Below are 276,086 nucleotides of genomic sequence, written 5' to 3'. Positions count from 1 at the left end.
GGAACAACTCGAGATTGATCAGTCAATCGAGCTAATTAATGGGAGCTAAGTGATAGACCGGTCACTGGGGACTGGAATTCTTCCACCCAAATCCAGATAACCTTACAAGCCAATTCTGAAATAGTCCTGGCTGGACAAGCTGCCGAAGCTTACCAGTATTCTGTGCTGGTGACTGTGTAGCTTTAGCTGCTTCAACCTCAGCTCAGAGATAGCACACTGACTCAGGTGGTCATCGATTCAAGCCCCACTCCAGACGCGCACATAATCTAGTCTGTCACTCTCGTGCAATACTGAGGAATTGTTGCACTGTTGGAGATGCCGTCTTTCAGATGCTAAACTAAAGCCCCGTCTGCCCTCTCAGGTGGACTCAAATCTCAGATTCTGTGGCACTTGCTTTGATGTTGCGAAATGTGCTACTTTAATGCAATTTCTTTCTTTTAAACTCCACCAGAATATATACATACAGTTGAAGGTTCTTTCACCTTGGCTCCTGCCAATCTGCGGCTACGCTCTGAATTTAGATAAATTAGGCTGTCCTTATGGGGAGAAAGAGCACTCCATATCAGCAAAAAAACACTACCAGTTCACATTTCTCCATGGCTTGGTTTGGAGACACTTAATATATTATAATATAATATAATATATAATATATTATAATATATATATATATAATGATTTCAGACACCCAGCTTTCAAATAAAGAATTTATAATAAAAGGGCTTCAGTCTGAATGTCAATATGTTCATGGTGAGGCCTCATCTGGAATATTGTGTACAGTTTTGGTCTCCTAATCTGAGGAAGGACGTTCTTGCTATTGAGGGAGTGCAGCGAAGGTTCACCAGACTGATTCCCAGGATGGCAGGACTGACATATGAGGAGAGACTGGATCGACTGGGCCTGTATTCACTGGAGTTTAGAACAATGAGAGGGGATCTCATAGAAACATATAAAATTCTGACAGGACTGGACAGGTTAGATGCAGGAAGAATGTTCCCGATGTTGGGGAAGTCCAGAACCAGGGGTCACAATCTAAGGATAAGGGGTAAGCCATTTAGGACCGAGATGAGGAGAAGCTTCTTCACTCAGAGAGTTGTTAACCTGTGGAATTCTCTATCGCTGAGAGTTGTTGATGCCAGTTCGTTAGATATATTCAAGAGGGAGTTAGATATGGTCCTTACGGCTAAAGGGATCGAGGGGTATGGAGAGAAAGCAGGAAAGGGGTACTGAGGTGAATGATCAGCCATGATCTTATTGAATGGTGGTACAGGCTGGAATGGCCTACTCCTGCACCTATTTTCTATGTTTCTTTTTCATGAGCTATTTCCAGCATTTTATTTTGAAAATTCTGCAAATAGATAGCCTCAGAAAACCATTCAGGGGTACTTTATTTCTGGGCCATTGCAAAATCACCCCATGCTATAGCTAAAATTGTTCTGGGCTTGAGAAGAGTGAGGTTTTCCTAGTTAGGCCAGGCTTACTCCTCAGGCCCAACTCGCTGACTCACTATTCCTGTGTTTCCACATGGTCTTTTGTTCTCTAGGTTTGCAGCTGTTCCTCAAACTTCTTTCTCATTCATTCTCCAGTCGGCCTGCCACTCAATCATTTCCACCCAGGTTGCTTCAGAAAGACCATGAAAATGTGATCGATAGTATTGAGGTCCTCAGAAGAGCAAATATGGCAGGCATAGAGGCAATGATGATAAAGACACAGCTAAGATAGGCTGGTCACTTAGTCTGAACACCAGATACTGGACTGCCAAAGAAGGTAGTCTACGGTGTACTGAAGCTTGGTAAATGCTTTTGTGGCGGCTAGCTTAAATGATTCAAAAATTGCCTAAAGACCAAATATTTTTAAATGTATCATTTCAATTGATATGGGAACAAGATGCTTGTGACATGAAAAAATGGCAAAAGATGGTTCACTGGCACAACAAAGCAAGTTGTATCCAGCTAGCCAAAGAAAACAGAGCCCAAAGCAAACCAAGGAACAATCAGTTCTGTGGTCAATGTGACATCCGAAGTCCTATATGTGGGTAAACATTCCTTGCAAAAATCAGATTGTGGATGCTGGGTCAACTGAAATTCTAAAGACAGTGATAGATAGTTCGGGAAGGATATCAAGGGATGTGGATCACAGGAGGGTAAAGAGAGTTGAGGTACTGATCTGATTGAATAGCAGAACAAGCTCGCGGGGTGAATGACCTTTTCTGTAACACTAACACTTAGTGCATGAAATTAGTTTATACCTGTAGTCCTCACTGTCATGTATCTCACACTACTGTATATAACTGTATCTTATCATGCTATATATGACTGTAACTAGATATGACCTGTAACCACAAGCATACTTTACCACCAGGGGTGCACTTACAGGAGACACTGCATACCTGTTCCACACAGGTATGTAAAGGCAGGTCTCAGGCACTCGAGAGCTGTGAAATAAAGGTGCAAGTCCAGAGTGACCTTGACTTCAGCATTTGCCTCATGTAAGTCTGTACTGCAGGGTCAGGACTTTACAGTGGCGACGAGTTACGGGATCACAGAATCCACAGAATGGCGACCAACGGCTCAGATGAGAAATACAATGCTGGAGACAATTGGGAGGACTTTATAGAAAGGCTCCAGCAAAGCTTTGTAACCAAAGACTGGTTGGGCGACAATAAGGCAGACAAGAGAAGAGCCCATGTCTTGACCAACTGTGGCTCGAAAACATATGCCTTAATGAAGGACCTGCTGGCACCCGAGAAACCAGCAAGCAAGTCGTTTGAGGAGTTGAGCACACTGGTGAGAGACCACCCGAAACCAGCAAGCAGCCTACACGTGGCCAGACACAGGTTCTACAACTACAGACGCTGTGTGGACCAGAGCATACCCGACTTTGTGGCGGAACTTCGGAGGCTGGCTGGTTTATGTGAGTTCTCCGATGAACTAAGGAGAGAAGTACTGAGAGACTTTTATATTGAAGGAATAGGCCACGCAGGCATATTCCGAAAGCTTATATAGACCAAGAACTTGACCCTAGAGGCAGCAGCACTGATCGCACAGACATTCTTGGCAGGAGAAGAAACGAGGTTGATCTATACTACGGGTACGACAACTAACGAAACATCGGAACAAGGGGTTCACAGTGTGAAACACGCCGCTACCCCCACACACAGACAAAGGCAGGAGAGCAGGCCTTCAACAGCAGGCAGTGGCGCCAGAAGCTATCAAGGGCCACATGAACGGCCGTTCACACCTCATCAACCCACAATGCGAGCAATCAACTACAGACTGAGAGAAGCTCAAGAGAGATCAGCCAGACGCAGCTCACCCTTCGGAAACAATGGAAGCGGTCTGTGCTGGAGATGTGGGGAAGGCACTCAACAAGGGGGTGTCGATTTCAGCATACTGTTTGCAGAAACTGCAACTATACAGGGCATCTGGCTCGCGAGTGCAGAAAAATAACAGCTCGGCTGGTATACGAATCGGAAGGGTTGGAAAGCGGACCAGAAGACGGTGGGGACAGTGCCCGGGACACCGAGGTACAGCGGGTCAACACGATCAATGTCCACTGTTCTTACAACAAGACGCCTTCAATAATGATGAGGGTCCTACTCAACGGGATAACCATCAACATGGAACTAGACACGGGAGCTAGTCAATCTCTCATTTTGAGCAGCTGTGGCCGCACAAAAGTAATAGACCAAAACTAACAAGGATCGACACCAAACTAAGGACCTATACCAAAGAAATCGTCCCAGTCCTTGGCAGCGCAATGCTCTCAGTCACACACAAAGGAACGGTGAACCGACTTCCGCTGTGGATTACCCCGGAGATCTCCCAGCACTGTTGGGGAGAAGCTGGCTGGCAAAACTAAATTGGAAATGGGATGATGTTCACACCATGTCGTCAGAGGAACGGACCTCTGGCTCAACAGTTCTAAGTCGTTTTGAACATCTTTTTTAGCCAGGTGTGGGCACCTTCAAATGGGCTAAAGTTAAAATCTACATCACACAGGATGCCAGACCGGTCCATCACAAGACTAGAGCTGTGCCTTATGTGAGGAGGGAAAAGATTGAACATGAACTGGACCAGCTTCTGCGGGAAGGCATTATCTCACCCGTGGAATTTAGCGACTGGGCAAGTCCCATCGTCCCCGTCATGAAGCCTGATGGATCCATACGAATCTGTGCGGATTACAAGTCTACCATAAACAGAGTCTCCCTACAGGACCAATACCCGCTGCCCAGAGCAGAGGACCTATTTGCCACGTTGGCTGGAGGAAAACTTTTCTCGAAACTAGATCTCGCATCTGTGTATATGATGCAAGAACTGATCGAAGAGTCTAAGTGTCATGTATCTTACATTATTATATATAACTGTATCCTAACATGCTATACATGACTGTAATAAGATATGACCTGTAACCACCAGCATACCTTACCACCAGGGGTGCACTTGCAAGGGACAGGTATATAAGGAGAGGTCTCAGGCAAGTGCAGCATTCCAGAGCTGTGAACAAAAGATGCAGGTCCAGAGTGACCTTGACTTCACTACATGCCTCGTGTGAATCTGTACTGAGGGGACAGGACTTTACAGTGGCGACGAGTTATGGGATTACAGAATCCACAGAATGGCGAACAACGGATCAGATGAAAAGTACAATGCGGGAGACAATTGGGAGGACTTTATAGAAAGGCTCCAGCAAAGCTTTGTAACCAAAGACTGGTTAGGCGACGATAAGGCAGACAAGAGAAGAGCCCATCTCTTGACCAGCTGTGGCTCAAAAACATACGCTTTAATGAAGGATCTGTTGGCACCCGAGAAAACAGCAAGCAAGTCGTTTGAAGAATTGAGCACACTGGTAAGAGACCACCTGAAGCCAGCGAGCAGCCTACACATGGCCAGACACAGGTTCTACATCTACAGATGCTTTGTGGGCCAGAGCATACCCGACTTCGTGGCAGAACTTCGGAGGTTGGCTAGTTTGTGAGTTCTCCGATGAACTGAGGAGAGAAATGCTGAGAGACTTTTTCATTGAAGGAATAGGCCACGCAGGCATATTCCAAAATCTCATAGAGACCAAGAACCTGACCTTGGAGGCAGCAGCACTGGTTGCACAGACATTCTTGGCAGGGGAAGAAGAAACGAGGTTGATTTACAATGCAGGATCGACAACTAACGAAATATCGGAACAAGAAGTTCACAGCACTAAACAAGCTGCTACCCCCACACACAGACAAAATCGGGAGAACAGGCTCTCGACAGCAGGCAGAAGCCATCAAGGGCCACAGGAACGGCCGTTCACACCTCATCAACCCACAATGCGAGCAATCAACTACAAACTGAGAGAAGCTCAAGAGAGATCAGCCAGACGCAGCTCATTCTTTGGGAACACTTTGAACAATGGAACAGGTCTGTGCTGGAGGTGTGGAGGTGGGCACTCGTCAAGGGGATGTCGATTTCAGCAGGCTGTTTGCAGAAATTGTGAAAATACAGGGCATTTGGCCCACGTGCAAAAAAACGGCAGCTCGGCTGCTATACGAATCGGATGGGTCGGAAAGCGGACCAGAAGATGGTGGGGACAGTACCCGGGACATCGATGTACAGCGGGTCAACACGATCAATGGTCGCTGCTCCTACAACAGCACGCCTCCTATAATGATGAGGGTCCTACTCAACGGGATATCTATCAACATGGAGCTGGATACGGGAGCGAGTCAATCTCTCATGGGTGCTCAACAATTTGAACAACTGTGGCCACATAAAAGACAGACCAAAACTCACAAGGGTCGACACCAAACTAAGGACCTATACTAAAGAAATCGTACCAGTCCTCGGCAGCGCCATGCTCTCTGTCACACACAAAGTGACAGTGAACCGACTTCCCCTGTGGATTGTCCCCAGAGACCCCCCAGCACTACTGGGGAGAAGCTGGCTGGCAAAACTAAACTGGAAATGGGATGATGTCCATGCCATGTCATTAGAGGAATGGACCTCCTGCTCAACAGTTATAAAGCGATTTGAATATCTCTTTCAGCCAGGTGTGGGCACTTTCAAAGGGGCTAAAGTCAAAATCTACATCACACAGGATGCTCGACCGGTCCATCACAAGGCCAGAGCTGTACCTTATGTGATGAGGGAAAAGATTGAACATGAACTCGACAGGCTTCTGCAGGAAGGCATTATATCACCTGTGGAATTTAGCGACTGGGCAAGTCTCATCGTCCCAGTCATGAAGCCTGATGGATCCGTACGAATCTGTGGGGACTACAAATCTACCATAAACAGAGTCTCCCTACAGGACCAGTACCCGCTGCCCACAGTGGAGGACTTATTTACCACATTGGCTGGAGGTAAACTTTTCTCAAAATTAGACCTCACACCTGCGTATATGACACAAGAATTGACCGAGGAATTAAAACCCTTTCCATGCATGAGCTATCACTACAAGCAGACTGCCTGATGTGGGGCAGCCGAGTAGTCATGCCTCTGTGAGGCAGAGAGGCATTTTTCCGGGAGCTCCACCGCGAGCACCCGAGGATCGTTCTCATGAAGACCATAGCCAGATCCCACGTCTGGTGGTCTGGTATTGATGCGGACTTGGAGCTCTGCATCTGAAGGTGCACCATTTGTGCCCAACTCAGCAATGCCCCCAGGGAGGCTCCACTGAGCCCCTGGCCCTGGCCTACCAAACCATGGTCGAGGGTGCACGTAGACTATGCGTGCCCATTCATGGGCAAAATGTTCCTCGTAGTTGTAGATGCATTTTCAAAGTGGATCGAATGCACCATTTGAAACTCGAGCACAACCTCCACCACTGTGGAGAGCCTCGCAACCATGTTTGCAATGCACGGAATCCCTGACATATTGGTCAGTGACAATGGTCCGCGCTTCACCAGCGCAGAATTCCAAGACTTTATAATTGACCACGGCATAAATCACGTCAAGATGGCACCGTTCAAGCCGGCCTCCAACGGCCAGGCGGAGAGAGCAGTGCAAATCATTAAACAAGACATGCTTAAAATCCAAGGTCCTACACTGCAGGGTCACCTGTCGCGAATGCTGCTGGCATACAGATCTCGTCCGCACTCACTGACTGGGATCCCCCCCCGCGCAACTGTTGATGAAAAGGACTTTAAAAACAAGGCTCTCATTAATCCTCCCAGACATGCACGAAATCGTTGAGGCAAAGCGCCGTAAGCTGACTGAGTACCATGATAGAAATTCGAGGGGGAGATGGAATGAGATAGGGGACAAAGTGTTTGTACTAAACTATGGCAGGAGTCCCAAATGGCTTGCAGGGACAGTAACGGGCAAGGAAGGAAACAGGCTACTGGTAGTATAAATGGACAATGGCAAAACCTGTCGGAGGCATGTTGACCAAGTCAAAAGCAGATTTACCAACAACACTGCGGAACCAGAGGCAGACTACAATGTGGAACTTGCACCACACCTGGACGACAGACAGAGGGAACAACCTGAGGAAAGGGCAATCCCAACAGACAGCTCAGGCGAGTCAACAACAATCACACCAATCGAAACAGACAGCCGAGGCGAGATACCAGCAACCACACCCAAAGAAAAACAGACACCAAGGCAAACAACTGAACCACAACTCAGACGCTCCACGCAAGAGTGTAGACCACCTGAGAGACTGAACCTATAAAGACAATTAGACCTTGTGGGAGGGTGATGTCATGTATCTTACATTATTATATATAACTGTACCCTAACATGCTATACATGACTGTAATAAGATATGACCTGTAACCACAGCATACCTTACCACCAGGGGTGCACTTGCAAGAGACAGGTATATAAGGACAGGTCTCAGGCAAATGCAGCATTCCAGAGCTGTGAAATAAAGGTGCAGGTCCAGAGTGACCTTGACTTCACTACATGCCTCGTGTGAATCTGGACTGAGGGGACAGGACTTTACACTAAGCTACTCACCACCATCAACACACTTCGAGGCCTTTTTATGTACAATCGATGCCCATTCAGGCATCAGGTCAGCAGCTGCTATATTCCAGTGCAACATGGAGAGTCTGCTCAAGTCCATCCCGGGGACGGTTGTGTTTCAAGATGACATACTCATCACGGGCAGGGACACCGACTCTCATCTCCGCAATCTTGAGGAAGTACCAAGTCGATTGGATCAGGTAGGCCTAAGAGTTAAGAAATCCAAATGTCTGTTTCTCGCGCCTGAGGTTGAACTTTTGGGCAGCAGGATTGCTGCTGATGGAATCCGCCCAACAGAATTCAAAACCGAAGCAATTCGTCTGGCACCCAGGCCCCGGAATGTCTCGGAACTGCACGCCTTTCTCGGACTACTCAATTACTTTGGGAACTTTATGCAGAACTTGAGCACGCTGCTGGAGCCTCTCCACGTGCTACTCAGAAAGGGGTGTGATTGGTTTTGGGGGGATGCCCAAAAACGCGCCTTCAATAAGGCACGCAACCTTCTATGTTCCAACAGTGTTTTAGCCTTTTTTGACCCAGGTAAAAAGCTAGTTCTTACATGTGCTGCATCAGCGTACAGGGTTGGGTGCGTTTTACAGCATGTCAATGATGCGGGTAAATTACAACCCATTGCTTATGCCTCCAGGTCACTTTCACGGGCGGAGCGCGGGTACGGTATGGTGGAGAAGGAGGCGCTCGCGTGCGAGTACGGTGTCAAAAAGATGCACCAATACCTTTTCGGGGCCGAGTTTGCATTAGAAACCAACCACAAACCCCTCACATCCCTGCTATCCAAGTGCAAGGCAATAAACGTCAATGCCTTGGCGCGCATTCAGCGGTGGGCACTCATGCTGGCGTCTTACAACTACACAATAAGGCACAGACCAGGCACAGATAACTGTGCCGACGCGCTTAGCAGGCTACCCCTGGCGACCATGGAAGGGTCCGACGAACAGGACTGTGAGATCGTCATGGCAATCAATGCCTTTGAATCCACAGGTTCGCCCATGACGGCTCGCCAAATCAGAGCCTGGACGACCAGCGACACCACGTTATCCTTTGTCAAAAGATATGTTTTAACTGGTGACTGGGCAGAGGCTCGCGATGCCTGCCCCGAGGAGATCAAACCTTTCCATCGGCGCATGCATCAACTATCACTACAGGCAGACTGCCTGATGTGGGGCAGCCGAGTAGTTATGCCCTTGCGAGGCAGAGAGGCGTTCACCCGGGGATTGTCCTTATGAAGGCCATAGCCAGATCCCACATCTGGTGGCCTGGCATTGACATGGACTTGGAGCTTTGCGTCCGGCGGTGCACCATTTGTGCCCAACTCAGTAATGCCCCCAGGGAGGCCCCCCAAGCCCCTGGCCCACCAAACCATGGTCGCGGGTGCATGTAGACTATGCGGGCCCATTCATGGGCAAAATGTTCCTCGTAGTCGTCGATGCATTTTCAAAGTGAATCGAGTGCACCATTTTAAACTCGAGCACCACCTCCACCGCTGTGGAGAGCCTTAGAACCATGTTTGCAACGCACGGAATTACTGACATATTGGTCAGTGATAATGGTCCGTGCTTCACCAGCACAGAATTTCAAGATTTTATAGTTGACCACGGCATAAATCACATTAAGATGGCACCTTTCAAGCCGGCCTCTAATAGCCAGGTGCAGCGAGCAGTGCAAATCGTTAAACAAGGTATGCAAAAAATCCAAGGTCCCACGCTGCAACTGGCATACAGATCTCGTCCGCATTCGTTGACTGGGGATCCCCCCGCGCAACTATTGATGAAACGGACCTTAAAGACTAGGCTCTCGTTAATCCTCCCAGACATGTATGAAATTGTTGAGGCAAAGCGCCAGAAGCTAACTGAGTACCATGACCTAAATTCGAGGGGGAGGTGGAATGAGATAGGGGACAAAGTGTTTGTGCTAAACTATGGCAGGGGTCCCAAATGGCTTGCAGGGACAGTAACAGGCAAGGAAGGGAACAGGCTACTGGTTGTACAAATGGACAATGGCCAAACTTGCCAGAGGCATGTAGACCAAGTAAAAAGTAGATTCACCAACAACACTGCAGAACCAGAGGCAGTCTACAATGTGGAACTCACACCACAGACACAGGGAACAACCTGAGGAAAGGGCAGTCTCAACAGACAGCCCAGGCGAGATACCAGCAATCATACTGAATGAAACAGACAGCCCAGACGAGATACCAGCAATCACACCGAAAGAAAAACAGGCACCAAGGCAAACAACTGAACCACAACTAAGACACTCCACGCGAGAGCGTAGACCACCTGAGAGACTGAATCTATAAAGATAATAAGACCTTGGGGGAGGGTGATGTCATGTATCTCACACTACTGTATGTAACTGTATCTTACCATGCTATACATGACTGTAACTAGATATGACCTGTAACCACAAGCATACTTTACCCCCAGGGGTGCACTTGCAGGAGACACTGCATACCTGTTCCACACAGGATATAAAGGCAGGTCTCAGGCAAGTGTGGCACTCGAGAGCTGTGAAATAAAGGTGCAGGTCCAGAGTGACCTTGATTTCAGCATGTGCCTCATGTAGGTCTGTACTGCAGGGTCAGGACTTTATACTCACGCTCCAACATCACTCACCTGCGTGGAGATGCCTGGCAAATGCAGAAATTATTGGAGCCAACAAACACAAACCTAAACATCTGTTGGTTTTGCAGGTGAATAATGCCGACATTGTTCTGTCAATCAGGCTGGTAGCAGCTGCTGCACTTGCTTAACAGTCAGATAAATACCGAAAGTGGACAATGACAAGAAGATTGTGCCTCCAACATCTGGAAACCCACCAGTAAGTCAAAGGGAACAAAATCATAGTATAAATCCATCACGGGTCTCAACAGATTGTTGTTATAGATTATTAGATAGCCCAATAGCGAGATAGACAGAGCGGCTTTACATGTTTTAGAGCACAGGAAATATATGGCTTGGCATTGGCAAGACAGCCGACATTGGCTCCTCAGTAACTGGAGAATACGGGTACAAGTTTATTTCATGCTGCCATGGACTCATACTTCAGTGGGTTGCACAATCACACCACCTGTGGATTCTCTTCTATTTTATCTGTTTCCAAAGCAAACAAAGAATATTGTTTAAAAACTGGACCCTAATTTGATTTAATTGGGTACTCTTACTGTATAGGTTATGCCTTAGTACATAATGTTAAGACTCTGATGCATGCACCCACGAGCTCATATCTGGTAAAGTTTTATTTATGGAATGGTTGAAAACGAGCCTGTCTCTCGGAGACATGTACTGGAATCTAAATAAACAGGCATGCACTAACCATTCAGATCAAATAATAGAATTCAAATGTTCCAGTCTTATTAATTAGTCTCATTAAAGTAGCACTAATGATCCATATATAAACTATTTACTGTTTATTAGCTCATTTTAAAAAATATGCTACTATGATCAGACACGTGCACCATACCAGTTCTGGTTGAAACCCAGCATTTTCAGTCATCAGTCATTTATCATTCACCCCATCAAAAAATCCCAGTCATACATGCAAGACTTTTTTTTTTAATAGAATTATCAAAATGTTAACTATTACAATAGTTGCATCCTTTATTATTGTGGAAATAGAAACATAGAAATTTACAGCGCAGAAGGAGGCCATTTCGGCCCATCATGTCCGCGCCGGCCGACAAAGAGCCGCACGGCCCTCAGTTAGCAGCCCTGAAAGTTACATATAAACCTATGAACAATGCACAATGGTGGAAAGATAAAGAGCACCCAGCCCAACCAATCCGCCCCACACAACTGCGACACCCCTTACATTGAAACATTCTACACTCCACCCCAACCGGAGCCATGTGATCGCCTGGGAGAGGCAAAAACCAGATAAAAACCCAGGCCAATTGAGAAAAGAAAATCTGGGAAAATTCCTCTCCGATCCATCCAGGCGATCGAAACTAGTCCAGGAGATCACCCTGACCGTATTCGATTCCCCGCAGTACTTGCCATCGTATTTGCGCCAACCAACAAGAGGTTATCCAGTCTAATTCCAATTACCAGCTCTAGGTCCATAACCCTGCAGGCTACGGCACTTTAAGTGCCCATCCAAGCACCTTTTAAATATGGTGAGGGTTTCTGCTTCCACCACCCTTCCAGGTAGTGAGTTCCAGACCCCCACAACTCTCTGCGTGAAGACAACCTCCCTCAAATCCCCTCTGAACCTTCCAGCAACCACCTTAAAACTATGCCCCCTCATAATAAACCCCTCCACCAATGGAAATAGGCCCTTGCTATCCACTCTATACAGGCCCCTCAAAATTTTGTACACCTCAATGAGGTCTCCTCGCAACCTCCTCTGTTCCAATGAGAACAAACCCAGCCTATCCAATCTGTCCTCATAGCTAAGATTCTCCATTCCAAGCAGCATCATAGTAAATCTCTTCTGCACCCTCAAGTGCAATCACGTCCTTCCTATAATACGGCGATCAGAACTGCACGCAGTACTCCAACTATGGCCTAACCAGAGTATTATACAATTTAAGCATAATCTCCCTGCTCCCTGCTATTAGCCAAGGCATACGGAATGCCTTAGCCAATAAAGGCAAGCATTCGTATGCCTTCTTAACCACCTTATCCACCTGGCCTGCTATTTTCAGGGATCTGTGACAAGCACTCCAAGGTCCCTTTGTTTATCTACACTATTAAATGGCCTACCGTTTAATGTGTATACCCTTTCCTTATTAGCCCTCCCAAAATGCATTACCTCACACTTCTCCAAATTAAATTCTATTTGCCACTGTTCTGCCCACCTGATCAGTAGATTGATATCCTCCTGCAGCCCATGACTTTCCTCTTCATTATCAACCATGCAGCCAATTTTAGTGTCATCTGCAAACTTCTTAATCATACTCCCCATATTCAAATCTAAATCGTTGATCTATACCATAAAAAGCAAGGGAGCCAGTACTGAGTCCTGCGGAACCCCACTGGAAACACCCTTCCAGTCACAAAAACACCCATTAACCATTACCCTTTGCTTTCTACCTCCAAGCCAATTTTGGATCCAACTAGCCATTTGCCCTGGATCCCATGGGCTTTAATCTTCATGATCAGTCTACCATATGGAACCTTCTCAAAAGCTTTGCTAAAGTCTATATACACTACATCGTATGCACTACCCTCATCGACCCTCTTGGTTACCTCCTCAAAAAATTCAATCAGGTTAGTCAAACATGATCTTCCCTTAACAAATCTGTGCTGACTGTCCCTAATTAATCCTTGCCTTTCCAAATGTAGATTTATCCTGTCTTTCAGGACTTTTTCTCATAATTTTCTCACCACTGAGGTTAGACTGACAGGCCTGTAATTACGCGGCCTATCCCTTTCTCCTTTCTTAAACAAGGGTACCACATTAGCAGTCCTCCAGTCCTCCGGCACCATGCCCAAATCCAATAAGGACTGGAAAATGATGGTCAAAGCCTCTACTATTTCCTCTTTTACTTCGCTCAACAGCCTGGGATGCATTTCATCCGGGCCTGGGGACTTATCTACTTTCAAAGCTGCTAAATCCCTTAATACCTCCTCTCTCACTGTTTATTTCATCCAGAATTTCACACTCCTCCTCGATAGCAGTATCTGCATTGCCCCTTTCCTTTGTGAAAACAGACGCAAAGTATTCATTAAGAACCATACCAACATCTTCGGCCTCCACACAAAGATTACGCTCATGGTCTCTAATAGGCCCAACTCTTTCTTTAGTTAACCTCTTGCTCTTAATATATTTATAGAACATCTTTGGGTTTTTGTTAATTTTACTAGGCAAGAATTTTTCATGCTCTCTCTTAGCATTCCTAATATCCTTTTTAATTTTACCTCTTAACTTTCTATATTCCTCCAAAGATTCTATAGTATTTAGCTGTCGGTATATGACATAAGCTTGCGCTTTTTTCTTTATCCTCCCCTGTAAATTCCTGGACATCCAGGGGGCTCTAGATTTTGTTTTACAGTTGGCTTAAAATGCAATGATTTTTTTTGTATAGGTTTTTTGAACATATATTCTTTCCTTCAGATAATGTTCACCAGATAAAATATATAAAAGGAATCCACAGGTAGTGTGATTGTGCAACTCACTGAAGCATGAGCACATGGTGCCATGAATTGGCAAGAAATAAGCTTGCACCTGTAATCCTCCAGTTACTGAGTTACCAATGGCAGCTGTCTTGCTAATGCCAAGCCATATATTTCCTATGTGGAAATCATTTAGTAGCAAATCAAAATCTATGGTAGTGAGAATGAGAAAACTATTAATTTTTTTTTAAACTTAAATGTTTAATGTAACACTTTTTTAACATTCTTTTTCAAACCTGCTTCTCCATTTAATGATAAGCAGGATGCAGACACATTTCATAAGAACATAAGAATTAGGAGCAGGAGTAGGCCATCCCAGAGTACTTAAGGAGGTGGCCTTGGAAATAGCGGATGCATTGAGTCATTTTCCAACATTCCATTGACTCTGGATCAGTTCCTATCGAGTGGAGGGTAGCCAATGTAACCCCACTTTTTAAAAAAAGGAGAGAGAGAGAAAGCAGGGAATTATAGACCGGTCAGCCTGACCTCAGTAGTGGGTAAAATGATGGAATCAATTATTAAGGATGTCATAGCAGCGCATTTGGAAAATGGTGACATGATAGGTCCAAGTCAGCATGGATTTGTGAAAGGGAGATCATGCTTGACAAATCTTCTGGAATTTTTTGAGGATGTTTCCAATAAAGTGGACAAAGGAGTGCCAGTTGATGTGGTATATTTGGACTTTCAGAAGGCTTTCGACAAGGTCCCACACAGGAGATTAATGTGCAAAGTTAAAGCACATGGGATTGGGGGTAGTGTGCTGACGTGGATTGAGAACTGGTTGTCAGACAGGAAGCAAAGAGTAGGAGTAAATGGGTACTTTTCGGAATGGCAGGCAGTGACTAGTGGGGTACCGCAGGGTTCTGTGCTGGGGCCCCAGCTGTTTACATTGTACATTAATGATTTAGATGAGGGGATTAAATGTAGTATCTCCAAATTTGCGGATGACACTAAGTTGGGTGGCAGTGTGAGCTGCGAGGAGGATGCTATGAGGCTGCAGAGTGACTTGGATAGGTTGGGTGAGTGGGCAAATGCGTGGCAGATGAAGTATAATGTGGATAAATGTGAGGTTATCCACTTTGGTGGTAAAAACAGAGAGACAGACTATTATCTGAATGGTGACAGATTAGGAAAAGGGAAGGTGCAACGAGACCTGGGTGTCATGGTACATCAGTCATTGAAGGTTGGCATGCAGGTGCAGCAGGCGGTTAAGAAAGCAAATGGCATGTTGGCCTTCATAGCGAGGGGATTTGAGTACAGGGGCAGGGAGGTGTTGCTACAGTTGTACAGGGCCTTGGTGAGGCCACACCTGGAGTATTGTGTACAGTTTTGGTCTCCTAACTTGAGGAAGGACATTCTTGCTATTGAGGGAGTGCAGCGAAGATTCACCAGACTGATTCCCGGGATGGTGGGACTGACCTATCAAGAAAGACTGGATCAACTGGGCTTGTATTCACTGGAGTTCAGAAGAGTGAGAGGGGACCTCATAAAAACGTTTAAAATTCTGACGGGTTTGGACAGGTTGGATGCAGGAAGAATGTTCCCAATGTTGGGGAAGTCCAGAACCAGGGGTCACAGTCTAAGGATAAGGGGTAAGCCATTTAGGACCGAGATAAGGAGAAACTTCTTCACCCAGAGAGTGGTGAACCTGTGGAATTCTCTACCACAGAAAGTAGTTGAGGCCAATTCACTAAATATATTCAAAAGGGAGTTAGATGAAGTCCTTATTACTCGGGGGATCAAGGGGTATGGCGTGAAAGCAGGAAGCAGGTACTGAAGTTTCATGTTCAGCCATGAACTCATTGAATGGCGGTGCAGGCTAGAAGGGCTGAATGGCCTGCTCCTGCACCTATTTTCTATGTTTCTATGTGGCCCCTCGAGCCTGCTCTGCCATTCAATAAGATCATGGCTGATCTGATCATGGACTCAGCTCCACTTCCCTGCTCGCTTCCCATAACCCTTTACTCCCTTATTGCTCAAAAATCTGTCTAACTCTGCCTTAAATATATTCAATGACCCAGCCTCCACAGCTCTCTGGGGCCGAGAATTCCACAAATTTACAACCCTCAGAAGAAATTTCTCCTCATCTCAGTTTTAAATGGGCGGCTCCTTATTCTAAGACTATGTCCCCTAGTTTTAGTTTCCCCTATGAATGGAAATATCCTCTCTGTATCCACCTTTTCGAGCCCCCTCATTATCTTATAAGTTTCAATAAGATCACCTCTCATTCTTCTGAATGCCAATGTGTATAGGCCCAACCTACTTAACCTATCCTCATAAGTCAACCCCCCTCATCTCTGGAATCAACCTAGTGAACCTTTTCTGAACAGCCTCCAATGCAAGTATATCCTTCCTTAAATACAGAAACCAAAACTGTACGCAGTGCTCCAGGTGTGGCCTCACTAAGACCCTGTACAGTTGTAGCAGGACTTGTCTGCTTTTATACTCTATCCCTCTTGCAATAAAGGCCAACATTCCATTTGCCTTCCTGATTACTTGCTGTACCTGCATACTAACATTTTGTGTTTCATGCACAAGGACCCCCAGGTCTCTCTGTACTGGAGGACTTTGCAAGTTTTCTCCATTTAAATTATAATTTGCTTTTCTATTATTTCTGCCAAAGTGGATATCCTCACATTTTCCCACGTTATAGTCTATGTGCCAAATTTTTGTCCACTCACTTAGCCTGTCTATATCCCTTTGCAGATTTTTTGTGTCCTCCTCACAATTTGCTTTCCTCCCATCTTTGTATTATCAGCAAATTTGGCTACATTATACTCGGTCCCTTCATCCAAGTCATTAATATAGATTGTAAATAGGTGAGGACCCAGCATCGATCCCTGCAGTACCCCATTAGTCACTGCTTGCCAACCGGAAAATTACCCATTTATCCCGACTCTCTGTTTTCTGTTAGTCAGCCAATCCTCTATCCATGCTAACATATTACCCCCAATCCCGTGAGCTTTTATTTTCTGCAGTTCAAGACATCCTCTTTGTAATTCCAGTTTATAGATATTCATAAACAACTTATTTAAACAAATTGTCATATCAAGAATGTATAGTAAAGGATATTGGGTCATACTATCATTTCTCTGGAAAGTTCATTTATTGTACTTTATCGGCAGTAAATTATATAATTCCTTATTCTTTTCAAAGAAAGCAAATCTTAAAAGTATGGTTAATTTATTAAACACTAGTATGTTGCATTTCACACTACAGTTCACATGAAGCTAAAATGAATCTCCCCACTCACTTAACATTTTAACTGTATCATTGCATTTCATTTTAAATGCATATTGGAGTCCATCACTTAATTCAAAGAGACTAAAAACAAGTAAATACATGTTTTTAAATATTTTCACCAGAAGAATTTTGACCATTTTAACAATTGGCTATGTTATTTTCCCACTGAGAATAAAAGAGTGGGCTCTATCGTGTAATCTGTGGAAGAGCACTAAGGATATAGGCAAAAATAAAAAAGTACCAAGATTTAAGAATACCAATATTTATTGGAGATAAATTAAAAATAATAAAATCATTTATTTTCAAAAATTTAAGAAACATGATAAGTATGTCCACAGGATGTCAGTAACCTCTCAGTAAGGATTAATGCGCTCTCTCTCTCACGCTCTATCCTCATTCATCTCCACTTCATCATTCAGAGACATTATTAATGCTCCTACTGGCCCCAGTGTGATGCTCCAAATAACGACTTGCTGCAGAAATAGTCTCATTCAATTTATTTATTAAATTTGATCTCAACATTTCAAATATTATATATACTGCATTTTTGATACTTAATCAATTGTCTGTAAAATAACAATTGTCTGTTTACTTGTGCTTGGCTGTGTCAGAAGGTTGTTGCAGAGTCATGAACATTCCATCACAAGCTGCTTGCATATTTGCAACAACTCACCATTCGGAGAGGGTCAAATATCCAATGGCTCCACTCCAGAATCCAACTGGTTCAGAGGAGATTAGTTGGAATGGGAAGTGATCCTGGGGCTGGGCCATGGAAGGAATAATGCTCCTCCTGGCCCCACAAATATAGTTTACAAACCTTTAAATAAAAAATTCCGAGCACGCTTTAAGGACCATGCAAGAACAATGGGATTAATACTTAAGAATATTCATCAAGTGCTCTGGGAAAATCCTTAAACCTAACTCCTCGTCAAGAACTATCTGAGGTTTATTACTTAGTTTATGTGCACAGATTAATGATGCCTAAATTTGGCTCAATGATCTGACTTACATAAACATATCCCGGCATGGACTAGTTGGGCCAAATGACCCGTTTCTGTGCCGTATATCAGCACTTATACTACTAACCTCCCATCAGAATCCGTACAAGCTACTGAGCAAATGAAGTAGACCTTTCTTCAATAAAATCTTGTATTTATATAGCCCCTTTAACGTAGTAAAACATCCCAAGGCACTTCACAGGAGCGTTCTAAAACAAAATTTAATACCAAGCCACACATGGAGATATTAGGGCAGAAGACCAAAAGTTTGATCGAAGAGGTAGGTTTTAAGGAGCATCTTAAAGAGAGAAAGAGAGGTAGAGAGGGAATTCCAGAGCTTAGGGCCTTGACAGCTGAAGGCACGACCACCAATGCTTGAGCGATTAAAATCAGGGATGCTCAAGAGACCAGAATTAGAGGAGCGCAGATACCTTGCAGGGTTGTGGGGCTGAAGGAGATTACAGAGATAGGGAGGTCCGAAGCGAGGCCATGGAGGATTTCAAAACAAGGATAAAATTTTTTTAATTGAGGCATTGCTTAACGGGGAGCCAATGTGTGGCAGAAAGCAGAGGGGTGATGGGTGAATGGGACTTGGTGCAAGTTAGGACACGGGCAGCAGAGTTTTGGATAACCTCAAGTTTAGAGAGGATAGAACGTGGGAGGTCCAACAGGAGTGTGTTGAAATAGACAAGTCTAGACTTAACAAAGGCATGGACTAGGGATTCAGCAGCAGATAAGCTGAGGCAAGGGCAGAGTCGGGTGATGTTACAGTGGAAACTGGCAGTCTTCTTGACGGCGTGGATATGCGGTCAGAAGCTCATTTCAGGGTCAAATAGGCCACCAAGGTTGCGAACAGTCTGGCTCAGCCTCAGATAGATGCTAGGGAGACGGATGAAGTCTGTGTCCCTTGCCAATTATTAAAGAAGAAATCAGACAACAAAGTCATGAACTAATAATTGTTTATTAACCTTAGAATCATAGTTAACACACTTAAACATTGAGTATTTGAATATTTAGAGCATAGGATTAATTACTTAACTAAACAAAAGGCTATAACGGCAATTCAGTTATGTCACAATAATTCAGCATTAACTGCTTGTTGTTTATAAATTTACAGTTGAGATTAGTGTCGGAGATTGATATATATTGATGAGATTAATTTAGGATTATATTTCTTAACAGCTTTTTATAGCCAATCTATTGCATAGATTAAAGGTTATATGCTTGTACAGGTTGAACCTCCCTTATCCAGAACCCTTGGGACCTGGCCTGTTGTGGATAAGGAATTTTTACGGATGAGGGGTGGTCATGTTAAATTGGATGGTACAGGTACTGAGCAAGGGGATATCAAGGCTGGCTGGCTTGGGGCTGGGAGTGCGGCAGAGAGATCATGGCGGGGGGGTGGGGTGGCGGTGGATCACGGGGTCAGGCCAGCGATTGCGGGAGTCGGCAGTGAGGAAGGACTTCAATTTGTTCATGTCGGAGTTCTGTGCATGCGCCATCCGGTGGCCGGGAATGGTTCCAAACTTGGGAGGTTCAACCCGTAGTTAGCAATGTTTCCAGAACTTACACACAACCTTGAATATATAGAATCATAGAATGGTTGCTGCACAGTAGGCGGCCATTCGGCCCATTGAACTTGTGCCGGCTCTCTGCTAGAGCATTTCAGCTAGTCCCACTCTCTCACCCTTTCCTCATAGTCCTGCAATTGTTTTTCCTTCATGTACTTATCCAATTCCCTTTCGAAAGCCAGAATTGAATCTGTCTTTGCTATGAGCAGACATAAATTATTTGGTTGTCTTGCTTTCCTCTGGGAAGATGATGTTAGCCTTCTGAGAGGTTAGAGTTCTGAAACTCGCTCTGTAGAAGCACTATGCATTCCTCCGGGACCCACTGCTTCAGAAAATTCACCTTTCACATTGATAACTGTATCTGGACTCAGTTGGCCTCAGGGAAACCTGTATGAAGTGACACACTGGTACGTGCTTGTACCTGGTTGGTATAGCCATACAATCTTAACTTCTGTAACCTTTCTCTCTCTGTCGGAGATGCACTTTCTGATTTTACAAAGACTTTATCCATCTAAATATACTAGACACACAACGTCTCCACTTTTTAACACAAAGACTACTAAAAGTACTACAACTAAACTAAGGACTGAAGACTGAGAACTGAAGATTGAATGTTTGTGAAAAACACTATCTTATATATCCTTCAGTTCTGAAGAAACTTCAATTCTTTCGACCAATCAAAATTACAAGTCATCTTTGTGAAGGAATGCCTGGTAGAGTAAATATTGCTGTCTAAGAGTGCGCTAATATGGCTGCCTGAGTTTTTTGCCATCGCATTGGAGTCAAACAAGAGCTTGTGCTTCCACTTGGTCTGTTTAGACACTAATTCAAATCAATGGCCCAGATTTTGTATCTCATGGTGTGACTAGTTAGACTTGTTTGTGCACGTTTAGTATATGTTCAACCACATAGTTGCTGGAAGTGCAAACTAATAAAATGCAATTCACGGGGTATCTCTTCCTCGCCACAAATTTCTGGCCACTTTGCACATTAATAGTGCCATGCGTCCTTCACAGCTGATATTTTATTCAGCAAAGTCTGGGCCAATGCTTAGTAATGCAACAGGAGGCCTAAACACATTTAAAAATTAAATTTAACAATTCATTTTTGTTAAAAACCCTGTCCATTAAGGTAAGAACATAAGTTTATTTTTAACCCTATTAAAACACATAAAAAAAAAATTCCCCAAAATTTTGTTTTTCCGAAAACATTACATCCAGTTTCAATTAATTTTAAATATGTTAGGTATTTTTTAAATTTATGATGTTTTAGGGGATTATAATGGAGTTCCCATTATTATCAATGAGAATATTGCATAGTGATTGGTGGTCCAGGCCCACGTGACTCCAACATTTCCGCACGTACAGGAATGTCATCTCCCCGTACGCTGCGCATCAAATGAAGGCCTCCAACCAGAATCGAAGATGGCTCCGTGACCACCAGGTATTTTCGTAAATTGTTTTCGGTCAGAGGCATTTGTCCGAAGGAAGCCTCCAACCGCAATTATCCCCCCCATCATGTTAAATACCCCAGTAAATGTTAAGCCATGTTGGATTAGATGTAATTGGGGTTTTAACAGTATATTGACTCATAAACATTATGGCCCTGAAAAACTAATTTTCATTTTGCGGAATTTCAAATTTCTCTATTATGATAAAAAATTACAATTTAAGAAACTTTAAAAAGTATACATTTGAAATTTTGTTCATATTTCAGTTTCTACCTTATCCCCTGTGAGAGTCCCAATCTTTGTTTTGCTCTCTAACATTTTAAAAAGTTGGGATAAAAGCAGGTTTTCCTTTCCTGGTTCCCAGTCTGTGAGAATTCTGCAATGTGATTGGTTGCTTAGATAGCTTGTTGGCGTCACAGCAGATCGCACTAGGGAATTCCCACTCGAGCGCTGAAATCAATGGCATGTTGAAAAAAGCAAACTTCTCGCCAGGGGTCGCGAGATCAGAAGTGAGAAGTTTGCATTTTTTGCAAGATCTCGGTGGGCAGCTTTCTTCGGGGTTGCAGTGAACGCCTTTGTTTGGCACCGACCACAAAGTCTGGGCCAATAAGCTTAGTAATTAAAAACATGTCCTAAATCAACTCAGTACAATGTTTTTATGACTAGTTGATTGTCTCCAGACAATTTTCTCGAGGGAGGAACCAAGCCACACAACTCGAATTTAAACATATAATGCACATATTTGATTTCCCAGACACGTGGGGGTCAATTTTCCTGGAAGGCGGCATTCATGCGGGAGGAAGTCCAAGATGGGCGGCGGACCCAAACGCCTTCATCATTGAGAGGCCTGGCTGTTTTGTCGTGCCAGACCTCATTATCATATGCTTGGCAGACTGTCCAGCCAATTGTGTTAAGCAGCAGGCCAGCTCACCTGGCTTGCGTAATTTCTGGTAGAAGCCCTGGACCATTATATTTGACGGATGAACGAACTTATTAAAGGGAGGTTGCATTCACTTACTTTCAAGTTTTTTTTAACGACTTTGATGGTGATGGAGCTTTCAGATGGCCCCAAAACGGTAAAAGGTAGCCCCCAGATTTTCAGATGCCTCCCTGGAAGTGTTATTGTTCAAGGCGAGGGCCAGGTACGATGTTCCAACAGTTTGTGGAAGATTGCATGGCTAGAGGTGGCAGATCAGGCCAGAAGCAGTAGCATCACCCCAAGGACCTGGATACAGTGCTGCAAAAGATTCAATGACCTCACAAGGACAGCAAAGGTGAGTACAACCACTCTGCTTCCCAGCTCTTGCATTGTTCCTGTTCAGTCCCTCTCCTCCATCATTCAAAGCAATCAACTCCCCTCACCACTAATCACAATGGCACACTGCACAACCTCTCAATTATCACTCCGAACATGCATTATCCTGCTGCTTCCTGCCTTCACTGCTGCCTTTAATGGCATGTTCTTCTCGCCTGCTGTCAATTGCAGAATCTGAACCTCCTCCTCTCTTTCGGATGAGACATTAAACCGAAGACCTGTCTGCTCTCTCAAGTGGATGTAAAAGATTGGCACTATTTCAAAGAAGAGCAGGGGAGTTATCCCCGATGTCCTGGCCAATTTATCCTCCAATTAACATAACAGATTATCTGGTCATTATCACGTTGCTGTTTGTGGGAGCTTGCCTGTGTGCAAATTGGCTGCTGCATTTCCTACATTACAACAGTGACTACATTCCAAGAGTACTATAAAGTGTTTTGAGATGTCTGGTGGTCGTGAAAGGCGCTATATAAATCCAAGTCTTTCTTTTACTTTCTTTTCTTACTCAATTCACACTTAAGCTAGTTACTTCACATTCAAAACATAGGAACAGGAATAGGCCATTCAGCACCTTGAGCCTGTTCTGCCATTCAATTATATCATGGTTGATCTGTACCTCAATTCCATTTACCCACCTTTGATCCATATCCCTTAATACCCTTGCCTCACAAAAAAACATTGTCATCAGTCTTGAAAATTTCAGTTGACCCAGAGCTTTTGGGGGGAGCATGTTCCACATTTCCACTACCTTGTGTGTGAAAAAGTGCTTCCTGATTTCAGTGCCTAATGGTCTAGCTCTAATCTTAAGATTGTGCCCCCTTGTTACACAAATTAGGGTTGTATTCCCTAGAATTTAGAAGGTTAAGGGGTGATCTGATCGAAGTTTTCAAGATATTAAGGGGAACAGATAGGATAGATAAAGAGAAATTATTTCTACTAGTTCGGGATTCTAGGACTAGGGGGCATAGTCTAAAAATTAGAGCCCGGCCTTTCAGGAGTGAAATTAGGAAGCACTTCTACACACAAAGGGTGGTAGAAATTTGGAACTATCTTCCGCAAACAGCAATTGATGCTAGATCAATTGTTAATTTAAAATCTGAGATTGATAGATTTTTGTTAACCAAAGGTATTAAGGGATATGGGCCAAAGACGGGTAAATGGAGTTAGGTCACAGATCAGCCATGATCTCATTGAATGGCGAAACAGACTCGAGGGGCTTAATGGCCTACTCCTGTTCCTATATTCTGGATTTCCCCACAAGAGGAAATAGCTTCTCTGTATCTATCCTATGGAATTCTTCTACAAAATTCAATCAGATCACCCCTGAACCTTCTAAACTCAAGGGAATACAAACCAAGTTTATGCAACATGTCCTCATAGTTTAACCATTTAAGCGCTGGTATTATTTTGGTAAATCTGTACCCACTTCAAGACCAATCCTTCCCGAGATAAAAACAGAAAGTGCTGAAAATACTCAGGTCAGGTAGCATCTGGGGAGAGAGAAACAAATTTAACGTTTCAGGTCGATGATCCTTCGTCAGAACTGGGTCAGTTCAGTCCAGTTCTGATGAAGGGTCATTTGCTTTTAGATCAATCCTTCCTGAGGTTTGGCGCCTAAAACTGAATGCAGTACTCCAGATAGGGTCTGATCAAAGCTCAGTACAACTGAAGCACTAATTCCTCCCCTTTGCGATAACATACAAACTAGGTGTGGGAGTAGGCCATTTGGCCCTTCGAGCCTGCACCGCCAATCAATATCATGGCTGATCATTCCCTCAGTAAACCTTTCCTGCTTTCTCTCCATATCCCTTGATCTCTTTAGCCGTAAGGGCCATATCTAACTCCCTCTTGAATATATCCAATGAACTGGCAACAACAACTCTGCAGCAGGGAATTCCACAGGTTAACAACTCTGAGTGAAGAAGTTTCTCCTCATCTCAGTCCTAAATGGCCTACTCCTTATCCTAAGACTATGTCCCCTGGTTTTGGACTTCCCCAACATCGGGAACAGTCTTCCCGCATCTAACCCATCCAGTCCCGTCAGAATCTTATACGTTTCTGAGAGATCCCCTCTTATCCCTCTAAACTCCAGTAAATACAGGCCCAGTTGATCCAGTCTCTCCTCATGTCAGTCCAGCCATCCCTGTAATCAGTCTGGTGAACCTTCGCTGCACTCCCTCAATAGCAAGAACGTCCTTCCTCAGATTAGGAGACCAAAACTGAACACAATATTCCAGGTGAGGCCTCACCAAGGCTCTGTACAACTGCAGTAAGACCTCACTGCTCCTATACTCAAATACCCTAGCTATGAAGGCCAACATGCCATTTGCCTTCTTCACCGCCTGTTGTACCTGCATGCCAACTTTCAATGACTGATGAACCTTGACACCCAGGTCTCGTTGCACCTCCCCTTTTCCTAATCTGCCACCATTCAGATAATATTCTGCCTTCATGTTTTTGCCCCCAAAATGGATAACCTCACATTTATCTACATTATACTGCATCTGCCATGCATTTGCCCACTCACCTAACCAGTCCAAGTCACCCTGCAGTCTCTTAGCATCCTCCTCACAGCTCACACTGCCACCCAGTTTAGTGTCATATGCAAACTTGGAGATATTACATTCAATTACTTCATCCAAATCGTTGATGTATATTGTAAAGAGCTGGGGGTCCCAGCACTGAGCCCTGTGGCACTCCACTAATCACTGCCTGCCATTCTGAAAAGGACCCGTTTATCCCGACTCTCTGTTTCCTGTCTGCCAACCAGTTCTCGATCCACATCAGTATATTACCCCCAATACCATGTGCTTTGATTTTGCACACCAATCTCTTGTGTGGGACCTTGTCAAAAGCCTTTTGAAAGTCCAAATATACCACATCCACTGGTTCTCCCTTGTCCACTCTACTAGTTACATCCTCAAAAAATTCCAGAAGATTTGTCAAGCATGATTTCCCCTTCATAAATCCTTGCTGACTTGGAACGACCTGTCACTGCTTTCCAAATGCGCTGCTATTTCATCCTTAATGATTGATTCCAACATTTTCCCCACTACTGATGTCAGGCTAACCGGTCTATAATTACCCACTTTCTCTCTCCCTCCCTTTTTAAAAAGTGGTGTTACATTAGCTACCCTCCAGTCCATAGGAACTGATCCAGGTCGATAGACTGTTGGAAAATTATCACCAATGCATCCACTATTTCTAGGGCCACTTCCTTAAGTACTCTGGGATGCAGATTATCAAGCCCCGGGGATTTATCAGCCTTCAATCCCGTCAATTTCCCTAACACAATTTCCCTCTTTATAAGGATATCCTTCAGTTCCTCCTTCTCACTAGACCCACTGTCCCCTAGTACATTCGAAAAGTTACTTGTATCTTCCTTTGTGAAGACAGAACCAAAGTATTTGTTCAATTGGTCTGCCATTTCCTTGTTCCCCATTATAAATTCACCTGAATCCGACTGCAAGAGACCTACATTTGTCTTCACTAATCTTTTTCTCTTCACATATTTATAGAAGCTTTTGTAGTCAGTTTTTATGTTCCCGGCAAGCTTCCTCTCCAATTCTATTTTCCCCCTTCTAATTAAACCTTAGTCCTCCTCTGCTGAATTCTAAATTTCTCCCAGTCCTCAGGTTTGTTGCTTTTTCTAGCCGATTTATATGCCTCTTCCTTGGTTTTAACACTATCCTTAGCCTTTTTGATGATTTTTTTTTGTACCCATGCACTGAATTTAATTACTTGTGGCCTGGACAGCCAAATCCTTTTGCTCCTCCACAATTCCTAGTTTCTTACCATCAAGAAAATATTCTTGGATCCAAACTGGATGACCTCATACTTCCCTGTCTGATCACCATCTGCCACAGTTTTGCCCACTCACTTAATCGGTTTATGTCCTTTTGTAGCTTCCTATTCCCACATACACAACTTATTGTGCTTCCTAACTTAGTGTCATCAGTAAACTTGGATATACAACACTCTATTTCTTCATCCAAGTCGTTAATATATATGGTGAAAAACTGAGGCCCTGTACAGATTTCTGAGGAACACCACTTGTCACATCTCTCAAATCAGATTACATTCCCTTTATCCCCACTCTCCTACCTCCCAAGCAATTACAACTTATGTCACAGGACTCCTCTAATTCTGTGCATTCTCATTTTTGTTAATCTCTTTGCGGAATCTTTATCAAATACCTTTTGCAAGTCCATGTAGACAACATGCAGAAACATTTCCCTGTCCAACATGTTAGTGAACTCCCCCCAAAATTCAACTAGTCTGGCATGACGTACCCTTCACGAATTCATGCTAGCTTTCTTTGTTCAGCTCATACTTGTTCAGTTACTCAGTGCCCAGTAGATTCTAGTAATTTCTCCACAACTGACAGGTCTGTCATTTCCTGGTTTCTCACTACCTCTGTTCTTAAATAATGGAATGGCATTTGTAATTTTCCAATCCAAAGACATAATTCCTGAATCTAGAGACCTTTGAAATATTCTGATTCACGCATCTTTCAACACCGGTTTCATTTTAATGCCTTAGGGTGGAAACCAGCAGGACCTAGAGATTTGTCTATCTTAAGTCCCCTTATTTTCTCCATTACCATTTTTCTTTCCTTGTATTAAATCCAGTAAGTTGCCCTCTTTGATTTACTTTTAGGTTCCCTTATACCACTGATATTTTGACCTCTTCCTTTATTTGAAAATAGATACCGTGTACTCATTTAACAAGTCTGTCATTTATTTATTGTCCATTATAGCATCACCTGCATCTGTGTTTAATGGCCTCACATTCCCCCTTACTCTTTCTCTTAATATATTTACAAACATTTTTATTGCGAGATCACTTGCAAGTTTATTTTATACTTCCACTTTCCCAGTCTCCTGGATTTCTGCATTTTCTCTTAGCTTGATACTGTCTCTTACCTTGCTTGTTGACCATGGTTGCTTAACTGCACAAGTGGAACTTTAGCCTTTTAGAGGCATGCATTGATTTTGTATTGTACCAGAATCTTCTTTGAACACCTTTCACTGTTTGTCTGTAGTTTTATCCATTAGCAGCTCAGCCTAGTTTACTGTAGTCAATTTATGTCTCATCGCTTTGAAGTTAAAGACATTATATAAATGCAAGTTGTTTGCTTTATGTAAATTTAAAACTTTAGTTTGTAACTCTCACTTTTCCCTCTCAAACCCATCAAATTCAATCATATTAGTCATAATTCGCAAGACCCTTCCTTGCAGTCCGATTGTTAACAAATTCTGGTTTGTTGCTCATCATTAAAAGTAGTATGGCCTTATCTCATTAGTTTTAAAACATATTGGCTCAACTTTCCACTAGGTGGCCATCACCCAAAAAAATGGGCCATGATCCAACGATGTGGAACGTCTCAGCCTTGGTGATCGCTGGAACATGGCCTATTTCTTTTTTGGTGATTTTCCACTCGGCCGTAGGCCGATGATGTGGAATGGGCGATCTTAAAGTTCGGCGATGTCATGTTCGCCCACCGAACGTGGAAGGCAAAAGCTTCCCTAGCAACGGGCTTCTGCGCATGAGAGAGATTTTTTTTCCGGCTGACTGGCTTTCCCGTGTTTTGGGAAGTCAGGGGCAGGGAGAGAGGGAGAGAGAGAAGAGAGGAGAGAGGAGAGGAGGAGGAGAGAGGAGAGGAGGAAGCCAGAGAGTAAGAGGAGAGGGAATTTGATTGTTTGCAACATAAATACAAATATAAATATCAATACAAATACAAATATAAGTACTATAAAAATATCTGCTGACTTCAATTCAGCGAGGAAAAGGGCTAAAACCCTTCAGTGAAGAAGCGAACGAGGCACATGCCAGGTGGGCCGAATTGACACAGGGTGTGCATGGGAAACCTCCACCTCATGTCTACAGAAACATTTGGGGGGAGATTGCAGCCGTGGTATCGTCTGCATCCCATGAGGCGAGGGGGGCTGACCAGTGCAGAAAATGCTGGAATAGCTTGGTCGCGGCAGCAGGAGTAAGTTGCATTTAATAAATATTTTACTGATGCATGCAAATTTTTATTAGAGTAATGAATGTCCTGCCTTGAATTTAAGTTTGCCATTCTTTATTGTATTAATTAAACCATGTTAACAGTAAGTTGCATTTTCTATTTCAAACTTTATATTTAATATTTTACTGATGCATGCAAATTTTTACTATAACAATGAATCTCCTGCATTGAATTTAAGTTAGTCATTCTTAAATGTATTATGTAAACCATGTTAACATCCGGACGGTGATCTGAACCAGCAGCATGTAACATTTTAAACTGTTGTGACCTCAAGATACTACCTAGTCCATTAGCTTATGCTCTTTTCTCGTTTGCAGAAGATATCTATCAACCGTTCCGAGCAAAGGCGGACGGGGGGAGGGTGGGGGGGGGAAGGGTTACTCCGCTCAACTGCAGCCACTTAGAGATTGAGGACCGTATGGCGGCACTGGTTGGCCATGACAGCCGTTCAGCTACCACCCATGGTCTGGCCGAACCCAGCCATGCGTCTCGTGAGTAATGTGTAATGTGTCAAACAGTATTAAAAACTTAAATATGTAACTGATCTAATGTCCTGTAATTATAATGCAATATACTTATGATGTACTTATGATATACTAATGTCATGTCATGCATGTATGTATGCAGCCCTTGTGCATAAGAAGCAGGGGATGCAGCCGCTAAAGCTTTCTGATAGTGAAAAGTATTGACATGTAATGTCTCTTGGTAATGTTCACCATTATGTTGTAATAAGCTCTGTAAAAATGTCATGTGTTTTTAAGGTCAACCTGATACGCTCGTTCAGCTCCAGCTGGCACCAGCAACCTCGGAGGAGGAAACAGAAATGGAGGAACAGGAGCACTTTCCTCATCTTGAGGAGGAGGAGGAGGAGGACGACGATGATCTTGAGCTATTGCAGGATCCATCCATTGTTGTGGGGGGATAAAAAGGTACCCGAACCAAGCGGTGTGCAACCGGCGACGCCAAGGCGCGTCCATATTGCACACGCCGACTCCACGGAGGCCGAGTCAGCGAGGTGAGCAATCACCTACCTTGAAAGGGCAGACGGAGTGCTTGATCTCCATGTGGAGGGAGATGGTCGCGATAGGTTGCGAGCTTATCCAGGGGTTCCATGTTCTCCAAGAACTGGAGCCAGTTCTCCATGAACTTCTCCAACTGGTCTGTCATGCAAACTGAGTTAGCACGGCAGACCTTGGAGGGGATCAGAGAGCAGATCGCCGCAACCAATGCTCTTTGGCATTTGTTGCTGACTGGACACGGCGCTGCACCCAGTGTTGATTCAAAGGGTAACCTCTAGCACTCAAGCGAGTATGGAGGATACCGTTCCTCCTGATTCGGAAGACGAACATCAGGCTTCGCCTTCCACTCCAACACCTCCACCATGGCAGGAAGTCTTGCCGTTGCCTGCTGCATGCCGCTTCATCTTGGTCTGCGGGGACCAAAATGGGCGGGTGGTGTTAAAACATGGGGTGGTAAAGGACCTGGAGGGAAACGTGACCGCAGGTAGGGAGGGGTGTTGTTTTTTCAATATAAATGTAAATGTTAAATGTTAAATTTTTAAAAGTTTGTGCATTCATTGTTGTTTGGGGTGGGTGGGTGGGGGGGTTTGAGGGTGTTGATAAAATATTTTAAAAATTCAGTGCGTTAAATAAAATTTTTTATTGAGTTTACCAATTGTCGTGCATTCTCTTATAGTTACATTAAGCATAACATTTTTACAATTGTTCTGCATTAGTTGTGCATTCTATTATAACAAAAGTTTACTTAAGTTAAGCATCAAGGCAAATGCCAGGCCAGTGCCGGCAAGGCAAAAACATAACTCAACGCAAATGCAACTTTTGATTAACCGTAACTGTAAATGTAAATGTGACAATCCACAATGTAAGTTCAGGAAAAGCATTCATAAATGAGCTGCTGATGCAATAGCTTAGCAGCCGCGTAACTGCCACTGGGTACTGGTCTTCGGGGGTGGGTAACCATGGCTAATTGGTTTCCCCTAAGTCCTCACCAGCCTCCTCTTGCTCCTCGCCGGCTGGCTCTTCCATCTCCCCTCCTTCTGGAGGTGGACATGCAGCCCCATCTGGCATTAGTTGTCCTCGCCTTATAGCTAGATTATGCAGCATGCAACACACAATAAACTCAGCGACCTGGTCAGGATGGTACTGTCGGCTGCCACCAGAATGGTCCAGGCATTAGAAGCGCTGCTTTAGGACTCCAATTGTCTTTTCGACGATGTTGCGTGTCACTATGTGGCTTTCATTGCAACATTTCTCTGCTTCAGTGACAGGATTACGCAGTGGGGTCATCAACCAGATGGTAAGGCCATATCCTTTATCCCCCAGCATCCAACCGTGACCTTCTGGCTGATTGACAAACAAGTCAGGGATAGCACTCTCACGTAGGATGTGTGCATCATGGATACTGCCAGGAAATGTAGCATTTACTGTCATGATTATTTGCTTGTGGTCGACAACAAGCTGCACATTCAGGGAGTGGAATCCCTTTCTGATACAAAACACTTCGGCGTTCTGTAAAGGGACTTTATAAGCCTCCCTGATCATAGGGAAGCTTATAAAGTCCATCCTGCGAGCGTAACGGGCTTCAGTCACCTGCAGAATGCTGCAGTGTGTGGTGTGCTGAGAGATACGACAAATGTCGCCAGCTGAAGCCTGAAAGGATCCCGATGCATAGAAGGCTAGGGCTGCAGTAACCTTCACCTCAACAGACAGTGCAGTTTTGATGGTGCTGAAAGGCTGCAGATCCCCCTTGATGAGCTGGCAAATCTCATCGATAACCTCCTTCCGGAAGTGCAGCCTCCTAAGACACACGTTTTCAGACAAGTTGAGGTAAGATTGCTTTTCCAAGTACCTTCATTGGCTGTATGCTCGCCTCCTCTGTCTCTGTCTATGCATTACTCTGTCTCCTCTTCGATTGATCCTTTCAGAAACCAGCTTGTGAGCAGTTACGAGTAATGGCGCAGAAAGCATAGGCCCCACCACTATCAATAATTATTTTCACTTGCTATAAATGCACTTTTCACTAAAAAATTTAATCTATTAAACTACTCTCTCTATACCAGCCCCAGTCTAACACTCTATACCAGCCCCAGTCTAACACTCTATACCAATCTCAGTCTAACACTCTTTCTATTCCAGCCCCAATCTAACACTAGGCCCCATCACTTTCAATAATTATTTTCACTTGGTATAAATGCACTTTTCACTAAAAAAATGCCTAATCCACTAGGCTACTATTAGTAAAATTAAGTTGTAAAAATCTGAGTAGATCTATCTATACAGGACCCTTAAATAACTATCTAAGCACGATTTATTTAGCTGTCGCCACCCTTCCTCCGATCTTCAAAATGGCATCCATAGTGCCCATTTCCTTCAGTAAAGCCCGGGAAAAGCAACTATTACCCAGCGAAGTTCTTGGCGAGCGATCAGCCCGGCCATGTGATGGCGATGTGCTGAAACTTCAAATCGGCCACATGTGGGCGATCAGTTCGGAAAAGTGAACCAAAACTTGGGGCTTATTTTTCCGGCGATCTTTCTAGCCTAGTTTCCATTTTTGCTCAAAATGGGCGATAGGGGTCAGTTTTGGGCAATATATGGGCCATAGATGGGCGATGTGAAGTGGAAAGTCTAGCCCATTATTCCAGAGAATTTTCATGAATATATTCTAGAAATAGGAGGTATAGAATACAAGTGCAGAAAATATGAAGAAACTGTATAAAGCTCTGGTTTGGCCTCAACTGGAGTATTGTGTCCAATTCTGGGCACCGCATTTTAAGAAGGATTTGAAGGCCTCAGAGAGGGAGTAGAAAAGATTTATGAGAATGATTCCAGGGATGAGGGATTACAGTGACACGGATAGACTGACGAAGCTGAGGTTGTTCTCCTTTGAGCAGAGAAGATCGAGAACAGATTTGATAGGTGTTCAAAATCATGAGGGGTCTGGACATAGTAGAGAGAAACTGCTCCCATTTGGAGAAGGGTCGAGAACCAGAGGACTCAGATTTAAGGTGATTGGTTCTTTTGCCAAAGGCGACATAATAAAAAACCTTTTTACACAGTGAGTGGTTAGGATCTGGAATGCACTGCCTGAAAGGCTGGTGGCGGCAGATTTAATAACTGCTTTCAAAAGGGAGTTAGATAAGTACCTAAAAGAAAAAAAATTGCAGGCTACTTGGAATGGGCAGGGGAGTGGGACTGAGGTGCTTCTAGAGAGCCGGCATGGGCCCGGCAGGCCTTCGTCTGTGTTGTAACCATTCTATAGGGATAGTCTGGCTGGTGCTGAAGTACTTTTGTTCATTTAAATGCTTGTGCTGAGACAAGTTGCTTCCAGACATGGGTGACCTGGTCATTGAGAATGACTTGGAGAATTAAGAGAAGCCACGGAGAGCAGGACAAGCTACTAGAAGAGGGAGGAGGAGGATAGGCAGCAGGAGGCAATATCTGCCGAGGTACTTTAGGGAGCAATTCTCTTACGTCAGCTTCAGTGAGGACCAATCCACAAGATGTCTTCGCTTCACAAAATAAGTCGTGACCACAACTGCAACCTCAAAGCATAGCAAGGACAGCATTGCCTGTGACAGTCAAGGTGACCATGGATCTTAACTTTTATGCATCTAGCTCCTTCCAGGCTGCCACTGGAGATGTAAACATCTCACTGTTTGCAGTGCATTGCTGTATAAGGAATGTCATTGAGGTTCTCCATATATAGGGAAACAGTTTAATCTCATTCCCTCTTGCCATAGACAAACAGGCACAGCGAGCACAAGGGTTTTCAGACTACAGGCTTCCCCTATGGTGCAGGGTGCCATTGACAGCACGCACATTGCCTTGCGTGTGCCTCATGAGAACGCGGCCATTTTCATGAACTGAATGTGCAGCTGGTGTGCAACCACAGGCAGCGCATCATGCAGCCGAATGTACATTATCCTAGCAGCAGTGACGATACCTTAATCTGCAGCAGTCCTCTGTGGCACCTGTATTTGACCCACCACGGCTACTGGATGACCAGAGTTCTCCACTCATGACACGGCTCTCGTCTGGAACCCACACACATGTGCACAGCAGGCCTGCAATGAGAGCTATGCTGTCAAAAGGAACATTATAGAACACACCATTGGTGTCCTCCAGCAATGCTTCCGCTGCCTGGACCACTTTGGAGGATTCCTGCAGTATTCAACTAAGCGGGCATCAAGATTTGTGGTAATATGCTGTATGCTGCACAACCTCGCCATTATGAGGGACCTGTCCTTACCGCCACCTATCAGGCAAGAAGCTGAGGAGCAGGAGCATGAGGAAGAGGAGGAGGGTGCAACAGGAAGTGGAGGAACATGAAGAGGAAGGGAGGCTACAGCACTGACAGACCTTTTCTGCCCAGGCTCTACGTGATCAAATAATTCATGAGCAATACCAATAACCTCAACCATACCTTCCCATTCATCAACAGTCCCATACGCCATACCTTTCCTCTATCACTAACCATCACTTCACCCTCTTTCCAACACAAAAATAAAACCCACCAGAAAATGCACATTCTAATCCAATTTTATAAATTCAATCATTGGATAATGCATACCAAAATAATCTAATCAGCCTTGTAGATTTTCCATTAGTGCCCGCCTTCCGTGTGTCTTTGCCTATCCTAATGCTCCGAGAGGTGCTTCTTACGAAAGGTCATCGATCTGAAACGTTAACACTGTTTCTCTCGCCATAAAAGCTTCCTGATCTGCTGAGTATTTCCAGCATTTTCCATTTATATTTCAGATTTCCAGCATCCATAGTATTTTACTTTTGTAACATTTGCAATCCTCCAGTCACCACCCCTGTATCTAAGGAGGATAAGACTGTGGCCAGCATCTCAGCAATTTCTACCCTTACTTCCCGCAGTAACCTAGGATGCAACCCATCCAGACAGAGTGACTTATTCACTTTAAGTACTGCTAGCCTTTCTTGTACCTCTATCTATTTTTCTCTCATCCAGTGTCCCCACAATCTCCTCGTTTAATGTAGCTTTGGCAAAGTCCTCTTCCTTGATAAACACCGATGCAAAATATTCATTCAGTACCTCAGCCATGCCCTCTGCCTCCACCAACATTCTCCCTTTTGGTTCCTATGTAGGTGATTCACGGGCTAAGACTGGATAGGTAAGAATGGAACCAGTTGAGTGCAGTCCCACCCAGCTGGATGAAGGAGGAGAGACACTGGAGGATGGTATTGTCAACTATGTCAAAGGCTGCAGACAGGTCGAGGTCGGACAGGTTACCGCAGTCGAAGTCACATAGGGTGTAATTTGTGACTTTGATAAGGCCGTTTCAGTACTGTGGCAGGGGTGGAAACTTGATTGGAGGGATTCAAACATGGAGTTCCAGGCAAGCTGGGCACGGATTTAGGAGGCAACATGTTCAAGGACTTGAGGAAAGAGAGGTTGGAAATGGAGTGGTAGTTTGCAAGGACAGAGGAGCCAAGGGTGGGTTTTTTGAGGATGGGAGTGATGACAGCAGATTTGAAAGGGGACAGTACCTGAGGAGAACCATGCAAGTTGTGTCATTGGCCAACAGATCCTGCATCATGGTGGGTTCCACATCTGTGCTGATAGAGGTGACCACTTGTTTCATATTGGAAAGGATGGGCTCCATTCTCTGCACAAAGCCCTGTACCAAGTTGGTGATGGACTCCTCCAAGCTCCTTGACATTGTGCACAGGCTTTCTGGCAGGCTTTCCATTACATCAAGCAGTTGATTATATACACCCATTAGCCTTCTTCTGTAGCCTGGCCCATTAAAGTCCTCGTCCGACTCCTCTGTAGTAAAACTGATGTGCAATCTCGCCTATCGGTGAGCTGACACCTGCGCTATGCATTCCCCACCCTGGCTCCTGTGCCCAATGTTTTACCACGTGATCCCTCCTCTATCCTAGCCTCTAAAATACATGGAGTGTCAGTCTCTGTCTCTGAGTTGGTGGCTAAGAGTGAAAGATCGAGTGACTGTCTCTCTTCATCTTAACTGTCTTTTTACTCTTCTTCCTCTGACTGGGAAGGTTCCAGTTCTCGAGTATCTGAAATGAAAAAGGGACAAGGATTGGGTTGGGTAGAGGAGAAAGTAATGAGTCCGTACTTACACCATCTGAAGCTTGTGCATCAGAAGAGATTGCGGGATGAGTGAAGGAGGATAAGATATGCAGATACCCTCAACATCAATCCCTCCAGCCCCACCAGTGGCCACGGCCTCAGTGATGTCTCTTCCCATGATGACCAGCACTGTCTCCTCCATTGGGATTAAAACACGCAGACATGCTCGTCCTCCTTCAGTTCTTTCCTACTGCCTCCTGTTATGCGTCACATTCTTCTGGAAGAAAGAGGGAAGTGTGTCAGCGAGTGTCCTGCAATACACTGATGTGGCTGCTATGGTTGAAAAGCTGCCAGTATGTGTGAGCTGAGAGCTGTGGGTGCAAGGCTCACAACAGTGCTAAGCGTGTGAGGTAAAGCATATGAATTGAAGGCTTGAGTACTGATTGAGAGAGATTGTTGGTCGGTGGGTGATGGGGGTATAGTGGATTGAGCAGTGGATGAGGCTAGTGGTGCAATTGTAGGGTATGTCATTTGAAGATTAACTCACTTTGGCATCTCGTATCAGATTGTTAAACTTTTTCTTGCATTGTATCCATGTTCTTGGAGCAACACTCCTGGCATTGATCGCCACCGTTACTTCTCACTGCCTCTTGCCCCTCTGCAGACACAGGATGTTTCTCCTTCTCTCCACATCTTGCACCAAGTCCACCAGAGCTCTCTCGCATGTTCAGCCATTCCTCTAAGTATCACAGCACAGATTCACTTTTCAAAAAACTCCCACCACTTCTTGCAGCTAAAATATACCTCCCCTTTTAAGAAGTGCAGGCTGCCTTCAGTAGCATTAACCACTTGTGATGTCGGGCCCCCTACTATGCGCACAACCAATGAACAGCTCAGGTGGCATTTAAAGAAGCAAGCAGTATGAATTTAATGTGCTGCCTGCAATGCATGAATGGGCCCAGGTTAATTGTGCACAGTGATCCTCTCACCCATTTTCAAGGGTGAGCCAGAGTTTATGCCGAAAATGGCTTCAGTCTTCCCAATGTTTCGTTAGACAAAATTACAGCTCACCGGGGACTGGATGTCTGACAAGAAGTCCGACAATGGAGGGGTCGAGACAGGTCCAAATAAGATACAGTGGGTGCCCATCTCCTGATCCCATGTTTGCAGATATGTAGCCAAAGGCAGCATGTAATTTAGGAAGTAGTGGGGATCCAGGATTGATCCTTTGATGATCCAGAGATAAGGGTGCAGTTGTGGAAAGAAAAGCCATTGCCGGCACTACTCTGTCCAAAATTGGATAGGCAAGGGGAAAGCAAACAGGGCAGTCCCATTGAGCCGGAAATGGAGGAGAGGTGTGTGAGAGGGTGCAGGGAAGTCGAAGAGCAGGGCTAGTCACAATCAGAGACTATCGTTTGTGACTTTGGTTAGGACCATTTCAGTGTGGTGGTAGAGACAGAAATCTTAATGGAGAGATTCAAACATGGAGTTGCATGAAAGATGGGCACGGATTTGGGAGGCAACATGTTCAAGGACTTGAGAGGAAAGGGGATTGGTGAAGGGCTGGTAGTTTGCGAGGGCAGAGGGGTCAAAGTTTTTTGTTAGGAAATAGGTTATGACATCTGTTTAGAAAGGCAGGGTGATAGTATTTCTCGAGGGAATCATTTACAATGTCAGCTAGCATGGGGGCCAGGAAGCGAAGCTGGGTGGTGACCAGGTTAGTGGGAATGTGGTCGATGGAGCAGGAGGTGGGTCTCAGATGAGATGAGCTTGGAAAAGGCATGAGGAAAAATGGGAGAGACAGTAGCGAGACATGGGTTCAGGACAAGGACAGGGCGATCCTTGGCCTGCTGAAGGGAAAGGGGAGAAGCAGCATAAGTAGCTTAATAGAAGGTCTCAACTTTGGTGACCAATACATTTGAGCTCCTTGCATTTGTTGGAAATGCAGATGGAGGGAGTTGGGAGGGAGGTTTAAGGAGACGGTTGGTAGAAGAGAATGGAAGCTGCACATCTTTTCTCTCCAGAATGATCCTGGAGTAGTGGGCAGTACTTTAGAGGAGAGAGAGGCCCAATAGCACTACATCTGCCACAGCTTATCCATTGCTGAAGCCCTCATCGATGCCTTTGTTACCTCTAGACTTGACTATTCCAATGCAGTCCTGGCTGGCTTCCGACCTTCTACCCTACCCTAAGGTGATCCAAAACTCAGCTACCCGTGTCCTAACTTGCACCAAGTCCCACTCACCCATCACCCCTGTGCTCACTGACCTACATTGGCTTCCGGTTAAGCAACACCTCGATTTCAAAATACTCATCCTTATTTTCAAATCCCTCCATGGCCTCGCCCCTCCCCATCTCTAATCTTCTCCAGCCCCACAACCCCCCCCCCCCCAACACCTCGAGATATCTGTGCTCCTCTAATTCTACCCTCTTGAGCATCCCTGATTATAATCGTTCAGCCATTGATGGCCGTGCCTTCTGCTGACTAGGCCTAAGCTCTGGAACTCCCTGCCTAAACCTCTCTATCCTCCTTCAAGATGTTCCTTAAAACCTAGCTCTTTGGCCAAGCTTTTGGTCACCTGCGCTAATTTCTACTTATGTGGCTTGGTGTCAAATTTTCTCATAATACACCTGTGAAACACCATGGGAAGTTTTACTACGTTAAAGGCGCTATATAAATACAAGTAGTTGTTGTTGTGGACTGACCTTTCTGGATAGTGGTTGCTTGGTGCAAACGATCTCAGCTGCAGGCAATTCCAACTCTGTACATTCCTTTGGACCACTGATAAGAAAAATTTCCACAAGAATGGCCATCTGTTCAAAATCCATGATGACTGCACCAATTGTACAGCAGTTACACTCAAATTGCACCCTTTGGGCTTGAGTGAGCAAAGGTGGGGTTAATTTCAGGATGAATGATCAAGATGAAAGAGAATATAGTTTTTTCTTTAAGGGCAATGGTGGAAGGAAGAAAGTGATTGAGCAAATCAAAGACTGCAGATTATTGTGGTGAATGGAAGGCAAAAGGCTTGAGAGTTGGGAGTACAGTTGTAAGTGATTTTGGATAAAGTTTTTTCCCAGGGAGGATGCAGAAAGAAGTGGGGTTGGAAGATGGGGGGGGGGGTTGTGCTGATGAGGGATATATGGAGGGAAAGGTTTATTGAGGACAGTCAGACAATGAATTCAGGAGGAGAGGGTAAGGGGCCAACGATAGTGGGGCATGGCAGATGGTGGACAATGATTTGAAAGGAGCACAGAGAGGGGTAGAACACAGTAAGCTGTTCAAGGGAAGAGTTGGTATCAGAGGAGTAGCGGGAAAGAGTTCAAGGTCTTCTGTAGATATTCCCTGAAAAATGGTGGAATAGGCTAAGTGCATAGTGGCTGATTCTATGGTACTTGGCATCTACGTGAATAAAATGATACTGATGAGCATACACAACCGTAACCCATTATATGAATATTCATAACCACAGCATTGGTGCCCGTATGGACCCATGGGTTACCTGCACTCTTTCATCCTGAGAAATGCAAATCCATTTCTGCTGCTGGCTGTTTCCCATTGGAAAAGTGATCAAGTCATTTGTGGGAAGTGCTGTTCCCATACTGGATGAAATTTTCAGGTTGGACTGTAGGAGACAGCAAAGCTCAAACAGTTTGTCTAGTTAAATGTAGGCATTTAAGACAGATATCCTCAGACAAGTCTGGCACAATCTACTGACCAACCTTTCTGGATAGTGGTCGCTTGGTGCAAACAACTTTAACTGCAGTCATGCCTCTGCACATTCCGTCAGACCTTCGCAAAGAAAGATTCCCACAGGAATGCCCATCAATCTGTTCAAGATGCTTAAAATAAGGGGGAGACATAAGGCTCCTTTGTGTCTCCAGTTAGCAACGGGGAGAGCGATAACGAGGAGCAAATGGGTTTGTGACCTGGCACGGCGAGTTCAGCGACTCCTGCTACATTTGGCGTGAGTTTTGCGGCGGCCGTACGGCGTTGCACCCCGATCCCCTTCGCCCGGAGACCGTGACGTCATCGCTGTGTGCATCGCCCCAGACCCGAACTTGTGTTTCGTCCCCTGCAGCACCACCGGGCGGAAACACCAACAGCTGCAGGAGGCATCCATCGGGAGGCCGGGCGCTTTGGGGGTGATGCTTAAAGGTGAGGTGATCAAGGTAAGTTTAAAAAAAATGTATTTCTCTTTCAAATTTTTTACCTTGTTTGCTGCCCGTGATCGATCAGTCTGCCACTCACAAATCAGCAGACCGGGGCCATTATAGGGAGCAACGTGCGGCGGCATGCCACTGCAAGGAGCAGCGCGTTCTGCTGCAGGAGGGCGACTGGATTTGACGTCACCCAAATCCAGATCGCTGATTGTAGCGTGAGCAGGTACAGCAGGAGCGGTGAGGTCGGGACGAAGGAGCAGCCAAAGTTCATAGAGGGATGTGATCGGGGCCCAGGAGAGGCACGAGTTCGGGGCCCAGAAGAGGCGAGGGCCCAGGGGCAACACGGGCCAGCCCACACTGAGATATGTGTGCACACTAGGTCCATGCAGCAGAGCTGGTCTCAAGTCGTCTTGGTTAATCCTTGCCACTGTCAAGCACGTCTGGTGGCTGGTGTACAACAGCCATCACGTTAAAAAAAATCCACGCATCTTCCACCCTTCAACATGCAGATCGGGATCTGGAATATTAGGGCCTTCATTGAAACACCTGTGAACTCATCCCTTTTTGGCGTGGAAGCAAGTCATCCTTGTTTCGAGGGACTGCCTATATGACGACTCTCAAATCTCTCTTTCCAATTTTTTAGTTGGCTGCCCGTGATCGATCAGCCTTGCAGTGCATTGGATTGATCGGTCCAGATCCGAGACTGCTGTCGAGGAGAAGGTAAGTCTTTTGCAGAGCCTGCAGCGATGGCCCTTCCTTTTAAGGGAGGGAAGGAGCCTTCGATCACGGCAGTGCTGCATGGCCCATTGTGCAGCGTTGCACACTTACCACCCCACCTGCTGCCTCTGCTTGATTTAGCGCTCCACTTCCTTCCTGGAGCACAAACACCAAATTTTTTAAAAGTTTGAAAACATTAGAGCCTGGTGCTAATTTTTCAAACTTTGAAAAGTTAGTGCCCCAAACGGGGAGCGCCCCAATTTCTCCCCCTAAGCGTCTAAATGGGGTAGAGGACCAGATACACAAATCACAAAGTCGTGACACAGGTTAATAAGGCCATTAAAAAAATCAAAGTATGGGGTTCATTTCTAGAGGGATAGAATTGGAAAGCAGAGTAGTTATGTTAAACTTATATATCATCATGGTTAGACCATACAGAGTACTGTGAACAGTTTTGGCTCTCCATATTATAAAAAAGATTTAGGGGCACTGAAGGTGCAAAGAAGATTTACTAAAATGATATCAGATCTGAGAGGCTACACCTCAGAAAAGATTGAATAGGCTGGCGCTCTTTTCTTTAAATGAGAGGATTATGGGGTGATCTGCTAAAGATCTTCAAGATTATGAAAGGGTTTGATATGGTAGATGTAGAGATGTTTCCATTTGTGGGGGAGACCTGAACTAGGGGGCCATAAATCTAAGATAACTCCAATGGAGAATTCAGGAGAAACTTCTTTACCTAGAGTCATCATATCATCATAGGCAGTCCCTCGGAATCGAGGAAGACTTGCTTCCATTCTTAGAATGAGTCCTTAGGTGGCTGAACAATCCAATATGAGAGCCACTGTCCTTGCCACAGGTGGGACAGACAGTCGTTGAGGGTAAGGGAGGGTGGGACTGGTTTGCCTCTGTCCACCCTTGGCTCGTTTGCTATGAAGGAGTTCAGAGTAGAGCGCTTGCTTTGGGAGTCTCGTGTCTGGCATGCGGACACGTGACCTGCCAGTGGAGCTGATCAAGTGTGGTCAGTGCTTCAATGCTGGGGATGTTGGCCTGGTCGAGGATGCCAACGTTGGTGCGTCTGTCCTCCCAGGGGACCTGTAGGATCTTGCAGAGGCATCGTTGATGGTATTTCTCCAGCAACTTTGTGTCTACTGTACATGGTCCATGCCTCTGAGCCATACAGGAGGGCAGGTATTACTACAGCCCTGTAGACCATGAGCTTGGTGGTAGATTTGAGGGCCTGGTCTTTGAACACTCTTCCTCAGGCGGCCAAAGGCTGCATTGGAGCACTGGAGGAGCTGTTGAATCTCCTCATCAATATCTGTTTTTGTTGATAAGAGGCTCCAGAGGTATGGGAAATGGTCCACGTTGTCCAGGGCCACGCCATGGATCTTGAAGACTGGGGGGCAGTGCTGTGCGGCGAGGAGGGACTGGTGGAGACCTTTGTCTTATGGATGTTTAGTGTAAGGCCTATGCTTTTGTATGCCTCAGTAAATACGTCGACTATATCCTGGAGTTCAGCCTCTGAATGTGAATAGTGAGAATGTGGAACCACAAGGAGTTGTTGAGGTGACTAGCACAGATGCATTTAAGGGGAAGTTAGATAAACACACGAGGGAGAAAGGAGTAGAAGGATATGTTGATAGGGTTAGGAGGAGGATTGGGAGGAGGCTCGTGTGGAGCATAAACACTGACATCGACCTCTTGAGCCGAATAGCCCGTTTCTGTGCTGTAAATACTATATATAGAGATAAATTCACTTCATTGCGAGATAGTGAAAAGAAAATTAAAATAAACCCCAAAATTGCATAAATGCAAAATAAAGCAATACTCCAAATTAAATGCAGCCCCCCGGCAAAAAAAAACTCTACTGTCACTCTCATCACACACTCACTAACAATTGATCTAAACACATTTTTAAGAAACTCATTCATGAAGGCCAAATTAAATTGCAATTCTGTCTGATTTATTCGTGACCTTCGCAACTAAGCCACATTTCTGTAAAATTCCAGGTAGATAAATGCAAACTTAATTTGTGAAGGCTTAAAAGCAGCAAGAGCCTCCAATTATCTCAACAGTTTGGCTGCACAACTCTGGTGCAGGTAAGGAGGTCTACTTGGGGGATTTTATGACCGTCTCCTCCTGTACCACCAGTGCATGCACACAGAAAATCTACTTAAATTACACAGAAGCAAAAGAATAAAGCCATTGACCAGCATTATAATATGACTTTGACGAGTCTAGATTTTTAAAAAAATTGAGTATTTGATGAATATAATGCAGGTGTTCATCTCCACAGAGCCCCTCCATCTGTCACAATATGGAAATATGGAGGCAAACAGGGAGCCTGCATCTTCTGCTATTCTTCGGAGTCCAATTACAACACAAGAAAAAGGAATCACTTCCCACTAGGCAGGCAAACATTAAGAGTCAATTCTACCATTCAATTAGAGTATGAACAGTCTTCCATTCTGGTGTTTTTGTTTGCTTTTGACATCTGTCTTGCATCTTAAACAGCCAACCTCTTAAATCGATAATTTAGCTCCATGCACAATCGCAGTGTCCAATAGATGTCTGCAAGTTTGCATGTATGAGGTAATTTCCAATGGAATTGACTTATGAATACAAACATTGACATTGAGATTATACCTGGATAGATTTTGAGTCATTTCTTTCTCTGACAAGGACAAAAGAACTCTGTCAGTTTAGCTCAATTAGTAGCACTCTCACCTCTAAGTCAGTAGTTTGGAGATTCAAGCACCATCCAGTTCTTCACACATAGTCTAGGCTACAATTCAATATAGTCCTAAGGAAGTGCCACATTGTTGGAGTTGCCATCACTCAGATCAGACATTAAACCGAGGCTCTGACAGCCTGTTCAGGTGGATTTAAAAGATTCCACAGAAGTATTTGAAGAGCAGTGTGCTATTCAGATGCTCTGGCCAATATTTCCCCCTCAAGCAATATCAAAAACAGACTAACTATTTGCTCAGCCCATTTGGTGTTGTGGGATCCTGCTGTGTACAAATTAGCTACAATGTTTACCACATAATGAAGTTGACTAATTCATTGTATGTGAAGTACTTTGGAACATCAAAGGACATAATAAGGTGCTATTTAGATTAAGATTTTTTTTCCTTAATCTCAGTCAACTTTAATACATATTTTTATCTTAGTCATATAAAATGATCTAAAACACAAATGTTAAGATTTGAAGTACAATAGGTTAGGGTATAGTAGTGCAATGGTTATGGTACTGATCTTGCAACCCAGTGGTCGAGAGTTCAAATCCCACCATGGCGAGTTGTGTAACTGAATTCACTAAATCTGGTCATTTCTGGGATAGTACCAGAAAATGACCATGAAAACTGCTGGATTATTGTAAAGTGTCCAATTGATTCACTCGCAGTATCGGAAAGGGAACCCTTGCTCAGTCTGGCCTACATGTGACTCCAGTCCCACAGTGCGTGGTTGACTCATCACCTTCAGGGCAACTCGAGATGGGAAATAAAAACTGCTTTGCCACCATCGGCCACATCCCAAAAACAATTAAAATAAAGCAAATACAAAATAATAGGGCTCTGCTTCCATTACCTTCATGTTGAAAATGATTAAATTGAATATACAGTAACATCCAAAAAAGTTACAATTGAATATACAAAGTCAAGCACAAAATATGTTTTATTTATATCTTTAAACAGTTACAATCTGTGATTTGAGTGCCACTGACCATGTCAGTAAAACAAAAAAGTCAACTATTTAACAGGCAAAGCAATCCAATTGTTTGTAGTGCAAGCATTAGATGTCTGATTTTAGGTTAGATTTTTCATTTTTGCTCATGAAGCATACAGACATAAATATAAACAAATAAATGCAAGATACAAATAACAGAGAACAGAAATCTCTTACTACGGGAAGTATTTTGCCAAGGCAGAAGACTCTGCACAACGTTCTATAAAATTCCAATTCTAACTGAATTGATGAAATATTAAAGGGTATAAACAAAACAAAAATAATTTAGACAGTAACAATCAGAAGTACAGTAGCAATACAATTCTTCACAGCTTGGCAGCACAAGACATCTCTGCCTTTCAGCGTGTAGTATAAAATATTGCAGGAAAGAAATCAGAGCAGTATACCTTCAAAACTGACTTTGTAAAGCATCGCATTTACCTTGCTTACCTCTCATCTGCCTTTCTTCCCCCAAAGTGCTCCACTTGGTGTTTTATCTATTCAAGTTCTGCATTAGGCTTAACAATACAACAGTAAGATTTGCTCCCCCATGCCAACAACACAGATTATGCTAAAAAATGCAACCTATATGCTGGATAAGTTACAGTTTAACTAAACGGACAAAAGTCATCCAGTGATACCCCAGCTACAAACAGACCTTCTGATAAATATGCATTTCAGCCAAATCTGTTCATGGTTAAGTATACATAAATAAAAAGTGTTCATATCTTTGAAAAGCAAAAAAATATGAAAGACATGACAGATTGCTGTGTAGTGTTAATACTGCCTGTTGGTATATCAGCAATTCAAACAAAGTTCAATGCTTCTCTAAAACAATATCACAACTTGGGTGAACTTATGTGCAGATATTTAAACATAGCAGATAAAGGTCACATTTTTATTTTTCTCCTAAACAAATTTAGAATCAGAATCACTCTCGAGTTATCCCTACAGAAGCAAGTGGATTGAGCAGCAGCTAAATCATTTTGTATGCGTGTGATATTAAGCCCCTGGGTAAAGGGAGACAATTCTAGCAGCATTAATTTAGTTACTTTCATGTGACAGACAGTAAAGCAACAGATATAAATATTTATTGTTCATGTGCATGTAACTAAATTACCAGTAACAGACATCTTGTAAACCTTCAGGCCTTTCATAACTAAATTAAAATATGTCCAACAGACCACAGCAGAAACTTAAATAAAAACCGTCTAAATTTTTCTTTCCAGCGGAGACTGAAAAGCATAATTCAAGGCACTGTACTCCTGCAGGGTTATTACATTTATCTCAATATCCATTCAAGTAAGTTAAACTTAGTTTAAGGTTACTAGTGTTAAATGTACAAAGCAAAATATAAAGTGTCGGAATTGCAAGACAAATGCAACTATCACCCAAGAACTATCTAGCTTTCAGCAACGCTGTGTGAAAATATTTCACAGTGATTGCTCATTGCAATGTATGGCTATGTGCACTAGCAAGCCCACTCTGGCTGCCAATAGTATTCAGCTACAATCAAGTATATTTAATTTTGTCTTTATAAAGAAAGCAGTTAACCGAAATTGTTCTCAAAAATGTTTTCCCCTATGCCTTTATTATCTCAGATTCTTCACAATAAAGCTAGGTAGTCCTCATGTTGGACCCAGATGGGTTAATAATAGGTTTTTGGAGTGGTACTGGAAACATCTGTAAGCCTCCTTTGTTAAGAGATGGAAATGAGGATATTCCTTGAGTATTTAATACCCCAGGCTGTGAAGTTGGACCTGAGACACCTGGCCATTGTACACCATATAGCGGTGCTGGGATCACGCCACCATACTGACACAGAGGCAGCATGTAAGCAGGTACTGTACCAGGGATAGGAGTAGCTGACATTCCTGCTGGTACTGTTGATTTTCCTGGTGATAAAGCAGCTGACATAGGGCATGTCGCTGGAGCGGAGAACTTTCTCGTCATCCCTGCTGCAGCTATTCCCTAAAATGAAGAGAACAACATTTTATAAATCTGGTTGATAAACTGGCACTGATGGTACAATGCAGATAATGTATGGAACAGTTTTCTGAAATGATGTCTGAAATAAATACACTTATGCAACCATAATTTTAGAAATCCGTCCTGAATAAAAAAGTCAAACACAAGGGGAAAGTAAAATTAATAGACTTTTGTTATGTCCCAGTGGCTAGCCACAATATAGCTTCAAGGGAAATCTTATTTGACAAATTTATTAGAATGTCAGCTGTGGCTCAGTGGGTAGCACTCTCACCTCCGAGTCAGATGTTTGTGGGTTCAAGTCCAGGGACTTGAGCACAAAAAAAAATAAATTTAGGCTGACACTCCAGTGCAGTGCTGAGAGAGCACTGCACTGTTGGAGGTGCCGAGAGAGCACTGCACTGTTGGAAGTGCCATCTATCAGATGCGACGTTAAACCGAGACCCCTTCTGCTCTCTCGTGGATGTAAAAGATCCCATGGCACTATTTCGAAGAGTAGGGGAGTTATCCCCGGTGTCCTGGCCAATATTTATCGCTCAATCAACATAACAAAAACACAGATTATCTGGTCATTATCGCATTGCTGTTTGTGGGAGCTTGCTTGTGCGCAAATTGGCTGCGGCCTTTCCTACATTACAACAGAGACTACACTCCAAAGGTACTTCATTGGCTGTAAAGCGCTTTGAGACGACCGGTGGTCGTGAAAGGCGCTATATAAATCCAAGTCTTTCTTTTCTTTGAGGATGTAATGAACAGGATGAATAAAGAAGTAGAGGTAATATATTTAGATTTCCAAAAGGCATTCGATAAGGTGCCACATAAAAGCACAAGATAAGAGCTCACAGGATTGGGGGTAATATATTAGCATGAATAGAGGATTGGCTAACTAACAGTAAATAGAGTTGGGATAAATGAGTCATTTTCAGGTTGGCAAATTGTAACTCGTGGGATGCCATAGGGATTAGTGCTGGGGCCACAACTATTTACAATCTATATTAAATATTTGAATGAAGGGACCGAGCATACTGTAGCCAAATTTGCTGACAATACAAAGATAGGTGTGAAAGCAAATTGTGAGGATACAAAAAATCTTAAAAGGGATATATAGATAGGTTAAGTGAGTGGCAAAAATTTGTCAGATGGGAGTATAACATGGGAAAATGTGAGGTTATCCACTTTGGTAGGAAGAATAGAAAAGCAAAATATTATTTAAATGGAGGTACTACGGAATGCTGTAGTACAGAGGGATCTGGGTGTCCTCGTACATGAAACTCAAAATGATAGCATGCAGGCACAGCAAGTAATTAAAAAGGCAAATGGAATATTGGCCTTTATTGCAAGGGGATGGAGTATAAAAGTAGGGAAGTCTTGCTGCAACTGTACAGGGCATTGTGGTGAGACCACACCTAGAGTATGCGGCACCCCCCGCACCCACCCCGACCTGCAAGAGAACACCATCGACAGGTCGGGGCTATAAATAGAGCTGGAGCGGCCCTGGACAGCACGGCACCCCCAGAACTATGAGAGAACACCAGCGGCAGGTTGGGGCTATAAATAGAGCTGGAGATAGCCTCTTCAGGGTGCAGCGTGAGCTGTTCCAGGAGGGCGATGGTTTCAAGGAGGGCAACTGGATTGACGTCGCCAAAATCCAGGTCACTGATTGGAGCGTGGGTGGGACCATCGGCGGGGTCGGGATCCAGGTGCAGGAGAGGCGGTAAGCAACAGAGGAGCAGTGAGAGATCGTGGCAGTGGAGCGCCGAAAGATCTGGGCCCAGGAGCGGCGAGAGTTTGGGGCCCAGTAGCGGCAAGGTTGGAGCAGAGAAGTGGCAAGGTTGGAAGCGAGGTCGGAGTCGAGGAATGGTGGGGACTTGGCCCAGGAGCAGCAGGGTCGGAGTCGAGGAGCGTCGAGGTCGTGGCCCAGGACCAGCGGTTTCTGAGTAGAGGAATGGCGGAGTCGTGGCCCAGGAGCGGCGGGGTAGGAGGCGTGGTTGTAGCGGCGAGGTCGTGGCCCAGGAGCGGTGAGGTCGGAGTCGAGGAGCGGCGAGGTTGGAGGTGTGGCCATGGCCTAGATGCGGTAGGATCGTGGTTCAGGAGCGGCGAGGTGCGCTGGGGTCGTGACCCAGAAGCGGCGGTTTTGGAGTCTAAGAGCGGCGGGGTCGTGGCCCAGGAGCAGCGGTGTCTGAGTCGAGGAGCCCAGCAGCGAGGCAGAGGCCCAGGAGCGGTGCAGCGTACAACAGCGAGGTCAGGGCCCAGGGAAGGTGCAGCACGGGCCAGCCCACACTGTGATCTATAGACAGTAGGAGTATGTGTGCGTACTTGGTCCGGTCATCTTGATTAACTCTTGCCACTGGACCAAGACCTTGCTCCGTCAAGCCCATGTGGTGGCTGGTGTGCAATGGCCACTCCACGTTAAAAGAATTCATGTACAGGCATCTTCCATCCTTCAGGATATAGTTTGGGACCTGGAATGTCAGGTCCCTCATTGAAACACCTGTGAACTCAACCCTTTTTGGTGTGGAAGTGGGTCATCCTCGACATGAGGGACTGCCTAATACTATACTAGAGTCTGTGTAGTTTTGGTCTCCTTATTTAAAGGAGAGATATACTTGCATTGGAGGCAGTTCAGAGAAGGCTCACTACATTGATTCTTGAGTTGAAGGGGTTGTCTTATGAGAAACGGTTGAGCCTATACTCATTGGAGTTTTGCTAAATGAGAGGTGATATTATAACATACAAGATTTGGAGTGGCCTCGACAGAATAGATGCTTAGAGGATGTTTCTCCTCGTGGGTGAAATCTAGAATTATGGGGCATAGTTTCAGAATAAGGGGTTGCCCATTTAAGTCGGAGATGAGGAGGAATTTTTTCCTCAGAGGGTTGTGAATCTTTGGAATTCTCTACCTTAGAGAGCTGTGGAGGCTGAGTCATTGAATATATTCAATGCGGAGATTGACAGATTTTTGAATTGCAGGGGAGTCAAGGATTATGGGGAACAGGCAGGAAAGTGGATTTGGGGCCAAGAACAGATCAACCATAGAAACATAGAAAATAGGTGCAGGAGTAGGCCATTCGGCCGTTCTAGCCTGCACCGTCATTCAATGAGTTCATGGCTGAAAATGCAACTTCAGTACCCCAATTCCTGCTTTCTCGCCATATCCTTTGATTCCCCGAGTAGTAAGGACTTCATCTAACTCCTTTTTGAATATATTTAGTGAATTGGCCTCAACAACTTTGTGTGGTAGAGAATTCCACAGGTTCACCACTCTCTGGGTGAAGAAGTTTCTCCTCATCTCGGTCCTAAATGGCTTCCCCCTTATCCTTAGACTGTGACCCCTGGTTCTGGACTTCCCCAACATTGGGAACATTCTTCCTGCATCTAACCTGTCTAAACCCATCAGAATTTTAAACGTTTCTATGAGGTCCCCTCTCATTCTTCTGAACTCCAGTGAATACAAGCCCAGTTGATCCAGTCTTTCTTGATAGGTCAGTCCCGCCATCCCGGGAATCAGTCTGGTGAACCTTCGCCGCACTCCCTCAATAGCAAGAATGTCCTTCCTCAGGTTAGGAGACCAAAACTGTACACAATACTCCAGGTGTGGCCTCACCAAGGCCCTGTACAACTGTAGCAACACCTCCCTGCCCCTGTACTCAAATCCCCTCGCTATGAAGGCCAACATGCCATTTGCTTTCTTAACCGCCTGCTGTACCTGCATGCCAACCTTCAATGACTGATGTACCATGACACCCAGGTCTCGTTGCACCTCCCCTTTTCCTAATCTGTCACCATTCAGATAATAGTCTGTCTCTCTGTTTTTACCCCCAAAGTGGATAACCTCACATTTATCCACATTATACTTCATCTGCCATGCATTTGCCCACTCACCTAATCTATCCAAGTCGCTCTGCAGCCTCATAGCATCCTCCTCGCAGCTCACACTGCCACCCAACTTAGTGTCATCTGCAAATTTGGAGATACTACATTTAATCCCCTCGTCTAAATCATTAATGTACAGTGTAAACAGCTGGGGCCCCAGCACAGAACCTTGCGGTACCCCACTAGTCACTGCCTGCCATTCTGAAAAGTCCCCATTTACTCCTACTCTTTGCTTCCTGTCTGACAACCAGTTCTCAATCCATGTCAGCACACTACCCCCAATCCCATGTGCTTTAACTTTGCACATTAATCTCTTGTGTGGGACCTTGTCGAAAGCCTTCTGAAAGTCCAAATATACCACATCAACTGGTTCTCCCTTGTCCACTTTATTGGAAACATCCTCAAAAAATTCCAGAAGATTTGTCAAGCATGATTTCCCTTTCACAAATCCATGCTGACTTGGACCTATCATGTCATCTCTTTCCAAATGCGCTGCTATGACATCCTTAATAATTGATTCCATCATTTTACCCACTACCGATGTCAGGCTGATTCCGTGTTTTCTCTCTGCCTCCTTTTTTAAAAAGTGGGGTTACATTGGCTACCCTCCACTCCATAGGAACTGATCCAGAGTCAATGGAATGTTGGAAAATGACTGTACATGCATCCGCTATTTCCAAGGCCACCTCATGATCTTATTGAATGGCGGAGCAGGCTCAAGGGGCCGAATGGCCTACTCCTGTTCCTATTTATGTTCTTATGTTGAAGTCCACTGTTAAAAAGCATTGGATACAAATTACTCTGGCAACTGCTCCTATGTTTTGCTATTACAACCGTTTTGCTAATTGTGCAAATAAGGAAAGAACCTATAAAAACTAGGCAGTGCATAATCTGGAGGTTGTCTACCCATAATCTGAGCAATTGAATTACATGTGGTGTTGGGAATCTAAAGGAGGAATGTAAATAAGGGAGTAAGTAACCTGTAGCATACAAACGGAGTCAACAAACTTGTTCAATGTTTTCTCAGAATTAACGCCTGAAAATTGTGTTGTACAGTATTAGTAACAAGCGTATTACGTTTAGGTAAAATTCTTGTCTATTTTTGTGTCTTATGTCTGAAATTTCAGACAAATGTGTTAAAATATTCAATGTCATCGCACAGCACGAGTTCAAGGCACAAGTCCCTTCTCACTCACATCAGGTTGGGACGGTTTTTGCCTGGTTTCCATTTCAAATCTATGTTGGTTCTGCTTTAATTGGTTTAAAGAAGGCTTGAATTGTGCAGCTCCAACTGTTTCCTTAGTCCAATCATCTACAAGCTTGTGCAGGTCATCTGTAAAAGTTCCCTTCTTGTTGTTACTGTTGTTGGTTTGAGTTTGCTGTTGAGGAGGCTGATGATGTTGGGGCTGGGGCTGGTGCTGTTGTAGGATCTGCTGCACAGAGTGATTTGTACTACTGCTACTTGAAGACCCTGAAAAAAGTCGAAAGTATTGATTGTTGCAAGGCTGCATTTTCTCCTGTTCATTTTTTTTTAATTTAAAAGTGCAACTGCAAATAAATGTTCAGCCATTAAAACAAGAAATCAAAATGTAAGAATACAATGCTGATACTAATTAAATCCAACAAACCCACATGACAAACATAAGCAGAGGCACATGCATTTGTATTGCTCGTACTGCAAAACTGTTCACCAGTGATGTGTCGCTAACATAAAAAGTATACCAGCTCCATGAGTTAACTTACAGAAGCAGTTCATTTCTGTCCAAAAATTATACAGCTCATGCTATGTACAGTATAATGCAGAGAAAGAAAATTGGATAGTTACTACTGCGATCTTTGCCTAGACATAGCCGTTTCAGGGTAGACCCTACAATGTAAAATGATACAAGACAAAAACTGTTAGGCCATAAAATATTTCAAACAGCTCTGATGGAAAAGCTCTGCTGATGCAGTACAAAGCCATTAATTTGAGCAATTTTTAAGAAATCAGTGGTTCAACTGTTAAGAAATTAACAGGCTAATCCTGCTGCCTATTTAAAAAAAAGACAAAATCTAATAAAAATCATTGTGCAGCCACACCAGTATAGTTCGCATCAGTGACCTCTGGAAGAAAAGAGACGCGTGATGATCAGGTTTTCTTTTTCTTTTGATAGTAGGATGTATTAAAAATTTGTACATGTTAGATAATGAGATGTTCCCTCCTCTTTTCTCCCCCATTAACAAAAGTTATTAAACGTGGCATTTTATTATTGTTGGGAAAAGAGAGGTTTTAACGTTTTCTTTCCAAGTGGATGTTTGAAGTCTAAAGTTACGTGTTGTAACTTAGAGAAATGCAATTTTTTCTAAAACTGAAATTCTGTAATCTTTAAAGAACACAGCCTTGAAATTAATTTAGAGATGTATTATGCAGGAAATCAACGTTATTCATTTCAAAAATATATTACATTAAAACAACATTTCCTGAATTAAAACAAAATGTTTGTTATTTCCCAGCAGAGTGGAAAAATAATTGACGACAAATTAGATAGGGAATGGAGTAGATAAAATGCCACAAACAATAATTCGCTAATTTATGCTGTCAGAATCAAGAATAATCCAATTGGTCTGGCTGCACGTAAACTGTAACACTCGTTATTTTTATAAAGATACATTGTTCTGCAGGTCTGTGGCCATTATAGATCAATGGATGAAAAGCACAACACTTTGCTTGCAACCTTCAAAACTTCAACTAAATTTTTAAGACACACAAATGCTGAGGATTTAAGTTATAACCACTACTCTGAAATATAGTCACCAAGCTGCCTTCATTCAAATTAATACAAATGTAAATAGCTAAATTATGGGGAATTGCTTTTTCTATAATAGATTTCCCCCCTCCTCACTCTGAAAATGTTCATTTTCTTCTCAGATGGGTTCTATATAACAAAACATGTTATGATGGCAAAGAAATACTGATTTAAATAAAGATAAAATATCAAAACAATTTTCAGAATATATGTACCCAGGAATCAATAACTAGATATTACACAGCCAACGAGTGCCGTACACTGTGGCTGAAAAGGTAAAGGAGGGGTACCTGAAGAACTGAATTACTTCTTTCACCATTTCACTTCAGGCCCTGGGCTCAGCTGGGTGGGAAAATGCACTGGCATGATGTTGTAGCACATTGTTGGAGTTGGTCCAAAGAGCTTTGCTCTCTATCTGGCTGTGCAGTCTTCTAGTCTAGTAATGCTCAATGCTGACACCAAGTGCCGAGACACAAAGGGATCATATTTCTCAGTGCTGATATCACACACCGCGATGTACACAAATGAAGAACAAGTGGAAAGTTAAAACTGCAGGACACCCTTGCATAAATAATATAAACTTGGAGGAAATTTGTGTGTCACATTATAGCTTGCTCCACAATGTGAAATCTGTTACAGGTATCTGAACTAAGGAACACCGATTTCCATACAGCAGCAAAACACTTTCCAGTTCGCCATATAGACAAATCAGTGAAAAACTATCTCTGCACTGTGAAATCCAAGACCCAGTCAACTCTTAACTGAAGCTACACTCAAAAAGAATGAGAAAAATTTGACATGGCAAATTATCCAAACTTTTGACTGCCAAAGTGCACAAGTAACAGGTACATTGTTCATTACAAAGCAGTGTTTACAGGACAGAAACAGGCCATTCGGCCTAACAGGTCTATGCCGGTGATTATGGTCCACACGAGCCTCCTCCCATCCTTTTTCTAACCCCATTAACATATCCTTTTATTCTTTTCTTCCTCGTGTGTTTATCTCGCTACCCCTTAAAAGCATCTATTCTGTCACAACTACTCCTTGGGGTAGCGAGTTCCCCATTCTAACCACTCTGTGTAAAGAAGTTTCTTCTGAATTCCATATTGGATTCACTAGTGACTTCCTTATATTTAAGGCTCCTAATTCTGGTCTCCCCTGCAGTGAAAATATCTTCTCTACGTCTATTCCATCAAACCCTTCCATAATCAGGTTACCGTTCAGTCTTCTCTTTTCTAGAGAAAGTTTGAATAGGTGACACCATACATTTCAAAATGATTCCAATGCTACTTCAGCCCTGCGTCCGAGTTCCAAACTAAGACGAAATGAGCAGCAATGGTGCCTGCTGGGCACATCACTCCAGAATCTCATTTTAATTTTCCTTTGGTTGCACGTTCATATCGTGTCCTCCATTGCCTCTTTACGCTACCTTCACTGAACTTACTTGTTGGTGTTCTTAACACAAATTGGGTTTAAATCTGACTAATAGCTGGTAAATGTGTTGGCAGCATTTTGCAGGATGGATCAATGTTCATCTGAAGAACAGAAATGTTATAACAAGCAGTCAGCATAATTACAAGATTAATAGGCAATGGCCAATAAATTTTACTGGAATTCTGTGGGGTGGTAACCAAATCAATGGATAAAGCCACCAAGGCAATTTAATTTTCATGGATTTTCATAAGGGATCTGGTGAAGTTCAGCATACCAGATATTTTAAACAAGATAAGGAGCTCATATTTCCTGGAAAATTAGCTAATGAAAACTAAGTTGAAATAAAAAGGTGGGTAACTGCATCACAGCCTCATCCTGCTTTGCATTTTAAAATATCTGCTTTGTTTCTATCCTTAGCCCTCTCCTATTTCTCATCTACATGCTGCTCCTCGGCGACCTCATCCAAAAACAGTCAGTTTTCACACAGGACTCCTGGAGTTACATCGATCACAATTTTCAAGTTAAAAGATGAAAAGGGCTTAAATGTTTTTTTTTAAAACACTTATTTCTGAGGCCATTTAAAGTATTGTGCTGTTTAGCATTATATTGTCAATTATCTGCTTTATTTCTTTTGCTTCTGTGGAATTGTAACACTTGTACATAAAATTGATTACTAGTTTTAGCCTGAATTATATGGTTTGATGACATGGTGCAGTTGGAGCAGACAGGACTTGGTGAGCAATCCTTGCAAGCTCCCAGTATGCATTATCTCAGTAAAAGGGCAATTCTTAATACATTGGTGCACTATTCCCATTCACAATATTCTTAAAGGTGCAAATTTCAGATCATAGGAGATGTGGGTCCCCATGTATGAGAAGCTAATTTCACTGAACATAGTTTGGGAAAAAATCCTTATTGTGACCATAGTGATGAACACAAGGGGGAAAAAAACTCCACCTAGGGGAGGGGTAATGGGGAAAAGGAACAGTAGTCTATGGATATCTACAGGAGTTGCTTTGGATGTTATTGGCACTGTTAATAAACAAGAAGAGACCACTTTTTGTAATATTACAGAATTTGCTAACAAACTTTGGAATCACATGTCAAGGATAAGAGATTGATATCATCCAGCGAGATCTGGACTGTTTGAATGGATAGACTAAGGAAATATGAATAGATTTTGTGTGGGTAAATTTAGCATACACTGGTACAGGAAATATGAAAAGGTTTGTGCAATGAATCAGTGCCTATTGACAAAGATGGACAAAAATATTGGGGTATTCATGCACTAAATATCAAGTCAGTGTGATGCTTTAATAAATATAGCTTATAAAGTACTGGGTGAACCACAAAAACATCTGATAAGAAGAAATACATTATTACAATCTTTAATTGTCTGTTGGAAGGAATGGGCAGAAGGGATAAATTACTTTTTCTCAATACATATTTTATGTTCTTAACTAAAAGCCATTTATGATGGGGCTAATTAACATATTTGAATGAAAATCTTGCATAGAAGGTATATTTGATATTTCTTGTAAAAAGAGCTTCATGTCTCATGCCAAGCACACATTGGTTACAGCTCCAAACTTTGCATCATGTCACACATGCAAAGTATGCCATGTGATTGGCTCAAATAGAATATAAAACAACAAATGACAATAGAACAGGTAATGAACCACCAAATGAACAAAAAGCAGTTATGAAAACTACCAATCAGCAAACTTAATAAAACAATTAAGACCTAGCAATGAGAAAATATTTTTGAAAATTTTCAGCTGACATCTGGTTTTGTCAGTAACTGGACGATATTGTAATAAAAGTAATAATTTGCATTTAACATAAAAGGTGCTTTATGCGTTGGGGGGAGGGAGAGGAAGAGGGGAATAATAAAGGAACACACAATTAATCATAATAGGAAAGTAAGAGGTAACCAAAAGTTTGGTTAAAGGAATGGGTTCTAAGGAGGTTTTTAAAGATGGAGAGAGAATTGGAGAGGCAGTAATGCCTTTTGCTCCGGCAAAAAGCTAGCTTAAACATGGTTGGCCACCTGGCCTCTTTTTATGCTATAAACTTCGATGGTGCTAAGCAGGATATGCAGAGGAGAGGGTAAACACAGCTGAAGGCTTCGTCACCAATGGTGTGGCAAGGAGAAGGGATTCACAGAAGGCCAGAGTTGATGGACCAAGGAGTGTGGAATGGGATACAAGATGGCGGAGGTTGCAGAGGTAGGGTAGGGAAAAGCCATGGAGGGATTTGAAGATGAGATAAGGACTTTTACTTCAGTGTGTTAAGGTGGCGAGCTTAGGTCAGGGACGATGTGATGCTCAAGCGGGAGTTAAATGGGGTGGGGAGAACAGGATATGCAAAGTTAAATTTTAGACAAGCTAGATATTATGGAGGTTGAATGATGAAAGGGCAGCAACAAGCACATGGGGAAGTCAAGTTTAGAGGTACAAAAACATGGATAAGGGTTCTTCCATAAAAATTTCTTCCATCTTATTTTGAAGATTCAATTTGCCAAGCCTATTGCTATTTTCTTTAGAAGGAAATACTTGCCCCATAAGCTATAGCCTAGTCATCTTAGTGCTAAGTATCATTTACAAGCACTTTAGAATTAATATTTATGTAAGCAGTGGATAAAGCAAGAAAATATATTCCTGTGTGGAAGCTTTTTTCTCCTGGAAGAATAGAACTTACTGATAAGAAACTTTCCTTCTTTTGCAAGTCAGTTGGGCTCCAAGTGCTTTGTGTCTCACAATCCCCCCAAAAACCTCAAGAGGTATGCAATTTCTACTTAGAGAGTCACCATGTGACTTAGCCCTATTAAATATTTGCCCAAATGTAGCAGTACCTCAGGATTTGGTCACAGGTAAATGTGGCATGGTTTTGCAGGAAAGTTGCAAGTAGTCACATGCAGATATTAATTCAAACTGTGGCTGCAAAAAGTTCTGCAAGTTGAAATTCAGGGATTGTTGAGGAATCAAATGGATATTCAAGTTATCTGAATAATCCAATGTCACGGATTCAACCCAAATGAAAGTCGGCCACTTTCTCATACGCACTGCAACTGAAGTTGACTGAAGGCTAATTTAGACAGTGATCTAAAATTGCACACAACAGAACAAAGTAAATAGATTGCAGATAAGTTATTCCAGAAACAGATGTGCCTCTCTTGCTACCATTTCTAGAGCAGGTAGAGTCCCTGCTTGAAGCCACAAAAAAAAAAATGAAATCTAGCTTGAGGAGATGCATCTCTGCAATGGACTATGCTATGCTTTTAGTCCCAGTTCTTGCTCTCCAGTTGGACAAGCAATCCTTCCATTGAGATAAAGGTGGGAGGAGGCTTTTGTGGAGCATAAACACTGGCATAGATCTGTTTCTGTGCTGTAAATTCTATGAAATCTACAAGCTTCTTCCAAAGGTTAATAGCTCAGAGCCAGTCCTGATTTGGCCTGTACAGTAATAATCAAGTAAGTACTGCTTGGTCTTTCTTTAGTTTTTCTAGAGTATTATTGTATTGGTACAAAAGGAAGGACTGAAAAATGATCAACTGCACAAGTGGTCTTTGACCCCAAAGTATCTTTTAATGTCAATATCTTGTGCAGGATAAAGCGACCTTTTTAATTAGATTTGACTCTGCTATCCTGAGTATTTGGAAAATCTATGAGGGTATTTGCTGGTTATAAGTCTAAAATAGAGTAATTAATCTGTCACGTTCATCCTCCAACCTGTTATGCTGATTTGAAAAGTACAAAGACTTCATGTGAATGTTTTATCTGCAAAATATTCAAATTTCCATTCTGAACCACAATAATGTTGTAATTTGTTGCAAGCCACATTTAAAAAAAACATGCAATGATTTGACCTAATAATCCGATGGTTTGATTTCACCAGAGATGCTTGAAGTACCAGGGAACCAAGCTCTGGCATCATTTCTAAAACAACCAGGCAACAACTCTAACCAGTTGCCCATCCAAAGTGACCATCCATCATCTTCAATTATTTTTCAGCAGTATTAAATGAGTTAATATTTTCTCAAGATTTGCTACTGCATTCATCAGATTACATAGGTTTACTCATGATCCATGTTTGGATCTCAGATGTGTTAGAATGACTGTACAACTGATCTGCCAATCAGGGAAAAAAACTGCAGTTGAAATGGTGCTGAAGTATTTGTTAACCTGTTTAGTTGGTAGCACTCTTGTCTTTCAGTGAAAATGTTGTGTTGCAGTGCTGAGAGTGTGCTGCATTGTCAGATGACATGTAAAACTGAGACCCAGTCTGCCTGCTTCGGTGGATGTAAAATATCCAATGGCACTATTAGACGAGCAGGGAGTTCTTCCACTGTCCTGGCTGTTATTCCTCCCGAAAACACCAAAAACAGGTTATCTGATCATTCATTCATTTCCTGTTTGTGGGATCTTGCTGTGTGCATTTTAGCTGCCACATTTGTTTGCAGAGCAATGACAGCACCTCAGAAGCAGTCCACTGGCTGTAAATTGCTTTGGGAGGTCCAAAGGATGTGAATAATATACAATATAAAAAAGTGACTTCTTAATGCACTGGCACGTGCTACAAATAATGCAACATTCCAGCTGTGAAGTGCACAACTGTGACCACAAATGAATGGAATAAGGCTCACTTTAGTGACAAGGCCATGCAGATTATAGTGAGCGGCGTGAAGGACCAGGAAAATGCCCTCTAAGCTTCAGAAACATGATGAAGCAGAGCCCAGCCAGCATGGTAGGCAATCGTAGGAGGTCCCAACAACTCATCACACTCAAAGGACATACAAAATGCGATGTCAATTGCTACATACAGGTATGACCTTTGGTATTCCTATATATGGGTGTGGTTCTCAATTATTCTACCTTGGGGAAGCATCTATCCAAGGAGGCTACAGGTATCAGCCATGGTTGCTGGATAGTTTCACACAATATTGTGAACCCAAATTTAGCTGGAAGTGAAGCATAAAGCAAGTGTAATAGGGATATTTCCGAACGATTACAACAGTGTGGAAAAGGCAGACATGCTTCCTAACAATTGAGGAAGACTGTTCTAGATATCCTATGCTTTGGTAGGACTGATGTAAAATAATTATTTGCTTTCCTTTTTCCATCTTCAACTAGCAAGGCATTTTATATTTACCTAGAATAGCTATATACCTTAAAGCACATATAGCTGTTCTAGGTATCCTTCTGCACAGACAGAACTGACTGAACGTTGCCATTCCATTTTCACTGAGTAAGGCAGTTTACTACATTTCCGTCCACTACACTGGAAGTACATACATTATTGTAAATGTTGTTTCTATCTGGAGAATAACATCTCATGGAATGAATATGGTTTCCTTTGGAGGACAGCTTTGAGCAGAAACCACTCTGGGTAGTCCACATTGGTAGAAATGCCCATCTTATGTTTACTGTGGCGATGATTTTTATTTCACCAGATTCAATATTGTGTTCCACCATAACACATAGCATGTACTGTTACTGCAGCAATGTCCATATGCTCACCCAGCAACTTTTTTCTTTTACAGAAAGCTTGCAAAGGAGGAAGCCATTATGGTGGGACCATTATACTTACCTCGACATTCCACATTATCCACTTGAAGTTGCCATCTACTCAGACACATTTTGGAAGGAATCAGTAAGTTTGAGAAAGGAATACAAGACGAGTCAATGATCACAGGTGAGAAGGCAGATGTGACAGATGAAGGGCTTGCTGTTATGTAGAAGCACAATATGGCTATGAACCCCAAGTTACTCATGGGGCCATCGAATAAATGCAAGATCCTTCAAAAGTATGAACAGGCTAGTGAGTAACTTGCCTCACTGCACAAGACAATGCAAGCAGGTCTGGATAGTTGTAGATTCTGCCAACCAGTTGGACAGCGTTGTGCAGCAACGGTTGTCTATTCTGCAGACCATCATTGAGCAGCATAAAGAATCAGTAGCTTCTGCAGTGGAGACATCCGACACATCGATGACTAGCACATTTGAAGCATCTTTCAGAAATGCTCTTGCCAATAATGCCAAAAGCATTGAATTCCACAGTCCAAGACATGATGATGGCAAGATCAGATGTGCCTAGAAACACTCTGGGGACAGTCATCAAGAGACATTCTGAGACCTCATAGTAGTGACAATAGTTTCTGCATAAGAGATTCAATTCTACAGTCAACAACTGAATGAGAACATAAGAACAGCAAAGTGGCTCTCAAATCAGGGCCTGTCCTTTCCCTCTGGGCAAGCAACAACCCAAAGAATGCAGGTTTCCAAACCCAGCATAGGATTGGCTTTCTAGGTAGATAGCCAGTACAACCACAAGCAGCTCCTCAGAAAACCTGTCCAATAATCTCCACACTTAATCTTTTCAATAGGGCATCATTTACGAGCAGCATGAAAAATATGGGGTAATCATTCACCAAGGACAAGGGGACAGCAGTGAGACAGAATTTTAATCATATTGCACATTTACATTAATAGCAAATATGGACTCAGTATTTAAATGTAAAAAATATTTACATGTAACAATGAGGAACACTCAGTATTATATCCCTCTTCCTCCATAAAAATCAAACAATTTTATTTAAAATGTGAATGCTAAGCATCATGTCCTGTTTGCAGAAAGAGCAATGTGCAGATCTCCAAGGGACAAAATAACTTATCAGTGCTAATCACACCTGTGTTGCTTAGGGTACTCGCTGGAGTGCTGCAGGGGTTCATGGTGTCCTCATCCTTTTCCTGCAGCTTGCTTTGCTGCAACTCTTCCTATGTAATCAAATGTATACCTCTTACAATGGCAATATTGTGCAACTTGCAACACACTACAATCATTCTGTCAATTCACTCCAGCTCATACTACAAGGCAGTAAAGTAGTCCCAACACTAAATGATTTCTCTATTATATTCCTGCCTTGCGTTGTCGGCCCTTCTTGGATGTGGGGGTGGGGTGGGAGAGAAAAAAAAAAAGAGAAGAGATTAGGTCTGAGGGTTTAACAGAAGGGGTCAGTCATATTTAGAGTCTCTTGGAAACTAACTTTGCATTCAGTCTTCCTTTTCATATGTTTGTAGAATCCATGATTTCGGAGTGATGCCATTAACACTCCCAGGAAAATGAGCAGCAATTTAAATGTTTTGTTAGTTGTCATACAATATGAATATTAAAAGGAACAATAACCATTTGTTGAAAAAAAGAGACACTGCCTGTACATACCCAAATAGCAATGTGGGTATAATCAATGGTGTCTTTTACTCAAGGAATGCCACGATTCATAAAATTGGGTTTCTCTCACCAGCTGGTGTTACATACCGTTACTGAATTTGAAGCATTCTGCTTTGTATCAGAAAAGGGAATCTGCCATTTTAGTGACGTAACAGTGGACTGCAAACTTGCTGATCCATGTGATGCCTCTTATTGGCACCTGCAGCAGAGAAGCTGAGTGAGATCACTTTCACTCAAGAGTGCTGATAGATTGCTGAAGATCTTGTTCCATCAGCTGACATCAAAATCGCTGTCAGGGCATTTCATCCCAACATACTGCTCTTCACTCTGGTCCAGATAGGTGACCTGCGACGACACTCACTCTATACTGGCTAGTAGCAAGTCCTGCATCTGGCTCTGACAAATGAAGTTCCATAGCCAGGATTTACTGCAGCTCTTCAATACCCTATGTATTTAGCAATACCAGATAAATTCAGTGAACTATTAGAGGGGGGTAAAATCCCGAGGATAAAATCACCCATTCTACCTTCCATTGTAACTATCAGATAAATCTGATGCTTTGTCAGCTTTAAATGGGAGAAATTAACTATGTGGGAATAAAGTAAATCCAGAGTAATTTGCCAATACCTGATTAACGCAAATACACAAATTTACTGCTCTTTAATACATATTTATCGCATGTGCTCATTCTAATGCACAGATCAAATGAAACTCCAAAGTGATCATCTCAGCCTATACTCTATCCGAATAGAGTGATTAACATCAGAATCAAAGATAATTTTCATTCCCTAGAGTTCTTCTGAGTTTTGCAGGAAACCAAAATGACTGGATATCAGGAAAAATTGTACCAGGAGATTCAGCTGAACATCATGCACTTCACGTCCTGGTCCAACATTACCATGGGGAGTTGGGAGTATTTCAATTTCAATATCTTGCAGACAACAATCAGTCTATGATGAAAATCCCTGTTGGTCTCAAGATGGTGATAATATAGGTGTATTTAGAGAGATACCTAGCCTGCTCTAATCTGGCTACTATGAATACTCCTGAAGGAATATCAAATATGATTTTGAGCGTTTCACTCGTATACCCATGACCATTTTAAGGCAATGCCTGTTCAATTATGTTGAACAGTGTGTAAAGCTAGCTAAATACCAACATAGACATAAGATAGCTGAAATACAGCACCATCGTAAAACAGTGTGTGGCCAGTAGAAATCCTGAAGGGAAACACTCTTACTTTTAACTGGTAGTATCAGAATACTGCAAATTAATGATATACATCTTCCTGGGAAGTGTACGTCTTTCATATCTATTGTGCACACAGCCAAACTACTGGTTGAATTAATGTGTTAGAGGATTGTTTTAAATTATTCAACCTTAAGGGAATATTTCAATAAAGGCTCATGCGAATAGGAACATTCCTCTTTAACTGCAATTACCTGACACTGAAAATTAATTTAAAAAGCTTACCTGTGTCAGTTAATTATTTTCCAATAGCTGTCCCAAGTAGGAAGATGGGTGGGGCTATCACAGGCTCTTGCACTCAGGCTCGGAGTGCTTTGGTGCCTAAAAATGATATATGACAATGCAGATGTGCTGGATTCAATATCCAACACCTCTGGACTTCATTGATGAGCCAGACTGTGCAAATAATGTGTTTTTAATAACAGTATACCACCCTCCCAGCAGTTAGTATATTTACATTTATCTTCACATGAAACAGAAACAAATGCAAAACAATGCAAAGATTACAGATAGAATACTTAGGTGAAATAAAGCAATCAAGATAAACCAAAATAAAAAAAAAATGCAGGAAACATTTGTAGGTCAGGCAGTATCAGTGGAGAGGGGAAGGTAGGGTTAACATTTCAGATGTTATGACCCTTTGTCAGAATGAAAGTAGTATCTTGAAGGTTCTAATAATAGGCTATAAAACCTAAAACGTTAACCTTACATTCCTCTCTCCAGCTATGCTGCCTGACCAGAATGTTTCCTGCATTTCAAGTTTTATTTCAGATTTCCTGCATCTGCAATATTTTACTTTTAGTGTATTACATTGTCTCTTTACATCTATCTATCACCTCATAAGATAGTAGAGATATTAATCAGGTTGCAGCATCCAGGCATATTGCCTTCACTAGCTCAGTTTTGATGGTGACAATCGTGCTACACTGATGGGTTGAACATGTACTGTGTAGAATTAGTATAAGTATTGTTAAAATAAATGAATTAACATTTTCTAAAATAATAAAGGAATTTCATATGAATGCATTAGTGCATTCGTTACCAATATCACAGCAGAATTTCAAATAGTAAGTTGTAACTACTCTGAAGTGGATGTTTTATTACAGGATTGCTTTAGAAAAAATATTCCTCATGCATTCTTGATCCAAATAAAAGTACAGGTACTTACACTGGCAAAGAAAATCCAAAATGAAAACCATAATTCATAAACACACACCATTCAAAGTCTTCTTTACTAAAATCTAAAATAGATTAGTTTAATAAGAAAGTCAACTTCTGGTCTAACTTAGCAATTCCAAAATGTTACCTGGACATTTCTTCATTGAAAATAATAACCTCAATGGCCTTCAGTACCTGATCAGGACAATATATCTTTATATATTTCAAAACCAGCACACAGATAGACTTTGCATTTTTTTTAAGAAATTCATGAAAGAAAGATACTTTTTTATTCTAATAAGTAAAAAAAAAAACTGTATAAATTGTGGTGCACAAAATGGGGTATAAAACTATGTGCTCAGAGTGCAGCTTATGGATTGCCATTTATATCTTGTACAAAATTCTGGATAAATTTAGGCAATTGTCAAAATCAGTAAATATGGAAAAATAATTACCTACAGAACAATTTGAATGCTGGAAAGAATTCGAGCAGGGATATAGCTAGACACATATTATAACAAACATTGGAGCAGGAGTAGGTCATTCGACTCCTCGAGCCTGTTCCGCCATTCAATACGATCATGGCTGATGATCTATCTCAATTCCACTTTCCTGCACGATACCCATATCCCTTTATTCCTTTAATATCCAAAAATCTATTGTTTTCAGTCTTGAATATGCTCAATAACAGCCTCCACAGCCCTCTGGGAAAGAGAATTCCTAAGATTCACCACCGTGAAGAAATTTCTCCTCATCTCGGTCCTAAAATGGCCGACCTCTTATTCTGAGATTGTGACCCCTGGTTCTAGACGCCACAGCCAGAGAAACATCCTCCCTGCATCTATCCTGTAAGAATTTTCAATTCCTCTCATTCTTCTAAACTCGAGAATATATTGTTACCGTTTCCTTGAGGAATTACAGGCTTACTATTCTGTACGAACTTTGTGTAAGAATATTTTGCAACTGCTCAATAAATTAAAGAAAGAGATATTCCCCATTCTAAATAATTTGCCAATCTGAGAAGAAAGGTATTCTACTTGTGCAGATTGTTAAACTGCAGCTCTTTAATTACTTGTAATGGCTTCCTATGTGACAAAGACCAATCAGCCCTTTGTATAAATTCTAGTCAATTTCATAGATGGGACTTCCAACAAATAGTTTGATATGCAGCCAGCAGGGTTGCAGAGATGTCAGATGGGTGCCTAAGCGTGAGAGCGCTTGCAAAAAACTGCCAACTGTTCAACTGCTGTAGTGCCAGCTCATCTGCCTGTGTGATTTCAGGTGGTGATTACATGCAGGCTTTGCTCTTTACCCCTGTAATTGTTGGCCCATGGTTGGTGTTAGGAGCCACAGGGTAGATACCCTTGACTGTAGCTTCTGCAGAATAAAACAATAACCCTTGCCATACATCTGCCCAAGTTATTACATACTAGTGATGTTTCAGAATAGAATAGAAAATGTTTTCCAAAGTCTTGGCTTTCAAGCATCACCGAGAGCACAAAGTTTTATTCCAAATAAAGTCACCGTATGAATTAAAAGTGGATTTTATGTAGGAAGATACTAGGATTTTTTAAGGCAGTGTTAAACAAAACTACATCACAAATACTGTGGCAATTTACACAACAGCATAACAGAATTGATCAATTCTAGTGCTCCAGCCAGGATTTTCATAGTAAAGTATATTTGGCACAAAAATTATTATAACCCAGAACACACCAATTAGAACATCCTAAATATTTGTTACTTCACAGTTAATAAACTAGTAGGAAAATGGAGGAGTGGTTACAAATGTGATAAATGAGAGTAGAAAATATTCAAATGAATGTAGCTGCACAAAGCTTATTGAAAACCATGTTAGACAATTCTACTGAACACTAACTGGAGCACTGATCTATCAGCATTATTCACATGCAGACATCTCAAAGATACAATGGTATAAAATATTAAAATATTCAACAGTCCTTAAATAGGAGTTGTAGCCTCCAGTGACCTTCCTAGTATTGCATCAAGAGAATAAACTGCTAAGTATCCAGCTTGTTACATGCAAGTCTTCATTGTCGAAACATGTGTGAAAGAGACCAGTCTTCTACAGGAGCTCTGAGTTTCCCATTTTTGGTGAAATGAGACGCTAGGGGAGTAGACTTGTATATGTGTCATATTTTGAGAAAATTAAAAAATTACTTAAAAACAAATTACACTAAAATACAAAAGCTTTGGTACACTCGGTAAATTTTCTGTGTAAACTTTCATGATAGCATTTTTTTTTTATACAGAAGATGAGCTCTTCCACATATGCCTTTAGTATTTAGTGATGAGCCAAAAGCAGTGCACTAAAGCATTTGTATGTGAAATGAAAATGTGCAATTATGATAACCAATAAATTAAAAAAACGGGCTAAAAAGCAGGCTTCCTGCAGAAATATAAAATGGACTGAGATAGCAAGAGAAGAAGATGGGATGATTAGTTTAAATACAAAAGAACAAATACAAACAGATGGACAAAGACACAGGTCCACTGAGGAATCTGGTACGAGGTTTGCTACTAGATTTATAGGTCACTCTCTCAGACGTTTGGTGGAAAACCGTCCAGCCTGCGAATGAATATAAAGGGGAAAAAAACAAGACACTAGTAAAGTACATACAGCAGTGACTCAAAATTGTAAATAATTTAGCTGGGTGGATATAGGATCCACAGCTTTTTACTACTAATACATCTATGAAAGAATTTTAGTTAAAAAGAAAATTGATCTCATGTGCAAATAGATGTAATGGAGAGAAGAAAAAAAAATCAGAAATAAATTAAATTTTCATAAGTTTCACAAAGGAAAATGGTTACCTAAAATTTACTGAACACATAACTTCCCTTAAAGATCTGCTATAAATCAGTGCTTTATGCTTAATATAATGTTTAATAAATCTGTAATCCGCTCCCTCATATACAACTAAACATAGAGCCATTTCCAAATATAAGCAATGCTTATAACATTAGTTAAAATGAAAAGCTTTTATACCACTGTCTGATTACTAAGATTTTAGTGAACTTGTAAATACAGAACTAGTCTGTAAATGTTTAATTTTATCAATGTTACAAAACAGGATTTGAAACATTTAGAAACACATTTGTACTGTATTAGTTTCCTTCATCTAATGTCCATTATTTCCTTGAACAGAATAATCCTCATGTTATTCTGAAAAAGAACACATTTGTTGCTTTCCTTTTGCAATGGTTTGAAGACACACTGTCGTCCAATGCACACTTAATTAACATACGGACTGTGAAATTGTCAGTGTGGTTCAGTGGTATCATGCCGAGTCTGACTCAGAAGGTTCTGGGTTTAAGCCCTACTCTAGATAGGAGAGAGTGCTGCATTGTCAGAGGTGCCAGCTTTCAGATGAGGCATTAAACCAAGATCCTGTGTGCCTGTTCAAATATACGTAAAAGTTCAGGCAGGGGAGTTCTCCTGGTGTCCTGGCCAACATTTATCCTCAATCAAAACCACTAATAGAGATTACCCAGTCACCTGCCTCAGTGCAGTTTGTGGGACCTTGCTGGCTGCCACATTTGCCGACAAAACAAGAGTGACTGCAGTTCCAAAATAATTCATTGGCTGTGAATTGCTTTGGGATGTCATGAAAGACACTATATAAATGCAAGTTTTTATTTCTTTGGAAATAGGTACATTTTTAGTAACTTGCCCATCATGTGATGACACATTTTAATGCAACATCCCCTTTCTGTCATATGACGCAAAACTACATTGCCCAAACCCTGCACCCAAAAAGGTGAATTATTCAACTAATTTGTAAACACTTTTTAATCAATAGTTATTACACTACATGATCCCAAACATTTATCATCTAGCAATATTTATAGCTTTACTAAAATATTAGTCACGTTATTCCTAATAGTTACCACGGTTCTGGAATATGTTTTAGAAGTTGTTCCTCGCCTCTCCCAATGCTATGCACCATTTCCTGCCTCAAGACACAAGCAAACATTTTTGGTTGATGAGACTCCAAATGGTCAAAAGTGACCAAGAGTAGCCAAAATTGATGATTATTTTGTGCACAGTATCTCACTTCTGCCTGGAAAAATCTGGTAACCCCAAACTTGCCATGTGGGAAATATCAGCTGGAAATCTATATCTTGCAGTTCTGTGATGCCCCTTGTGTTCATACACCAATACATGGTGTTGCTGAACTACTGCAATGTTAAGTGCTATAAGCAATATTTGTTCGGAGACTACAGCTTTATTCAACATTAGGCACTAGATCATAGCAGACATTTATGATTGTAACCAAGTACTGAATGGTTCTACTATACACAATATTCAGTGATATAAACAGGTAAATCAGTATTTTATTTAAATTATTTCAGTAAATTGGAAATGCACACTAAATGTCACTTCAAAACTAGCTCAACATTGCTTTGCCCGCATATTCATAATATCCTCTAGAACATCAGAACTAATAATCATTGTAAAGATTATAAAATGATACCACATTAGTGTTGGGAGTCATGACGATATTTTAATTAGCACAAACTTCAATTACAAACCATTAAACTGTATTTGTCAAAACAGCAACCTTGTGTGCCCATTAAAAACTATGTATAACCAACGGGATAACCAGGGCTGGAAACATTAAAACCTATAGCATAATGCTTCAAAGCCTGGATTGCTATGGTACCTAGACTTTGTTTGGCTTTTTCAAAACAAGCTTTAGAGAACATTTTTGTCCTGAAAAACTAGCAACGAAGCTTTTATGTAATTAAACTTAAAATTGGTGAAAATGTTAGCATGATGGTCTAATAACTGACTTTCCATGGATCTGAATGCAAGAAGAACTTCAGCTAAAGTGGCTATTTTTACCACAACTACCACAGTGCAATTTGCATCCAATGCAGAGAGAAGAAAATATCCCGTAAGGCTCGAGATAAATTTGTTGGTTTATCATTGATATAAAAGTTAGCATATTTATTGCAGGATAAGATTAAAACTATTTACTCAAAGGTCAGGCATAATGTCATATGTCACATTTTGCTGAAAAAAACATTGCCAGTTTAATTTGCATCTGAAATAACAGAACAGTTGGAGATAAACATGGTTGCCATCATAATTTACTATCAAGGGTTGGTTCTTCTATAATACTAAAATAAGCAGGTTCATTTTTGCAATTTAAGTGTTTTGCTAATTATAAATCACTTCAAATTGTAAAAGCTGCATTCAAATCCATTTTGTAATACATTCACAACTTTACAAACAGTAGAAAATATCAAGAATATTTTAAGATGCTTATATATTTTCAAACTTTAAAATGTATATTGCAAGCATCTGCAGTCTTTGAAAAAGGCACATTTTAATTTGGAGCCCAGGGAAGAGAAGGGTTAGGAAACAATTTTCAATTTTAACTGTGCCAGAATGCACTAACCCTTAGCGAGTCAGGCAAATTTGGTCGTCCAGTTTGGGCAAATAGTGAATTTATTTACAAGTAAAGACAGCCTCCATCCCATCTTCAAAATGGAGAATGGGATTCAGACAACGAAAGAAGAGAGGTAAGCAGAAAGTTTAAAAGTTTTGTAGAACACAAGTAAAAAAGGATAGTTAGATTAAATAGGAGAAAGGTAAATATTGAACGGAGAATGGAAAGTAAAGGACAGAAGGGCAAGCAGAATTAATTAGTGTAGTAAATTTTTCAGTTAAAAAAGTTTTATCTTGTAGTTTAGGACGACAGGGTATTACACTCGAGAGGGTTTATTGTGCAACATCAAGGTAGAAACTTAAAAATGTGTTTGGCCAATGAAAATCTGGCAGCAGTGTACAGATTAATAATGAAATTAGATTGTCACATTTTAAATCCATTCCCCCAATTTTGTGTATCTCAATGCTTACTTGTTTTCTCAGTTAAATATATTACATTACACTCTACATTATAGATCGTCTCAGAAGCCTACATTGAGGGTCGTTTATAGAGTTACACAGTTCTACTTGTTGTGTGGGAATACTTAGTGACAAGGCCGAGGATATTCCTAGGCTAGGGATACATGACGTGGGAGGGGGCTTCAGCAGACACTGGGCTAAGACAGTAGCCCAGTTGATTACAAATGTTGAGTGGAACCTGTCTCTTTAGCCGCCAGCCCACGTCTAACTCCAGCTGTGAATGCATCATCTATCCGCAGTAAAGGTACCCATATTTTCTGATGTTTCCTAGCCTCATATGCAGTCCATGCTCTGGTTGGCAGATATCTCACTGGTATTTTGTCCACATTGTGATTTGAGGTGTTGGGATATTGCACAACAGGGAAATTCACTCACTCTCAGGGGAAGAAGGTTCAGAGATTAACCTTTACACAGTGCAGAAGAATCATCCACTGCACGTACTTCATCCTGGACAATCTCATAGAGCACCTTTCACGGCTCAGAACTTTCCAAAGGGCTTTACAGCTAATGAAGTTAAGTGCTGGAGAATTTTTGGCACAAGGGTATTCGATGGTGAGGGGAATAGATAGGCGTTTCTGCGGACGCAACCGAGACTCCAGGATGGTATGTTGCCTCCCTGGTGCAAGGGTCAAGGATGTCTCGGAGCGGGTGCAGGACATTCTGAAATGGGAGGGAGAACAGCCAGTTGTCGTGGTGCACATTGGTACCAACGACATAGGTAAAAAAAGGGATGAGGTCCTACGAAAAGAATTTAAGGAGCTAGGAGCTAAATTAAAAAGTAGGACCTCAAAAGTAGTAATCTCGGGATTGCTACCAGTGCCACGTGCTACTCAGAGTAGGAATCGCAGGATAGCGCAGATGAATACATGGCTTGAGCAGTGGTGCAGCAGGGAGGGATTCAAATTCTTGGGGCATTGGAACCGGTTCTGGGGGAGGTGGGACCAGTACAAACCGGACGGTCTGCACCTGGGCAGGTCCGGAACCAATGTCCTAGGGGGAGTGTTTGCTAGTGCTGTTGGGGAGGAGTTAAACTAATATTGCAGGGGGATGGGAACCTATACAGGGAGACAGAGGGAGACAAAAAGGAGGCAAAAACAAAAGACAGAAAGGAGATGAGGAAAAGTGGAGGGCAGAGAAACACAAGGCAAAGAACAAAAAGGGCCACTGTACAGCAAAATTCTAAAAGGACAAAGGGTGTTAAAAAAGCAAGCCTGAAGGCTTTGTGTCTTAATGCAAGGAGTATCCGCAATAAGGTGGATGAATTAATTGTGCAAATAGATGTTAACAAATATGATGTGATTGGGATTACGGAGACGTGGCTCCAGGATGATCAAGGCTGGGAACTCAACATCCAGGGGTATTCAACATTCAGGAAGGATAGAATAAAAGGAAAAGGAGGTGGGGTAGCATTGCTGGTTAAAGAGGAGATTAATGCAATAGTTAGGAAAGACATTAGCTTGGATGATGTGGAATCTATATGGGTAGAGCTGCAGAACACTAAAGGGCAAAAATCGTTAGTGGGAGTTGTGTACAGACCTCCAAACAGTAGTAGTGATGTTGGGGAGGGCATCAAACAGGAAATTAGGAGTGCATGCAATAAAGGTGCAGCAGTTATAATGGGTGACTTTAATATGCACATAGATTGGGCTAGCCAAACTGGAAGCAATACGGTGGAGGAGGATTTCCTGGAATGCATAAGGGATGGTTTTCTAGACCAATATGTCGAGGAACCAACTAGGGGGGAGGCCATCTTAGACTGGGTGTTGTGTAATGAGAGAGGATTAATTAGCAATCTCATTGTGCGAGGCCCCTTGGGGAAGAGTGACCATAATATGGTGGAATTCTGCATTAGGATGGAGAATGAAACAGTTAATTCAGAGACCATGGTCCAGAACTTAAAGAAGGGTAACTTTGAAGGTATGAGGCATGAATTGGCTAAGATAGATTGGCTAATGATACTTAAGGGGTTGACTGTGGATGGGCAATGGCAGACATTTAGAGAACGCATGGATGAATTACAACAATTGTACATTCCTGTCTGGCGTAAAAATAAAAAAGGGAAGGTGGCTCAACCGTGGCTATCTAGGGAAATCAGGGATAGTATTAAAGCCAAGGAAGTGGCATACAAATTGGCCAGAAATAGCAGCGAACCTGGGGACTGGGAGAAATTTAGAACTCAGCAGAGGAGGACAAAGGGTTTGATTAGGGTAGGGAAAATGGAGTACGAGAAGAAGCTTGCAGGGAACATTAAGGCGGATTGCAAAAGTTTCTATAGGTATGTAAAGAGAAAGAGGTTAGTAAAGACAAACGTAGGTCCCCTGCAGTCAGAATCAGGGGAAGTCATAACGGGGAACAAAGAAATGGCAGACCAATTGAACAAGTACTTTGGTTCGGTATTCACTAAGGAGGACACAAACAACCTTCCGGATATAAAAGTGGTCAGAGGGTCTATTAAGGAGGAGGAACTGAGGGAAATCTTTATTAGTCGGGAAATTGTGTTGGGGAAATTGATGGGATTGAGGGCCGATAAATCCCCAGGGCCTGATGGACTGCATCCCAGAGTACTTAAGGAGGTGGCCTTGGAAATAGCGGACGCATTGACAGTCATTTTCCAACATTCCATTGACTCTGGATCAGTTCCTATCGAGTGGAGGGTAGCCAATGTAACCCCACTTTTTAAAAAAGGAGGGAGAGAGAAAGCAGGGAATTATAGACCGGTCAGCCTGACCTCAGTAGTGGGTAAAATGATGGAATCAATTATTAAGGATGTCATAGCAGCGCATTTGGAAAATGGTGACATGATAGGTCCAAGTCAGCATGGATTTGTAAAAGGGAGATCATGCTTGACAAATCTTCTGGAATTTTTTGAGGATGTTTCCAATAAAGTGGACAAAGGAGTACCAGTTGATGTGGTATATTTGGACTTTCAGAAGGCTTTCGACAAGGTCCCACACAGGAGATTAATGTGCAAAGTTAAAGCACATGGGATTGGGGGTAGTGTGCTGACGTGGATTGAGAACTGGTTGTCAGACAGGAAGCAAAGAGTAGGAGTAAATGGGTACTTTTCGGAATGGCAGGCAGTGACTAGTGGGGTACCGCAGGGTTCTGTGCTGGGGCCCCAGCTGTTTACATTGTACATTAATGATTTAGACGAGGGGATTAAATGTAGTATCTCCAAATTTGCGGATGACACTAAGTTGGGTGGCAGTGTGAGCTGCGAGGAGGATGCTATGAGGCTACAGAGTGACTTGGATAGGTTAGGTGAGTGGGCAAATGCGTGGCAGATGAAGTATAATGTGGATAAATGTGAGGTTATCCACTTTGGTGGTAAAAACAGAGAGACAGACTATTATCTGAATGGTGACAGATTAGGAAAAGGGAAGGTGCAACGAGACCTGGGTGTCATGGTACATCAGTCATTGAAGGTTGGCATGCAGGTACAGCAGGCGGTTAAGAAAGCAAATGGCATGTTGGCCTTCATAGCGAGGGCATTTGAGTACAGGGGCAGGGAGGTGTTGCTACAGTTGTACAGGGCCTTGGTGAGGCCACACCTGGAGTATTGTGTACAGTTTTGGTCTCCTAACTTGAGGAAGGACATACTTGCTGTTGAGGGAGTGCAGCGAAGATTCACCAGACTGATTCCCGGGATGGTGGGACTGACCTATCAAGAAAGACTGAATCAGCTGGGCTTGTATTCACTGGAGTTCAGAAGAGTGAGAGGGGACCTCATAGAAACGTTTAAAATTCTGACGGGTTTGGACAGGTTGGATGCAGGAAGAATGTTCCCAATGTTGGGGAAGTCCAGAACCAGGGGTCACAGTCTAAGGATAAGGGGTAAGCCATTTAGGACCGAGATAAGGAGAAACTTCTTCACCCAGAGAGTGGTGAACCTGTGGAATTCTCTACCACAGGAAGTAGTTGAGGCCAATTCACTAAATATATTCAAAAGGGAGTTAGATGAAGTCCTTACTACTCGGGGGATCAAGGGGTATGGCGTGAAAGCAGGAAGTGGGTACTGAAGTTTCATGTTCAGCCATGAACTCGTTGAATGGCGGTGCAGGCTAGAAGGGCTGAATGGCCTGCTCCTGCACCTATTTTCTATGTTTTTCTATGTTTTACACTCCTGCACACATTCTGACCAAATACCAGCTGCCAGCCCTTCTGGATAGAAGTCCTGGAGACTAGAAGAGCAACCATTGGACTTGCCATGTTCTCTCACCCAAACCCATGCACATTTGCCCTGCTGCTGCCCAGCAGTCACAGACTTAGAGATTTTGTTCATCGCAGCAGGAAAATCTAGAATTTTTTTTTAAAGAAATAAAAGGTAATGCAATTTCAAGCAAAAAAATGTCTCAATGCTCACAGTAAACACATTGATGTAATGCCTACAAAACAAAGCAGATTTTTTTTTGAACAGCTACGTACATGCACAGATATGCAAAATTTAATAGCAGACCCTCATATAAGGCACTAATGACAATTGGTCCAATAGTGCATTATAGTTCGGTACAAACTGTAGCAAATTAATCATTTGTATTGCTTCTATAATTAAGTAAAAGGTACCATACTTCTTAGTCACCATTTAGAGTTAGAGACCTCTTCTACCACTGTCACTTTGCTGTGTAGTTTGTTTTTAAAGGGTGCACATGACCCAGTCAGAATTTTCCTACAACCTCCTTGAACAGAATTGTATATCTGCGTTTACCCCCGATATCACAGCCAAAGTTCTAAATTCAGTATGGGAAAACTGCAGTTGGGAACCCACACCCCATTATTTTCACATAACATTCTAAATAGACTGTCATTTAATACAATGTGCTTTAATGTATTTACAGTTAACTTCCACAAGCAGAGCTGAGCACTAATTTCTCCAGAAGTTATGCTTCTGTCTATACTTAGCACATTCTTTATATTTGTATTTATGTCAGCAGAAAACAAAAATCAATGAGCCAGAGTTTTCCCCAAGGTCAAGCTGAATTCAAGCTAGTGCTGTTGTTGTACTGCCAATTTTGCATTGATGCAAAGTGGTTTTGTATCTACATGGAAGTGATTGTTAACTCAGGGGTATAGTTCTAATCTGATACCTCAGCACATTAAAACCAAGAAGGTGATCTCATAACACTGAGTTTGCACTGAATGCAGTATAACTCCAGCCAGTGTGAGTAAGTATTTGAAAAGTGCTCATGGAGTCCACTATGGTATACCTGCAGCTTGAGAAACTGGTTGTGAGCCTTGGCCATGTGACTTTTTCTTGGGAAAAGGGGGGATGATGGGGGCGGGGGGGGGGGGGGGGGGGGGAAGAATTGAAAGACTACATGCAGCAGTTTAGTAGAATGGTTAGGTTGCTGAATTACTAGGAATGCATTCCAGTGATCATTAAAGGTTAATTGCAGCTTTGTTTTAAGTGTTTTCCTTTTAAAATGGTGAAGTCATGCATTCAATTTCATAAATGAGTTTTCCACATTTTTAAATGTAGTTTGGAACCAGAACTTAATGTATTTTTTCAGTCCAAAAACTTGAGTCTTTCTAAAAATAAAAAAAGTGCTTTAATTACTCAAATTAGGGTTGTATTCCCTAGAATTGAGACGGTTAAGGGGTGATCTGATCAAAGTTTTCAAGACATTAAGGGGAACAGATAGGGTAGATAGAGAGAAACTATTTCCATTGGTTGGATATTCTAGGACGAGGGGGGCACAGTCTTAAACTTAGAGCCAGACCTTTCAAGAGTGAAATTAGGAAGCACTTCTACACACAAAGGGTGGTAGATGTTTGAAACTCTTCCACAAACAGCAATTGATGCTAGATCAATTGTTCTATTAAATTTGAGATTGTTAGCTTTCTGTTAACCAAAGGTATTAAGGGATATGGGCCGAACGCAGGAAATGGAGTTAGGTCACAAATCAGGCATGATCTCATTGAATGGCAGAGCAGGTTCGAGGGGCTGAATGGCCTACTCCTGTTCCTATGTACTTCAGTTCCTGAACTGAAATGAGGATGGTAATTGTAATATTTTCTGTATTAAGCATCAATAGAAATAGTTTTCTTATACTATTTCTGAAAACAATATTTTGCTGTTAATTTGCTACACCTAGCAAGGCTGAGACAGCAGCATCATATCATCATAGGCAGTCCCTCGGAATCGAGGAAGACTTGCTTCCACTCTTAACATGAGTTCTTAGGTGGCTGAACAGCCCAATACGAGAACCACAGTCCCTGTCACAGGTGGGACAGATAGGCGTTGAAGGTAAGGAATGGTGGGACAGGTTTGCCGCACGCTCTTTCCGCTACCTGCGCTTGATTTCTACATGCTCTCGGCGATGAGACTTGAGGTGCTCAGCTCCCTTCTGGATGCACTTCCTCCACCTAGGGTGGTCTTTGGCCAGGGACTCCCAGGTGTCAGTGGGGATGTTGCACTTTTATCAGGGAGGCTTTGAGGATGTCCTTGTAACATTTCCTCAGCCCACATTTGGCTCGTTTGCCGTGAAGGAGTTCAGAGTAGAGCGTTTGCTTTGGGAGTCTCGTGTCTGGCATGCGGACAATATGGCCTGCCCAGCAGAACTGATCAAGTGTGGTCAGTGCTTCAATATTGGGGATGTTGGCCTGGTCGAGGACGCTAACGTTCGTACATCTGTCCTCCCAGGGGATTTGTAGGATCATGGGGAGACATCGTTGGTGGTATTTCTCTAGCGTCTTGAGGTGTCTACTGTACATGGTCCATGTCTCTGAGCCATACTGGAGGGCGGGTATCACTACAGCCCTGTAGACCATGAGCTTGGTGGCAAATTTGAAGGCCTGGTCGTCGAACACTCGTTTCCTCAGATGGCTGAAGGCTGCACTGGCGCACTGGAGGCGGTGTTGAATCTCGTCGGCAATGTTTACTCTTGTTGATGAGAGGCTCACGAGGTATAGGAAATGGTCCACGTTGTCCAGGGCCACGCTGTGGACCTTGATTACTGGGGGGCAGTGCTGTGCGGCGAGGACAGGGTGGTGGAGGACCTTTGTCTTACGGATGTTTAGCATAAGGCCCATGCTTTCGTACGCCTCAGTAAATACGTCGACTATGTCCTGGAGTTCAGCCTCTATGTGCGCAGGCGTCGTCTGCGTACTGTAGCTCGACGAACGAGGTTGGGATGGTCTTGGACCTGGCCTGGAGACGACGATGGTCGAACAGGTTCTCACTGGTTCTGTAGTTTAGTTGACTCCAGCGGGGAGCTTGTTGGTTGTGAGGTGGAGCATGGCAGTGAGGAAGATTGAGAAGAGAGTTGGGGCGATGACATGGCCCTGTTTGACCCCGGTCTGGACGTGGATTGGGTCTGTAATGGATCCGTTGGTATGGATTACGGCCTGCATGTCGTCATGGAGCAGGCGGAGGATGTTGCCGAACTTTTGGAAGCATCAGAAACATAGGAGGACGCTCCATAGACCCTCGTGGTTGACAGTGTCAAAGGCCTTTGTAAAGTCGAAGGAGGCCATGTATAAGGGCTGGCACTGTTCCCTGCATTTTTCCTGCAGTTGTCGCGCTGCAAAAATCATGTCCATTGTGCCCCGTAGGGGCCAAAATCTGCACTGTGACTTGGGAAGGAGCTCGTGAGACAGCACGATTATACAGAATGAATTGCTAGGGTGAATTACACATGTCTGAGGTGACATTTTTTTTTTTGGACAGCAGTAAAGCAAAGTCTAGTCAGTCGTATTCTGTTTTTGTCTTGATTTATGAAAAATGGCTCTGATGTGAGGTGATTTAATAGCTTGTAATGAAGAAAAATATCATGTTATATGTGCAATAGTACAATGGGTATCAGACACAAGGAGTACACAAGTTGATCTGCATGTTCTGGTATAATAACGAATAGATTGCAGTTACAGAATTAGAAGAGAGTAAAACATACATTTTAATACTAGAGTACCGTAATATATTAATCACCAGTTTCAAATTGAAGTCAAATGAAGTATCAAGCACCTCTATAACTGCATTCATGGACAGCTCAATTCCAAAGAAAATTCACAATTCCATTCTCGGCAAACTCATAATAAAGCTTTCCAGAGAGCAGAGATTGCTAATTTTCTACACATATGATGGATGGAAAGGAAACGGCAAGGACTGTTTGCAAGTCAGTCAAGTAGGCCAACTGCTAGAATGACCAAGAAACAGGATAGCATTTATGGGACTAACCATGAGCTGAACTGTTTCAATTTTCTCCACGTAAAATCACCATGTTAGCTAGGAAGAGAAAATGTAGCATAAAAGAAACTGTAAGCTGGAATAGACACTAAAATCTCCCTGTATTTAAAACACAAAGAGTTCCTAACTTTAAAAATCAGACACAACACAAACATATTGGACGAGATTTTAATGCCCTCCACCCACTGGAAATGGGATGGTAGCGGAGTTAATATGGAGGTGATGGACTTACCGTTTCCTCTCCACCGCCATCTTTCTGTTGGGTAGTCTAGATGCCTGCCTGGATCAGGCAGTAGCCACGCTAATCTATGCAAATGGGATCCCTTAATGCCATTTTAACGGAACATTGGACAGAACGTCTATTCTGGATGTGCCAGTCAGTAAAACTTGGAAGTAAAGCAGAAGAGGCCTTAAAAATGCTAAAATTCTTTTTTTGGGTCCAAGAAGAGCAAAAGTGCTCCTTCGTGCTTCACAAGAATAATGTTGGCTGCTGCCACCCCGGACTCTCCTCCCTCTACACTCGCAAGTCACTCCATCAAGGACCTGCCATTTTCATGGCTGGGTTGATCTATATATTGCGTCAGGCTGGAGCTGGCACCAGTTTGTGGCGTGCAGCTCACCACATATAAATTAATGCGGCTCAGTCCTCGAAAAGGACCGGGCCTCCCGCCGGCACTATTGCGTGGTTAGCTTGGCTGCACTATTGTTAAAATCTATAGGCTATAGGCAGAAAACAAGTGCAGGCAGTGGAAGGAACGTGTGGCAAACCAGACTCCCCATCCACCCTTTCCTCCAATAACTGTCTGTCCCACCTGTGACAGAGACTGTAGTTCCCATATTGGACTGTTCAGTCACTGAGAACTCACTTTTTGAGTGGAAGCAAGTCTTCCTCGATTCCGAGGGACTGCCTATGAAAAATGAGGTAAAATCTACCCCGCTTTCTGCAAGACAGTGCTTTTAAGAAAGTTCTCAAGATACAGATGAGGAAGACCGTATGAACTATTTTAACTGTTCTATCCAGAAAGATCTCTCAATTCCTCTCCAATCACAGCATCCAATTGTTTATTAAATTATTCTAGGGTTTTCACCTGGAAGCCCATTCCATGTGTTGATCATTTTGTGTTGAGAACGTCCTGACACGAGCTAAATTTTCCTTATACCAATTACAAACCATGTCCCCTTGTTGTACAGTAATTTTCTTTTAGTTTGTTCTGGATAGACCTTTCCATATCCTTTACTATCTTGTTTACCCCTCAGTCACCACCTCCTTTCAAGGCAGAAAAGCCTATCTCTCAAGCAATTCCTCATAATTCAATTCTCTAATGTTATGGATCAATCTTCTGGCTCTTGTCTGAATTTCCTTCATGGTTTCAATGCGATTTTTGGTTATGTTGTTCAGTATTCAATTTGCTGTATTGATTGCTGCTCCTTAACAACTGAACATATTAAGCAGTAAGGCTACTAAAACAGCCAGTTCTCTTTCAAATTCAACATCATTCATGAAGTTTGCCTATTTTCTTACATGCGGTACTTGGCCATATTAAATTTCATCTGCCATTGACCTGGCCACTGATATTTGCAGCAAGGATCAATTGTATTTGTATTTCTCAAGAAACGTTTCCTGACATCTTTTGAAAAGAAATTTGGCAAAAACTGGTATTTAATTTTGCATACCATGTTAAAATCTAATAGATTTTCAGTAACCAAAACCTGCTCATTATGGTACCATATATTTAATAAAGTGTTTATACAATTACCTTGGCCAATGCCTCCTTGTGCAGCATCTGCCGTATCACCAACAAAGCCTGAATAAACATCATCAGAGGATAAGGAGGACTTGATAGAGCAGGGCTGTTGTGTCTGCACAGCCTGAGATTGAGCAGGTTCTGGAGTATCACAACTACATGCGGCATCTTGAGTTGTTGAAACTGTGCAATTATCTGTTTGAAGACCTGCAACAGGAAAGACAACACATTCTAAGAACTTGAACAATTCCTCATTGTTAAGAAAATTGCAAGGTGAAGATGACAGCTAGCCTTATCAAAAGATATATGAAGCTGAACTTCTGCACCAGAAAGGCCTTTATTCCACTTGGTGATCCACTATAGGTAGCTCTTGATGAAACAATTGGGTTTACTCCAAGAGACAAGTTTTGATATCTTGCTATGTTCATCAGGGCCTAAGGTGTACCATTCTTTGCATAAGTTAATAGAATTTTAAAGATTTTGCATAATGAATCATTCTGAGTTTTGACTGATGAACTGTTTAATCAAACAAGTGCACTCACTTGTATTGGAAGCTGCATTCTTCAGTGACTGCACCAACGGATTAAGTAGCCTGCAAGCTTTTAGTTTGTTCTTGCTGGCTCTCCGACGTCGGCCTGTAGGTGGCACAGCTTGCAAGAATCCTAAAGCTGTTGGTAAAGGTTTCCCTAAACGTCTGTACAATTCCTCTATCTCATATCTTTGATGAACTTGAAGTTCTGAAATCTCTTTCATGTGTCTAGGAAAGAGGCATAAAAATATATCATGTTTTAAAGTTAATAACACAAGTTACATGAATTACTGCTAAAAGCAAAATATTGCAGATGCTGGAATCTTGAATAAAAACAGAAAATGCTGGAAATCTCAGCAGGTCAGGCAGCATCTGTGGAGGGGAAGCAGAGTTAACGTTTCAGGCCGATGACCCTTCGTCAGAATTACTGCTACATTGCTTAACTATAAAGAAAAATTTGCTAATTCAACTTGAACATCAGAATTTGAGTGCATAAATCCACACAAAGACTTGAGAAATTAACTGTACATCTGTGCAAATTAACTTGCATAAGCTATTGGGTGCATTTGTTGCTAACTAAACAATAGCAAGTTAATCTACTCTATACTCATCACAAACCAAGATATATTTTTTCCATTTGTTGTACTGATTGACTAAAAAGGTTTTTATTGCAACTTCCAAAATATACAGACTAATAATTTATCAAAGCAAAGACAAGGTATACTTGAACCCAAGTATGAACAAACACACTTTTCTCGTAGTGTCTGTAGTTCTATTTTCATGTCAGTATCTTCAAATTCAGAATCATTGTCACTGCTCATGTAAGATGACTGGGAAGGAGATGCAGAATGAATAGTTATGGTTGGAGGAGCTGCTGCTTGGCCATTTGCAGGTTTGAGTCTCTGCCTGTCATCAGTCTTCAACAAAGCAGCTGATTTTCTGGGTAAAGGGAACTCTGCAGCTGTGCTTGTCTGATTGCAACTAACTGACTTTTGAATAACCTTCGGTTTTGTACTGGATGGTTCATCAGAATCTGAAGACAGATGACTGCGAAACATAACGTCCACAGGAACAGAGGTTTGAGCTCGAGTAACCAAAGGCTTTAAATCAGGGCTAGTAGGAGATTCTTTTGTATAAAGCTCAGGCGGTGCAGAATATCTATTGCGACGAGGATATTTTAAAGTCACTTCATCTTTTGTATTAATAACTGAAAATCTGCCAATTGTGTTGATTCTTGTAATTGTCAGCAGCTTATTTTCCGTTTTTTCCTTCTTTGGGTCACTTTCTCCATTCGCTAATAGTGGACAGAATAATTTTCCTCCTGGTGCTTCATTTGGCTTCGTTTCACTTTTTGCATCATGCTCAATTTTATTAACAATGTCCTGAGATGTTGGAACAACCTGAAATAAATTAGTGAAGAATGTTACTCACAAGATCAGCATCATTCTTTGAAGAGTGGGTTTCTGACACCAACAGGTTTTACTATAACTATGCTAGCTTCATGCAGTTTTCTGAGAAACAGCATGCAACTCTTGCTAACCCATTTCAGATACAACAGTTTCCCCATTTCCTCTACAAGCTACTGGTTATCAGACATTCTGTTCCTGCCATATTTGACTTCACTTAGGCCTCATTGCATTAAACAAGCTGGTCAATAGTCAACTTTATTTGGAAGATGAGGAAACCTTTCTGTGGTTCTGAAATAAATCCGTCTCAGAATGGATTAAGTTTAGTTTACAGGAGAAATAGATCTGACAAGTGGAGCTTACAATTAAAAAATAAAAAATCCATTTTCTAAATATTTTCATTGTGATCTTTGAAAATAAGGGAAACTAGTAAATTATTTGTTTTTTTTTTAAAAACTGTTGAAGGTTAGTCCATTCTCTCTCCAGTAATTCTTTTCCAAGCAGCTGAGCATCTGCAATCTTTTATTTGCTTTTGATGTGAACTATATATTCAATTGACAGGCTAGTACAATAGCCTGAAATTTCCTGTCCAAATGACTGAACTGGCAGCATTTGCCATCATTGCGACTTTGAAAATGATTGGAATTTTGGGAATTCCTAAAGTTGCAGTCAGTCATTCACTGCTCTTCCACAGGCTGCGCTGTGCACACCGCTCCCGCGCCACCATATTAGTAGTGTCGGCAATTAGTGATATCACTCAAATTTGAAGGGTGGGCGGAAGGGGGAGGGGGTGGGGCGGAAGGGGGAGAGGGGGTGGGAGGTGGAGCCGGGGGGGGGGCAGGAGGCGGAGCCTGGGTGGGGGGGGGGCGGGAGAGGCCGAGCCGGGGGGGGAGGGGGGGGGGAAAGAGCGGTGCGGGAGGGAGGGAGGGGGAAGAGAAAGAGGCAGCGAGTATTTTTTTATTTTGATTTTAAGTGCTATATCACATCGCCCCATAGTATTCCTTTCTCCTAAAAAAGTGTTTTCAATTACCATAGATTATTCTTATTCTGAATCCTCGCTAAAGCACCTATATTTTTCTTGAAATCGGGTTCCAAAATTGCTTGCCATACTCACCACTGATCTGCAGTGTCAGCAAAACTTGTAATTCAATGCTCGAGTCGTCCCAACACCTGATTTGTCTAACTGATAGCTGCTTCACACTGACCCACTACAATCACTTCCAAATCCTTTCAAGCCTCTGACAGTGGGTGCATACTTTGTGAACAGTGACTGTTAGCTCTTCCTACAGCATTTTCCTACATTTAAGCACACTAAAATCCATGCACCATATTTCAGCCCAATTAGTCAAGTCTCTGAAGATAGTCACCTTTCCACTCATCACCCGCTCACACAGCTTGAGGTCATCAGCAAATACATGACTTTTATAGACATCCTGTTACATATCATTCATAAATTAAATTATGTTAATGATTGAATTTTCTGTTGGGACCTCTGCATAAATTCTATAAAACACAAACGACCTGGGGTAATTTGATAAGACATCTGTCCTCGTTAAATTTGACTCCTGTAGAAGCACAAAATACTATACATCATGTGCTCGTCACTGTTCACAAAGTCAAAAATGTTATCCAAGCCCATTCAATTACGATCATCCATTTTTGGCAGCAAATTAATAGGTTTTATTAAATGGCTCAAGAGGATTCAGGAAAAACAGCAATGCACCAGCAGCAGCTACAAATGAAAGAACACTGCAAATGCAAGCAAATGGAATAGAAACATAGAAAATAGGTGCAGGAGTAGGTCATTCGGCCCTTCGAGCCTACACCACCATTCAATAAGATCATGGCTGATCATTCACCTCAGTACCCCTTTCCTGCTTTCTCTCCATACCCTTTGATCCCTTTAGCTGTAAGGGCCATATTTAACTCCCACTTGAATATATCCAATGAACTGGCATCAACAACTCTCTGCGGTAGGGAATTCCACAGGTTAACAACTCTGAGTGAAGAAGTTTCTCCTCATCTCAGTCCTAAATGGCTTACCCCTTATCCTTAAGACTGTGTCCCCTGGTTCCGGACTTCCCCAACATCAGGAACATTCTTCCTGCATCTAACCTGTCCAATCCAGTCAGAATTTTATATGTTTCCATGAAATCCCCTCTCATCCTTCTCAACTCCAGTGAATAAAGGCCCAGTCGATCCAGTCTCTCCTCATATGTCAGTCCAGCCATCCCAGGAATCAGTCTGGTGAACCTTCGTTGCACTTGCTATTGAGGGAGAACATCCTTCCTCAGATTAGGAGACCAAAACTGAACACAATATTCCAGGTGAGGCCTCACCAAGGCCCTGTACAACTGCAGTAAGACCTCCCTGCTCTTATACTCAAAACTCCTAGCTATGAAGGCTAACATACCATTTGCCTTCTTCACCGCCTGCTGTACCTGCATGCCAACTTTCAATGACTGATGTACCATGACACCAAGGTCTTGTTGCACCTCCCCTTTTCCTAATCTGCCACCATTCAGATAATATTCTGCCTTCGTGTTTTTGCCCCCAAAGTGGATAATCTCACATTTATCCACATTATACTGCATCTGCCATGCATTTGCCCACTCACCTAACCTGTCCAAGTCACCCTGCAGCCTCTTAGCGTCCTCCTCACAGCTCACACCGCCACCCAGTTTAGTGTCATCTGCAAACTTGGGAGATATTACACTCAATTCCTTCATCCAAATCATTAATGTATATTGTAAATAGCTGGGGTCCCAGCACTGAGCCCTGCGGCACCCCACTAGTCACTGCTTGCCATTCTGAAGAGGACTGCACCAACAAAACAAAAACATTACTTGAATCTGAAATTACAAGCATTTGCTGCAGTGAATTGTCAGTATAAGCACACTCTTGTCTCTAAAAACTACAGGTGCAACAAAGAGAAAACAAAAATCACAGAAAACATGAAGCAGAAACATAAATATAAAAACTGATACATACACAGAACATTCCTTTGAGACACACCTGAAACCTGTTTATTGCTAGAGGAAGATCATCTACTGTAGACGACATAAACATTGTATCGGATGATCCCGCCCCACTGATGTCAGCAATAGTAACTGAAATATAACAGAAAAATTATTAGATTTCTGCCATTTTCAGCATTTCAAAATTATGAAGAACCAAAAATGCTCAACTCATTGCATTTGAGGACTTTGACTGAAGGAGAATTTGAAGAACACACTTGCACATTTAGCTAGCACAAAAGGAAAAGTGGATCACTGCAGCCAATCTCAAAGATGCATTTTCCCATTTAAATGTATGCAGCTTCAATGCCAATTGCAGTGATCAAGTCTGTAAGTCATGTTGAGAATATATGATTAGACTTCCAAGCTTCCGCTTCAAATGGACTGCATATTTCTTATGCTTTGTATGGACAGCCAATGATATTGTGGGATCCCTCTTGAGCAACAGATATTTAGAAACATAGAAACATAGAAAATAGGTGCAGGAGTAGGCCATTCGGCCCTTCTAGCCTGCACCGCCATTCAATGAGTTCATGGCTGAACATTCAACTTCAGTACCCCATTCCTGCTTTCTCGCCATACCCCTTGATCCCCCTAGCAGTAAGGACCTCATCTAACTCCTTTTTGAATATATTTAGTGAATTGGCCTCAACAACTTTCTGTGGTAGAGAATTCCACAGGTTCACCACTCTCTGGGTGAAGAAGTTCCTCCGCATCTCGGTCCTAAATGGCTTACCCCTTATCCTTAGACTGTGACCCCTGGTTCTGGACTTCCCCAACATTGGGAACATTCTTCCTGCATCTAACCTGTCTAACCCCGTCAGAATTTTATATGTTTCTATGAGGTCCCCTCTCATTCTTCTGAACTCCAGTGAATACAAGCCCAGTTGATCCAGTCTTTCTTGATAGGTCAGTCCCGCCATCCCGGGAATCAGTCTGGTGAACCTTCGCTGCACTCCCTCAATAGCAAGAATGTCCTTCCTCAGGTTAGGAGACCAAAACTGTACACAATACTCCAGGTGTGGCCTCACCAATGCCCTGTACAACTGTAGCAACACCTCCCTGCCCCTGTACTCAAATCCCCTTGCTATGAAGGCCAACATGCCATTTGCTTTCTTAACCGCCTGCTGCACCTGCATGCCAACCTTCAATGACTGATGTACCAGGACACCCAGGTCTCTTTGCACCTCCCCTTTTCCTAATCTGTCACCATTCAGATAATAGTCTGTCTCTCTGTTTTTACCACCAAAGTGGATAACCTCACATTTATCCACATTATACTTCATCTGCCATGCATTTGCCCACTCACCTAACCTATCCAAGTCGCTCTGCAGCCTCACAGCATCCTCCTCGCAGCTCACACTGCCACCCAAATTTGGAGATACTACATTTAATCCCCTCATCTAAATCATTAATGTACAGTGTAAACAGCTGGGGCCCCAGCACAGAACCTTGCGGTACCCCACTAGTCACTGCCTGCCATTCTGAAAAGTACCCATTTACTCCTACTCTTTGCTTCCTGTCTGACAACCAGTTCTCAATCCATGTCAGTACACTACCCCCAATCCCATGTGCTCTAACTTTGCACATCAATCTCTTGTGTGGGACCTTGTCGAACACCTTCTGAAAGTCCAAATATACCACATCAACTGGTTCTCCCTTATCCACTCTACTGGAAACATCCTCAAAAAATTCCAGAAGATTTGTCAAGCATGATTTCCCTTTCACAAATCCATGCTGACTTGGACCTATCATGTCACCTCTTTCCAAATGCACTGCTATGACATCCTTAATAATTGATTCCATCATTTTACCCACTACCGATGTCAGGCTGACCGGTCTATAATTCCCTGTTTTCTCTCTCCCTCCTTTTTTAAAAAGTGGGGTTACATTGGCTACCCTCCACTCCATAGGAACTGATCCAGAGTCAATGGAATGTTGGAAAATGACTGTCAACGCATCCACTATTTCCAAGGCCACCTCCTTAAGTACTCTGGGATGCAGTCCATCAGGCCCTGGGGATTTATCGGCCTTCAATCCCATCAATTTCCCCAACACAATTTCCCGGCTAATAAGGATTTCCCTCAGTTCCTCCTCCTTACTAGACCCCCCGACCCCTTTTATAACCGGAAGGTTGTTCGTGTCCTCCTTCGTGAATACCAAACCAAAGTACTTGTTCAATTGGTCCGCCATTTCTTTGTTCCCCGTTATGACTTCCCCTGATTCTGACTGCAGGGGACCTACATTTGTCTTTACTAACCTTTTTCTCTTTACATATCTATAGAAACTTTTGCAATCCGTCTTAATGTTCCCTGCAAGCTTCTTCTCATACTCCATTTTCCCTGCCCTAATCAAACCCTTTGTCCTCCTCTGCTGAGTTCTAAATTTCTCCCAGTCCCCAGGTTCGCTGCTATTTCTGGCCAATTTGTATGCCACTTCCTTGGCTTTAATACTATCCCTGATTTCCCTTGATAGCCACGGTTGAGCCACCTTCCCTTTTTTATTTCTATGCCAGACAGGAATGTACAATTGTTGTAGTTCATCCATGCGGTCTCTAAATGTCTGCCATTGCCCATCCACAGTCAACTCCTTAAGTATCATTCGCCAATCCATCTCAGCCAATTCACGCCTCATACCTTCAAAGTTAGCCTTCTTTAAGTTCTGGACCATGGTCTCTGAATTAACTGTTTCATTCTCCATCCTAATGCAGAATTCCACCATATTATGGTCACTCTTCCCCAAGGGGCCTCGCACAACGAGATTGCTAATTAATCCTTTCTCATTACATAACACCCAGTCTAAGATGGCCTCCCCCCTAGTTGGTTCCTCGACATATTGGTCTAAAAAACCATCCCTTATGCACTCCAGAAAATCCTCCTCCACCGTATTGCTTCCAATCTATGTGCATATTAAAGTCACCCATTATAACTGCTGCACCTTTATTGCACGCACCCCTAATTTCCTGTTTGATGCCCTCCCCAACATCACTACTACTGTTTGGAGGTCTGTACACAACTCCCACTAACGTTTTTTGCCCTTTGGTGTTCTGCAGCTCTACCCATATAGATTCCACATCATCCAAGCTAATGTCCTTCCTAACTATTGCCTTAATCTCCTCCTTAACCAGCAATGCTACCCCACCTCCTTTTCCTTTTATTCTATCCTTCCTGAATGTTGAATACCCCTGGATGTTGATAATGATTCTTATTTAACAGACATTTAGAAAAGTAAATAAGGATAGAGGCATTTAAACCACATTATATTCTAACTATAGTACATTAATCCAAGTTGAATCAATCATGATCTTGCATGTGACATTAAAGTTTTGAAGGATAAACCTACAGGTTAAAGAACATGAGTACAAGAATAGGAGCAGGAGTGGGCCAAACGGTCCCTCCAGCCAGTTGAATAAGATCTTCTACATCAACTCTACTTTCTCACCCTATCCTCATATCCCTTGATTTCCTAAGTGTCCTAAAATCTATCGATCTGTCTTGAATATACTAAATGACTGAGCATCCATAGCCCTCTGGAGTAGAGAATTCCAAAGATTCACAATCCTCAGTGAAGAAATTTCTCACCTCAGTCCTAAATGGCCGGCCCCTTATCCTGAGAATACGACCCCTAGTTCTAGACTCTCTAGCCAGGGAAAAGAGTCTCTCAGCATCTGCCCTCAAAGAATTTTATACGGTTCAATGAAATCAACTCTTATTCTTCTAAACTCGAGAATATAGGCCCATTTTACTCAATCTCTCCTCAGAGGACAAGCCTCTCATCCCAGGAATCAATCTAGTGAGCCTTCGTTGCACCCACTCTCCAAGGCAAGTATATCTTTCCTTGGGTAAAGAGACCAAAACTGCACTCAGTACGCCAGATGTGGTCTTACCAAAGCCCTCCTTCCTCTTGTACTTCAATCCCCTTGTAATAAAGCGAACTGCCATTTGCTTTCCAAATTGTTTGCTATACCTGCATGTTAACATTCTGTGATTCATGTACAAGGACACCCAAATCCTTATGAATACAAACATTTACTCATCTCTCACCTTTTAAAAAATATTCTTCTTTTCTATTCTTCCTACCAAAGTGGATAATTCCATATTTCTCTAAACTTGTCAGCAAACTTGGATACAAACTTTAGATCCACGAGGGCATGTCTTTTCAAAGACCACCTGGTTCCACCGCCATAATATCAGATACATCCAAGCCTACCTCAGCCCATTTGCTGCTGAGATTCTTAATAACATCATTCAACTTGATTATTCCAATACTTTCCTGGCAAGCCCCCTTATCCTTCACCCGCTGTAAACCTCAGCTCATCCAAAACCCTGCTGCCCTCATCCTATCCTGCACCAAGTCTTCTGTCCTGCCTGACTTTTTTGAGTCCCGGTCCCACAATGCCCCAAATTAAAATTCTTATCTTTGTATTTGAATCCCTTTATGGTCTTGCCACTCCATCTCTAAAGCCTCCTCCAGCTCCACTAAACTACCCCAGCAACCCCCCCCCCCCCCCCGCCGCCACCAAACTCTAATTCCGGTATCTTGTGAATCCCTCCTTCCCTCATCATCATCATAATCATAGGCAGTCCCTCAAAATTGAGACACTTGCTTCCACTCCAAAAGTGAGTTCTCAGGTGACTGAACAGTCCAATACGGGAATTACAGTGTCTGTCGCAGCTGGGACAGTCGTTGGAGGAAAGGGTGGGTGGGGAGTCTGGTTTGCCGCACGCTCCTTCCGCTGCCTGCACTTGTTTTCTGCATACTCTCGGCGACAAGACTCGAGCTGCTTAGCGCCCTCCCGGATGCTTTTCCTCCACTTAGGGCAGTCTTTGGCCAGGGACTCCCAGGTGTCAGTGGGGATATTGCACTTTATCAAGGAGGCTTCGAGGGCGTCGTTGAAACAGTTCCTCTGCCAATCTGGGACGCGCTTGCCGTGTAGGAGTTCCGAGTAGAGCGCTTGCTTTGGGAGTCTCGTGTCAGGCATGCGAACAATGTGGCTTGCCCAACGGAGCTGGTCGAGTGTGGTCAGTGCTTTGATGCTGGGGATTTTGGTGGCCTCCTTCCCTCACCCCACCAATAACGGCTGTGCTTTTGGTCTCACACTCTGGAATCCCCTTCACTTCTCCATCTTTCTTTCCTTCTTTAGGATCCGCCTTAAAACCCACCTTTTGATCAGCCCTCCCAATCGCTCCTCCTTTGGCTTAGTGTCACTTTCTTTCTCATACCTCACTTTTTTTTAAAAACATAAAAGATACTATTAAAATGCAAGTTTTTATTGCTGCCTACATCTCTAATTCTATTTGATAGATTTTAAAACACTGTACTGAAATAGATTCAGTATTAACCGATGGGCATTACAGCACAGCATTTTAGACTATACATGCAACACAAGATACACCAAAGTGTTGCTTGAAGACTTAATTTGTTTTGTGATCCATTTGATTATTTTGTACACGGTCTATTTTTATTGAAAGAATACAAGGAACAGTTTAGTTAACACACCTTGACTGTTTATTATCGATGTTCCTGTGGACACTGCTGTTGTCTGTGATTGTACATAGCTTTGAATACACTCTTTAATCTCTAGCTTTTGATTCTGCTGAGCAGGAAACAAAATTGTATAAGTATCATGAATTGATAGAAAAGCATATAGTTAATGAACACTTTTTAAAAAAAATTCCACTGAAATGTCTCGACTTCAAACAAAAGATGCATAAATCTACTCAAGTCATTCACAGGCTTATTTGCCTTTTCTGCATTTTATGACATCACTGATTCTGAGATACATTACTATACGTCTTCCCCAATTTTCGCCTCCACCCAAAGTGTTGTTTTTCCGGCCACTACTTTGGGGCATACACCAGACCTTTATCAATAGCATTTGCAATCAGGTACCAGAAGATTTGCAGAATCACTATTAATTAACTTAACTTTGTAATTTTTCCCAGTCACTTCAGAGAATCCATTGCCTCTCCCTGACACTATTCAAGGGAGAAGGGATTTTTTTTGGTGCCCTAGCCGACATTTATCCCTCAAACACTACCAAGAGAGATTAACTGATGATTTCTCTCATTGCTTGATGTAGGACTTTATGTGCGCAAATTGGCAGTCATGTTTGCCTACAAAGTAACAGACTGCACTTCAAAAGCACTTTGGGATGTCTTGAGGCAACGCAAGGTGCTTTGTACACGAAAGCCTTTTTCTTTCTATCCACTGCATTCCCCCTCAATGAGCATTTGAAATCTGGAATTTATGGATGTGAACTTACTTTCCACCACTGTCATCAGGTTTGTACATTAGCAGTTAACTAAAAAATTAACAATTAGCAGAACTACAAATTACAAAAAAACCCACTAGGAAACCTCTCTGTGTTGTTTGTGATCTTGCCATCAGGAGAGTATGAACTTACGCAGCTGCAGATGCGTGCTCAGAGAGAGGACAGGCACATCACCTAAACTGTAGAGCACGATCATCCATAGCTTTGGGAACACCATTACAGAAAGGATGGAAAATGAAATGGAAAATGTGTTAACAGCTGTGGAGAGGCTTGAGAAGATGGGTCGTCTTCACTAGAGTTGAGAAGGTTAAGGGATGACCTGGAGCAGGGAATTCATAACAAGGGGGCACAATCTTAAAATTAGAGCTAGAGCATTCAGAAATGAAATCAGGAAGTGCTTTTTTCACACAAAGGGTAGTGGATAAATGAAATTCTTTCCCTAAAAGGATGTGGATTCTGGGTCAAATGAAATTTTCAAGACTGAGATCGACAGATTTTGATTAGGCAAGACTTGCATTTATATAGCACCTTTCACGACCTCAGGACATCCGAAAGTGCTTTACAGCCAATGAAATACTTGTAAAGTGTAGTCATGGTTGTCACGTAGTTAAGGGTATTCAAGGGATATGGATCAATAGGGGGTAAATGAAATTGAGGTACAAATCACCATGGTCTAATTGAATGACACAACATGCTCAAGGGGCTAAATGACCTACTCCTATTCCAATGTTCCTATAATGGAGCTCTTTTGAAGTGTTTGATATGATAAATGGTGATAGATTGTTTTCACTGGTTAGCGAGATGGTAGCAGCAGTACACAAATGTAAGGTTAACAGAGAATTAGCAGGGAGGTTAGAAAAAATTCTTGAGGGTGGTTAGAATGTTGAATTCCCTGCCACAAATTATAGTTGAAGGACAGTCAATAAATTATTTTATAAAATTAGATAGTTGCTTGTAAAATAGGATTAAAGAGTATGGCGAGTGAGAAGAGTTGGACTAGGTCAGTTGACTCGTGGAAAAAAAAACAGCACAAACTTGATGGGCCAAATAGCCCGGACTATGACATTGTATGGGGTCAGATTTTGCTGTAAAAATAATGGTAAGGTTCATGACACTCGCCATTATTTATGTTTATATGGCCCAGCAACTTGGTGAGGAACAGATGCACAGTTAAAGGTCTATATTAAAAAGTTGCTGCCGAATTACGTCGCTCTGCATTAGTTTTGAAAAGTTGCAAATTTGCTGTCCGCCTCACCATTGAAATGCATTGAATGTCGGAAAGTTACTGTATTTGAGCAGTAATTATGAACTAAGCTCGTCACAGAAAGTTAAGTCATCTCATTAAAAGTTCAAATATCCTTTTAACAAAGTGTTAATTGTTAATTACTGCCTCTCTGGCACTGAAAAGTAACTATTACAAGTCTCATTCCTTCAGGTATTAATTGTTATTGGAAATTTAAAAAAATGTTGCATGTAATTTTTAAAAAATTAACTTTTCCTTTGACTTTATTTTCTCTGTTAGTCCAATTTTTTTTTCCCTCTCTATTTCACTTTCTGTACCTGATTTGACATTGAATTCACCCACTCTAATTTATACTTCCTTCTCAGTCCTTCCGCTGTTTATTTCTCAATCCTTCAATATGATTGGTTAAGGAAACACAGTTGGTTGTCCTATTCGCTCGCGTATCAGATGCCTGGTTTCCTTTGCTGAGCCATTATCAGCTCACACTTCCAGCAACTTCGAAGGCAAAAATGTTTTCAGCTGAAGAGTGCAGAGGCAAGCCTAACTAATGGCAGATGCTGTTAGATGCCCTACTGCAGCAAAATCTGGCCCATGATCTTACTACTTTTAAGTATCACTTTTTAACATATAGCAGTAGCAAGATTAACTTGAAAATGATCTGATTTCCACAATCAGCCTATTCAGGCACTTATAACTTTCATTTCCACTCAAGGTGGCAAGATGCATTGGGGAACATTTCAGTCTCCAAAATAGAAATAGGGTGGCTCTGTTAGCAGGTGCCTTGTACCCACGTGCACGAGCTGCGTGCGCAGTCACCTCTGGGCCTCAGGCTCGGAAGTTCGGACAGTCGCAGCAGCAGGTAAGTGCGGATCTTTTTGCTTTTTTTAGGTCGTTTCCCCGCGGGAAGAAGTCGAACGGAATTTCATGGCCAATGTTTTTTAGTGTAGGAATAATCCTATTAACTGTGTGAATTTAAGATCAAGTGTATATCTAAAATTCTCTTGCGGTTGCAAGAATGTTGTGATCATCTTTGCCTGAAATTTATTTTAACTGCAAATGTATCAAGTGTAAATTAATAAGTGCAAAATTATCAATATAAATCATGGCCAGATTGCTTTAATAAAAATACAAACACAAAGGACATAGGACTATTAAACTATTCCAATATAGAAAATCAATGGTTAAAAGGCAAAACTATTGACTTTAGTCATCATGTGGCCAATATACAAACTTATAAAACCTGAATTACACAGATCATTGATTAGCAGTTCTGAATTCAAACAGTAAGTAAGCTATCCAAGGTCACAAGAGCCCAAGAGCCCCCAGTGATCACTTGTGCAGTGGATTTCTGAAATAACTGTTGGGTTACAAAAGAGACTGAGCACTCAGTTTTGATGGAGTATCAAATAGCTAAATTAAAATTAAGTGAGAAATTGACATACTGTAATGCAGAAATTGTGATTCGATAAGCACTCATCAGGTTAAATGTTGTAGAGACATTTAAGCAAATGGTACAAGCTATTTTTTTCTTATAAGAGAGCAGTTAGTATTAATTGTCAGTTTGTCTCATTTGGTAGCACTCCTGCTTCTCAGTAAGGCGGCTGTAGGTTTAAACCCACTATGTATGGAGTGAATGCTGCATTTTTTGGAAGGTGCTGTCTTTCACATGGAATGTTTTACCGGGGCATCTGCATTTCTCAGATGGGCGTAAAAGATTCTATGGCATCATTCCGAGAACAGCAGGGAGTTACATAAGAACATAAGAAATAGGAACAGGAGTAGGCCATACATAGAAACATAGAAAATAGGTGCAGGAGTAGGCCATTCGGCCCTTCTAGCCTGCACCGCCATTCAATGAGTTCATGGCTGAACATTCAACTTCAGTACCCCATTCCTGCTTTCTCGCCATACCCCTTGATCCCCCTAGGAGTAAGGACCTCATCTAACTCCTTTTTGAATATATTTAGTGAATTGGCCTCAACAACTTTCTGTGGTAGAGAATTCCACAGGTTCACCACTCTCTGGGTGAAGAAGTTCCTCCGCATCTCGTTCCTAAATGGCTTACCCCTTATCCTTAGACTGTGACCTCTGGTTCTGGACTTCCCCAACATTGGGAACATTCTTCCTGCATCTAACCTGTCTAACCCCGTCAGAATTTTAAATGTTTCTATGAGGTCCCCTCTCATTCTTCTGAACTCCAGTGAATACAAGCCCAGTTGATCCAGTCTTTCTTGATAGGTCAGTCCTGCCATCCCGGGAATCAGTCTGGTGAACCTTCGCTGCACTCCCTCAATAGCAAGAATGTCCTTCCTCAGGTTAGGAGACCAAAACTGTACACAATACTCCAGGTGTGGCCTCACCAACGCCCTGTACAACTGTAGCAACACCTCCCTGCCCCTGTACTCAAATCCCCTTGCTATGAAGGCCAACATGCCATTTGCTTTCTTAACCGCCTGCTGCACCTGCATGCCAACCTTCAATGACTGATGTACCAGGACACCCAGGTCTCTTTGCACCTCCCCTTTTCCTAATCTGTCACCATTCAGATAATAGTCTGTCTCTCTGTTTTTACCACCAAAGTGGATAACCTCACATTTATCCACATTATACTTCATCTGCCATGCATTTGCCCACTCACCTAACCTATCCAAGTCGCTCTGCAGCCTCACAGCATCCTCCTCGCAGCTCACACTGCCACCCAACTTAGTGTCATCCGCAATTTTGGAGATACTACATTTAATCGCCTCATCTAAATCATTAATGTACAGTGTAAACAGCTGGGGCCCCAGCACAGAACCTTGCGGTACCCCACTAGTCACTGCCTGCCATTCTGAAAAGTACCCATTTACTCCTACTCTTTGCTTCCTGTCTGACAACCAGTTCTCAATCCATGTCAGTACACTACCCCCAATCCCATGTGCTCTAACTTTGCACATCAATCTCTTGTGTGGGACCTTGTCGAACGCCTTCTGAAAGTCCAAATATACCACATCAACTGGTTCTCCCTTATCCACTCTACTGGAAACATCCTCAAAAAATTCCAGAAGATTTGTCAAGCATGATTTCCCTTTCACAAATCCATGCTGACTTGGACCTATCATGTCACCTCTTTCCAAATGCACTGCTATGACATCCTTAATAATTGATTCCATCATTTTACCCACTACCGATGTCAGGCTGACCGGTCTATAATTCCCTGTTTTCTCTCTCCCTCCTTTTTTAAAAAGTGGGGTTACATTGGCTACCCTCCACTCCATAGGAACTGATCCAGAGTCAATGGAATGTTGGAAAATGACTGTCAACGCATCCACTATTTCCAAGGCCACCTCCTTAAGTACTCTGGGATGCAGTCCATCAGGCCCTGGGGATTTATCGGCCTTCAATCCCATCAATTTCCCCAACACAATTTCCCGGCTAATAAGGATTTCCCTCAGTTCCTCCTCCTTACTAGACCCCCCGACCCCTTTTATAACCGGAAGGTTGTTCGTGTCCTCCTTCGTGAATACCGAACCAAAGTACTTGTTCAATTGGTCCGCCATTTCTTTGTTCCCCGTTATGACTTCCCCTGATTCTGACTGCAGAGGACCTACGTTTGTCTTTACTAACCTTTTTCTCTTTACATATCTATAGAAACTTTTGCAATCCGTCTTAATGTTCCCTGCAAGCTTCTTCTCATACTCCATTTTCCCTGCCCTAATCAAACCCTTTGTCCTCCTCTGCTGAGTTCTAAATTTCTCCCAGTCCCCAGGTTCGCTGCTATTTCTGGCCAATTTGTATGCCACTTCCTTGGCTTTAATACTATCCCTGATTTCCCTTGATAGCCACGGTTGAGCCACCTTCCCTTTTTTATTTTTATGCCAGACAGGAATGTACAATTGTTGTAGTTCATCCATGCGGTCTCTAAATGTCTGCCATTGCCCATCCACAGTCAACCCCTTAAGTATCATTCGCCAATCCATCCCAGCCAATTCACGCCTCATACCTTCAAAGTTAGCCTTCTTTAAGTTCTGGACCATGGTCTCTGAATTAACTTTCATTCTCCATCCCAATGCAGAATTCCACCATATTATGGTCACTCTTCCCCAAGGGGCCTCGCACAACGAGATTGCTAATTAATCCTCTCTCATTACATAACACCCAGTCGAAGATGGCCTCCCCCCTAGTTGGTTCCTCGACATATTGGTCTAAAAAACCATCCCTTATGCACTCCAGAAAATCCTCCTCCACCGTATTGCTTCCAGTTTGGTTAGCCCAATCTATGTGCATATTAAAGTCACCCATTATAACTGCTGCACCTTTATTGCACGCACCCCTAATTTCCTGTTTGATGCCCTCCCCAACATCACTACTACTGTTTGGAGGTCTGTACACAACTCCCACTAACGTTTTTTGTCCTTTGGTGTTCTGCAGCTCTACCCATATAGATTCCACATCATCCAAGCTAATGTCCTTCCTAACTATTGCCTTAATCTCCTCCTTAACCAGCAATGCTACCCCACCTCCTTTTCCTTTTATTCTATCCTTCCTGAATGTTGAATACCCCTGGATGTTGAGTTCCCAGCCCTGATCATCCTGGAGCCACGTCTCCGTAATCCCAATCACATCATATTTGTTAACATCTATTTGCACAGTTAATTCACCCACCTTATTGTGGATACTCCTTGCATTAAGACACAAAGCCTTTAGGCTTGTTTTTTTAACACCCTCTGTCCTTTTAGAATTTTGCTATACAATGGCCCTTTTTGTTCTTTGCCTTGGGTTTCTCTGCCCTCCACTTTTCCTCATCTCCTTTGTCTTTTGTTTTTTCCTCCTTTTTGTTTCCCTCTATCTCCCTGCATTGGTTCCCATCCCCCTGCCATATTAGTTTAACTCCTCCCCAACAGCACTAGCAAACACTCCCCCGAGGACATTGGTTCCGATTCTGCCCAGGTGCAGACCGTCCGGATTGTACTGGTCCCACCTCCCCCAGAACCGGTTCCAATGCCCCAGGAATTTGAATCCCTCCCTGCTGCACCATTGCTCAAGCCACGTATTCATCTGAGCTATCCTGCGATTCCTACTCTGACTAGCACGTGGCACTGGTAGCAATCCCGAGATTACTACTTTTGAGGTCCTACTTTTTAATTTAGCTCCTAAAATTCATTTCGTAGGAACTCATCCCTTTTTTTACCTATGTCATTGGTACCAACGTGCACCACGACAACTGGCTGTTCCCTCCCTTTTTAGAATGTCCTGCACCCGCTCCGAGACATCCTTGACCCTTGCACCAGGGAGGCAACATACCATCCTGGAGTCTCGGTTGCGGCCGCAGAAACGCCTATCTATTCCCCTTACAATTGAATCCCCTATCACTATCGCTCGCCCACTCTTTTTCCTGCCCTCCTGTGCAACAGAGCCAGCCACGGTGCCATGAACTTGGCTGCTGCTGCCCGCTCCTGATGAGTCATCCCCCTCAACAGCACTCAAAGCAGTGTATCTGTTTTGCAGTGGGATGACCACAGGGGACCCCTGCACTACCTTCCTTGCACTACTCTTCCTGCTGGTCTTCCATTCCCTCGCTGGCTGTGGACCCTTCTCCTGCGGTAAGACCAACTCGCTACACGTGATACTCACGTCATTCTCAGCATCATGGATGCTCCAGAGTGAATCCACCTTCAGCTCCAACTCTGCAACGCGGACCATCAGTAGCCGGAGGTGGACACACTTCCCGCACATGTAGTCGTCAGGGACACTGGTGTTGTCCCCGTGTTCCCACATGGTACAGGAGGAGCATATCACGTGACCGAGCTGTCCTGCCATGACTTAACCCTTAGATACACTTAAATTGCCGACAACAATGTTAAAAGTTACTGACTAATAAAGAAAAAGAAAAACTACTCACCAATCAGCAGCCAATCACTTACCACGTTGGCTGTGACGTCACCTTTTGATTTCTTTCTACTTCTTTTTTGACTTCTCTCAGCTGGAGCTGCACAAGTCACGCCTCTCTCGACGCTCCCCGGACTGCTGAGCCTTTTATAGGCCGCTGCCTCTCGACTCCCGCCTCTCTCGACGCTCCCTGGACTGCTGAGCCTTTTATAGGCCGCTGCCTCTCTCGACGCTCCCCGGACAACTGAGCCTTTTATAGGCCGCTGCCTCTCTCGACTCCCCGGACTGCTGAGCCTTTTATAGGCCGCTGCCTCTCTCGACTCCCGCGTCTCTCGACGCTCCCCGGACTGCTGAGCCTTTTATAGGCCGCTGCCTCTCGACTCCCGCCTCTCTCGACGCTCCCTGGACTGCTGAGCCTTTTATAGGCCGCTGCCTCTCTCGACGCTCCCCGGACTGCTGAGCCTTTTATAGGCCGCTGCCTCTCTCGACTCCCCGGACTGCTGAGCCTTTTATAGGCCGCTGCCTCTCTCGACTCCCGCGTCTCTCGACGCTCCCCGGACTGCTGAGCCTTTTATAGGCCGCTGCCTCTCTCGACTCCCGCCTCTCTCGACGCTGCCCGGACTGCTGAGCCTTTTATAGGCCGCTGCCTCTCTCGACTCCCACCTCTCTCGACGCTCCCCGGACTGCTGAGCCTTTTATAGGCCGCTGTCTCTCTCGACTCCCGCGTCTCTCGACGCTCCCCGGACTGCTGAGCCTTTTATAGGCCGCTGCCTCTCTCGACTCCCGCCTCTCTCGACGCTCCCCGGACTGCTGAGCCTTTTATAGGCCGCTGCCTCTCTCGACTCCCGCCCCTCGAGCCTGCTCCGCCATTCAATAAGATCATGGCTGATCTGATCATGGACTCAGCTCCATTTTCCCGCCCGCTCCCCATAATCCCTTATCGTTTAAGAAACTGTCTATTTCTGTCTTAAATTTATTCAATGTCCCAGTTCTCTGAGGCAGCGAATTCCACAGATTTACAACCCTCAGAAGAAATTTCTCCTCATCTCTGTTTTAAATGGACGCCCCTTATTCTAAGATGCCCTCTAGTTCTAGTCTTCCCCATCAGTGGAAACATCCTCTCTGCATTCACCTTGTCAAGCCCCCTCATAATCTTATACGTTTCGATAAGATCACCTCTCATTCTTCTGAATTCCAATGAGTAGAGGCCCAACCTATTCAACCTTTCCTCATAAGTCAACCTTCTCTGAACTGCCTCCAAAGCAAGTATATCCTTTCGTAAATATGGAAACTAAAACTGCACGCAGTATTCCAGGTGTGGCCTCACCAATACCTTGTATAGCTGTAACAAGACTTCCCTGCTTTTATACTCCATCCCCTTTGCAATAAAAGCCAAGATACCATTGGCCTTCCTGACCACTTGCTGTACCTGCATACTATCCTTTTGTATTTCACACACAAGTACCCCCAGGTCCTTGTACTGCAGTACTTTGCAATCTTTCTCCATTTAAATAATAACTTCCTCTATGATTTTTTTCTGCCAAAGTGCATGACCTCACACTTTCCAACATTATACCCCATCTGCCAAATTTTTGCCCACTCCCTTGTCTGTCTATGTCCTTTTGCAGATTTTGTGTGTCCTCCTCACTCTTTGCTTTTCCTCCCATCTTTGTATCGTCAGCAAACTTGACTACATTACACTCAGTCCCATCTTCCAAGTCGTTAATATAGATTGTAAATAGTTGGGGTCCCAGCACTGACCATGTGGCACCCCACTAGTTACTAGTTGCCAATCAGAGAATGAACCATTTATCCCGACTCTCTGTTTTCTGTTTGTTAGCCAATCCTCTATCCATGCTAATATATTACCCCCAACCCCGTGAACGTTTATCTTGTGCAGTAACCTTTTATGTTGCACCTTGTCAAATGCCTTCTGGAAGTCCAAATACACCACATCCATTGGTTCCCTTTTATCAACCCTGTTCGTTACATCCTCAAAGAGCTCCAGAGTTTCCCTGGCGTACTGAACAACATTCCTCCCTACCAAAAACAATGGCTCGGATTGCGCGATCAGTGGCGAATAAACCGTGTTTGCCGTTCTTACAGCTGTCCACAGACTTTTCATGGGCTTTTGAGCAGCAACATATGGTCATTCGGTGTCTGATACAGTGCAGCGCCCTCTACAGGGCATCTGGAACCTGTTTGAGCAGGTTAGGCAACACCATGTCTCTGTAACCAATCAGATTGAAAAATCCTCACTGAACCATGCAGAGTCTAAACAAGGATGTGCAAGTTAGAATATTTAATTCAACATAAATGATGTACAGAAAGTGAAATAGAGGGCAAGAAAGATGGGATTGAGAGAGATGAGAGAGACAGAAAGAGTTAAAAAAAGTTGTATTCATTTTTATAAAATCTACAATAATTAAAATATGAAATAATGAGACTCCACACTTGTAAAAGTTCATTTTCAGTGCCACAAAGGTTGTTTGGTAGTAATCAAGACTGATCACTCCATTAAAAATTCACTTACACTTGAATGGACAAGCCCCAACTTTTTCTAGAATATTTAGTGGGTAACCAATGAGTATGTACAGCAACTTCATGAATTTACGTGTATTTCAATGCAGAGTCTCAGTAAAGTACCGGTGTAGTGAAGTTGTGGAGCACCAGGGTAAATCGGACAGCAACTTCCAGATTCCCATGTTTTACTGTGCATGTGCAGTTACCAGAAGTTCCTGTTCGATTTACGTCGTAATAACTGAGTGCTAATAGCCTCACCATTAATGCAAGATCCGGGCCAATATCTGGCCAACTGTTCATTTGCTGTTTGTTTGACTATTCTATGCACAAATTAGCTGCTGTGTTTGCCCATGCCAGGAAGTGTAAGTTAGAATATTTAATTCAATATAAATTATGTACAGAAAGTGAAATAAAGAAATAATTTAGAATTATTGTATATATTATTTAATTTTGTTTAATTATAATTAATCTTTATTATACTGATTTTACTATTGTATACTCCCTTATTGTATTATTTACAAGGTAATTTGAATTTCTTTTTTTTTATAAATAGTTTTTTCGCTCGTGTCCATATGCATGTGCATTTTGGCTGTCGCTTCAGAACCGAGCCCTTTACCTCTTTTACACTTCCTTCTCCCACTTTTTCTCTCTTTCCCTCCTTTGTTAATATCTCACATGTTGTAAGCAGTTGTGAAGTGCCTTGGGACGTTTTACTACGTTAAAGGCGTTATATAAATAAAAGTTATTATACAACAAGTGACTGCACTTCAAAAATTAAGCTTATGGTTGCAAAATTCTTTGGAATATCCTGAGGATGTGATTCGGCATATTTTTTCACTAAGCTTAATTCTGCTTGAAATAAAATAAGTATTGTTGGTTTTAATTAAGTGCAATCCACTTTCTACCACAGGAAAAAAAGTTAGCTTCCTTACCTTAGTCAGGTGGTCTTCATTCTTTGAAGATTATTTGCCACATACATTAAGATAGGTTAATCAACAAATAGGTTTAAAAACAGATCATGGTGATAGACCTTTAACAACTTTGATTTTTGTAATTTTTGGATGTCATGTAATCCTCCCTTGCTTCTACATTGATTAAATACTGTAAGCATGGATCAATCATCAGTACATTTCAATTGAGGCTTTATCAGGTGCTTTTTTTGGCCCAGAGGTAGGCAACATGACAAAAATTTATTCCAGAAACCCTTTTAAAATGGGTTCACTTAAAGCTTTATTACTATAATGCAAAAAGAGCAAGCAGATCCTAAAATACGCATATTTTAAATACCTAAAACAGTGCAATGTGGTTCATCTTCAAGGGAATGGTAGCAGATACACTTTCTACATCACAATTTCTTGGGCGAGGTAAAGTGCAGGAAATGTAAGTAAATTAGATGAAGGCGATAGATAACCAGAGATGACAGCAGTATGAAATTTCAGAGAGTTTGGAAAGAGCTCTGTGCCCATCAACATCAAACTACAGCAAGGTTGCTGGTACATTGCACTTCAATGGATGATGTGGTGGTTGTAGCTAGAGTGGACAAACTATTTAGCTATAAACATTCAAGGTTGAGGCTCTCCTCAAAGCTAGTGACATTGCTGCAAGTGACTGTTGGAAACCCATTTCCTCTTGTTCGGCTCTTAGGAATCATGAATTTGAAAGAAGTTGGTGACGGGGATGTGTGATCACTTGAGGATATCGAACTAGTTTTCCAACCAGTATGAGCCTTTCTCAGTCAGTAGGTATTACTGTGCTTCCTCTAGTCAAATCTTCTGGATTAGCCATACTATGAAGGTGAACTGGTGATTAGGCAGACAGAAGGGATAAACAAACTACCAAGGGCTACTGCTCTGTTGTCCAAAGACTTGAGCAGAGTTCCAGAACACAGCTATCAGTATATCTCCAGATAACAGGCTCTATTGGCATATCTATGCAGCTTTGCTACAGGGCACCAGGGAATGATTTTGAGAAAAATATAAGACTGTTCATCTTGCCTGGCTTGGTGATGTAATAGAACAGTCATGTCAGTCCACATTTTCATTGTCCTTTTCCAGACAGTACCCAAACTGACTTAAGGTCAGCTCCATGTCCAGAATTTCAGTATTGAAATGTCAGCCTGTGTCTAATCCTGGAGGGCACTGTAGGGAATCTTTTTGCAGTGCATCTATAAGAAAGCAACCAAACAAACATTTCCTCTTCATACTTGAATCCCTGTAGAACCTGGGGTCGAACAAGCATCGTTTTCAAAATTCAAATCCAAAAGTCTATACTTCAGGACAATTTAAGTTTGAATATTCTGGCAGCCAGGACAGGTAGATGAATCACTGATGCTGTGCTTTGAGTTCAAAACAGACTTCACATTCACACTTGGGGAAATCGTGCAACAGTCAAAGACAAAGACGACTGGTATTTTAGAAGACAGTTACAGGAAAGGATCTGAGGTCTTCCACACAAATTTTAAAGCTATGACCTGGCACAGACCAATGGCTATGGTGGAGATCAACCAAGGTCAACTATACTGACTCGGAATAGCTTTGCTGAACAGGATGCCCCATAAAGTAGAATGTACTTCCAACTAGACAATGTCAATGCCTGGCAAATGTTCTTATGTATAGTCATCTTTACATGATTCACTGCCAAGTGTGTGGCTTCTTTCAGGAGAGGACAGTGCTAGTTATTTTTCCTGTATATCGGTGACTTCCCATTCTTCATCCATACACAGGAAACTACAGAAAGAGATCCTTATGCAATTTGTGAATTGGGGGGCGTGGATGGGAGGACGACAGGGAGATCATAAACCAAAGACCCACAAGTAGCAAAGTCTAAATAGGGATTATTCATTTAATTCAAACCAGGGATTGGAATTCTCAAATGGCCCAGCTATTCAAAGCAACTAAAATATTCATCAGTATAATCAACTTTAAGCCCATGTTTTCATATGATTATCCATACCAAGACAACAAATGTCATTTTTAATTTTGTCATGTATTGGTTTTCACAGGAATGGAATTTCAAAATTTACGACTCAAGATAATCTCTTAAAATTTGACACCGGTTAAAACAAAAAAGATTACTTGTATTTGATTGTGCGGTCAGAAAAAGAACCTGAATGATTACCTACTTTCCATATGATCTGCCTGATTCTTTCAATGTTGCCCTTCCTCCACATACAAATGAATAGGCTATTATACAAATGGAAGGAAAGCAACAGGGAGAATATTCCTTTACAAAGTTGGCATCACAGGTTAGCCAGATAGGTAGTGTTCCTCCTTCAGCCCCAAATGCACATAAAGCCTAGTTGAAAATGTGATTCTATACTAACTTTAACTACTGGGATTTATTATACAAAATAAAAATAGATTTATGTATAAAGCTATAAAGTATCGATCATTTTAGAAATAATCATTTTTAAAATTCAACAGCAAATCAACTTTCAAAGACACAATTTCTGGTGTAGTAGAAAGTAAACAGGACTTACATTAATAGCAGTGGATCCAGTCTCTGCAGTTTTAGAAGCCAAAATAGAGTCTCTCACCACAGGTAATACTGGTGTTGTCACATGCTGATACAGAACCTCTCTAAGAACAATAGCTTGATCAGAAATTTCTTCTGGCAAATCTGCAGGTAGAGTGGGCAAGCTTGGTGGTGACCCCATAACAGGAACTTGGGTAATTGGTAAAACAGAAGGAACAGGTGCATCTATATTCTTTATATCATGTACAGAAACAGCCACAGAAAGTGTGGCATTAAGGACTTCACCAAGGGGCTCAGAATAAAGCTCTTCTGGGCAACCCACCTCTCCTGTAGGAACAGTTTCAGAAGACTCTGCAGCAGGATAAACTGGGAGAATCCCTCCAGGTTCCTGATATAATAAAGTACGTAATTTTTCATCCAGCGTCTTTATTGTGTTATCTACAAACTCAATTTTACGTGGACCTTCACCATCTGATTCAGCCACAAATGAAAGCTGTTGCTGACTGCCAATAATACCAGTCATAGTAATGGACTGAGACTGTGCTTGTGCTGGATACTGTTGGTTAACACCTGGAACTACTTGTGCAGGACTTTGGGGCTGAGAACCTATTGCTGTATTACTTATTGTTCCAGAAATGCCCATGGTTGATTGCATCTGGTTTGCAAAAGGTTGCTGCATTACAACAGATTGTGGGATAACATCAGGCACATAGGCTTGCGGAACAGGCTGGTGCTCCAAGACGAGGCTGTGAATAGGATTAGGTTCAGCAGATTGAGTAGGAAGTGAAAGTTCGGTTTGGATAGATATTGACTGGATGGGATGTTGAACAACTGGACAACATGGCATGTCGACAACTGCAGGGGGGCTAAAAACCATATCTGATTGTTCTTCTACTGACTGCAGCGGACAGACAGTCTTAGATTGAAGTTCTAAATGGTCATAAACTGCAAGTTGACTTTGAAGTGAAATATTTGATCCATTAGAAACAGTAGCATAAATCTGCTGACTGTTCTGTTGTGCTTCATTTCCAGTCTTATCCTCTGTCTGGGTTGGTAGTGTAGGAATAATATGGGGCAACATTACTTGAACAGGCAAATTTGTTGGATGAGTAATATTAGACAGTGGTGGTACCAAAGGTGGAGATGCAATGTGATGTCTCGAGGTGGTATCATTAGCAGCGTGAGAAGTCATTGCAGCGGATGTCTGTGCTGCTACAGAATCCACATGTTCGTCATCAATTCCAATTTCTGCTTCTGAAAAAAAAAGAAAAAAAGGTGTTACTGATGAAGAATGTTTTTGCAAATTTAGATGAACTGTTAAATTAGAACACCTCTTCCTAAAACCTAATTTATTGACTCATTCCACATCTATTCAGTCGAACTAAGTTTAACTTACAATGCATTTGAGAGAAAAAAATACGCACCTACCTTAAGCTGATGCCCATGTTGGACCTTCCGATGCTGTGGCCTGCCCTGACTGCGAGACACAGTGCTTGCACGTTGACATGTGCGCAGGCCTCAAGCTGGACTCACATGGCTCTGGGCAGCCAATCAGGTAAGGTATCATAGTAATAGGAGTTCCGCAGGGTCCTAAACTCCTATTACTATGATTGTGATAGAGCTCGAAACACCCAAAACACAGCTTCAAACACCCAAAACACTAAGAAAATAATTACACTACATGCATTTAAATTAAAGTTATTAATGTCTTAAAAAATAATTTCCCGATTTTTAAAAATGTTTAAAAAAATAAACTTACCGTTGCGGGGTTTTTAAAAAAAATTATATGTTTTAATAACTTTATTTTTTTAGATGTGTGTGTTTTTTAAACACTTGCTCCTGTAAAAGTAGATTATGCGCCTGCTTTTTCAGGCGCAAGATTTTTGAGGACATTTGTAAGTGTAAATATCGGAAATTTACACTTACAAACGTCCTCGCTCCTGATTTGGCTACGATCCGTCAAGCTAGAAACTTGCGTGCTGGAAACCGGCATTTCCGATGCCTTCCCGAGACCATAGGAACTCCGTACGGACCCGAGGAGGCCGGAATTTCAGGGCCATTATAAAATGTAGTGAATACGAAAATACCATCAATGTTTATATTAAAGACCACAATAATCTAAATGAGGTGTGTGGGAGCACAGTCCCGCATTTCTGATCTCTTTGCTTCAGCACGCGGTCTGAAGTTTGGATTAAGAAAACAGGTAGATTGAAGTTTGGATCGAAAGAGACGGTTAGACAATATGGTGCCTTTCAGCCATTGAAATGAGTAACTGGTCTGGATGTTAAATATTTGAGTACCTTGGAACTAAACGATGTTAAGTATTTGAGTACCTTGCTACAGTGGGAATAATAGCAATTCATGATTAAACGATGTTAAGATTTGATGACACCTGTACGTTAAACGATTCAGAAAGCAGTTTGTCGTGATTGTATAAAGGCAAAGAATAAGAGTTCAAAGGCTTTTTAGATATAAAAGATGCAACTGGCTTTCGTCAGACACTTATGGACTGTAGAGACACTGGAATTTCGAAAGGTGTGACACTTCTGGAAGGGCTGCCTTTACAAGCAGAGAGTTTGGTTTGTGAATGTCTGAATGTCTGAATAAAAGAACCGATCCTGCCTTTACTACAACTGAGTGTGTGTGTGTAATTCGACGTTTGAAGCAACGAAGCGAAGAGAGCAAGACAGCCATTTACAACAAGGTGTAAAATGTTGAATTATTTAAGGGATATGTATGTAAATAATTTCCTCACATTTTATGAGGAACAATTCCTTATCTTGATAAAATAGCCAAAATTAGTTTCTCTACTTCCATTTCAAACTATAGAACCTCAAATTACAAAAATGTAAATCATACCCAGAGCAGAAGTTGACTGTGGTCGAGTTGAAGGAAAGTCCATTGCAGATTCTGACAGTTTTGTTGCAAGATTCTCCACAACTGGACATATTATAAACCATCTTCGGCCAGTATGCAATACTAAAACAATTAAACAGTACATTAGAATTTAGCTGTTCATCACTTTAAACTTCACTAAATGAACTGTAATATCAAAATAATTAGTTTTGACTAAGTAGTTCAGCTCTATTTTATTTTGAGGAGTTCCTCTACCACCTTAGAGAGGCTGTTAGCCACATTAATCACAGTCATCTGATAGAGCACAGATATCCTGTGGAGGAATGCTGTTTCGTAACAAAGGAATGCTATGCCATACAACACACAATGCATTATTAAGGCCTCTGATTTTTCGTCACTCGCCTTGTTTTTCATTTGTATGGTCCCAACTTCTTGAATTCCAATTTGCTTCCGTTTCATTTTCACCCAAATGTGATGGCTGAAGTATGACAGGGTCCACTTACAGGAAGCACATAATACTCAAGATTTTTAATATATTACAAACAGATCTTCTTCAGCGTTGTTCATGCTATGTTCGTCTGGTGAGCTGGGAGGCAGTTTTACATCTTATGCCATGCAGGGGATATCAGGACCACTGATTTACATTGAATGAATTAGTAAAATTCAGTGTGTATTAAATAGTGTTGAATTGAGTGTGTATTAGACTGGGTGTTGTGTAATGAGAGAGGATTAATTAGCAATTTCATTGTGCGAGGCCCCTTGGGGAAGAGTGACCATAATATGGTGGAATTCTGCATTAGGATGGAGAATGAAACAGTTAATTCAGAGACCATGGTCCAGAACTTAAAGAAGGGTAACTTTGAAGGTATGAGGCGTGAATTGGCTAGGATAGATTGGCGAATGATACTTAAGGGGTTGACTGTGGATGGGCAATGGCAGACATTTAAAGACCGCATGGATGAATTACAACAATTGTACATTCCTGTCTGGCGTAAAAATAAAAAAGGGAAGGTGGCTCAACCGTGGCTATCTAGGGAAATCAGGGATAGTATTAAAGCCAAGGAAGTGGCATACAAATTGGCCAGAAAAAGCAGCGAACCCGGGGACTGGGAGAAATTTAGAACTCAGCAGAGGAGGACAAAGGGTTTGATTAGGGCAGGGAAAATGGAGTACGAGAAGAAGCTTGCAGGGAACATTAAGGCGGATTGCAAAAGTTTCCATAGGTATGTAAAGAGAAAAAGGTTAGTAAAGACAAACGTAGGTCCCCTGCAGTCAGAATCAGGGGAAGTCATAACGGGGAACAAAGAAATGGCAGACCAATTGAACAAATACTTTGGTTCGGTATTCACTAAGGAGGACACAAACAACCTTCCGGATATAAAAGGGGTCAGAGGGTCTAGTAAGGAGGAGGAACTGAGGGAAATCTTTATTAGTCGGGAAATTGTGTTGGGGAAATTGATGGGATTGAAGGCCGATAAATCCCCAGGGCCTGATGGACTGCATCCCAGAGTACTTAAGGAGGTGGCTTTGGAAATAGCGGATGCATTGACAGTCATTTTCCAACATTCCATTGACTCTGGATCAGTTCCTATCGAGTGGAGGGTAGCCAATGTAACCCCACTTTTTAAAAAAAGGAGGGAGAGAGAAAACAGGGAATTTTTGACCTCAGCCTGATCTCAGTAGTGGGTAAAATGATGGAATTAATTATTAAGGATGTCATAGCAGCGCATTTGGAAAATGGTGACATGATAGGTCCAAGTCAGCATGGATTTGTGAAAGGGAAATCATGCTTGACAAATCTTCTGGAATTTTTTGAGGATGTTTCCAGTAAAGTGGACAAAGGAGAACCAGTTGATGTGGTATATTTGGACTTTCAGAAGGCTTTCGACAAGGTCCCACACAAGAGATTAATGTGCAAAGTTAAAGCACATGGGATTGGGGGTAGTGTGCTGACATGGATTGAGAACTGGTTGTCAGACAGGAAGCAAAGAGGAGGAGTAAATGGGTACTTTTCAGAATGGCAGGCAGTGACTAGTGGGGTACCGCAAGGTTCTGTGCTGGGGCCCCAGCTGTTTACATTGTACATTAATGATTTAGACGAGAGGATTAAATGTAGTATCTCCAAATTTGCGGATGACACTAAGTTGGGTGGCAGTGTGAGCTGCGAGGAGGATGCTATGAGGCTGCAGAGTGACTTGGATAGGTTAGGTGAGTGGGCAAATGAATGGCAGATGAAGTATAATGTGGATAAATGTGAGGTTATCCACATTGGTGGTAAAAACAGAGAGACAGACTATTATCTGAATGGTGACAGATTAGGAAAAGGGAAGGTGCAACGAGACCTGGGTGTCATGGTACATCAGTCATTGAAGGTTGGCATGCAGGTACAGCAAGCGGTTAAGAAAGCAAATGGCATGTTGGCCTTCATAGCGAGGGGATTTGAGTACAGGGGCAGGGAGGTGTTGCTACAGTTGTACAGGGCCTTGGTGAGGCCACACCTGGAGTATTGTGTACAGTTTTGGTCTCCTAACCTGAGGAAGGACATTCTTGCTATTGAGGGAGTGCAGCGAAGATGCACCAGACTGATTCCCGGGATGGTGGGACTGACCTATCAAGAAAGACTGGATCAACTGGGCTTGTATTCACTGGAGTTCAGAAGAATGAGAGGGGACCTCATAGAAACGTTTAAAATTATGACGGGTTTAGACAGGTTAGATGCAGGAAGAATGTTCCCAATGTTGGGGAAGTCCAGAATCAGGGGTCACAGTCTAAGGATAAGGGGGAAGCCATTTAGGACCGAGATGAGGAGAAACTTCTTCACCCAGAGAGTGGTGAACCTGTGGAATTCTCTACCACAGAAAGTAGTTGAGGCCAATTCACTAAATATATTCAAAAGGGAGTTAGATGAAGTCCTTACTACTCGGGGGATCAAGGGGTATGGCGAGAAAGCAGGAAGGGGGTACTGAAGTTTCACGTTCAGCCATGAACTTATTGAATGGCAGTGCAGGCTAGAAGGGCTGAATGGCCTACTCCTGCACCTATTTTCTATGTTTCTATTAAATAGTGTTGAATTGAGTGTGTAGAGATTTTTATTGGTGCTTTGGAAATCAAGTTATGGGGTGAGTGTGAGTGTGAGTGTGAGAGTGTGAGTGTGAGTGTGAGAGTGTGAGTGTGAGTGTGAGTGTGAGTGTGAGTGTGAGTGTGAGTGTGAGTGTGAGTGTGTGTGTGTGAGAGAGTGAGTGAGTGAGTGAGGCAGGCGGAGTGAACAAAAGAAAAAGTCAGACTCTACTACATTGTTGAAATATTTTTATTATTGAGCCCCCCCCCCAAATTCTTTTTATCTCCTCACACGAACTGTCACTCCACTGATGTTAGTTAGAAACACACCAGGAAGCTGTTGCAAAGCAAATCCGAAAGATCGTCATGCAGGACTAACAATAATTCCAACCAGAAACATCAGAGGAGGGACAGAAAATCCAATGTTGGCACAGTCCTACTCTGTAGTTGGTCAATGTGAATTTTGAGCATAGCCACCGCATTATCCAAAAACATCACTGCAGGAGTTCGGCAGGACAGTGTCTTCGGCCCAACCGCTGCTTCATCAATGAACTTCCTTCCATCATAAGGTCAGAAGTGGGGAGGTTCGCTGATGATTGCAGTGTTCATTTCTATTCGCAACTCCTCAGATAATGAATTATATATAAATAATTATAATTACTGGCCTTTATTTGGATGCCTCTTTCATTTATACTGGTGATCATATAATTTGAGATTTTCAGCACTGTGCTCAGTTATTTATCAATTAACAAATTCACAAAACAGTATCAATGACAAGGAAGTTAGAGCGAAATCAAATTCCTGACATTGTGATTAGAAATCAACCACCATCACTTAAGTTACTTGATTGTCCAGACGTGCAGCATTTCTGAAACATACTGCTCCCACTCAAAATAAATAACATTTATAATAAACGACGTGTTTAGTTTTTCAATAGGAGAAAATATGCATGTTGCTCACCATTGTGTTGGCACTGTTGAGAAGCTGGCATCTGCAAAGTGATGGAAAATGGTACAAGCATTAGACTAGAACCTAAAAGGAACAAAGTAATATGTGCTCAAGTTATTCATATTTCTAATTCGAACATAATAGGAACAGGAGTCGGCCATACGGCCCCTCGAGCCTGCTCCGCCATTCAATAAGATCATGGCTGATCTGATCACGGACTCAGCTCCACTTCCCCGCCCGCTCCCCATAACCCCGTATCCCCTTATCGTTTAAGAAACTGTCTATTTCTGTCTTAAATTTATTCAATGTCCCAGCTTCCACAGCTCTCTGAGGCAGCGAATTCCACAGATTTACAACCCTCAGAAGACATTTCTCCTCAAATAAAATAAATGGGTGGCCCCTTATTCTAAGATTGTGCCCTCTAGTTCTAGTCTCCCCCATCAGTGGAAACTTCCTTTCTGCATCCACCTTGTCAAGCCCCCTCAATCTTTTACGTTTCGATAATGCAGGACCCATCTTCACACAAACACATTTCCTGGAGAAATCGTGAAGTGTACAACACCAAAATCTTGTTTACAAAAAGATCAGTGTCAACAGATTAACATTTTCTGAATGCCTCCCAAAACCCAAGAGATGGAAAATTACTCTAGAATTATTATTTCATTTCAAACTCCAGACAGGAGAACACAAACCAAAAGATACCTAAAATGTTCACTGTAATGATCACTTAAAACTAAATTTACATAGATGAAATCAATTATTTCTTTGTACCACACTGTCTTACCAAATAATTTACTATGTGTTTTTTGTTGCTTTGAATTAAAACAATTCTAATTCATTCCAAATTTGCAATGCTGAATTGAATCGCAATATTCCTGGTTTGCTATCATAATTAAAATGCTTAAGTGGATTTTTAAATCGAATGTCACATAGCTCTGAGAACACATGAACATACCAACATTCCTGCTACGTTGCATGGCCAGGTAGCCATGCAGTTTTTACATGGGAGAATGCGTGCATGAGCGCAAATTTGAGTGGGCCACACAGCCAGTTAAAAAGGGGAAAAAAAATTAGAGGGACCATTGGAACATACTCAGTCCAAATGTACCGAGGTGATACTTCGGTAATATTATTCTTGAAATTTTAAGACAAATTAGGAATACAGCAGCATATACTAATACTGACATTTTCTTTCAGCAAAGAGCATGCTAGAGATCAAAAATGGCTTAAAATGTTTTACTTGATATTAATTTATCAATCAAGTTATCAATTTACTATCAGATGAATCTTTAGAAGTCAAATGGTATTTAGAATATAGTGAAACATCAAGAGTGTAACAAAATAAGTTATATACCTGACTCTGTGTCACAGACTTGCCAGCAACTTGTTGAGTAGAGCCTCTTTCTCCCTCTGTTTCTTCAGTGAGCATATCCTCTGCTTTATCCATTATATCTTTCATCTGTTCTATGAAAATCTCCTTCTCAATTTCCAGTATAAAATCATTATCTACCTATTAAAGAATTACAAAATATCTTGTTAAAATTGCTAGTTCCATTTTTCATTTTCATACTTCAGTAAAACAGATCTAATTGTTACATTTTCACATATTTCTTTAAATTATAAAACTTACCATGTAATTTGCTATTTCATCTGGAGCATCACCATCCAAATCAAATTTAAAGGTTACCATTTTGTGATTATGAGTTTCCAGTTGGCATTCTACCATTTTATCTCCTACATTCGAAACCTTTAAGAAAGTGAATGATCAGTTGTGCACTCAAGATAATTCAATCTACTAATTGTCAGGTCATGCTTTTTACACAAGAAAGTTTTCAAATACTCACATTAAGAATTGTCAGCTTTGACTTATTAGCCTTTTCTTGACGTGAACGTGTGCGTGTAGATCTCCTATGATGCTTCCTTGCACTTTTGCTCTCCTGCTTCCCACTGGTTTGAATTCCTTCGTATCCATCACTCATCTCTTTTCCTGAAGCAGCATCAGAATATACACTGGAGGAAAATTATCAAAAAAATGTAATGTGTTAAGGTCATGTGTACTGCAGAAACAAGAATCTAATCCTAGTGTCCGCCATTCTTATTTTATTTGTATTTTGCTTAACCCAAAGCCACTTTGCTAGGATTCCTTAAAATGGAAGTTCGGTTCCCATGTACTACCCTATTTTATGGTTAAAAACTATACAGATAACAATATTATTTTCCTTATCTGTAGGGCAATGTGAGATGCTTACTCTGTCTTTGTTAGGCTGCTCTCTGATATCAACAGGGATAACCCCCATTGAGCACAATGCTAACCAGGACTTCAAACCCCAACTAAGAGCTGATCTGCACATGTGTAAAAAAAAAAAATTTGCCAGTTGGGAGTTGCATAGTACTTGGCAGAGTTCATGGTCATGGAACTGAACCAAGTCTCAGGCAATCTGTAGTTCATAGAATGGTTACAGCACAGGAGGCCATTCGTCCCGTCGAGCTCATGCCAGCTTTATCTGCAAGAGCACTTCAGTGAGTTCCACTTCCCTGTCCTTTCCCCGTAGCCCTACAATTATTTTTCCTTCAGGTACTGATCCAATTCCCTTTTGAAAGCTATGATTGAATCTGCCTCCACCACCCTTTCAGGCAGTGCTTTCCAGATCCTAACCACTTGCTGCATAAAAGTGTTTCCTCATGTCGCCTTTGGTTCTTTTGCCAATCACCTGTATCCTCTGGTTCTCGACCCTTTCCGAGGAGTATACTAAATCCTAACATTCACTGTTCAATGTAGAGGAGTATATGAAAGTCTTTAATGAACTGAATGGTATACGACAGCCTAGCATGCAATGTTTTCTGTACTGAGGAATATACTGAAGCCAATAATTCACTTTTTGATGCGCTGACGACTATCCTGAAGCCCATCATTCACGGTTATATGTACCAGAGGGTATACTAAAGGCTATCAGTCGCTATTTGCTGTACTGCGGGGTATGCTTAAGGTCATCATTCACTGTTTTATGTACCGCGGGGTATATGTAGCACGTAATATATTAAAGCACATCAAATTTTAGATTTTAGCAAGGCTTTTGGACAAGGTTCCACATGGTAGGCTGATCAAAAAAGCCTATGGGATGCAAGGGAGAGTAGCAAATCGGATCTAAAATTGGCTCAGTGGGAGGATGCAAAAAGCTAATGGTTGAGGGGAGTTTTTGTGAAGAAGTTTTGTTTCCAGTGCGGTTCCACAGTACTCGGTCCCTTACTTTTTGTAGTATATATTATTGATTTGGGGCTAGTTTCGCCTTTTTAATTTGGGCGATAGCCTTAGCGATGTGAAATGGGCCTTAGCGATGTATTCAGTCATGCAAGGCTGGCATCCATAGCAACAGCCGTTCTGTGCATGCGCGTTTTTTTTCCAGGCAAAGAACTTTTCCCATAAGAATTGACAGTGAGAACAGGGGACCTGATCCCCATCAAAAACATTACAGAATCTTTTATTCTAGCCCCTGTTGCTTTATAAAATAAAATCGATCAGCCAACTGAGGTGAACTCCATTTCTTCCTCATGGGATGATATACCCTAGTTTGGCTTCTACTTGTACTGTGGACCAGAGGGGGCAAAAATTCATGATTAATATTACATAAGAACATAAGAATTAGGAACAGGAGTAGGCCATCTAGCCCCTCGAGCCTGCTCCGCCATTCAAGAAGATCGTGGCTGATCTGGCCGTGGACTCAGCTCCCCTTACCCGCCCGCTCCCCATAACCCTTAATTCCCTTATTGGTTAAAAATCTATCGATCTGTGATTTGAATACATTCAATGAGCTAGCCTCAACTGCTTCCCTGGGCAGAGAATTCCACAGATTCACAACCCTCTGGGAGAAGAAATTCCTTCTCAACTCGGTTTTAAATTGGCTCCCACGTATTTTGAGGCTGTGCCCCCTAGTTCTAGTCTCCCCGACCAGTGGAAACAACCTCGCTGCCTCTATCTTGTCTATCCCGTTCATTATTTTAAATGTTTCAAAAAGATCACCCCTCATCCTTCTGAACTCCAACGAATAAAGACCCAGTCTACTCAATCTATCATCATAAGGTAACCCCCTCATCTCCGGAATCAGCCTCGTGAATCGTCTCTGTACCCCCTCCAAAGCTAGTATATCCTTCCTTAAGTAAGGTGACCAAAACTGCATGCAGTACTCCAGGTGCGGCCTCACCAATACCCTGTACAGTTGCAGCAGGACCTCCCTGCTTTTGTACTCCATCCCCCTCGCAATGAAGACCAACATTCCATTCGCCTTCCTGATTACCTGCTGCACCTGCAAACTAACTTTTTGGGATTCATGCACAAGGACCCCCAGGTCCCTCTGCACTGCAGCATGTTGTAATTTCTCCTCATTCAAATAATATTCCCTTGTACTGTTTTTTTTTCCCAAGGTGGATGACCTCACATTTTCCGACATTGTATTCCATCTGCCAAACCTTAGCCCATTCGCTTAACCTATCTAAATCTCTTTGCAGCCTCTCTGTGTCCTCTACACAACCCGCTTTCCCACTAATCTTTGTATCATCTGCAAATTTTGTTGCACTACACTGTGTCCCCTCTTCCAGGTCATCTATGTATATTGTAAACAGTTGTGGTCCCAGCACCGATCCCTGTGGCACACCACTAACCACCGATTTCCGACCCGAAAAGGACCCATTTATCCCGACTCTCTGCTTTCTGTTCGCCAGCCAATTCTGGATCCATGCTAATACATTTCCTCTGACTCCACGTACCTTTATCTTCTGCAGTAACCTTTTGTGTGGCAACTTATCGAATGACTTTTGGAAATCTAAATACACCACTTCCATCGGTACACCTCTATCCACCATGCTCCTTATATCCTCAAAGAATTCCAGTAAATTAGTTAAACATGATTTCCCTTTCATGTATCCATGTTGCGTCTGCTTGATTGCACTATTCCTATCTAGATGTCCCGCTATTTCTTCCTTAATGATAGTTTCAAGCATTTTCCCCACTACCGATGTTAAACTAACCGGCCTATAGTTACCTGCCTTTTGTCTGCCCCCCTTTTTTTTTTTAAAAACAGAGGCGTTACATTAGCTGCTTTCCAATCTGTTGGTACCTCCCCAGAGTCCAGAGAATTTTGGTAGATTATAACGAATGCATCTGCTATAACTTCCGCCATCTCTCTTAATACCCTGGGATGCATTTCATCAGGACCAGGGGACTTGTCTACCTTGAGTCCCATTAGTCTGTCCAGCACTACCCCGCTAGTGATAGTGATTGTCTCAAGGTCCTCCCTTCCCACATTCCCGTGACCAGCAATTTTTGGCATGGTTTTTGTGTCTTCCACTGTGAAGACCGAAGCAAAATAATTGTTTACGGTCTCAGCCATTTCCACATTTCCCATTATTAAATCCCCCTTCGCATCTTCTAAGGGACCAACATTTACTTTAGTCACTCTCTTCCGTTTTATATATCGGTAAAAGCTTTTACTATCTGTTTTTATGTTTTGCGCAAGTTTACTTTCGTAATCTATCTTTCCTTTCTTTATTGCTTTCTTAGTCATTCTTTGCTGTCGTTTAAAATTGTCCCAATCTTCTAGTTTCCCACTAACCTTGGCCACCTTATACGCATTGGTTTTTAATTTGATACTCTACTTTATTTCCTTGGTTATCCACGGCTGGTTATCCCTTCTCTTACCGCCCTTCTTTTTCACTGGAATATATTTTTGTTGAGCACTATGAAAGAGCTCCTTAAAAGTCCTCCACTGTTCCTCAATTGTGCCACCGTTTAGTCTGTGTTCCCAGTCTACTTTAGCCAACTCTGCCCTCATCCCACTGTAGTCCCCTTTGTTTAAGCATAGAACGCTTGTTTGCGACATTACTTCATCAACCTCAATCTGTATTACAAATTCAACCATACTGTGATCACTCATTGAGAGGATCTTTTACGAGGAGATCGTTTATTATTCCTGTCTCATTACACAGGACCAGATCTAAGATAGCTTGCTCCCTTGTAGGTTCTGTAACATACTGTTCTAAGAAACAATCCCATATGCATTCTATGAATTTCTCCTCCAGGCTACCCCGTGCGATTTGATTTGACCAATTGATATGTAGGTTAAAATCCCCCATGATTACTGCCGTTCCTTTTTCACATGCCTCCATTATTCCCTTGATTATTGTCCGCCCCACCGTGAAGTTATTATTTGGGGGCCTATAAACTACGCCCACCAGTGATTTTTTTTCCCCCTTACTATCTCTAATCTCCACCCACAATGATTCAACATTTTGTTCATTAATCCTGACATTACAGCAATATACTAGTATGTAACTTCTCATTTTATTCTCCCATTTCTATTCTGCAACATGTGATTAGTGATCAATACTGCTTGAGAAATTACAGCCCCCCCATCACTATAAATCGCGATAAATGCCCTTAATTTGTCCTCTACAAATACAAAGCGATTAGATGATTGATAAGAGTGAAAAAGGCCCTTAAAATCACTCACAAATTAATTCTCCTGACAGCCTTTTGCTATAGATCCTCCCCGTAGTGCCGCATTTGGGCCAGTGATCATTTGGGTGAAATGCCGAAAGTAGCACTCAGTGATAATCTGGGCCATAATCGGGCGGAAGTTTCCATTATGAGCATTAGTCTCGGCCTTGCACGAGGATGACGTCATTTTTATTTTATAAAGTAGGCCGGGCGGTGCAGCTCATTCAGCCGTTCCGACAATAAATGGACTATAATCGGGCACTAGTTTCCACTTTTCAGCAAACATGGGCAATAGCCTGCATCTCAGCTCTTATATGGGCGCTAAATGGGCAATGATGTGCCGAAAGTCCAGCTTTTAGACTTAAATGTAGGGGGCATGATAAAGAAATTTGCAGTTGATACAAAAATTGGCCATGTGGTTGAGAGAGAGGAGGAAAGCTCCTGACTGTAGGAGGATATCGATGAACTGGTTAGTTGGGCAGAAAAGTGGAAATTGGAATTCAATCCAGAAAAGTGTGAGGTAATGCATTTGAGGAGGAGCAACAAGGCAAGGGAATACACAATAAATGGGAGGATACTGAAAGGTGTGGAAGAAGAAAGGGACCTTGGAGTACATGTCCACAGATCCTTAAAGGTAGCAGGACAGATCAATTAGATAAAAAGGCATACAGAATGCTTTCCTTTATTAACCATGGCATAGATTACAAGAGCAAGGAAGTTATTCTAGAACTGTATACATTAGTTAGGCCACAGCTTGAGTACTGCTTGCAGTTCTGATCACCACATTAAAGGAAGGATGCAGGAGATTTACGAGGATGTTGCCAGGACTGGAAAACTTTAGCTGATTTAATTGAGGTGCATAAAATTATAAGGGGCCTAGAAAGGAAGGACCTATTTCCCTTAGCAGAGGGGTCAATAACCAGGGGGCATAGATTTAAAGTAATTGGTAGAAGGATTAGAGGGGAGAAGAAGAAATATTTCTTCACCCAGACGGTGTTGGGGGTCTGGAACTCTGCCTGAAAGGATGGTAGAGGCAGAAATCCTCATCACATTTAAAAGGTACTTGGAAGAGCACTTAAAAGAGCCGTAACCTAGTGCTGGAAGGTGGTGTTAGACTGGGTAACTTTTTTGCAACTGGCACAGACACGATGGGCTGAATGGCCTCCTTCCACGTCGTAATTTTCAATGATTCTATGAAAGTGCTTCCTTGTCGCCTCTGGTTCTTTTGCCAATTACCTTAGGTCTGTGTCCTCTGGTTACCGACCCTCCTGCCACTGAAAACAGTTTTTCTTTATTTAATCGAAACGCTTCATGATTTTGAACACCTCTATCAAATCTCCTCTTAAGCTTCTCTCCTCCAAGGAGAACAATCCCTGCTTCTCCACATAACTGAAGTCCCTGAATCCTGGAACCATTCTAGTAAATTTCCTCTGCACACTCTCCAAGGCCTTGACATCCATCCTGGAGTGTGGCCCTAAGAATTGAACACAATTTTCCAGTTGAGGCCTTTCCGGTGTTTTGTAAAGTTTGAGCATAACTTCCCTGCTTTTGTACTCTATTCCAACTCCCTTTTGAAAGCCACGATTGAATTTGCCTCCACCACCCTTTCAGGCAGTACATTCCAGATCCTAACCACTTGCTGCGTAAAAAAGTTTTTCATGTTGCCTTTGGTTCTTTTGCCAATCATCATAAATCTGTGTCCTCTGGTTCTTGACCCTTCTGCCAATGGGAACAGTTTCTCTCTATCTACTCTGTCTAGACCCCTTATGGTTTTGAATACCTCTACCAAATCTCCTCTCAACCATCTCTACTCCAAGGAGAATAACCCCAGCTTCTCTAGTCTATCCATGTAGCTGAATTTTCTCATCCTTGGAACCATTCTTGCAAATCTTTCCTGCACCCTATCCAAGGCCTTCACATCCTTCCTAAAGTGTGGTGCCCAGAAATGGACACAATACTCCATTTGAGGCCAAACTAGTGTTTTATAAAGGTTCATCATAACTTCCTTGCTTTTGTATTCTTATGCCTCTATTTATGAATCTCAGGATCTCATATGCTTTTGTAACCGCTTTCTCAACCTGCCCTGCCAATTTCAACGATTTGTGCACATATCCCCCAGGTCTCTCTGTTCATGCATCTCCTTTAGAATTGTACCCTTTTGGTTATATCGCCTCTCCTCATTCTTCCGACCAAAATGTATCACTTCGCACTTTTCTGTGTTAAATTTCATCTGCCACATGTCTGCCCATTTCAGCAGCCTGTGTCTTCTTGAAGTTTATCACTGTCCTTCCAAGTTTTTTGTCATCTGCAGATTTTGAAATTGTGCATTGTACACCCAAGTCATTAATTATATATATGTATATATTATATAAAGAAAAGCACTGGTCCTAGTACCGGCCCTTGTGGACCACTGTATACCTCCCTCCAGTCCGAAAAACAACTGTTCACCACGACTCTTTGTTTCCCGTCACTTGGTCAATTTCATATCCATGCTGCCACAGTCCTTTTTATTCCACGGGGCTTCAACTTTGCTGGCAAGCCTATTATGTGGCATTTTATCAAATGCCTTTTGGAAGCTCATGTACACCACGTTAATCGCATTACCCTCATCAACCCTCTCTGATACCTCATCAAAAAATTCGATCAAGTTAGTTAAACATGATTTGCATTTAGCAAATCCATGCTGGCTTTCCTTAATTAATCCAGACTTGTCTAAGTGATTGTTAATTTTGTCTCTGATTATCATTTCTAAAAGCTTTCCCACTACCAAAGGTTAAACTGACCGACCTATAGTTGCTGGATTTATCCTTACACCCTTTTTAAACAAGGGTGTAACATTTGCAATTCTTCAGTCCTTTGGCACCACTAGCTCCACGATTTTCACCTTAACTTTGTTCAGTATCATAGGATGCATGCCATCCGGTCCTGGTGACTTATCTACTTTTAGTACAACCAGCCTTTCTAGTCCTCCTCTATCAATTTTTATCCCATCCAGTATCTCCACTACCTCCTCTTTCACTATGAGTTTGCAGCTCTATAGTTTCTCATGGAAGCAAAGGACATTACCCAGTGACAATTAAAGATATGACATTCTTGAAAAAAAACATTTTTTTTTTTTTAAAGTCAACATAATTTTTACCTTGTTTATCTTTTTTGCATTTACGAAAGAGCAGTTTGAATGAAATAACTCCCCTAGACTACCTCCTCCTTAAAAGAGTTAATATTACACCTAATGTCACATTACTTACTTATCACAATAGCCACTACATGTTGTTGTCTGCTGTTTATCTTGCTGAGGATGAATCTCCTGTTTATAGAAACAAGAAATGTTTAATGCAATAATTCAAGGTCTTTCAAGATTTCAAACATTTTAAAAAGCTTTATTTAGAGCCTCAGTAATTTCACAAACTCTAGTACAATTAAAAAAAATGCAGAGAAAGGATCATTCAAGGATACAGTTTTTGCTAACTTTAGTACTTTGTGACTGGCTATGTTTCCACAACAATGCAGTTGAAGTCCAAACAAAGAAAACAAATAGTAGACTAACTCAGTGCACCACCCAGTTCCTCCCTTAGACCATCATCCATTGGATTCTACATATACTTGCGTCCATAAAAATTAGTGTACATAATTTTTTTTTTAAATAAAATAGGTGTTCAGTTTAAAGAACAATTGGAAAAGCAAACTGATTTAGCATGCTGACTCAAGTGGTAGGATGCAGAATTCCTCCAGTAATTCCTAACAAAAATTCCGAATTTCCATCACGTAATAACTTTCATCAGGAAGTCCACAAGAATTAACAAGATGCTTCGCCATGGGAGGAGAGGATCTGAAAAATGGGAAACTTCAGCACTCAAATATGCCTCCAAGAAACAGATGTTACTTCCTTTCTTGGTCAAGTAATGATGCAAGCCATGAGAGGCAAGCATGGAGAAATGCATTGCTCCTAGTAGAATCTTTGGTACTACATGGAACAGAATAAAGCATCTTGGCTTATTTGGGTCACTGCATCACCCACAAACAAGCAATTGTAAACTACAGGCTTCAAATTGGTATCGCCAATAACAAAATTTAGACGTACACTTTGACAAATATCAGTAGAGATCTGCATAGCGGACGAGGAAGTATCTTTGTTCTGTTGGCTTAACGACTGAGGAATATTGTCTTGCATTGGCATTGTCTGTTGCACTGAATGTGGGAGACCACTGGATTGCACTTGTATTCGTCGTTCAGTGTAGAAAGTACCAGTTGCTGGAGAAGTTTCAGCCTGGATTTGCAGAGGTGGTGGCAAAACTAAAGGCTGCACTGGCATAAGTGGTATCTGCTGTGTTTGAGGCGGAACTCCTATTTCAACCGAATAGTGAACTGAAACTTGTGGAATGACCATCTGCAAATAATTGTCATTTTTAATTAGTCAGTGTTATTCAAAAACAGTATATTTGATCTGAAGTACATATATTTCATTGAGGAAGTTTGTTCTTTAGTGGAATTGTTACAGAACCCAAAAAACAGAATTTAGAATCTAAATTCATTCCTGTACATTAATAACCTCAATGAATTTAACTCAAGCCTCAGCAAACAATCATATTTATGCTACTGCAATTCTTTTATTTTACTATGTTGTAACCTTTAAACTTTACACATTTCGACAAAGTAGCCTTGCATAAATTTTTTGATAAGTCTCATCATGCGGCAGAGAGGGAACAGCATCGCGAGAGGTGGACAGCGGCAGAGCGGGACTACAAAGGGCGGCGGCTGATAGCGAGCAGCAGCAGAGAGGGAGCAGCAACGAGAGGTGGTCGGCAGCAGAGCGGGACTATAAAGGGCGGCAGCTGACAGCAAGCAGCGGCAGAGAGGGAGCAGCAAGCTGCAGCGGCAGAGAGGGAGCAGCAAGCTGCAGCGGCAGAGAGGGAGCAGCAAGCTGCAGCGGCAGAGAGGGAGCAGCAAGCTGCAGCAGAGGCAGGAAGTAACCCAAAGAAGTAAAAAGTAATCGAAGTGTGACATCACAGCCAAGAGGGTAAGTGATTGGCTGGCTGATTGGTGAGTAGTTTTTCTTTTTTCTTTATCTTTTTTCTTTTTATCAGTAGGAAACCTTTGTCATTGTTGTCAAATTAAGTAATTTAAGGGTTAAGTCATGCCAGTTGAGCACAGTGCCGTGCCATGCTCCTCCTGCGCTATGTGGAAAATCAGGGACACTTCAAGTGTCCCTGACTACTATGTGTGCGGGAAGTGTGTCTAGCTGCAGCTCCTGACAAACCGCATTGCGGAACTGGAGCTGCAGGTGGATTCACTCTGGAGCATCCGCGATACTGAGGATGTTGTGGATAGCACTTTTAAGAGTTGGTCACACCGCAAGCAAAGGGTACAGAGGCAGATAGGGAATGGGTGACCATCAGACAGAGCAGTGGAAGGAAGGTAGTGCAGGGGTCTCCTGCGGTCATCTCCCTCCAAAACAGATACACCGTTTTGGATACTGTTGGGGGAGATGGCTCATGAGGGGAAGGCAGCAGCAGTCGCCAAGTTCATGGCACCGTAGGTGGCTCTGCTGCGCAGGAGGGCAGGAAAGAGAGTAGGAGAGCTATAGTGGTCGGGGACTCTATTGTAAGGGGAATAGATAGGCGTTTCTGCAGCCACAAACGAGACGCCAAGATGGTATGTTGCCTCCCTGGTGCAAGGGTCAAGGATGACTCGGAGCAGAGCAGGACATTCTGGAGGGGGGAGGGCGAACAGCCAGTTGTCATGGTGCATATAGGTACCAACGGATATAGGTAAAAAGCAGGATGAGGTGCTACAAGCTGAATTAAGGGAGCTAGGAGTTAAATTAAAAAGTAGCACCTCAAAAGGTAGTAATCTCAGGATTGCTACCAGTGCCACGTGCTAGGCAGAGTAGAAATAGGACAGTTAAGATGAATATGTGGCTTGAGGAATAGTGCAAGAGGGAGGGATCCAAATTCCTGGAACATTAGAACCGATTCTGGGGGAAGTGGGACCAGTACAAACCAGGAGGTCTGCACCTGGGCAGGACTGGAACTGATGTCCTAGGGGGAGTGTTGGCTTGTGCTGTTGGGGAGAATTTAAACGAATAGGACAGGGGATGGGAACCTATGCAGGGGGACAGAGGGAAATAAAATGAGGTCAGAAGCAAAAGGTAGAAAAGAGAAAAGTAAAAATGGAGGGCAGAAAAATCAAAAACAAAGATCAAAAAGGGCCAGATTACAGCATAATTCTAAAAGGACAAAGACTGTTTAAAAAAAACAAGCCTGAAGGCGATGTCTCAATGCGAGGAACATTCGTAATAAGGTGGACGAATTAACTGCGCAGATAGCAGTAAACGGATATGATGTAATTGGGATTAGAGACATGGCTCCAGGGTAACCAAGGCTGGGAACTCAACATTTAAGGGTATTCAATATTCAGGAAAGGTAGAAAAGGCATTGCTGGTTAAAGAGGAGAGTAACGCAATATTAAGGAAGGACATTAGCTTGGATGAGGTGGAATCTGTATGGGCAGAGCTGCGGAACACCAAAGGGCAGAAAACGCTAGTGGGAGTTGTGTACAGACCACCAAACAGTCAGTGAGGTTGGGGATGGCATCAAACAGGAAATTAGGGATGCACGCAATAAAGGTACAGCAGTTATCATGGGTGACTTTAATCTACATATAGATTGGGCTAACCAAACTGGTAGCAATGCGGTGGAGGATTTCCTGAAATGGATAAGGAATGGTTTTCTAGACCAATGTGTCGAGGAAACAACTAGAGAGCTGGCCATCCTAAACTGGATGTTGTGTAATGAGAGGGGATTAATTAGCAATCTTGTTGTGCGAGGCCCCTTGGGGAAGAGTGACCATAATATGGTAGAATTCTTCATTAAGATTGAGTGTGACACAGTTAATACAGAGACTAGAGTCCTGAACTTAAAGGTAACTTCAACAGTATGAGACATGAATTGGCTAGGATAGACTGGCGAATGCTATTTAAAGGGTTGATGGTGGATAGGCAATGGCAAACGTTTATAGATCACATGGATGAATTTCAACAATTGTACATCCCTGTCTGGCGTAAAAATAAAATGGGGAAGGTGGCTCAACCGTGGCTTACAAGGGAAATTAGGGATAGTGTAAAATCCAAGAGGCATATAAATTGGCCAAAAAAAGCAGCAAATCTGAGGACTGGAAGAAATTTAGAATTCAGCAGAGGATGACAAAGGGTTTAATTAGGAGGGGGAAAATAAAATGTGAGAGTAAGCTTGCAGGGAACGTAAAAACAGACTGCAAAAGCTTCTACAGATATATGAAAGAGAAAAAGATTAGTGAAGACAAATGTAGGTCCCTTACAGTCAGAATCAGGTGAAGTCATAATGGGGAACAAGGAAATGGCAGACCAATTGAACAAATACTTTGGTTCTGTCTTCACTAAGGAAGACACAAATAACCTTCCGGAAATACTAGGGGAACGAGGGTCGAGCGAGAAGGAGGAATGAGGGGAAATTCTTATTAGGCGAGAAATTGTGTTAGGAAAATTGATGGGATTGAAGGCCGATAAATCCCCAGGGCCTGATAGTCTGCATCCCAGAGTACTTAAAGTGGCCGTAGAAATAGTGGATGCATTGGTGGTCATTTTCCAACATTCTATAGACGCTTTTCAGAATGACAGTGGTGACTAGTGGGGTACCGCAAGGTTCAGTGCTGGGACCCCAGCTATTTACAATATACATTAATGATTTAGACGAAGGAATTGAAAGTAATATCTCCAAGTATGCAGAGGACACTCTGGGTGGCAGTGTGAGCTGTGAGGAGGATGCTAAGAGGCTGCAGGGTGACTTGGACAGGTTAGCTGAGTGGCCAAATACATGGCAGATGCAGTATAATGTTGATAGATGTGAGGTTATCCACTTTGGTGGTAAAAACAGGAGGGCTGATTATTATCTGAATGGTGACAGATTGGTAAAGGGGAGGTGCAACGAGACCTGGGTGTCATGGTACATCAGTCATTGAAGGCATACAGGTGCAGCAGGTGGTGAAGGTGGCGAATGGCATGTGAGCCTTCATAGCAAAAGGATTCGAGTATAGGAGCAGAGAGATCTTACTGCAGTTGTACAGGGCCTTGGTAAGGCCACACCTTGAGTATTGTGTACAGTTTTGGTCTCCTAATCTGAGGAAGGACATATCTGCTATTGAGGGAGTGCAGCAAAGGTTCACCAGACTGATTCCCAGGATGGCAGGACTGACATATGAAGAAAGACTGGATTGACTAGGCTTGTATTCAATGGAATTTAGAAGAATGAGAGGGGATCTCATAGAAACATATAAAATTCTGATGGGACTGGACAGGTTAGATGCAGGAAGAATGTTTCTGATGTTGGGGAAGTCCAGAACCAGGGGTCACAGTCTAAGGATAAGGGGTAAGCCATTTAAGACAGAGATGAGGAGAAACTTCTTCACTCAGAGTTGTGGGCAAGTGGAATTCTCTACCACAGAAAGTTTTGGGGCGTTCGTTCGATATATTCAAAAGGGAGTAAGATGTGGCCCTCACGGCTAAAGGGATCAAGGGGTATGGAGAGAAAGCAGGAATGGGGTACTGAAATGCATGATCATATTGAATGGTGGTGCAGGCTCGAAGGGCCAAATGGCCTACTCCTGCACCTATTTTCTATGTTTCTATGTTTGAACATTTTCAGCAGTACCTTACAGGGTACCAGAATAGTTACCAGAAGTTCCCTGTGTAAAGTCCTGTCCCCTCAGTACAGATTCACACGAGGCATGTAGTGAAGTCAAGGTCACTCTGGACCTGCACCTTTATTTCACAGCTCTGGAATGCTGCACTTGCCTGAGACCTGTCCTTATATACCTGTCTCTTGCAAGTGCACCCCTGGTGGTAAGGTATGCTGGTGGTTACAAGTCATATCTTATTACAGTCATGTATAGCATGTTAGGATACAGTTACATATAATAATGTAAGATACATGACATCACCCTCCCCCAAGGTCTTATTGTCTTTATAGGTTCAGTCTCTCAGGTGGTTTACACTCTTGCGTGGAGCGTCTGAGTTGTGGTTCAGTTGTTTGCCTTGGTGTCTGTTTTTCTTTGGGTGTGGTTGCTGATATCTCGCCTGGGCTGTCTGTTGGGATTTCCCTTTCCTCAGGTTGTTCCCTCTGTCTGTCCACCAGGTGTGGTGCGAGTTCCACATTGTAGTCTGCCTCTGGTTCCGCAGTGTTGTTGGTAAATCTGCTTTTGACTTGGTCTACCTGCCTCTGGCAGGTTTTTCCATTGTCCATTTGTACTACCAGTAGCCTGTTTCCTTCCTTGCCCGTTATTGTCCCTGCAAGCCATTTGGGACCCCCGCCATAGTTTAGTACAAATACTTTGTCCCCTATCTCATTCCATCTCCCCCTCGAATTTCTGTCATGGTACTCAGTCAGCTTACGGCGCTTTGCCTCAACGATTTCGTGCATGTCTGGGAGGATTAATGAGAGCCTCGTTTTTAAAGTCCTTTTCATCAACAGTTGCGCGGGGGGGGATCCCAGTCAGTGAGTGCGGACGAGATCTGTATGCCAGCAGTAGTCGCGACAGGCGACCCTGCAGCGTGGGACCTTGGATTTTAAGCATGCCTTGTTTAATGATTTGCACTGCTCTCTCTGCCTGGCCGTTGGAGGCCGGCTTGAACGGTGCCGTCTTGACGTGATTTCTGCCGTGGTCAATTATAAAGTCTTGGAATTCTGCACTGGTGAAGCACGGACCATCGTCACGGACCAATATGTCAGGGAATCCGTGCGTTGCAAACATGGTTGTGAGGCTCTCCACAGTGGTGCGGGTTGTGCTCGAGTTTAAAACGGTGCATTCGATCCACTTTGAAAATGCATCGACAACTACGAGGAACATTTTGCCCATGAATGAGCCCGCATAGTCTACGTGCACCCGCGACCACGGTTTGGTAGGCCAGGGGCTCAGTGGAGCCTCCCTGGGGGCATTGCTGAGTTGGGCACAAATGGTGCACCTTCGGACGCAGAGCTCCAAGTCCGTGTCAATACCAGGCCACCAGACGTGGGATCTGGTTATGGCCTTCATGAGAACGATCCCTGGGTACTCGCGGTGGAGCTCCGGGTCAAATGCCTCTCTGCCTCAGAGGCATGACTACTCGGCTGCCCCACATCAGGCAGTATGCTTGTAGTGATAGCTCATGCATGCGCCTGTGAAAGGGGTTTAATTCCTTGGGGCAGGCATCGGTTAGGACACATCTTTTTACTAGGATAACGTGGGGTCGCTGGCCATCCAGGCTCTGATTTGACAAGCCGTCATGGGAGAACCTGTGGACTCAAAGGCATTGATTGCCATGACTATCTCACAGTCCTGTTCGCCAGACCCTTCCGTGGTCGCCAGGGGTAGCCTGCTGAGCGCGTCGGCACAGTTGTCTGTGCCTGATAGTATAGTCGTAGGACGCCAGCATGAGTGTCCACCGTTGAATTCGTGCCGAGGCGTTGGCGTTTATTGCCTTGCTCTCGGATAGGAGGGACGTGAGGGGCTTGTGGTCGGTTTCGAACGCGAACTTGGCCCCGAAAAGGTATTGGTGCATCTTTTTGACACCGTACATGCACGCGAGCGCCTCCTTCTCTACCATTCCGTACCCGTGCTCTGCCCGCGAAAGTGACCTGGAGGCATAAGCTATGGGTTGTAATTTGCCCGCACTATTGACATGTTGCAAAACGTACCCGACCCCATACGGTGACGCATCTCATGCGAGAACTAGCTTTTTACCTGGGGCAAAGAAAGTCAAAGCACTGTTGGAACACAGAGGTTGCGTGCCTTATTGAAGGCGCGTTCCTGGGCATCCCCCCAAATCCAATCGCACCCCTTCCTAAGTAGCACGTGGAGAGGCTCCAGCAGCGTGCTTAAGTTCTGCATAAAGTTCCCAAAGTAATTGAGTAGCCCGAGAAAGGCGCGCAGTTCTGAGACATTCTGGGGCCTGGGTGCCAGGCGAATTGCTTCTGTTTTGGACTCTGTTGGGCGGATTCCATCAGCGGCAATCCTTCTGCCCAAAAATTCAACCTCGGGTGCGAGAAACAGGCACTTGGATTTCTTGACTCGTAGGCCTACCCGATCCAACCGCTTTAGTACTTCCTCCAAATTACGGAGATGGGAGTCGGTGTCCCTGCCCGTGATAAGTATGTCGTCTTGAAATACAACCGTCCCTGGGATGGACTTGAGCAGACTCTCCATGTTACGCTGGAATATGGCAGCTGCCAACCTGATGCCGAATGGGCATCGATTGTACATGAAAAGGCCTCAATGTGTGTTGACGGTGGTGAGTAGCTTGGATTCCTCGGTCAATTCTTGCGTCATATACGCAGATGTGAGGTCTAGTTTTGAGAAAAGTTTACCTCCAGCCAATGTGGCAAATAAGTCCTCCGCTCTGGGCAGCGGGTACTGGTCCTGTAGGGAGCCTCTGTTTATGGTAGATTTGTAGTCCCCACAGATTCGTACGGATCCATCAGGCTTCATGACTGGGACGATGGGACTTGCCCAGTCGCTAAATTCAACAGGAGATATAATGTCTTCCCGCAGAAGCCTGTCTAGATCGTGTTCAATCTTTTCCCTCATCACATAGGGTACAGCTCTGGCCTTGTGATGGACCGATCTAGCATCCTGTGTGATGTAGATTTTGACTTTGGCCACTTTGAAAGTGCCCACACCTGGCTGAGAGAGATGTTCAAATCGCTTTATAACTGTTGAGCAGGAGGTCCGTTCCTCTAATGACATGGCATGGACATCATCCCATTTCCAGTTTAGTTTTGCCAGCCAGCTTCTCCCCAGCAGTGCTGGGGGGTCTCCGGGGACAATCCACAGGGGAAGTCGGGTCACTGTCCCTTTGTGTGTGACCCGAGAGCATGGCGCTGCCGAGGACTGGTACGATTTCTTTGGTATAGGTCCTTAGTTTGGTGTCGACCCTTGTGAGTTTTGGTCTGTCTCTTTTATGCGGCCACAGTTGTTCAAATTGTTGAGCGCCCATGAGAGATTGACTCGCTCCCGTATCCAGCTCCATGTTGACAGATATCCCGTTGAGTAGGACCCTTATCATTATAGGAGGCGTCCTGTTGTAAGAGCAGCGGCCACTGATCGTGTTGACCCGCTGTACATCAGTGTCCCGGGTACTGTCCCCACCATCTTCTGGTCCGCTTTCCGACCCATCCGATTCGTATACCAGCCAAGCTGCTGTTTTTTTGCACATGCGGGCCAAATGCCCTGTATATTCACAATTTCTGCAAACAGCCTGCTGAAATTGACATCCCCTTGATGAGTGCCCACCTCCACACCTCCAGCACAAACCTGTTCCATTGTTCAAAGTGTTCCCAAAGAATGAGCTGTGCCTGGCTGATCTCTCTTGAGCTTCTCTCAGTTTGTAGTTGATTGCTCGCATTGTGGGTTGATGAGGTGTGAACGGCCGTTCCTGTGGCCCTTGATGGCTTCTGCCTGCTGTCGAGAGCCTGTTCTCCCGCTTTTGTCTGTGTGTCGGGGTATCAGCTTGTTTAGTGCTGTGAACTTCTTGTTCCGATATTTCGTTAGTTGTCGTACCTGCATTGTAAATCAACCTCGTTTCTTCTTCCCCGACCAAGAATGTCTGTGCAACCAGTGCTGCTGCCTCTAAGGTCAGGTTCTTGGTCTCTATGAGCTTTCGGAATATGCCAGCGTGGCCTATTCCTTCAATGAAAAAGTCTCTCAGCATTTCTCTCCTCAGTTCATCGGAGAACTCACATAAACTAGCCAACCTCCGAAGTTCCGCCACGAAGTCGGGTATGCTCTGGCCCACACAGCGTCTGTAGATGTAGAACCTGTGTCTGGCCATGTGTAGGATGCTCGCTGGCTTCAGGTGGTCTCTTACCAGTGTGCTCAATTCTTCAAACAACTTGCTTGCTGGTTTCTCGGGTGCCAACAGATCCTTCATTAAAGCGTATGTTTTCGAGCCACAGCTGGTCAAGAGATGGGCTCTTCTCTTGTCTGCCTTATCGTCGCCTAACCAGTCTTTGGTTACAAAGCTTTGCTGCAGCCTTTCTATAAAGTCCTCCCAATTGTACTTTTCATCTGATCCGTTGTTCGCCATTCTGTGGATTCTGTAATCCCGTAACACGTCGCCACTGTAAAGTCCTGTCCCCTCAGTACAGATTCACACGAGGCATGTAGTGAAGTCAAGGTCACTCTGGACCTGCACCTTTATTTCACAGCTCTGGAATGCTGCACTTGCCTGAGACCTGTCCTTATATACCTGTCTCTTGCAAGTGCACCCCTGGTGGTAAGGTATGCTGGTGGTTGCAGGTCATATCTTATTACAGTCATGTATAGCATGTTAGGATACAGTTATATATAATAATGTAAGATACATGACACCCTGCCAATTTGAGCAAGAACTGAAAGAAAAATATCTGTGCAAGGACGATTGGTGTAGAATTTGCAGGTGTTTACACCTAAATTCCAACTGGATTTTCTATAATAAGTAGACAATGGTTTTCTTCATAGAACTTGCATTAAATTGTTGTATGTCTGTCTGTTCAGTCCAGAGATCAGAGTTCCTTGCAACATATTTTATTTGTACAATTTATTAAGTAGCTCAAATGTAATGAAATGCAAATGTCACTGCAAAGGAAAAAACCTATAGAGACCAATTTACCATCTAGTTAGGGGGAGAATGTTTTCTTAGGCTAGTAATGATCTCCAACTTCAGGTCTTTAGATCTTCTGCAGGTGGGGGTTGGTTGTGGGGAGGGGAAGAGGAAAGCATCTCATGTTGATAATACTCACTTCCCCATACATTTATATTTTCCTTCATTATCTTCTCAAATTCTAAAGCTCGTTAAGGTATGGATTCCACTGATGCTTGCAACTCTCCCCTATCTTAGCCCAATTGCTATTCTTTGTGAGGCTCAAGAGAGCGTGTTGGCAGGGATGTCACTTATCAAGTTGGTGAAAAGTTCTTGAAATTATGGCTACTTTTTTTTTTTAAAGTTAGACACGAAACCTTTAAATTATCATAACTACTTGCAAAAGAAACAGAATAAATTTGTTTATTTAGAATCTATAAACGTGTTAAAAGAAATGATGTCACTTCCTCCACTTTAACTTCACTCTCCTTTTGGTTTTTTCTGCTGTGAGCAGTCAAGACAATAGATGGGTGGCCTCTACAATGCCACTATACAACAGAGTGCCAAGAAGTCCAGATTACTTCTGGAGTCACACACTCACTAATCTTTCCCTGGGACAGATAAGATGGTCCCAATGAGGAACTCACCAATAGGGGAAGAAGAAGAAGAAAATCCACATCTACCACATCTTGGTGTCAAAAGAACGAGAGTGTTTATTTTGAAAGCAGATAACTCCACACAAGTGTAAATGACCTGCACCATAACAGTAAACCTTGAAAGTCAGGATGGCATGTGGGGATGAGAGGTGGGGGCGGAGAAGCTTGAACAAAAACAAGTCTTTTATTTTCTGTGCCCCACTTTTTAAGTGGTTATCCATGAATTTGGTACACAAAGGACTTCTGATTCAAAAGTAGCGTTACTCACATATTAGCATAGCAATCTGGTCACACAGTGCTTGTTTTCCCAGGAGTGCTTCTCCCAATTCCATATTCAACCTTTGCAATGCATGCCGGCCACCACACCCTCAACCCTGGATCATGAGCACGATACCCCACCCTCACCCAATTGCTGCTGCTATCCTCCTGATCTCAATCGACCACTACCCACCCATCATGATCGCTGCCAACCTCCACCCACTTCCCAAGCATCCCCTCCATTTAAGGACTTACCGACTGGCTGCTGCTGGCTTTGCAACAGCCCGATCTTCGAGTCCTCTTCTCCGACGAGCTGCCTGGAGATGCCCATTAGGTATCCGCAACTCGCCAACTCACTGACAATCAGGCCCAATATTCCATGCCTATCCATTCAGACAGAGGAACCATTCTCTGTGCCCGTTTTTGGACATGTTCAAATTTCTAGGCTATCCATTTATTCCATAGATGGTTTACCAAAACAGTATATAAGAAAAGAAACCACCTTTGCAGAGGAATGCCTCCATCTCCCACACATTTTTCTGCCAATTTTCTCTCTAACTGTCCTAAAGACAATGACCCATTTCCTGAGGTTCAGTACCGCAGGTGCTTCTTGATGTCCAATACCTAGCTCAAGTGACCATTATTCACATGAGCCTAACCAGTGGGAGGGTTCCTCAACCATAGTAAACATCATAAGCTCAGCCTGATCTCATGATGATCACATACATGGGCTGGAATTTTAATCTGGAGGCAGGTTGGGACAGGGGAGGAGGGGGTTAAAAGCGCTTGAGGAACTTGGGAGAACAGGTTTCCTGCAGGCCCAGACAGATGGAGAGTCCAGCTGGTTGTGGGAGTGTAGGTCTGCAAAACTAGGTCGCAGAGCGGGAGGAATCTGGTGAAAGGCAGGGGGGTGGTGTCAGGAGAAGCCGAAGAAGCATCGGGGGAGTAGTTAGAGGCCGGGTGATTGGGGCTTGAGGGGGTAGGCCGGGAAGGCGATCGGGGACCTCGGAGGTGGGGTGGGGTGGGGGGGGCACTCCAGCCACATTATATTTAAATGGGCAATCCGTCTCCTGGGAGCAGGTTAGCTGTGGGTTTGACGCAGGTCCCAACTCCATTAAAAACTGAAGTGGGTATATTGGGGTTGGGATTCAGTTTTTTTTAAACTCTTTAACCTCCCACTCGATCTCAACTCACCTGTTTTTTGGGGTTAAAATTTCCCCCATGGATTTCAATCAGGGTTGTTGGGTAATTATCAGGAACGGGAAGCCTGGCTTACTTTCCCTTCTCTAACCTAGGCACTGAGGTTAACTGTGGCACCCTGAACACAAAACTGGTTGAGATCAGCTAAATAAGCACAGACCAGGATCAACCTTCTTGGTCTGTATATCATCATCATAGGCAGTCCCTTGGAATCGAGAAAGACTTGCTTCCACTCCCAAAGTGAGTTCTTTGATGGCTGAACAGTCCGATACAAGAGCCACAAACCCTGTTACAGATGGGACAGACATTCGTCGAGGGAAGGGGTGGGTGGGGCTGGTTTGCCGTGCACTCCTTCCGCTGCCTGTGCTTGACCTCTTCACGCTCTTTGCGTTGAGACTCGAAGAGCTCAACGCCCTCCCGGATGCACTTTCTCCACCTCGGGCAGTCTTCGGCCAGGGTCTCCCAGGTGTCAGTGGTGATGTTGCACTTTACCAGGGAGGCTTTGAGGGTGTCCTTGTAATGTTTCCACTGCCCACGTTTGGCTCGTTTACCATGAAGGAGCTCCGCATAAAGTATTTGCTTAGGGAGTCTCGTATATGGCATGCGAACTATGTGGCATGCCCTGCAAAGCTGATTGAGTGTGGTCAGTGCTTCAATACTGCGGATGTTAGCCTCGACGAGGACATTAATGTTGGTGCGCCTGTCCTCCCAGGGGATTTGTAGGATCTTGGAGACATTGTTGGTAATGTATCTCCAGCAACTTGAGGTGCCTTCTATACATTGTCCATGCCTCAGATCCACACAGGAGGGCGGGTATTACTATAGCCCTGTAGACCAAGAGCTTGGTGGTAGATTTGAAGGCCTGGTCTTCAAACACTCTTTTCCTCAGATGGCCGAAGGCTGCACTGGCGCACTGGAGGCAATGTGAATCTCCGCATCAATGTCTGGCTTTGTTGATAAGAGGCTCCCGAGGTATGGGAAATGGTCCATGTTGTCGAGGGCCACACCGTGAATCTTGATGATTGGGGGGGCAGTGCTGTGCGACGGGGACAGGCTGGTGGAGGACTTTACAGCGCGACAGCTGCAGGAAAAATGCAGGGAGCAGTGCAGCCCCTTATACATAGCCTTTTTCGATCTTACAAAGGCCTCTGACACTGTTAACCATGAGGGTCTATGGAGCGTCCTCCTCCATTTCGGACGCCCCCAAAAGTTTGTCAACATCCTTCGCCTGCTTGACGACGACATGCAGGCCGTGATCCTTACCAACGGATCCATTACAGACCCAATTCACATCCGGACCGGAGTCAAACATGTCTGCGTCATTGCTCTAACCTTCTTCTCAATCTTCCTCGTTGCCCAACTCCACCTCACAATCAACAAGCTCCCCGCTGGAGTGGAACTAAACTACAGAAGAAGTGGGAAACTGTTTAACCTCCGCCGCCTCCAAGCCACGTCCAAGATCACCCCAACCTCTGTCAGTGAGCTGCAGTACACCGACGACGCCTGCGTCTGCACACATTCTGAGGCTGAACTCCAGGATTTAGTCAATGTATTCACTGAGGCATATAAAGGCATGTGCCTTAACGTTTAACATCCGTAAGACAAAGGTCCTCCACCAGCCTGGTCTGTATAGCTCAGCTACTTACTACTTTAATCATGAGCGCCATTAGAAGAGCTACTTTATATTAAAAAAATTAGCGTATAACTATGGAAGCCGTTGTATGCAGTTGTGTTGCCTTTTTTGGTATTATAATGCATGCTTGGAACATCGTTATTGCGGTCAGCCAGGCAACGGAAATTCTAACCAATTATGTCTCAATGTAGTTAACCAGAAAACATCAGCCTAAGGTTATTTTGTATAATATAGCAAAGCACAGCTTACATCATAATAGTTAGAGCTTGTTAACATTTAAATATGCTTAACACAAATACAAAAAAAAATGTACATACTAAAAAATATACTTCACATTAAACCTATCCAAGTAATAGCAATTAACAGTTACAAATATTCCTGTGAAGGTGCCATTATCCTTTTAAAGGATTACAATTTCACAGGGCTAAAAAGGACCAAGTGTTTAGTAATTTATTTTCTGTAAATATGAAGCAACTAATTGAAAATGCAGCTGCAACTTCTATGAGGTTCATTTATTTTCTAATTAAATTACCATTTCAGTTGCATCAGATAATTTCAATAATATAAATGCCCATGGCTACCAGGTTTTGAATGTTGATTAAACAATAAATCCTGATGACATCAAAGGAGATACTGGATCGGAAAATTCGCTGCATTTGACACCAGGATGGAACTAAATTCAAAAGCACACTTTGTGCTATAGGAAATTTGGATTAATCCAAGCTGACACTTCAGTGCAGGACTGAGTGCATGCTGCACGTCAGACAGATATTAAACCAAGGCCCCCTTTGCGCCTTCAAGTAAACATAAAAGACCACATGGCACTATTTAAAGAGTAGGGCAGTTATTCTGTGTTTTGGTCAATATTTATCCCTCAACCAACATCACTAAAAAAACATTATGCGGTAAGTTATTTCATTGTTGTTTGTGGAGTATTGCTGTGCACAAATAGGCTGCCATGTTTCCCTGCATTACAACAGAGACTGTACTTCAAAAATAGTTCACTAGCTGTGAAGTGCTTTTAGATGTCTTGAGCTGATTAACTTGTGCAATTTCTTTCTTTACTCGTCTTAGTAAATGTTTTAAGCTAATTCTCCCAATGATCTAATCAGAATTCATTAAACAAAATGAAGTAGAACTGAACAGAATACAAGCAGCAGCAAAAACTTGATAGGTAATTTTCATGCTGGCCACAAGTTCCCTTTTCAAATAGCTGTAAGATTTTATAGTTCTCCCGCTCCAAGTACTAACTGCACTTCATCATAGGATTCAATTACAGTTGTTATCGAACTAAGGCTCCCCAGTGGCATCTTTGCTTACACCCCCCCTTTGTTGTCTTGAATGAACTGGAGGAATAAGGATTTCAGATCTTGGATCTGAATTTGGCTTCGAAATGAGAGAACCTCATGTATGGATTTTAACTTGGTTTCACTATTTAATTCAGAACCAAATTCAATATTAGATGTTCACTGCTATCTTATGCTAATTGAGGGGAAACTCCTCTTCAACTCCCAAAGGCGATCAAACCAAAAGTTCAGGGAGACTAGTGACCGTGAGACACATTGCTCAAGACCTCACCTACCTTTTGGACATGGCAATATCAGCCACAACCAGAAATGCCTCCGGTTTCCTTTTGAATGTTTGCAGCGAATCCGCACTGACTGCATGAGCCGACAACTTGTTCAAAAGGTCAATTATCTTCTGTGAAAAGAAAAACCTCCTGACATTTAACCTAGTTCTATGCTTAGGTAACTTGTACGCATTTCCCCAGTTCCTTCCTAACCTATCTAACTTGAATAGTCTACCTTGTATGTATTTTCTGAATTTCTTCCTAATCCATCTAACTTGAATAGTCTATCCATATGAACTGAGTCTATTCACTTAATTATTTTAAAGACCACAATCAAATTATCCCAAAGTCTACACTTTCCTGGAGTAGAAATACCTAACTCTCCAAGCCTATTGTGATAACAAAGGGCCATTAAGCTAGTGGTCCTCTTCTGAACTTTTCCCTGGGCCTCCGCATCACCCACCATGTGAGGGGACCAAAACTAGATACATTACTCTCAATGAAGACTAACCAATGTCTTATACAATGATAGTATAGTGCTTTTGGTTTTGTATTGGATTGTCCTAGCAATACATGCCAATACTTTTGTTGCTTTTGGTACAGCCTCACAGCACTGGTTTTGAAACATAGAAACATAGAAAATAGGTGCAGGAGTAGGCCATTCGGCCCTTCTAGCCTGCACCGCCATTCAATGAGTTCATGGCTGAACATTCAACTTCAGTACCCCATTCCTGCTTTCTCGCCATTAATGAGATTAATGTACAACAACACTTTTGACCGCTCAACAGTCTTTAGTTCGGAACCCAGCATGGCATACGCATGCTTGGTGTTAACCAGACCAACTTGCATTAAACAATATTTATCTATTTTAACTTGCATCTGTCATTCCTCCCATACCTATTCCTCCACTGCACTTAGATTGGACTGAAATTGTTTTATTTCTCATCTAAGGTTTTATCACTTGCACAAATGTTTGAGGCATTCATGAACATGCAGACAGGTCCCGCAACGCCTTTGACCAGATTATTAGCATAGAAACATAGAAAATAGGTGCAGGAGTAGACCATTCGGCTCTTCGAGCCTGCACCACCATTCAATATGATCATGGCTGATCATGCAACTTCAGTACCCCATTCCTGCTTTCTCTCCATACACCTTGATCCCTTTAGCCGTAAGGGCCACATCTAACTTCCTTTTAAATATATCCAACGAATTGGCCTCAACAACTTTCTGTGGTAGAGAATTCCACAGGTTCACAATTCTCTGAGTGAAGAAGCTTCTCCTCATCGCGGTCCTAAATGGCTTACCCCTTATCCTTAGACTGTGACCCCTGGTTCTGGACTTACCCAATATTGGGAACATTCTTCCTGCATCTAACCTGTCCAATCCCGTCAGAATTTTATATATTTCTATGAGATCTCCTCTCATTCTTCTAAATTTCAGTGAATATAAGCCTAGTCGACCCAGACTTTCTTCATATGTCTGTCCTGACATCCCAGGAATCAGTCTGGTGAACCTTCGTTGCACTCCCTCAATAGCAAGAATGTCCTTCCTCAGGTTAGGAGACCAAAACTGCACACAATACTACTTCAAGGTGTGGTCTCACCAAGGACCTGTACAGCTGCAGTAAGACTTCCCTACTCCTATACACAAGTCCCCTCGCTATGAAGGCCAGCATGCCATTAGCTTTCTTTATTGCCTGCTGTACCTGCATGTCTACCTTCAGTGACTGATGTACCATGACACCCAGGTCGCGTTGCACCTCCTCTTCCTAATTTGTCGCCATTCAGATAATAATCTGCCTTCCTGTTTTTGCCACCAAAGTGGATAACATCACACTTATCCACATTATACTGCATCTGCCATGCATTTGCCCACTCACCTAACCTGTCCAAGTCCCCCTGCAGCCTCCTCGCAGCTCGCACTGACACCCAGCTTAGTGTCATCTGCAAACTCGGAGATATTACATTCAATTCCTTCGTCGAAATCATTAATGTATATTGTAAATAGCTGGGGGCCCAGCACTGAACCCTGCCCTGCGGCACCCCACTAGTCACTGCCTGCCATTCTGAAAAGGACCCGTTTTTATTCCCACTCTTTGCTTCCTATCTGCCAACCAGTTCTCTATTCATGTCAATACGTTACCCCCAATACCATGTGCCTTAATTTTGCACACTAATCTCGTGTGGGATCTTGTCAAAAGCCTTTTGAAAGTCCAAATACACCACATCCACTGGTTCTCCCTTATCCACTCTACTGGTTACATCCTCAAAAAACTCTGGAAGATTTGTCAAGCATGATTCCCCTTTCATAAATCCATGCTGACTTGGACCGATCCTGTCACTGCTTTCCAAATGCGCTATTACATCCTTAATAATTGATTCTAGCATTTTCCCCACCACCGATGTCAGGCTAACCGGTCTATAATTCCGTGTTTTCTCTCTCCCTCCCTCCTTTTTTTAAAAAGTGGGGTTACATTAGCTACCCTCCAATCCATAGAAACTGAACCAGAGTCCATGGAATGTTGGAAAATGACCACCAATGCATCTACTATTTCTAGGGCCACTTCCTTAAGTACTTTGGGATGCAGACTATCAGGCCCTGGGAATTTATCGGCCTTCAGTCCCTTCAATTTCCCCAACACCATTTCCTGACTAATAAGGATTTCCCTCAGTTCCCCCTTCTCGCTAGACCCTCGGTCCCCTAGTATTTTCGGGAGGTTATTTGTGTCTTCCTTAGTGAAGACAGAACCAAAGTATTTGTTCAATTGGTCTGCCATTTCCTTGTTCCCCAATATGAATTCACCTGATTCTGACTGCAAGAGACCTACATTAGTCTTCACTAATTGTTTTCTCTTCACATATCTATAGAAGCTTTTGCAGTCAGTTTTTATGTTCCCTGCAAGCTTACTCTCATACTCTATTTTCCCCTTCCTAATTAAACCCTTAGTCCTCCTCTGCTGAATTCTAAATTTCTCCCAGTCCTCGGGTTTGCTGCTTTTTCTGGCTAATTTATATGACTCTTCCTTGGATTTAACACTTTCCCTAATTTCCCTTGTTAGCCACGGTTGAGCCACCTTCCCTTTTTTATTCTTATGCCACACAGAAATGTACAATTGTTGTAGTTCATCCATGTGCTATTTAAATGTCTGCCATTGCCTATCCACCATCAACCCTTTAAGTATCATTCTCCAGTCTATCCTAGCCAATTCACGTCTCATACCGTCGAAGTTTCCTTTCTTTAAGTTCAGGACCCTAATCTCTGAATTAACTGTGTCACTCTTCATCTTAATGAAGAATTCTACCATATTATGAAGAATGTGAAGAGCAACGGTCCGAAAACCGAACCCTATGGGGCACCAGTAGTAACTGGCCCAGATACAGAACCACTACCATTAACAACCTTCTGCCAATGAGAAACCAGCCAATTCCTTATACAACCCAAGACCTGCCAATCCCACAGGACTCTATATAATTAGATTATATGGCAATAGATTTCTCCTGAAAGTCATGTCCAGGAGTGTTCCTTCCTCAAAAAAAATATTAATTTCATAAGAACCACAAACTAATGGGTAGTAATGCACAGGTATATAGATGTCACTGAGCAGCCAAGTAAACACACCTTGAATCGCCTCTGTTGTTTTATGGAAAAAAATTCTAATTCTAGACATAGTAAATTAAGTTTTAAATGCAAGGGAAATGTCAAGTAAAAAGTAACAATAAAGTTTTGAGTTGCTTGCAAATGTTGTCTTTCACTGTAACTACTCGTTACATTTTTCTGAAACAAGCTAAATAGATCCTAGTGGTCGACCACAGAAAATGACTGCATTAAAGGCAAAATGAACCACAATAAAATGCTTAGTTATCATCTTCAAATCACTTGGCAAGCAACACTATTCTAATTCTCAGAATTCTCCTGCATATACCCTATCAATGTACCAGTACAGAATGTGTCTCAGCAATCATAGTTTTGACATAATACAGTGTTAGTTTCTTTGATACAATTTGAAACTCCACTTCCTACAAATTCTATTTCACACTAAGAGAATCTGACAGGCAATGTTTGTAGTCTTTTTTAGGGCTATTTACCCATTAAAAAAATATCATTCAATATATAAAATATTTTAATTTAATGTAACAGAAGGTAAGCATATTTGTAAACTAGATGGAAATATGTTTACATTCAAGCTTACACCGTTACATGAAGATCAAAGGAAATAGAAAGGATATATTATAGTGCACATTTGAGTTTCAATAGCTTTCAACCATTGTTTTTTTGGTAAAGCCTTGTGCTTATGAAATCAGTGCTCGTGCCTGGAACAATTTTTGTGTTTTGGTACCCAATGTCACTACTGAATACTTCCAGGTCAGGCGCAGTAAAACTAGATGCAGATGCTTGCAGCCGGACTACAGTAATTTAAAACAATTTCTCACAGCAACCAACTTTATTGCCTCCCAAGGTAGCATTAATCATTTATGGGCAGTTTCATGTCTGCTGGGAATTGGGCTATGGTTGCCAACATTCATTTAGCTTACGATGCATTTTAAGAAATAATCCTGACAGAGTGGGCTGGATTTGAAGCCATATCCCAGAAATGAAAGGAAAGATCACGTGCTCCCATGGAGTTCTGATATTTTAATGTCTGTACAGGAAGAGAAAGCACAATAATTTCACCACCTCAATTCACACATCTCCAGTGCTCAGTAGGATTCTTATAATGTGGTTGTCAGTTTTTTCTAAACACTGCATTAAATAATACATCAACTAGCATGTGTATTTTTAGTTCTTTGGATCAGAATTCACCTAGCAGATTTACTGCAAAAGATGCTACCCCAAACAAGCTAAGGGATCGCTCCCTTTTCCACTTGATTTTTAAAATGTGTCCAATCCTTGTACACTATAAAACTATATTTATATGAAGGCCTAATATATCACCTCACGTTAGTGGTCTTGCCTCAAAATACAGTTAGAGGAACAGGTCCACAGTGCCACCTCAACCACAAATTTGAAGCTAAGAAATTAGCTTTATTGACATTTTTCTTCTTTACTGTATTACCTAAATAAATATACTTCTTACAAATTAACAGTAGTCCTCCAGGGCTATCGGTAATTTATTTATCCCTGCCCTTGCTCTTTGATTGCTTTTCAATAAATTAAAAGCCCCACACTTTTTCAAATTGATGCAATTAAAAATGGACAACTTGTTTTAATTGCCAAAAGCAAAATAAATTAATGTGCAAAATCCAAATGCACTAAATATATCCATCCAAACAGTGATCTCTCCTCAATACCCCAAACTGCCTCAAAATAATGCGCACCGTAGGGGCCCCGCAACGTCCGGGTTTCTGCATGCGCCTAAACCTGGAACTTGCGATCTGCAAATTTATTTATTTCATCTTATACACGCCTGTGAAGCACCTTGGGACGTTTTACTACATTAAAGGAGCTATATAAATACAAGTTGTTGCTGTTGTCGTCAAGAATCCTCTTGACAGATCATACAAATCCAAAGGAAATGGGCCTCATTGGGCGGAGTTGGTTTATTTGCCCAGCGAATGCTCTTGAAATTCTTACGCCTGATACCAGCGCAAGAGCTTTATAAAATAGAAAAATAAAATTTTATCACTCATTTATATATTAAAAACTGTGTCCAATAAGTTTATTTTAGCCCCGTTAAAACATTAAAAAATTTAAAAAATTACATTTCTGTTGAAAATATTTAATTAAATGACATTAATTAATTTTAAATATCCAATTTAAAAAATATTTATTTCCTGTGTTAGTGTATTTTTTTTTAAATGATCCCCATTAATACTTTTGGGAGTCCCAGACAAACAGAAACCCTATTAGTATGAATGGGGATTCCCTTCTTTTATTGATTGGGCAAGCCCACGTGATCCCAGGGGCGCTTGCAAACCGCATGCGCCCCTGGGGTACATGGGCCTCTACCTGGAGAGGCTCAGGAGTGCGAATCTACAAACTGCCCGGAGACCACCAGGTAAATTCATAGATTTTTTGCAGGTCGGAGGCATCCACCTGCAGAAAGCCCCTGACCGCAAATTTTTAGGCCACTGGCAAATTTAAGAGTATGATGACATTTCAATAAAAGCATAGGTTTTAATTTATCAGAAGCAACAGGATACAAGGAAAAAATGAGCTTGTCTACATTAATAAAACTAATGTGGATGAAAAGCTTAATAGCAAAAGAAAATGAGTTTTTTTCAACTGCTTCTTTGCAATCATTTAAGTTGCAATGAGATTCAAGAGTAGAGTTGTTATGAAGCTCTGAGTCAGATCATGGGTTCAAGTCCTACTACAGGACTTCACCACATAATCAAGCTTGCATTTTAGTACAATAGAGGGAGCACTGCACTGTTGGAGGTGGGATCTTTCTGATGAGATGTTAAACCCCATTTGCACTCACAGATGGGTAAAAAAGATCCCATGGCACTATTCAAGTAAGAGAAGGAGAGCTCTCCCATTGTCCTCACCAATATTTATCCCTCAACCAACATCACAAAACACAGATTATCTGGTCATTTGTCTAATTGGTGCTTTGTGGGACCTAGCTGTGCACACATTGGCTGCCACGTTTACCTGCATTCCAACAATGACTACACTTCAAAATTCTCATTGGCTGTGAAGTTCCTTGGGATGTCCTGAGGTTGTGAAAGGTGCTTCATGAATGCAAGTTATTTCTTTCTTCGAATAATATAGCATTAAATGTTAACTAGTTAATTACATAAGTTATAGCATTAAATATCAACTAGTTAACTTAATTCAAATATTGTCAAAGGAACTTTGACATTTAATTCTAAACACTGCATTCAAAAAGTATTTAAAGCACATTGTAAAAGAATAACTGCAACTTGGAGTTGTTTACAGTTTGTTAGAATGAAGAGCGCTCATTATGAATGAAAGCAAACAATCAAGTTTATTTTTATTGAGCTGGTATTGCATACAAATGCAAAGCAGAAAGCTCTATGCTCAAGATACCATTGTATTAAAAAAATTAGTATGCAAAACATCAAACCAGAATAAAGCTACAGAATAGAAGATCAATGGATTCCCAGTTAAAATAGGCACCATTTTAAGGCATTCTTTGGCTGGTTCTCAAAAACTTCAGATTTTACTGTAGATCAATGATCTTCTTAAATTTGATTTCTTATGCTCTAACAGTGGTGGGAAAAATACGGCCCGCGAGTCATATCCAGCCCACCAACTCATTCTATCCGGCCCGCTGTACGAGACAGAAATATAACGCGAGCCAGAGCTGCACAATCTCATGGGTCAGAGAGACCCGAACTGCAGCCAAGGAAAAAACATAGTAATATTTCTTTAAAATTAATTAATTCGCAAAATCGATTCTCCCAGGCCAGATCTTAAAGGATTTTTTCCGTAATTCTGGGCCCAAATGGTGGACGCTGATACCCAGAATGCACTGCGGCTCAAATAAAAAAAGGGGGCAGGCAAAAGGCAGGTAACTATAGGCCGGTTAGTTTAACATCTGTAGTGGGGAAAATGCTTGAAACTATCATTAAGGAAGAAATAGCAGGATATCTAGATAGGAATAGTGCAATCAAGCAGACGCAGCATGGATTCATGAAAGGGAAATCATGTTTAACTAACTTACTGGAATTCTTTGAGGATATAACGAGCATGGTGGATAGAGGTGTACCGATGGATGTGGTGTATTTAGATTTCCAAAAGGCATTCGATAAGGTGCCACACAAAAGGTTACTGCAGAAGATAAAGGTACGCGGAGTCAGTGGAAATGTATTAGCATGGATAGAGAATTGGCTGGCGAACAGAAAGCAGAGAGTCGGGATAAATGGGTCCTTTTCCGGTTGGAAATCAGTGGTTAGTGGTGTGCCACAGGGATCAGTGCTGGGACCACAACTGTTTACAATATACATAGATGACCTAGAAGAGGAAACAGAGTGTAGTGCAACAAAATTTGCAGATGACACTAAGATTAGTGGGAAAGCGGGTTGTGTAGAGGACTCAGAGAGGCTGCAAGGAGACTTGGATAGGTTAAGCGAATGGGCTAAGGTTTGGCAGATGGAATACAATGTTGGAAAGTGTGAGGTCATCCACCTTGGGAAAAAAAAAAATAGTAAAAGGGAATATTATTTGAATGGGGAGAAATTACAACATGCTGTGGTGCAGAGGGACCTGGGGGTCCTTGTGCATGAATCCCAAAAGGTTAGTTTGCAGGTGCAGCAGGTAATCAGGAAGGCGAATGGAATGTTGGCCTTCATTGCGAGAGGGATGGAGTACAAAAGCAGGGAGGTGTTGCTGCAACTGTATAAGATATTGGTAAGGCCGCACCTTGAGTACTGCGTGCAGTTTTGGACACCTTACTTAAGGAAGGATATACTAGCTTTGGAAGGGGTACAGAGACAATTCACTAGGCTGATTCCAGAAATGAGGGGTTTACCTTAGGATGATAGATTGAGTAGACTGGGTCTTTACTCGTTGAGTTCAGAAGGATGAGGGGTGATTTATAGAAACATTTAAAATCATGAAAGGGATAGACAAGATAGAGGCAGAGAGGTTGTTTCCACTGGTAGGGGAGTCTAGAACTAGGGGGCACAGCCTCAAAATACGGAGGAGCCAATTTAAAACCGAGTTGAGAAAGAATTTCTTCTCCCAGAGGGTTGTGAATCTGTGGAATTCTCTGCCCAAGGAAGCAGTAGAGGCTAGCTCATTGAATGTTTTCAATTCAAAGATAGATAGATTTTTAACCAATAAGGGAATTAAGGGTTACGGGGAGAGGGCGGGTAAGTGGAGCTGAGTCCACGACCAGATCAGCCATGATCTTATTGAATGGCGGAGCAGGCTCGAGGGGCTAGATGGCCTACTCCTGTTCCTAATTCTTATGTTCTTATGTTCTTATAAGTATACCCTATCCAATTTAAAGTTGAGTCATGGCTGCTCATCTGCATGACTCTTTTACCAGAGAAAGTGACCAGCACTGCCTCTGTGCTCTCCAGGTACCCAGAGTATGACAGCAGGGGAGTTCTCATCTGGCACCAATTGGGACAGCATCAGTAATCATTGCAGAGGGATATAGGAACATAAGGATGACTGAGGTGGGAAATTGATGCTGACAAGCTCCAAAGAGGGTTCAGTTCTAATTCACAGCACTGATTTACAGAGATCAGAGATATCACATTTTCAACTTTTATCTTGGATTCATTTCTAAGCAGTATAGAATACATGTTATGTATTTAAGACAGCATCTGACTACTATCTGAATTTATGTTTATGCAACGTTCCCATTTATGCAACGTTCCCGTTCCCTTTAAATTTGCTGTATGGCCGGCTATGCAGCTGCGCATGCAGGAGCTGGCGAGCAGCCTGTGCGGTACTGCACGATTGGTACGCGACCGTGCCATTGGTGGGCGGCCCTCAACAGCTCACCAAAACTTAAGTGGCTCTCCAGCTCAAATAATTGTGCACCCCTGCTCTAACAGCAGCAATTATTAAATATATTGTATGTATTAAGATAAGGAATATACCGGAGTTGGAGTTGCTTGGTTAAGTTGAAGTGGTACTGAAGAAATCTGTAATGGTTTCAGTTGTGTGGGAGGTTGGGATGGTTGTGCTGGCGTCGGAGGCTGTTGAATCTGATACTGTGGCAGTGGCTGAGATGCAGGCTGGACAAGAGGCTGCACTGTTGGCACCTGTTGCTGGAAAAAAAAGCACATCACAAGAATTCATTGCACAACCTAAGCGCATTTACAGAACCTGCACACAATTTGTTTACTTACCTGTATCTATACACAATTTCCATCAAAATTTAAAGTAAAATGGTTCCAACACAAAAATAATTGCTGACAGCACACAGACTTCAAAGCTATATTGTCAGCTATCTTTTTTCATCTACTGGCAACATAAGTTACCCTGAGAAATTAGCTCCTGTAAGACATCATTCTTACACAAGATGATGTGTGTGAAAGAGGAATAAGAGTAGCAAAAATGCAAGTGATTCCAATAATAATGTCCACTAAGATTAGAGTAAGATCTTGCCATCTCATGAAGAACAAACCAATGAGAACAAAATGTGCAATTAGAATGTAATATCTACCTGAAAATGGAATGTTGCAGTGCAGAAATAAGGGTCCAACTATGAGAAATCAGAACATATAGGTAAGGTAACAAAATTAGAAAGTTTCACAAACTGCACAACAATGTAGTTCGTTTGTAAAAGGAACCTTAGTGCAATGACAAATTGACTGATAAAGTGGGGTGGTGCTCACCTGTTGTGGCTGTCCTATCTGCATTGTAGCAAATGCTGCTGGTTGCTGGTAATGTTGCTGGAATCCAAATTGATGAGGTTGTAGAGGCAAAGCAACAGGTGGGGCATGCATCATAGGATTGGGCTGTAAAAAACAAAATCAACGACAACATTTCTTTGTTTGCGTAAATTGCTCTACAGTGTTTTAATTCTATTTGCCATGTAGCTGCTTCCGTTCAAAGTGAAAGCAGTTGATGGTGTCCTGTGGACTCCAAACTGCAACACAGCACAGCACAAAAAGTGTCAATACATTTCCAATGCTATCTAATTCACGATGGTATGGGAAATTGAAACTTTACACTGCTGCATTAGGCATTTTCAGCAGAGATTATTTTCATCTACTACCGGTCATCACTCAAATTTTTAAATTTCTATCTGACGCAAAGATTCAATTACCTGTTCAAAGCATTCTACTTCATTTTACAAAAAGCTCTAGGAACGTATGGTGTAAAATCTAATTTCAAAGGCGCAAAGTGAGCAGTAACAGATTGGCCTCCCATAATACATCCCATCTGATTTTCCACTGAAGTTTTGTGCCCCCAAAGTTGAATTTTATCTACTTAATACTTTAATTGAGTATTATGCTGTAAAAGCAGAAATGCACTAAAAGTAGGATACCCTGTCAAACTATCGCCAATATTTGAAAGAGTACATTGACATTTGTGAAGCTCAGTAATGACACATCGTAGATGATAATGAATTTCATGAATTATGTTTCTAAAAATGGTGTGCATCAAGTTGTCAAATATTAACACTTTCTTATTGCCAATGTTCTGAAATTTAGGTAATTTTAACATTTAAACTAATGAAAATGTTTTCAGTAATCAAAGAATTCAAGATCTTTATAAAAAGAAAATTAATATTTAAATAACTGAAGTGCTGTACATTAAAAGATGGTCAAAGTGCAAAATTATACTAAGACATAATGGAATAATATTCCTTGCAAAATATAAACATTTTACTAAGCAGTAATGTGGTCATGAATTTATAGCACTTTAGATTCCATGCAGTGTAGGTGTTATGTAATTTTAAGTCACTAACAGCCTGCACATTGTGAGCATGCTTGACACTCAGTTCATTTTGAATTATTGTCATTGACAATCAGTGGTTGCGTACATGGAGCAAGGACCTGCAGTGGATTATTAATGACCAAAGTAGTTTTTTTTTTTAATTACAAAACTTGACAGGATGATACAAGGAACATTTGGCACACTACTTTTGTTTCATTCATGGAGAGGTTTAAGGGTCATTAATACAATCTTCAAAGCTTCTCTCATGGTCAACCCGATCTAATGAGTCAACTTAGTTTATATAGCAATTCAGAACAGGCCAAGTTCTCATGGTAAAAAAAGAATATTTTTTAAACACAAGATGCAGAATGGTGAGGTTAGACTTGACCACTGGGTCAGTGCTGAATATGCAGAGACTGGAGACAAGACTCATTCAAAATACTGATTTTTTTAATATAACAATTTGATCATTTATGCTGCCCTGTGCAGCTGGGAGCAGTTGCTCAGCTTTTTCACATTGTGACTTTGTCCCATTATATCCATCATGCAGCTGGAAAATCTCAATCGCACTTTCTTCCTGACTCTAAATGATCAAGTTCAGTATTTCTCTCCTTGGGTTTCCATCACTACCACACACCATCCCCTCCTCCACCCCACCATCAAATTTTACAAGCCTAGCTGAATAGGATGGAGTTTTAGTGGAAGCAGGTTCCCGCTCATCATCTGCTACGCCAACCAGCAACCTGCCACACTTCTGCCCAGGGAACAATTCAAATTTTAGGTCTTAATTTTCTTGGAAACAGTTCCCTTCCTTTTCACTATGTCCCCAAGATTGTTTGAGAAACAAATGATTGTACAAGTAAACCCAAATAGCATTGTAGAATATTAAACTTGGAAGAATATAGCTTTCTATTAATTAGTTTGTGCATATGGTATTAAAGCTAACAATAACAGCTATCGACAATGTTTAACAAATACAGTTTCCCAGAAGTTGCATTTTCTTTTTAAATTGTAAAGGTCAGAGCTGTGGGAGTCTTAAGAACCAAATTCAGGACTAGAGCACACTATATTTGACTTTGGGATGAAAGGGAAACAATAGAGGGCACAATGGAACAAGTTATCTGAATCAGTCTCAGCATGTAGATGTCTACCTGCCATTAGTTTTCACTCTTTTCCCCCTCTTTAACTACTACTTTATTTATTCCAATTCTTTTCCCGTCCATTTCATGATCTCTAATTCTACTTCTCTATCCTAATTGTTTATTTTCAAATCATCTTTCATTTGATCTTTTGTTTTGATGTTCCCTTTGTTTCCCTAATTTGGTCTAAAAGGCATTGCAGGGCAGCTCAATCCAGCGGAATGCACATCCTTGTGCCATGTGGGAACTCCTGGATACGTCCCGTATCCTGGTGGTGTCGTCAGCGAGAGGAGCTCGAGCTCCAGGGTTTGGATCTTGAGCAGCAGCTGGTGTCAGTGGTGCATCGACGAGGCTGAGTGCTACGTGGACAGCATGTTTTAGGAGGTGGTCACTCTGCATAGGCAGAGAAGGAATGGGCAACTGCCAGACAGAGGACGACCACCAGGCAGGTAGTGCAGGAGTTCCAAGTGAAAAAGAAAATAAGGGCAAAGAGTGGGTATGAGAATAGAATGACAGCTAACATAAAAGGTAATCTAAAAGTCTTCGATAGGCATATAAATAGTAAACAGGTAGCAAGTTGAGGGGTGAGGCCTATTAGCGACCAAAAAGACTTACACATGGAGGTAGAGGGTATGGCTGAGGTACTAAATGAGTACTTTGCATCGGTCTTCACCAAGGAAGATGCTGCCACAGAAATTGTAAAGGAGGAGGTAGGAGATACTGGATGGGATAAGAATTGATAAAGATGAGGTACTGGAAAGACTGGTTGTACTTAAAGTAGATAAGTCACCAGGACCAGATGGGATACATTCCTAGGATGCGAAGGGAGGTACTGGACATAATCTTCCAATCCTCCTTAGAAAAAAGGATGGTGCCAGAGGACAGGAGGGTTGCAAATGTTACACCCTTGTTCAAAAAAAGGTGTAAAGATAAACCCAGCAACTATAACTACAGTCATTTGGACAAATGTGAATTAATTAAGGAAAGCCAGCACGGATTTGTTGAAGGCAAATCGTGTTTAACCAACTTGATCGTGTTTTTTGATAAGGTAACAGAGGATTGATGAGGGCAATGCGGTTGACGTAGTGTACACGGATTTCCAAAAGGCATTCGACAAAGTGCCACATAATGGATAAGAAATTGGCTAAGAGACAGGAAACAGAGTAGGAGTGAACGGTTGTTTTTCAGACTGGAGGAAAGTATACAGTGCAGTTCCCCAGGGATTGGTACGAGGACCACTGCTTGTCTTGATATATATTAATGACTTGGATTTGGGTGTACAGGGCACTATTTCAAAATTTGCAGATAACACAAAACTTTGAAGTATAGTTAACAGTGAGGAGGATAGTGATCGACTTCAAGAGGGCATAAACAGGCTGGTGGAATGGGAAGTGATACATTTTTGTAGAAGGAATGAGAGGAGAGGAAATATAAACTGAAGAGTTCAATCCTAAAGGGGTGCATGAACAGAGAGACCTCGGGGTATATGTGCACAAATCGTTGAAGGTGGCAGGGCAGGTTGAGAAAGCAGTTAAACAAGCTTACAGGATTCTGGGCTTCATGAATAGAGTAAAAAGCGTGGAAATGATGATGAACCTGTATGAAACACTGGTTCGGCCTCAACTGGAATAGTGTGTCCAATTCTGGGCATCACACTTTAGGAAGGATGTGAAGGCCTTAGAGAGGGTGCAGAAATGATTTATGAGAATTATTCCAGGGATAAGCGACTTCAGTTATGTGGATAGACTGGAGAAGCTGGGTTTATTCTCCTTAGAGCAGAGAAGGTTGAGAGGAGATTTGATAGTAGAGTTCAAAATCGTGAGGGTAAATAGAGAGAAACTGTTCCCATTGGCGAAAGGGCCGAGAACCAGAGGATACAGATTTAAGGTGATTGGCGGAAGAACCAAAGGCGACAGGAAGAAAAACTTATTTTGGGCAGCAAGTGTTTAGGATCTGGAATGCACTGCCTGAAAGGGTGGTGGAGGCAGATTCAATCGTGGTTTCAAAAGAGTTGGATAAGTACCTGAAAAACAAAAAATTGCAGGACTACGGTGAAAGAGCTGGGGAGTGGGACTAGCTGAAAAGCTCTTGCAGAGAGCCAGCACGGGCTTGACAAGCCGAATGGCTTCTTCCGTGCTGTAACCATTCTATGATTCTAATATGACATCCTCTGTGACTGGTTGCACTATCCCTCATCTTTCTTGACTTCTCTGCAGCCTTGAACCATGGACCATGGCACCTCCTCTCCTCTGTTGTCCAGCAGAGTGGGACTGCCCTTGTCTCGTTGCAGTCTTACTTATCCAGTCATAGCCAGAGAATCGCCTACAAATGGCTTGCTATCCCATGCCCCCACCATTACCTCTGGAGTCTTCCAAGGATCTATCCTTTGACGCCCCTTATTTCTCATCTACATGCTGCCCCTCAGAGACATCATCCAAAAACACAAGGTCTGGTACCACATGTACACCGACGACACCTAGCTCAACCTCATTATCACCTCTCCCGACCCCTCTGCTGTCTATGATGTCTGTCTGACATCTTGTCTTAAATGTGCAATACCTAAAATTAAACGTTGCGACTTCTAAAACCATCACATTCGTCCCTTGCCACAAACTCCGTTCCACCACCACTAATTTCAACCCCCTCCCTATCAAGCTCAAAAAGACTGTTTGCACCCTCAGCTTCCTATTGAGGCGAGCTTCCAACCCTATATCCACTATTACAAAAACTGCCTACTTCTGTCTCTGTAACATTGCCTGTCTCCACCTCTGCCTCAGCTTATCTGCTGCCAAAACATTCATGCATGCTTTTGCTACCTCCAGAGTTGAGTATTCCAATGCTTGTTGGTCGGCCTCCCAGCTTCCACCCTCCATAAAGAGGATCTCATCCAAAACTCTGCTGCCCGTAACCAAACTTGCATCAAGTCCAACTCATCCATCACCCCTGTGCTCGCTAAGCTGGACTGGCTCTCGGTCCACAAACAGCTTGATTTTAAAATTCTCATCCTTGTGTTTTTAGTTCCTCCATTGCCTCAGAATTATGTAACCTTCTCCAGCCTTACCTGTTAAAAACTAAAGATGCCTAAAAATGTATATCGTTATGCGATTAAAACTCTGACGCGAAGAATGTTGTGTTTAAATAATTGTGTTAGAATTGGAGCCGAAGTGTCTCCTCAGACTGGTGCTTACAAATGCTAATGTTTTGGTTTCCTGTGGATGGCATGACTTCTTTGTACTATATACAATCTTCTTGTTGCTAAGCGATTATCTGTTGTTTTTAAGTTAAGACTTGAACCTTGTTTATGTATTTTATGTATAATCTAAGGTAGGATTTGAAGTTAGCTTAACAGAATTGCTTGAAGATAATGGATGGATGTTGGATAATTTAGCATAAACACAAGGCAGTTTGCTACACTGCAAAGGAAGTAACGACCGGTTGAAGTGAGAAAGCTCTGCTTTGGGCCTCATAGTTCAAAGGGTAGAGGAATAGGCCTCGAGAGAATAGGGATCGAGAGAGAGATGAAACGAATTCCACAGGAAGGCATCTTTGGAAAAGTATAAACAAGACATGTGGCCAAAATCATGACTCATCTTTAGGGAGGGCTTTGTTTCAACAAAGAACTCGAAGTCCCATTGGATATTGAGATTAATGGGGAACTTCTATAGGTCAAAAAGTCTTGTCAATATCCCAGTTCAGGCCCACCCTTAAAAATAGAATAAAAGTGATCTCCTAAAAGCTTGTCCTCACAGACAGAGAGAGAGAGAGAGAGAAAAGGAGGCTCTGGACAAAAGGAAAAGAATTGCTCACGTGTGTCAACCGTCTGTCCGATCGGATTGGTATCAGCTACTTATCACGGTCGTATGTTTTTGCTGTACGACTAATGTGTTATATTGCGTCTTAAACTCTGATTAAACACAATATACCCACCATATTGGTTTGTACTCAAACCTGATTATTTAAAGTGACCAGAGATAGCCATTTCTAACATACAACATCCCAAGAACTCTGCATTCCTTCAACTCTGGCCTCTTGTGGACCACCCACTCTCTTTGCCCCACCATTGGCAGCCATGCCTTCAGCCATCGAGACTCTAAGCTCTACGATTCCTTCCATAAACTTCGCTTCCTCTCTTAGTTTTCAGATCCTCCTTAAAACCTACTTTTTTGACCAAGCTTTTTGTCACTACTCCTAATATCTTGGCTCAGTATCAATTTTTGTCCGATTACACTCCTGTGAAGCACCTTGGAACATTTTACTACATTAAAGATACTATATAAATGCAAGTTGTTGTTTTAATAATCTCTTTACTCAGTTCTTCGTTATCAGTGCAAACCTTCCCACAACATAGAAACCAGAGGTCACCATCGCAGCAACTATTCCTACTTTGATTTCTACTCCAATAATTAAAATGTCTGAACTAAAAATACTTAATAGGGAAATAAATTTTATGTAAAATGCAAGTTTTTAAAAATCCATTATAGATGATAAAATCAGCAGGTCTGAAAAAAGTGACGTGTGAACTTGAATAGCTTGTTTTTTGTTCCAATGGTTTGATTTCCTCTGCTATGCATCATTCTCCAACTTATACACCAGTTGGGAGACCTGTTCTCATGCTTCTTACAATTCTATTCTTGAGCTGGCCACTAATAGATGCCTAGCGTGACTCATCTTCCAATTTTATCCAATTTATTATAGGGAAGTAGTGAACCGTAAATTGGCTGTTCCTCTTGGCCCCACAGCTGACAGCAAGAATCTACCATTGCGGAAATGCAGACAAATTCATATCCTACTACTCCATGGTTCTAACAGAAAAACAATGTTATAGTAATAATGATGCCCCAAGTTCATCAACTATGAAAAAAATAGATCTACTCAGTTACACATTTTCTGTTGATATCCATCTTGCATCATAATGTTTCCAGAACTAATCAACCAAAGCAATTTCATAATTCAAACTAAGCAAATAGAATACAATTGTAGTTTTATATAAATTACTAGGGAACAAATTGCTTAGTTGCAACGTCAGATAGTTCCAGTTATAAAGATAGAGATACACAATTCTTACCTTTAAATACACATTGAAAAAAAAAAGAGTCCCTCAGAGCACATTTAAAACTGTAAAAGATTCAATATGTGGTGGGTGGCCTTCATCTCAACTTTTCCAAGGCCAGAACATGATACCAACCACAAGTTGTTTCAGAACTCCAGGAAAGCAGTAAGCCACAAGTTACTCGTCAAGACAACAGGTTTCAGCACCCCAATCGGAGATCTCAAGGTATTTGCAACAAACATGACCAGCCTAGCCACAGTATAGTAAAGGTTTGCAAAATTTTTTTTTTTTTAAATAAATGTTTTTTCTTCCCACTTTCCCTCCATATATTGCAGCTCAAAGCCACTATAGAACTATATTCTGGAATACTTAGAATATCCTAAGTGAATTTTGAAACTTACCAGTGAATAATACTATTCTTAGGGACTTGTTAATTAAATTAACTATTTTGTAGAGATCTTAAACATTAAAATTTACAGGCGTTAAATCTAGTTATGACATTTGTGTGTAACAGCTCATGTTACACTTGGTGTCTCAAGTCTGAGTCAAATAAATTCATACAATCATCCAGTCTGAGTCAGATAAATGCATACAATCATAATCAGCTTTGGCATAAAATTCAATTATATTATTTTTGTTAATAGTTATTGGTCCAGGCATGCAATTTTCAGTCGGCAGACACCTCAACTGAAAAAATGAAGAACTTGGTTTTTACAGCAATGCAGACATTTTTTCACAAAAACAAAAATTGAAGTAGCATGTAAAAATTATAAAACTTACCGTGGATGTGTGCTGGTAGTGAGCCAACAGTTGCTGTGAGCTAATGGAAGGTGCTTGAATCTCACTCTGAGGTGGACTGCAGATCTGCTGTACTCCAGGGGGCATCGGTTCATGAACAGATGAGTAAACTACACTCTGTTGGCTGCCTTGGGAGTCAGAGTAAAGTGTTGATCCTTGCCCGCTGTCACAAGTGCTGTCAGCTTTAAAATACATAGTTGATAAATAGCAATATGTGTTTACAAGTCTTCACAATATATTTGTAACAACACAAACAGCACAATATAAACTGGACAGGTCAATTCTGAGAATCCAAATGATTGTGGCACCATGCACTGGGTCATCTAAGTATTGAGGTAACTGTTCACAACAAGCACCACTGTTCCCATATGTTCTCAAACTCATTTTTGGGAGGTCGAAGCCAGTATTTCCAGAGGAAAAATCCAAAGGAGGGAGCAAGGGAGGAATGACAGCCAGTCATCGCAGTCCATTCTTGTTTATGGCTTCTAGGTAACTCAAAAGTAGCACTGGCAGAAACCTGGAAGCATCTTGTCTGGTTATGTTTGCTCCCAGGCAGGGACAAGTAAACCCCAAGAGAAGAGGAAATTCATCAATTTCTTTTTTAATCATTGATGGAATGGGGGCGTCCCTAACTGCCCATCCCTAACTGCCCTTGAGAAGGGGTTGGTGATCTGTCTTCTTGAACTGCTGCTGTCTATGTGGCGCAAGTACTCCCACAGTTCCATTAGGTAGCATGTGCCAGGAATTTGACCCAGTGACGATGAAGGAACGACGATGTTTCCAAGTTAGGATGGTGTGTAGGAGAACATGCAGGTGATGGTGTTCCCATGCACCTGCTGCCCTTGTCCTTCTAGGTGGTAGAGGTCGTGGGTTTGGGAGGGGCTGTTGAAGGAGCCTTGGCGCATTGCTGCAGTGCATCTCATAGATGGTACACACTGCAGCCACGGTGCACCGGTGGTTGAGGGAGAGAATATTTAAGGTGGTGGACGGGGAGTGGATCAAGCGGGTTGCTTTGTCCAGGATGATGTTGAGCTTCTTGAGTATTGTTAGAGCTGTACTCATCCAAGCAAGTGGATAGTATTTCATCTCACTCCTGACTTGTGCCTTGCAGATTGTGAAAGGCTTTGGGGAGTCATGAGGTGAGACACTCGCCGCAGAATAACCAGCCTCTTACATGTGTGTGGCTGGTCCATTTCAGTTTCTGGTCAAGGGTGAACCCCCCCACCCCCCAGGATGTTGATGGGGGATTCGGCGATGGTAATCTCTTTGAACATCATAGGGAGGTAGCCAAACTCTCTCTTGTTGGCGAAGTAACAGTGCAAGAGCAAGAGACAGATCTCTCGGTACAGAAAGCAAATTACCACTCCAAACTTAGTGGTAATGTGTTAGTTTAAATAAAAATAAAAGTTACTTTTCTTTTTTTGGTGATCATATTATCACAAGAACATGCATGGGATAAAAGGGGTAATCTAAAACTATTGTTGATTTCTAAGAGCACTCCTTGAAATTACTGCAGGTATCATCAACCTTTTTCCATTATTACAAATGAAGATGGTCGTATTTGAATTGAATGTTGCAACCAGCTTGCAAGAAATATATTCAGAAATGATAAACAACTATTTATAAATAGTGAGACTAATACTTGAACAAAGGAGAAATCAAAGACTGTAATTAAGTCTTGGGGCACACATGGAATTCAAAATCCATTTTTCGAATTTAAGATGTCCTCTGTGCTCTTCAATTGGGCTACAATCTTGTGGCTCTCCATTATTATTTTCATATATTGCCCCACATTTTAAATCACAGTAGCACGAATTAGCTTTGTGACCATCAGAATATAATAATAGGCTTGGATATAGTGGCACCAATTTTTTTTTTTTTTTTTTTAAAGTAGCATCATGGAGGGAGGAGATACCAGGAGGGAAGCAGTGACGCAGATCAAAGAAATAAATACAATGGCCCAGATTTTGCGGTTGGTATGATGGTGTACTCTTCATACCGCCTTTGAAATGGACCCCAGATGATTCGCACAGACGGGGGAAATCCTTATTGCTGGTGCAGAGTTGGGCTAATTGCCCACCAACTGCCCTGCAATTACGCCTGAAATTTTCACGTCTGATGCAAACAGGTGCCGTGCTTCATCTTGTGCAATGTCACTACATCTACCCAAGGAACTACCACTTTCTCCATGGACTCCACTAAGACCTGCAGTGAATAAACCCTTGACCTCCAAAATTCTGTATACTGAAGAGAATATTTTTTCAGCAAACTTAATGCTAGTTTTTGCCTGATTTTGTGGTTTTAATCAGAATATTTTGTACACTACACTTTTTTAAAAAAACGATTGAAATACTTGGAGTCTTGACAAATCCAAGTAATTTTAAAAGCTATACGAGGTCAAAATTGAAGCACTTTAGGATTTTGTTCATGAAAAGTATTTATTGTCCTTGAAAAATACAGACGAAGTGTTTGCTACATTGAGGGATTTATTAATTTATTTTTGCATTTATGTTAAGCTTAAAATAAATCCATACAGAAAGTGGAGGAAAGAAAAAAAAACCCTCATTACAAGCGCCTTACCGGATTTAATGTGCATAAACATCTATGTAATTAATAATGAGACCCCTCTTCTGTTTGCTGGAGCACCGGCCCACGTGATCCAGGTACGCTTCCGCACATGGTGCGCCCCTGGGATCGGTGGGCCTCTACACTGCCCTCTACTACGCAGCGTCTGGTATCAAGTTCTCTAAGACGGATCCTCAGCAGTTAAATTTGCATTTTGTTTTGATGCCAACGGCATAATCAGTACTTATGCCGCCGACTGCAAAATCCAGGCCAATGGCTCCATGTTTCATTAGGGTAGCTGCTTCCTTGCAGTCAATGGCAACAAGTTGCACAGCAATATTTATTCTCGAAGAGTTAATACACAATTATATTCGATCACAATGTTGTGAAAAATACAATAGCATAATGACAAAACAGTAACCGCTTGTGTCAACAAAATACTATTTTTACAAAAATGAGGAAATAAAGTTCATGAAAATAACTGATATGTTCCAACACAGCTCACACTAATCAGAGGCGATCAGTAGAGCTTCGCATTCACTCCATTGAATTATGGAAGCTATATTTCCCTAATAAGCATATTGAAAATCTGGGAATGGAGAGAGGGAAAGGGGAGAGAGACAGGAAAACACAAACATTGCAAGTACTGTACATTGAATGTACCTCCCGTTCCCTTTCTTCTTTAACACATCCTCATTGAGTCAATCATGTTTTTCATTTAGTGATTGACAGCTCCACTGTAAATCAGTTTCCCACATAAATGGCCAGGCCAGCAGAATATTACGTTATGAAAATATAATTGGTCTTTTCAAAACTACATTAATCTAGTGTGTTGCTGAAATATGACCGAAGACTACAGGATTTTTTTTTCTTGGACACAGATCTCCTACAGAAAATATCAGCATGCTGAAGTCCAGGGCTATTTTATTCATTTCAAAAAGCGTGCCTTTGCTCCACAGCCTGTTGTCTCTCAATGAGCCATCTTTGCTTACATGGGTACACAATGTTCCACAATTTTACACACCAAGGTTTCTCTCAAGAGGTCCTGGGCCTGAAATTCAGTACCTCTGGAAAGCTGGTGCTCCCCCCACCTTTTTGTGGCCATTTGTACCAAAATTTGAGTGGCTGGGCCACCCCATATTCAGCTCCAAAAGTGAACAAATGGGTTCCAGCGCTAATGAACCCTTCCAAAGTGGATTTTTCAGCGGTGTGGCTGTCTTAATTTGAGCGTTATCATCACTGGGAAATTCAGCATGCAGGTAAGGGTTTTTAATGAGCCAGCTGCTCCTTGTCCTTTTTAAAGGCCTGGGTTTGCAGCAAGACCCTGAGGGGGGAAGGAGTTTGGAAGGATGGCTGGTATAAGAGGTGCAAGGAGAGCCAACAGGTTCACTGATATGGAGCTGGAGACACTGATGGACGGTGTGAAGGATAGAAGAAGAATACTGTTTCCTGACGTGGGGAGACCTGGCAGACCGCCAGTACATAATGTATGGAGTGAGATTGCAGGGGAGGTGTCAGGCACCTCCATATATGAGGACGCACCCTCCCAGGAGGGTGCTGGCCAGTCTGCACCCGGCCCTTCCAGGGTAGCGATGGGTAGATGTCTTCTAGCTCTAGTGCGACGGGGATCCTCCTCCTGCGCCTCCTCCTCCTCAGGTGGTACTGCTGGCTCAACCTCCAGCGGCTGTCCCCTCATGATGGCCAGGTTGTGCAGCATGCAGCAGACCACAAAGATTATGGAGACCCGTTGAGGAGTACTGCAAGGTGCCACCAGAGCGGTCCAGGCACTGGAATCTCTGCTTAAGGATGCCTATGCACTGCTCGATGATGCACCTGGTGGCACAGTGAGTGTCATTGTATACATGCTCTGCAGCTGTCCTGGGGTTCCGCAGGAGTGAGCAGCCAACCGCGTTCCTGATTTGGGACGGTGAAAACGGCGGGCACACTGGTCTCGCGCAGAATGAACGAATCATGGCTGCTGCCTCCCTTGCCCACTGCCTGTCTGCACGATGCCGACGCCTTCTCCTGCGTGCTGCCCTGCTTCTGACCAGGTGTCGCCCTCCCAACACTCCTCCCATCCACAGGGTGAACCCTGCCAAGCAGGTCTCTGCTGCCCACAGGACTCCACTAAAAAGAGTCAGACCTGAAAGTTGTACAACAGTACAGGGGTATGTGCAAACCTCTGAGCAGTTTTAATGGAGCCTAAACAATTAATAAAACTATATGAAAAGATAAACACTGCGGATGCTGGAAAATGAAATAAAAACACTAAGTAATAAAACTATTTACCTACCAAAGGGCCCCAGCGGTGTCACATTCGAGCACCGCATCGAAAACCTTGCGGGAGCACTGCCGGGAAAAGTCCTATCTTTTCCTCGGTGAATTTCACTGTCCTGGTGGCTTTTCAGCAGCCTGCATGCTGCTTCCCTCGCCAGCAGCTTCACTGCGCTGTTTCCAGCGGAAGTGAACACCGCTCAAATCCTCCGAGAGCTGAATATGGCTCGGGGAGGGAAAAGTACCCGACCACGGCAGCCGATCGATTTTTTCGATCGACTGCCCAAACTCTGCGGTAGCCGTCCCTTTGGGGACGGTGAATTTCGGGTGCCCTGTATTTTGCAAAATCCAAACAATCAGATAATTCTACACGTTTGATTTGCTGCAAAAATCAACTGAACAATTCTCATTACTAAAGACATGCTGCAACGAGAGAGACTGTGCCTGAATTTGTGGTCGGAGGCTTCCCGTGGGCAAACGCCTCCAAACACCTCTACGTCTACGCCTGCGTAAAGGTCGATGTATCCCAGGGGAGCCTTCGGTTCGCAAGCACCTCTGGGATCACACGGGTTGGCCCAACTGATCAAAACGGGGGATACCCATTATGCTCATGGGGATTCCATTTATGTACAAAATCCCCATAAGCACGAATAGGAATCCCCTAAAAGACTCAATTACACACCAGTTAAATAAAAATAAATTGCATGTTCAAAATGAATTAAATGCTATTTAATTGAACATTTAAAACAAAAATGTAATTTTTTGAAAAATAAATTTAAACATTTTAAAGGGGCTAAAAATAACCAAAAAAATTTTAAATGTTTTTTTTAAACGTTTAAATAATTAAAAAAATATTTTAATACTTATTTAAACTCTTACATGGGTAAAAGGCCTTACGGCTGCTTTTACCAGGCGCAAGAGTTTCACGGGCATTTGCTGGACAGCGGTTGGGCAAATAGCCCAACTCTACACTAGCGAATGTCCATTTCCTGGGGATACGGTGGATCTGTCAAGCTGAAACTTTACATACGAAAACCTGGAACTTGCGGGGCACTTACAGCCGCATATGCGCCACGAACACGTTCACAGGCCCCAGAAAATCCAGGCCAATATTAATTAGGAAAGACACCTCCATTTATCTTCAGTGCCTCCTGGATTTTGCAGCTCTTTCCAAAATGCGTCACAAGAGTGATTTTACCAGAGGGATTTTCTGCAGAATTCTGGTCATTTAAGCAGCTTGGTTAAGGAGGGAAAATGTTCAAGTACGGACTAGAAGTATATACAACATTTTGTGTTCAATTCAAACAAAGCCATTTTCTAATTATTATTTATGCTCATGTTCTTTGAATCATCCCTGACTCAAGTTATAATCACCAACTTTGTACTTAGGGAATGCTGGCAACTGTGAGCAGGCACTTTTGGAAGGATGAACTGTCTCTAAATGTGGATTAGCATGGCATTATAACAGTTATATATGTAAACTTGTATAAACTTTGTACAGCTACCAGAGAGCTCATTCCCTGGAGTCCCAAGGGATCCAATAATCCCTTGGGAGCACAGGTACTTAAGGAGGCTTCACAGGTTGGAGAGGCACTCTGGAGACCTGCAATAAAAGACTACGTCACACTTTACTTTGTGCTCAGTGTTCAGTCTGACTCTTTCATACATAACAATAACCATTTCAAAATGAAAACAAAGGCCAATTATGGAAAACAGCAAATTCTGACTGCACGATTGATTTTGAGGAAGAAGGACTATTGCCATAATTCTACATTTTCTTTTCAATCCATACTCTCTCTTCCTCTTTCCACTTAATATTCTAACTGTTCTTGACCACATTCCTTTTCAAGCTCTAATCATGTGTGTTTTTTCTTATGGCTAACTTGTATTATGTCTCATCGCTCGATCTCTCCTTTTGTCGGCACCCAATTTTTAGTAAATTTTTGCCCTCTTACTTACAGCTAACATAATAGGTAATCCAAAAGTGCAGCCAGCATAAAAGGTAATCCAAAAGTCTTCGATATGCATATAAATAGCAAACAGGTAGTAAGAGGAGGGATGGGGCCAATGAGGGACCAAAAAGGAGACCTACACATGGAGGCAGAGGGTATAGCTGAGGTACCATATGGGCTCAATTTTCCCCAGTGATTTGCGCCGTTATTTTTGAGCACGCTGCTTTTTTTGGCCTAAGTTAAAAATCCAGAGTTTCCCCAATCAATTTGCACCAGCATAACTCAGTTAGTCACGATTTTTTTTTGGTAATTTTTTTTCAGCCAAAGGGAGCATAACCAGCCTCCTATACCAATTCTGGCCATTTAGGGAAGTTTGGCCAGCTGAGAGTTACTCCAGTTCTGCTTAGGCCAGCGTATGTGGCCTCTCCAGAAAAACCTTGCGGAGAGTTAAAGAAATCAGCGCAGGTAAGGAAATCGGAGGAAGCCATTCGGCCTGGGCTAGGGTCGGGCAGCGGATCGGGAGGACACTCGGGGCCAGGGTCGGGCGGGGGAGCGGATTGGCAAGTCCTTCGGCCTGGGCTAGGGGCGGGCAGCGTTGGTACAATCCCTCCCTCACCACGACAAAACCACCACCACCCCCTCGCCGCCGGACATCCTTGCACGGCACGGTCTTGATGCCACCACAAAAGAAACCTCTGACCTGCCCCCGCCCAACAACCTCAACCCACACCCTTATCGACAAATTTAAAAACAGCACCGAAAACACACCCTCCTTCCCGGCTACGGACACTGATGCAACCCCATTCGCAGGCTTAATATACCACCACAAATCACCCCTCCCAGCCACCCCTGCAAGGCACCATCTTCATACCTTCACAATAAAACCTCTGACCCCCGCACAACAAGCTCGGCTCACACCCTTACCTCAGCCCTATCAACATTGCCAAATCCAAGCTGTACTGAGCATGCGCGTCCATTGGAGCGACGTCAAAAACTTAGGTTTTTTTCCCGCGCATGCGCAAAAGGCCCGGCTTCGTTTTTCGGTGCAGACAGCAGGCCCCACCCCGAGGCGACTGGACACACTGCGCAACTCCGAATTCCATTTACAGATCGGGGAAAGTTTGGACAAATATTTATGCCGCATTTCTGGCCCTAAAAACCCGGCGTAACTCTGGCAATATGCCAGAAAACTGGCTTGGGCAAAATTGAGCCCCATAAGTAGTTTGCATCTGTCTTCACCAAGGAAGATGATGCTGTCATGGATATAGTGAAGGAGGAGGTAGAGGAGATACTAAATGGGATAAAGATGAGGGACTAGAAAGGTCGGCTGTACTTAAAAGTAGATAAGTCACCAGGACCGGATGAGATGCATCCTAGGGGCGCTGAGGGAAGTGAAGGAAGAAATCGCGGAGGTACTGGCCATAATCTTCCACTTCTTAGAAACAGGGTGCTGCCAGAGGACTGGAGAATTGCAAATGTTACATCCTTGTTCAAAAAAGGATGTAAAGATAAATCCAGCAACCTCGGTAGTGGGGAAGCTTTTAGAAACAATAATCAGGGACAAAATTAGCAGTCACTTGGACAAGTGTGGATTAATTAAATGAAAGCCAGCACGGATTTTTAAAGGCAAATCATGTTTAACCAACTTGATCGAGTTTTTTGATGAGATAACAGAGAGTTGATGAGGGCAATATGGTTGACATGGTGTACATGGATTTCTAAAAGGCATTCGACAAAGTTCAAGCCCATGGAATAAAAGGGACAGTGACAGCATGGATAAGAAATCCGCTTAGTGACAGGAAGCAGAGTAGTGGTGAACGGTTGTTTTTTGGACTGGAGGAAGGTATACAGTGGTGGGCCCCAGGGGTCGGTTCTAGGACCACTGCTTTTCTTGATATATATTAATGATTTGGATGTGGGTGTAGAGGGTACAATTAAAACATTTGCAAGTGACACAAAACTTGGAAGACTAAATGAACAGTGAGGAGGATAGTGATAAGATTTCAAGAGGACAGACAGGCTGATGGAATGGGCGGACACATAACAGATGAAATTTAATGCAGAAAAGTGTGAAGTGACACATTTTGGTCGACAGAATGAGGAGAGGATATATAAACTAACGGATACAATCCTAAAGAGGGTGCATGAACAGAGAGACCGAGGGGTATATGTGCAGAAATTGTTGGAAGGTGGCAGGGCAGGTTGAGAAAGTGATCAAAAAAGCTTACGGATAGGACTTCATGGAGAGGTATAGACTTCAAAAGCTTAGAAATTATGAACCACCTGTATAAAACACTGGTTTGGCCTCAACTGGGGTAGTGTGTCCAATTCTAGGCACCGCACTTCAGAAAGGATGTGAAGGCCTTAGAGAGGGTGCAGAAAAGATTTACGAGAATGATTCCAGGGATGAGGGACTTCAGTTACGTGGATAAACTGGAGAAGCTGGGGCTGTTCTCCTCGAAGCGGAGAAGATTGAGAGGAGATTTGATAGAGTTGTTAAAAATCATGAGGGGTCTGGACAAAGCAGACAGAGAAACTGTTCCTATTGGCAGAAGGGTCAAGAATCAGAGGACACAGATTTAAGGTGATTGGCAAAAGAACTAAAGACGACATAAGAAAAAAACTATTTTTAATACAACGAGTGGTGAGGATCTGGAATGCCCTGCCTGAAAGGGTGTGGTGGAGGCAGACTCAATCATGGCTTTCAAAAGGGAGTTGGATAAGTACACGAAAGAAAAGCATTTGCAGGGCTACGGGGAAAGGGCGGAGCAGTAGGACTAACTGAGGTGTGCTTGCGAAGAGCTGGCACAGGCTCGATGGGCCGAATGGCCATTTTCCGTGTTGTAACCATTCTATGTTTCAATGATACTTGCTTTTAATTCAACAGATAGCTTTAATGTTTAGTATGCAGAAGCAAAAGATAGATAGATGGAAAGAAGAAAAGTAAAAGTGGAGGGCAGAGAAACCCAAGGCAAAAAGCAAAAAGGGCCACATTATACCAAAATTCTAAAGGAGCAAAGTGTGTTAGAAAGACAAGCCAGAAGGCTCTGTGCCTCAATGCGAGGAGTATTCGGAATAAGGTGGATGAATTAACTGCGCAGATAGCAGTTAACAGGTATGATGTAATTGGCATCACGGAGACATGGCTCCAGGGTGACCAAGGCTGAGAACTCAACATCCAGGGGTATTCAACATTTAGAAAGGATAGACAAAGGAAAAGGAGGCAGGGTAGCATTGCTGGTTAATGAGGAAATTAATGCAATAGTAAGAAAGGACATTAGCTTGGATGATGTGGAATCGGTATGGGTGGAGCTACGGAATATTAAGGGGCAGAAAACGCTAGTGGGAGTTCTGTACAGACCACCAAACAGTAGTAGTAAGGTTGGGGACAGCATCAAACAAGAAATTAGGGATGCATGCAATAAAGGTACAGCAGTTATCATGGGTGACGTTAATCTTCATATTGATTGGGCTCACCAAACTGGTAGCAATGCGGTGGAGGAGGATTTCCTGGAGCGTATTAGGGATGGTTTTCTAGACCAATATGTCGAGGAACCAACTAGGGAGCTGGCCATCCTAGACTGGGTGATGTGTAAGTGTAATGAGAAAGGACTAATTAGCAATCTTGTTGTGCGAGGCCCCTTGGGGGAAGAGTGACCATAATATGGTAGAATTCTTTATGAAGAGTGATACAGTTAATTCAGAGACTAGGGTTCTGAACTTAAGGAAAGGTAACTTCGATGGGTTGAGGCGTGAATTGGCTAGAATAGACTGGCAAATGATACTTAAAGGGTTGACGGTGGATAGGCAATGGCAAACATTTAAAGATCACTGGAGTTTAGAAGGATGAGAGGGGATCTCATAGAAACGTATAAGATTCTGATGGGATGGGACAGGTTAGATGCGGGAAGAATGTTCCCGATGTTGGGGAAGTCCAAAACCAGGGGACACAGTCTTAGGATAAGGGGTAGGCCATTTAGGACTGAGATGAGGAAAAACTTCTTCACTCAGAGTTGTTATCCTGTGGAATTCCCTGCTGCAGAGTCGTTGATGCCAGTTCATTGGATATATTCAAGAGGGAGTTAGATGTGGCCCTTACGGCTAAAGGGATCAAGGGGTATGGAGAGAAAGCGGGAAAGGGGTACTGAGGTGAATGATCAGCCATGATCATATTGAATGGTGGTGCAGACTCGAAGGGCCGAATGGCCTACTCCTGCACCTATTTTTTATGTTTCTACATGGATGAACTTCAGCAATTGTACATCCCTGTCTGGAGTAAAAATAAAACGGGGAAGGTGGCTCAACCGTGACTAACAAGGGAAATTAAGGATAGTGTTAAATCCAAGGAAGAGGCATATAAATTGGCCAGAAAAAGCAACAAACCTGAGGACTGAGAGAAATTTAGAATTCAGCAGAGGAGGACAAAGGGTTTAGTTAAGAGGGGGGAAATAGAGTACGAGAAGAAGCTTGCCGGGAACATAAAAACTGACTGCAAAAGCTTCTATAGATATGTGAAGAGAAAAAGATTAGTGAAAACAAACATAGGTCCCTTGCAGTCGGATTCAGGTGAATTTATAATGGAGAACAAAGAAATAGCAGACCAATTGAACAAATACTTTGGTTCTGTCTTCACGAAGGAAGACACAAATAACCTTCCGGAAGTACTATGGGACCGAGGGTCTAGTGAGAAGGAGGAACTGAAGGATATCTTTATTAGGCGGGAAATTGTGTTAGGGAAATTGTTGGGATTGAAGGCCGATAAATCTCCGGGGCCTGATAGTCTGCTTCCCAGTGTATTTAAGGAAGAAGTAGTGGATGCATTGGTGATCATTTTCCAACAGTCTATCGACTCTGGATCAGTTCCTATGAACTGGAGGGTAGCTAATATAACACCACTTTTTAAAAAGGGAGGGAGAGAGAAAGCGGGTAATTATAGACCGGTTAGCCTGACATCAGTATTGGGGAAAATGTTGGAATCAATTATTAAGGATGAAATAGCAGCGCATTTGGAAAGCAGTGACAGGTCGGTCCAAATCAGCATGGATTTATGAAGGGGAAATCATGCTTGACAAATCTTCTGAATGTAACTAGTAGAGTGGACAAGGGAAAACCAGTGGATGTGGTGTATTTGGACTTTCAAAAGGCTTTTGACAAGGTCCCACACAAGAGATTGGTGTGAAAAATTAAAGCACATGGTATTGGGGGTAATATACTGATGTGGATAGAGAACTGGTTGGCAGACAGGAAGCAAAGAGTCGGGATAAACGGGTCCTTTTCAGAATGGCAGGCAGTGACTAGTGGAGTGCCGTAGCGCTCAGTGCTGGGACCCCAGCTCTTTACAATATACATCAACGATTTGGATGAAGGAATTGAGTGTAATATCTCCAAGTTTGCAGATTACACTAAACTGGGTGGCGGTGTGAGCTGTGAGGGGGACGCTAGGAGGCTGCAGGGTGACTTGGACAGGTTAGGTGAGTGGGAAAATGCATGGCAGCTGCAGTATAATGTGGATAAATGTGAGGTTATCCACTTTGGGGACAAAAACGCAAAGACAGATTATCTGAATGGCGGCAGATTAGGAAAAGGGGAAGTGCAACGAGACCTGGGTGTCATGGTTCATCAGTCATTGAAAGCTGGCATACAGGTATAGCAGGTAGTGAAAAAGGTAAATGGTATGTTGGCCTTCATAGCTAGGGGATTTGATTATAGGAGCAGTGAGGTCTTACTGCAGTTGTACAGGGCCTTGGTGAGGCCTCACCTGGAATATTGTGTTCAGTTTTGATCTCCTACTCTGGAGGAAGGACGTTCATGCTATTGAGGGAGTGCAGCGAAGGTTCGCCAGACTGATTCCCGGGATGGCAGGACTGACATATGAGGAGACACTGGATCAACTGGGCCTTTATACATTGGAGTTTAGAAGGATAAGAGGGGATCTCATAGAAACATATAAGATTCTGACGGGATGGGACAGGTTCGATGCGGGTAGAATGTTCCCGATGTTGGGGAAGCCCAGACCAGGGGACACAGTCTCAGGATAAGGGGTAGGCCATTTAGGACTGAGATGAGGGGGAACTTCTTCACTCAGAGTTGTTACCCTGTGGAATTCCTAGCCGCAGAGAGTTGTTGATGCCAGTTCATTGGATATATTCAAGAGGGAGTTAAATATGGCCCTTACGGCTAAGGGGATCTAGGGGTATGGAGAGAAAGCAGGAAAGGGGTACTGAGGGAATGATCAGCCATGATCTTAATGAATGGTGGTGCAGGCTCGAAGGGCCGAATGGCTTATTCCTGCACCTATTTTCTATGTTTCTAGGTTTCTATGTTCAATAGTTCACTTGGTTACTTAGTGGATGGAGTGATACAGTATGGCCCAATGATGCATTTATTTTGATGAATTTAGAAAGAGTGTAGAGGAACAGAATTTGGGCCAGTCATACGCAATGGCCTTCAAACCAGTTGAAAACATTCATACCTGATGGAAAGAACACATTAAAAAAATACCTTTGGTTAAATAAACCAATAATCGGGTATAATGTCATGTTGAAGCTATATATTGTATTGATGGAGAGTCAGAAATAGAGAATACTGTCCCATTTGCACTACCTGGAAGATGCAAGAGTGGCAGGAGGAATTGAAAATTGATAGCCAGAAGTCCTGTACATGTGCGCTTTAGCAGTCTATTAAGTACACTCATCTGGAGACCAATGTTTGACATTTGAAGCTTTTTAAAGCAGTTGTTACTAGGTTATAAATATGATTCTCAGTAAAGCTCGTCTCTAGTCAATAGAAGAGCTAGATAGCATAGCCCAAACTTAATACCGTTGTAGCGGATCACAGCTCCAAATCTAATGGACTGTTACAGCTCTTTTAGCTGTCTGAATATTATCCACACTAACCTGAGAACTAGCTCTGAATGACCGAGATTTGAGAAATAGCAACAGCAATAATAATTTTGGCATCTTAAGGACTTATGAACTTGACGAAATGGGCCTTCTATAGGTCAAAAGGTCTGGTCAATATCAGGCCCTCCCCTAAAAATAGAATAAAAGTGACCTCCTAAAAGCTTGTCCTTTATTAAAGGGGATAGCCGGAGAGAAGAAAAATTACTTATCTTGCAACACTACTTTCTGATTTCAGAATTTCTGTGGAGATAATCAAATATAAATCTCAAGTGCCATATAACAGCAAATATAGTCAGCTTTTTATTAAACATGGCTATTTTAAATTCATCTCAAACTGAATCTTTAAGAGCATTCCATTATTTTTGCATTCCCAAACACAAAGAAAGTCAAAATCAAATAACTGCACTTACACATAATAGATGTGACACTGATGAGCAGACTCGGATGTACATGTTGATCAGCTTCAGACTCTTCCAGTTCTGAGGGAATTTGCTGGCCTGGCTGAGGAGTGCCAACAACTTGATGACAACAATTTTTCTGTTTTTCCAGGTCCTCCTTATCTTTTTGTGCATTAGTCTCATTTACTAGCTGACTCCTTTCCCTTCGCCACTTAATTAAGGCTACTCTGTCTCGTATTGACTTGGCAACAGTTTTGGAATCACATTCTTGAAAGAAGCCAGAGTCAATCTGCAGCAAAAACATCAATTAATTCAATGTTATAATGTACACAAATGTTCTCCCCATTACATAACAGTCTAATGAACAAAATTAATTTAAAAAAATTAAAATGACTGCAAATTTCAGATTTAGTCAATACTCTCAACTTTCAAACTGAAAGCTTTGTACTCCAAATTGTAGAAGAAATCAAATGACACCTGTTTAGTGTCTGCTGGCAAAGCAGAGTAAAAAGAAAGACATTTGTACTACTTTGATATTTAACATATTGAAGCTCTTCTCCATACCAAGTAAAATGCAAATAATACAATTGACAAATATTTTTTCCCTCCAACTCCCATCTTATATTTTGATGTTAGAAAATAGAACAATGTTCAACAATGTTCCAGGGAGAAAACTGAAGTTTGAACTACTTACGATTCCACATTTGATAATGCTAAAATTGAAAAGGCGGCAGCTTAAAGACATGCTGCTACTATTAATATCCTTAAAAAATTAAAACAATCTGAATTCCCATCTTAAATACTTTTCAAAATGTGAACAGAGTGCTGAGTATATTGAGGTTAGTGACTTAGAGAAGTTATTGAACTCGACAATGTGAAAAGGCAGTGAAGGTAAAATCATCAACTGAAAAGAAGCATGAAGGTTAACCATCACAATCTCCACCTTTAGCAATGAAAGAAGACATCGCAAATTCAGTGATCAGACCTTACCCTGCAGATACTCAACAAACCCAGCTCACCTGGACAACTGTGGCCTAACAGGTGCACAAGAACATAAGAAATAGGAACAGGAGTCGGCCATATGGCCTCTTGAGCCTGCTCCCCCATTCAGTAAGATCATGGTTGATCTGATCTTGGCCTTAACACTTTCCTGCCCGCTACCCATAACCCTCGACTTCCCTATAGTTCAAGAATCTGTTTATCTCAGCCTTGAATATATTCAATGACTCAGACTCCACAGCTCTCTGGGGTAGAGAATGCCAAAGATTCACGACCCTCTGAGCGAAGAAATTCCTCCTCATCTCCGTCTTAAATGGGCGATCCCTTATTCTGAAACTATGCCCCCAATTCTAGATTCCCCGAAGGGAAACATCCTCAGTATTCACCCTGTCCAACCCCCTCAGAATCTTATGTTTCAATAAGATCACCTTTAATTCTTCTAAACTTCAATGAGTACAGGCCCAACCAGCTCAACCTTTCCCCATAAGACAACCCCTTCACCCCAGGAATCAACCTAGTGAACCTTCTCTGAACTGCCTCCAATGCAAGTATATCCCTCTTTAAATAAGGAGACCAAAACTGTACACAGTACTCTAGGTGTGGTCTCACCAACGCCGTTAAGTTGTAGCAAGACTTCCCTAATGTTATACTCCATCCCCCTTGCAATGAAGGCCAACATTCCATTTTCCTTCCTAATTACTTGCAGTACCTGCATGCTAACTTTGCGTTTCATGTACAAGGATCCCCAGATCCCTCTGTACTGCAGCATTCTGTAGTCTCTCTCCATTTAAATAATATTCTGATTTTCTATTCATCCTACCAAAGTGGATAACGTCACATTTTCCCACATTATGCTCCATCTGCCAAATTTTTGCCCACTCACTTAACTAATCTAGATCCCTTCGCAGACCCTGTCCTCCTCACAACTTGCTTTCCCACCTATCTTTGTATCGTCAGCAAATTTGGCTACAATACACTCGGTCCCTTCATCCAAGTCATTAATATAGATTGTAAATAGTTGAGGCCCCAACACTAATCCCTGTAGCACCCCACCAGTTACTGTTTACCAACCTGAAAATGACCCATTTATCCCGACTCTCTGTTTTCTGTTAGTTAGCTAATCATCTATCTATGCTAATATATTACCCCCAACATCATGAGCTCTCATCTTGTCTAGTAACCTTTTATGTGGCACCTTATCGAATGCCTTTTGGAAATACATCTACTGGTTCCCCTTTATCCACCCTGCTTGTTGCTTCATCAAAGAATTCTAATAAATTTGTCAAACACGATTTCCCTTTCATATAACCATGTTGATGCTGCTTGATTGTATTATGGTTTTCTAAATTTCCTGCTACTTCCTTAATAATGGATTCCAGCATTTTCCCAATGACAGATGTTAGGCTTACTGGTCTATAATTTGCTGCTTTCTGTCTCCCTTTCTTGAAAAGGAGTTACATTTGCGGTTTTCCAATCCGCTGGGACCTTTCCAGAATCTAGGGAATTTTGGAAGATTACAACCCAATGCATCCACTATCTCTGTAGCCACTTCTTTTAAGATCCGAGGATGCAGACCATCAGGTCCAGGGGACGTGTCCACCTTTAGTCCCATAGTTTGCCTAGTACCTTTTCTCTAGTGATAATGATAGTTTTAATTTCCTTCCTCCCTTTTGTCCCCTGATTTTCTATTATTGGGATGCATTTAATGTCTTCTACCATGAAGACAGATACAAAATATTTGTTCAAAGTCTCTGCCATTTCCTTGTTTCCCATTATTAATTTCCCAGTCTCATCCTGAGGGACCAACATTTACTTTAGCTACTCTCTTCCTTTTTATGTACTTGTAGAAGCTCTTACTGTCTGTTTTTATATTTCTTGCTCTTTATTTTCTCATTTTTTGAGTCATCCTTTGTTGGTTTCTAAAATTTTCCCAACCATCTAGCCTACCACTAATCTTCGCAGCATTGCATGCATTTTCTTTCAATTTGATACCATCCTTAACTTAGTTAGCCACAGGTGGTTCATCCTTCTCGTAGAGTCTTTCTTTCTCAAATCGAATACATCTTTGTTGAGAATTATGAAATATTTCCTTAAATGTCTGCCACTGCTCATCTACCGTATTACCTTTTAATCTATTTTTCCAGAGCACTTTAGCCAACTCTGTCTTCATACCTTTGTAATTGCCTTTATTTAGGTTTAAGACACTAGTTTCAGACCCAAGTTTCTCACCCTCAAACTAAATGTGAAATTCTATCATGTTATGATCACTCTTCCCGAGAGGATCCTTTACTATGAGGCCATTAATTAATCCCGTCTCATTCCACATTACCAGATCTAAAATAGCCTGTTCCCTGGTTGATTCCACAATGTATTGTTCTAAGAAACTGTCCCAAATACACTATGAACTCGTCCTCAAGGCTACCTTTGCCGATTTGATTTGTCCAATCCATAAGATGATTAAAAAGTCGCTCACGATTATTGCAGTACTTCTCTTACAAGCTCCCATTCTTTCTTGATTTATACCCTGTCCGACAGTGTAGCTACTGTTAGGGGGGCCTATAGACTACTCCCAACAGTGACTTATTTCCCTTGCTATTTCTTATCTCCACCCAAACAAGTTCCAGTCCTATGCCCATCTGCAGCTATTCTGCACAGAAAGCATAGAGGCCACACAAGCCATGACCTGTTGCATTAACTCTTCAAACTCTGTATCACACCTGGTCTGCTGCCGAGTGAGCAACAAGATCAGCTATTGTAAAATCCGATCTCCCCTCCCCCCTACAATGAAAATGTGAGCAAACTATCTGTAGGATATCTAGTTGCCAAATCAGATATTCCACAGGCTGCATCTGGAACTGCACATCTAGCACAATGTCTGGGCTCCCTTAAATGCTCAGTTTCTTAACTAGTCTCTTGCCTAACCCAATAGGGCAACAACCTCAAGAGGACATTGTGGGCACCCAGTAAATAATGTGTCCCAGTCCTTCATTACATTTCCTGTTTATAATCACCTGCCAACAATCAAGACTCACTCCCATGCTTGTGCATTGCTAACCAACTGCACCTTATTGAATAGATACTTCTCTGTACTTGTCTAAGTACAACCTGACTTCAGGTGCATCATGTCTCTTCTGGATTTGTAAACTCTAGATTTTTTTTAATTATATAAGCATACACTTGTCCAGCACTGCTTGTGCCAGAACTGAATAAATCAATTTGGCTTGCTTAAGTGACCAAATATAATCAAATTGCAGGACTCCGACTATCTACTAACAGCAAAGACGACTACGGGTACCTTTAGGATGCAGTGGGGGAAATGGAGAGGAATGAGCTGGTTGTTTCATGATTGTGCATTAGCTGTGGCTCCTGCTAGTCTTATTAAATCAAGAGAGCACCAACGAAATGTAAAAATATGCACTCTTCTCAATCCACATCATAAAGTCAATCTCTGTGGTTTCTTTTCTAGAAGATACTTGTTATAACACAGTTTACTACCAAGCACTTAAAAAGGATATATTATATGTTATGACCCACTCCCCCACAACGAGCAGGGTTTGAAAATTTTAAAACATGGAACGAATCCCCAACCTGCTGCGTATGTGCCCATTGGCTAAAGTGGCGGGGCACTTCATTAACATATTGAAATCAGGCGCTCACATTGCACTAACAATTGCCACGTGGATTTTCTAAGGCTCGCAGCAAATGGGAGCCAGGAGCTGCCGGCTCAAGAAGGCAAGTGCCTTTTACAGCATTCAGTGGCCAGAAGGAGCAGCAGTTCTCTCCCTCACTGAAACCTTCGGCCTCCCCTCCACCAATCGCCCCTCCCTCACCCCGATCTCTTGCTCCCTACCTCATGCAATCAGCTCCTTACCCTTCTGCCTCCCATCCCCAAGCCCTAATCTCCCTTCTCCCGATTGCTGGGGACCATCCCCAAGGGTCCAACGGTTGTGGGCTCCTGCCGCTGTTATTTTGGCAGTCGGGCGGGAAGTGAAAGAAAAAGTTATAATGAGGTCCTATCGTTAAATGCGGCAGGATCTCTGCATGCTGTGTTTTGATCTTCATTTGAAAAATAGGGATGAACAACATATCTGAATGCATCAAGAGCTGTGAAAGAGTCCACATGCTCTCTAAAATCATTGCCTCTTACTGCAAGCTGAGAAGTTACAAAATAGGTGATCAGGGAGCACTGGGAAAACGGTCTAGCTTTTTACGAGCACTAAAATGGATTCTTATGATTTGGGACTGGGGATTTAATTGACTAGGAAACGTGTTTGGAAACACCTGAAATTATTCCAGGGGTACAGGGAACTGAATCTAGCAGCCTTGTGGAGGATGACAGCTTGGGATAATGAGATTAAACTGCCTTTGCCCCCTTTCAGACCTTCAAATGCCACTCCACCATGCTCCTGGTGGTCTCCTTCCCAGATCCTTGCACAGTCCCTTTTGTGCCTCAGGTCCCCTCCTTTTTTTAAAAAAAAACTTTTTTTTTTAAAGGAAGACTGCAACAACAAAATATATTTCCTTGAACAATCTTTGTTTTCTTTACTGTCAAAGAAATCACGCCTGCTCTAATCACAGACAGATAATAGAAAATAGCCTATGAAAGCTTTAAAAATTCAATTTGCTGTTTCTTTCAAAGAATTCTGGAGAAATTGAAACTCTCAAATCCTCACAGGATGAGGGGCAGTGCTTTGTATATGAACTTATGTTGATGTGCAAATTGAAAGTTGAGAAATTTTGTAAACTACACAAACTCTTCATACTCATTTCAATCAAATATTAATTTTAGGGGAAAACAAACCTGTTCAATAGCACCTTAAAATTAAACTCCACACACTTTTGGCCTCTCACCCTTGCTACAGAAGGAAAGCACCTCAAAAGTAACTTGGATGCCATATGTTAATGACAAGACCTAATACACTCGCCTTGTGTTAACCATCGAGGCCACCATCTCCATAGAATGTGACTGAACACATCACAAGTTAACTAATTTTCTCCGAAAATAAATTGGTGACCAGAAAGCAACTTGTTGTAAAAAAATCAAACTTTTTAAGGTCTACTAATGATATACTGCTATTGATTTTTCTTTACATTGTAGTAATGGTAGCCTTTAGCTTTTGTTAAGCAGGGAAGTACAAATCAATTTTCAAGTAGTGACCATTGAAATGTTAAACTGATGCTAACCCTACAGCAATGGTCAATTTCAGGATGAAGTAATTACCTGCATAATGAGGGAAATTAATTAAAGAGGTGCCATTGCTCACTATTTTCAGGCAGCTGATAATAGATGCAAGGACAATGAATGGTTCATCCTGCAAAAGCAAAACATCTGGGTAAGCATTATCTTTTTAATTGGGATTTCTGTAGAATGGGATATAATACAGAATCAAAGACAAACTTATAATTAAAGGTTTAATTTGGTGGAATAGCAATTATATATAACAAAAGTGAAACTATTGATAAAATAACAAAATATGGAAATTATAGCAATCACGTTTGCCCAATGGAAAAAGAGCTTTTGAGTAAGGAAACTCCTTTATCAACAGAAGTTATTGATAAGGACAAGTTCAATTACATACTTCATATACGGAGTTGTATTTTAACTTTATATAATCATGTAGTGCAAACATGTGGATTGTCACTGGATGGGGGGAGGGGAAATGAGAGAAGAGAAATATATAAAAAGTGGCAGTTTGTACAGAAAACTTGGATTTGAGAAAGGTTTGACCTGGTCAACCTGTATGCTGAGCTCAGAAGTGTAACACATTTAAGTCTCCAACCTATCCATGCCCTGGTGCGGATATAAGCAATAGTCCCTCGAAGCTGCATGACCACATGTACATGCAGTGTGAGGTCCCGCTTACCGGCTTTTGCATTGTAAAAACTGCACATGCGTGAAATTTTAATGGGCCGCACAGCCAGTTAAAGGGCCCGCGCACCAAAAAATTTAAAATTACAAGGAACATTGGTTGTAAGTACTGTTAAGTATGACTGCATGTACTGTATTATTATACACTATTAGCCACCAAGCTAACTGAAAGTTAAGCCATAGTAAACTAGTTCCAAGGACATATGAGTAGCTACTTTATTAGACAGGACTTTGGGACTTTATTAGACAGGACTTTGGGAATCCTAGCTCTCCATTCTAGAGAACGCAGCTTTTCCCTAATCAGGCTTTTGAAGGAGGTGCTCAACTTGCAGAAGTCCTTCATTCAGCAAACTAGACTGCTGTGCTTTAAAGGAAGCTTGGATTTCAGAGACTTTTCCAGCAAATGCAGTGTTGAACAATTCCATTTTAAACAGAGATTTATACTGACTGTTTAAGATTAGTGAGTCTTCCCCTTGACAGAGCATTTTTCTTTCCCACAATTTTTCACTCTGTCAGCCATCCATGCCCATAGCTCCAAGCAGATAACCCTCCTCAAACGTTTCTATTAAAACTGCTTGAAGTGAGAGAGCAAACTCTCTCGCCTGCAGAGAAACATACCCATCAGCATCTTGGCTAAGCACAGGAACTGTATGTATGGACAGTTAGAACTTTCAAAAGGGATAAGAAAATGAAAAGGCAAGCAATCCAGGCAGGCTATAAAAACGAGCTTTTTAAACCACGTACCTTTGTTGCTCAGGATATATTGGGTGTCAGCTTGGCTCAATTGGTAATACTCTCGTCTGTCAAAAGGTTATGGATTCAAGCCCCATTATGGACTTGAGTACATAATCCAGGCTGACATTTCAGTGGTGCTGAAGTGGATGCTGTATTGTTGGAGACACCCTTTTCTGGAGGCGACAAGAACCGCATATTCAAAGAACAGTAAAGAGTTCTTCTGGTGTCTTAACTCACATTCCCTACCTTAACCACCACCAGAAACAGATCAGTCACTCACTCATTTTCTGTTTGTTGAATCTGGTGCATTTGCCTGCATAACAATAGTGATTACATTTCAAAAGTAATCCAGTCATTTTAAGATGCTTTGGGAATTTCTGTGAATGTGACGAGGCACTCTTATAAATTCAAGTTATTTTTTCCATTTCTAACCAAGCTTTACCTTGCATTCTTAACAGTAAATGAATCTTACCATTTCTTGTGCAACATCGTCAGGATTTTCTTTATTCAAGTCAAAACTGAACTCAATAGCCCCATTGTCTTTGGGCTTGCCCTTCAGCTTCTTGGGATCTTCAACCCACAGTCTCATTGCTATTGAATTTTTTTTCCCATCATCTTCTTCAGCAAGTTCAACCCTTACCCCAGTGTCCTCCGCAAAGAATGCATGATTTAATAGATCCTTTATAGCATATCTGCAAAACAATTCGACACTCAAATTATTCAGCTTGGTAGAGTTTCTGCTTTTTGCACAACCAGCGATCTGGATGCAAATTGTGCCCACAATTGCGCCAGTTTTCAGAAGTGTTTCTCAGAGTTTCTAATCAAACTCAGTGTCATAATCGCCAAAAGCAAAATCTGCCATGAACCAGTGCAATCAGGCAGCGAATTGGAACGTATTTTAAAAATTTTGCTTAAAAAAATTGATATATTTAAGAGTGGTAATTTGGTGCAGTTTGATTAATACAACTGAAAATGGGTATCACACAAAAAATAAGCATTTGTAATCATAGTGTTAATTAATGTTTCCTGCGATTCTTTTGGCCCTGCACGGCCCCTTTAAGGTGCTGCATTGGCCATTCAAAATACCGCACACACGTGGTTTTTAACATTGAAAAGCTGTCTGCGCAGGTTCCCTGGAGCGCTGCGCAGCCGCGTACCTTACAGGAAACATCGATGTCAATCCATCACCTGTGAGCAACCCGATATTAAATTGCTGAAATTGACTTAAAAATTATATAGAACCATTTGCTAGTTATATTGGGGTACAGTAAGCAGTTTCTGAAATTAAATTTTTTTTAAAAATTACATTCAAAACCTTGTGCCCAAAAGAACCAGTTTAATTTTTAGTCTCCTCCAAGGTCTACAAACAAGCACAATTAGCGGAAACTCCCAACGGTGATTAATTTATCCTGGGGGCATGGCCAGTTTTGTGGACGGGGCCAGCTTCTAGCACGATGCTTTTTAAACTAGCATAAAAGATCGCAGAAACTCTCTGCGTTGGACGTAATTTGCACTTAAAATTCCACGAATTATGCCTACTTTATACAAATCGCACTGAAAAAACAAGCGGAAACTTTACCCCCTTATATTTATTGTCTTTGCAGCTGTACTTCACATTTCAGATGCGCTAAATGATTATAGGAAACCTTTACTACAACATGATTTATTTATATAGCGCCTTTAACGTAGTGAAACATTCCAAGACACTTCACAGGAGTATTGAGGCACAAAAAATGATACCGAGCCACATATGAAGAAATTAGGGCAGGTGACCAAGAGATATGTTTTAGGGAGCGCCTTGAAGGAGTATAGAGAGGCGGAGAGGTTTAGGCAGGGAATTCCAAAGCTTAGGGTCTAGGCAACAGAAGGCACAGCCACCAATGATTGAATGATTATAATCAGGGATGCTCAAGAGGGCAGAATTAGAGGAGCACAGACATCTCGGGGTTGTTGGGCTGAAAGAGATCACTGAAATAGGGAGGGGCGAGGCCATGGAGGGATTTCAAAACAAGAATGAGAATTTTGAAATCGAGGCGTTGTTTAACCGGGAGCGAGCACAGGGGTGAGGTGTGAGCGGGACTTGGTGCAAGTTAGGACATGGACAGCCGAGTTTTGGATCATCTCTAGTTTACATAGGGTAGAATGTGGGAGGCCAGCCAGGAGTGCGTTGAAATAGTCAAGTCTAGAGGTTACAACGAAAGCTTCAGCAACAGATGAGCTGAGGCAAGGGTGGAGACAGGATGTTACGGAGGTAGAAATAGGCGATCTTAGTTATGCTGCGGTTATGTGGTTGAAAACTCATTTCAGGGTCAAATATGACACCAAGGTTGCGAATAGTATGGTTCAGTCTCAGACAGAAGTTGGGGGAACGAGGGATGGAGTCAGTCGCTCGGGAATGGAGTTTGTGGCGGGGACTGAAAACAATGGCTTCAGTCTTCCCAATATTCAATTGGAGAAAATTTCTGCTCATCCAGAAGAAGTCAGACAAGCAATCTGACAATTTAGGGACCGTGGAGGGGTCGGGAGACCCCTTATCAAAAGGTTAAACTTTTAAAAAAAAATCTGACTTTACAGAAGCTATAAAACAAGTAAAACAACTGAGTTTATTGGTGAAAGTATGCTTTGTGGTTGAATTACATAACTAAATTCAATACAAATAATCAAACATTGCTCACAAATGTTAAATCAGTATTTATACACATGGTTAATACTGGGTAAATGCCGCATTGCACTATTCCACGTTGAATATCGTATACTGTTCTTTAAAAATAAATAATAAATAATAAAGACAAAAAAAACACTTTGTAAACTAAGTCAAGGACTCACTGATAACTGGCTAAAGGACATTTACTGCAAATGCCTTGTTAATAATATATAGTAATCAGTTATCAGGTCTGACAAACAATACACTCTTGTTCATAATTTTTTGTTACAAACCTCTCTTCTTTATTTTGGCAGATGCATTCTCCAATGATCTCTTTTATTTCTGGATCTGTGACCTTGCCAAAACTTGCTGGTTTCACACCCTGCAAATTTAGAACACAAAGTTGCACAAACTTATTTTACTGTTCGAGCTTGGAGAAATGTTATCAAAAAGATTCATGATCAATTACTAAAATCAATGTAAATTTCAAAACGTTCTTAAGTATAGATTCTTAAGTGTGGATTCTCCATAATTGCTGGTATCCTCAAATTGCATTGAACTGTCAATTTTAATATAACTACAGTACAATTAGCAATTCACTGAAATTATCCTGGAATACTCCATCACAACAACACTTTCCATTTTTAAATGCATGTAAAGATGAAACTTCAAATGGACATTTTGTTGGCAAAAAGTTGACTAAAGAAGTTTAAAAAAAACTAAATGTGGAAAAGCAAATGATAAAAAATAGCCAATACACAAATTACTACATACACAAATTACTAGATAAAGAACATGTGCTATATCTCACACATAAACACTATATTGGTGCCCCAGAAAATGTGACAGCTGCAAAATATGCTCATTGGTTAGCTATCAATTTTCCAGCAGAAACTCAAAGAAGCCATACTTCATCCATTGTAGCAAAATGTTACTCCTCTCGTCACGAACATATGAATTAAGCACCTCTGGGAAGTCAGTGACACCATGTGATCTTTTCACAGATCCGGGCAGAGGCTGTATTTCAAGCTATCTGGATCACTTGGTGATGAAAAGTACAATCAATCGCCTACTATAGGTCCCCGATCCCGTCTCAAACCCAACAACACACTCCTATAGAGTGAAGAATGGATTCTTGTCAATCAGAACACTATAATAAAAGGATAAATACAGGATAAATGACTCGATCCAAAAACACCGAGAGAAGATAATCTTTATCTGGCTGAGTTGCTCCTACCAGTGTCTCCCCTGGACGTGAAACTTGTTAAATTACTATACAAATCTGCACAACTATGCAGTCAATATACCCACCTGTAAATCCATATTGCTATATATAGCACAAAAAACAGTGCAAGATTCTTCTCTTTGCCTATACTGGACCATTAATTGCTAAATATTTGCTAGTTTCCCCTTTCAACTTGTAATCTTTGCAACATTTGGTATATTGCAGTACTTTAACATTTTATTTCATTGCCTTGAGCATATCCACAGTTTATACTTTGGAAGCTCACATATCAGACTGCTCAAGTCCAGTAACTGCACTTGCATTCGACTTTGTATCTGTGTGCATGATTTTACAATCAAGTCCTTTGGCATGGATATGAACTTTAATTTGCTTTAATTTATAGTTTTGGTGATTCCAAAGTTACTTTCCATCTCAAGCCAATAGACTCCTGCATCAACAAAGAACCTATTTTCAAGATTGAGGCTAAAATGAAGCTCATGTCGACTTGAAATATTGTTTCTTTATTGACCCGCCAAGTGACATACTTGAATAGGTCCAGGAAGTGGCTCCCACCATTTTTTCCACCTGGGATCCATACAAAAACACATCTTCTAGGAGAGTGAAGATGAGGATTCATCACGTTACCACTTCAGCATCAATTCAAGTGGTTTTCGGCTGTGGACTGATGCAAAAGTAACGAGGTGCAAGATCACCTCTACAAGTTTTATTCTGCTTAATCTATGCATCAGCTGTAGATTATAAACTTGGCTTTGCACCCAGCTGGAGGTAAAATTTCCACTTTTGAATCATTTCAGTGTTAGCAGAGGACTGAAACTGAAGCAACAGCAACATTTAAAGACCATCTTTAATGCACAAGATGTCCAAAGGCCCTACAGAGAGAAATAATGAGGAGTGGATGTCAAGCAATGGAATTTAAATTCAGTTAAATTAAATAAATCTGGAATAAAAAGCTAATATTAGTAATGGTGAGTATGAAACTACTGGATTGTCATAAAAACCCATTTGGATTACTAATGTCCTTTAGGGAAGGAAATCTGTCCTTATCCGGTCTGGCCTATATGTGACTCCACAGACCCACAGCAGTTTGTTTGACTCTTAACTGGCCTCTGAAGTGGCCTCGCAAGCCACTCAGTTGTATATGGTAGCTCACCACCACCTTCTCAAGGGCAATTAGGGATGGGCAACAAATGCTGACCTTGCCAGGGATGCCCATATCCTGTGAATGAAAAGGAAGGGGGCTTCAGGGAGGGCAAAGGGACTGAAAGCTCTACCTCTAATAATGGGGTAAAAGAAAAGGTAAAATGAAGAGGAATTTTGATATACATTAATGACCTGGATTTGGGTATACAGGGCATACTTTCAAAATGGACAGATATGGCAGATGAAATTTAATGCAAAGAAGTATGAAGTGATACATTTTGGTGGAGAGGCAATATGAACTAAATGTGTCAATTTTAAAGCGGGTGCAGGAACACAGACCTGGGGGTGCATCTACACAAATCTTTGAAGATGGCAGGATAAGTTGAGAAGGCTGTTAATAAAACCAGCTATCCTATATGCTTTATTAATAGAGAAACTGAGTACAAAAGCAAGCAAGTTATGCCAAATCTTTAGGCCTCAGCTGGAGTATCCAATTATATCCAATTCTGGGCACCACATTTTATTAAGGATGTCAAGGCCTTGGAAAAAGTGCAGAAGTGATTTACTCGAATGGTACCAGGGATGAGGGACTTCAGCAATGTACAGAGACTGAAGAAGCTGGGATTGTTCTTCTTAGAGCAGAGAAGGTTAAGAGGAGATTTGATAGAGGTGTCCAAAGTTATGAATGGTTTTGGTAGATGTAATGTCTGTAAGCTTGTAATAGTGTAGCTCCACACTGTGGATGTGGGCGTATTGTGTTACTGCAACTAAAGGTCAATAAATGAGTCAGCTGACCAAAAGCTTCCTGAACTTCTGAGATGCTGTCTGCCATTATAGAAAGCTGTGTGTGCTGTGCTCTGTAAATCTATCACATTTGGCGACGAGATGGGATTTTTTGGATGATATAAAGCTGAAATTTTGTTGAAGGATTCAGCCAGCCAACAGAATAACTTTGGAAGCTTCTCTGTCTTTGGTAATAGCTACAAAATTCGAGCTAAAAAAAGAAACGAGCACACAGTCTGCACTGCAGAGACAAAATGGTGGCATCCATAGCAGTAATGGGACACTTGGGTGAATACAAACGCGACCAGGAAAGGTTTAAGGCTTATGTGGACCGGCTAGAAATGTATTTCACTGCAAATCATATAATCAAAGTTCCAGAGAATGCAGATCAGAACCGGGCTGTGTTGGAACGGAAGCGCGCGATCTTCTTATCGGAAGCGGGTCCTGAATTGTAGGAAACCCTGGTAAATCTGCTTGTGCCTGACAAACCAAAGGATACAACGCTTAGAGATGTTAACGAAGCTAGAGCAGCAGTACAACCCCAAACCATTAGAAATTGCTGAAAGCTATCGTTTCGGTATACGAAATCAAAAGACTGATGAAAATATCGGAGTACATTGTAGCATTAAAAAAAGATTTCTATTCACTGTAATTTCGGAAACTTTCAAAACCGAGCATTGTGGGACTGTTTTGTTTGTGGGATGAAAAATGATGCGATCAGAAGTTATTGACGACGGATGACTTGATTTTTGAGATTGCTTGTCAGACAGTGAGGTCGATGGGCATGGCTGATCAATATTCCTGAGAATTTCATAATAATTATGGTCATCAATCAACCGTGGTGAATAGCCTGCAGATTCAAAATAAAAGACAGTGAGGGCCCAAAGTCTCAGAAACTGGAAAGTCTAACAGCACCAAAGTCACGTTATCGGTGCCTGGGACAACACATTGCCTTCACATATGGACAACTTTGAGCAGAGTGTTTCTTCTGCAGAAAGACTGGGCATCTTGCAAAGGCATGTCAACTGAAGGGTAAACCAGCTTTCAAAGCTATGAGTCCAGTTTTCAAAGCTACGAGTAGAAATCCGCAGAGACTACATCGCATGGAAGAACAACAGGACGAGGAGATGTTAGAGTTACATGTAATCAGGAGCACGAGGTTAATGGACAGCTATTCGAAAAGTATCAAAATCCACACAGAGGTTGCAGGATTCAAGATACCAATGGAATTCGACACAGGTGCATCTGTGTGTGCAGTACCGGAGTCGCTATACCTCGACAAATTGCATGATTTCCTACTGGAGAAATCCAAGATGGAGCTACGAGGCTACTCGGGAGAACACATTCCTGTGGTAGGTCGTATCACCATACCGGTGAAATACAAGGATCAATTTCAGAACTTGCCTCTAATAGTAGTGAAAGGAGTCAAGCCTGCCTTACTAGGAAGAAATTGGTTGAGATCACTGATGCTGGATTGGAATGAGATTTTCCATGTTGAAACAAGATTTGCATCAACGGATGATGTTATCAAGAGTTAGCCGAAGGTGTTCGGCGAAACAGGCAGTCCGATCCAAGGCTTCAGGGCGAGTGTCAGGGTACAGAAGGACGCTAAATCGGTTTACTGCAAGCCACGTTCCGTACCATATGCACTCAAGGAGCAAGAACTCAAAAGACTAGAGACTGAGAACATTATTTCTAAGATAGATTGATGTAATTGGGCTACACCCATTGTTGTTGTACCCAAGTCCAATGGTAAGGCAAGACTGTGTGGTGATTATAAAGTAACCATAAACCAGAGGTTAATGTCTCCAATACATTGCCAAATATAGAAGATTTATTCACAACACTCACAGGTGGTCATATCTTCTCTGGATCTTACAAATGCCTACTTACAGCTTGAACTAGATGAGGAGTCCAAGTCATGCTTGACTATAAATACTCATCTAGGCCTATATCAATTTAATAGGCTACCGTTTGGAGTGTCTTCTGCCCCTGACATATTCCAAGGGGTGATGAACCAGATTTTGCAAGGTATTGAAGGGGTAGTTTGTTATTTAGATGACATACTAATTTCAGCACCAATTAGGCAAATTCATAACATATTGAATGAAGTCCTCAAACGGCTAGAGAAGCCCAGAGTACGAGTGTCTGCTTGCAAGTGTGAGTTATTTCAAAACTCAGTGGAGTACTTAGGGTACAGAGTAGACAAAGCTGGTTTACATCCAACCATGGGAAAACTGGATGCAATTAGAAATACACCCTCTTCCAGGAATGTCACAGAACTTCATTCATTCTTGGGTCTTTTGAACTATTATGGGAAGTTCCTACCAAATTTGGCTACAGTATTACATCCACTGAATGAACTTTTGAAAAAACAGGTCCATTGGAGGTGGTCAAAAGAATGCGATACAGCATTCAAGGAGTGTAAAAGCAAGTTGATATAGTGAACTAACATTGTGCTCTCCAACATATCGAAGGAGATTAAGCTAGCATGTGATGCCTCTCCATATGGAGTTGGGGCAGTAATCTCGCATGTATTACATGGTGGGGAGGAGACACCAAATGTTTTTGCTTCACGCACTCAGTGCCAGTGAGAGTAATTATGCGCAAATCGAAAGGGAAGCTTTGGCAATCATTTTTGGGGTCAAGAAGTTCCACAAATACTTACATGATCTTAAGTTTACCATCGTTACGGACCATAAGCCCGACTGCAATCCTCCATCCAAAGTCCCCAGTTCCAACATTAGCAGCAGCCAGAATGCAGAGATGGGCTTTGATTTTGTCAGCATATACATATGATATTGAATACAGACGATCAGCTAATCACAGTAATGCTGATGCTATGTCTAGATTGCCTTCCCCATCATAAGTTACACCCGATAGGGAAGAAGTGTTCTATTTTTCATACATTGATGAACTGCCAGTCACAGCTGAAGAGATTGGTAGAGCAACCAAATGTGACCCAGTAATGTCAATGGTGTATGATTATATTGCAAATGGATGGCCAAACCAGATAACAGACAAAGATATTCATCCATTCTTCATTCATAGGAATGAATTATCAGTCGATAAAGATTGCATCATCTGGGGTGCAAGAGTGGTTATACCAAATAAATTCAGGTCCAAATTATTAGGAGACCTCCATGACCAGCACCGTGGGAATGTGCTTGACCAAGCATTTTACACGCAGTTACTTACAGTGGCCAGGTCTTGATAAAGATAGAGAGTACATCATAAGTCATTGTACGACATGTCAATCGGTAAAGCAAGCAACCACCATCAGTACCATTAGCGCAATGTAAATGGCCTCCCAGGGTGTGGCAAAGGCTACATATTGATTTTGCTGAGCTAGAAGGACAACAATTGTTCATTGTGATTGCTAGCCATTCGAAGTGTGTCAAGGTGTTTCCAATGTGGAAAATAACAAGTAAAACATTAGACATTTTACAAAGTTTATTTTCTTCATTTGGCCTCCCAGACGAAATTGTTTCGGATAATGGACCACAATTCTGTTCAGAAGAATTTGCACAGTACACGAGCAAAAATGGTGAAACATCCCAAGATTCCACTGTACCATCCTGCTTCAAATGGTGCAGTAGAGACCACTGTACAAATTGTAAAACGTGCCCTCATAAAACAAATGTTAGATCCAAATCCAAAGAAGCGACATTTGTCATTGGATCACAAATTGGCTAATTTTCTAATTACGAATCGTAATATTCCTCATACAAGTACTGGTAGAACACCAGAGAGTTTCTCAAACGACAGCCATGAACCAAATTCTCGTTGTTAAAACCAAATTGGGCACAGCCTGTAGAAGAGACACAATTAAGACAGAAAGAGAATCATGATAGAGGTAGAGTAAGAGAGAAATGTGAAATTAAATCAGAAGGAGAGAGTGACGAACCATCACCATAAATGGGTAAAGTGGTTACTAGGAAGAGTAGTGAAGATATGTGGTCCTCGCACATATTTGGTCAAGATGTTTGATAATGGACAGGTTAGGTTTGTTCACATTGATCACATTTTACCGACAGACATGGAAGGAGTTGAAGGTGGGAATGATTCAATGATTTCTGACTCATCAGATAGTTTTGATACACCCGTAGCATATCCGACATCTAGTGTACTGGAAACAAATCAAAGAGAAAATCAGAATTTAAGTCAGAGTCCAAGTCAGGAAAACAAAGAGTCTGAAGTTAGAGTGAGTTCAAATGAAAATCAAGGAAATCCCTTGGAGGAAAACGTTTCTCAGGACGAGCCTCAAATGAATGAGTTTGGATTCAACACCATGTTTGGAAGGTTCTGTTCGAGAGCAAAGGTACCTCTTCGAAATAGAAAACAAGTGGTTAAGCTTAATTTGTAAATATGGCAAAATAAGTCCATATCCTTTGTTATGTATAAACATGAAAGTTATTCATGATGATTGTTATAACTTCATTAAGGAGGGAGAAGTGTAATGTCTGTAAGCTTGTAATGTTGTAGCTCCACACTGTGGATGTGGACGTATTGTATTACTGCAACTAAAGATGAATAAATGAGTCAGCTGACTACAAGCTTCTGGAACTTCTGAGATGTCTGCCATTATAGAAAGCTGTGTGCGCTGTGCTCTATAAATCTATCACAGTAGAGTAAACAAGGAGAAACTGTTTTCAGTGGCAGAAGGGTCGATAACCAGAGGAAACTTTTTTTTTTTTTTAAAAACACACAGCAAGCTGTTGTGATCTGGAATGCAATGTCTGAAAGGATCGTGGAAGCAGATTCAGTAGTATCATTCAGGAGGATGAATTTCCACATGAAGTACTATTTCTCTATTCTACTTAGCATATAGAAAGATTGGAGATATTTAACTTAGAACTGTCTTGCCATAGCCTTGACATTTCCACTAAGTCAAAGAGCTGCTCAATTATAAATTTAAATTATAAATGTACTTTTAAATGTGTAAACACTTTTTAATATGTAATTGAAAACTTATGACGGATACCATTATAAAATAGCCACAGCCAAACAGAACTTCATGCAGATGGACAAGATAATTCAACTGAAAGTGACTGGGTTTGTAGCCCACAAGTGGATATACAAGTGTGTCCTGGCTGGTATTTGATTTTTAAAAATTAAGTTGATAGCTTCATGCCATCAAATAAGCAAAACATACATTTACTTGCATTATTTCCCCCTCACAAACATTAATCTGTCTAATTATTTTGACATAATTGATAAGTAGCATGTTTTATACATTCCAACTGGCTGACGAAGATATTTAGCTCCAATAAAAAAAGCAGACCCCAAAGCACTTTATAAATTTGAAATGACACCATCATTTCATATGGTCACTCTGAGCCCCATTCATGTATTTGACAATGGCCTATTGGGGAGGCACTGGCAGAAGTTAAGGCACAAGTTACCTTTCTGCTTTGACAGCCATGCTGGGTACAAGGAAAGCAGAAAGGGAGAAAATATTTTATCATTTTATATTTTTATTCCACTTTGATGACCTTCAGGCAGTATTCTTTGGTCCCACTGGACCTACTTTGAGACACAGTAGCTCCTAAGATAATGGGGCTGAATTTGCAGCCCCTACAGGTGCGTATGAGGTGCGCTCACCCCTGTAGGGGTCCCACAGGTTCCAGGTTTAGGCATGTACTGTGCATACGCTGAAACCCAGAACTTGTGGTCAGTCAAAAATCCTCTTGACAGATCATGCAAATCACCTGCAAATGAGCATCTGAGGGCAGAGTGTGGAGCTATTTGCCCAACTTCTGCCCAGCGAATGCTTTTTAAATTCTTACGCATGGTAAAAGCAGGCATAAGGTATGCGGAGTCAGAGGAAATGTATTAGCATGGATCGAGAATTGGCTGGCGAACAGAAAGCAGAGAGTCGGGATAAATGGGTTCTTTTCGGGTTGGAAATCGGTGGTTAGTGGTATGCCAAAGGGATCGGTGCTGGGACCACAACTGTTTACAATATACATAGATGACCTGGAAGAGGGGACAGAGTGTAGTGTAACAAAATTTGCAGATGACACAAAGATTAGTGGGAAAGCGGGTTATGTAGAGGACACAGAGAGGCTGCAAAGAGATTTGAATAGGTTAAGCAAATGGGCTAAGGTTTGGCAGATGGAATACAATGTTGGAAAGTGTGAGGTCAAGCTCCTTGGGAAAAAAAAAAACAGTAAAAGGGAATATTATTTGAATGGGGAGAAATTACAACATGCTGAGGTGCAGAGGGACCTGAGGGTCCTTGTGCATGAATCCCAAAAAGTTAGTTTGCAGGTGCAGCAGGTAATCAGGAAGGCGAATGCAATGTTGGCCTTCATTGCGAGAGGGATGGAGTACAAAAGCAGGGAGGTCCTGCTGCAACTGTATAGGGTATTGGTAAGGCCGCACCTAGAGTAGTGCGTGCAGTTTTGGTCATCTTACTTATGGAAGGATATACTTGGAGGGGGTACAGAGACGATTCACTAGGCTGATTCCGGAGATGAGGGGGTTACCTTATGATGATAGATTGAGTAGACTGGGTCTTTACTCATTGGAGTTCAGAAAGATGAGGGGTGATCTTATAGAAACATTTAAAATCATGAAAGGGATAGACAAGATAGAGGCAGAGAGATTGTTTCCACTGGTCGGGGAGACTAGAACTAGGGGGCACAGCCTCAAAATACGGGGGAGCCAATTTAAAACCGAGTTGAGAAGGAATTTCTTCTCCCAGAGGGTTGTGAATCTGTGGAATTCTCTGCCCAAGGAAGCAGTTGAGGCTAGCTCATTGAATGTATTCAAGTCACAGATAGATAGATTTTTAACCAATAAGAGAATTAAGGGTTACGGGGAGAGGGCGGGTAAGTGGAGCCGAGTCCACGGCCAGTTTAGCCATGATCTTATTGAATGGCGGAGCAGGCTCGAGGGGCTAGATGGCCTACTCCTGTTCCTAATTCTTATGTTATGTTCTTATAAGGCCTGCTTTTACCAACATAAGAGTTTATCACTCATTTATACATTAAATACTCATTTATGCATTAAATACCCTAATAAGGAAATTTATTTTTAGCCCTGTTAAAACATTTTTAAAAATGCTAATTTTTTTTGTATAAAATATTTAATTAAATGGCATTTTAATTCTTTAATATGTAATTAAAAAAAAAAATTTAATTCATGTGTTTGTGTATTTTTGAAGTGATTCCCATTCACACTTAAGGTGATGCCGTACAAATGGGAACCCCATAAGTATGAATTGAGATTCCCTTCTTTTATTGGTTGGACTAGCCCACATTATCCCAGGGACTCTTGCAAACCGCATGCGTCCCTGGGATACGTGGGTCTCTATGCAGGTCTACGAGTAGAGGCCCAGGAGCTCGAATCTACGAACCTTCCGGATCACCAGGTAAATTCGTAGATTTTTTGTAGGTTGGAGGCATCCGCCCGCAGGAAGTCTCCGACCACAATTACTATTTTAATGAGTTTTTTGCCTGACTGAATTACCTCACTGCCTCAAAAAGAGCTAAATAAATTTCACAGTACGAATTACCTGGAAAGCAACTGCTATCAAAATGAAAACAACAAATGTGTCTTGCCGAGCCACTTTCCCCTTAAATTCCATGGGTTTCCATCATCTTAACACACCTCCTGTGTGGCACTGCCTCTGATCTGTCACGCTGCTTGTCTGACATCCAATATTGGATGAGCAGAAATTCCATTCAACTAAATATTGGGAAGACTGAAGTCATCGTCTTTGGTCCCCCCCACCCCACAAACTCCGTTCCTTGCCCACCGTTTCCATCCCTAGCAACTGTCTGAAGCTGAGCCAGACCTTGGGGTATTGTGTTTGACCCCGAGCTGAGCTTTCAACCACATATGCGCTCCATCACCAAGACTGCTTATTTCCACCTCAAACATTGCCCGACTCTGACCCTGCCTCAGCTCATCTGCTACTGAAACTCTCATCTATGCCTGTGTTACCTCTAGACCTGACTATTCCAATGCTCTCCTGGCTGGCCTCCCATCTTCCATCCTACATAAACTTGTGCTCATCCAAAACTCTGCTGCCCGTATCTTAACTTGCTCAAAGTCTTGTTCAACCATCACCCGTGCTTGCTGACCTACACTGGCTCCCGGTCCAACAACGCCTCAATTTTAAAACCTTCACCCTGGTTTTCAAATGTCTTCATGGCCTTGAGCCTCCCTATATCTGTAACCTCCTTCAGCCCTACAAGCCTTTGAGATCTCTGCACTCCTCCAGTTCTGTGGATCCCCAATATTAATCGCTTCATCATTGACAGCCGTGCTTTCAGGTGCCTTGGCCCGAAACTCTGGAATTCTCTCCCTAAACCTCTCCACCTCTGTCCCCTCTTTTAAGATGCTCCTTAAAACCTACCACTCTGACCAAGCTTTCGGCCATCTGCCCAGATATTTCTTTCTGTAGCTCAGTGTCAAAAATGTTTTTGTTGATCGCTTGTTAAGCGCCTTGGGACTTTTGCTACATTAAATGCACTATATAAATGTAAGTTGCTGTCATTGTCGAATGGTTTCTGAAAATCCATATATACACAACATCGACTGCACTACCTTGATCAACCTTCTCAGTTATCACAACAAAGAATTCAATCAAATTAGTCAGACACTGATAGCCTTTAACACATCCATGCTGGCTCCCTTTGATTAACCCATGCCTTTCTGAAAGAAAGTTTATTTTGTCCCCGATAATGGTTTCCAATAACTTCCCCACCACTGATGTAAAGGTAATACAAGAGCAAAATTCTGGGATGCTGGAACCTGCAATAAAAACAGAAAATACTGGAAATCTCAGCGGATCAGGCAGCATCTGTGGAGGGAAAAACAAGAGTTAATGTTTCAGATCGATGACAATCTGACGAAGGGTCATCGACCTGAAACATTAACTCTTGTTTTTCTCTCCAGATACGGTCGACCTGTTGAGATTTCCAGCATTTTCTGATGTAAAGCTGATTGGCCTCTAGTTTCCTGATTTATCCCTCTCCCCTTTCTTGAATAAGTGTAGCAACCCTCCAGTCATTCTGAACTACTCCTGTATCCAATGAGGACTGAAAGCTTGTAACCAATGCCTCTGCTATTTCTACCATTGCTTGTTTCAGCAGCCGAGGATGCATTCCATCTGGACCAGGTGACGTGGCAAATTTGAGCAATGCTAATCATTTTAGTACATCTCCTCAATCTAATACAATCCTGTTCATAGCTTCCTTCCCTGCTTTTAGTGTATAATTCACATCATTTGCTTTGTATGCGAAAACAGATGCAAAGTACTCATTTAATTTTTTAGCCGTGTCCTCTGCCTCTAAATGAAGATTTCCCTTTGGATCCTTAATACGCCCAATATTTTCACCACATAACCTCGTACATTTTATATGTTTAGAAAATGTTTGACAGATCAATTTAATATTTCCTGCTAATTTTTTCTGATGAAAGGTCATTGACCTGAAACGTTAACTCTGTTTCTCTCCACAGATGCTGCCTGACCTGCTGAGTAGTTCCAGCATTTTCTGATTTTATTTCAGATTTCAAGCATCTGCAGTATTTTGCTTTTGTAATCTTTTCTCGTAACCTCTCTTTGCCTCCCATATTAACTTTCAATTCCCTCCTATACTTTCCATAATATTCCTGGTTAACGTAATCTTACTTCTGACGTTTGTCATAAGCCTCCTTTTTCGGTTTTATTTGATCATTTATTTCCTGCGTCATCCAGGGCACATTAAGCTTTGGATGCTCTACCTTTTCCCTTCAAAGTAATATGCCTAGTTTGTACCCAATCGCTTCCCTGAATGCCTTGGATTGCTCAGTTATTGTTTTACTGTACAATTGCCTATTACAATCTACCTGCACTCGGTCCTTTCTTAAATCACTGAAATTAGCTCTTCCCCAGTTGAGCATTTTTACCTTCGACATTTTCTGGTCTCTGTCCATAATTACTCTAAACTGAATTATGTTGTGATCACCGTTAACTATATGATCTCCTACTGTAATACACTCCAGTTGCCCTACTTCATTTCCCACAACCAGATCCATCACTGCTTCCTTCCTTGATGAACTGGAGACATATCAAAAATTCCTCCCCTTCCCTTAGCATTGTATTTTTCCCAGTCTTTATTAGGATAATTAAAAAGTTTCCTGTTAATATATTTTTGTTACACACCTTTGGAATGTGTCAACAAATTTACTCATCTATCCCCTTCTATTCCTTAACTCAAGCCAAATAGATTCAGTCTTAAAACCATCGAGCATATCATTTCTATTTAGAGCTGGATCATCCTGAATCAATACTGCCACAACCTCTCCTCTTTCTCATTCTCTATCATTCCTGAATACTTGGTAACCAGGAACATTAAGAACCCATTCCTGGCCTTGTTTGAGCCATGTCTCTTAATGCAACCACGTCATAATCCCATGTGGCAACTTGTGCTCACCAAACTTATTAGTTACACTGCAGGCATTGACATCCATACAAAATAATACCTCCTTTGTCACTTTTGCTATTTTACTCAATCTGGTCCCTGCAACTTTTGGAATATTTCTAATTTTATTTTCATATATCTCTGTCCTGTGATGTCATTGCTGCTCCTTTCTGGTGCCAATCCCTCTGCAAAATTAGTTTACACACTCCCCAACGGTACTAGTTGGCCTCTGTGAAGATTGCTCTTTTCAGGTGCAACCTGTCCATCTTGTACAGGTGAATCTTCCCCCAGAACCGGTTGCAATACCCCAAGAATCAGAAACACTCCCTCCTGCAACACTTCTCCAGCTATGTATTTGCCTGCACGCTCTTCATATTTGTATACTCACGAACACGTGGGACTGGGAATAATCCTGAGATTAGTACCTTTGAGGTCCTGTTATTAATAAAATAAAATTTCCTAGCTCACGAAACGCTGTCTGATGGACTTCAACACTTTTTTTTTTTTAAACCTCTCATTGCTTCCATCATGGGCCACAGCTTCCCCTCGCAGAATATGTGCTTAAATATTGCAGCTATTATACAAAGGAGCACAGTTTACTTATCTCTATAAAATCCTGCAACACACAGCATAGTGACTGCTTCAAATCCATACTGAAGCATGTGGGCTCAGATCCAAGCCATTTGTTTTGGTCATAGATCAAAACTTGGACAAGTGGTTATAGATTTAAGCATCAGATCCTGCATCATTATGCACAGACTGTCAATGAAGCAACTGATGTACCAGCAAATAGTTTGTGTGGACAGAAAAATTAGGATCTGCACAGTTTATAGTCCCAAAATACTGCTGCAGTGTATTGCACAAACAAGCAAAATTTCAGCAAGAGGGCAAAAGTTAAAAGGCAAATGGATAAAAATGGGAAATCAAGAATATGATTCAACTGAACATATTTATATTATTCTAAGCCACACAATATTAAGTCAAAAAGAAAAGGATCTTATAGCAGGTTTCTTTGTTGCTCCTTTAACCTCAACATATAAAATAGTACACCAAAATGGTGCAGAAACTGGAAATGGGACTTTAAAAGACAAGACCTGTATGTTCAGTACAGGTTTGAGAATTGCAATGCCAAAACATTAATGTCGTGTGTTGTAGAATCAATACAGTAAAGCTTTAAAACAATTAAACCTGATTGGGTTTTCTGTAAGGCAACTACCTCAAAAGAAGAATACTCTGTATATTGGCCCCCCAAAAAATAACCACTGCACAAGCAGAGCAGGAAATATTTTTGCTTGGATAGGAAGTAGCACAAGGCTCAGGGTCGCTTTACCTAACAAAGGGTCATTTCTGGAGATCTACAAGAAAACCAAAGATCTTCAGCTATGCACATCGATGCAATTTGATATCTTGGAGCACTGTTCTAGTACCGATGTCAAGGGTATCCACAGAACAACTGCAGCGCCAAAGCTACCTAGGTACTGTTATCCATTTTATTTTACCTTGATTTTCAAAGGATGCAAATGGTAGTCATAACAATTTATACGCAAACAATTTATTTCACAAATCATCCAACTGTTTTACTTTTGAGATTGGGAACTTTGCTTACGTGAGTAGATTTCCTGTATCTTGTCTGACCATGAAAAATAATGGGAACTCTGCCAATGGCTGGCATCACTATTGATTCACCGTATACTTTATCGGGGCAAAAAGCTGCCAGAACTGCCTGATAATTTTTCCATACAATTGCTGTGGTTGCCAACATGGGAGGAGGGAGCTGAAACCCAGGGAATGTCTGACCGGCAGACACAACTACCAAGGTATAGAATTATTAAATACTTTCTATAGCCAAAAGACAACACAAAAATATCCTTGAGTGTCTCAGTTTTTTTTCTTAAAAAAAAATCTGTTGAAACCACTTTTATTTAGAAGGTCTAACAAATGGACTATCTTTCTCCTATTTCATATCAATTGAGTGTTAGTTGATGGTGATTCTATGGCAACTGCCTAAAACTGCACCAAAGCCTTCTCAGCAATTAAAAACAATTCTATAGTCACTTACGGTGACCTAGTGTCAAGTGACACTTGACCAGTCGCTGAGAACCGATCAGGGGCATGCTTGCGACAAATACTGAATGATGGATGTGCCACAGGAAGAACCCAATGCCATCTCTTCAACCATATAAGTCAGGACAGAACATTGTTTAGTTAGTGCATGTTTTATGAAATGTTGGTGAAGGTACTCCCTTCCAACACACATTTCCTTTTTTGATTTTAAGTGTGCTTCCGGTCAAATGCAGAACCAGATGGATGTGTGTCTGGAAGAAATGGAAATTGCGTAACCTTGCCACCAGGACAGCATTCCAATTTTAAAAATCACGGCCAGTCCTTTTACAGAGTTTGCAGAATATCCCACATTTCTGAAATTTGTTTCATCAGAGGCTGGATTATTGAATATATAGGCGGAGATAGACAGATTTTTGAGCGATAAGGGAGTAAAGGGTTATGGGGAGCAGGCAGGGAAGTGGAGCCGAGTCCATGATCAGATCAGCCATGATCTTATTGAATGGCGGAGCAGGCTCGAGGGGCCAAATGGCTTACTCCTGCTCCTATTTCTTATGTTTATGTTCTTCGAAGACAGCACAAATAGGTGTTATGGATCATTTGGCAGAAAAGTTCTATGGCATTCAATGCAAATTTAAAAATTTAGGAATGGCATCAACCAGGTCACTGATGAGGCTAATCATCTAACTCCAACTAAATACTTCAAGAACAAATAAACCTTAGGACTTCACTACCAATTGAATTTATGTGAAATACTGAGAGAAATCACATGGAAAGAAAAAGGTTAAAAATATAGAATTTGAAAGCTGGTTGTTGGAAACAGGAGGGGTGGAAGAAAGGGAGATAAAGTAAACTAGAGACATTATTGTCAAGTCACTGCACGAGACATTAGCTCCTACAGCTATTAATTTACAATACAATTCTTGGTAGAGTGCACTTAATTTAGCTTTAACAGCCTGGCGGAAACACGCAATGTAGTACTTTTCCAAAACAAATTAAACGTAAACACCCATGTCAGCATGCTTCACATACTGGTATGAAACAATGTTGGCACTATAAATACAGATACACAAGAGCCATAATTTCCCTCTAATCTATGTTGCTGGTCTCCACGAAATAGGTTATTGCTATGGTGAACACCTCAGTTCGGCCTCAAACGTGATCCCATGTTTCCAGCAGCTTGTCATTTTAATTCTTCATCCCACTCTTGACCTCTGTTCTCAGCTTCCTGAACAATTCCAATGTAGCTCAACGCAAGCTCGGGGAACTGCGCCTCATCTTTCTACTGGACACGTTATAGCTTTCTGGCTTTAACATGGAGTTTTGTAACTTTAGACCTTAACCACTGTTCCCAATTTCTCTCAAACAGCAGGTGCAGGTAATGGAGAATGGCTGTACCAGTGCGACTGGAAGTGGAGGTGGTGTTGGCTCGTGCTCGAGGCCGGCGGGCTGGTCCACCTGCCTTTCTTCCACCATATTCCTGGGCCGAGGAGCCTCCTTCCATGCTTTCCTTCTCTTCTGCTGTAACCATTTTGATCTCCTCTGTTGTTTCTGTACTTGTCTCATTACCACCTCATTTTGCCTTGCGCCATCCTAACTTTTCATTAAATTCCTCCTGCTCACCGCCTTATCACAGACCTCTCCATTTTGTTCTTTTCCTGTTTCGTTATACTTTATGAACTAATATTACTTTGTATACCCAAGATACAAATCAAAGATAATGTATAGAAGTTACATCAAACAGCTCTAGCTTTAAATGTAGCTGAGATTGGTAAAGTTTTAAAAATGTGAAAATTGGAGATTTTATAAACTTCGGCCTTTGGATTGTTCCAGGTGTCCTGCAGAAAGACCCAATGAAATTGATTAGATGTTTATTAATGAAACAAGGAAATTACAAACTTTAGATCTCTAGATCAAAACTCAAGAGGAGCAATTGCAACTGGGGTTTACTCATATGTAAATAATTCAGCGCTACAGATGCTTTTGCTCTCAAGCCAATTGCCCTGATCGTACAAAAAAACTAACTCAATGAAGACTGTGCCCAATATGATTGCTACAGTTAGTTAAGAATTGTAGCACATGTGGAGGGAGGGGTGGTTTGCATTCGTCAAGCTCATCTAGTGATGCGCCATGGTCTCCTGAAGCCGACTCGATTGCCTTATGGAAGCAGGGAGAAATTTCCCAGATCTATTGCTGAAATTGGCCAGAAGCTTTTTCTTCTGGTGCTCAGCTTTCCAGAGGGGTTAGTACTACTAGTAGTTGTGAAGTATGCTGCACAAGATTTCCCTATTTAGTGGGTGGATGAGCACTAATATGGCTGGAAATCTAATAGCACCAATTTTTGTAGCTCCGTATGGCTTTAACACAGGAAACTAAAAAGTATGGCTGTGTTACACAGTCTAGTGCTGCTCTGGATAATTGTATTATAGAAAGAGTGGGATATTCAATACAAGACAATATTAACTTCAACGGGGCCGTTAGTAATTTTCAGGCATGGATGTTCAAGACTCATGTCTTTGAGGATTTTTACTTAAATGTGCAAACCATATTTTATGGCTGTGAAATCAAACTCATTTTCATTCTGGCTAAAATTCTGAGCATCTTCAGTTGCTGTGCAGTATAGAAGTACACCAATCAATTTCTATTTTCATCTACACCACGCAGACTGCAGCCTATCCAAGCCTCTCCCTGACCTATGTTTACGCAACTAGCTCACTCACTGCTCAGCTGCTGCACTGCACTCCGTGTAGAGCACAAGACGGCAAGCTCTCTCTCCCAAATACAAATGGTTCCCTGGCACTGCATAGGAACATAAGAAATAGGAGCAGTAGGAGGCCATTTCGCCCTTCATGCCTGATCTGCCATTCAATGAGATCATGGCTGATGATCTACCTCAACTCCATCTTCTCGCACTATCCCCATATCCCTCGATTCCCTCAATATCCAAAAATCTAATAATCTCGGTCTTGAATATATTCAACAACTAAGCTACTAAGGCAATGCTCCAGCCCTGAAACCATCACTACTGCTTTGTGACAATGGAAGTTATATTATTGTAAAATTTGTTATTAATTTCAGTCAGCAACAGATGAGAAGACTTCAGAACGTAAAAACATGACTTTTATTGTTCAGCCATTTTAAACTAACCACATGCAACTGACAGTCATACAAACATTCTAGATCAGATGACAAGAGTCAGGGAACTACTTTTACTTGATTATGGACAGAAAGTCACACCATGATCAATACAACTCCCTACTCAAAATTAGAACAAAATTTTAAAGAACAACAATGACAAATTCTGTATCAATTATAAAGTTCAAAAGCATTAACAGTTTATGCAAAGTTAGATACAATTATTGTTACTAGTTTTACACAACTCCACCATACCTTGGCGTTCGAACAGTAGAACTTGTTAATCATCGTTGATAGAAACATAGGAACAGTCCCTGAGGCCCATTGCCTCATTGAATTAGATCATGTGTGATCTACATCGGATATACAGCACAGAAACAGGCCATTCGGCCCAACCAGTCCATGCCAGCGTTTATGCTCCACTTGAGCCTCCTCTCGTCTTTTCTCATTTAATGCTATCAGCATAACCCTCTATTTCCTTCTCACTCATATGCTTATCCAGACTTCCCTTAAATGCATCTATACTATTTGCCTTAACCACTCCCTGGCATAAAGAAGTTTCTTCTGAATTCCCCATTTGATTTCTTGGTGACTATCTTTTATTATTGATGGCTTCTAGTTATGCTCTTCCCCACAAGTGGAAACATTCTCTATCCATTCTATCAAAACCTTTCATAATTTTGAAGACTTTTATGAGGTCAGCCGTCTTTTCTCCAAGCCGGTTCATCCCTTCCCGATATGTATACCTTCACATTTCTGGTATCATCCTTCTCTGCACCTTCTCCTGTGCCTCTATATCCTTTCTTAAAATATGGCGACCAGAACTGTACACAGTGTGGTCTAACCAAGATTCGATACAGGTTTAGCATAACTTCACTATTTTTCAATTCTATACCTCTAAAAAAAAAATAAATAAACCCGAGTGCTTGGTTTTCTTTTTTTTTTTAAATGGCCTTATTAACCTGTGTCGCAACTTTTAGTGATTTGTGTATTTGTACTCCGAGATCCCTTTGATCCTCTACCTAACCTGGACTCTCACCTGCCAAGTAATAAGTGACCTCCCTATTCTTCCTACCAAAATGGAATACCTCAAATTTATCAGTGTTGAACTTCATTTGCCAATTATATGCCCATTCTGCCAGTTTATTAATGCACTCCTGTAATTTGTTGCAGTCCTCCTCAGTATTGACTATTGCTCCCAATTTGGTGTCATCTGCAAATTTAGAAACTGTGTTTTTGATTCCAAAGAGTAAATCGTCAATATAAATTGTGAACAACTGTGGTCCCAGCACTGATCCTTGTGGAACACCGCTACCCACCTGAACCTCAATTACATTTACCCACCTTTGATTCAGATCCCTTGATATTGTTACTGAGAATCTCAATTGTCTCTACATCAACAGTCTTTTGGGAGAGAGACCGACAGATTTCCACTACCCTCCACATGTAAAGTGCTTCCTGATTTCACTCCTAAATGGCCTAGCTCTAATTTTAAAGATGGAGCTTTAGTTCTGGATTCCCCCACCAGGGGAATATTTACCCTATAGAATCCTTATCTTAAAGACCTTGATTAGGTCACCCCTCAACCTTCTAAATTGAAGGAAATACAACCCAACCTGTCCTCAGAATGTAAACCTTTAATCCCTGCTGCGCTGATTCACTGTTTAGTTGGTTTATCTGCCACCGTCTCTCCACAAATGATGGTTGCGTTTCCTACATGTGTACATGATTCCTCCTAAAGAGCCTTCCTTTTCCAGTCCTTCACTTGCAAGGTTGAATGTTCACTTGCACTTGTACTGGCATTAAGTTCTCGTTCCTTATGGCTAAACTCTGACTTATTTTTCTCTAAAACTTATCAAAAGGTTTGATGCCTTTATTTTATAACCAGTCAGGTTTGGCTTTTCTGAGAAAGAAGCTCCCTTCCACGTTATTTAATTAGCCTTGCTTTCAGAAGTTAACTTGCTATAGGAAGGAGTATCTCATCTGCCAATAGGTTTTGAGCTGCTGTGATACGGTATCTCACTTGGTGCATTGTAACTCTCCAAAGATAGCCTTGGATTCCAATGTGGTTGAAATGAGCTCTGCATTTCATCACAGTATAAATACTGAATTTCTCGAATATCAATTCATCCTGAATGCAAGTTGATCTCTAATGTTGACACACAGCAATTTGGAATGGCACTTTTCTCTTTTGGGAGGCCATTTTGTGTCAACCAACCACATTCTTTGTTTAGTCAGTCAAACGTTTCATATCTTTATCGCTTTCAGAAGTTTGTTGAATCTTGTTCATTCTATCTACATATTAGGAATAAATATTAATGGCTTTGATCCTTTTTTTCTGTATGTGCATCAATTGACAAATTCCTCATTCTTCACCTTTCTAGTCATGTGGTAGATGCACAATGCTCACCATGTTAACAAGAAACATCTCCTTGCCTCTCTCAGAAGACATCAAACCATTACTTGGAGCTTTCTGGGTGCACGATTTTCTTCTTAAAAAGATGGTTTCAAGCATTTTTTTCCCCAAAATATATACCGCTTAAGTTTCTCCAAACCATAAACAATAGTTGAATTTGTTTTTAGTAATTTATCTCTCAGTTTAAGATCAGGCATAAGCCACAAGTTGACCTTATTGTACAAGACACACACTGAGCCCTCAGATGTGCTACACTGTGAAAGCACTCCTTATTGATATCAAGTGACACTAAAGTACTTTGACGTCAACCAGACACTTCCCATGTAAAGTAAACTGCCTCAGGTCAGAAAGAAGAGCAGTTGCCTCATAACATTGGTGCAAACTGATACAGATAGCCCATTATTTCAAGAATTCTCTGGACATTTTGTCTGTGGGAAAAGATATTTTAAACACTACTTCAAATTGAGTAGGATCTAGTTTGGCCCAAATATTTCACTTCTTTTAACTTCATTTTGTCCTTGTTCACTTTGATGTCTTTTTTGTTGGCATTGCTTCTAAATGGCTCCTAAGTTCATGATCGTGTTTATATCTCTACCATATATATATTTTTACAAATATTCACAATAGCAACTCCATCCAGATTTTCAAGTGCTTCATGAAGTTGAATTCTTCAGGAGCTGCAGAAATTCCAAAAGGCGTGAACAACCATCTGTATTTTCCAAAGAGCACCGAAAAGGTAGTCAGCAGATCCGACTTCATCTAAACATACTAAAACCCATGCTTTGAGCAGATCCGACTTCATCTAAACATACTAAAACCCATGCTTTGTATCCACAACTATGAATTGTTTCACTTTCACGAGTTCAGGCTCATCATTCCTTTTAATTACCACAAAGAAGGGATCTAGTCAGTTTGGACACTGAATGGCGCAAGAATGTTCCCATTAACATTAATTGCTTAATGTGCTGCTACACAAGTTCTTTTACAGCAAAGTCAAAAATGACATCCTTTGCGACTGTGACGAAGGTAAACTATCCCTCCTCATCCTATCTGCAGCCTATGACACGGTTGAACGCTCCATCATCCTCCTCCAACGCCTCTTCGCCATCGTCCAGCTGGGTGGGACTAAACTCACCTGGTTCCATTCTTGTCGATCCAGAAAATCACCTGCAATGGTTCTCTTCCCACTCCTGGATCTTTACCTCTAGTGTCCCCCAAGGATCTATCCTTCACCCCCTCCTATTTCTCATCAATATGCTGTCCCTTGACGACAGCATCCGAAAACACAGCATCAGTTTCCACATGTATGCCGACGACACCCAAGCTCTACCTCACTACCACTTCTCTCAACCCCTCCACGGTCTCTAAATAGTCAGAATGCTTGTCTGACATCCAGTACTGGATGAGCAGAAATATTCTCCAATTAAATATTAGGAAGCTCAAAGCCATTGTCTTTGGTCCTCGCCACAACTCCAGCCTAGCCACTGACTCCATCCCTCTCCCTAGCGTCAATCTGAGGCTAAACCAGACTGTTCACAACCTTGATGTTTGACCTTGAAATGGGCTTCCGCCCACATATCCACGGCATAACTAAAACTGCTCATTTCCATCTCCGTAACAGTGCCCGTCTCCGCCCCTGCGTCAGCTCATCTGCGGCTGAAACCCTCATCCACACTTTTGTTACCTCTAAACTTGACTATTCCAACACACTCTTGGCTGCGCCGCCGCCGCCCCCCCCCCCCCCCCCGCACCCGCACCACCCCACATTCTATCCTACATAAACTTAAGGTCATCCAAAATGCGACAGCCTGTGTCCTAACTCACACCAAGTCGCGTTCACCCATCACCCGTGCTCGCTGACCTACATTGGCTCCCGGTTAAGCAACGCCTCGATTTCAAAATTCTCATCATTATTTACAAATCCCAACATATCTCTAATCATCTTCAGCATCACAACATGCGCCCCCCGCCACCCCCACCCAGAGATATCTGCGCACCTCTAATTCTGTCCTCGAGCATCACTGATAATTACTCAACCATTAGTGGCCATGCCTTCAGCTGCCTAGGCCCTATGCTCTGGATCTTCCTCCCTAAACCTCTCCGCCTCTCTACCTCCTTTAAGATGCTCCTTAAAAGCTTTCTCTCTGACCAAGGCTGCCGTGATTTCTTCTTACATGGCTCGGTGTCAAATTTGTGTCTTCTAAGACTCCTGTGAAGGACCTTGGGACATTTTACTACATTAAAGGCACTATATAAATACAAGCTGTTGTAACAGTTTTCCGACTGGCAACTACGTAGGTGGGCTCTTGTAATCATTTTCAAGACCCCCTTTTTTGAAGACATTCTGGTACTTGGCCACACATTATATTTTGAGAGCTTTGTAAATCATTCATTATTGTAATGCTCTCAATGGTCACAGGTTGCATACTTTGAATAGTATTAGCACCGAGAACAGATCAATTTGGCACTATTTTAAATTTGGTTTGTAATTCTGGTTGTTCTTTGAATTTTTAAATACTGACTCTTTTCCTCACTGGCTTCATTGAATATGAACCGTGAAGTGTAAAAATCCTGAAGTGCTCGGCTACTTCGATCAAATAGCCTAGTGTTCATTCTTTAAAAAAAATTTTTTAAATCTTATACGGGGATATAAACTATACTACGCATGCACTAGCTGTAAATAAAACTCGGATAGAGTTTTGAGAAGTAATGGCAGAAACCAGAATCATTGTGTTTAGCAAATATTGTACAATGACATTGCACGAGGAAAGTGGAATTAATCAAGAACTGCTATATAACTATGGATGTTCCTATGAACTAAAACACAACAGCAGAAAACTTCCAGAATAACTATTTTCCTTTTGCTAGCCTATTACTGTACAGCTTTACAAGAATGGGGAAAAGGGGCACCTCCAGAGGGAAGAACAGAGTTATTTTCTATGTTTAGGTTGAACACTGAATGCTGCACATCAGTCTAGCTGAAATCAGATTTACTTTTTATGAGCACATTATAAACAATTTGTTGCCATACCAATCATGTTCATATCCAAATTCAAGTGACAGAATGTAACCTTCATCCAAGTCATAAGCAACTTTATCTACAGTACATAATAACGATTTGCCTTCATTCTACTTTCTGGACTTTGGCCAATTGGCTGAGAAATGGTTCAGTTTATGAACATAAGAACATAAGAATTAGGAACAGGAGCAGGCCATCTAGCCCCTCGAACGTGCTCCGCCATTCAACAAGATCATGGCTGATCTGGCCGTGGACTCAGCTGCACTTACCCGCCCGCTCCCATAACCCTTAATTCCCTTATTGGTTAAAAATCTATCTGTGATTTGAATACATTCAATGAGCTAGCTTCAACTGCTTCCTTGGGCAGAGAATTCCACAAATTCACAACCCTTTGGGAGAAGAAATTCCTTCTCAACTCGGTTTTAAATTGGCTCCCCCATATTTTGAGGCTGTGCCCCCTAGTTCTAGTCTCCCCGACCAGTGCAAACAACCTCTCTGCCTCTATCTTGTCTATCCCTTTCATTATTTTAAATGTTTCTATAAAATCACCCCTCACCCTTATGAACTCCAACGAGTAAAGACCCAGTCTACTCAATCTATCATCATAAGGTAACCCCCTCATCTCCGGAATCAGCCTAGTGAATCGTCTCTAAAACCCCCTCCAAAGCTAGTATATCCTTCCTTAAGTGTGACCAAAACAGCACACAGTACTTCAGGTGCGGCCTCACCAATACCCTGTACAGTTGCAGCAGGACCTCCCTGCTTTTGTACTCCATCCCTCTCGCAATGAAGGCCAACATTCCAGTCGCCTTCCTGATTACCTGCTACACCTGCAAACTAATTTGCTATACATATTGTAAGAAGCCTGAGTGAGGGATCCAAGTAGAGCCCGTTCTTCATTGGTTGGAATAATTTTGTGATGGAGAAACTAAAGGAAACTGATTAATCCTAGAGTCAACAATAGGGAAGACCAAGGGTAGATTGGGTGAGCGCTTTACGGAGCACTTCCGTTCGGTCCGCAAGTGTAACCGAGCTTCCGGTTGCCTGTCACTTGAATTCTCCATTTCATTCCCACTCTGATCTCTCCTTCACTGTTCCAACGGAGCTCAACGCAAGCTCGAGGAACAGCACCTCATCTTTCGGTTAGGCACCTTACAGCCTTCTGGACCCAACATCGAGTTCAACAACTTCAGAGTGTGACTACTGCCAAGCTTTGGCTCCAACCCCCCCCCCCCCCCCGCCCCCTTCACAGAGCCGCTTTCTTTCTTTCTCCTTGTCTCTAATGGCAGTTGGTCATTGTCCCACCATTCACACCCTATCTTGACTAATGTTTTTCTAACTCCTGGCATTACTATTTGAATTTGGGCCATCATCCCTTTTGTCTCTCTCATCTCTCCTGTCTTCCAACCAATCACAGACCTTCCCTTTTGTTCTTTCTTCACCTCCCCCTTTCAGTGCTCATTAAGAATCTGTTGTTTCCGAACACACTCCAGTTCTGACGAAGGGTCATCGACCAGAAACATTAACTCAGCTTCCTCTCCACATATGCTGCCTGACGAGATTTACAGCAATTTGTTTTTATTCCAGATTTCAGCATCCGCAGTATATTGCTTTTGTAACAATCGCCGTCATCTTTATCTGTCTCAAAGTGAAGATCAAGTATTGTCAATGCTTCTCTGCCCATACCAATAATTAGTGTAGCAGTTCCGACATCTTTTGGTTGGACATGATCCAATCTCAATTGTTCCAAACAGTGGATAGTCAAGGGGCTATGGGGGGAGGGGGGGGGGGGGGGGAAAGAGGAACTTAACACAATCACTAAGGAGGTTGTACTCATTAAGATAATGGGACTAAAGGCAGATAAATCCCCTAGACCTGATGGTTTGCATCCTAGGGTCTTGAGAAGTAGCAGGGATTGTGGATGCATTAGTTGTAATTTACCAAAATTCCCTGGATTCTGGGAGGTCCCAGCAGATTGGAAAACTGCAAATGTAATGCCCCTATTTAAAAAAGGAGGCTAACAAAAAGCAGAAAACTATAGACCAGTTCACCCAACATCTGTGGTTGGGAAAATGTTGGAGTCCATTATTAAAGAAGCAACAGCAGGACATCTGGAAAAGCAAAATTTGGTCAGGCAGAGTCAGCATGGATTTATGAAGGGGAAGGAGGTCACATTTAACAAATTTGCTGGAATTGTTTGAGAATGTAACAAACAGGGTAGATAAAGGGGAACCAGTAGATGGGTGTATTTGGACTTCCAGAAGGCATTTGACAAGGTGCCACATAAAAGGTTACTGCACAAGATAAAAGTTCACGGGGTTGGGGGTAATATATTAGCAAGGATAGAAGATTAGCTAACAGAAAACAGAGAGTCGGGATAAATGGTTCCTTCTCGGGTTGGCAATCCATAACTAGTTGGGTGTCGCAGGGATCAGTGCTGGGACCCTAACTATTTACAATCTATATTAACGACTTTGATGAAGGGACCGAGTGTAACGTAACCAAGTTTGCTGACGATACAAAGATGGGAGGAAAAGCAAGGTGTGAAGAGGACACAAAAAACCTGCAAAAGGACATAGACAGGCTATGTGAGTGGGCCAAAATTTGGCAGATGGAATATAATGTTGGAAAGTGTGAGATCATGCACTTTGGCAGAAAAAAAAATCAAGAGCAAGTTATTATTTAACTGGAGAAAAATTGCAAAGTGCTGCAGTACAGCGGGACCTGGGGGTACTTGTACATGAAGCACAAAAGCTCAGTATATAGGTACAGCAAGTGATCAGGAAGGCCAATGGAATCTTGGCCTTTATTGCAAAGGGGATGGAGTATAAAAACAAGGAAGTCTTGCTACAGTTATACAGGGTATTGGTGAAGCCACACCTGGAATACTGCGTGCAGTTTTGGTTTCCATATTTAAGAAAGGATATACTTGCTTTGGAGGCAGTTCAGAGAAGGTTCTCTTGGTTGATTCCAGAGATGAGGGGGTTGACTTATGAGGACAGGTTGAGTAGGTTGGGCCTACTCATTGGAATTCAGAAAAATGAGAGGTGATCTTATCGGAAATGTATTAGATTGAGGTGGCTTGACAGGGTGGATGCAGAGAGAATGTTTCCACTGATGGGGGAGACTAGAACTAGGAGACAAAGTCTCAGAATAAGGGGCCGCCTACTTAAAACTGGGATGAGGAGAAATTTCTTCTCAGAGGGTTGTAAATCTGTGGAATTAGCTACCTCAGAGCTGTGAAAGCTGCGTCATTGAATAAATTTAAGACAGAAATAGACATTTTCATAACCGATAACAGAATAAGGGGTAAGGGGACAGGGCAAGGAAGTGGACCAGAGTCCATGATCGGATCAGCCAAGTTCATATAAAATGGTGGAGCAGGCTCGAGGGGCCGTATGACCTACTAATGCTCCTATTTCTTATGTTATGTTCTTAAAACTGCCATGATTTTCTAATTGCTGGTTAGATTACCCCCACCTCAGTGTACAATTTGTAGTAAAACCTGAGTAATCGTCACCGAAATGTAAAGTGACTGAACTCCCAGTGTTTAACATTTTAATTTTCTGTTTTAAATTACTCTTTAGCCAATACAGTCAAACAGCAGGATACGTTCAAACAAAAAAGTGCAGATTTGTATTCAAGCAGTTTACTGTACTTAGCTGAAAGCACACACAGCTGTAAGAAATTGGCTTTTCTGACTTCAATGTTTTCCTCTTCCAAATCTACTTAAATATTTTGATACTTTCAGAGTGAGTAACTTCCAATTCTCATACAATGTAAAATTTGTTATTAGTTCAGTCACGAAAGACTTCGGAGCTTTGAAACAAATGTACTTTACTGCTCAGCCATTTTAAGTAATCATATGCAGCTGTCAATTATACAACCTTTTCAGGTCGGAGGAAACAGTCTGCGAATTTTCTCTACTTGACCATGGATACAAAGGGATACTGATAATGATGGAGAGATAGCATGAGAATATTAAATTAACTGCCTGCCTAGGACAAAGAAAACAAAAAAGCCATCTGTATTAAAGTCCAAGATGATTCAGTTACCAATTGATGGCAGAATTTGGACAAAAGCAAACAGCACCCAAGTGCAGTACATGACAGGGTGCAACATTCTGGATCCAGGAAGTCAGGCCAGTTGTCACCCATTGACAGCATGAGCTTTTCTGCAGATTTTGGTAAAATTTATGGATAAAGACTTATTTTCCACTGACTTTGCTCAGCCATAAATTAGATTCAAAAATGGGTATGCTGTTAGAAATAGCCAAGTCACAGCTATCTCTGGTCACGACACAGGTGACTGCATCATCAGAAAAAAAGCCTTCCATTAATGAAGCACTGAAAAATTACACCAAAGTTTTTAGAAGCTCATTTCACTCCTCACTAAAGATAGCTTTTAAAATGTATTTGTTATTATTGAATTTAGTGACAAAAGCACTGTTCAACCGATATGCTACTTTCCAAATGCTGAACAGCAATATATTTGATTGGTAGTTATCACTAACTTTGAGCACTATTTTATCAATATTTCATATTTTTTCAGAATTGGCACCTTTGAGATCAATTGAATTCTGGTTTCATAACAATGCCAACTATTTAAAAAAAATCAGTTTTGAGTAAGGGGGGGGGTGGGAAGGGGGAGAGTTTTAATTGTAATCCTGGTTGGTGAGCTGGAAAATTGAATTCTGTTTGGTGAGCTTTACAAAGCTGGTCGGCCTCACCATCTCTGACCTGCATGCTCATCTGTAGGACAGGGAAAACTTTCCAACAGTCTGCAATGTCATCTGTACTGTATTTGTATTTTCCTTTTACAACATATATCACTAATAAATTCATTCAAAGGTTTTGCCTTTTGTGCCATTCAGCCCCTCGAGCCTGTTCTGCCATTCAATCAGATCACGGCTGATCTGTACCTTAACTTTATTTATCCACCTCTGATCCATATCCCTTTTCCAACAAAATGGTTGATCTCAGCTGAATATTTCATTTGACCTAGCATCCAAAGTCTTTTGAGGGATGAGTTCCAGATTTCCACTATCCTGTGTGGAAAAGTGCTTCTCTGTTTCACTCCTAAATGGCTTAGCTCCAATTGCAAGACTGTGCCCCCTGGTTTTGGATTCTCCCACCAGACAAAATAGCTTCCTCTTTCTACCCTATTGAATCCTTTTACCATTTTAAACACCTCAATTAGATTATTCCTCAACTTTCTAAACGCAAAGGAATACAAGCCAGGTTTACGCAACCCGTCCTCAATTTAACCGTTTAAGCCCTGGTATCATTCTGGTGAATCTGTGCTGCACCAACTCCAAGGTCAATGCTTCCTGAGGTGTGGTGCAGTGAGCAAACCGAACTTTGACTTCAGTTTGATGGACTAGAATTTGGATAGCGCCAAAAGTAGTTCCAAATGAATATTATTCAGCAATTATATTGAGGAAAGGTAAATGTTTTTCTTCCGCAAAATGTGTTGAAATAAGTGGTGTATATTTTGGAAAGATCGGCAACATGTCAAGGTTTACATTACATTGATTCTTTTCCTGTGCAGCTGTGTTGTATGCAACATCTAGTGTCTGCTAATAAATTAGGAAGCATTTCTTGAAAGATACAAAAAAAATGGGGAAATAAAAGTGGAACACAGATGAGAACTAAATTTAAGTGGTGCAAAAAAATATGCAGCACCGTACATTTAATAAGTTCACATTAAAACAAAGTTATGTCCTTTGATCTTAAAGCTATAACTCAGTACAATATGCAATCTGAAATACACATACTGAAATTGTATATATGAAGGCAACGCACAAAACATGAGACTTTGAGGAAAAAAGCTTATACACAAATTCCTGGAATTGTTAGATTCCTTTTAGTATAAATCAAATGGATTTGGAAAGTAATTGTGTTATGCATAAAATTTTAGTGCACAAAACAAAAAGCTCACCACATGATTACGGCAAGTTTGTTTATTACTAAGCTAGCTTTTAAATCAGCCACAAATCAGTCTGCTACATGAAAAAACATTGATTAAGGGCCATTCATTTGGATAATGAACACTTACACTTGTAACTTTCCGATAGATCTGGGCAGCATTCTGACATTCTGAGTATGGGTATTCTGAGGTAGCCATTTCTAACATACACATTCCAAAAGCGTATACATCCACAGATTCATCATAGTGTTCTTCATACATTTCTGGGGCCATGAACTCTGGAGTACCTGAAGACAGTTAAAAGCAGATTTAACATTTTAACAACTTAATTGACAATAAAAATAGCTATCTCACAGAAAATCTTAGGCTGGGGTGCATGATTTCCAGATACGCACTAGGCGTGCATCGTTAATGAGTTTGACAACCGACAGTCTTAAATAAACAAAAAATACCTCATTAAACATGGTTCATTGTTTATATATGGAAACTACATAAACAAATAGTTAAGCTTCAAAAATGCATCCCCTGCTCCTGCACTCAGTAGAGTCTAAAGCCATGCAGAACAGTGGTCTCAATTAGGGTGGTTTACTCTACGTGAGTGTCCTCCAACATGAAACGGATGTGGTCAGATGGTCAGCTCTCAGCATACACAGTATGACTTTAGCAGCAAAAAGAGTTTTCATATTTTTGTCAGAAACACAATTGCTGCAAACTACATTGAATCATTCTATATCCTTCCAAAATATGCAGAGTAATAGCAACAAATTTTTACTTCACTTCTCTTGCCTGTGGAACTATCCTAGAGGGTGCCATCTTCTGGAACTATTGCATTCAGTTACCATCTCTTAAGTGGGCTGCAAAAGCATATATTATGCAATGGGAAACCTGCAATTTGTCCACTAGCACTTCAAATACAATTATTCCAATCTTTGTGCTCCCAGGGTCACTTTTGAGGCATTTCTGGCTTGTTGCCATCTTTTCCACCTGCAGCATCTGTGCCACTAATCATAAACTATAAGTAATGAAGTATAAAGTTTATTCTATAAACAATACCAGATTTCATAACTTGAAAAAAAAATCAAAGAAACTTTAGGAAAATCTTCTATCCAGTGTTCCGCACCTCCAACCAAAATGACAAACAGCAGGATAACATAATAAATCTGAAGGAATGTCAGATCTTTACCTATAACACTTTTGGCAAAAGAGGCACGCTTTAAAGTTGCAAGCCCCAAATCTCCTATCTTCACTGATCCAGTAGGTCCAGTAATAAAAATATTATCACATTTTAAATCCCGGTGAATAATTGGCGGCGTTCTTGTGTGTAGAAAATGTAATCCTTTCAATATCTGCCGGCACCAACTTCGCATAACTTTTGTTTTCATGACTTTAAATCGTTTTAAATATCTGCAAATAAATAGAAGCATTTTACACAAGTTTATAGTAACAGCAGCATGCATAAGCAAGATTAAATTAGCAATTCTGAATAAGTCAGACATACTCAATGGCAATCTTAAGTTGAAGCTATACATGTCAAATCAAATATAACTACAGAACTAGGAGATAAATTCATTAACTTTACGTGAAATTTTTTTGCAGTACCTAAAATAATTGGAACCTGCCAACCAGCGAATTTCACCAGTAAGTCTGTTCTTTATAAGCCAAAATGAAAATTGATACAGCAAAAGGTTGTTTCATTAAATGTTGCACACCATCATTATGGATTCTATATATAGCCAAGTGCAAGAGGTCACAGAAATTTTTTTTTAATTAATCAGTCATCCCAATGCTTCAAAAGACAACATCTTCGTCGCCGAATAGCCAAACAGACCAGGTTTGATTCCGAGCTTGCATCAAGTCAGCTGATCACTCCTGGGGCAGCAGTTGGTGTGCTACAAGAAGCTTTAGGGAAGTGATGCCAGAGCTGGATCACCCGTGGAAATATGAGTCAATACCTTGAGAGGAGGGAGAAACTGGAAAAAACATGCATACCAATTCCACATTTCAGTTATTTAAAAGTTTAAACATTTTTTTTTAAAAACCTACATACATCGGCACAGGCACGATGAGCCAAGTGGCCTCGTTCTGCACCGAACGATTCTGTGATTTTAGCTGAAGTCAGTATTTAGGGTCAAGAAAACAGGAATCATTTACACCAAAGGCTATACTATGTACTTAACTATTTTGCTTCATGTGCATAGTAAAATGCATCTACCATTTGAAATCTTATCACCAACTTCCCTTCACCCGCACAACAGCAAAAGCCAACAAATGCTCCCCCTGCAATCACATTGAAAATTACAAGTTTCAGCATCTGCATTCCACGCACCATTACAGCTGATTACTTTATCTAACATATCAGAGTTTTGGAACCCACTAGATAGAACGTCCCTCGTGCATTCTTCAGTTGCATCTGTCCAGTCATAACGCACATATACAATAGATCCCTGATGTGCAGCCTCTATTTTCCCCACACAGGCATTTATTTAGATTTTAAACAATCGGTGCTCCAGATGGCATTATTTTCCATTTCAGTTGAAGTGACACTTTTTTCTAAATTTGAACAGTAAAAATGTCACACCTGAGTGACCTCCTCCCAATATTGAAATGCAAAATTTAGATGTAAAATTTAGCAAAATGACTGCCCACAATTAACTGGGTAATTGAAGGAGCATTCAAAGCAAGATTCAGAACAAAAAATCAAAGCCACTTGTACAAACACCTTTTGCATCACATTATGTTAATTAATTAATGATAATATTGCCATCAGTGTTATGTCATATCTTCAAAACAATAGAATGTATGGTGACATTTCAGAATTCATTTAGAAAAATTAAGATTTTCAACCTTCCTAAATAAGTTCAAATGCAGAGATAATATTGACCAATTTATGCTTCCATCCTGCCTGGGTGCAGGATTCACAGGTATCCATCACTTTTTCCCTTTCCTTCTTTTGTTGAATAGCAAGAACAAGGATAGGGAAACAGCCTGCAACTCAGAAGCAGAAATTATGGCACAATCAGGCAATTGTACTTACACCACTGCTTGAATTTGGTCATTCTGGAAAATCTGGAGGGAAAAGGCCCTCATAGAAGCTTGTCATTAGATTTCCAGAATCAAACCCAATCATCAACTACAGTCAATACCTCTATTTACATTTAGCTACTAATGGATCTCGCATAGCATGGCACACAGCTAAAGACGACCAAATGTAGTATTCAAGTAAGTTAGAAAGGAATGGGTTCACTAGAACCAGGTGGTGGAAGGGGCCAGGTAGAGATGGAGAGACAGACAGTGGATGGGGAAGAGTTGAGCGACACTGGGCCGGGGCCAATTTTCCTGGAAGGGGAGGTTGGGTTGGGAGAGAGAAAGAGGGAGGTGACATCACAAAGGGTTGGTTTTCAGTTCAGAGTGTGGGGTGCTGAATTGCTTGTGAAAGGGGCTAGAAGGTGCACAAGTTGTTTGCGCCTACGAGGGAAATTGCCCCGTGGGGCGCGAAGCTGCCGTGGCGGGGGCGCCCGGCCGTCCTTAAAAGGAAGGGCCTTGAGCCGTGGCTGTCATTTTTTTTTTGTTGGCCAAACAATGGCAGCTGCTGGTTCGGTGCCATCTTGGGTGCTAGGCCGACCCGGCTGAAACCCTCCCTGGTGGCCGAATGGGCGCCACAAAAGCGACTGCAGAGTCATCCCACGGGTACTAAATCTTCACTTAATTCAAATTGTGTGCCCCAAACGAGGCTCGGGGCAATTTAGCCCCCCACCTATTTCCACCTTCATATCACCCACCTCAACTGCTACCTCAGCCGATCTGATGCCGAAACCTTCATCCATGCCTTTATTGCCTCCAGACCCAACTGTTCCAATACTCTCTTGGCCAGGCTCCAAGGCCTCCTTGCTTCATAAACTTCAGCTCCTCCAAAACTCTGCTGCCTGTATTATATCCCACACCAAGTTCTGCTCACCTATCATCCCTGACCTTTTTGACCTACACTGGCTTACATTTAAAATTCTCATCCACATGTTTAAATCTCTCTCTTCCCCTTCCATCGCTGTAGCCTCCTCCAGCCCAACACCCAACACCTCTGAACCCCACCCCCTCCATTCCTCGGACTCCGGCCTCTTGTGCATTGCCCAGTCATTGGCGGCCATGCTTTCAGTGACGTAGGCCCCCATGCACTGGAATTCCCTCAATGAACACCTTCACCTCCTCTCTTTTAAAGCCCAAATCTCTCCAGTCCTTTGGTCTTAGTAAGGGGTGAGGAAGGCCAAATTTGTCCTCTGTGTGGGGTTCAGCTGAATGAAGGGATGGAAGACTTAGTTGCTGGATTTCTGTTCTGGATGCACGGGTTGCAGTTTCTGTGGGGGTAGAGTTGTCAAGACTTCTTGGGTGGGAAGGTTTGTATAATATATAATTCGTTCCACGGTTTTACAATTATTACTTCAATTGCTCTTTTATCTTCTCCAGACTTGTCAGCTTATCAACGTGATCAGCCAACTCAGTTTTTTGGTCAATATTTGTTTTTCTGATCTCAATTTTCATTCTTTGCAATAGTAGACACTTTTTGATCACACTTATATTTTACATTTTTGTTTTGTATAATTGGATGTATCTAGGAGGCCGCCTTTTTTGATAGATGGGATTTTAGAGGTTTGTTTTGAGTGACTGTTCTGTTACATCAGGCACTGTCCTATTGTAATTAAACAGTCATAACTTTACATTTACAGCACTACCTGCAGGTACAGAACCACTCAATATTTTAATGTGTAATAAATTTTTGTTCCAGCGTGGTAAAATGAATATAACCATTTAAAGTCTAATCAGCTTCATTCATCATATGTTTCCCAATAATATAATGTATTAAAAGCAACTACAATTACTGTAGTTCCTTTCTTGCCACCAAAACAAAATTAAAATTAGAAAAAATACTTACGTTTTCAAAGTTCCTGAGGTCATTAATTCAGTAACTAGTACAATGCATTTTTTCCCTTTCAAAGTACTTTCCCAAGAGTCATAAAAGCGAACAATATTGGGATGCTGCAATCCTTTAAGCATTTCTGCTTCCTCTCGAAATCGTTGGCGCTCTGCTTTTGCAAGTTTTCTATCCTGCATTGAAAGTTACAACAGAAGAACAAGTTAAACATCTAATTATAAATTGAGGCATTTACAATTAATGGTTTAACATGACTCTTCAGTTCATTTGTTTAAAAGATGCAACTAAATAATTTCACAGTACATATACCAATTATGCCAAACCCATGAAATTGATCGCACGAATGCATGCACGCACACAGTTTTGCTGTTTTAATGGAACTATCTTCTCATTCTCACTCAGCTTGCATTCTCACTGCAGCTGCCAGTCTGAGATCAGCAGTTGCAGTTCAGATTTCAACTAGGTTTGCACACATTACCTGGCTGAAATTTAAATTCCATTAATCAGACAGGGGTTTACGCTCCACTGTGTCAGCAAGCGCAGGAAACCACGCTGCATCAATGTTACAGTAAATGCATCCTCAATGGTTTAATCAGGCCTGTGTCCCACAATCTGGAAATTGTGCCTTTCTAATAATGATTGTGGGTGTGCAGCCAGAAAACACCAGAGATCTGAATGTACCAGTCTAAAATCTAATTACTTAAATATATTTAATACATACACACAATTAGCTAGTCCTGGTTAGCAAAAGGTGAATTAATAAGGTTTAATTTGCTCCCACCACTTTCAGTATCAACAGATCATATTTTAATGCATTACAAAGTAAAGTCACATCTCAAGCAGAGCCAAAAATGGAGTTCTTTGTGTGAACAGAATTTCTGAAGAACTCCAGAACTGTTGAAAACAAAAAGCTTTTAAAAAACCTGTGTTTACAAGATTGGCATATTTAACATTAAATTTGCATTTACTATTGGAAAATGTTACTGCTTCAAATTTTCCCACAGTTTTGTAATTTAGCCCTTAGAAAGCTCATCGATCGCTAAGGGCTGGACATCAGTGTGATGAATCTCTGCCTGTAGTCAGGTTATTCCTTTATTCTTTCAATATCGGTTCTCTTTCAGGGAGAGTTAACTTTGCCTTCTGTGCTCAGAAATCTAACCCTTACCTATAAGGGTTAAGTTTCAACATCCCAGCTGTCGCTCTAAAGACTTGTGCTCCAGAACGAGCCGCGCCTCCAGCTACTCCAGTACAGCTACAACATCGACCAATGTGGAAAACGGCCCAGGTATTTCCTGTCCACAAAAAGCAGGACAAATCCAATCCAGCCAATTACCTCTCCATCAGTCTACTCTCAATCATCAGCACAGTGATGGAAGGTGTCGTCAACAATACTTTCAAGCGGCAGTTACCAACAACTTGCTCAACGATGCCCAGTTTGGGTTTCGCCAGGACCAGTCAGTTCCAGACCTCATTACAGCATTGGTCCAAACATGGTCAAAAGAGCTGAATTCCAGGAGGTGAGGTTAGAGTGACTGCCCTTGACATCAAGGCAGCATTTGACAGTGTGTGACCTGGATGACATTCAGGCTTGGACTGATAAATGGCAATAATATTCAAGGCACACAAGTGCCAAGCAATGACCATCTCCAACAAACGAGTCTAATCACCACCCCTTCACATTCAATGGCATTACTATCATCAAATTCCCCACCATCAACATCCTGGGGGTAACCATCGACTAGAAACTTAGCTCGACCAACCACATAAGTACTGTGGCAACAAGAGCAGGTCAGAGGCTGGGTATTCTGTGGCGAGTGTCTCACCACCTGTCTGCCCAGAGCCTTTCCACCATCTACAAGGCACAAGTCAGGAGTGTGATGGAATACCCTCCACTTGCCTGGATGGGTGCAGCTCCAACAACACTCGAAGCTCAACACCATCCAGGACAAAGCAGCCCATTTGATTGGCATCCCATTTACCACCTTCAACATTCACTCCCTCCACCGTGGCTGCCATGTGTACCATCTATAAAGATGTACTCCATCAACTCGCCAAGGTTTCTTCAGCAGTACCTCCCAAACCCCTGACTTATACCACCTAGAAGGACAAGGACAAAGGGTGCACGGGAACACCATCGCCTCCAAGATACACACCATTCTGACGGAAATATATCACCGTTCCTTCATGGTCGCTGGGTCAAAATCCTGGAACTTCGTCCCTAACAGCACTGTGGGAGTACCTTCACCATAAGGGCTGCAGCCGTTCAAGAAGATGGCTCACCACCAACTTCTCAAGAGCAATTAGGGATGGACAATAAATGCTGGCCTTGCCAATGATGCCCACATCCCATGAACAAATAAAAAAAAAAGTGATGCATAAATATTTGCCTATATCTAGTTAGGCCTCAATGTTGCAATCTTCCTCTAACATTATTAAATTAGAGGTTGTGCTTCACTCGCCTTTTTAAAAAAAAATATTCTGAACTCTTCAGATTTATCCAAGCCTCTTCACTCCTATAAAGTTATCTCATTCAAATCATTGTTCTGGTTTTGAGTCAAACCTAAATTTTATATATATATATATAAAAAAAAAAAATATATATATATATATATATATATATAATAAAAAATAATATATATATATATATATAATATATATATAAACTCCACAACTCAAAAAATCCTTTCCCCATATATTCAAATAGCTGATCAATCATGTGATTGAGTTTATTGCACGGATTTCTTGGACACGTCAAGAATTTATAATGAATAAATCTATCAAGCAATTAGAATTTATTCATTATAAATTGTCAGATCTGCTCGTCAGTAGAGACAGAACGAGATGAGAGTGCCTTATAAGAAATGATTCACATACACTTGTCTTAGTGCAAGAACACAGTCCTCCATTCAATCTCGACAATCGTGGGTGTGCTTAACCATGGGGCTAATTGAAACCAGATGCCAATGGTTCTTAACCATAACTCGATTTTCCTAGACTTCAGTAGGGCATTTTCAGGATATTCTTTGCACTAGCAGGATGTTGTGTGCTTAGTTCCTTTAAATGAGCATTTCCCCTCCCCAAAGTCTTCCTTCCTCTCACCACCTAGAGGCAGCTTCAATTCTCTAATTTCTTCTCTAGATTTTCCTTTCTACCCCTGCAGTAAATCAGAATGGCTAATTCCGCAATCAATTTAGATGTTTTGCCCAGGCTGTAAACCAAGGACATTACATAGTCTTCCAAAATGCTGCAAACATCCTCATCCATTACTGTATAATGGTGCTTTATTAGAAAACGGTACAATTTTACAGCACAAAACCATTTAGATAGCTGTAGTTATAAAAACCCAATTGGCTCACGTCCTTCAGGGAAGGGAATCTATTGCCCCTTCCTAGTCTGGCCTAAAAATGACTTCAATCCACATTTGCTTGACTCATAACATGTCCGAAGTGGCCTAGTAAACCACATAGTTGAAAACAATCTTTACAGAACAGAATCAAAATATCTTCAGCATTTCAAGGTGGCCCACCACCACCTTCTTGGGGCAACTAGGAATGGAAATTAAATATGTTGTGCAAGTGTCACCCACATCCCAAAAACAAATATTTTATTTGAAAAGGAAGACCATTAAGCATATTACACCTGCACCAATCCTCTAAGATTTATCCTCTTAAGTCCCATTCTCCTGGCTGCTCCCCATTTTATTTTTCAAATATTTAAATATTTTTGTATTGCATTCTCATCCAATAATAGGCTGTGATGCAAGCCATCAAAGTCCAGTGGCTCAAGAGAAAACAAAGCTTTCAGCATATCTACACAGTTGCCTTCCCAACAGATGATTCTCCCTCTATCTTATGCACTCTACCGCCTCCCACCCCAAAACAAAATTAGTCTCTTGAATTTTTGCACCTAGTCAAGCCCAGCTTAAGAGCAGACATTTTTTCCTTCATTGAACAAAGTACATCAAAATAGAATTTTCAGTTCAATACACGAGAATCTTGCAGTCTTTTAAAACTGGAGTTAATGCCGTTCTAAAATGGTTTACAAATGCTTTATTAAAAACTAAAATGGCAGACTCATAGCTGGACAGCACTGACCAACTATTAAACAGATCCCTCCTGGTGTGCTGGGCAAATATGACAATTATTGTCACCCATTAAAATAAGGTTATTGAGAGAAAGTTAAGTGTTACGGCCCATAATCCCATTATTGACCAAGATGTTAAGACAACTGACATTTTGTTGGTCTGACTCCCTACATACTGCATGGAATTGTCAGCCTAGATTACATGCTCAAGTCTCTGCAGTGGGACTTAAATTTGCAATCTTCTGACTCAGAGGCAAGAGTGCTTTTACTGAGCTAAGTCTGACATTCTGGTTTTAAAGCCAAGACTTTAAAATAAGATTAATAATATTCCCTCAAGCACCTCCTATGCCCACAGGCCATAAAACACACTGTGCCAGTCTTTCATACTTGTATCAGTAGTACTGGTTAATCTCCCATGGTCTTGTTCATGGTTAGTCAGAGTAAACAACACATCTTTTTGCGGTTTGTCAAAATGGCAGGCAGGCGGACCTGGACAACTTGTGCTACAATCTTGGATAGGTTAGGTGAGTGGGCAAATGCATGGCAGATGAAGTATAATGTGGATAAATGTGAGGTTATCCACTTTGGTGGTAAAAACAGAGAGACAGACTATTATCTGAATGGTGACAGATTAGGAAAAGGGCAGGTGCAAAGAGACCTGGGTGTCATGGTACATCAGTCATTGAAGGTTGGCATGCAGGTACAGCAGGCGGTTAAGAAAGCAAATGGCATGTTGGCCTTCATAGCGAGGGGATTCGAGTACAAGGGCAGGGAGGGTGTTGCTACAATTGTACAGGGCCTTGGTGAGGCCACACCTGGAGTATTGTGTACAGTTTTGGTCTCTTAACCTGAGGAAGGACATTCTTGCTATTGAGGGAGTGCAGCGAAGGTTCACCAGACTGATTCCCGGGATGGCGGGACTGACCTATCAAGAAAGACTGGATCAACTGGGCTTGTATTCACTGGAGTTCAGAAGAATGAGAGGGGACCTCATAGAAACGTTTAAAATTCTGACGGGGTTAGACAGGTTAGATGCAGGAAGAATGTTCCCAATGTTGGGGAAGTCCAGAACCAGGGGTCACAGTCTAAGGATAAGGGGGAAGCCATTTAGGACCGAGATGAGGAGGAATTTCTTCACCCAGAGAGTGGTGAACCTGTGGAATTCTCTACCACAGAAAGTTGTTGAGGCCAATTCACTAAATATATTCAAAAAGGAGTTAGATGAAGTCCTTACTACTAGGGGAATCAAGGGGTATGGTGAGAAAGCAGGAATGGGGTACTGAAGTTGCATGTTCAGCCATGAACTCCTTGAATGGCGGTGCAGGCTAGAAGGGCCGAATGGCCTACTCCTGCACCTATTTTCTATGTTTCTAATCTACCAGTGGTGTTAGGACTGCATAGTAAACATAAGGACTGCTCCTATTAAAAGTTATAGAAGTAGGTGTTACTGTAGTCAGTCACAAAAGCATTGCTAAATCATAACTGGAAATGAGAAACAGAAATATATCTACAATATTAAAAATCTTGTATGTGAACATATTTCCTGTCAACTTCTATTATAAATTCCTATGTACACATTCATAATGGAAATTGCCTCCATAAACTTGTCACTCAGTGAATACAGTTCTTGAAATGTTAGATTTAGATTTCAAGTAGAAGAGTATAATTGCAATCTCAATGCAGCTGTATTTGGTGCTGTTTTGTTGTATTTGAGAAGCCACTGTTATTGCTTTAATGTGCCCATTCTATCAAAGAAAATTTTCCTGAAAACTAAAATGCACGGGCAGTTTATATGGTTAGTACTGTAAACATGCCAGTACACTCACTTATAGATTGGGGCCTATCTTTAATTAAGGCTTGCTCCGGCAATGCTGCTGCTATGTGCAAGGGACCAATTTAACAGGCTATTCATTTAGTGTGCATTTTTTTAGCCCGAGGAGTTATGTTACTTTCATATTTGTTTTAAAACAGGCTATTTGCAGTTTATATTTTTGCTGTTTTTCAGAAAATCTTCAATGCCCTAAATTAATACCATTTATTGAAAATCTTTTATGTTGTGATATGATACATTAAATATTTGAATATTTCCTCACAGGTTCTAAAATGGTGACCTTAATGTAAAGATAACATTTTGCTGGATTAAAATTTAAACATAACTCAGTGGCAGAATTGTTACGTTTTTCTCTCACTATAAAAAAAGGTTTGGAGGACAGCAGAAAGATTGGATAAAATAAGTTATTGGGCCCAAGTTTCCACACGCGCCTAGAACGGCGCAGTCCCGACCTGGACGCCCGTTTTTCGCGCCACAAAGTGCGCCTAAAAAAATCCTCGGTATTCTCCACCTACTTGCAGGTCCTCTGGCCCTCGGCGCAGCCAGCACGAGCTGTGGGGGGGGCGGAGCCAGGTCCCTGGGCTGAAAACAGTGCCGGGACCTCTGCACATGCACGCTACAGTGGGCACGCAAGTGCAGTAGCTCCAGGCGCCGAACTGTGTGGGAGGGGCCCGAAGCACCCAACCCCTAGCCCTGGCTGAATGGCCTCACTGGGGCTGCGTGAATAAGGCTCCTCCCACGGCCAGCTCCTGCTCTCCACCCCCCCCCACCCCGACCCTACACTCGCTCCCCGCGCTCCCCGCCCCCCCCCCCCCAGACCAGACCCGACACCTGCTCCCCGCCCAGACCCAACACCCGCGCACCCCCCCCCCCACGCGACTGACCCGACCCGAGTTCCTGTTCCCGCTCCCCGCGCGCTCCTGTTCCCGCTCCCCGCCCCCCCCCGACTGGACCCGACCCTACCCGCGCTCCTGTTCCTGCTCCCCGACTCGACCCGCGCTCCTGTTCCTGCTCCCCGCCCCCCCGACCCGACCGTACCCGCGTTCCTGTTCCCACTCCCCGCCTCCCCGACCCGCGCTCCCCCACTCCCGGACTGGATCCGACCTGACCTCCCTCCCCCCCTCTCCCTCTCCCTCCCCCCCGACCCGACCCAACGCTACCTACCTGTAAATCTGGTGCTGGGGACGGGCGCTGCCCGAAGTCTCGGGCCGGCCCGTTCAGCCTTTGGTCCCGAAAGGCCTGCCTGAAGCACTTTCACACAGGTAGGAAGATGGTTTATTTAATCTTTTCTTTGCTTATAAATGTTTATTCAGGTTGGATTTATTTGTATAATATTTGTATAAGTATAAATAAGGATTTATTATAGAATTTAATGACTTCCCTTCCCCCCCCCCCCCCCCCCACCTCGTTCTGGACGCCTAATTTGTAACCTGCGCCTGATTTTTTAATGTGTAGACAAGGTTTTTTCAGTTCTACAAAAATCTTCACTTGCTCCATTCTACTTTAGTTTGGAGTACGTTTTCACTGTGGAAACTTTCAAATCAGGCGTCAGTGGCCGGACACGCCCCCTTTTGAAGAAAAAATTCTGTTCCAAAGTAGAACTGTTCTACCTGACTAGAACTGCAGAAAAAAAAATGTGGAGAATTGCGATTTCTAACATAGTCCGTTTTCCACCAGTTGCTCCTAAAAATCAGGCGCAAATCATGTGGAAACTTGGGCCCATTGAATCTAGTTTGATCTGGAATCTTGAGAGAAATTCATATTCTGCCATGCAACTCAGCTGAAATTCTAAAAAAAAAATCAAACATGTTGATAAATAATTTGTAGTGTTGGATTCTACTGGAACAGCATTACATTTCTATTATGAAATATTTTTGATGCAACAATGCCATGGTAGTCCTCAGGTTAATAAAAAGCTAGCTACTACAATACTGTCCAACTGAGCTTTTTGAAACAATGTACTGCATTACCAACGCAGTATTTGCTTGCATTATTTATACACTAAAAAGAAATGTGTTCCACAGTAGAGTACAAAGCTCTTCAATATGAATGACCTCCAGCTTCTCAACAAAATGTCTACTTTTTGTTGGAAAATTTGCAAGTAAAAAAAATGCTTTCCAATATAGATGCATCAGTAGCATACTGAATTACATTTACGAGAAGTATCGCTCTTCAAAATTCACATTGTTTGTACTAATTCTTTGACAAAGATAAATTAGCTGGCGATGTTTATAAGAGGAATCTCATGACAATGACGCTTTCCTGATGTAACTAAACCTTCTGACTTGCAATTAACTTTTGGTCCTGGATGCTTCATTTTAAGTTTACAAGTGACCTACAAATTTTTCTTTCTGCAGAGTTAATGAGGCAAAGGAAAATATCTCTCTCTTCAGTATACATGTACACAGTTTGTACTTATCTTTAGGTGGCGAATGTAATATTAATAAATGTCCAACCAACGAAAAGTTAATTTCCTGATGATTGTTCTTTAAGAGACAGGGACATGCAGACAGAAATAACTTGCATTTATGTAGCGCCCGTCACAACCTCAGGATGTTCCAAAACATCCCAAAGTATTTTTGAAATGCAGTCACTGACGTAATGGAGAAAGCACGGCAGCCTAATTGCACACAGTAAAATCCCACAAACTTAGCACCTCAAATCCAATTTCTATGACCATTTAGGTGACACGTCTGCCTTTTTATAATGTCCTCGTCAATGCATCCATCTATAATATATACTAATAGATCTCCAATAGAGTTTCACACGGAGTCAAGATCAAGTGTAGTTGTCAGCTGAAGTGGGGTTGGAGGACAGAACAATTGGACCAGGGTGTACAGATGAAATTCAGCCACTATTTTAAGTCATACATTCTGTTCTTATCTTTATTGGATACTTTGATTTTATATTAATCATAGTTAAATGGAAAACATAAGAATTTGAGAAGCAGAGAAGTAGAGTGGGTTGGAGCATAGAAGTTTCTCAGAGCACAGGTTGGGGAACTGGGAAATCCAAACGAGGCGTTTCATGTCTATCAAGACCTATTCTCTTAAGTTTACTGCTTCATTACCCACCCAGAGAGATAACCCCCCCAAGAATAAATAGAATGAAATACAGTTCATGATGGTGGTTTTGGAGGGTTTAACTTCAGGAATGAACACATATGGTAGATCCAAGATCTATGATGTTGTTGCTCATTTAAGGATAGGATTACATTTATCTGAATTGTTACTCCACATAATTATCACCCAATTCCACATGTATGTACGCATCAGGCAGGGAAAATAAATAGTTTACTGTTGAATGAGCTCAATGTAATAAAACTGAGTGAAAGCAAGCAAGCCAAAATCAATTATTCTATTAAAAAACACCAAATTATCCATGGATTTCTCTCCATTGTCAGTGAAAACTAGAATTATATAGTCTGCAGGATAGATGGATCTAGAAGCATTTTATGTCAAGACAGTTTGTTACTTAATTTTGGTTACTTGGAGATGAAGAGTGAAATGTGTGTCTATGAATCTAAAGGAATATTTGTAATTGTTAGCTGTAGCTGCAGAGATCAAAGACGACTTTAAAATGAAAGCCCATGAGATTAAAGGGACAGTGGCAGCATGGATACAAAATTGGCTAAGGGACGGAAAGCAGAGAGTAGTGGTGAACGGTTGTTTTTCAGACTGGCAGGAGGTATACAGTCGTGTTTCCCAGGGGTTGGTGTTAGGACCACTGCTCTTTTTGATATATATTAATTACTTGGGTATACAGGGCAATTAGGGTCCCTTGTTCATTGGAGTGGCCATATCCTCATTAATAATCTTTATACTTTTTATATGCCAATAAAAAAAACACCCTTACTATTTTTGTTTCTCAGAATGTGAATGACATTGGCACGGCCAAATTTACTGCCCATCCCTAACTGCTCCAAGGCGCTGGTGGTGGGCCACCTTGAACCACCACAGTCCTTGTGCTAATGATGCTCCCGCAATGGTGTTAGGTAGGTAATTCTAGGATATTGATCCAGCAACAATGAAGGAATTGTCAAATCAGAATGTGTGATGTGGAAGGGAATTTAAAGGCGAGGATGTTCTCACGACACCGCTGCTCCTGTTATTCTCAGTGGTAGAAGTCACCAAGATAGGTGTTGCTGAAATGAGCTCCTGCAGTGCATCCTGTAGACTCATCATCATAGGCGGTCCCTCGAACAAAGATGACTTGCTTCCACACCAAAAGGGATGAGTTCACGGATGTTTTAATGGCAGACTCGATACTCCAGTCCTGGTGGAAGATGCCTGTGCGTGGATTTTTTTAAATAAACGTGTGGTGACCGTTACACATCAGCCACCACATGGACTCGACAGAGCTACTAAGCCTTTATCCAGTGGTAAGGGTAAACTTGGAGGATTGGAGACCTGCTCTGCTGCACGGATCTAGTGCGTGCACATATCGCACTACAACTTCTAGAGCGAGTCGTTACAAGTGTGCGACGACTTCGAGGTGGGCGACTGGGTGACGTTATCAAGGCCCAGGTCGCCATTTGGAGCATGGGCAGGAACATCGGCGGGGCCCAGGCACAGCAGAGGAGCGGAAAGGTTGGGGCAGATGAGCGGCAAGAGATCGTGGTGGAGGCACAGCGAATGACTGAGGCAGAGGAGCGATGAGAGATCGTGGCTGAGATGCGTCAAGAGATGAGCGGTGAGAGATCATGGTGGAGGTGTGGCAAATGTTTGGTGCGGAGGTGCGGTGAAAGATTGTGGCGAAAGTGCGGCGAACGTTGTGTGGCGGAGGAGGGGCAAGAGATTGTGGCGGAGGAGCGGCGAGAGATCAGCGGTGAGATCATGGCGGAGGTGCGCGAATGTTTGTGGCAGAGGAGCGGCGGGAAATCGTGGCAGAGGTGCAGCAAATGAAGGTGTGGGGCCCAGAAGAGCCGAGGGCCCAGGGGCAGCACGGGTCAGCCCTGTCGACTATACATAGTGCAGCCACAGTGCACCAGTAAGGAAAGAGGGGCGATATTGAATGCAGTGCTCCGGCCTCCCTCAGAGTTTCTTGGTTCTCTTTATGGATTCGCCACTCTGGTGTATATTTCTATATTTATATTTTTGGGGATTTTTTCTGTATGGCTTTAATTCTATTAAACTTGCTGTTTTAGATTTACAGGTAAGACCTCTGAAATCCAGAAACCTCGGGACCAAGGCCGTTGCGGATTTCGGAATGTTTTTCCGACGTCCCAAATCCGGAAATACCCGGGCCAACGTTCAGATATTTCCAGATTTCAGAACCAGTCAGCCGGCCGTATTCTGGGCGAACAAAACTGCCCGAGAAAAACCTGCGTTGCAACCCCAAGGGCAGTAGTAGGTATGAAGACCTGCAAAAAAAAAGTTAAGTTAAAGCTTTATTTTGTAATTCTTTTGCAGCGAATAGATAGTTAAGTGTCTTGCGATTTTTAAATTTTTTGCAATTTATTTTGGTGTGCGTGTGCCGGGGGGGGGGGGGGATATTATTTACTGTTGTGAAAAAACCTGTTTGGGTCAGTGGTGCCCCGTAGTTAGGTAGAAAAAAAACTGCCTGGGAAAAACCTGCGTTGCAGCCATTGGGACAACGGTAGGTATGAAGACCTGCAAAAAAAAGATAAACTTTTTATTTTTGTAATTCTTTTTCAGCAATGCAATAGTAAAGTGTCTTGTAATTTTTTCTTTTTTGCAATTTTGTGTGTTTTTTCTCTCCCCCCCCCCCTCCCCCCCCGTCCCAAGGCCCAACTCTTAATGGTAATCAGCCTCGGAGTAAAGTTGGTGAGGAACGACCGCGGTTTCAGTGTTTTTTTTTACCACTAAGCCTTTAAAAAATAGCGGAGTGATTAGCAGTATTTTTGACGGATTTTGGAACATTCCGGAATTTGGAACTCCGGATTTGGGAGGTCGTACCTGTACTAGTCATTTTACATAATCTATTTTAGTCTTTCAAATTCCCTTAGCTCTATTATACTTTCAATATTTCTCACCATAAGTATTGATTCCTAATTTTAAATCATACAGCTCTGTTGAAGTTTGTTTAGTTTGAATCCATTATATCCACAGATTATGGTATTATTCAAGCAGATAAAAAAAAAGAAACACTGAGAATAGTTTAGCTTTTATAATGCAACTAGTTGGATCTCCCATGGCATTCCTTAGAGAGAGAGTCAACACCAAATGCGATCTTCAGGTGAAACAGAGGGCAGTGCATGCAGATGTAATTCAGTCCCAATTTAAATTCATACATTTGGTCCTATTAAAACCAAAGTGTTATATTAAAAATGTTACTTGTAGTTAGAGAGCAAAATGCATGACAATTTGGGAAACAGAGAAATAATGTTTGTTGGAGCATGCAAGCATCTTTGCAGTGCAGGCCAACAAGCTGGGAGACAAAAACTTGAACGGCTGCAGCACCACCACTAGAAGCATTATTCATTTAGTTTCCATATAAATGGGGACTAAAGAATTTATGACATAGATGAAAACAGGACAACAGAAAATAAAGTTTTGTTAACAAAGTGTGCAGACACAAGATGTTTAGTATCTTAGATATTCCTTTTACCTATTTCATCTTCAACTATACTGTGTCATTTTCAAAAATAAAATTAAAGATAACACAAAGTGAAAAATACCGTCTCACTGTAGCCCAACTATTTTTGGGTATCACCAGTCTTAGAAGCAGCTACTACAAATTCCTTCCCATGTAAACCAGATCAGGCTGCACGGGGAATCTACAGCAAGGAGATAGCTGTGACAAATTCATTAATGTATTTTTTTTTAAATCAAGTCAAGTCAGCCACAGAATTACAGAAAACCTACAGCATGGACAGGCCATTCAGCCCCTCGTGCCACTGCTGCTCTTTAGTCCCACTCCCCTGCTCTTTTCCCCATAGCCCTGTAATTATTTTCTCCTAGTATTTATCAAATTCCCATTTGAAATTTATTATTGAACCCGCTTCTTTTCAAGCAGTGCATTCCAGATAACGCTCCACATAAATGTGTTTCCTCTTGTTGCCTCTGGTTCTTTTGTCAGTCACCTTAAATCGATGCCCTCCGGTTACCGACCTGTGTCACTGGAAATAGTTTCTCATTTATTGTATCAAAACAATTCACCTCTACCCAACAAATCTCCCTGAACCTTCTCTGTTCCAAATATTTAATTCCGCTGCTAGACCGCAATCTTTCCTTCATCCCAATGCTGTCCTGCCCATAGTTTTTATACTATCTGCTATCTTTGTTTCATGTCTCCTTTTAATCCAAGGTTATAGGATGTTTTTGATTATACATTTTTCCAAGTAGATTCAGTGACATTACTAGATTACAAAATGTGAAAAATAAATTGACATCTTTTTGAATCCTCAAACCTTTTAAGTTTAATTTCATAAAATTCAATCAATATATTCAGAATAGTCGTCAAAATTGGATACTTAGCATAAATCAAGCATTTTACAGTATATAGGGACGGGATATGGCAAGTGCATAAAAAACAATGCTGATTGCCATAAATGCCTTTGTAATTTTTTTTTGAATGGATTGAGGAAATCTGATGCTACATGTAACCTAACAGATATTTCTTATTGAGGATTGAGAGTCCGTTTATATTTGGTACACAAAACGCAATAAATTTTGTGTTTGTTACCACAGAATGACATACAGGTGTAGCATCCCAAATCCAGAACCCTCAGGACCGAAGCAGTTACGGATTCCGCATTTTTCCGGACTTTGGAATGTTTTTCAGACATCACAAATCCAGAAACACCAGAACCCAGGTTTGGGTACTTACGAATTTCGGAACGTCAGAAAGGGGGCGGCGGGGGAGGGAGGAGGAGAGGGTGCTCGTTGAGGAGCTGTTTCGGGTCGCCGATCCTGTCTGAGGTCGTCGGGGGGGGGGGGGGGCCCCCACCGAGGGGGAAGCATTCAGGCGGTATGGCGAGAAAGCCCACCCCCCCGAGGTAAGGGCAGCGGCAGCGAGGCGAGGCCCGAGATTAGGGCAGCAGCGGGACCTCTGTTGGCAGGTCCGGATTCTGGAAAACACTGCCACCAATCGGTCTGGAGTCCGGAACATTCCGGATGCTGCTCCTGTACTACCATACATATTTTGTGGCATAATGGACAGGCTTTATCAACACTGGTCTTAATCAATCAGTTTTTGTTCTTCATCTCACTAGGATGTATGGTTGAGTTTTAGAAAGGAACGTAAAGAATAAAAAAATGAATAAATGGAACAAAAAAAAACTTGTATTTTTATAGCTCCTTTCATGTCCTCAAGATGTCTCAAAGCAGTTGGAATGAATTACCCTTGTCCCCAGTAAAGCACTTACTATCTCCTAACTTGGCCATTCCCCCAGTGCAGTCCACTTTCTTTGCTCTCCAAAGTCTAAGGTCCTGCTCTCCTCTGGCAAAACTGCTCACTACTCCAGGATTGTCCTGGAACGCAAAGATAACCTCCAGCTTCTTTTCTCCACAACCATCTTCTTAAACCTCTCCTGGCTCATGGAACAAGTTCCAAGAGCTTATGGATTTCTGCGTCACTAAGATCATTTCCATCCATTCAGCTGTATCCCTCCCTTCCCATTGCCCATCAAGTCAAGCTTCGCTCAAGGTTTACCACCATTCCCTTCAATCCGAGCCACTTGGAACATAAGAACATAAGAAATAGGAGCAGAAGTAGGTGGCCATACGGCCCCTCGACCTGCTCCGCCATTTTATACGATCATGGCTGATCTGATCATGGACTCGGGTCCACTTCCCTGCCTGCTCCTGATTACCCTTTATCGGTTAAGAAACTGTCTATCTCTGTCTTAACTTTATTCAATGACACAGCTCTGAGGGTTGTAAATCTGTGGAATTCGCTGCTTCAGAAGAAATTTCTCCTCATCTCAGTTTTAAATGGGCAGTCACTTATTCTGAGATTATGCCCCCTAGTTCTAATCTCCCCCACCAGTGGAAACATCTACTCTGCATCCACGCTGTCAAGCTCCCTCATAATCTTATATGTTTCGATAAGATCACCTCTCATTCTTCTGAATTTCACTGAGTAGAGGCCAACCTACTCAACCTTTCCTCATAAGTTAACCCCCTCATCTCCAGAATCAACCTAGTGAACCTTCTCTGAACTGCCTCCAAAGCAAGTATATCCTTTCTTAAATACAGAAACCAAAACTGCACGCAGTATTCCAGGTGTGGCCTTACCAATACCCTGTGTCATTGTACCAATACTTCCTTGCTTTTATACTCCATCCCCTTTGCAATAAAGGCCAAGATTCCATTGGCCTTCCTGATCATTTGCCGTACCTGCATACTAACCTTTTGTGTTTCATGCACCAGGACCCCCAGGTCCCGCTGTACTGCAGCACTTTGCAATTTTTCTCAATTTAAATAATAGCTTGCTCTTCGATTTTTTGTGTGTCAAAGTGCATGACCTCACACTTTTCAACATCATATTTCATCTGCCAAATTTTTGCCCACTCACTTAGCCTTTCTATGTCCTTTTGCAGGTTTTTTGTGTCCTCCTCACACATTGCTTTTCCTCTCATCTTTGTATCAGTAAACCTGGCCACGTTACATTCAGTCCCTTCTTCCAAGTCGTTAATATAGATTGTATATAGTTGGGGTTCCAGCACGGATCCCTGCGGCACCGCACTAGTTACTGATGGCTAACTAACAGAAAACAAATTCTCTAGCCATGCTAATATATTACCCCCAACCCAGTGAACTTTTATCTTGTACAGTAACCTTTTGTGTGGAACCTTGTCAAATGCCTTCTGGAAGTCCAAATACACCACATCCACTGGTTCCCCTTTAAACACCCTGTCGTTACATCCTCAAAGAATTCCAGCAAATGTGTCAAACATGACTTCCGCTTCATAAATCCATGCTGACTGTTCCTCCTATTTTTCCTTCCCCATCTTTCCTGAATACATTATAACCTCATTCCACTCGAATTACCTTCTCCTTCATGTATAAACCAAGGCTCCCCTTGTAACTTTCTCACATCATGCCCTCTCCAAGCTCAACTTGTCCACGTGACACACCACCTGCTCTGTCGACCCTATTCCCACTAAAGTGACCATCCAAATTTGTTTCCTGGCCCCCATGTTAGCATATCATGTAAACGGTTCCTGTCTCAGGTATTGATCTCCTCCATTTCAAATCTACCGTCGTCACCACATCCTTCAAAAAAAAACTACCCTTGAACGCTATGTTCTTACAAACTACCACTCATCTACCTCCCTTTCCTCCCCCAAGTCCTTGAATGGTTGTCACCTCAAATCCTTGCCCATCATTCCCACGCTTCAGTTTCAACCTCTCCAATCAAGTGTCCAGCCCTGCCACAGCCAGAGTCAGTCACAAATAACATCCTCTGTGAATGTGGTGCACTACCCCACCTCATCCTTCTTGACTGGTCTGCAGCTTTTGATACAATTGACCACACCATGTATCTTTATTGCATCTCCTCCGTGGGACTGCCCTTGCCTAATTACACTTGATTATCTAGTTGTAGCCAAAGAATCTTTTGCAGTGGCTTCTCTTCCCATCCCCACACTTATCTCTGGAGTCTATCCACCCCACCTATGCATGCTGCCCCTTAGCAACATCATCCAAAGACATGAAGTCAGGTTCTACATGTATGCTGATGACATCCAGCTCTACCTCACCACCACCTTTCTCAACCCATCCACTACTCCAGTGTTCTCAGACACCAAATTACATGGACTCTGGCTATGTTTGAGCTAAGCTTTGTCTAACCTGCCAATTGAGGGCTTTTAAAATGGATCCTTTTTTCATAGTCATATATATCTATCATAGCATGCATGTTCTAAGTTTTTCTTACAGTTCCTCTACCCAACTTTCACAAACAGCTTGCTCATTAACTGGCAGTAGCAATAGCTGCAGCTCCCCAGAGTGTGAAGTTAAACACAGACTTGCAAGTCTGCCAAGAAACAAGCTGGAAGTCAAATCTTGCACAAGTCCAAGATATACTGCAGTGGAGCAGCCGGATTTGATCCTGTAATGGCAACAACTTACTGTATAAAATGCCATGATCTGAAACGTCTTGTGAATTACCAGCACATTCAATGGAAAGGACAACATACATGTCTTTGTTGGCTCGTATCATCCTCTCCAGATGGAAATCAGAGGCCTCAAAGGGAGAAGCCCCTAATGAAAACTATGCACAGTGGGAGCATACATGCCTGGTAGAGATACATTACCAATCCCCAACAGTTGGGGAGCTGAGAATCCTTGCTTCCATAGGGGAATACTTGTACTTTGTTTTGACTACTCAAGCATATAATTTGAAGAGTATACAGGACTGGTTATAAAAGGATTGCTTTCATGGGCATTATGGGAACCATATTTATCTACTTCAACATATAATCAACGCAAGGTTCACATAGAATTCAGTGCCGACCATTCATTATTGGCACATTTTGTGAAGTGAAGACAATTTGGTTAGTTGCAACATCGAGTTTGTGTTTGGACAGCAAGCATTTTGTAGAATGAATAAACTTCATGAATAGATCGTGGTGTTTTCAACAATATGGCGAATGTTGGTTTGGTGCAGGTGTGCCAGCAAACCCACTGAAGCAGTGGTTTGTCCTGATGCAGGTATATTCCTGAGTATTTTTTGTTCTCAGGATATGGGTGATGCTGGTTCGACTTCATTTATTGCCTATCCCTAGATGCCTCGAGATGCTGGTGATATGCCTTCTTGGGTTGCTGTTGGTCCCATGATGGTACGTAGGGAGTTCCAAGATTTTGACCCAGCAACGATGAAGGAACAACACACGTACCTCAGTCAGGATGTTGTGTGAGTGCCAGTGGAATTTGGATGTCATGTGTTAAATGGTGTCCTCTGCTGACTATAACATTAATTTGTTCCTTAGTCCCTTGTGCACAAATCTTTGTAAATTCCTGCTTTATTTGCATCTGATATATCGAAGTAGCATATGATTAGGTCATATGGTCACAATCTTTTTTCCTTCTGCATGCTTTTCCAGAAATTTTTATTTTCCAGAACCTGGACAGCAGGTGCTGACTACCATCACACGGTGGGTCTCGAAGCTGTACAAAACAACGCTTATTTGGTATTCAAATCTGCCGCTATCCTACCATGTTTCTATAAAAAGACTGTAAATTTTGTATCAAACTTGTCCATCAAGAGGTCCAACACAGAGCTGTAGAAAAATCAACTGGCTCAATAACGCAGACCTGAGCACTTTACAAGGAAGTAGAAAACCCACACACACATTTATTTACATTGAAAATATTGCCATGGCATATTGTGCACAGCAGGTATTTCCCCCAAATCCCACGAAGCTGGCCTTTGGACTTATGGTACGGAGCATTCAAAATTAAGTACAGTTCTCAGTTACTGCCAAAAGCCGACACAAAGTATATTATTGCAAATTATCTACAATAAACATAAACTATTTATTCCACGTGCTGAATTTGTGACTAATGTACAAATGCTTCTCCACTCCACACTTCTTCCTCCCCAAGCCAAATGAAAACAAACTAAACAAACTATCCCAAATAGGTTCTATGTCTCTTTACCGCAGAGCAGCTTAGCCATGGTAGGTCACCTATACACAAAAAAGGATACAAAACCACTGCAGTAGACCATCAAAACAAGTCTGTTTATAATTTGGTCTCATTTTGTTAGAAGATGTATTTTCCAAGATATTAAGAATCTAGGTCTTTCATCTTTCTTCAATGACAGCAACAAGGTCCCTATGCAGGCGAAGCTTGTAGTGTACAAGACACAGCCAAACAATTCTCCTTCATAGCTCCGAACTCCTAAGCATGCAATAGAAGGGTTTCCTCCAGTTGATGTACAAGGTCCTGGACCAAGTTGTAATGTAGATTTGCAATACACAGAAGTGGTTGTGGTGGGGGGCGGGGGTGAGAAAGAGAAGCGAGTCTGCTCTGGCCTACATCAACTGGTCAACCTGTACCCTGGAGGGGGACTTGGCATCACAGCAAGTATACCTCTGCCAAAGCCCCTCATGATAATCTCGATAAGCCATTGGTAATAAACAACTGTACTTTGACAGCTAAAATATCAATGTGGTGGAAGCTACTCCAGCTAAGTTCTTCGACCATGCTGAAGCTAAAAGAAAACAAGCCTCGAGACAACAGTTATTGGATGATTTTACCTGAAAGCCATGTTGGTGATCATAGTCAGTGCCTACCATGATTGGGTTGCAGAGGCAAGCAGCTACTGTTGAAGTATCTCCAACTAGTGGTACAACTAGTCGAGGGAGAATCGTATGTTAGAAATGGAAGGAAAAGCCATATAAACTTGGCATAAAGACTTCCTAACAGTCTTGGAAATGGAGAAGTGTGTACAAAAGGAAAAAAAAGTATCACGTATCGTGACCCCACCATTCAAGTGAACACAAACATTCAATTTTCTCTCAAATTTACATTTAGTACCTGTTATTCTGGGGGGAGAAAAGTGAAATTGCCTTCAGAAAGAAGGGACCATACAGAAGTGTCATTTTTGAGTGCACTAATCTCCTTTTACACACCTCCAAAAGTTTATGGGTAAAGAAACGGTTTTGTTTATACAATGTTGTACTTAAGAGCAAGAAAAGGTGAACTGAAAATTAGAAGTGGGTTTTAGGCTCAAAATTAAGCCAAATTCCATTTTTTTGACAGGACAGGTGAATAACTAGAACTGGAACTTACCCTTTGTTAAAAGCTGATTTTATGTTTAGCATTTCCAGTTTTAGTGGCTGAACATACCCTTGGCAGTCAAATAAATATTTAAAATAAACATATGGGCCTGGATTTTGCGGCAAGAATAATGGCGAGGCCATCAGCGAAAATCCGGAAGTTGCTGTCTGATTTGTCCTGCTCCTCCACAAGCTTCACTGTACCGGTACCTCGCCGAGAGACTTGGCACTAAAATACATGCAAGGGCGTGAATTTGTGATACTTATCCACTAGACACGCCAGACAAAGTTTGGGCTTGTCCACTCAAGTGTAAGTGAATTTTTAACAATATATTAAGTCTTTATTACTGCTCAACAACCTCTCCAGCACTGAAAATTTACTTTTACAAGCTTTTTCTGCCTCTAATTTCTTTTAATCCCATCTATTTCCCTCTATTTTGCTTTCTATACATGATTTGGCATTGAATTCAATATTCTAATGTACACTTCGTGGTTTAGATTCTGCACTGTTCAGCAACAATTCTGCAATCTGATTGGTTATGGAGATACACAGATGCTTGCCCTGTTCACACAGGTCCCAGATCCCCTGTAATGGGTGCTGCACTGAAATTGATTTCTAATCACAGCAAGTTCCAGTACAAAACTCCCCCAGAAACTTGTGTGCAAGCACAAGTGTAATAAATAGCCGATGTTCATTCACCACTGACCACAAAATCCAGGCCATTGATTGTATAACTGACTATAACCGAATTGTGAGCAAAGCTTTATATTGGACTAAACAGATAACTTCAGTAGCTGAGGGCTCTTTGGGTTACTCAGTTAGTGTAATCTATCCCATTTCAGCTACGTACTTTAAACATACCCCACTTAAAACAATTGGTTTGGTTTTCCTTCAAATTCTCAAAAATCAATTTCCCCTTTTGACAGATCGTGCACACATAAGAGGGTGATTTTCCAACTTTGTGCTGCTGACAGGGAGCCTGTCTGACTGCATTCTGTATCTGAAATTCTGACACGCATGATTTTCAAACCACATGCCAAAATTTTTACTATACTTTGCTGGCAGGTAAGGCTGCCAGCTAGAAGTGCAAAGTCATAAATTATGTATATATCATCACCAAGATTAGCATAGGCATCAAGCCCGACCATTAAAATTTCTATTCCAAAAGGATTAATTTATCAATGCCAACAGCTAATAAGGCCATGAAAAGCCCAGTTCAAATTCCAAATACAGAATTTTACTTCTACTTTCCACCATGGACTCTTCCACTACAGAAACTACAAAGTAAAACCACTAATGTCACGACAATGCAAACAGTTAATTAAAAAATCCATTAACCACAGAAAAAAAGTTGGGGGAAAAATACTAAATGTAAATTTCTGGATATTGAAGTTTTGCATTTCGTATGGTTTAGAATGAGCTCTGTTACATACTTTGAGGGTGTCGTCCTTACATCCCCACCTGGGAGTCCCTGGCCAAAGACCGCCCCAAGTGGAGGAAGTGCATCCGGGAGGGCGCTGAGCACCTAGAGTCTCATCGCCAAGAGCATGCAGAAGCCAAGCGCAGGCAGTGTGCAGCAAACCAGTCTCAACCACCCTTGCCTTCAACAACTGTCTGTCCTACCTGTGACAGAGACTGAGTTCCATATTGGACTGTTCAGTCACCCAAGAACTAATTTTGAAAGTGGAAGCAAGTCTTCCTCGATTTTGAGGACTGTCTATGATGATGATTGATGATGATGATTACATACCAGTATTTAGAATGATTTGCCATTTGGAACATTTGTTGCTACTTACTTCAACTCAAAAGTACAGATGAGGGAAGCTACCCGATTGTTCCATAGAAGCCATAGTACTACCCTCGTGCTCGCGTGCAACTGCCTCTTCAATAATTCCAGAGATTTATTTCCAGCAGACATCCCAATTATTCATCACTCTTTATGCAAAGTGCTTTCTGAAATCAGTCCTGAACTTGGTTGTCACCTGATTGTATTTATATCCCTAGAGCTAAACACCCGATTCAAACTGTAGCCCAATCACAGTGCTACATAATTTCAAGTTGACAACCCCAGATTTTTATTCTACGGTTAGGCAGTATAGCTCAACAATTGATTTGCTTTGACTTAGTCTCTCAAATGACAGGCCATGATGAATTAGGATTGCCAACTCTGGTGGGATGTATTCCCGGAGGTTTCATCACATGACCTAATCACAGAATGATTACAGCATGGAAAAGGGCCTTTCGGCCCGTCAAGCTCATGCCAACTCTCTGCAGGAGCATTTCAGCTAGTCCCACTCCCTTTCCCCGCAATTTCTTTTCCTGCAGGTACTTATCCAACTCCCTTTTGAAAGCAGTGACTGCGTCTGCCTCCACCACCCTTTCAGGCAGTGCATTCCAGATCCAAACCACTCGCTGTGTAAAAAAGCTTTTTCTTATGTCACCTTTCGTTCTTTTGTCAATCACCTTAAATCCGTGTCCTTTGGTTCTCAACCCTTTCGCCAATGGGAACAGTTTCTTTATCTGTTCTGTTCCTAACCCTCATAATTTTGAACACCTCTATTAAATTTCCTCTCAATCTGCACTGCTCTGAGAACCCCAGCTTCTCCAGTCTATCCACGTAACTGAAGTCCCCCATTCCTGGAATCACTCAAATCTTTTCTGCACCCTCTCAAAGGCCTTCACATACTTCCTCAAAGGCAGTGCCCAGATTGGGACACATTACTCCATCCAGAACTCTACAAATCCCCCACATCCCATTGCAGTGATTGTTTCTTGAATGATTCCAAAGATTTGTGCCACCATAACTGTGCCCAGAAGTCCCTTTCAAATGTTAATCACTGTGTGAAGAGCCGTTTCAGAGTCCTAAATTTACCTTCTGCTAATTTGAATTGGTCTCGTCTTGTCCAATTCCCATTGTTTATTTAAAATGTGTATTCAGGATTAACCTTTTCCTCTCTCATATACCAAGACCACCTCTCTTCTCGACTGAAAAGCCCTGGTCTCTCAAGCCTTTCCTCATAACTCACATTCGACACTAGGGATGCACTGTCTCCAATACTTGATTGGCCAGTACTGGGTACAGTGCTCAAGGTGAGACAACTTCTTAGGCAGTTCCCCGGAGTCAAGGCTGACTCGCTTCCACACGGAGTTCTAAGATAACTGATGAGGCCAATGCGGGATCCATAGACTCGTCACAAGTGGGACAGGTGGTGGTTGAAGGGACAGGTAGGTAGGGTGCTTGGTTTGTCGTACACTGCTGTTTATACTTGGCTTCCGCGTGCTGACCAGAGCACTATACAGTTTGACCATTACTTCCTTAGCTGTTTTTGTTGTGTAGCTCAACATTCAATTGACTTTGATAATCACTGTTTTGCATTAGTTTGCCATGTCGTGCATTAAGTCTACTAGGACTCCTAGGTCTGTTTCAACACCAATCATGGAATACTTGCATTGCCCACTTTAAATTGCATCTACCAATGTTCGGCTCGCTCATGTATTTTGTTTAGCTCATTCTGCAATTTCTGGGCTGCTTCCTTTGAGTTTCGCAACATCTGAAAATTTGACCAGTTTGCACTGAGTTTCTGAATCCAAGTCATTGCTGTAAATTAGAAACAATAGTGGTTACAACACTGAGTCGTGCTCTTCCATTATGACATTACTGTTCTAGCCAGTACCCATTGTTTTCTATAGTCCAGCCAGATTTTTTTTCACCTTTAAATAAGTTTTGCCCTGAACCCCAACAGCTTTGAGTTTAATTAGTAGCCTTCTGTGTGGAACTTTAACTATTGCCTTTTGGAAGTCTAAGCACGCAACTTTGCAGAGTTTACCACAGTCGATTTGGGTTAACACAACCCTAAAAAAATCCAAGTGGTTTGGTCAAGCAGGGTTTTTCCCATTCAACAGTATATTAACTGCTGTCTACTAAATCATTGTACAGCTAATAATTTCTACTCCTGATAATCCATTCTATTCTATTACATGGAATTCAATACAAGGGCAGCAACTCAAATACAATTGATACACAAATCCAAATTTCACTTTCGCACTGTTCACTACATATTCTAATAAACTTCCCATGGCATTGCAGTCTGGGATAGGGAGCAGTTTGATGCTTACTGCAGTCACATGACATCCTAAATGTGACAGTGACTCGCTCATGTAATGCAGTCATTTTACTGAAGCAACATACCATATTACTGACAAAGTAAAAATATTTTATATTATACGGAGATATACAGGCCTCAGATGTGCACCATTTGTCATGCTGCTTGATTTGGGGAGTCTATGCACCACTTTTTATTGTCACGCAATAAGCATACTCCTAAAATGCTCCAGGGGAAACTTCTCACCCTCTTCACACTTAATGAAATGGGATAACGTATTAGTTCTTGGACATTTCCCAGATAATGAATAGGGAAAATGAGACTACAAGAGGGTCGCCATGCTCATCATAGGCATTGCAATTAAAAGACTTCTACTGCACCTTCATCCCAACATGGACAATTAAAACGGATTTTTTTTTTAAAAACATACAACTCACTAAGCATTACATTCTAATGATTGCAAAGGCATGCTCTGCAGCTTTTTACGGAGCTCCACTGTTAGAAGCCACCTACCAGCTGTAGCCTCTCACAAGTAAAGCTGTCAAAAAAATGTTCTATATGCTATGAAATGTGGTATTACATATTTAAAAATATATGTGTTTTATAGAGCAGGTTTTCAATACATTCTCTAGTTTTGCACAAATCTGAGCTTAGAAGCAACATGTACCAACTTAGAACAAATGTTTATATTTGGGGGTGGGGGGGGAGATGGCGGGAGTCAGAGCTGTAAAGATTGGAAAAGCCCAAGGACTACTGAATTACCAGCTAACTAAAATGAAAACGGTCCTTTAATTGCAGTGTACAACAGATACAACATGATAAGTTAAATACTCAAAACATAAAAATTCTCCAAACCAGCATGACATGTACACCCTGTCACAAACTGACCCCGCTTGGACTTGTAGGTGCCCACCCCAGTTTGAAAACCTGTAACTTGGATGATCTATTTTTATTACTGCCTTCCTCAATCATTGTTTCAAGTATTAAAACAAGGCTAAGTAATAGCACTCTCACCCAAGTCAGAAGGTCGAGTTCCAGACTTGAACACGTAATCTTGGCTGACACTTCAGTATCTGACAATACAGCACCCCAAATACTGCACTGATGTGTAAGCCTAGGTATGTATTCAATTCTTGGAGTAGGACCCGAATAATTTCTTACTCAGACGAGTGTGCTACCACTGACTCACACTGATAATTATATAAAGCTTAAGAAATAAACTAATTGCATAAAAGTTGTTCTTTAATAAGTGTTTAAATCAGTTCTATTAAGTTCTTCTCTCAAAACCTGAGCAAAGAGACAGTCCACACAGATCTTTTTGTGTGTGTGTGTATACACAAATGAGTGTGTGTGCCCCCTTTTTGAAGACCACATTTTGCAGCATATATAGGAAATGCAGTTTGCTGGAGATGCTGACTAGATGAGAGGAGAGGCATTGGATGAAAATTGTGTCAGAAAACCAACAGGCTGCAGAGGTTAAGATGGAGAAGGAGGAATAATGCACCAGTTGCAGTCAGAGAATGCCATTTGCGACATGTGGGCCATTTTAGTGCTGTGGGAGAGACTAAAAGCCAATTGGAGAAATTTAAAGAGGGAGTTGCTTAAGCGACGAACACAGATTTGGGAGTCAACACGTTCAAAAAAAGTAAAGATAGATAGATTGCAAAGACAGTGGGGTTGAGGATTTTTTTTTGAGGGAAGGGATGATGGTGACAGTTTTAATAGAGGGAACACTTTAAAATAACATGGAGCCAGGTAAAGAAGTTGGTTGATCAATTTAGTGGAAATGGGATTGAGGGAGCAGGGGTGGGTCACGTGGATGCAACAAGCTCGGAGGGCATGGGAGAGAAACCAAGAGAGACAGGGGTTCAGGGATAGGGAGTGTGTGCCGGGGGGGGGGGGGGGGGGGCGGTGGGGCAGGGGGGCAGGGGCAGGGCAGGGGCGAAGCAGCAGAGGCAACTTAATGAATGGTCTCTATCTTCATGACAAAGAAATCTGTGAGCTCCTCACACTTGCTAGAGATGGGAGGGAGTTGGAGAGTTGGTTTAAAGGAAGTGGAATAAAGATGGTGAGGGCTATCTTTTCTCTCCATGATCCTTGAGTAGTGGGTGGTTTTGACAGAAAAGGGAAGCCAAGTAGAGCTGTGCGCGCTCTGGCCCGATTTGGCAAAGAATGCTAAGCCAGTTTCCACAAGATATGTTCAAGCCCGTCTCCCTTGGAGTTGGAGTGAAAATGGGGACAAACCGAGTTGGGATACAGTGTAGACTTTGCTGGAGCAATCGGCATCAAATATAGAGGTGAAGGAGTGAGCAAATCAGCTGTAGCATTATTATGACAAATGGAGGACTAAAGGCTAGCCAGTTGGGAGTTTGAAGTGACTTGTGTAGTACTGCACTGGAGTGTTATTTTAAATTGCAAGGTGAAACTTCGAATGAGGCTTGAATCTTCTACCTCAGGCGAGAATTATATCAACTAAGCCAAGTTGTAGTCGGAACACTGCTCTCAAAGAAATTGAATAAATGGACAAGAATATCAAGTTTGTAATCTGCTATGTCAAAACAGTTAAGTGCACTTATAATCCTGCAAAATTACATGAAAATTTTTAACAGGTTGCCATTCAAGTCAGTCAGTGACATACCTGGCAGAACTACTGATGCTGCACCAGACACATTGTACAAATTTGTAAGATTGCTATTGGGTGGGAAAAGCAACACAAGATTTGATTTCATAGAAAATTACGACACAGACGGCCATTCGGCCCATCATGTTCATGTCTGTCGAAAAAGAGCTATCCAGCCAAAGTGCACGTTCCAGCACTATGTCCATAGCCCTGCAGGTCAGAGTTCTTCAAGAGCACATCCAAGTACTTTTTAAATGTGATGAGGGTTTCTGCTTGTACCACCCTTTCAGGCAGTGAGTTCCAGACCCCCCCATCACCCTCTGGGTGAAAAGTGTTTTCCTCATCTCCCACTAATCCTTCTAACAATGACACTAAAACTATGCCCTCTGGTTATTGATCCCTCCACTTGCTTATTGACCCCTCTGCTAAGGGAAACTGGTCCATCCTATCCACTCTATCTAGGCCCCTCAATTTTATACATCTCAATTAAATCTTCTCTCAGCCTCCTCTGTTCCAAATGAAACAACCCCAGCCTATCCAATCTTTTCTCATAGCTAAAATTTTCCAGTCCTGGCATCATCATCATAGGCAGTCCCTCGAAGCGAGGATGACTTGCTTCCACACCAAAAAGGGATGAGTTCATAGGTGTTTCAATGAAGGACTTAATATTCCAGATCCCGAACTATATCGTGAAGGGTGGAAGATGCCTGTGTGTGGATTTTTTTAACGTATGGTGGTCGTTGCACACCAGCCACCACATGGACTTGACAGAGCTAGGTCTTGGTCCAGTGATAAGGATTACCAAAGACTAACTGGAGACCAGCTCTGCTGCACAGACCGAGCGCGCGATCATATCGCAGTGTGGGCTGGCCCATGCCTGGGCCCTCCTCTCTTCTGGGCCCCAGATTCACGCCTCTCCTGGGCCCCGGTTACTTCCCTCGACAGACTCTTGCCGCTCCATTGCCTCTCCTGCTGTACCTGCCCGCACTGCAATCAGCAACCTGGCTTCATAGCCATCGCCCTCCTACAGCAGCACGCGCTGCTCCCTGCAGTGGTATGCCGCCGCACACTGCTCCCTCCAATGACCCCGGCCTGCTGATGGTCTTGCAGGCCGGGACCGCGCCAATTTCCAGGCTGGGCCGCCGCATTCTGTTCCCTCCAATGGCCCGGCCTGTTGATGGTTTTAGTGACCGCCCGCCTTCCAGACAACATCCTTATAAATCTCCTCAGCACCCTCTCTAGTGCAATCACATCTTTCCTGTAATGTGGTGACCAGAACTGTATGCAGTACTCAAGCTGTGGCCTAACTAGTGTGGTACACAGTTCGAGCATAACTTCCCTGCTCTTATATGCTATGCCTCGGTTAATAAAGGAAAGCATTCCGTATGCCTTTTAAACTACCTTATCGACTTGTCCTGCTACCTTTAAGGATCTGTGGACATACACTCCAAGGTCCCGTTGTTCTTCCACACCTCTCAGTATCCTCCCATTTATTGTATATTCCCTTGCCTTGTTGCACCTCCCCAAGTGCATTACCTCACACTATTCTGGATTGAATTCCATTTTACACTTTTCTGCCCAACTGACCAGTCCATCGATATCTTCCTGCAGTCTAGAGCTTTCCTCTTCACTGTCAACCACACGGCCAATTTTGTACCATCTGCAAATTTCTTTCAGGCTGATGATTCAAATAATACACAATAAAATTATACTAATGTCATAAGATGCTCCAAATTTTCCAAACATATTATGCTTAAAGAATTGATCAGTGCTGAAACTTAGCAGAAAAAAGGGAAGTAGTCACTTTAGCAACATTAAACCTAGCAAATTATTCAAGAAGCTGCAGACAATAATGACATTGTGGAAGAAATTTAAAAAGGAAACAAATTGATGCCATAAACCTCATGTTTCAGAAAGGGATTTTAAAACCAGAATTCAAGTGTCAGAATCTTCTAATAAAGCTTTGCCAAGATCAGCCAGCATACATAAAATTGTTGAGCTCAGCAGTCATGGCTGGCCTGGGCTGAAGAATATTGTAACTGAAATCAACTAGCTACAACTGGTCAACAATTTTCCTCACACTCAACATATATCTTGCTTGGATGTTCCTCCAGTATGTCCAAACTCAGGACCACATTGATCAGAACCAAAAAAGCAAATAATATTTGCCTGGAACAGGTTTCCAGCTTCTCTTGCGACTAACACACCAGAGTTAACAACTCGGAGGTCCTGCCTCAGGGTTCCAGTCTCAACTAGAGAGTATTCCACTGTAAATAAGAACATAAGAAAATAAGGGAACCAACCAGGGGGCAGGCTATCTTAGATCTGGTTCTATGTAATGAGACAGGATTAATAAACAACCTCCTAGTAAAGGATCCCCTCGGAATGAGTGATCATAGCATCTTTGAATTTCAAATTCAGATGGAGGGTGAGAAAGTTGGATCTCTAACCAGCGTACTAAGCTTAAATAAAGGAGACTATGAAGTTATGAGGGCAGAGTTGGCTAAAGTGGACTGGGAAAATAGATTAAAGTGTAGGACGGTTGATGAACAATGGTGTACATTTAAGGAGATATTTCACAACTCTCAAGAAAAATGTATTCCAGTGAGGAGGAAAGGGTGTAAGAGAAAAGACAGCCATCTGTGGCTAACTAAAGAAATAAAGGACGGTATCCAATTAAAAACAAGGGCATACAAAGTGGCCAAAACTAGTGGGAGGATAGAAGACTGGGAAGCTTTTAAAAGCCAGCAAAGAACTAAAAAAATAATTAAGGGAAAATAGACTATATGAAAGTAAACTAGCACAAAATATAAAAACATAGTAAGAGTTTCTATCGGTATATAAAAAAGGTAAATGATGGCTAAAGTAAATGTTGGTCCCTTAGATGACGAGACCGGAGAACGAGTAATGGGAAACATGGAGATGGCAGAAACTCTGAACAAATATTTTGTATCAGCCTTTACAGTAGAGGACACTAACAATATTCCAACAGTAGATAGTCAAGGGGCTATGGCGGGGGCGGGGCGGGGGGGGGGGGGGGAAGAGGAACTTAACACAATCACAAAGGAGGTGGTACTCAGTAAGATAATGGGACTAAAAGGCAGATAAATCCCCTGGACCTGACGGCTTGCATCCTCGGGTCTAGAGAAGTAACGGCAGGGATTGTGGATGCATTGGTTGTAATTTACCAAAATTCCCTGGATTCTGGAGAGGTCACAGCAGATTGGAAAACTGCAAATGTAACGCCCCTATTTAAAAAAGGAGGCAGACAAAAAGCAAAATTCAGCTTTTCCAAATGTCCTGCTACTGCTTCTTTAATAATGGACTCCAACATTTTCCCAACCATAGACGTTCAGCTAACTAGTCTATATAGTTTCCTGCTTTTTGTCTGCCTCCTTTTTTTAAAAAAAAAAAATAGGGGCATTAAATTTGCAGTTTTCCAATCTGCTGGGACCTCCCCAGAATCCAAGGATTCAGAATACTGTGATGAAAGCTAGCCAGGGTATAATGGAGGTACATGGCCAAAGACACTCAATCACATCTGTTGAAACCATTTAGCGAAAATGGCAAGAGAGTGGCCAAACTCAGAAAAAATGCAGATAGTGGCTTACATGTTATTCTAGTTGAATCAGATGCATAGCAGCAACACTGCAGTCTCCCCAGTGAGTGGCAAATAATACAGAGGAGTGGTGGCCCACAAACAGGTGGCTGAAACAATGGAAGGACTCAAGACTAATCTGTTTAGACACAGATTCAAATTAACTTTTCTGAAAAGACTCAAGGTGAAACCAAAGCAGAGATACTGAAAGTCCTGTAAAACTTAGCAGATCAGAAAGACAATTTATTGAAATGCAGGGTAAATCGTACAGCAACTTCCCAATGTCCGTACTGTGCACGTACGGACATTGCTGTCCAACTTACTCCATAATAACACTTAATACAGGTATTACCACAAAATCTGGGCTGATAAAATAGTTTGTAATGGTAAATAATGAAAGATAATTTCTGTAAATTAGGAACAAAGGGACGATAAACCTAGAATTGGAACCACAAGTACAAGAGGGGAGATTAGAAGGAATCCCCCCACCCCAGCATGAGGGGAGTTTAGAAGGAATCCTTCCACCAGAGTTATTAGAATCTTGAATATCTCAAATAACTACCGAAGATGAGTCAATCACAATGTTGAAGATGGAATTAAACACTTGGAAGATAGATATTAAAGGGTAGGTAGAAAAAGCACAAGGACAGGTACGATGGGCCAAAGGACCTTTTTGTGTGCTAATTTCTATGATCCCATAGTTTGCTTCCTGATGACTTCAGTATTTATCTGATTGCAGAACACAGATCAATTATTAAATCTTGCAAATATAACTTGAGATATCTGAAAGCATAAAAGTCAGCCCTTAACCAGAAGACTATCTCTAACCCCCAAAATAGAACTTTTGCATACTGTACCCCATGACCCCAAGGAATGTGGTGCAACTGATTTTGGATTTCACGACTAGTGGTTAAGTAGACTAAATGTGGTTCCTTGCTACAACTTCCAATCTATTCCAGCTTGGCTCCAAGTCTAATTTAAATTTATGCTACTTTAGAATAGAATCACTTTCACATACATACTGCATTACCTCATCTTGAAAGCAATTTTCTTAGGGGAAATCATAGGCTATCTTTACAAAAATTATTGTAACACACATTTGAAAAAAAAGATATTTCAAGTTAGAGGACGGTTATTGTAAGGTAAAACTATGTGATAATATGGCTAACTGACAGTTACTATTTCCAGAAAACCACAAGCTTGGAACTAAGCACTGGATTATACCAAATCGCCTTCAATTCACTTGCTGCAATTCCCAATCCAGACATAATATACAAGCCAGACACAATGACATCCTCTTCAGTTATTGACTTGATTTCACTTGATAACATGCAAAGACTTGGCCAATAACATTTAAGTCATGTAATAAGACCTTACATTTGACAAAAAGGTATTATTAACTGTTTAACTAAAAACCCAACAAGGCACATGGACAGGACAAGAAACATTTGGTGCACGGAATCCAACAGAACAATTTATACTTATTTTAAACAGACAGAACAGTCATCCTGTAGCTAATGGTGGAGGCAATTTAGGGTGTCTAAATTTATATTAGTGCGAAGCTGTTTCGCTTCACACTGACACTGCAATTTTAGTGTAAATGCTGCCTAAATTCAGAATCTGGAAGGAGCATGATCGTTATACAAGTTTAAGATCAATGTGAAGTGGAAACCACTTTGCACTGCTACTAAACATAATTGGGAAAATACACTGATTTATATAAATTTTTTCACAAACTCCAGTTTGTGAATCTTGTGCATTGCCCCAGAACAACAGGTGCATTGTTCCCACATGCATAAACTCCCTACTCTCATTCTAATAAACTGCATGCCGTGCTAAATGCTCATGGGAACATTACTTTTCCATCCGACTAACATGAACTTATTTTCCAGAAGCAAGATTTTTGTAATGCAGTTGGCATGCAGGTACAGCAGGCGGTTAAGAAAGCAAATGGCATGTTGGCCTTCATAGCGAGGGCATTTGAGAACAGGGGCAGGGAGGTGTTGCTACAATTGTACAGGGCCTTGGTGAGGCCACACCTGGAGTATTGTGTACAGTTTTGGTCTCCTAACCTGAGGAAGGACATTCTTGCTATTGAGGGAGTGCGGCGAAGGTTCACCAGACTGATTCCCGGGATGGCGGGACTGACCTATCAAGAAAGACTGGATCAACTGGGCTTGTATTCACTGGAGTTCAGAAGAATGAGAGGGGACCTCATAGAAACGTTTAAAATTCTGATGGGTTTAGACAGGTTAGATGCAGGAAGAATGTTCCCAATGTTGGGGAAGTCCAGAACCAGGGGTCACAGTCTAAGGATAAAGGGGTAAGTCATTTAGGACCGAGATGAGGAGAAACTTCTTCACCCAGAGAGTGGTGAACCTGTGGAATTCTCTACCACAGAAAGTTATTGAGGCCAATTCACTAAATATATTCAAAAAGGAGTTAGACAAAGTCCTTATTATTAGGGGGATCAAGGGGTATGGCGAGAAAGCAGGAATGGGGTACTGAAGTTGCATGTTCAGCCATGAACTCATTGAATGGCGGTGCAGGCTAGAAGGGCCGAATGGCCTACTTCTGCACCTATTTTCTATGTTTCTATGTAATATTTAGTCGATCCTTTTGCTGGTTTTCCAAAAGAACCACACACTATTTTTCAGCTTCATGTCAAGCACTCCCTCCAATGACTCCATTCACAACTTCACTTTTTTTTGAAAGGAGAAGGATCACTAGCCAGTCCAACAATTTATCAGAGATGTGGTATGTAGACACTTGGAACAAGAACATGGGAGCCTATCTTGCTCCAAGCATCATTTTGTAGTTTCAGTTCCTCATTAGATTTACAAAGAAAATCAATTATTAAAAGCTTGACACCCTTAACAGCTTTCCCACAAAAGCTTCACACGTAGGTTAGGAAAACACAAGGTCTGGTCACTAAAACTCTCTCATGTAATACTTTACATATTTTAAGAGTGCTCGCAAGATGTGGTAAAGAAATCCAGTCTAAACTCTGGAGAATATAGCGCTGGTCTACTCAATCTCTCTTCATAGGACAATCCCCCCATCCCTCACTCTAGTGAACCTTTGTTGCACTCCCTCTATGGCAAGTATATCCTTCCTTAGGTAAGGAGACCAAAATTGTACACAATACTCGGTCTCACCAGGGCCCTATATAATTGCACTTGGACATCTTTACTCTTATTCTCAAATCCTCTTGTAATAAAGGCCAACATACCATTTGCTTTCTTAATTGCTTGCTGTACCTGCATGTTAACTTTCAGTGATGTGTGTACAAGGACACCCAGGTCACTCTGAACACCAACATTCCCAATCTCTCACCATTTTAAACAGTACTCTGCTTTTCTACCAAAGTGGAGAACTTCACATTTCTCCACATTGTATTCCATTTGCCATGTTCTTACCTACTCGCTTAGCCTGTCTATAACTACCCTTGAAGCTTCTTTGCATCCTCCTCACAACTTACATTCACACTTAGCTTTGTATCAGCAAACTTGTATATATTACATTTGATCCCCTCATCCAAATCATTGTAAAAAGCGGAGGCTCAAACACAGATCCTTGTGGTACCCCTAGTTACAGCCTGCCAACCTAAAAATGACCCGTTTATTTCTACACTGTTTTCTGTCCATTAATCAATCCTCAATCAATATTACCCCCAATCCCATGAGCTCTAATTTTGTTTAATAACCTTTTGGGTGACACATCATAGGACTTCTGAAAATCCAAATACACCACATCCACTGGTTCCCCCTCATCTATTCTGCTAGTTACAACTTCAAAAAAATCCGAACAGATTTGTCAAACATGATTTCCAGTTCATAAATCCATGGTGACTCTGCCTAATCCTACTATTCTTTTCTCAGTGGCCCGTTACCACGTCTTTAATAATAAGATTCTAGCATTTTCCCTACTACTGATGTCAGGCTAACTGGTCTGTAGTTCCCCGTTTTCTCACTCTCTCCTTTTACATAGTGGGGTTACATTTGCTATCTTCCAATCCGCGGGAACCGTTCTATAATCTATGGAATTTTGGAAGATGACAACCAATGCATCCACTGTCCCTATAGCCATTTCTTTCAAAATCCTATAATGTAGGCCATCAGGTCATGGGGATTTATTGGCTCAGTTCCATTAATTCCTCCAGTACTATTTCTTCACTAATACTAATTTCTTTCAGTTCCTTATTCTTGCTAGACCCTTGGTTCTCTACTATTTCGGGAGGTTTTTTTGCGTCTTCTTCCGTGAAGACAGATAAAGTATTGGTTTAATTTCTCTGCCATTTCCTTATTCCCCATTATAATTTCTCCTGCCTCAGCCTGTAAGGGACCCATATTTACTTTCACTAATCTTTTCCTTTTTACATATCTATAGAAGCTTATAGGTTTTTTTTGTCTCACTAGTTTACTCTCATATTCCATTTTCCCTTTTTCATCAATTTCTCGATCCTCCTTTGCTGAATTCTAAAATCCTCCCAATCCTCAAGCTTACTATTCTTTCTGGCAACATTATAAGCCTCTTCCTTTGATCTAATACCATCTTTAACTTCTCTATTTAGCCACAGTTGGACCACTTTTCCTGTGGGTTTTTTGTGCCTTAAAAAGGAATGTATATGTGTTGCATATTTTGTGTTAATTCTTTAAATGCTATCCATTGCACGTCTACCGTCATACTTTTTAAATGTAGTTTCCCAATCTACCTTAGCCAACTTGCCCCTCATACCTGCGTAGTTTGCGTTGTTTAGATTTAAGACTCTAGTTTCGGATTTAACGAAATCATTTTCAAACTCAATATAAAATTCTATTATGGTCCCTCATAGGACACCCTCAAAGCCTCCTTGAAAAAATTTAACATCCCCACCGACTCTTGGGAATCCCTGGCCCAAGACCGCTCAAAGTGGAGGAGAAGCAACTGGGAAGGCGCCGAACACCTCGAGTGTCTTCGCCGGGAGCACACGGAAGTCAAGTACAAACAGCGGAAGGAGCGTACGACATATCAATCAACCCACCCACCCGTTCCTCTAACCACCATCTGCCCCATCTGTAACAGAGACTGTAGATCCCACATTAGTCTCATCAGTCACCTTAGAACTCATTTTAGTGTAGAAGCAAGTCATCCCCAACTCCAGGGAACTGTCCAAGATGATCACTTCTAAAAGTTAAGTATCCTGGAACATTTAGATCCCAACCTTGGCCACAAGTCTTCATAATAGTTATTCGATCAAACCTATTAATTTCTATCTGCACTATTAATTCATCTATTTTGATGTGAATGCTTCACGCATTCAGATATAGTGCCTTTAGCTTTGACATTTCTATTTTTCCCTGATGTCACCTTTGTCACTGATGCCTTATTACCTTTGTTATTCTCTGTTCCTTCCTGACCCACTCTGCTTATTTTTACCTAAAACTCTGCCTCGACATTTATCTTGCTGCTTTTAAGTGCACTCTTTCCTCAATCCTGTCCCCCCCTCCTCCCCCCTTAGTTTAAAACCCTGTCTGCTGCCCTAGTTATTCAGTTCGCCAGGATACTGGTCCCAGCCCGGTTTAAATGGAGCCCATCCCAACAGAACAGCTCTGACATTCCCCAGTACTGGTGCCAGTGCCCCATGAACTGAAACCCCTTCCTCCCACACCACTCTGAGCCACGCATTTAAACCTCTAATTGGTTTGTCCCTATGCCAATTTGCGCGTAGCTCAGGTAAAAATCCAAAGATTACCACCTTTGAGGTTCTGCTTATTAATTTGGATCATAGCTCCTCAAACTCCCTCAGCAGAACCTCGTTCTACCTATGTCATTGGTTCCTAAGTGGACCACAACAACTGGATCCTCCCCCTCCAAGTTCTTCTCCAGCCGCAAGAAGTCCCCCTGGCACCAGGCAGGCAAACGCACCCTTCGGAACTCCCAGTCACGGCTAATTGACAAACTCTAAAGTACTGCTTAACCTAGGGTTGTGGCTGCCTCCTGGACCAAAGTGACCAGGTAACTCTCCTCCTCCCCGATACATTGCAATGTCTGCAACCCAACAAGTCTGAGCTGAAGTTCCTCGAGTTATAGGCAGTTACTGCAGATGTGGTTGTTCGGGATCTCATTGGTCTCGCCAACTCCCACATGCTGCAGTTACGACACACCACCTGCACTGCCATCATCAACCTTATTATATTTATATAATTAGTTACAGTATTTATTCAAATGATTATTTTTACTTTTAATTAACTAATTTAGTTGAAGTTATTAATTCAATAAAGTTATAGTAGTTAATACTCTCCCAGTTCTGAAGTTAATCCACTTACCTTAACCTAGAGAGCAAGAGAGCTGGTATTCACCAATCACCTATGTGCTGTCCTGTGACATCATTCCTTGCTTTCTTTTTTTAAAAACTAGCTGTTCAGCTCCATATGACGCCACAACTCCTGCTCAGGTGCGCCTATCCTGGGTCTTCTCTCGGCTCTTTATGCTGCCACCGCTCCCCCCACTCCGGTCCACCTGTGCCCTGGGCTTTCTCCTCTCAGCTCTTTATGTCACCGACGCTTCCGCTCAGGTCCACCTGATTAGTAGTAATCATCACTCTTGGATTCACCTCATCCCCATCAGCACTTTGATTTACCATTTTTTTTTTTTTAATTCAATTTTGGTGGTTTAGGAATCTATAAGCCTTCACCTCGATTTCTCAATAAATATAAATCTCCTTCATCCGAATGCCATCCTCATTGCCATGCCTTTACTGTGACTGCCAAAAATGCCAATTTGTTTAAAGTGCCTGCTGTGTTTTAACACCTTGCTTTCTTCTAAACTTTCAGAGACAATCTCCCATATTGTATTATTGCCACAAATGTTTTAATAGTTCCTTTGATGGGTAAACGTGCCACCTGGTGCACATGCATACATTCTGGAAAGTCCACAATTCATTTCCTCACTGTGCTTTGTTAGTGATCTCAGCTAAAGCACCAGCTGGGCAGTACAGGTGACTTCAGCACTCCTGGATCAGAGGGCGTGAAGCAGTAAAGCAATCAGCCAAGGACCCTGCTTCTGAAGACTTTCCAGTGAGGCTTGCCTGAAATTATACAGGTGTGAATGTGAAGGATCAGACTCTGCTGTGTTGCCCTTTTTGTTGGAGTAATTGAGCTTACTAAATGGAAAAATAGATCATGACCTTAACTTTGGGAGGTCAGAAAGGGCAATAGATATGTTTTTTTGGTCCAGATAAAATGATTTGTTTTGTTTAGCACCCTCTGCTCAATTCCAAGCAGCACAACTTGGAAGGGGCAAACATCCATACATGGTCACATGACTAGCTTCTGCCTGTAGCTATCAATGAGTTAAATATCATGGATGCAGTGAACTACGTCAGCCACCAATGAAGGCTATAAAACCTCATTCCAGAACACAACTTGGAGACAAATGCAAAATTGTCCATCACCAGTTAAAAATCCATATTAATAGCTTTCAAAATCGGTCTCCCAATCTATCTGGCACCCAGATCGACAGTTGCTTCCTTTGTACTATAAACTACAATGCTGAAACCAGGAAGGGAAATATTTACAAAACATAGAGAAAGGTGAAACAGGACAACATTCAATTATGGAACAAATATAAACTCGGTTAGAAGAAAGCTTTTACATTGCTCCAGACATGGCAATGTTCCATTTTTCACTACTAATTCATGTCTTATCGATAACAAATAAAGAATGTGCACTTCAGCCTATAAAATGTACTAAGCACTTACAGTAAACTGAAGAGGAATGGAATATTGAACCAGGGAGTATGTTTAGGAAGGGTAATGAAAACATGAGAGAAAAGACTGATTCTGTAAAGGTTTAAAAGGAGGCAAGAGAAGCAGTGAGGTGGAAGGATTTAATGAGAGTTCTGCTCAATATTATAGGCGCAGCAAATTACCTGCTACTACTCGTAAGGTAAAGGAAGCAGGAATCAAAAAGGACAAAGGGTGAGAAGGGGAAACAAGACTGGAGGACGTTGTAGGATAGAATGAACTAAAGCCATAGCGATATCTTAATTCTAAACGCAATGCAATGGGTGGTAGGGAGCCAAGTGTAACTCCACAAGAATGGGCCGATGGGCGAGCTGGGCTTAGTAAAGGACAACATGCAGCCAGAGTGTTTTGCAATGGTTGGAGTTTATGGAGAGTAGACAAAGGAAGCCCAGGGATGAGAGCATTGGGATGAGAGAGTCTGGAGGTTGCAAAAGCACAAAAGGGTTTCAGCAAGAGGGCCAACATACACATGGAAGCAGGCAATGTTGATGAGATAAAGATGAGCATTCTTGGTGGTCAACAGGATGTGGGTCTTGAGCTCAGTTCACAGTTGAAAAAAAAACAAGATTTCACATGGTCTTGTTCAATATGAGTGAGTGGATTAGAGAGAGACGAGTCAGTGACTAGCACCAAGAATGACAGCTTCAACCATAATGTAAACAGGAAGAATTATTCAAAATATATTTACAAACATGCACTTGGAAAATAAAACAACACAAATGTAACAAAGCATCTCAACACACTTCAGACATAAAAAAAAACTAACAAATAAACCATGCAGAAATAGTGGCACAATAAAGTGCAAAGTAAATACATGGTCATGAAGTAGGGCATCTAAATTGCAAAAAATGTACTAAAAACCAGACATGTTGACAAGCAAAATTGTGGAAACAGTGATGCACTATAATTAATCTGAATATTTTCCACATCGCCCAATGCTTTTTTGCATCCGTGGGCTGGTTAAAAGGATGGCAACAGCCCCCTCCTGATATGTTCTAATGGACAATTTATAAGAAATAGGAGCAGGAGTAGGCTATTCCTGCCCCTCGAGCCTGCTCCGCAATTTATTATTGTGCTGATCCGATCATGGATTCAGGTCCACTTCCCTGCCTACTCCCCATAACCCCTTATTCCCTTTAAAAATCGCTCAAAAATCATATATTCAAAGACCCAGCCTCCACAGCTTTCTGGGGCAGTGAATTCCACAGATTTACAACTCAGAAGAAATTATTCATCTCAGTTTTAAATGGGCGGCCCCTTATTCTGAAACTATGCACCCTAGTTTTAGTTTCCCCCACGAGTGAAAATATACTCTGCATCCAACTTGTCCAGCTTTCTCATTGTTTCGATAAGATCACCTCTCATGAATAGAGGTTCAACCTACTCCACCTTCCCTTATAAGTCAACCCCTCATCTCCGGAATCAACCAAGTGAACCTTCTCTTAACTGCCTCCAAAGCAAGTATATCCTTTCACAAATATGGAAACCAAAACTGTATGCAGTATTCCAGGTGTGGCCTCACCAATACCCTGTATAACTGTAGCAAGACTTCCCTGTTTTTATACTCCATCCCCTTTGCAAATAAAGGCCAAGATACCATTGGCCTTCCTGATCACTTGCTGAACCTACACACTACCCTTTTGTGTTTCATGCACCAGGACCCCCAGGTCCCGCTGTACTGAAGCACTTTGCAATTTTTCTCCATTTAAACAATAACTTGCTCTTCGATTTTTTTCTGCATAACCTCACACTTTCCAACATTATACTCCATCAGCCAAATTTTGGCCCACTCACTTAGCCTGTCTATGTCCTTTTGCAGGTTGTGTGTTCTCCTCACACATTGCTTTTCCTCCATCTTTGTATCGTCAGCAAACTTGGCTACGTTACATTCAGTCCCTTCATCCAAGTCGTTAATATGGATCGTAAATAGGTGGGGTCCCAGCACTGATCCCTGCAGCACCCCACTAGTTACTAGATTATAAAAGTTTCCCAATTTAAAAAAATTCTGAAAGTTGTTAAAGTCAAAGATATAGATTAATAATAGATATTTAAAAGTATTTCAATTAAGGGTCTAAAATGTAAGTTTTAAAAGTTCTCCCAAATTGTTTAATAAGCAAGTTTAAAAATTAAACGTTGGTTGGGAGTATAAGACGTTGGGTTGAACGCCACACCTCAGTCCCTTCAGCTAGTTCAGCGCCAGCCTCGGAGTCTCTCCAGCCAGTTCCACGTCCCCAAGTCCCTTTGGCAGGTCGTCCCGGAGTCCCTTCAGCCGGCTAGATATCCCCTGAATCCGGTGCAGAGTCCTTTCGGCCCGGGATAGAAGCGGTCGGCACTGGGTCCCTTCGGCCTGGGACAGGAGCGGCCGGTACGGGGTGTTCTCCGGCTTCCTCACCCTGGATAGCGGTGCATGTCACTCGACCTCCCCACCCCGGAGAGCGGCGCGTGTCGTCCGGCTTCCTCACCCGGAGAGCGGTGCGTGCCGTCCGGCTTCCCCACTCGGAGAGCGGCGGATTTTATAATCTATTATTGATTTACATCTTAGACTTTTAATAACTCTTAAAAATTCCCAATTTGTGTAAAAAGTTTCTATCAACTTTTAAAATAACTTTGGAAGTCACCTTCCTAATGCCTGCCCCCCAACCAAGCCTCAGGCCATCAATGGCGTTACTCAGCGCCGAGCTTGCGGCCAACACTTCACCGTAGGCAATTAGGCTCATGGAGACCAGGCACAGCTCTAATTGTCTTGGACCCCTTTGCCACTGGACCAAGACCTTGTTCAGCTAAGCCCGTGTAGTTGCCGGTGTGCTGCGCCCACCCCACGTTAAAAGAACTCCCGCACAGGCATCTTCCACTTAGTCAGTATGAAGTTCGGGACCTGGAACGTCAGGACCCCCGTGAACAATCACAACAGCAACAGGCGGAACGCCGCACCGCGATAGTTGCCCGGGAACTCAGACATTTTGACATTGATATCGCCGCCCTAAGCGAGACCCGGCGGGCAGGGGAAAGCCAGTTGAAGGAACAAGGTGGAAGTTACACCTTCTTCTGGAAAGGGAAACCAGAGGCAGAACGTCACCTTCATGGAGTCGGCTTTGCCATCAAGAATGAGCTGGTCGACCGCCTCAAAGACTCCCCCTGTGGGGTTAACGAAAGCCTTATGACTCTTCATATTACCCTATCCCTGAACCAATGCGCATGCCCCTACACTCGACGCAACGGATGAGGCTAAAGAGGGTTTTTATTCCAATCTCGAGACATCCTTGTCCCGCGTGCCTACGGGTGACAAATTGATCGTCCTGGGTGATTTTAATGCCAGGGTCGGCAAAGATACAGCCCTCTGGGGAAGTGTGATTGGCAGAGAGGTGTAGGGAAAGCCAACCGCAGCAGTACCCTACTCCTGACAAAATGTCTAAAACATGAACTCATCACCAACGCCCTGTTCCGCCAGAGGGACAAATACAAGGCATTGTGGCAACACCCTCGCTCTAAACACAGGTACCTGCTTGACTAGGTCATCGTCCAAGCCAAGGATCGCAAGGATGTGCGCATCACCTGCGCCATGACAGGAGCAGATGATTGTTGGACGGACCACCGCCTAATCTGATCCATCATCAACATTAACTTTGCCCCAAAACAGAGGGGACAGCAGAAGCAGTTCCGCAAAAAAGTTAATGCCGGGACATTTGGAGACCCAGCTAAGAGAGCCCTATGCAACCAACCCCTCACAGCCAATCTGGCGTGCCTTGATGACCCTGAGATGCTGAATACCACAGTGCTTGGTCTGCCCTCCAGGCCTCTATAACCACTGCCTGTGAAGAGACACTTGGTCACTCAACCAGAAAACATCAGGACTGGTTTGATGAAAATGATCAGGAGATCGAAGAACTAATAGATCGCAAGCACAAAGCATTTGAGCCTCAAGCAACAACCAACAACCCAATTCGGGAGCTGCAAAACAACATTATAGACGGCTCAAGGCTCAGGTCCAACAAAAAACCCGGGACCTAAAGAACAGGTGGTGGATGGAGAAAGCACAGGAGATACAACAACTGGCCGACAGGCACAATATGCGAGGATTCTTCACTGCAGTGAAGGCCACCTACGGTCCAAACTCCCAAGGTCCCACCCCACTCCTGGCCAAGAATGAGGAAACACTCATCAAGGACACCGAGGCTGTCAGGGCCCGATGGAAGGAGCACTTTGAAGATCTCCTCAACTGAGACTCTGCCTTTGACTCGCGTGTTCTCGACTCCATCCCACAGCATGCGACCCGCCACCAACTCAGTGAAACTCCAACGTTGCACGAGGTCGGCAAAGCCATAAAACAGCTGAAGAATAACAAGGCTACGGGTGCAGATGGAATCCCTGCTGAGGCGCTAAATTTGGCGGAGAGGCGCTGTTGGCGCGGATACCTGACCTCATCTCTCTCATCTGGAGGGAGAAGAGCATGCCAGGAGATCAGAGATGCAATGATTGTGACCATTTTTTTTAAAAAGGGGACAAGTCTGACTGCAGCAACTACAGGGGAATCTCCCTGCTATCAGCCACTAGGAAAGTTGTCACTAGAGTTCTCCTTAATGGACTTCTCTCTCTGGCCAAGGAGCTCCTCCCGGAATCACAATGCGGTTTTCATCCCCTACGGGGCAAAACAGACATGATCTTTGCAGCACGACAGTTGCAGGAAAAATGCAGGGAGCAGCGCCAGCCCTTATATATGGCCTCTTTCGATCTTACAAAGGCCTTCGACACGGTCAACCGCGAGGGTCTATGGAGCGTCCTCCTCCGTTTCAAATGCCCCCAAAGGTTTGTTAACATCCTTCGCCTGCTTCATGATGATATGCAGGCTGTGATCTTTACAAACAGTTCCATTACAGACCTAATTTACATCTGGACCGGGGTCAAACAGGGTTGAGTCATCGCTCCAACCCTCTTCTCAATCTTCCTCGCCGCCCTGCTCCACCTCACAATCAACAAGCTCCCCGCTGGAGTGGAACGAAACTACAGAACCAGTGGGAAGCTGTTTAACCTACGCCGCCTCCAGGCCAGGTCCAAGATCACCCCAACCTCTGTTGTTGAGCTGCAGTATGCAGACGATGCCTGGGTCTGCGCACATTCAGAGGCTGAACTCCAGGATATAGTTAATGTCTTCACTGAGGCATATGAAAGTCTGGGCCTTAACGCTTAACATCCGTAAGACAAAGGTCCTCCACCAGCCTGTCACCGCTGCACAGCAATGCCCTCCAATCATCAATATGCACGGCACGGCCCTCGACAACATGGACCATTTCCCATATCTCGGGAGCCTCGTCAACAAAGGCAGACATTGTTGAATCTCCGCATCATCGCCTCCAGAGTGCCAGTGCAACCTTCGGCCGTCTGAGGAAAAAAGTGTTTGAAGACCAGGCCCTCAAATTTACCACCAAGCTCATGGTCTACAGGGCTGTAGTAATACCTGCCCTCCTGTATGGATCTGAGGCATGACAATGTATAGAAGGCACCTCAAGTCGCTGGAGATATATCACCAACGACGTCTCCGCAAGATCCTGCAAAACCCCTGGGAGGACAGGCGCACTATCAGTGTCCTCGACCAGGCTAACATCCCCAGTATTGAAGCACTGACCATATTCGATCAGCTTCGCTGGGCAGGCCACATATGAGACCCCCTAAGCAAATGCTTTATGTGGAGCACCTTCGCGGCAAACGAGCTAAAGGAGGAAAGCCGAAACGTTATAAGGACACCCTCAAAGCCTCCCTGGTAAAGTACGACATCACCACTGACACTTGGGAGACCCTGGCCGAAGACCGCCCGAGGTGGAAAATGTGTATCCGGGAGGGTGTTGAGCTCTTCGAGCCTCAATGCAAAGAGCGTGAAGAGGCCAAGCTCAGGCAGCGGAAGGAACACGCGGCAAACCAACCTCACCGACTCCTTCGCTTGAAGAATGTCTGTCCCACCTGTAACAGATTCTGTGGCTCTCGTATCGGACTGTTCAGCCATCAAAGAACTCACTTTGGGAGTGGCAACAAGTCTTCCTCGATTCCGAGGGACTACCTATGATGATGACTCGTTACTGGTTGCCAACCAGAGACTGAACCATTTATCCCGACTCTGTTTTCTGGTAGTTAGCCAATCCTCTAGCCATGCTAATATACTACCCCCAATCCCGTGAACTTTTATCTTGAGCAGTAATCTTTTATGTGGCGCCTTGTCAAATGCCTTCTGGAAGTCCAAATACACCACATCCACTGGTTCCTCTTTATCCACCCCGTTTGTTACATCCTCAAAGAATTCCAGCAAATTTGTCAAACTTCTACTCAAAACACTTCATGAAAAATAGTATTGCATTGCAACATAACAATGGAATGATGATGGAATAGTACCTGCTTTCTAGGACAAGTCATTAAAACAAGGTTATACTAGCCAAACACAGAACAATGCCAACATTATTTTATTACTGTGAATCATGCTGCTGTGTACGTCAATCGGTTTTCAAGAACAGAGTGAAAAAAGCTCAGGAACAGTTATCAGGCTTCCAAAAAAACTTACAGAATGCCTATGCTTAGATTGGTCAGCCCAACTACTGAACACAAGCATTAAAAATATGGATAAAAATAAATTAAACATACTTCATTGTAGAAATGAAAATAGAGCATCTGCAAGAACACAACAGGTTATCACATCACTGCCAACGCTTACAGACCCAATGTAAATAATCAGGCTGAGAAGTTATGTAACCCTGCATTCCTGGAGACAACATTTGAAAGTTAACCTAAACAAATAAAACCCATTAAAAAAGTGAACATGTTTACATATACCTGTACATTTCTTTTTTGAGCTTTATATGGATGCAATTCCATTAGTTAGTTAGTTAGTTAGTTAGTTAGTATATAAGCAGCTGTTCTCATTTTAACCAAACCCATGTAACCTGAATGTGGAAGATTTCAGTTAATAGCTACACAGCATTAAGAACTCATAGATCAGCAAGTACCAAGTGTTGGCAGTTAAAGGTTCCATCATTTGGCTTTCTAAAATTCACTACCAAAAATATCTTCCAATCTCATTGCTTGAGTTTACAATTAGTTATTCAACAGCAAGTTTAAAAAAAATGCAAAACTTTAGCTAGTAATTTACAAGCTTCTCAGTACCTACCATTATTCAAAACTACAACTCCAGATCCTGTACTTATTATGTTCAAAACTATGTCTCATTTTTACCATTTTATCTCCTTCTATAGATAGCTCTGTTATGAATGATCAACCACTGCTAGACTGTTTTGCAAGCCCTTTCCTGGAATATTGAAAAGGAAAAATTTGCAAAGCTGTAGGGAAAGAGCAGGGGAATGGGACTATTTGGATAGCTCTTTCAAAGAGTATGGCATGATAGAATTATACAGCACAGTAGTAGGCCAATGGTTTTAGGATACAGTAATAATGTGACTGAAGTAAGAACGTTTCAAAACAAGCTTAAACCAATGTTTGCAAATTTGGGGGAATCACATTGCTACGATTAAGCTTCAGAATAAAAGGACAACACAGAAAAGCAAGTTTAAAAAATTGACTGATTATGTACAATATAAATTATGCTTCCTTTCGCATTCCATAGCCATTTTAATCTCCAACTTAAATATTCTTTAGGTTTAGAAACTAAAATATTGCTGACCTGGCACCAATACAGTCAAATGCATTTGTAATTGAAGATTTTCTGGAGGTTTGTATTGATGCCTGGCCCATGTGTGAACTAAACAAAAGGAACATTGAAACTGATAGCACAAATATAATTAAATTAAACAAGGAGCCAAGACATTAATTAAGGGTTATGTACCATCTACTGAACTGCCTAATAGCCCTAGGCATCTTAAGGTGCATACAGTACACCTAGCTGTACTTTTTTGTATTTGCCAGTCACCCATTGCATGCTCTGAACTGCTAATCAGAGGTAGCTTTGAAAAGTTGTGTGTGTGGGGGGGGGGAAATGTCCTCACTTAATCTAAAGCTCATCGGGGAAATGAGTGCCGTCCACAATTCACTGCATCCAGTCATGAGGGAGTGGGAGAAGAACCAGTTCTTCATATCTGTTTCTGTGAAGCCTGTACAATATCAGTCCCACCAGCAACCCCATCCCATTCTTCCCACGATACACAGGCTTTACAAGAACCATCACCAAGTTCATAATCACCAGCCCACACAAGAGCTGGGAGAATCTGTCCAATGAAGCAGACATCAAAAGAGAGAGACTGGTGGGAACCCAATAATATACTACTACAGTAATAAAAACAGAAAATGCTGGAAATACTCAAGTCAAGCAAATGTACTACAGTACTTCAGTTCTCATTCAACCCCATTTCAAACCCAAGGAAAACTATATTGTTGTAGGAAGACCCAATATATCCTACAGAAAAATTGAATTTTTTCCTACACAAGAAACTAACAGTAATTTGCCCCAATGTCATGCCAAAATATACATAAAAACACCAGTGTCATAACTATCGTTCATACCATGCAAAGTGAGATTACATTTGCATCTACTATTGCTGGAGTAAGGATGCTCAACCCATACTAAAGTGAAGTAAGTAATACTTGGATAATGAATGTGGGATTCTGCAGAGACAATTACAGCTTCTTTATGTGGTAAAGTGATCTATTAAAGACGTTTTAAAGATTTGACATTTTGTACACAGGTCAAAAATTAATTGCTGCTAAATTCTAAAATGGACTCATGGCAGAGTGAACATGTCTCCACACAAATCACTGCCTGACATTGAACACTACCACTGTTGCATGAGGTAAGCAAATATAACTTCAGGGAAGAAATCTAATCAAGTATTGTAAATTTCTTCATATTTCACTTGAAATAGATCTATTACACTGATCTTGTGGACAGTTCAAATGGAATTTCCTTTACGCTTAAATTGTAGAGGAATCATATGAAACTGGAGTGCATTATGTTATGGCTGATTAGAACCTGGACTGAATCATCGTGCAGAAATAGATGTTCCAGAAAACATCTCACCATCTAATTATGCTTACAAGTACTGTAATGCTTTCAGAATTTGGTCAATACCGTGAAAAACGATGGAAGAAAAGCCAAGTTTTTACTACAATGCTTTTTTTGCAAAGAAAAAGTTTAACACCCATAATTTTAATCACGTCATTTTTCTCCAAGCCCAAGGAAATGAGAGGGGACAGTTTTACAAAAATTATTACTGTTCGGTTTAAGCGCTACTGAACAGCCTGTAGCGCATTCCGTTTTTTATTTTAAAGCATCAAACCCCAAAAAAAACTGTAACCCCATTGCGTCTAACCCGAAATGACTTTCAAAAGTAAAGATAGAATGTTCATTCATACACACTGGACTAATTTTAAACTATGATTTAAATAGCATGATATAACACAGGGCTCTTTATAGCAAAGCACTGGAAGCAATTTAAATAGTCCAGTGAAGCAATACAGAAACTTCAAATACGTTAACCATATCACCTCACAGCCAGACTTCTCCATCAATTCCAGCAAAAGTTTTACGGGAGGACATTATTAACATGGTCAGTGGGCGACGGTCGGTCTTGTTTCGGTATGTATTTGCCATATACCCGTGCAAAGAAAGAAAGTATGCTATTAATTCAGGCAATGCCGGTTTCCCAGGTTGACGGGTGCTATGCTGACTGCTTGGGTCCAAAGAAACGATCTGCCTTACCTCAACCCGACGCGTTATTCGCAGTGGGTTTATCCATCTTCCTTACATTTAAACCCGCCGATAGTGATGCAGATCCATATTTGACAATCTTTGAAACTATAGATATGTTTATGGATAGATACCAGTAACACTGGTTACTAGAATATAAAATGTCCGTTTAGTATCTGCTCACATATTCAGTGGATTACGATTTATAGTGCAACCGCTCTGGATTACGCAGCAGTTTGAGATGTCCTGCAGTAAGGTGCCATACAATTACCAAATGAATAGAGCTATATAGAGCAACAAAAAAATAATGTGCATAAAATTTCAAACAATCCCAAAACCTCTCCCTAAATAAACTGAATTGGGGTTTATTTTATTACAATAAGCGACGAGTGCAAGTTTTAACCCGTTTCACAAGCGCATAGACTGTCAGTTAAGCATCTTACCTGAAGCTCACACCAGGCGACCTCCAGCCATGTCTCCGTGTCCAGACCCTTATAGACCGTCTTGAAAGAGCCTCTTCCAAGTTCAATATCAAACTTGAGAAATCTGCCGTCGGGTGAAGTGGCGACCGCTTTCATCTCGGCTTCCTCTTCGTTCTCCTCACTCTTGGATTTGGAGAGGTCTTTGGCGCTATCCGGCGGCTCTTTGGATGTGCTCTCGCCTGCTTTGCCTTCCTTCTCTTCGTCGGCGCTGACGCTCTCGGTGGCGCTGCCTTTCTTGCCAGTTTGGCTCTCGGTGCTGGACCCTTCGGCGGCTTCCCCTTGCATGGCTCTCAGCACCACGCTTTTCGCCTCCCCGGCGCTCTGCCTCTCCGGCTCGGCCTCGTTCTGCAGCAGCCGCCTCGTCCTGCCAGCCGGCACCGACAGCGGCACCGAGAGCGGCACAATCCGCCGGACAAACCTCTGAGTGGCGAGCGGATGATCCCGGGCGAGCGGATTCAGCGCGCCGGGGGCAGCTCGCTGCCTCCTCCTCATCATCACTGCAGCAGAGTCCATGTTGCTGCCGCCGGTGGGAGCAGCAGGTTCATCCTCCGCCTCCTCCGCCGCATCCTCGCCACCATCGCCGCACTCGGGACCATTCGCAGCGCCCACAGCAGACACCACGCCGCCCCCGTCTCCCTCAGATCCGTCCACGCTCGCCGCCCCGGCACCGTCACCGTCACTCACTGCGGCGGTTATCTCCGTCACCCCTGGCTTCCCGCTCATATCATCCTTCGGCTCCATTTAAATGTGTCGGAAGGAGGAGGAGGAGGCGGGGTCGCTGAGGGACACACACACCAAAAAAACTGGACTAAATTTGTTGAGAGGCTGTGGTGATGGGACTCGATACGATGCCCCGCTGCAAAGACTGACGCAGCTTCCCCCCGCAGCGGCACCAATACCCTCCTCCTCCTCCCCAAAGACGTCTCGCACAACAGCCCGAAACTGCAACTTTATCCATTCAGATATATATATTTTTTTTAAGCCACAAGCCCCCCTCCCGTGTCGTCACGAGCGCTCCAGCATCTCCGCTGCTGCCCGGCTCCAGCGGCCGCTGCTAATACCGCCGCCGCTGCCAAGGCTCCGGACGCCACACCGCGGCGTGTTGACGTCAGCGGCGCGTTAGCGTCCAGGCGCGCGGCCGGCGACCCGGAGCGCGTGAGCTTTCTGTGCCGGCGTTGTAGGGCAGACTGGCTCAGCTCAGGAGCGAAGCAGCATCGTTAACTGTCTGGGTTCCTCTACCCACCTCATTATTACTGTTTTATTCATCCCCCCCCCCCACCCTCCCAAAATTCTCTCATAACAATCGATCTCTACTCAGTATAGAACATTGCCCTAAGCAGGCGTTTGCCTATTTTTAATAAACCTATAAAAGGTGACACTGGGTGTCACCAGCCGAAAGACAGCTCCACAAGTGGCACCACGAATATGATTTAGACATTAACTAAAGAAACCTATCATTCTAAATCATAATATTGTTGTCTGTGTCAATTGGACACTGCACCCTGCGGTATACCGCCGGTCACGGAAGGACAGGCTTTGTAAATGCAGTCTGCAAGCAGACAGTACATTTGTAATTATCTGTGAGAAAAATAAACTCATTGCACAGCATGTCGTACCTTCAAATCTTACAGCAGGAATATCTTTATTAACTTTTCATTTATGTCAGACATATATTTACAATCAACAACTATAAACAACAACTAACTGGTAGTAAACGCTCATTCTCAAGCACTTAAACAGAATTCTCCAATGTCACTACCATTTTTTAAAAATTCGATATCTGATTCACAAGCAACAGTTCATATTTAATGATGCATTACTACCAGTCCTAATGAGGAGACTGAGGCACGAGAAACAGAATTATAGTACTATCATGCAGCATAAACAACAGAACCACAAGAGAGTTGCATCTGACATAATGCTCAAACTTTTCAGCATCTTTATTCATGCAGTATAATAAAATTAAAATATGTATATGTTTCTGCTTTTTCTTCACTCCACTTCAGAAGGTGCTGACTTCTGCTGATATGCCACATGCATCGGAACTCTCCATTATTGGGTCCACATCTCCAGTCTTCATGTATGAACTTAGTCAGTGGTCCACATTACAGGGAGTCTCACTTATGGGTCACATATATTGGGAAATTGTGCTGTGCCACCAGCTCCTCCATTCCACAATTTCTCAGCCATTTTGTTATAATGGTTCAAAAATTATAGTTGGCGTGCTTCTGCAATCTAATATGGGTGACTGACAGTAGCACGAACTGAAAAATTACCACGAGTGTATCTTAGCAGGCTAGTTAACCATGAGAGCAGCAAATATTTCCAACTCTGTCCTATCTGCTGTACTTTTAGCGAAGGCCACTGGCTTGCAATTTGCCAATCCTGCCTGTTTTCTGTTCTCTCTAACCCAGGGGTAGACACCAATTGTCGCCTCCCTATTGCCATCCTTGTTGAGATAAACTAATTCAACACAATCCTGGGTTCTTCCTGGTCGAACATCTTTAATTGCTCAGTGTGAAATATTAAGGACAAACAGGTATTCATTGTGAGAGTTACAGGATTACCAGAGATGGTGCTTGAGATCGGCAGAAAGCAATTGAGAGTGCTAGAAATGTATTGGAGCAGTTGATTTGGGAGAACAAGAAATGATAAATTTGCTTTAGTGCAGCCTTAGTGCAAATGTTGCCTACTGAATACTAACCATGTCATAGCAAGTTGTGAAATTGAATTCAATAAATTGGTAATTTGTGAACTGGCAACAGATAAAATAAATGTGCAAATTGCTACAAAAACTCAAATGGATTCATTAATGTAATTCATGGAAGGGACATGCTGCTCCTACCTGGTCTAGCCTAGATGTAACTCCAGTCCAACACTACATGGATGACTCTTTACCCATTTAGGGAAACTAGAGTTGAAAATAAATACAGCCTAGCCAATGATACACATATCACAAAATCAAATAATAAATAAGCTCAATCTTCTTCTTTAGAATTTATCCACGAATGAAGCTACAGTACTAAAAATCACCCTTTCCAAACTTCCAGGCCCATGAAATTCAAATAGAATAAACCAACAAATAAGATATATAAATAAAAAATAGGATTGAGTTGCACTGAAATGAAGGACTTCATTGCAAGGGCTTGAACATCGCTGGATTAGAGTACATTGCTGAAGCAGAGCACAGGTAGCTTTAGTTTGCTCCCAATCCTTGCTAGACAAGACTCAGGCTATCAATGGTTTCAAATCATAGAAAAATATTCTACTTCACAGACATCCCACACTTTGAAAAGCACACCCTAGGTAAAAAAATGTGTAATCCTCTTTTTATGCATTAGTGAAATAGAAAGATAAATGTATGCCCCTAACAAGCCTGTATTTCTGAGGGGTGTAGCTATAACCTTTTTAAAAAAGATTTACGTCACATCACCTATTTTCCAATCTTCTCTAGCCAAAGAAGTAAGGCTGATTGGTAGTCATTAACACTTATCACATTGTTAAAAGGGTACTGTGCTGGAGCAGCGGGTGGAGTCAATAAGGTGCATCCGTGAGACTGAGAATTACGTGGATAGCACGTTTCAGGAGGTGGTTACCCCGCAGCTTAATGACGTGCAGGTGTAGGGGAAATGGGTGACCACCAGACATAGTAAGTGTGCTAGGCAGGTAGTGCAGGAGTCCCCCCGTGAGTCCATCTCGCTTTCAAACCAATATTCAATTCTGAGTATAGGTAAGGACGATAGTGCCTCTGGGGAGTGCAGCCAGAGCCAATTCCAAGGCACCACGGGTGGCTCAGCTGCACAGGACGGAGGGACGAAGAACAAAAAAGCCCTAGTGATAGGAGATTCTATAGTTAGAGGAACAGACAGGCATTTCTGCCGCCGTAGACATGACTCCCGAATGGTTTTGTGCCTTCCTGGTGCCAGGGTCATGGATGTCACAGAGCGGAGGCAGGGCATCCTGGTAGGGAGGGGGGGGGGGGTAAACAGCTAGAGGTCGTGGTCCATATCGGGACCAAAGACATATGTAAAATGAGGGATGAGGTCCTACAGGAAGAATTTAGGGAGCTAGGAAGAAAATTAAATGTAGGACCTCAAAGGTAGTAATCTCCGGGTTACTACCGTGCCATGTGCTAATGAGTATAAGAATAGAAGGATAGAGAGGATGAACACATGGCTGGAGGGTTTTAAATTCTTGAAGCATTGGGACCGCTTCTGGGGGAGATGGAACCTGTACAAATCGGACGGGTTGCACCTCAACAGTGCCGGGACCAATATCCTCGCGGGGAGTTTTGCTAGTGCTGCTGGAGAGAGTTTAAACTAGCTTGGCAGGAGAATGGGAACCTGAGAACGAATTCAAAAGGGAAGGAAGAAAAGCAGAAGTTGGATAGTAAGAATCTAGAAAGCAAATCTGTAAGACAGAAGAAACAGGGCTTAGTATGTAGTAAGCAAGGAGGTCTTCCTGTGCTGAATGGTATATACTTTAATGCAAGGAGTATAGCAAATAAGGCGGATGAGCTAAGAGCACAGGTAAACACTTGGGAGTATGACATTATAGCTATTACAGAAACATGGCTGAAAGAGGGGCAGGTTTGGCAGATCAAAATTCCTGGATTTTTAGACAAGATAGAGAGGGGAGTAAAAAGGGTGGGGGGTTGCGGTGCTGATTAAAGAAAATATTACAGTGGTGAGGAGGGATGATATGTTAGAGGGATCATCAAATGAGGCCATATGGGTCACATTGAAAAATAACAAAGGGGCGATCACACTGCTGGGAGTGTATTACAGTGGGAGGGAGACAGAGGAGTAAATTTGTAGGCAAATTGCTGTGAAGTCCAAAAACCATAGGGCAGTAATAGTAAGGGATTTTAACGATCCAAATATTGATTGGGACAAATTTAGTGTGAAGGATATAGAGGGTGCGGAATTCTTGAATTGCATTCAAGAGAACTTTTTTAGTCAGTATGTAGCAAGCCCAACACGAGAGGGGGCGGTCTTGAATTTAGTTTTGGGGAATGACGCTGGGCAGGTTGAAGAGGTAGTAGTGGGGGAGCATTTGGGTGCCAGTGACCATAATTCAGTCAGATTCAAGTTGGTTATGGATAAGGGCAACAATAGGCCAGGAATAAAAGTTCCAAATTGGGGAAAAGGTAATTTTGCTAAGTTAAGGAGTGATTTGGCCATAGTGGACTGGAACAACTGCTTGTGGGTAAATCAGTGTCGGAACAGTGGGAGGCATTCAAGGAGGACCTCCGAAAGGTTCAGGCCAAACATGTGCCCTTAAAGAAAAAGGCTAGGAAAAATAATTCTAGAGCCCTCTAGATGTCTAGGGACTTACAGGGGAGCATTAAAAAAAAAGGGACGCTTATGTCACATATCAACGGCTAAAAACTTTAGACTCTTTAGAGGAATATAGAAAGTTAAGAGGCAAAATTAAAAAGGATATTAGGAATGCTAAGAGAGAGCACGAGAAATTCTTGGCCAGTAAAATTAAGGAAAACCCTAAGATGTTCTATAAATATATTAAGGGTAAGAGGGTAACTAAGGAAAGGGTAGGGCTTTTAGAGACCATGAGGGTAATCTTTGTGCGGAGGCGGAAGATGTTAGTAGGGTTCTTAACGAATACTTTGCATCTGTTTTCACAAAGGAAAGAGGTAATGCAGATACTGCTATCGAGGAGGAGTGTGATATTCTGGATGAAATAATATAATGAGACAGGAAGTATTAAGGGGTTTAGCAGCTTTGAAAGTAGATAAGTCCCCAGACCTGGATGAAATGCATCCCTGGTTGTTGAGCGAAGTAAAAGAGGAAATAGCAGAGGCCTTGACCATCATTTTCCAGTCCTCTGGTGATCATTTTCCAACATTCTATTGACTCTGGATCAGTTCCTATGGACTGGAGAGTGGCTAATGTAACACTATTTTTTAAAAAAGGAGGAAGAGAGAAAACGGGGAATTATAGATCGGTTAGCCTGACATCGGTGGTGGGGGAAAATGTTGGAATCAATTATTAAAGATGAAATAGCAGTGCATTTGGAAAGCAGTGACAGGATCGGTCCAAGTCAGCATGGATTTATGAAAGGGAAATCATGCTTGACAAATCTTCTCAAATTTTTTGAGGATGTAACTGGTAGAGTGGACAAGGGAGAAACAGTGGATGTGGTGTATTTGGACTTTCAAAAGGCTTTTGACAAAGTCCCACACAAGAGATTAGTGTGCAAAATTAAAGCACATGGCATTGGGGGTAATGTATTGACGTGGATAGAGAACTGGTTGGCAGACAGGAAGCAAAGAGTAGGAATAAACGGGTCCTTTTCAGAATGGCGGGCAGTGACTCGTAGTGTACCGCAAGGTTCAGTGCTGAGCTGGCAGCTATTTACAATATAGATTAATGATTTGGACAAAGGAATTGAATGTAATATCTCCAAGTTTGCAGATGACACTAAGCTGGGTGGCGGTGTGAGCTGTGAGGAGGATGCTAAGAGACTGCAGGGTGACTTGGACAGGTTAGGTGAGTGGGCAAATGCATGGCAGATGCAGTAAAATGTGGATAAATGTGAGGTTATCCACTTTGGTGGCAAAAACAGGAAGACAGAATATTATCTGAATGGTGACAGATTAGGAAAAAGGGAGGTGCAACGAGACCTGGGTGTCATGGTACATCAGTCATTGAAGTTTGGCATGTAGGTACAGCAGGCGGTGAAGAAGGCAAATGGCATGTTGGCTTTCACAGTTAGAGGATTTGAGTATAGGAGCAGAGAAGTCTTACTGCAGTTGTACAGAGCCTTGGTGAGGCCACACCTGGAATATTATGTCCAGTTTTGGTCCCCTAATCTGAGGAAGGACATTCTTGCTCTTGAGAGAGTACAGCGAAGGTTCACCAGATTGATTCCCAGGATGGCAGGACTGACATATGAGGAGAGACTGGATCAACTGGGCTTGTATCCACTGGAGTTTAGAAGAATGAGAGGGGATCTCATAGAAACATATAAAATTCTGACGGGATTGGACAGGTTAGAGGCAGGAAGAATGTTCCCATTGCTGGGGAGTTCCAGAACCAGGGGTCACAGTCCAAGAATAAGGGGTAAGCCATTTAGGACCGAGATGAAGAGAAACTTCTTCAGTCAGAGAGTGGTTAACCTGTGGAATTCTCTACCGCAGAAAGTTGTTGAGGCCAGTTCATTAGATATATTCAAAAGGAAATTAGATATGGCCCTTACGGTCAAAGGGATCAAGGGGTATGGAGAGAAAACAGGAAAGGGGTCCTGAGGTTGAATGATCAGCCATGATCTTATTGAATGGCGGTGCAGGCTCGAAGGGCCGAATGGCCTACTCCTGCACCTAATTTCTATGTTTCTATGTTTCTATGTTTCTTTGGATATGGGCATGGTACCGGAGGATTGGAGGATTGCTAAGGTAGTACCCTTGTTTAAGAAGGGAAAAAGGGATAGGCTGAGTAATTACAGGCCTGTCAATCTAATGTCAGTGATGGGAAAATTATTGCAAAAAATCCTGAAAGACAGGATAAATCTGCATTTGGATCGGCAAGGATTAATTAGGGACAGTTAGCATGGATTTGTTCAGGGAAGATCATGTTTGACTAACCTGATTGAATTTTTTGAGGAGGTAACCAAGAGGGTTGATGTGGGTAGTGCATACGATGTAGTATATATGGACTTTAACAAGGCTTTTGATAAGGTCCCGCATGGTAGACTGATCATGAAGGTTAAAGCCCTTGGGATCCAGGGCAAAGTGGCATCTTGGATCCAAAATTGACTTGGAGGTAGGAAGCAAAGGGTAATGATTGATGGATGTTTCCAGTGGGGTTCCACAGGGCTCAGTACTGTGTCCCTTGCTTTTTGTGGTGTTGGGGGAGAGAGGGAAGGCTTCTTTTCCCACGAGCGGGCCCACTGATATAGAGGGTCGACGCTCGTCCCAGCGCACGTAGCAATTCTCGAAGTTAGCAGACAGAGAAGGATGGCAAAGTATAACGATCTTTATTACGAACGTCCGGGAACAACCTGCATCACAGCCGCCTGTGAGTGGGGATGCTCCCCGAACAGCACAATCATACAACTTTTATACATTTCAAAAACCCCTCTGTTCCCGGACAAGACGTCCCTAGATCTCTAATTGGACTACCTTATCAGCGCTACTTCCCTAATTGGACTACCTTATCAGTACTACTCCGATTGACAGGTCATGAGCTCTGACTGACAGGCCATGATCTCGTGACCATCTTAGACCGTTCCCAGATGGTATCATTACGTTGGGATTTGTTATACATTTCCTTTGGTGCCATGAAGTCTCTCTCTGGTCTCTTCTCACCGCCTTATCAGCGGTCTGTTTAGGTTCTCTCCTATTGACATTCCATGTTGGAATGCTATCTGGTATCCCAACCCATAACAGTACCTTCTGGAGCCTTGGAGCTGGAATGTACAAGGCGTGAGAAGAGATACAAGGCGTGAGAAAAGATACAAGGCATGAGAAGAAAGACCTTTACCTCCTTATGCAGGAACCAGCACTTTAACCCTTGTCCCGCTGGTACCCCTAATGCCAAATTTCTCTTACAATTCCCCCCCTTTTGGCCCTTGGCTATACACCAAGCTGGCCATAATTCCCGACAACTATCTCCCTGCAGGCGAGTTCCAGATAGGTTCGTTCACCTGGGTGGCCATCTCCCAAGCTTCAGGACCCCTTGAAACCTTCCCACAGAGTTATATAAGGTAAGTCCTTCCAGTAGGACTGCTTAAATTTTCATCCCTTATAGCCTTAATCATAGTGCATGCCCTGACGTGTCGTTTGGCCTGTTTTATTCGTGCACATGTTAATCCAATCATGACCAACAGAACAAGGCCCTGTATTACTACAAGTACGTGTGATATTATTCTTATCCATGGGTGAATTTGAATATTAAGTCCAATGTCCCACAGCTTTGAGTACCAGGGCTGATCAGCCAGCATTGCTTTAGTGTCTCTCTGTAAATTATCTATTTCTTCCATCAGCCGGATATACTGTCATCTTTGATTTTGGATTCCTTGCACCACACGTAATTGTTCCTCATTTAATTCCGGTATTTGTTTGCCTTGCGGTTCCCATACCGCCTCTTCGTACCCTTCTCGGAGGGTATCCGTGATTGTTCCGTGGATGATTTCCATTGCCTCGGGATGAATATGATATCCGTCTATGTCTATTTCACCCTTCGGTCTGAAGCAGAAGTTAGGACTAATGAGGACACAGGGGGTGACTCCTCCCCTGGTCTTAATGGTTAGGTTGGCTGCCCCCGTGCTCACGCACCACTCTCCGTTCCCTTGCGGGGCAGCAATGGTCTCCAGGTCGTGTTCAAGAGGAGTGATACTCAGCATACATCCGTTTATCTGGTGGAATCCGCACTCATCATTCGTCATTCGTGGCATACCTCGACATAAAACCACTTGGTTATTTTTTTAGCAGTCGGTTAAGGCAATGCCTCTGGTACTATTGTTAACTTTAATCGCCCATCTGGCAGGCTGATGGTAACGCAACCGAGTTTGGTTTCTCACTTCACCGATATTATCAATCTGGTATAAGGGGTTTCCCTTTGTTACATCATACTGTGGTATGGACAACACAAATCCAATCATATTCACTCGCCCAGTAATACATCTGAATTTTGGCACCCATGCGTGACTATTCCTTCGTACCTCGCATGTGTTATTCACCTTTTTATCTAGAGTCCAATTGTTAAGTATACTGTTTGGGATCCAATTTGGTATGTCCCCATTTTGGAATTGCTCCAAGTTATGTTGTACCTCACTTAATATCCAGGCCCCATACCCGGAGCAAACGATCTCAGCTTGTAATCGTTTACTTATATCGTTCCCCATTGCTTGGATCAAATTTATTGTCTTGGCATGTTTCTGCAAGGTATGGGCCACCTGCAACAGTTCCCCTTCCGTGCCATCTCCCAACTGCGCTTGTAGGACTTGGTTATCCATGTCCCTTCCCAGCACACCCCTCAAGATTTGCGTCAAGGTATTGACGCTGTCGTCTATTGCATACAGGTCTATGGTATTCACTGTTGCAAGGTCCGCAGCGTAACCCGTGCCCAGCATTTCCAGTATATCCCTCTTCGTTCGACCTCGTTCTATCCCTTTTCTGGTATTGAATCTCATGGTTGTGGATTCCGGGCCTTCAAGGATTCTCTGAGTCAGATTCTGGTACAGACTTATAGTCTCATTCCCACAGAAGCTAGGAAGAATGATATCCGTTAGGTTTAGGACCTCCGTAAGTAGCCGTTGCCGCACCCCAAAATGTATCTTCTTCTTAGATTTCCTTATTACTAATTCCTCTGTGACTCCCGTCTTTATGGACGGGCATGTGGGAGGGGGATGTGTGGTGGTAATATAAAGAGTTGTAGTTCCAGAGTGGTTGTTGGAGCAACGGTGGTGGATCTATTCCGGACTCGAATGTCCCAACACCACTGATCTGTACCCACACACGGAGAGACCGGGCATATTCTCCAACTGGTATCCCCTGGTTGAGGTCTCCCTGAGAATTGGGCAAAGACAGGCATGCACCTTATTTGTGCCGCCTCCCTGTGAGTACAACTTCCCCGTTTCTTCTCTAGCACGAAGCACACTGCAGTCTCGTTTACTATTACAGTTATGCCCTGGTTATTGGTCCACCCCCAATGTCGATTGACATCCGTGTTGAATTGAGTTATGTCAGTTAGTCCAATGCTACAATTTAAATCTACAGTTGTACCGGCTACCACCACTAAGGCTCTCGAATCACAGTTAATGGTTTCAGATGTTCTATAGTATAGGTCTTGGGGTCTGTAGCTTCCTTCGTCGGATGACGTCCCGGCTCCAAGGAGGAATAGGATCCTGTAAAACACAACGTTTCCGGTGTTCACCGGTCGATTAAGATCCAAATCGTTTCAACTGGGTCCAGTGCTTCCATCTACCAATATCCCCCATATCTATGCAAGCGCATGTGTCGCTGATCATGATCACTTGGTGGGGACCGGTCCATTTTGGTGAGAGTCTGGGTCTCTCGGGATTCAACCTCACCATGACCTGGCTCCCTATGGTGGGTACCTGAACCCTTTATTCCTTTGTATCCCTTTCTAAATCTTTAATGGCTTGTTGGTCCCTAGCTTGCGCTCGTAATCCATGCAGCTATTTACATAGCTCCATGACGAACCTCCGTATCTTGTCCTTGTAGGGTTCCACGTCCTCACTCCCAGATACTAATACTTCTGGCAATCTCATAGCTCTGCCTGTCATTAGCTCAAAGGGGGTCAGTCCGGTGGTTCGGTTCGGGGTGGCTCTTAATTTCATTAGGATTCGTGGAAGTAACTCCACCCACCCCTTCCCGGTCTCCTCGATTGCCTTGGCTAATGCAGTTTTTAGGGTCCTATTCATCCGCTCTACTAATCCGGACAATTCCGGATGGTATGGGATGTGGAATTTTTGTTTAATCCCTAGCAAGGCACAGGCTTGTTTCATGACTTTCCCTGTAAAATGTGTACCTTGATCTGAGTCCACCTGGGTATTATTTACCAGGATTTTAGCCACTGTATCGGCGGTGCAATTCCTGGTAGCAAAGGCTTCTACCCACTTTGCAAATTGATCTATTACTACCAGGCAGTACATTTTTCCCCTCTGGCTGGGCAGTGGCCCGGTAAAATCTATTTGTAGGGCTTCCCAGAGTCCCTTTGGGCGAGGTTGGTGTCCCAGTCGGACCTTTATCCTTTTTCCCGGGTTGTATTTTGCGCAGGTTATACACCTCCTACAATAGTTTTCTACGTCTCTCCCCATTCCTTCCCACCACCAACATCGTGACATGGAGTTTATCATGCCGGTCCTACCGGTGTGGGTGTACCCATGGTAGAGGCCCAATAGATTCTGTCGGAGACATTCAGTGGCCACTACGTTGTCATCTCTCCTCCACTCTCCATCCGCCCCCTTTCTTGCTCCGTTCTGTTCCCATCCTTTTATTTCTTGCGGGGTGGATTCTCCCTGTACCTTGAGTATGTTTATTTCTTCCGTTTGGGTGATACATGAGCCAATCGGGGTCCTGTCTGCTTCAGCTGCCTGTCTGGCAGCTTCGTCTGCCCAGGCATTTCCCTGCTGGTGCCTGTCTGTGATTTTTGAGTGTGCTTTAATTTTTATTACAGCACATTCCTGAGGGAGGAGGGAAGCTTCTACCAATCCCTTGACTATCTCTTCATGCCTAATGGATCCCCCTCCCAAAGTCACGTATCCCCGCCTCCTCCAAGCAGTCATGTAGTCGTGCATCACTCCGAAGGCGTACCGGCTGTCAGTGTATATGTTGACCCTTTTTCCTGCTGCTAGTTTCAGTGCCTTGGTAAGGGCTACCAATTCCGCTACCTGAGCTGATAGATTTCCCTCTAGGGCACCCTTTCCCCTGTCTTGCCCATTGTTGTCCACGACTGCCCATCCTGTCCGGGGGGTTCCGTTTACGTATCGACGGGATCCATCTACATAAAGATCCATATCTGCCCTTTCGAGCGGGGTTTCCCTAATCTGGCTCCCTTCTTCCTCGCTCCCCGTGGGGTCACACTGGTGCTCCTTGCCTTCGGTGATTATCCAGCCTGCGGGATTATTCCCGCTATCCTTTATGATAGTCAAGGCGCCATTTGGGGGCAAAAGCATTGCTTCCCAATTGGCGCGTCGTGCGTCTGATATCGTCCTTAGTCTCCCAGTGTTAAGCAGTTCCACAAGGGTATGTGGTGTATGCAGGATAATCTGCCCGGTCATTATGATAGGCTTGCTAACCCTCACGGCCCATGCCGCACAATCAAGGGCTGCGACACATTGAGATAGGCCCGCAGCCACTGCTCCTTGTTTCGTGGAGTAGTATGCGACAGGTCTTTGTCTATCCCCGTGTTCCTGGGTTACCACTGCATTGTAGTGGGTCTCACTATTGTACATATACAGGTGGAAGGGCCGATTCTGATCCGGCAACCCCAAGGCGGGTGCGCTCATAAGGGCGTGTTTAAGCTGTGTGAATGCCGCCTCTTGGGGGTGGCCCCAGTCTACAGGCTCCTGGGATGGTTTACCTCCTTTCACTAGATCTTGTATTGGCTGGGCTATTTCTGCATATTCTGGGATAAAGTTCCGGCAATAAATAAATAGCCCCAATATCTGTCGAACCCCTCTCACTGTCCCTGATCTAGGCATAGTTCTAATAGCCTCCTTCCTATCAGCGGGCATCTGCCTGTTCCCTTGGGATACTACGTATCCCAAGTATGTAACCTCCCTTCTTCCGACCTGGGCTTTCCTAAGGTTAGCCTTCAACTCCGAGCACTGTAAGGCCCCTAATACTGTAGTTAGGGCCATCAGGTGTTGTGCCTCAGTACCTGAAGCGATAAGAATATCGTCCACGTACTGTAGTACAGTGCTTCCTTCCCCTACGCCCAGGGGTTCCAAGATCCCTGACAATGCCCGGTGAAATATTCCCGGGCTGTTGTGAAACCCCTGGGGCACCCTTGTCCACGTATATTGTCTCCCCTTTATAGTGAAGGCAAACTTCTTCTGTGACTCCTCCTCCAGAGGTATGGCCCAGAACCCGTTTGCTATGTCAAGTACCGTGAAGATTTTATGTTCTGGGTTCAGGCCGTTGAACACAGTCGCAGGGCTTGCCACAATCTGGTATTCCCGTGGGGTGACTTTGTTCAGGGCAGTATAATAAACGGTGAACCTATAAGTCCCGTCTGGTTTCTTCACGGGCCACACCGGTGAATTAGTGGTGGCTGTTACTGGCTTCACCACCCCTTGCGCTTCTAACTCTTGGACTATTTGGTGGACTGCTGCATCAGCCTCGGGTTTTAAGGGGTATTGTTTATAGGCCTTATGCTCCGGCCCGGGAACATTGACCGGGTTCATCTGGGCCAGCCACAATCCTGTTTGT

The 276,086-nt window shown here is 42.3% G+C and overlaps 1 protein-coding gene across 4 annotated transcripts; it reads right to left on the bottom strand.

Annotated features, from left to right (window-relative positions):
• Positions 1–44,380: 44,380 nt before the first annotated feature.
• On the bottom strand, positions 44,381–263,207 carry LOC139277193 (serine/threonine-protein kinase WNK2-like). Of its 4 annotated transcripts, XM_070895317.1 has the most exons (28): positions 262,130–263,207; positions 214,299–214,471; positions 210,558–210,778; positions 209,504–209,661; positions 179,522–179,610; positions 177,057–177,276; positions 168,994–169,270; positions 154,873–155,072; positions 146,856–146,978; positions 146,684–146,722; positions 146,115–146,285; positions 121,728–122,033; positions 120,895–120,953; positions 113,001–113,166; positions 112,787–112,903; positions 112,511–112,666; positions 111,169–111,199; positions 107,155–107,274; positions 104,300–105,549; positions 90,413–90,509; positions 84,912–85,006; positions 81,241–81,890; positions 80,504–80,718; positions 79,974–80,168; positions 66,588–66,686; positions 52,066–52,107; positions 51,437–51,711; positions 44,381–46,352 (listed from the first exon to the last, which is right to left on the bottom strand). In XM_070895317.1, exons 1-28 carry the CDS (start codon positions 262,907–262,909, stop codon positions 45,999–46,001), a joined length of 6,678 nt encoding a protein of 2,225 aa, XP_070751418.1. In that variant the 5' UTR covers positions 262,910–263,207; the 3' UTR covers positions 44,381–45,998. The 4 variants fall into 4 exon arrangements, with proteins under 4 accessions (XP_070751418.1, XP_070751420.1, XP_070751419.1 ...); XM_070895319.1 differs by lacking the exon at positions 121,728–122,033; XM_070895318.1 differs by lacking the exons at positions 52,066–52,107; positions 66,588–66,686.
• Positions 263,208–276,086: the final 12,879 nt, after the last annotated feature.

The sequence above is a fragment of the Pristiophorus japonicus genome, chromosome 12 (genome assembly GCF_044704955.1).
Source record: "Pristiophorus japonicus isolate sPriJap1 chromosome 12, sPriJap1.hap1, whole genome shotgun sequence".
Classification (NCBI taxonomy): Eukaryota; Metazoa; Chordata; class Chondrichthyes; family Pristiophoridae; genus Pristiophorus; species Pristiophorus japonicus.
Note: the sequence above shows the minus strand (reverse complement) of the source record. Positions and strands in the feature narration are given on the sequence as shown.

What these genes read in the sequence shown, in the direction of transcription:
- LOC139277193 (XM_070895317.1), bottom strand. Translation starts at nt 262,909, where the DNA reads ATGGAGCCGAAGGATGATATGAGCGGGAAGCCAGGGGTGACGGAGATA. An exon ending in ACGATGTTGCACAAGAAATG is followed by an intron (nt 169,271 to 177,056) that starts GTAAGATTCATT and finishes TTTTTGCTGCAG; the next exon opens with ATTGACTCTGGCTTCTTTCA. An exon ending in GAATGCAGCTTCCAATACAA is followed by an intron (nt 80,169 to 80,503) that starts GTGAGTGCACTT and finishes TTCCTGTTGCAG; the next exon opens with GTCTTCAAACAGATAATTGC.